The following is a 280371-nucleotide window of genomic DNA, read 5'->3' as shown; positions in this document are numbered from 1 at the left end:
CTTAGCAGATACTAAGGATTAAGTTCCTCACCTTTAGACATTACTTAGGTTTCTTTATTCCATGTTGGCTTCTTGTTTTTAGGAGTTTTTTTCCTGGAAAATTGCAAAATTTGGTGAAATGCATTCTCATCTGCATACTAGCTCTGATGTCACCTCCCCCTGCTACCTTCAGGCTCCTGGGAAGCAGCAGGGGGACAACTGCGCTTGATTTCTAACCATTAACAGGTAATTGAAGAAAAACTATTAACAAGAGGTGATTGCAACATGAAGCTAGCAACAACAAATAGTCAACATTTCAACTCTCAGCAACTGGCCCAACCTGTTTAACTTTGCAGCCTTAAAAAAAAAAAGGATAATTTGTGGGGGCGAACACACCAGGTGTGGAGACACGAGGCTTGACTCCATTTCAGAAGGCTGATTTATTATATATTCTATTAAAATAGTACATTAAAACTATACTAAAAGAACAGAGAGGAAAAAATGACCAGAAGGCTACAAAGAAGAACAATAGAATAGAATGCATAACAAAAATCTTGTGACTGCTCACAGGCTCAACACAGTTGGCTGTGATTGGTCATCAAGTGAAAACAATCCACATGGAGCAATGGAAGATGCACCTGGATGCAATGGAAGTTGCATTCCACAGCAGCAGATCGTTGTTGTTTACATATCTTTCCTGAGGCCCTCAGCTCCTCAGGAGGGGAAAAATCCTAGGAAAGGATTTTTAATAAAATATCATAGCTACAGATAACTTTTTTACTCATAACACCAGGAGAAGACCAGGGAATGCCAGAAGCCTAGACTAAGGAGCTCCTCTGTCTCCAAGCTGATCCATCCAACAGACGTACTCAGATAAGCACCAGGGGACCACAGTGCACGCACAAAGGAGAAAAGTTCAAAAGTTCAGTCATGAGCAAGACCACAGCCTTCGGCCTCAGAGACCACCAAAGACCCCAGTGTGACCACCACAGGAAACAACGCGTGCCCAGAAGGGCGTGGATCTCATCGCCATGTGAGGGGAGGACAGGCGGGGCCAGGGGTTGAATGTGCATGAAGAGATTGTGTAATGCATTGCATATGGAACATGTTTGTGAACAAAGATGTGGCTCGGACCAGGGCTCGGGGCACAAGTTTTCACGAGAGCCATCTCGCCTGTGCCAGGCCCTGACACGCATACCCACTTCATAACTACATCAGGTTGTGGAGTGTCTCTATAGGACATGAAATAAAACAACACAGACATGCATCTCTCCAAGGTAAAAAAGAGGGCAGTTGAATTTCTGACTCCAACATTTACAGATTTCCAAAAGTGAGAGTGGATTGGAGGGTGAAAGTGCCACCTCTCCAATGACACTGGGCAAACCAACAGTCCATCAAATTTCTCCTCCTGCAGAAAAGAATGCATAACAATAAGTTATTTGCATAAAATGCGTGAGAAAGTTTGCTACAAGAATGTAAACATCAGAAGGCTTAGAAGAACTTGTCCTAGGGTGAGGTTATGATGCTTGCATCCCCAGTCGTGTGTTCTGTTAATGCTGGATATTACGTACTGTGCCTTCACGACTGGCCCTGAAGAGCAAGGTTTGTTTTGGTTTGTTATCAGCCTGCTCCCCCACGGCTGGCAGGACAGACAGACGGCGCAGTACATAGTGCAGCTTTTGCTTTTTGCTTTGCTTTCTGTTGCTTGCTTTGCTCTTGCTTCTGCTGTGCTCCCGCTTTGCTTTTGCTTTTTGGCTTCTGCTTGTTAGTCAGTTTAGCTAAGCAGTCCAGATTTTTCCCTGGACTGTTTTTCCTTTCCCTTTTTCGAACCACTCACACCTGCTCCAGACTGGGACCTGGGAAACACCGAGAGTTTGCATCCTGTGGCTGCAGCAGCTATCCCCAGCGCCGGAGGGAGCGACAGCAGAGCCACCACTGCCAGGAAAGACTTTCTGAATTTGTCATCCTTTTCAGATGGGTAAAAGCATTGTCATCTGCTATTGTTCATTTTGTGTGCTGGGGGTGTTTTGCCTGTCAAATAAACAGGTTCTTTCCACTTCTCTCCAAGGAATCCTTCCCGACCTGCTGGGGGGAAGGGGCCATGTGGGGTTGCTTTCTGGGAGGGCCCCCTTTGGAGGTCTTCTCCCAGATTGACCCTAGTCCAGGACAGAACATTAAAAACCAGGGTGACAGTGGAGTCTATTTATTCTGCAGATGGCTTCACTGTGACCAGCGGTGGGGCCCCGAGGGGATGGGGCAGCCCATGCTGAGCGTCCCTGGGCTGAGGGACATTTCCTTCCGTGGGATCATCTGGGCCCAGACCTCCTCCAGTGCCATGGCCAGGAAAAGAGGGAAGCCATCAAGAGTATCTCCAGGGACACAGCCTGACCAGCAATGTCAGCAGGCAAAACAAAGCTCCTCCCTAATTAACACACACTGGATAGGACCTAATTGATGGGCCATCACCAATGCAGGGTGCTGCACAGGGTCTGCTGCTCTCAGCCAGGGCCAGAAGGAAGGGAAGGGAAGGGAAGGGAAGGGAAGGGAAGGGAAGGGAAGGGAAGGGAAGGGAAGGGAAGGGAAGGGAAGGGAAGGGAAGGGAAGGGAAGGGAAGGGAAGGGAAGGGAAGGGAAGGGAAGGGAAGGGAAGGGAAGGGAAGGGAAGGGAAGGGAAGGGAAGGGAAGGGAAGGGAAGGGAAGGGAAGGGAAGGGAAGGGAAGGGAAGGGCTGTGTAGCCTCAGGGTCCGACAGGGCTGGTGAGCAGCCCCAGAGACACAACAACCCAGGTCCAACCAGGCTTGTTTTCCAGGTCAAAACACTCGGCGTAGCTGGCCTGGACTTCCCTGTAGGGCACATGGGGGCTTTGGAGTCCCCCTAAGGTGCACGAGGGAGTGGGGTCCCTTGTGACACACCCAGGAATATTTTAGGTGTCCTCTGAGGCATGGAGGGCACTGGGGTCCACTTCAAATCATGCAAGGGATTTGGAATCCTGTGTGAGGCATGCAGAGGGTTTGGGATCTCTCCCAAGGTGTGCAGGGTGCTGGGATCTCTCCTGAGGCACATGTCGGGGTTCTGGGGTCTCATTTCACATGTAGAAAGGGCTGTGGACTCTCGTAAGCGTGCAGGTGCTTTGTGTCCCTCCTGCTGCACGCAGTGGGGCTGGAGTGTCTGCTGAGGCACGCAGGGGACGGGGAGCTCCGGCAGTCCCTCCCGGGCCCGTGCGGCTCGGGGCTGCCGCGGCCCAGGGCCAGCCGCCGTGCCGGGATGGCAGTGGCGAGGCGCCGAGGCGGAGCTGCCCCGCCGGGTCACGCTGCATCGGCACAGCATGGGCAGTGCTGAGCGCCGGGCAGGCGGCACCGCCAGCCCAGGGGCCACAGCCCCGGCCCTGCCTATTTTGGGGCCGGGCACAGACAGCCCCGCAGGACGGGCACCGCTCAGCACTCGAGGGGACGGAACAGATGCCAGAGGAGCCCCAGGAGCCCTGGACAGGGCCCTGGCGTTGCCCGCCAGGCTCCCCCAGGCCTGTGGCCATCCCGGTCAGCAGGGGCTCGCTCTGGGCCATGCTCTCCCCGGCCAGCGGCGCTATGGGCCAGCACCCGGCTCCTGCCACTGCCCTGAGAATGCTGAGGGGATTTCGGGGCAGAACTGAACTTGACAGGGACAGAATTCATAGGAGACTTGTTTTGGCCTTTTACAAGGTTAACTGAGAAACAACTTAAAATCCCCGGCTAAATCGTCTGCTTTAACGCGTGGGGATTCCTTCAAGACCCTTCCTAACTCCCGTGGTGCCGGGCTGGGCCGCGTCCCAGCGAGCACCAACACCCAGCAGCTCGATGGATGCAGCACGGCTGGCACCAGGGAAACGAGTCAGTATCCCTACAGCTGCCCGCTCTGCCTGCACGGCTGTCACACAACAGCAATGTTCCAGAAGGAACAGGCATTTTTACATCCTCACGACCGTGTGATCTTTGGTCCTGGTGGTGGATCAGAGAGAAAAGCCAAATGTGACAGACTAAACTTGACTCTAGGAGAGGGATGCCTCAGCAGAGGGTCTGGGGACCTGTGGTGCCAGCCAGTGGCCTGGCACTCGGACACAGCAGGAAGACCCCAGACTATCACACTTCACCTGCGAGGGTAGAAAAGCTCAGGCGTTCTTTGTTCAAGGTCCTCCAGAGGCACCAGCTGAAGCTGCCACAGTTCCACCTTGATAAAATTGTTTAAAAAGATTCAGAGGTCTGACACTCTGCTGTGGAGGACATTCCACATGTTATATTTGCCAAATTTTCCAATCAAAAAAACCAAAAAAACAAACCCAAACAAAATTAAATAAAACAGCAATTTTAATTATGTAACTTAATATATATACAATTGAATAAACTCGAAACACTGACTATATAATTTGGTTTAAATTACGAATAATTTGGTCCTGATAATAGCGTATAAGCAAAACTAACCATGCGGGGTATGCATGGGGTACGGAGTGCAGGGCTTTTGGACCCCCATCACCTCACGGACTAGCTTGTGAAGACAAAATTCCCCTTTTTATGCTGTATGTCCTTACCATCTCCTCCCATTTTCGATTCGTCACACTTGTATCACCGCCCTCATCATCACCTTTACCACGCATGCTCCACACTTCTTTAAGTAAGTTGTACCACTCTTTGGGGATCTTCTTTGAGGAAGGCCTCTCCTCTTCCTCCATGTCCTGTAGTTCATCTTTTGGATTAAACATGCGCACCAAGCTGGTACTGTATAAACCAATATTGTGTTCTAACATTAAAGCAGTGAATCTCATATAATCAACATTTGCCTGGTGTCCAACCAAATTCTCCTCTCTTCCAACTAAATTCAGTCATTGTTATCTCTTGCTTCTTCCTGTTCTGAACAGCTGCAGGAGAACGGTGGGGAGAGGGATAACCCCTCCTCTCCCTTTCTTGCTTGGCATTACACCTTTAACTGTTTTATTATTTCCAAATATTAATTACTGTATCAGTATTGATTACTCTTTCAATTTTGTCAGCATGAATCATACCTATTTACCACACACAGTTCTCATCTTTTGGGCATTTAGGAGCTTTTCATTTTGCTTTGCACCCAAGAAAAATATAGCCCCAAATGTGCACAAATAACTCCTTTAGCATGTCCTCCTTTTCAGCTGGCATTTCCATTGTTCTCTGCTATCTTGTCCTCATCTTTCCACAATTCCTGTGTCTATTCAAGTCCAGCCTGGCACAGTGCACGCATATGCTTTAGTTCTGTAGTGATTTATGGCCAGCCATCCTGCCAACCACACCCATTTCAATGTTGCAACAACCTAACTCTGGGCTGCAGTATGTGAATCACACTCTGCTGTGTGAGATGGCAGAGCACCAGAGCAGGCACTGAAGAAGGGGCATTCGGTACATTAGTGAAGTGAGTGCTGGAACCTGGGCTAGCTCTTAGAACTCCGGCACTACGGCAGGAGTCGGGAACTGCCTCGCTATGGGCATTTACCAGAGGCAGAGCCTTTAGTGCCACTTGCTCTCCAGTGCCAGACACAAGCCACGACAGGAACGAAGCACAGGAGAAAGGAGGAGGCTCCCTGTCTTCAGGTTCTGCAAGGAATACCTTAGTCCAGGTGAAGAGAACAGGATGAGAAGCCCCTAGCTGTACTGCCCAAGGGGTTTTGTACACATACAAGTCATGGGGTGGATGCAAACAATGAACCAATAGGGAATGCTCAGGAGAGGAGTGAGGGGATTACATCAAGTGTCTGGGGCCAATTGGGGTAGGAGGGTGGAGAGGATGGGTCACAAGGGCCAATGGGGTTTCCAGGAGTAGGGGAATGCCAAAGGGGAGTTGCAGTCAGGGATTGGCCCAAAGGTTGGGGAACCAAGGGGCTGGGTTGCCTTGACAGGCAGGGAAAGAGCTGGAACAAGGGTTTGGGAAGGACACGAGGGACAGTTTGGAGGGAGGGTAAAACCCACAGGTAAACCAACTCAGGAAAAAAATGGGGGCACAACAGAGCCCTTAAACAACACTTAAAATGAAATCAATAAAATAAATTTGAACTGCAACAATCAAGAGCATCTTGAGGGACACAGCCTGACCAGCAATGTCAGCAGGCAAAAGAAAGGTTTTGCTGAGCAATGGCCCTTTGATGAAGCAAAACATTTACAATCAGGGCAGTCCATTCATGCAGACGGGCACACACTCTGGGGGTACAGCTGAGGCCATGAGGTCACAGCAGGGCTCTGGGGTCACAGCAGGCTGAGGTCACAGCAGACCCTGAGGTCACAGAGGTGCCAGAGGTGCCAGAGCCCCGTGGTTGCACAGCAGCACAGGGAGCCAGCAGTCAGTCCCTGAGCACAACTGTTGCGGCAGCAGCGGCGGTGGCAGCAGCGGTGCTGACGTTGGGACAGCGGTGTCGGGACAGCGGTGGCAGCAAGAGCTGCGGGACTGGTGGAGGACAAGGCACCATGGCCCTTGCTCTGCGCCTCCTACTCCTGCTGCTCCTGGCCGTGGCCCTGCCTGCCAGGGCTGCCCAGGCTGCTCCGCTGCAAGCGCGGCGAGCAGGTGAGCCTGCAGCCTGGCTGCCCTTTCCCGGCACAGCGCTCCCTGCTCCCTGGGAAGCGCTGGGGATGGTTTTGCCCCGGGCTTTAGGGAGGGTTTCCTCTGTGGGAGGGAGAGAGACCCCACGGGCCCTGGGCTACTCCAGCCACCCCTCCAGAGATGTTGCAAAGGGCCTGCAAAGAGGTTGGAGAGTGACCAGGAGCCAGCCCAGAGCTCCCCAGGCCCCTGGGCAGCTTTGGCCATGTCCATTCACATCTGGCTCCCACAGCCTTACCCAACACCCCTGCATTGCCCAGTTCCCTGTGGCAGAAGGGGATCCTAGCACACCATGGAAATGGTTCTGATCTCTGCTCCCTTCTAGACTGGAATCGTGACATGGGTTTTCAGGAAGTCCTGATGAAGGATGGTTTGAAGTTCTTTGAGGATGCTGGAGGCAAGTTTTCATTCTGTCTTTCCTGAGTGAATAATCAGGATTAATGCAACAAAAGTTCACTTACAAACCATTTCCCTTAACATAATCTTAAGGTTGAAAGAATCTGGAAACCTTGCCCTGCTCCCTTCTGGAGCCCTGAGGGCTCCCACAGGATCACTGTCATTGGGAGGAAGGAGCATTTAGCTTTCAATGTTCCTCCCGTGTGCAATGCCAGTGTGTCCTTCCGTGTGCTCTGTGCAGCCACAGAGAAGAGCAGAGAGGGAAGGGGCCGGGCCGGGCCCAGGGCTGTGCCCCAGGGCTGAGCCTTGTGGGCAGCCTGAGGATCTCCTGCAGTGCCACAGGAGCTCTTCTGTCCTGCCTTTCTTTGCAGCTGAACCTGCTGGTGAAGGCCCCACATCCAGGACTGAGGCTCTGGGAGATGCTGAGGGTAGGTCAAGGCCTTTCCCCTGGGAGAGCTGCCAGCTCAGAGCCCAAAGCTGGGCCAGGGAGGCAGCGCTGCAGGTGCCAGCACAGAACCATGCACGTGTGTGCCCTCGCCCTGCACGATCCCCTCACCGCTGCTGCGGCTCAGTGGTGCCCGTGCAGATCAGCAGAGATGGCAGAAGCTTCTGTGGCTGTTGAGTTACAGGTGTGTCTACAGGGAGGAGATTCATACGTACATTGGTGGTTATTGCCAACAAGACCAGTTTGCATGGCAGGGGTGAGTAGTGTGTCCCTGCTGACCTCACAAGTTGAGCACTGGTTTTGTGGGATGCATTCCTGGGAAATGGAAATATTTTTCTCTAAGTTCCTCCGAAGAGGAAGATGCAAGACACAACAGAGAAGATATCCCTGGAACCATCCAAACAGATGAGGCAAGTGCTGAAGAAAATGCTGCAGGGAGGACAAGGTGGGTGCATTTGCCTCATGCTTCCCCTGGGACTCAGCAGCCGGGGGCTTTGGCTGCACATCTGAACGCATGGTTCCCGGCACAGCAGGATGGGATCCATGGCTCATTCCCAATGAGGAATGTTTCCATCTGATCTAGATGTCTCTTTTGCATTCTCCAGAAATCAAAGGAGAGCCTGCGGAGAAAGAAGCATTTCCTGGAGGAAGCAGTGGTTCCGTGCCAGCATCTGTTGATGGAGGGGAGGCGATGCCAGGCACAGGCCTAGGAGGTAATTGCTGTGCCTCTGGGCCTGAGCCCTGCTGAGGCTTGAGCTGCCCTCTCTGCTGCCTGGCAGTGCGGGCACAGCCTGGACTAGAGCGGCACAGCCCAGGGGAATTATCCCGAGCAGGCTCAGGGCACTCGGGTACTGAGCAGTCCTGCTGGGGTCCCTCCATGGGAGACATGTCCTGAAACCTGGGAGTGACTGCACGGGGTGCCCATGGTGGGGAAAGGACAGAGGGGGAGAGCAAGGCTCCAGTGTGTCCTGAGAGGGCCTGGCTGTTTGCCCTTGGGATCTGGGAGCTGTCCCAGCAGAAGGAGGACAGGAGGGACAGAGGGAGGGATGGATAACTGTGTCACTGCCTGCTGCAGTTTTCGCCAGGGTTTTAGAGAGGATTTCCTCTGTGTCTGAGGGAGAGAACCCCGGGACCCTGCGCTGCTCCAGCCACCCCTCCCAGGGATGTTGCTGAGGGCAGGGAAAGAGTGTGGAAAGTGACCAGGAGCCAGCCCAGAGCTCCCCAGGCCCCTGTGCACCTTTGGCCATGTCTATTCACATCTGGCTCCCACGGCCTTAGCCGACCCCCTGGCAGTGCCCAGTTCCCTGTGGCAGAAGGGGATCCCAGCACACCCTGGAAAGTGTTCTCATCTGTGCTCCGTTCTAGATGAGGTTGCTGGGAAGGCTTCTCCATCAGCTTGGATGAATAAAGTTTTGAAGCCCTTGGAGCCTCCTGCAGGTATGTTCTCAGTTTGCCACCAAGGAAGAATTGTAGACAAGCAGGCAGGAACCAGGTGACAGAAGCTGCTGTGGCTGTTGTGTTACAGATGTGTCTACAGGGAAGACTTCTCCAGCTCCTACCTTGGATTTTGCACTCAAGCCCAGCTCCCATCACAGTGGTGAGTAGTGTGTCCCTGCTGAACCCACAGGCTGAGCCTTGCTTTTGTAGGATCCATTCCTGGGAAATGGAAATATTTTTCTCTAAGTTACTCCAACAGGGAAAGTCCAAGATACAACAGATAAGATGTCCCTGCAACCATCCAAACAGATGAGGAAAGAGCTGAAGGAACCCCTGCAGACAAGAGAAGGTGGGTGCATTTCTCTCATGCTTCCCCTGGGACTCAGCAGCCGGGGGCTTTGGCTGCACATCTGGACACGCCATGCCCGGCACAGCGGGAAGGGATCCATGGCAGCCTTGCTGCCCCGCTGCTGCTTTCACGCCCTGCAGGGCTGTTTCCCAGCCTGGCCTGGCTGCAGCTTCTGCCCAGCCTCTGCCGAAGGCATTTGGCATCAGCTGACAGGCCATGCCCAAACTGTAAGACACCCTGAGATCCCCCACTATATCCAGCCCTGCAGATTAGGAAAAGGGTGGCTGTTTGGAGGTGGAAGTGCTCACATCATGCCACTGTAACCTGGCCATTTTCCTGCTCCATAAATTTCACAAATATTACCTCTGATGCCACTGCCCAAGTGGGGAACAGCTCCATCTGATGCAGCTGTCTCCCTTCTTTTGTCAAGAGATGGACATAGTGCTTCAGTGGAAGGTGGCAATTCCTGAAGGAAGCACTCCATCTTCAATGCGAGCCCCTGCTGCAGGAAGGAAGGCGATGCCAGACACGGGCACAGGCACAGCAGGTAATTGCTGTGCCGGGCTCAGGCCTGGCCGGGGCTGTGTGGCAGCAGCTCTTCCCCAGGGCCTGCACTTGCCCGGCCCGGCAGCAGCCAAAGCTGGAGGCGCCTCGGCTTCCAGGCCTCTGGAGCTGGTTCAGAGCCCCGGGGAAACGGGACTGGTGCAGCAACGTCCCCGGCGCTGCAGCTGCTGCGGAGCTGGCCCTGAGTGCCCAGAGGCCCAAGGCACAGGAGCAGCCCCGAGCGGGAGCCCTGCCTCCAGCCCAGGGCCAGAGCCAGCCCTGGCACACAATGGAAACAGTTCTCATCTTGGTTTGCTTCCAGACTGGGATGCTGTGACGGTTCCTCCATTAGCCTGGCGCTCTGAAGTTGTGAAGCCCTCTGGGCATTCTGCGGGTGTGTTCTCACTGTCCCACCAAGGTGTAATGTTTGACTGACTGGTAAGAAGCAGGTGACAGAAGCTTCTGTGGCTGTTGTTTTACAGCCGTGTCTGCAGGGACAACTCCACCAACTCCTACCTTGGATGCTGCACATAAGCCCAGCTCCCATGGCAGGGGTGAGTAGTGTGTCCCTGCTGAACCCAAAGGCTGAGACCTGATTTTGTGGGATCCATTCCTGGGAAATGGAACTACTTTCTCTTAAGGTCCTCCACCAGAAGAGATCAAAGACATGGCAGAAAAGAAATTCCAGGACCCATTAGAAATCATGTGGCAAATGCTGAAGGAACGTCTGCAGAGAAGACAAGGTGGGTGCATTTCCCTCATGCTTCCCCTGGGTCTCAGCAGCCAGGGGCTTTGGCTGCACATCTGGACACACCATGCCCGGCACAGCAGGAAGGGATCCATGGCAGCCTCGATGCCCCGCTGCTGCTTTCACGCCCTGCAGGGCTGTTTCCCAGCCTGGCCTGGCTGCAGCTTCTGCCCAGCCTCTGCAGGAAGGCATTTGGCATCAGCTGACTGGCAGCCCCAGTTGCACCACAGTCCATGCCCACCCTCAGATCCCCTGCAATTTCCTGGTGTCCAGGCAGATCAGATGTTGGGGCTGTTTGGGGAAGGAAGCAGCCTTGGGTTGTCCCAAAATCCTGGGTGTTTTCTGATCCTTATGCATTCCTTTCACAATTGATGCCTCCTGAAATTGTCCCCTTCCCCATTCCCAGTCAGGAATGTTTCCATCTGATCCATCTGTCTCTTTTGCATTCTCCAGAAATCAAAGGAGAGCCTGCGGAGAAAGAAGCATTTCCCGGAGGAAGCAGGGGCTCCATGCCAGCCTCTGCTACAGGAAGGGAGGCCATGCCAGGCACAGGCACAGGAGGTAATTGCTGTGCCTCTGGGCCTGAGCCCTGCTGAGGCTTGAGCTGCCCTCTCTGCTGCTTGGCAGTGCGGGCACAGCCTGGACTAGAGCAGCACAGCCCAGGGGAATTATCCCGAGCAGGCTCAGGGCACTCGGGTCCTGAGCAGTCCTGCTGGGGTCCCTCCATGGGAGACATGTCCTGAAACCTGGGAGTGACTGCACGGGGTGCCCACGGTGGGGAAAGGACAGAGGGGGAGAGCAAGGCTCCAGTGTGTCCTGAGAGGGCCTGGCTGATTGCCCTTGGAATCTGGGGGGTTTCCCCACAGAAGGAGGGCAGGAGGGACAGAAGGAAGTAGGGAGGCATAACTGTGGCACTGCCTGCTGCAGTTTGCCTCAGGGATTTAGGGAGGATTTCCTCTGTGTCTGAGGGAGAGAGCCCCAGGGCCTTGTGCTGCTCCAGCCACCCCTTCCTGGGATGTTGCTGAGGGCAGGGAAAGAGTGTGGAGAGTGACCAACGAGCCAGCCCAGATCTCCCCAGGCCCCTGTGCACCTTTGGCCATGTCTATTCACATCTGGCTCCCACGGCCTTAGCCGACCCCCTGGCAGTGCCCAGTTCTCTGTGGCAGAAGGGGATCCCAGCACACCCTGGAAAGTGTTCTCATCTGTGCTCCGTTCTAGATGAGGTTGCTGGGAAGGCTTCTCCATCAGCTTGGATGAATAAAGTTTTGAAGCCCTTGGAGCCTCCTGCAGGTATGTTCTCAGTGTGTCACCAAGGAAGAATTGTAGACAAGCGGGCAGGCACCAGGTGACCGAAGCTTCTCTGGCTGTTGTGTTACAGATGTGTCTACAGGGAGGACTTCTCCAGCTTCTCCAGCTCCTACCTTGGATGCTATACGCAAGCCCAGCTCCCATCACAGTGGTGAGTAGTGTGTCCCTGCTGACCTCAAAGGCTGAGCCTTGCTTTTGTAGGATCCATTGCTGGGAAATGGAAATATTTTTCTCTAAGTTACTCCAACAGGGAAAGTCCAAGATACAACAGATAAGATGTCCCTGCAACCATCCAAACAGATGAGGCAAGAGCTGAAGGAACCCCTGCAGACAAGAGAAGGTGGGTGCATTTCTCTCATGCTTCCCCTGGGACTCAGCAGCCGGGGGCTTTGGCTGCACATCTGGACACGCCATGCCCGGCACAGCAGGAAGGGATCCATGGCAGCCTCGCTTCCCCGCTGCTGCTTTCACGCCCTGCAGGGCTGTTTCCCAGCCTGGCCTGGCTGCAGCTTCTGCCCAGCCTCTGCAGGAAGGCATTTGGCATCAGCTGACAGGCCGCCCAAACTGTAACACACCCTGAGATCCCCCACTATATCCAGTCCTGCAGATTAGGAAAAGGGTGGCTGTTTGGAGGTGGAAGTGCTCACATCATGCCACTGTAACCTGGCCATTTTCCTGCTCCATAAATTTCACAAATATTACCTCTGATGCCACCGCCCAAGTGGGGAACAGCTCCATCTGATGCAGCTGTCTCCCTTCCTTTGTCAAGAGATGGACATAGTGCTTCAGTGGAAGGTGGCATTTCTTGAAGGAAGCACTCCATCTTCGGTGCCAGCCCCTGCTGCCGGAAGGAAGGCAAAGCCAGACACGGGCACAGGCACAGCAGGTAATTGCTGTGCAGGGCTCAGGCCTGGCCGGGGCTGTGTGGCAGCAGCTCTTCCCCCAGGGCCTGCCCTTGCCCGGCCCGGCAGCAGCCAAAGCTGGAGGCACCTCGGCTTCCAGGCCTCTGGAGCTGGTTCAGAGCCCCGGGGAAACGCGACTGGTGCAGCAACGTCCCTGGCGCTGCAGCTGCTGCGGAGCTGGCCCTGAGTGCCCAGAGGCCCAAGGCACAGGAGCAGCCCTGAGCGGGAGCCCTGCCGCCAGCCCAGGGCCAGAGCCAGCCCTGGCTCCCGACTGGGCAGGGGCTGCGCTGGCTCCTGACAGGGCCTGAGCCTGTCCCCTGGGGCTGGGGGAGCTGTCACGGGGCAGGGAGGGCCAGGGGTGGCAGTGGCTGCTCAGGCATGGCTTTGGCCCGTGTCCCTGGCAGCAGCCACTGCCCAAGCAGCTGCGCTGCCCCCGGGCTCTCCTCCCGGCCTGCTGGGCTTTGTTGGCTGGCACAGCCTGTGCCAAGGGCCGGCAAGGTGCCTGCAGGCCCCAGCTCTGGGGGAAACAGAGAACGTCCTGCCTGTATCCACCGTGCTGCCAGCTCAGCAGTGCAGCACAGCACGGGCTCACGCTCCCCATCGCTCCCACAGATGCAGCCGGCACCACAAGACCTGTTCCCGATGCCCAGGATGGCCTCGGAAGGGGCTTCTGTCAGGGAACCGACTGCTGGCTAGGGTTTCTGGCAGGCATGCTTTATTTGGAGCTTGTCTTCCTATTCTGCTGCTTTGGAATCGGGTATTCCTGGAACAGAAAACAGTGAGTGTTTTATTGCCCGCCCCCTCCAACAGCTTCTTTTCAAAGTCCAGCATGGACAGGGAACATTCCCATTGAGGCTGCAGTGGAGTTGTGGCCAGCCCATGATTGTCCAAATAACTCTGCTGAGGGTTCTGCTGCTGCCCAGTGCTTCCATTGGCCTCTCAATTGCTGGGCCTTGTCCTGGGGGCCCCGCTGGGGCTGCAGCCAGGGCTGGCTCCCACTGAGGCTGCCTGGCCAAGAGCAGCCCCAGGGGCACGGGGCAGAGGCAGAGGGAGGTGGGGAGGAGAAAGAGCAGGGCCGAGGTTGCCCTTGAAAGGCAGAGGCGCTCTGGGGCCCGCTCCTGGCCAGGGACCCTGCCCAGAGCCGTGCCCTGCTGGCCGGGGCCTTGAGGGGCAGCTGTCCAGCTGGGCCCAGCTGTGCCAGCAGCTCCAGCCGTGCTGGGGAGCCTTGCCAGCTCTGGGCCCTGCTGTGCACGAGGGTCCCTGTGTGCCACTGGCAGCTGGGGCCTCAGCCACCTCCTCTCTGCACAGGAGCACCTCGGGACAGGAGTTGGAAGACAGTGGCTGCACCTCACACCCAGACAGCGTGAGCAGCTCCTCCAGCAGCAGGAACAGCCCGGACAACCCTCTCAAGTCTTCTGTGAAGAGGACCCCAGAACAACAGTCTACGAGGGAACCTCCTTCTACCCCGTAGATCCCACTGCCACCTGCTCTCCCCATGGGCCTCCCCAAGCTGCCTTCATCCCTTTTTTTATCTTTGTCTGTCCCATCCCAGCCAACTCGAGTACCTCTAGGGACCCCAGGAGCAGCCCAGCACCCTCCAGCCCTTCCTGAGACCAACACATCCCTTCCTCTGCCCCTGAGCCCCCTTGCCTTGCCCTCTAGGAATCACTGAAGGTGACACCCCCCCCACCCCCCGGGCTTGCAGGTTAGGCAATGGCCTATTCTTCTGTTGAAATAAAGAGAAGGATCTTTGTTCTGGTTGGAAAGCAAAACCAGTGAGAGACTCCAAGTCAGAAATACAATTTATTAGAAAAAGGGAAAAAAAATCAAAACACATGCAATGATACAAAAGAAAAACCACTGACAGGGTCAGAATACAGCCTGCTGACACCCTGCTAGTTAGGGTGGTGGTAGCAGTCCAGATGAAATGGACTTGTGGAAGTGGTGATCCTGTAGAAACAATCTGGTAGCTCTCATCCTCTGGAAAAGCAGTGGGTAAGGGCGGCGGTTCCTCTGGGAATCCAGTGGAAAGACTGCTTGTTGTGTCCCAAAACCCAGATTATATCCAGCTGGGGATGCTTAGCTCCTCCCCCAAGGGCAGAGCATCTCACAGTGGGCTGATATCATTCTGCCTCATGCTGTGGGTCCTTGATTAGCCACTAAACAGAAATGGCTCTGGGAGGGAGTTATCTCTGACTCATGTGGCAAGACATTGATGGGCCCATTAACAGGAGATAAGGAAGAAACAATGCCCCTCCTGGTTTCAGCAGCTCTTGAGGATGGCATTAGAATACATCTTTACACTGCAACCTAGGACAAGCGGTCACCCCAGTGTCCAGGTGGCAGCAGCAGCAAAGCCCACCCAGCACCAGCACTGACTGAGCTCCATGCCAAGGAGGAGCCGTGGATGCCCACGGTGTGGGCAGGCAGAAGCCAGGCCGGGGCTGCTGTTGAAATGGAGGTTTTTGGGCGGGTTCAATTAAGTTAGCAATATATGGACTAAGCATTTAAATATTAAATTGTAGAATTATGTGTTGAATTGTAACCTTTTACTTAAGAAACCTCTGCCATGGTACAAAGGGCATAGGCAAATGCAAATTTCTGAAGCTTCTCGCTATGAAGGACAATACCAGTGTCATAAACAGGGCAGGAGATCTTTCTCCTTTTTAATGCCTTTATTAAAAAAATTCAGCTCGGGTTGTGGGAAACGACAGGTCACCCGCACCCCCGCTGCTCCTAGGAGTGGCACGGAGGAAGAGGATGATGCAGCTGTGCCCGCTGGTATGCAGGCAGAGCTGGGGCTTCCATCCTCAAGGGAGTAGTGGGAATTCTGCTTTTTTGGTCTAACATTCCAGATCCTCTTTCTTGCTGACATCCTTTCAGGTTAGGGTGAAAAGTGAAAAGGATTTTAGCAGATACTAAGGATTAAGTTCCTCACCTTTAGACATTACTTAGGTTTCATAATTCCATGTTGGCTTGTTGTTTTTAGGAGTTTTTTTCCTGGAAAATTGCAAACTTTGGTGAAATGCATTCTCATCTGCATACTAGCTCTGATGTCACCCCCCCACCCTGCTACCTGCAGGCTCTGGGGAAGCAGCAGGGGGACAACTGCGCTTGATTTCTAACCATTAACAGGTAATTGAAGAAAAACTATTAACAAGAGGTGATTGCTACATGAAGCTATCAACAACAAATAGTCAACATTTCAACTCTCAGCAACTGGCCCAACCTGTTTAACTTTGCAGCCTTAAAAAAATTGGATAATTTGTTGGGGAGAACACCCCAGGTGTGGAGACACGAGGCTTGACTCCATTTCAGAAGGCTGATTTATTATATATTCTATTAAAATACTATGTTAAAACTATACTAAAAGAACCGAGAGGAAAAAATGACCAGAAGGCTACAAAGAAGAAGAACAGAATGGAATGCATAACAAAAATCTTGTGACTGCTCACAGGCTCAACACAGTTGGCTGTGATTGGTCATCAAGTGAAAACAATCCACATGGACCAATGGAAGATGCACCTGTTGCATTCCACAGCAGCAGATAGTTATTGTTTGCATTTCTTTCCTGGGGCCCTCAGCTCCTCAGGAGGGGAAAAATCCTAGAAAAGGATTTTTAATAAAATATCATAGCTACAGGTAACTTTTTTACTCATAAGACCAGGAGAAGACCAGGGAATTCAGGAAACCTAGACTAAGGAGCTCCTCTGTCTCCAAGCTGATGGACAGAAGTGGTATGTATTCCTTTCCTTTTTTTAGGGTTGGCTACTGATAAGTCGCACAAGAGACGCCTTTGTGTGCAGTTTTGCACAAGCAGTTTGCAAGCAATCGTCTGCCGGGGAGAGGCCGGTGGTGGGGGGTCCCCAGCTGACAGAGCAGCTGGCGGAGCGTTGTTTTGAACTGTGATTGTGTATGGTTATCACGTCTGGACGGGCGTGCTTGTGTGTGTGAGTGAACGGTGAAACACGCTGCGGGGAGTGAGGTCTTGGTTTAGTTTCTCTGGTAACTGTGGTTTTTCAAAGAACATTTCAAGGGCGCCGGGTCGCCGTGAGCGTGGCGCAGGTCGGCGCGGCGGGCAGAGGCGGCGCAAAGCCAGGGCAGCGGCGGCCAGCCGGCAGCGCCTGGGAGAGCAAGCAGCGCATGCCCAGCGCAGGCAGCCCCTGGCCGGCAGCACATGCGTGGTGCAGGGCGGCTCCAACGAGCGGGGCCAGCGCGGTGCAGGGCCATGAGCCGGGGCTTGCCAAATTGCTCTCGGGGCAGCGGGCCAACAGCACGGCTGGCAGGCACTCGGGGCATCAGCCGCGGTTTGTAGGGTTGCTTTGAACACCGCTAGCTGATAGCACAGCTAGCAGGAGCACGGTACAAGTCGGCATTTGCAAGCAAGCGCCGCTGGTTGGTAAGGGGCAGGAACCACCTGAAGGCAGCCAGCAAGCCCGCCTGGGCTAAGAGTTAAGTGTTTGCAGTGCGATAACACTGCCCTTCAGTCTTGACAGCTGTTACTAGGAGAGCCTTTGCATTAGGGGTTTTGCTGCTTTTTTTGGTTTTTTGTTTTTTTTTTTTTTCTACAAGCTGAAATAAATGGGCAGGAGATCTTTCTCCTCTTTAACGCCGTTATTTAAAAGGATCAGCTCAGGTTGAGAGCAATCGATGGATCATGCCCACGCCGCCGTTGCTCCCAGGAGTGGCACAGAGGAGGAGGGTGATGCAGCTTTGTCTGCTGGTCTGCAGGCAGAGCTGGGGATTCCATCCTCACGAGAGATTAGGAGATTCCACCTTTTTGGTCCATCACCTTGGTTCCTCTCTCTAGTCACCATTCTTTCCGGTTAGGGTGAGAAGCAAAAAGGATCCAAGCAGGCACTGGACTATGCTCCCATCCTTAGACATCACCTACGTACCCATAGTTCTATGTTGGCTCATTGTTTTTAGGGGTTTTCCTGGAAAACTGCAAAATTTGGTGCAATGCATTTGCCATCTGCATACTCGCTCTGATGCCACTCCCATTCTCCTGGTACTCGTAGGGTCCCGGCGTCCCTCCCTGGCAAGCCTCAGGGGGACAATGGTTAATCACCAACCATTAACAGGTAATTGAAGAAGAACTCTTAACAATGAAGCTAACTTAACAGCAACATGTCCAACTTGTTTTAACTCTGCAATCTGAAAAAAAATAGATAACAATTTATTCATAACGCAAGCGAGAGGTGATTTGCCCATGGTGGCTGCCTAACTTCAAGCCTGGGCTGGGAGAGCCCGGCCTCCGAGACATGCTCTACACAGGTGGTTTCAGCTTGAACCCAGTCAGTCTCTTCATCCGTCAGGGGCTGGGGAGTCATAGAACGGGAGGACGGAGGGAGAGACAGAGTGTTCTTGGGAGGGATATACCGCAGTTCAACACGTTGTTATCGAGCCTTTGACTGGGAACACCCCGCAGCTGAAAGAGTGCTTAGAAACGCCTTGACCTGGGGGCTTGAAGGGGTGATTCCCTGTTTTGTGTGCAGACTGACAGCTTTTCACTGGGAGCCAGACTGGCACACAGCTTGGGTTCTCCTTCAGTGCAGAAAGTGTCAGAGGAGGTGGTATTGTGTTTCATATAGACAGAGACCTGCATGCCGTGCATGCACCCCTGAACTGCCAAGATACCATAACCAAGAGGTACATGCAAGGTGTGAAATAGTGAATTTAATCTGTGGAAAAAGTCACCTAGACCCTGAGACATGGCAAGACATCTTTGAAGAGGATTGGGAAAGGATAAAGGAGTGGCACAGCTGTATCAAAAGGAAGGATTAAGGGATTTTTTTTCTTTTCTTTTCTCCCCAGTGGTTTGGATTGTACCCTTAGGAGTTTGTAACTTTGTGTGGGACTGAGCAAACAAGAAACAAGTAAAAGTTAATGGTGGATTGTTATATATTAATTATTAAATTAATTTGTATTTAATGTTAATAACATTTAATTATTTGAAGTATTATTGATTGTTAAATTGGTTATAAATATTTCTGTACATTGATTATTTGATTAATTATTACTTTTTAAAAATAACTCAGAAGAAGGGGAAAAAAGGAGTTTTGATTTGAGACTCACATCTGGACATTTGGAAATGAGTAAACTAAAGCTTGCTCTAAAAAGACATCATGGGAACAAGGCAGAGTTAGGAAGTACCTAAAGCCAGCCCATTAGGGTGTGTCTTAGCACATTGGAGAGAAATAGCAGGCAAAGGGGGCAGGCAAAATTTTAAAAAAGCCTAATTATATATTGCTCCCATTGGTGGCAATTATATCACCTGGAGGATGGGGCAAGGTGGCCTCCTACAGGTACATTGGAATAGAATACCCTGTTACAGCTAATGTTGTTTCCATAGAGGGAAGGAAATGGAAGGAGGTTTCTTATTGTGATATGTTTTTCTCCCTCCAAAATAACCCTGATTGGCAAAGGGACTGTGGCATCAGAGCCCCCTCTGACCCCCTCGTTTTGGCTCTTGAAAGAGAAAACAGAAGCAAAATGGGAGAACTGAAATGGGGCTGCTCGGCCTGTAGCATAAGACAGAGATGCAGCAGGACAGATAAAGTTTATCGCACAGCACTAGAGGAACAAGAACAAGATCTAGCTGACCTATTTAGCCCTCATTTGGGAGGGCAGAGGGGAAGGGGTAGAGACTTGGGAGGGGCTCCATCTACACCACCTACACCAGCAAGTCGACCTCTTCCACTCCTACTCCTACTCCTACTCCTACTCCTCCTCCTTTGGAGAAGACACCAGCTCCAACCCCTCTAGGCAGCCCAATAGCATCCCGAACCAGAGGACAAATACTGCAGGCCCCTTTGCAGGTGACAGTAAAACCAGGCAGAGAAAAGATATTAGTTAAGGTGCCCTTCTCCACCCTTGGTTTGGAAGCATGGGAAAGGGTTGCAGGAAATTACCAAAATGACCCAATAAACATTGCTAAATGTCTAGGAAACATTATGAAGCAGCACAATCCAGACTGGGGTGCTATTCAATTGTTATTAAACACATTCACTGAAACAGAAAGCTAGATGGTTTTAAAGACAGCCAGGAACCAGGGAGCAGATCACTTTAGACAACAACTAGTGGACCTAAAGGAACATTTTCCACTTCAGGACCCAGGCTGGAACCTGAACCAACCAGTACAAAGACAGAGGCTAAAAAATTATCAGGATTGGCTTCTATTGGGAGTGGAAAGAGCAACACCTGAAACTATAAATTGGTCAGCTTTATATGCTATTAAACAGGCACCCTCAGAATCCCCCAGAGAGTTCCTAGACCACCTGAGAAACACAATGTGACGCTATGCACCACTGGACCCTGCATCTGATCTGGGGATATGCTGGAACCCAGGACACCCCTCTGGGTGCCCTGGATGACACGTGCCCTTGGCAGAGGGCTGGGGAGCCCTAGCAGGAAGCCAGAGACACTTGGGATTTTAATCTTAACCCATGGAGCAAATTACCAACCTTGTATGAAGAATCACAAGTCACAGAAGTTTAAGTAGATTGATAATGAATTAATCCTAGGGTGAAAAGTGGAATTTCAGGGATTTTACTAGAGGGGGTCTAGGAGGCAAGATGGAGGGATTTGGGCGTTGTCCTATTTTTCTTCCTTCTTCTTCCTGGCTTCCATCTTCTTGGTGATGGTGGCACATTTGGATTGGTTTAGACTAGAAGTAGACAGTCTATCAGAGGTGATTGGTATTGGAAAATAATGATCAATGAAGTACATGTAATTCCTCGTATAAAATGTAGACACCAGCCCAGGGGCTGGCAGCGTGCCCATGACAGACCTGCAGATCAGACCTCTGCAGGTCTGAAAAAGAATGGTTTAGATAAGAGACAATAAACAACCTTGTGAACCAGAGCTGAAGAATTGCGACTCTTTCTTCCACCGTCGGGCTGGGAAAAAAGAACTCTCGGGGGGGGTCATCCTGAGTGCAGGAAACCCGAGAGGGATACAACAACTAATTAATCTATTTTTGGGACAGTCCAAGGGGGATATTTGGCACAAACTCCAAAAAGTCTTAGGAGAAGATATTCAGAATTTCGCCACTTTATTGGTGGAGGCTTGGAGAGTCTTTAGCAACAGAGAAGAAGGGGATAAACAAGAGATGAAAAACTTAATAGCAATAGTGCAGGAGGAACAGAAAGAAAGACGTGAAAGCAGGCAGGGAGCACCCAGGCAAGGCCCTCCTCGATCCGGCAGAAATCAATGTGCAAACTGTAAGAAACAGAGCCATTGGAAGAAGGACTGTCCAGAGCAGAAAGAGAATGGTCAAGGGAATCAAAGGAGAGGAGGGGTGGTTGCCCATGTGCAAGAGGATTAAAGGGGACTGGAGGAGACTACCCCAGCAGGCTCTCTGGTTGTCAAACTAAAGCTGGGGGAAATGGAAAAAGAAGGGAAATTCCTAGTCAACCTTTAGAAGCGAGTACCTTCCTGGGGCAAGGTACTCAGTTCTAAATACAGCCTTGATGCCTGTAGGGGATGATTATGCTACAGTTACGGGAGCGACTGGCCAAACTGAAAAGGCATTTTTCTTTAGGCCACTAAAATACAAACTGGGAAAGCAGTGGGGGATCCACAAATTTCTATATATGCCCAACTCCCCTGAGCAACTTCTGGACAGAGATTTGCTGGGACAATAACCGCCAACTATTGCATTCAAAAATGGGGAAATTACTCTGGAGGGAAATGATCAAAAGTATGTAGAAATATTGAGTTTGATATTAACCACTAGTCAAGTCACAAGGGAAACTGAAATCGATGAAGACGTAATGAATCAGGTGTTCCCTGGGGTATGGGCTTCTGATGTATCAGGGAGAGCAAAAAACGCTCCCCCTATACAGATCAGACTAAAAGAGGGAATGCAACCTGTCAGAGATAAACAGTATGCCCTGAGGAAGGAAGATAAGGAAGGAATTAGCCCAGTAATTGAGAAGTTTTTGCATCTAGGATTATTAAAAGAATGTCAATCTGATTTTAATGCCCCTATCCTACCAGCCAGCAAACCTGATGAGTCATACAGGTTAGTACACGATCTGCAAGCCATGAACAAGGTAACTGAGGATCTGTATCCTGTGGTGGCCAATCCCTACACGATATTAAATTGCTTAACACCTGAACTAACTTGGTTTACCGTTTCAGGTTTAAAAGATGCCTTCTTCTGCCTTCCTATCCACCTAGCCAGCCAGAAAATTTTTGCATTTGAATGGGAAAGTCCTAAAAGTGGGCAAAGAACTCAACTTACATGGACAGTACCCCCACAGGGATTTAAAAACTCACCCACTTTCTTTGGAGAACAACTTGCAAAGGAATTAGAGGCCTGGGAAGCCCCTCCAGAGGAAGCGAAGCTGCTATGAAGATGACATCCTCATAGCCACACGGACAAGTGAAGCATGCGTGGCCTGGACGGTAAGCCTCTTGAACTTTCTGGGACTCCAAGGGTACCGGGTATCAAAGAAAAAGGCTCAAGCAGTAAAACAGAAATTAACTTATCTGGGATACAAAGTCAGTACTGGACAATGTACCCTGGGCCAAAGCCGGAAGGAGGCAATATGCCAGACCCCAAAACCTCAGACTGCAAAAGAACTAGGAACTGTCCTGGGGATGATGAGTTGGTGCAGGTTACGGATCTGTTACTATGGACTGTTTGTTAAGCCCTTATATGAGCTTATTGCAACTGAAAGCAGGGAAATACAACGGACAGAGGAAGCTACGCAGGCCTTCCACCAGCTGAAGAAAGCCCTCATGTCAGCTCCAGCTCTGGGATTGCCAGACGTGAGTAAGCCTTTCCTCTTGTTCTCCAATGAGAAGCAAGGAATGGCCTTGGGAATATTAGCACAGGACCTCGGCCCGTTCCGGAGACCAGTTGCTTACTTCTCTAAGCAATTGGATGCAGCAGCTAAAGGGTGGCCTGGATGCCTCAGAGCTGCTGCAGGAGTTGTACTGAATATCCAAGAGGTAAGTCAATTCACCCTGGGCCACAAAATGACTGTGCCAGTGTCTCACACGGTGTCTGCAGTGCTGGAGGTGAAAGGCGGACATTGGCTTTTCCCACAACGATTTCTGAGATACCAAGCTATTATGGTGGAGCAAGATGCTGTGGACATTGTGGTGACTAATATTGTCAATCCAGCCTCCTTCCTCAGTGGAAACCAAGGGGAGCCAGTGGAGCATGACCGCCTGGAGGTACCCCCGGTACTCGGGGTACAGGGCTCGATGCATCAGTACATGATGTGCAGGCTGGAGACAATGTATATGTTAAGTCTCTTACAGAGAAGGCCCTGCAACCACAATGGGAGGGACCATACCAAGTGCTCCTTACTACCTTCACTGCAATCAAGACTAAGGAACAAAGTGCTTGGATCCACCACAGCCGTGTTAAGAAAGCTCCAGAAGCCCCTTGGAGAATAACACTGGGTGATGGTAAACTGAAACTGAAACTTACCCGCACAAAATGAATGCATCATGGTGGGTGGGGATTTGTGCTGAAGTGTTGTTTACAATCATTGCTGTAATCCAAAAATTAGAAAGTACTCCTAGCCAGAACAATGCTGAATGGCCTTGGTCCCAAGCCCTTACTCAATAGACCGGATCCATGGGAAAACCTTCCCATTTAAAAGGTTTAAACCTAACAACTGTGGTCATGTGCAAAAAGTAAATATAAAAAACGCTGCAATGGCAGAAACAGAGGTTGTGGTCACTTCAAGGGACCATGGGGGAGGTAATTAAGATAGGGTGTAGAATGATTATTGGGACTACCTATAGTAAAGCAACCCAAATCAGTGTAAATAAGCACTGGAAGATTTGCAATCGTCCAAATGAATTGGACTGTTGGCACAACTTCACATTAAGACAAACTGTCGACATGGTTTGCCTCTGGGCCTGCAACACTATTGGGCTGTCTTTCAAATTTAAAATAAATGCTATAGCTAAGCCTGTTACAACCCACCCCAGCACTCAAGCACAAACCCAAAATACGCCATTTAAGCTTGAACCTAGAGTTTATGAAATTGGCCCACACATAATAAGGAATACGGGTCAACAACAACAGTTATTTAATCCAGGATTATGACATTTCGAACTGTTAATGCAAACTACTATCTCGACAGTTCAGCCACCTTGTTCCCCCTTCATAAGGTCATCCTTCGAGGGATGGACAAGATGGCTACAAAAACAAGCGCACTTCAGAGACAGAATGCAAAGGGATTTAACCAAGATGTTAGGGACTGGGCTAGGGGTTTTGAATAGGATTGACTCAGAAATATTAATGAACAAATTAGCTGTAGCAGCTAGCCATCCAATAAAATTAAAACAGCCTTTACAGTCATCTCTTTTGGCATTGGGAAATAGTCAATGGCAAGTCTCGAGGGTGCTGCCGAAATGGAGAGAAATTGAAGATCAAGACCATAGCTTGCTAGCAGACACATTAATGGGGGCACAGGATAACATATCTTCAGCCCTCAGCTATATGCAAACACAATTATGGGTACAGTCAACAGCTGCTTTAATCATAAGAGAAGGAAGTAAAGGAGTCTTTCCCACTGAAGTGCTGAAGGTGGTCTGGGACAGTGCTACAGACATTGAGAAAGATTTCCAGTCTTGGTGGGCCATGGTAATTTTACATATAATCCCCCCACTAATACAGCTCCAGCCTTCGTGCTCACTCTGTGTAATGGCACAGTTCACGCTATTCACGCCATTGCTGCCTTAGGGCTCAGTCACAAGCAGCCAGCATTATACCCCTCAGAATACAGGGTATGGGCTTGGAAAATCCAGGGGAGATGGCAAACCGTAAACTTGGAACATTACATTGCTCAAGAACAACAGGGATTCATCTGTGACAGTAATGTGATTAGTGCTCAAGACATATGCCTTGACAATGACCAAGGCATTTGCCACTTTGAGATCCACCCAGATACCAACCAAGAAACGGTACTAGTGTATATAGGTGATGGCTGTGTGTGTTTAAGGACTGTGTGTGTGATGTCATAGAAATTGATAAGAACAAGGTTGCCGGGGTCAGGATTTTCACCCGCTCGACCCAGGCTAGATGTTTCTCTTCACCAGATAGAAGGAGGGCAGCTTGAGTCCTGGATAATTTCAACTGATTTATTGCAGGGTCCAAAAAGGATAGGAAAACATGGAGGGTAGGCTGAGGGACACACAGTGAGTCGAAGGGACAGCAGGGATGGTAACACCAGCAGAGGGATACCAGGGCGAGTGCGAGATCTCTGGGGAAAGTTACAGATTTTGTGCACAGCTACATGGAGGGGGATGGGAGGGGAAAAGTTTTCACAGGAGTAACTAATGAAAGATACAAAGGGTACAGGATGAGTGGGATGGGAAAGGGAGTACAGCATTCGAACCATGGGAAAGGAATGAATTTTCCCTGACTTAGACAATGGTGCTTTCCCAGGGCATTCCTGAGATAGCTTTCTCACCCATGACCCCCACATCTCCCCCTTCTTTCTTTATTAAATAAATTTTTCCAAGTGACTTTTCTATTACTCTTTTCAAACAACTCAGGGCAACCATTATCATGAAAATGACAACTTAAATCCACACCAAATTTTTGAGAATTGATACAAGCCACCTGGGGATTCCCCACTGTGTGAGTGCTTTACCTACTACATTGATGTCTCTGGTCTCCGTCATGAGGTCTTGCACTTGGTTTCGAATTTGCTGAATGCTGGCATGTATGGAGGTGCTTTTAGATGTTAAATTAAAACAGCACAGACCAGCAAAGTCCTGACAGCTGTGACCGTGCGCAAGAAGGAGAAAATCAATGTCAGCTGTATTTTGTAGGGTGGCGTGCCTGGTGGTTTCTTCTTCCGTGAGCAGATCTGACAGGGCTGCGGAGGCAGCTTTGGCCTGACGGCTGAGCCAACACCCCAGGTGGGAAATTTCACCGAGAGCCTTTGCAGCTGCGTACCAAGGTAGAAAAATGGATGCAGAGACTCTTTTGGATTCGCTCCAATCGTAAATTTTGTCATCGCAATTTGGGTCGAATTGACTGTAAGATCTCTTTTTGATGCCAATCCTTCTTGATTCTGCCAATTTATAATTTGTGATGTGTTTGGGGTGAGGACAGTCAGCTGTTCGAGGCTGGAGGGACCTCCTTTGATCTTTGATGGGATCCCTGCCCACACTCTGTCACCGCAGATAAGAAACACGCCTCTCGGTGACACTCTGGGAACATCACTGGACTCAGATGGTGTGCTATAGGTATACTTGCACCATGTGGCTGAATTATACTTTCTGCTATTAGGTGTTACATCTTTCTGAGTTACTGTGCCTGAGACTGCAGAGTCATGCCAAATGGGTGTGTTTTGTAGATAGAAAAACCTAACACAGTATGTAGCTGGAGCAGAGCCCAAGAGATCTAACTCCTGGGGCTCTTGTGTGGCATGTGGTAAAATCTTTGTCCAGGTGTCCCAGGTGTCAACCGGATTTGGTTTCTTCCCCGCATATGGATAATCTTTTTGCAACAGAGGCATTCCCACCAGGCACGTAGATAGAGGATTGTCCACGCTGCCCATTGGCAAGCAGATCTTATCTTGTTTCAGAGTTTTCGCCAGATTCTGCCATACATTTTCTGTCAGTTGTTGCACCATCCACCCTTCTGCTATTCACGGATGGAGCAGAATGGTGATTGCAGTGAAAAGCACTTGTTTGAATTTCATTCTTTCCAGGGTGGCCTTCCAGGGTGATTTTGCTGTAGCAAATAGCAAGAGAAACATATGACATTAAATTTCTGTACACTCTTTCAGTCACTCTCCTCACCCTCCCCCTTTTCTAATAATCGTAGGACACAAGCAGGAAAGAGAGGCGTGGGGACTTGTGGAATGGGTTGGGGGCAAGGTATGTGGGAAAAGGGATAGGGATAGTTGGGGAGGAAAGGAGGGGTTCTGCAGCAAGGTATGACAGTGGAAAATATTTTTTTGTGATGAGAGTTCGTGCTACAATGTTGGGAATTCTGGTCTTCTTGTTCCGACGCTTCCAAGTGACTGCATCTGCTGCGGTGTCTGGCTGATCAGATGCATCTTGGCTTTTCCTGGGTGGGTCAGCAGGCTGATTTGCATTCAGGTAGGGTTTGACAAAGTGGCCTGGAATCCAGTTCGGCCCTGTTTCTGTTGAAACGCACACGTACCCTTGGCCCCAGGTTATTAGTGGAAAAGGACCTTTAATTTGGTGGGACTCAGGGTCTCTGATGAGCACAGGTGGGTGTTCTTTGAGATGGGCAAATATGTTGTTATGCAAATGCCAAAGGATTGGAGGATTTGGCTCTTTTGAATGGCAGTTAAGAAAAGTGAGCACATATAGTGCTTTGCAGAGTCTTTCTTGAGGTGTCATTAAAAGGGCAGAATCTTTTTGTAAACCTAACAGGTTGTTAATTTCTTTGTGTGTGCCTTCTTCTATTGATTGTCCCTGAGGGTTGCGAGGAATGCCGGTGTGATGGTGATTTCCCCAAGCTGAGAGAAAATTTTGAAATGCTTTGGAGGTGTAACTTGGTTCATTATCTGTCTTAATCTTTTTTGGAACTCCTAGGGTAGCAAAGGCCATGTTAAAGTGCTTGGTGACATCTTTGGCTTTCTCTCCTACATGCAGAGATGCAAAGATTGCACCAGAAAATGTATGTATACATACGTGAATATATTTTAATTTCCCAAAAAGTGGGTAATGAGTAATGTCTGACTGCCACAGGTCAAATGCATTCAGTCCCCTAGGATTGATACCTGTTAATACTGTTGGAAGGGCACGGGATTGGCAATTTGGACATGTGGCTACAATGGCACAGGCTTGTTCTTGTGACAATTTCAACTGACGTGCCAGGGCTGGCGCGTTTTGGTGGTAAAACATGAGGCTCAATTGTGCTTGTTTAAAAATGTCAGGTAAAGTTGGTGAAGTAATTGTGGTGGTGACTGTCATTGCCAATGCATCTGCCCTCTGGTTCCCCTCAGTAAGGAAGCCAGGCATGTCGGTGTGGGATCTTACATGTAGAATATGATAGGGTTGCTCTCCATGAGAGATGAGCCAGATGAATTCTGAAAGCAAGGAAAACAGCTGTTTGTTTTGCACGTCTTTGAGCAGAGCATGCTCTGCTCCATCAACTATCCCGGCAACATAAGATGAATCAGTCACTAAGTTAAATGGTTGCTGGAATATCCTGAAGGCCCTCACAACTGCAAAAAGCTCCGCAATCTGGGGGGAACCTTCCATGGTCTGAACATCAGATTCCCACTTTTGAGTGTTCAGGTCTTTCCAGGTAAATACCGATCTGTGGGACCTGCCAGACCCATCAGTGAACACTGTGACAGCGCCTTTAATAGGAAGATGACTTTGGAAAGTTTTTGGAACTACATGGAACGAATCTTTGAATAATTTGTGCTTTGGGTAGTGAATTGAGACTTTCCCGAGATAGCTATCTAAAGCAATTTGGATGTTTTCATTTGTTTTTAATAAGGCGTCCAATTGACCTAACTTCAAAGGCAGGTAAATGCATGAGGGATCACAGCCTACGGGGCTTCAGAGGCGATGGTGACTTTTGGCAATTAATTTTGCTAGCAACTCTGATGGTGTATACACTGTTTTCGCAGGCTGATGTGGGAGAAACAACCACTCGAGTATGATGAGTGGGTCTTTCTGTGTTGTGTCCCACTGAAATAGGAGCCCATGAAAGTGTGGGCACTTTCCCAGGATGACAAATTCAATCGGAAGGTTTTTTCTGACCTGTTCAGCCTGTCGTGTCCTCATTGCCTCTGCTACTTTCTGCAATGTTTCCTCTGCCTCTGGTGTCAGGGTCTGTGGGGCTGTGGGGTCGGTGTCTTTCTTCAGCAAGGAGAACAGTGGAGCCAGCTCTTGCCTTGTCAAGCCGAGCAAAGGCCAGACCCAAGTGATGATCCCACAAATGCGTTGAATGTGCTCTAGAGCCTGTGGCTGTTCATTTATAGAAAAAATCTGTGGTGTTACAGTTCTCCCAGTGATGAGATACCCAAGGTATGTCCACAGTGCTGACATTTGTATTTTGTCCTGAGCAATTACAAAACCTGCTTTCTCAATAGTAGAAACAGTCTTTTCGAGAGCGGCACTAAGGTAACTTTTGGTGGCAGCACAAATAAGTATGTCATCCATGTAATGGACTATGATAGCTTCAGGAAACTGATTCCTGACAGGTGATAAAACCTGAGCAACCTACATTTGGCATAACACGGGGCAGTTTTTCAATTCTTGAGGATTGATACCCATTGATACCTTTTAAAAGTCTCACTTCTGTTCAGAGATGGTACTGAAAATGCAAATCTGAGGGCATCTCCTGGGTAAAGTGGGATGTTAAAGAAGCAGTCCTTGATAGCAAGGACAGCAAGCTGCCAATCGTGGGGAAGCATAGAAGGGGAGGGGAGGCCAGGCTGAAGGGGACCATATCCTCAATAACCTCATTAATTTTTTGAAGGTCTTGGAGCAGACGCCAACTGCTTTTGCCAAGCTTTCGGATGACAAAATCTGAGGTAATTCACGGGCTAGTTGATGTAACTAATTGCCCGAGTTGTTCTTGCTCCTTGACTGATTCGATGAGCGCATTTAATTTGTCTGATGGGAGGGGCCACTGATCCACCCACATCGGAACATCGGTTTTCCAATTCAATGGTGGGGAAATTCGCTCTGCAGTGGCCCATGCCAAAAATCCCACTTGGGGTCAGGGATATAAAGGCAGGCACCTCACTGGGATAAAACATCCCTGCCAAATAGGGAGATATTGGATGACACGACAAATGGTCAGATGGTGGAGACTTGCCCCTCAGGCCCCTCTACGCTTACAAGATGAGGACTTTGCATGGAATTGACAGCTCCACCAACACCGGAGATTGTGCCACAAGGGGACACCAGTGCCCAGTCGCGGGGCCACTTTGCCCTGGGGAGGATAGTAACGTCCACTCCTGTGTCAGCCATGAGACGAAGTTCAATGGATTTCCCATTTTTGGAAATACAAGAATCAATCAGGGGTTTGTCTTTACAAATCTAGTGACATGCAAATACATCAAAATTTGAATCAGGTTCAACCTCTGAATCCTGGCCAGTTAAAATTAACATTTGTGCAAAAGGTACAAATTTCAACAATGTAAATGGTGGATTGTAACAAACAACTGACACAGTAATTTCATTGCCTGGATTTACAGTCACAACTTCTGGTAATATACTTACCTGATCTGGAGTGTGTTCACTGTCCCCAAACAGCAGGACTGTAGTTGGTTGAGGGTGGAAAGGGGGCTCAAGGTACCCAGCTGGAACTCAAACTAGATCTTCGTCGGGGAAAAGCAGATGGACAGAACTTACTAACATTGGTCGGAGGCTTTGGGGAAAGTTCCGGTTCTGCGGAACAACTGGAGTCCGTCCTCATGACTGCGGTCCTCTGCGAGGAGCCTGTTGGGGCGGGGGACTCCTGGATGGCTGGCAGCTGAGGTGGGCTTTGCAGGCAAGGCCGGTAATTTGCTGTTGTCACGCGGCGTGGCCCCATGCTCTGCTAAGCATTTCCCTGGGTCGGCTGATAATATTGCTGCTGAAAGTTGTATGTGGGCCGATAGGGCTGTTGGAAAGGAAGAGGCCTAGGAGGTGGAACATAGTTAATAAATTGCCCAACAGGAAGGTGAGGACAGTCTTTCTGGAAATGTCCAAGTTGGCCACAGTAAAAGCAACGGACATTGCTAATGTTTGTCATGGCTTCCCTCACTCCCTTGCTCACTGCAAAAGACACCAGGGCCAGCACTTTGGGGACAGAGGCTCCTGTTCAGGGTGGTGGCACTATGTCCCTAGCAACAAGCTGATAATGCAGCTGTGGCAGGGATGTTGGACATGGCTTAGGGATGGCTGATGAGAGGCGCAGGTGCAGGTACATGTCTCCCTGATGGAACTCTTTGGCCGGTCTTGTGAAGCTGCAGAGACGCTCCTGTGGAGAGAGGAGGTGGCTGAGGCCCCAGCTGCCAGTGGCACACAGGGACCCTCCTGCACAGCAGGGCCCAGAGCTGGCAAGGCTCCCCAGCACGGCTGGAGCTGCTGGCACAGCTGGGCCCAGCTGGACAGCTGCCCCTCAAGGCCCCGGCCAGCAGGGCACGGCTCTGGGCAGGGTCCCTGGCCAGGAGCGGGCCCCAGAGCACCTCTGCCTTTCAAGGGCAATCTCGGCCCTGCTCTTTCTCCTCCCCACCTCCCTCTGCCTCTGCCCCGAGCCCCTGGGGCTGCTCTTGGCCACAACTGCTAATCCGTGATTGTTCTCTCAGCAAAGGGGCATCGAGAAGTTGCCTCCAGCATGCAGCGTGATCTCCACACAGTGACGGACCAGGACTTCCAGTCAATCCATCTCTCAATCCCAGTGTCCATGGGAGCACAGTTCAGAAGCGTTTCCATGCTGTGCTGGCTTGCCCACGTGCTTTAGGGAAGTGGGCATTGCAAGGAGCTCCTTCCTCAGTGGGAGCAGGCACGGCCTCAGCTGCAGCCCCGGTGCTGCCTGTGGCGCAGGGAGCGGCCGTGGCTGTCCCTGTGCTCGGCTGCAGCACAGGGCCAGGCCGGAGCGGGGCCCTTGTGCCTCCGCTGCTGCTCGGCAGCACCGCCGGAGCCCGGGGCCGCGGCCCTTCCCCGCCGGGGCCGGGACCTGCCCGACAAGGGCGCGGCGGCTCCAGAGGCCCCGCCCGACCCCCAAGGATGGGCTCCGCCCGCCCGCCGGCCGCAAGGCTTGGCAGGAAGCTTTCTGCCCACTTTGCACAGCCTCCACCCAGAGTGGCCCTTTGCTGCGCTGAGGAGACTGAAAAACCCCGCTGCACATCTCATGAGGGATCCCTGCACACCTTAGTAGAGACCATCAAGACTCCTTTATGCCTCCTGAGGGATCCCTGCACCCCTCAGCAGAGACCCCAAAATATCCCTCTGTGCCTCGCAGAGAATCAGTGTTCACCAATGCAGAGACCCCAGGGCAGCCTTGTGTGCCTCACAAAAGACCACAGCCTCCTGCCCACCTTAGGAAGGACTCAGCTCCTCTCCAGGCCTTGACGGCAAGCACTAAACCGCCACGTTAATCACAAGGTACTCAAGCCCCTGCCAGCCTTACGGATGTCTCCAGTCCCCTGTATGCCACAGAAGAGATCTCAAATCCCCTGAGAACCTCACGAGGAACCCCAGCCCCATGCACCACTCTACAAAGGACGCAAAGCCCTGCATGCCTTCCTGCAAAACCCAACACCTACAAAACCCCCCCTCCAGCTGGTGTGCCACATGAGGGACCCTGGCCTACTGCCATCCTTACAGGCTTTTATATGGCATGCCCAATGCCCGGCATGCCATAGAAAAGCCTGGCTTGTCATTAACTCTAGCCAGCAGTGTGTTCCCTGGCAGAAACCAATTCCCTTCTGGGCATGGGGAAGACGTGTTGTGGTGCCGGCTGCATCTGTGGGAGCAATGGGGAGCGTGAGCCCGTGCTGTGCTGCACTGCTGAGCTGGCAGCACGGTGAATACGGGCAGGACGTTCTCTGTTTCCCCCAGAGCTGGGGCCTGCAGGCACCTTGCCGGCCCTTGGCACAGGCTGTGCCAGCCAACAAAGCCCAGCAGGCCGGGAGGAGAGCCCGGGGGCAGCGCAGCTGATTGGGCAGCGGCTGCTGCCAGGGTCATGGGCCAAAGCCATCCCTGAGCAGCCACTGCCACCCCTGGCCCTCCCTGCCCCGTGACAGCTCCCCCAGCCCCAGGGGACAGGCTCAGGCCCACTAAGGACACACTGGAGCCTTGCTCTCCCTCTCTGTCCTTTCCCCACCATGGGCACCCCATGCAGTCACTCCCCAGGTTTCAGGATGTGTCCCCCATGGAAGGACCCCAGCAGGACTGCTCAGAACCCGAGTGCCCTGAGCCTGCTTGGGATAATTCCCCTGAGCTGTGCTGGTCTTGTCTGGGCTGTGTAAGACTAAACATTAAGAATTAAAGGCAATTTTACTTTTATTGCCCAAGTGTCAGAAGATTCTAGGTTTCCTTAACTGTAAAACTACTTTGTCAAATGCAGAACTGTTGGAGGAAAGGGGAACAAATATCTGGTGTCCGTATTCTATGAAAAACTCTTCTCAATGCTACAAAGGAAAAATATATCTAAATGTTTTAAAATGAAAGACAAAGATAACATGAGGGTGCTGTTGGTCTGATGAGCCCCATGCCCAGCTGCTGCCTGCCCATGCCTGGCTGTGCCCAGACGAGCAGCTCCGCCAGTGCTGGTGGTAGCACACAGACACCTGAGCTGAACCTGGACTCAAGCCTGTGATAGATGAATAATGCGACAGTTGACTCTCACAATTAAAGGATAAATATCATGCATATATGTTAAGAGAAGTTTTATATATATATAGATATGTTTTACCCCCTGTTGTGTTGTTATCTTGGGATTACCTGAGTTTGAGACATTTAAGAGGGTCACCTTGCTACGAGAGCAGCACCTGACCTCCAATCGAGATGTAAGGAAGTAAACTCCAGCACTGGACATCAAAGAAGGAGTCGATAGACAGAACTTTAAGAAGGGCAAAAGAGTTAAAAGGTGAGATCTCCATTGCGTGCATGAGAATGTGGTGGGAAAAATCCTCTACTCCCGGCACAGTAACATTGTCTTTATTCAGTGTCCTGTTATATTTCTAATAAGGTTTTTAATAAACATCTAAAATTTTTACAAGTAAATATAACTTTTTGAATAATCCATTCCCTGGCTAGAGGGCTGCACCTCCTGTCCTGGATGGGCAGCTAGGTCATTCCCTTCAGGGAGAGACGGATCTGTTCTAGACAGTGGTTGTAGCATACTTCCAGCTACAAGCTGGTAATACACCTGTGGTAAGGACAACGGACACTGGCACGGAGATGCATGATGACAGGCCAAGTTCTCCATGGCTGAGGTATTAGGCCGGTCTTGTGAAGTGGGAGAGGTGCTCCTGTGGAGAGAGGAGGTGGCTGAGGCCCCAGCTGCCAGTGGCACACAGGGACCCTCGTGCACAGCAGGGCCCGAGCTGGCAAGGCTCCCCAGCACGGCTGAAGCTGCTGGCACAGCTGGGCCCAGCTGGACAGCTGCCCCTCAAGGCCCTGGCCAGCAGGGCACGGCTCTGGGCAGGGTCCCTGGCCAGGAGCGGGCCCCAGAGCGCCTCTGCCTTTCAAGGGCAATCTCGGCCCTGCCCTTTCTCCTCCCCACCTCCCTCTGCCTCTGCCCCGAGCCCCTGGGGCTGCTCTTGGCCAGGCAGCCTCAGTGGGAGCCAGCTCTGGCTGCAGCCCCAGCGGGGCCCCCCAGGACAAGGCCCAGCAATTGAGAGGCCAATGGAAGCACTGGGCAGCAGCAGAACCCTCAGCAGAGTTATTTGGACAATCATGGACTGGCCACAACCCCACTGCAGCCTCAATGGGAATGTTCCCCGACCACGTTAGACTTTCAAAAGAAGCTGTTTGAGGGGGAGAGCAACAAAACACTCACTGTTTTCTGTTCCAGGAATACCCAATTCCAAAGCAGCACAACATGAAGACAAGCTCCAAAGAAAGCACGCCTGCCAGTAACCCTAGCCAGCAGCCTGTTCCCTGACAGAAACCCCTTCCGAGGCCATCCTGGGCATTGGGAACAGGTCTTGTGATGCTGGCTGCATCTGTGGGAGCGATGGGGAGCGTGAGCCCGTGCTGTGCTGCACTGCTGAGCTGGCAGCACGGTGAATACGGGCAGGACGTTCTCTGTTTCCCCCAGAGCTGGGGCCTGCAGGCACCTTGCCAGCCCTTGGCACAGGCTGTGCCAGCCAACAAAGCCCAGCAGGCCGGGAGGAGAGCCCGGGGGCAGCACAGCTGCTTGGGCAGTGGCTGCTGCCAGGGTCATGGGCCAAAGCCACCCCTGAGCAGCCACTGCCACCCCTGGCCCTCCCTAACAAATTCTAGGTTACATCTGTGAATTGCATGCTACACTTTCCTTCATGTTTTTCCCAATACCAGGAAGTTTCTGTATATAGTAACGCCCTTGAGAATCTCTAATTATTTTCAGGGGGTTTTTTTTTTGGTTTTTTTTTTTTTTTGGTTTTTTTTTTTTTTTTAATTGAGACAGATGAAACAGCCTTATTGGTTTTAGTTTTGGCAGGTCTGTTTTTTTTCTTTGCATGATGGTTTACTTATTATCTACATTTAAGCTTGTTTTTATTTATGGGTTTTTTGTTCCCCAAGCAATTATTTTGACAGTCTTTTGTTCACTTCTTACTTAATGTTCCATAGATGAATAGTTTGGACTCTCTTTTTATAGGAAAATAAAGATCTCAGAAAGCTCTATTTTTAATTTTGATAACATTCTCTCTCCCCGCTCCTAGCCTTCACAATGATCGTTTTTGAAACATCACTGAGGATAGGTAGAGTTATTTGGGAAATAACCAATAGGCTTGGCTTAACCTGGGTATTGGATTATTATTTTCAGTGCTATAAACCTACATTGCTTCAAGGTTCACACCACGGTCCTGATTTGTGGCTCAATGCATGGACGCCTGTCTGAATTAAAAGAATGTTTGTGAGGCAGCTGAAGAACTTAGACTCCAGAGATTAAAATTCCTGGGAGGAGGAGGTGGAGGAAGAAAGGATAAAATCCTGATTCAAAGGGTTTTTTCTCACTTTTAGTATGCCAGAAGTATGGTAGACTACACCTGTCTTCAAATGTCATTTGGTTACAGAACAGCTCTCTACAGTGTCAGACTCCAGGAGAAATGACTGAACACTTTGCCTCCCAATGCATCAGCTTTAATTCTAGTGAAAGGTAGGCCTTAATTACAGTCCAATTGGAGCAAATCAACAAAGCAGTCTAGCCATTGTGTGAATGGCAAGAGGAATTTGCTTGTGAACAGATGACTATGTCCCACTCAGTAATGAACAAAATTTGCCCTGACTTGGAAGAAAGTAGACAAGGAGCAATGCAGTATTTGGGGTTTATCCAGGGATAAATGGGGCAAGAAGCTGTAACAACTTAACCTGTTTTACAGAACACAAGTACTGATACGGCCAATAATGCACCCACATGAAGGGATCTTCAGGACATTCCTTTATTTCTCTAACCAGGAATGGGAAGCAAAATGCTGGCATTTATCTGAACTGGAAGCCGTGTTCCTCTCCTTTTTCTCCTTGAGCACACTGTGTGTTATTTGCAGACTTCACTGCCCAGCCCATCAATCCTCTCGTGGCCAATTGCTAAATGGCACAAGTACCAAAATACAGGTGCCAGCATAATCAGCCCAGCACTAATGCAGCACTGCTTTGATGGTGCACAGGAGCACAGAATGGCTTGGGTAGGAAGGGACATTTAAAGGCCATCTAGTCCCAATGGCCTGGAGTGAGCAGGGACACCTTGAACTAGGTCAGGTTGCTCAGAGCAGGAGCTTGAATGTCTGCAGGGATGGATGTCCGCCTCTCTGGGTAACCTGTGCCAGGGTTTCATAACAAACAGTGTAAAAAATGTGTTTCTTTCATCTAGTCTGAATTTACCATCTTTTAGATTAAAACCATTCCCCCTCGGTTTGGTCACAAAAGACTCTATTAAAAATTCTGTCCCCATCTCTTTACAAGCCCCCATAAGGCCCTGAAAGGCAGCAATCAGGTGTCCCTGGAGTCTTCTCTCTTCCAGGCTGAACACTGCCAGCTCTCCCAGCCTGTCTCCAAAGCAGAAGGGCTCCAGCCCTCAGAGCTTTTTGTCCCTCCTCTGGACTAGATCCAACAGGACCGTGTCCTTCCTGTCTTGGGGACCCAGAGCAGGATGCAGTACTCTGTCGTGGTAGAGACTGAGACACTACAAAGCAACACAGTCCATTTCCAGAAGGCTTCAAACCCTGTTTTTATTCTAGCCTGCATGCTTTTTCTGCATTTTTACAAAGCTCTTAACTTTATACTTTACTCATTGGTCGCGAGATACAAGCAAAATACTCATTGGAATAGGGAGTTGCAGGTTTCTTTTATTTATCCTTTCTTTCTTGGTTTCTATGATCAATGACATAGAAAATTGCTAGAAAACTATTTTAGTTGTAAACATGGATCCTCCTACCTAACTTCTCGATGGCTCACAGAGGTCACTGTAAAACGTCTTCCACAGTACTCCAGGTGGGGTCCCACCAGAGCAGAGGGGGGGAGTCACCTCCTTCAACCTGCTGGGCACTCTCCTTTGGATGCACATGGCTGGCTCATGTCCAGCCTCTCTTCTAGCAGCAACCCCAAGTCCTTCTCGGCAGAGCTGCTCTGCATCCCTTCATGTCCCAGCCTGTAAGATCAGCTGAGCTGGGACTGTGTCACAGCCCTTGGGCAGAGCAGCTGGGCAGGATGAGCTCCCTTCCGAAGAAAGCAGAACCCACTCCAAAGATCTCCACCCTGGCCATGAGGTCACAGAAGGCTCTGAGATCACAGAGGTGCCAGAGCCCCGTGGTTGCAGAGCAGCACAAGGAGCCAGCAGTCAGTCCCTGAGCACAACTGTTGCGGCGGCAGCAGCAGCGGTGGCAGCAGCGGTGCTGACATTGGGACAGCGGTGTCAGGACAGAGGTGGCAGCAAGAGCTGCGGGACTGGCAGAGGGCAAGGCAGCATGGCCCTTGCTCTGCACCTCTTCCTCCTGCTCCTCCTGGCCGTGGCCCTGCCTGCCAGGGCTGCACAGGCTGCTCCACTCCAAGTGTGGCGAGCAGGTGAGCCGGCAGCCTGGATCCCCTTTCCCGGCACAGCGCTCCCTGCTCCCCGGGAAGCGCTGGGGATGGTTTTGCCCAGGGCTTTGGGGAGGGTTTCCTCTGTGGGAGGGAGAGAGCCCCCATGGTCCCTGGGCTCCTCCAGCCACCACTCCAGGGATGTTGCACAGGGCCTGCAAAGTGGGTGGAGAGTGACCAGAGCCAGTCCAGAGCTCCCCAGGCCCGTGTGCTGCTTTGGCCTTGTCCACTGACAACTGGCAGCCAAGGCCTTACCCGACCCCCTTGCAGTGCCCAGTTCTCTAAGGCAGAGGAGGATCCCAGCACACCATGGAAATGGGTCTGATCTGATCTGTGCTCCCCTCTAGATGAGCATGCTAGGAAGGCTTCTCCAGCAGCTTGGCTTAATGATGATTTCCAGGGTCTTAACCCTCCACCAGGTATGTTTTCAATGTTGGTAAAAGAATAATCATTGAGAACCTTGCAGGAATCAGGTGACAGGAGCTTCTGTGGCTGTTGAGTTTCAGGTGTGTCTGCAGGAAAGACTTTTCAGGCTCCTTTCCTGGTTGCTGCACACAAGCCCCGCTCCCATGGCAGGGGTGAGTAGTGTGTGACTGCTGACCCCACAGGCTGAGCCCTGGTTCAGTGGGATCCATTCACCTGAAATGCAAATGCTTTTATTAAGGTCCTCCGAGAAGGAGGAACAAACCTGGAGGAGACAGGAAGTCCCTGGAGGCATCCAAACACATGCACAGGATCTGGAGTGACCTGGAGAGACAACGTGGTGGGTGCATTTCCCTCATGCTTCCCCTGGGACTCAGCAGCCGGGGGCTTTGGCTGCACATCTGGACACGCCGTGCCCGGCACAGTGGGAAGGGATCCATGGCAGCCTCGCTGCCCCGCTGCTGCTGCTGCTGCTGCTTTCATGCCCTGCAGGGCTGTTTCCCAGCCTGGCCTGGCTGCAGCTTCTGCCCAGCCTCTGCAGGAAGGCATTTGGCATCAGCTGCCAGGGAGCCCAAACTGCACCATGGGCCATGCCCACCCTGAGATCCCCTGCAATTTCCCAGTCTGTGAGCGCATCTGGAGGGGCAGTTCTTTGGAGGAGGAAGGGCCCTGGTCTTTCTCCTTAATCTTATCCATTACTTAAACAAGCATTGCCTCCTGAGAATGCCACATTCCCATTGGGAAACAAACCCACCTGATTCAGCTGTCCTTTTTCCTTTCTGCAGACATGGAAGGAGAGAGTGTGCTGACAGCTGCATTTCCCGGAGGAAGCAGTGGCTCCATGGCAGCCTCTGCCCCAGGAAGGGAGGCGATGCCAGGCAAAGGCCCCGGAGGTAATTGCTGTGCCTCTGGGCCTGAGCCCTGCTGAGGCTTCAGCTGCCCTCTCTGCTGCTTGGCAGTGCAGGCACACAGCATTACCTGACCCCCTTGCAGTGCTTGGTTCCCTATACAAGGGGATCCCAGCACAGCATGGAACAGTTCCCATCTGTGCTCCTTTCTAGACTGGGAACGTGACTTCCATCACTGGGAAACGCTGTTAAAGCACAGTTTAAGGATGTTGGAGCTTGGTGATGGTAGGTTTTCAGCAACTCTTTGCTAACAGAGCAATCATTGTCCAAGTGTAATCATTGTCCAGAGTGATATTCCTCTGTCATTTCCCTTAAGATCCTCCGAAGTTTGATGGATTCTGGAAATCCTGGCCTCCAAATTTCTACTCTTGTACCCTACAGTGATCCCACAGGATTGCTGTCAGTGGGAGGAAGGAGCGTTTAGCTGTCCATCTTCCTCCCGTGTGCAATGCCAGGGTGTCCTTCCATGTGCTCTGTGCAGCCAGGGAGAAGAGCAGAGAGGGAAGGGGCCGGGCCCAGGGCTGTGCCCCGGGGCTGAGCCTTTGGCAGCTCCTTTGCCAGCCCCAGGGAGCCTGAGCTGCTCCTGCTGCCACTGCCACACCCTGGCCCTGCCTGGGGCTGGCTTTAGAGCTGCTGGCAGCTCCAGGGAGTCCTTTCTGCCCCAACTGCCCCGCAAGGGGCTCCTTCCATGCCAGTGTGGGGCCACTGCAGGCACGTGCTCCCCATGCCCCTGCTCCTGAGTGGGAGGCAGAGCTGAGGGAGTGCCTTGGAGGGCACCAATCACCCAGGTGCCCTTACTGCCACTCGGGCCTGAAGGAGAATCTTCAACAGTGTCACAGGAGCTGTTCTGTCCGTCCTTTGCAGGTGAACCTGATGATGAAGACAATCCTGATGACGAAGATAATACGTTTGATGAAGATGATCTGGATTCCCAATGTGTACCCATTACTGAGCCTCTGGGAGATGCTGAGGGTAGGTCAAGGCCTTTTCCCTGGGAGAGCTGCCAGCTCAGAGCCCAAAGCTTGGCCAGGGGGGCATCACTGCAGGTGCCAGCACAGAACCAGGCACGTGTGTGCCCTCGCCCTGCGCGATCCCCTCACCGCTCCTGCGGCTCAGTGGTGCCCGTGCAGATCAGCAGAGATGGCAGAAGCTTCTGTGGCTGTTGAGTTTCAGGTGTGTCTGCAGGGAGGACTTTGGTGGATGTTGCACACAAGCCCCACTCCCATCGCAGGGGTGAGTAGTGTGTCCCTGCTGTCCCCACAGGCTGGGACTTCGTTTTGTGGGATCCATTCCTGGGAAACGGAAATATTTCTCTTAAGGTCCTCCAAGAAGGAAGAAGAAACCTACAGGAGCTCGTAAGTCCCTGGACATTTCCAAACATCTGGAACAAAAACAGAGTGGCGTGGACAGCCAGCGTGGTGGGTGCATTTCCCTCAGCCTTCCCCTGGGACAGAGTAACCGGGGACTTTGGCTGCACATCTGGACACGCCGTGCCCGGCACAGCGGGAAGTCATCCATGCACCACAGTCCATGCACACCCTAAGATCCCCCTGCAATTTCCCAGTCTCTGAGCATATCTGGAGGGGCCTGCTCTTTGCAGGAGAGAGGGCCCTGGAGCAGCTCCAAAATCCTGGCCATTTTCCTTGTCCTTATCCATGTCTTTGACAAGTGTTACCTGGAACAGAAGGGCACAGCACAGAGGAATTATAGCATGCAGGGTCAGGGGTTTGGGTACTGAGCAGTCCTGTGCCAAGGGGCAGCAAAATGCCTGCAGGCCCCAGCTCTGGGGGAAACAGGGAGTGAGGACGTCCTGCCCGTATGCACCACGCTGCATTTCAGCAGTGCAGCACAGCACGGGCTCACGCTCCCCATTGCTCCAACAGATGCAGCCGAGAACTCAACAGATTGGAAAAGCATGAGAAGAACTTTCAGCTCGGAAACATCCTTTTTGATTACGTTGATGGCCATTGTGGCACCTGCAGCACTGTCCCTGATGATGTGCTATGCCAGAATCTGGTATTGCTCGAAGAGAAAACGGTGAGTGTTTCGCGATTCTCTGTCTCAAGCAGCTTCCTTTAAAGGCTGCTCATAGTCAGGGAATATTCCCAGAGAGTTTGCAGTGGAGCTGTGGCCAGTCCCTGGTTGTCCAGATATCTCTGCTGAGGGTTCTGCTGCTGCCCAGTGCTTCCATTGGCCTCTCAATTGCTGGGCCTTGTCCTGGGGGCCCCGCTGGGGCTGCAGCCAGTGCTGGCTCCCACTGAGGCTGCCTGGCCAAGAGCAGCCCCAGGGGCACAGGGCAGAGGCAGAGGGAGGTGGGGAGGAGAAAGAGCAGGGCCGAGGTTGCCCTTGAAAGGCAGAGGCGCTCTGGGGCCCGCTCCTGGCCAGGGACCCTGCCCAGAGTCGTGCCCTGCTGGCCGGGGCCTTGAGGGGCAGCTGTCCAGCTGGGCCCAGCTGTGCCAGCAGCTCCAGCCGTGCTGGGGAGCCTTGCCAGCTCTGGGCCCTGCTGTGCAGGAGGCTCCCTGTGTGCCACTGGCAGCTGGGGCCTCAGCCACCTCCTCTCTGCACAGGAGCACCTCGGGACAGGAGTTGGAAGACGGTGGCTGCACCTCACACCCAGCCAGCGTGAGCAGCTCCTCCAGCAGCAGGGACGGTCTGGACAGCCCTCTCAAGTCTTCTGTGAAGAGGACCCCAGAACAACCAACTACGAGGGAACCTCCTTTTACCCTGTAGATCCCACTGCCACCTGCTCTCCCCATGGGCCTCCCCAAGCTGCCTTCATCCCTTTTTTTCTCTCCGTCTGTCCCATCCCAGCCAACTCGAGTTCCTCTAGGGACCCCAGGACCATCCCAGCACCTTCCAGCCCCTCCGGAGACCAACACATCCCTTCCTCTGCCTCTGAGACCCCTGGCCTTGCCCTCTAGGAATCACTGAAGGCGACACCCCACCCCACCGCCCCCCACCCTCCCCACTCCCAGTTGCAGGGTAGGCAGCGGCCCATTCTTCTGTTGAAATAAAGAGAAGGATCTGTGTTGTGGTTTCAAAGCAAAACCAGTGAGAGACTCCAAGTCAGAAATACAATTTATTAGAAAAAGGGAAAAAAAAAACCAAAATTCATGCAATAATACAAAAGAAAAACCACTGACAGGCTCAGAATACAGCCTGCTGACACCCTGCTAGTTAGGGTGGTGGTAGCAGTCCAGATGAAATGGACTTGTGGAAGTGGTGATCCTGTAGAAACAATCTGGTAGCTTTCACCCTCTGGAAAAGCAGTGGGTAAGGGCCGCGGTTCCTCTGGGAATCCAGTGGAAAGACTGCTTGTTGTGTTCCAAAACCCAGATTATATCCAGCTGGGGATGCTTAGCTCCTCCCCCATGGGCAGAGCATCTCACAGTGGGCTGATAACATTCTGCCTCATGCTGTGGGTCCTTGATTAGCCATGAAACAGAAATGGCTCTGGGAGGGAGTTATCTCTGAGTCATGTGGCAAGACATTGATGGACCCATTAACAGGAGATAAGGAAGAAACAATGCCTCTCCTGGTTTCAGCAGCTCTTGAGGATGGGAATAGAACATAATTTTATATTATAACCTAGGACATAATCTAACCCTTATTCTATTACCATCTATACCCAAGCCAATATCCTCTTACTATATATATGTATCTATCTATCTATATATATTATATAAAATGAAACTTTACACACAATTCTTGCTTAAAATTAGGTTAGATTTCCTTGTGGTACACAACAACTTTCCTTGTCCTTCTGCATTACCTAGCCAGTGCAACCAGGTCCTTGAGCAAAAATACCCACAGATGGGTTTGCCCCTGCTTGTGGTGGGATTAATCCAAACAGTCTTTCCTAAAATACCTTTCATGTGTATCACAGGAACTTTGTCTCCATCCCCTGTGTGCAGGGGTTCAGACTGGGCAGCACCAGGATTGATAGGTCCTCAGGTTTTGACCATCCAGATGGCTTTTGCTAAGTTCAGTTCCCAGTTCCTGAAGGTTCCTCCACCAAGTGCCTTCAGGATAGTCTTAAGTAGTGCGTTGCATCATTCAACTTTCCCGGCAGCTGGTGTGTGATAGGGGATATGATATGTCCTTTCAATGCCATGTTCTCTGGCCCAGGTGTTGATAAGGCTGTTCTTGAAATGAATTCCATTGTCTGACTCAATTCTCTCAGGGGTGCCTTGTCTCCACAGGATTTGCTTTTCTAGGCCCAAGATGGTGTTCCAGGCAGTAGCATGAGGCACAGGGTAGGTTTCCAACCACTCTGTGGTAGGTTCTACCATGGTCAGCATGTAGCGCTTGCCTTGGCAGGTTTGGGGAAGCGTGGTGAGGTCAGTTTGCCAGGCTTCCCCATACCTGTACTTCAACCATCGCCCACCGTACCACAGAGGCTTCACCCGCTTGGCCTGTTTGATTGCAGCGCAGCTCTCGCAGTTGTGGATGACCTGTGAGATGTTGTCCATAGCAAGGCCCACCCCTCGGTCACGGGCCCATCGCTATGTTGCATCTCTCCCCTGACGACCAGAGGCACCGTGGGCCCAACGAGAGAGCTAGGAATGATTCTCCCTTGTGCTGCCAGTCTAGATCCACCTGTGATACTTTCACCTTGGCAGCTTGGTCCACCTGTTTGTTGTTGTGATGCTCTTCATTAGCCCGACTCTCGGGTACATGCACATCCACATGTCGAATCTCACGGTCAGCCTCTCTACTCGGGTGGCAATGTCCTGCCAAATCTTGGTGGCCCAGATGGGTTTCCCTCTGCGCTGCCAGTTGGCCTTTTTCCAGCAATGCAGCCATCCCCACAGAGCATTAGCTGCCATCCATGAATCGGCGTAGAGATAGAGCCTCAGCCACTTCTCTCGTTTGGCAATAGCCAAAGCCAGCTGGACGGCTTTAAGCTGTGCAACCTGACTTGATCCAGCTTGTCCCTCAGTAGCTTGTGCAACTTGTCCTGTGGGGTTCCACGCTGCAGCTTTCCATTTCCAGTTAGTGCCTATAATTCAGCAGGAACCATTACAGAAGAGGGCATATTGTCTGATAGGCTCCGGTAGCTCACTATATGGTGGGGCTTCCTTGGCACATGCCACTTGCTCCTCTTCTTCTTCAGAAGACAATCCAAAAGTCTCCCCTTCAGGCCAGTTTGATAGAATTTCCCAAATGCCAGGGCCATTCGCATTTCCAATCTGGGTGCGCTGCGTGATGAGGGCAATCCATTTGCTCCATGTGGTGTCAGTGGCGTGATGTGTGGAGGGAACATTTCCTTTAAACATCCAGCCCAGCACTGGTAGCTGGGGTGCCAGAAGCAGCTGCGTTTTGGTGCCAGTTACTTCTGAGGCAGCTTGAACTCCTTCATAGGCAGCCAAGATTTCCTTCTCTCTGGGAATGTAGTTTACTTCAGAGCCTTCATAACTCCATCTCCAGAATCCTAGTGGTCAGCCTTGAGTCTCACCAGGCACCTCTGCCAAAGACTCCAGGACAAACCATGGTTCCCAGCTGCAGAGTAGAGCACATTCTTCACCTCTGGTCCCATCCTGACTGGGCCAAGAGCTACCGCATGAGCGATTGCCTGCTTAATCTGGGCAAGGACTTGTTGCTGTTCAGGACACCAGTGGAAATCGTTCTTCTTGTGGGTGACAAGGTAGAGAGGGCTCACAATCTGCCTGTCCTCGGGAATGTGCATTCTCCAAAAGCCTACGGCACCTAGGAAAACTTGTGTTTTCTTCTCCTTGGTAGGTAGAGACAGAGCGGTGATCTTGTTGATTAACAGGAGATAAGGCTCCTGGTTTCAGCAGCTCTTGAGGATGGGAATGGAATACATGTTTATACTGTAACCTAGGACAAGCGGTCACCCCAGTGTCCAGGTGGCAGCAGCAGCAAAGCCCACCCAGCACCAGCACTGACTGAGCTCCATGCCCAGGAGGAGCTGTGGATGCCCACGGTGTGGGCAGGCAGAAGCCAGGCAGGGACTGCTGTTGAAATGGAGGTTTTGGGGGGTTCAATTAAGTTAGCAATATATGGACTAAGCATTTAAATTTTAAATTGTAGAATTATGTGTTGAATTTTAACCTTTTACTTAAGAAACCTCTGCCAAGGTACAAAGGGCATAGGAAAATGCAAATTTCTGAAGCTTCTTGCTATGTAGGAGAATACCAGTGTCATAAACAGGGCAGGAGATCTTTCTCCTTTTTAATGCCTTTATTAAAAACATTCAGCTCAGGTTGGGGAGAAACAACAGGTCGCCCGCACCCCCGCTGCTGCCAGGAGTGGCACGGAGGAGGAGGATGATGCAGCTGTGTTCGCTGGTATGCAGGGAGAGCTGGGGCTTCCGTCCTCGAGGGAGTAGTGGGAATTCCGCTTTTTTGTTCTAACATTACAGGTCCTCTTTCTAGCTGACATCCTTTCAGGTTAGGGTGAAAAGTAAAAAGGATCTTAGCAGATACTAAGGATTAAGTTCCTCACTTTTAGACATTACTTAGGTTTAATAATTCCATGTTGGCTTCTTGTTTTTAGGGTTTTTTTTCCTGGAAAATTGCAAAATTTGGTGAAATGCATTCTCATCTGCATACCAGCTCTGATGTCACCTCCCCCTGCAACCTTCAGGCTCCTGGGAAGCAGCAGGGGGACAACTGCGCTTGATTTCTAACCATTGACAGGTAATTGAAGAAAAACTATTAACAAGAGGTGATTGCAACATGAAGCTATCAACAACAAATAGTCAACATTTCAACTCTCAGCAACTGGCCCAACCGGTTTAACTTTGCAGCATTAAAAAAAATGGATAATTTGTTGGGGCGAACACACCAGGTGTGGAGACACGAGGCTTGACTCCATTTCAGAAGGCTGATTTATTATATATTCTATTAAAATACTACAGTAAAACTATACAAAAACAACAGAGAGGAAAAAATGACCAGAAGGCTACAAAGAAGAAGAATAGAATAGAATAGAATGCATAACAAAAATCTTGTGACTGCTCACAGGCTCAACACAGTTGGCTGTGATTGGTCATCAAGTGAAAACAATCCACATGGACCAATGGAAGATGCACCTGTTGCATTCCACTGCAGCAGATAGTTATTGTTTACATTTCTTTCCTGAGGCCCTCAGCTCCTCAGGAGGGGAAAAATCCCAGGAAAGGATTTTTAATAAAATATCATAGCTACAGATAACTTTTTTACTCATAACACCAGGAGAAGACCAGGGAATGCAAGAAGACTAGACTAAGGAGCTCCTCTGTCTCCAAGCTGATCCAACCAACAGACGTACTCAGATAAGCACCAGGGGACCACAGTGCACGCAGAAAGGAGAAAAGTTCAAAAGTTCAGTCATGAGGAAGACCACAGCTTTCGGCCTCAGAGACCACCAAAGACCCCAGTGTGACCACCACAGGAAACAACGTGTGCCCAGAAGGGCATGGATCTCATCGCCATGTGAGGGGAGGACAGGTGGGGCCAGGGGTTGAATATGCATGAAGAGATTGTGTAATGTCTTGCATATGGAACATGTTTGTGAACAAAGATGTGGCTCAGTCCAGGGCTCGGGGCACGAGAGCCATCTCGCCTGTGCCAGGCCCTGACACGCATACCCACTTCATAAATACATCAGGTTGTGGAGTGTCACTATAGGACATGAAATAAAACAACACAGACACGCATCTCTCCAAGGTAAAAAAGAGGGGAGTTGAATTTCTGACTCCAACATTTACAGATTTCCAAAAGTGACAGTGGATTGGAGGGTGAAAGTGCCACCTCTCCAATGACACTGGACAAACCAACAGTCCATCAAATTTCTCCTCTTGCAGAAAAGAATGCATAACAATACGTTATTTGCATAAAGTGCGTGAGAAAGTTTGCTACAAGAATGTAAACATCAGAAGGCTTAGAAGAACTTGTCCTAGGGTGAGGTTATGATGCTTGCATCCCCAGTCGTGTGTTCTGTTAATGCTGGATATTACGTACTGTGCCTTCACGACTGGCCCTGAAGAGCAAGGTTTGTTTTGGTTTGTTATCAGCCTGTTCCCCCACGGCTGGCAGGACAGACAGACGGCGCAGTTCATAGTGCAGCTTTTGCTATTTGCTTTGCTTTCTGTTGCTTGCTTTGCTCTTGCTTCTGCTGTGCTCCCGCTTTGCTTTTGCTTTTTGGCTTCTGCTTGTTAGTTTAGCTAAGCAGTCCGGATTTTTCCCTGGACTGTTTTTCCTTTCCCTTTTTGGAACCACTCACACCTGCTCCGGACTGGGACCTGGGAAACACCGAGAGTTTGCATCCTGTGGCTGCAGCAGCTATCCCCAGCGCCGGAGGGAGCGACAGCAGAGCCACCACTGCCAGGAAAGACTTTCTGAATTTGTCATCCTTTTCAGATGGGTGAAAGCATTGTCATCTGGTATTGTTCATTTTGTGTGCTGGGGGTGTTTTGCCTGTGAAATAAACAGGTTCTTTCCACTTCTCTCCAAGGAATCCTTCCCGACCCGCTGGGGGGAAGGGGCCATGTGGGGTTGCTTTCTGGGGGGGCCCCTTTGGAGGTTTTCTCCCAGATTTACCCTAATCCAGGACAGAACATTAAAAACCAGGGCGACAGTGGAGTCTATTTATTCTGCAGATCGCTTCACTGTGAGCAGCGGTGGGGCCCCGAGGGGATGGGGCAGCCCATGCTGAGCGTCCCTGGGCTGAGGGACATTTCCTTCCGTGGGATCATCTGGGCCCAGACCTCCTCCAGTGCCATGCCCAGGAAAAGAGGGAAGCCATCAAGAGTATCTCCAAGGACACAGCCTGACCAGCAATGTCAGCAGGCAAAACAAAGCTTCTCCCTAATTAACACACACTTGATAGGACCTAATTGATGGGCCATCACCAATGCAGGGAGCTGCACAGGGTCTGCTGCTCTCAGCCAGGGCCAGAAGGAAGGGAAGGGAAGGGAAGGGAAGGGAAGGGAAGGGAAGGGAAGGGAAGGGAAGGGAAGGGAAGGGAAGGGAAGGGAAGGGAAGGGAAGGGAAGGGAAGGGAAGGGAAGGGAAGGGAAGGGAAGGGAAGGGAAGGGAAGGGAAGGGAAGGGAAGGGAAGGGAAGGGAAGGGAAGGGAAGGGAAGGGAAGGGAAGGGAAGGGAAGGGAAGGGAAGGGAAGGGGAGGGGAGGGGAGGGGAGGGGAGGGGAGGGGAGGGGAGGGGAGGGGAGGGGAGGGGAGGGGAGGGGAGGGGAGGGGAGGGGAGGGGAGGGGAGGGGAGGGGAGGGGAGGGGAGGGGAGGGGAGAGAGGGGAGGGGAGGGGAGGGGAGGGGAGGGGAGGGGAGGGGAGGGGAGGGGAGGGGAGGGGAGGGGAGGGGAGGGGAGGAGAGGAGAGGGCTGTGTAGCCTCAGGGTCCGACAGGGCTGGTGAGCAGCCCCAGAGACACAACAACCCAGGTGAAACCAGGCTTGTTTTCCAGGTCAAAACACTCGGCGTAGCTGGCCTGGACTTCCCTGTAGGGCACATGGGGGCTTTGGAGTCCCCCTAAGGTGCATGAGGGGCTGGGGTCCCTTGTGACACACCCAGGAATATTTTAGGTTTCCTCTGAGGCATGGAGGCCACTGGGGTCCACTTCAAGTCATGCAAGGGATTTGGAATCCTGTGTGAGTCATGCAGAGGGTTTGGGATCTCTCCCAAGGTGTGCAGGGTGCTGGGATCTCTCCTGAGGCAAATGTCACGGTTCTGGGGTCTCATTTCACATGTACAAAGGGCTGTGGACTCTCGTAAGCGTGCAGGTGCTTTGTGTCCCTCCTGCTGCACGCAGTGGGGCTGGAGTGTCTGCTGAGGCACGCAGGGGACGGGGACCTCCGGCAGTCCCTCCCGGGCCCGTGCGGCTCGGGGCTGCCGCGGCCCAGGGCCAGCCGCCGTGCCGGGATGGCGGTGGCGAGGCGCCGAGGCGGAGCTGCCCCGCCGGGTCACGCTGCATCGGCACAGCACGGGCGGTGCTGAGCGCCGGGCAGGCGGCACCGCCAGCCCAGGGGCCACAGCCCCGGCCCTGCCTCTTTTGGGGCCGGGCACAGACAGCCCCGCGGGACGGGCACCGCTCAGCGCCCGAGGGGACGGAACAGATGCCAGAGGAGCCCCAGGAGCCCTGGACAGGGCCCTGGCGTTGCCCGCCCAGCTCCCCCGGGCCTGTGGCCATCCCGGGCAGCAGGGGCTCGCTCTGGGCCATGCTCTCCCCGGACAGCAGGGCTCCGGGCCAGCACCCGGCTCCTGCCACTGCCCTGAGAATGCTGAGGGGCTTTCGGGGCGGAACTGAACTTGACAGGGACAGAATTCATAGGAGACTTGTTTTGGCCTTTTACAAGGTTAACTGAGAAACAACTTAAAATCCCCGGCTAAATTGTCTGCTTTAACGCGTGGGGATTCCTTCAAGACCCTTCCTAACTCCCGTGGTGCCGGGCCGGGCCGCGTCCCAGTGAGCACCAACACCCAGCAGCTCGATGGATGCAGCACGGCTGGCACCAGGGAAACGAGTCAGTATCCCTACAGCTGCCCGCTCTGCCTGCACGGCTGTCACACAACAGCAATGTTCCAGAAGGAACAGGCATTTTTACATCCTCACGACCGTGTGATCTTTGGTCCTGGTGGTGGATCAGAGAGAAAAGCCAAATGTGACAGACTAAACTTGACTCTAAGAGAGGGATGCCTCAGCAGAGGGTCTGGGGACCTGTGGTGCCAGCCAGTGGCCCGGCACTCGGACACAGCAGGAAGACCCCAGACTATCACACTTCACCTGGGAGGGTAGAAAAGCTCAGGGGTTCTTTGTTCAAGGTCCTCCAGAGGCACCAGCTGAAGCTGCCACAGTTCCATCTTGATAAAAGTGTTTAAAAAGATCCAGAGGTCTGACACTCTGCTGTGGAGGACATTCCACAGGTCATATTTGCCCAATTTTCCAATTAAAAAAAAAAAACACAAAAAAAAACCAACCAAACAAAATTAAATAAAACAGCAATTTGAATTATGTAGCTTAATATATATACAATTGAATACACTTAAAATATTGACAGTATCATTTGCTGTAAATAACGAATAATTTCCTCCTGATAATAGCGTATAGGCAAAAATAACCTCGCGGGGTATGCGTGGGGTACGGAGTGCAGGGCTTTTGGACCCCCCGTCACCTCACGTACAAGCTTGTCAAGCCAACATTCCCCTTTTTATGCTGTATTTGGCCATTACCATCTCCTCCCATTTTCAATTCATCACACTTGTATCACTGCCCTCATCATCACCTTTACCACTCATGCTCCACACTTCTTTAAGTAAGTTGCACCACTCTTTGGGGATCTTCTTTGAGGAAGGCCTCTCCTCTTCCTCCATGTCCTGTAGTTCACCTTTTGGATTACACATGAGCACCAAGCTGCTACAGTATAAGCCAATACTGTGTTCTAACATTAAAGCAGTGAATCTCATATAATCAACATTTGCCTGGTGTCCAACCAAATTCTCCTCTCTTCCAACTACATTTAGTCATTGTTATCTCTTGCTTCTTCCTGTTCTGAACAGCTGCCGGAGAACGGTGGGGAGAGGGATAACCCCTCCTCTCCTTTTCTTGCTTGGCATTAGACCTTTAACTGTTTTATTATTTCCAAATATTAATTACTGTATCAGTATTGATTACTGTTTCCATTTTGTGAATCAATCATCATGAATCATACCTATTTACCACACACAGTTCTCATCTGTTGGGCATTTAGGAGCTTTTCACTTTGCTTTGCACCCAAGAAAAATATAGCCCCAAATGTGCACAAATAACTCCTTTAGCATGTCCTCCTTTTCAGCTGGTTTTTCCATTGTTCTCTGCTATCTTGTCCTCGTCTTTCCACAATTCCTGTGTCTATTCAAGTCCAGCCTGGCACAGTGCACGCATATGCTTTAGTTCTGTAGTGATTTATGCCCAGCCATCCTGCCAACCACACCCATTTCAATGTTGCAACAACCTAACTCTGGGCTGCACTATGTGAATCACACTCTGCTGTGTGAGATGGCAGAGCACCAGAGCAGGCACTGAAGAAGGGGCATTCGGTACATTAGTGAAGTGAGTGCTGGAACCTGGGCTAGCTCTTAGAACTCCGGCACTACGGCAGGAGTCGGGAACTGCCTCGCTATGGGGATTTACCAGAGGCAGAGCCTTTAGTGCCACTTGCTCTCCAGTGCCAGACACAAGCCACGACAGGGACGAAGCACAGGAGAAAGGAGGAGGCTCCCTGTCTTCAGGTTCTGCAAGGAACACCTTAGTCCAGGTGAAGAGAACAGGATGAGAAGCCCCTAGCTGTACTGCCCAAGGGGTTTTGTACACATACAAGTCATGGGGTGGATGCAAACAATGAACCAATAGGGAATCCTCAGGAGAGGAGTGAGGGGATTACATCAAGTGTCTGGGGCCAATTGGGGTAGGAGGGTGGAGAGGATGGGTCACAAGGGCCAATGGGGCTTCCAGGAGTAGGGGAATTCCAAAGGGGAGTTGCAGTCAGGGATTGCCCAAAGGTTGGGGAACCAAGGGGCTGGGTTGCCTTGACAGGCAGGGAAAGAGCTGGACCAAGGGGTGGGGAAGGACACCAGGGACAGTTTGGAGGGAGGGTAAAACCCACAGGTGAACCAACTCAGGAAAAACATGGGGGCACAACAGAGCCCTTAAACAAGACTTAAAATGAAATCAATAAAATAAATTTGAACTGCAACAATCAAGAGCATCTTGAGGGACGCAGTCAGACCAGCAATGTCAGCAGGCAAAAGAAAGGTTTTGCTGAGCAATGGCCCTTTGATGAAGCAAAACATTTACAGTCAGGGCAGTCCATTCATGCAGACGGGCGCACACTCTGGGGTTACAGCTGAGGCCATGAGGTCACAGCAGGGCTCTGGGGTCACAGCAGGCTGAGCTCTCAGCAGGCCCTGAGGTCACAGAGGTGCCAGAGGTGCCAGAGCCCCGTGGTTGCACAGCAGCACAAGGAGCCAGCAGTCAGTCCCTGAGCACAACTGTTGCGGCAGCAGCGGCGGTGGCAGCAGCGGTGCTGACGTTGGGACAGCGGTGTCGGGACAGCGGTGGCAGCAAGAGCTGCGGGACTGGCGGAGGACAAGGCACCATGGCCCTTGCTCTGCACCTCCTACTCCTGCTGCTCCTGGCCGTGGCCCTGCCTGCCAGGGCTGCCCAGGCTGCTCCGCTGCAAGCGCGGCGAGCAGGTGAGCCGGCAGCCTGGCTGCCCTTTCCCGGGACAGCGCTCCCTGCTCCCTGGGAAGCGCTGGGGATGGTTTTGCCCCGGGCTTTAGGGAGGGTTTCCTCTGTGGGAGGGAGAGAGACCCCACGGGCCCTGGGCTACTCCAGCCACCCCTCCAGAGATGTTGCAAAGGGCCTGCAAAGAGGTTGGAGAGTGACCAGGAGCCAGCCCAGAGCTCCCCAGGCCCCTGTGCAGCTTTGGCCATGTCCATTCACATCTGGCTCCCACAGCCTTACCCAACACCCCTGCATTGCCCAGTTCCCTGTGGCAGAAGGGGATCCTAGCACACCATGGAAATGGTTCTGATCTCTGCTCCCTTCTAGACTGGAATAGTGACATGGGTTTTCAGGAAGTCCTGATGAAGGATGGTTTGAAGTTCTTTGAGGATGCTGGAGGCAAGTTTTCATTCTGTCTTTCCTGAGTGAATAATCAGGATTAATGCAACAAAAGCTCACTTACAAACCATTTCCCTTAACATAATCTTAAGGTTGAAAGAATCTGGAAACCTTGCCCTGCTCCCTTCTGGAGCCCTGAGGGCTCCCACAGGATCACTGTCATTGGGAGGAAGGAGCATTTAGCTTTCAATCTTCCTCCCGTGTGCAATGCCAGTGTGTCCTTCCGTGTGCTCTGTGCAGCAGAGGGGCCGGGCCCAGGGCTGTGCCCCAGGGCTGAGCCTTGTGGGCAGCCTGAGGATCTCCTGCAGTGCCACAGGAGCTCTTCTGTCCTGCCTTTCTTTGCAGCTGAACCTGCTGGTGAAGGCCCCACATCCAGGACTGAGGCTGTGGGAGATGCTGAGGGTAGGTCAAGGCCTTTCCCCTGGGAGAGCTGCCAGCTCAGAGCCCAAAGCTGGGCCAGGGAGGCATCGCTGCAGGTGCCAGCACAGAACCATGCACGTGTGTGCCCGCGCCCTGCACGATCCCCTCACCACTCCTGCGGCTCAGTGGTGCCCGTGCAGATCAGCAGAGATGGCAGAAGCTTCTGTGGCTGTTGAGTTACAGGTGTGTCTGCAGGGAGGAGATTCATACGTACATTGGTGGTTATTGCCAACAAGACCAGTCTGCATGGCAGGGGTGAGTAGTGTGTCCCTGCTGACCCCACAAGTTGAGCACTGGTTTTGTGGGATGCATTCCTGGGAAATGGAAATATTTTTCTCTAAGTTACTCCAACAGGGAAAGTCCAAGATACAACAGATAAGATGTCCCTACAACCATCCAAACAGATGAGGAAAGAGCTGAAGGAACCCCTGCAGACAAGAGAAGGTGGGTGCATTTCCCTCATGCTTCCCCTGGGAGTCAGCAGCCGGGGGCTTTGGCTGCACATCTGGACACGCCATGCCCGGCACAGCGGGAAGGGATCCATGGCAGCCTCGCTGCCCCGCTGCTGCTTTCACGCCCTGCAGGGCTGTTTCCCAGCCTGGCCTGGCTGCAGCTTCTGCCCAGCCTCTGCCGGAAGGCATTTGGCATCAGCTGACAGGCAGCCCAAACTGTAACACACCCTGAGATCCCCCACTATATCCAGCCCTGCAGATTAGGAAAAGGGTGGCTGTTTGGAGGTGGAAGTGCTCACATCATGCCACTGGAATCTGGCCATTTTCCTGCTCCATAAATTTCACAAATATTACCTCTGATGCCACTGCCCAAGTGGGGAACAGCTCCATCTGATGCAGCTGTCTCCCTTCCTTTGTCAAGAGATGGACATAGAGCTTCAGTGGAAGGTGGCAATTCCTGAAGGAAGCACTCCATCTTCAATGCGAGCCCCAGCTGCAGGAAGGAAGGCAATGCCAGACACGGGCACAGGCACAGCAGGTAATTGCTGTGCCGGGCTCAGCCCTGGCCGGGGCTGTGTGGCAGCAGCTCTTCCCCCAGGGCCTGCCCTTGCCCAGCCCGGCAGCAGCCAAAGCTGGAGGCGCCTCGGCTTCCAGGCCTCTGGAGCTCGTTCAGAGCCCCGGGGAAACGGGACTGGTGCAGCAACGTCCCTGGCACTGCAGCTGCTGCGGAGCTGGCCCTGAGTGCCCAGAGGCCCAAGGCACAGGATCAGCCCCGAGCAGGAGCCCTGCCTCCAGCCCAGGGCCAGAGCCAGCCCTGGCACACAATGGAAACAGTTCTCATCTTGGTTTGCTTCCAGACTGGGATGCTGGGAAGGATTCTCTATTAGCCTGGCGCTCTGAAGTTGTGAAGCCCTCCGAGCATTCTGCAGGTGTGTTCTCACTGTCCCACCAAGGTGTAATGTTTGACTGACTGGTAAGAACTAGGTGACAGAAGCTTCTGTGGCTGTTGTTTTACAGCCGTGTCTGCAGGGACAACTCCACCAACTCCTACCTTGGATGCTGCACATAAGCCCAGCTCCCATGGCAGGGGTGAGTAGTGTGTCCCTGCTGAACCCAAAGGCTGAGACCTGATTTTGTGGGATCCATTCCTGGGAAATGGAACTACTTTCTCTTAAGGTCCTCCACCAGAAGAGATCAAAGACATGGCAGACAAGAAATTCCTCGACCCATTAGAAATCATGTGGCAAATGCTGAAGGAACGTCTGCAGAGAAGACAAGGTGGGTGCATTTCCCTCATGCTGCTCCTGGGTCTCAGCAGCCAGGGGCTTTGGCTGCACATCTGGACACGCCGTGCCCGGCACAGCAGGAAGGCATCCATGGCAGCCTCGATGCCCCGCTGCTGCTTTCACGCCCTGCAGGGCTGTTTCCCAGCCTGGCCTGGCTGCAGCTTCTGCCCAGCCTCTGCAGGAAGGCATTTGGCATCAGCTGACTGGCAGCCCCAGTTGCACCACAGTCCATGCCCTCCCTCAGATCCCCTGCATTTTCCTGGTGTCCAGGCAGATCAGATGTTGGGGCTGTTTGCGGAAGGAAGCAGCCTTGGGTTGTCCCAAAATCCTGGGTGTTTTCTGATCCTTATCCATTCCTTTCACAAGTGATGCCTCCTGAAATTGTCACCTTCCCCATTCCCAGTCAGGAATGTTTCCATCTGATCCATCTGTCTCTTTTGCATTCTCCAGAAATCAAAGGAGAGCCTGCGGAGAAAGAAGCATTTCCCGGAGGAAGCAGGGGCTCCATGGCAGCCTCTGCTGCAGGAAGGGAGGCCATGCCAGGCACAGGCACAGGAGGTAATTGCTGTGCCTCTGGGCCTGAGCCCTGCTGAGGCTTGAGCTGCCCTCTCTGCTGCTTGGCAGTGCGGGCACAGCCTGGACTAGAGCGGCACAGACCAGGGGAATTATCCCGAGCAGGCTCAGGGCACTCGGGTACTGAGCAGTCCTGCTGGGGTCCCTCCATGGGAGACACGTCCTGAAACCTGACAGCGACTGCACGGGGTGCCCACGGTGGGGAAAGGACAGAGGAGGAGAGGAAGGCTCCAGTGTGTCCTGAGAGGGCCTGGCTGATTGCCCTTGGAATCTGGGGGGTTTCCCCACAGAAGGAGGGCAGGAGGGACAGAAGGAAGTAGGGAGGCATAACTGTGGCACTGCCTGCTGCAGTTTGCCTCAGGGATTTAGGGAGGATTTCCTCTGTGTCTGAGGGAGAGAGCCCCAGGGCCTTGTGCTGCTCCAGCCACCCCTTCCTGGGATGTTGCTGAGGGCAGGGAAAGAGTGTGGAGAGTGACCAGGAGCCAGCCCAGATCTCCCCAGGCCCCTGTGCACCTTTGGCCATGTCTATTCACATCTGGCTCCCACGGCCTTAGCCAACCCCCTGGCAGTGCCCAGTTCCCTGTGGCAGAAGGGGATCCAGCACACCCTGGAAAGTGTTCTCATCTGTGCTCCGTTCTAGATGAGGCTGGGAAGGCTTCTCCATCAGCTTGGATGAATAAAGTTTTGAAGCCCTTGGAGCCTCCTGCAGGTATGTTCTCGGTGTGTCACCAAGGAAGAATTGTAGACAAGCGGGCAGGAAGCAGGTGACAGAAGCTTCTGTGGCTGTTGTGTTACAGATGTGTCTACAGGGAGGACTTCTCCAGCTTCTCCAGCTCCTACCTTGGATGCTATACGCAAGCCCAGCTCCCATCACAGTGGTGAGTAGTGTGTCCCTGCTGACCTCAAAGGCTGAGCCTTGCTTTTGTAGGATCCATTGCTGGGAAATGGAAACATTTTTTTCTAAGTTACTCTAACAGGGAAAATCCAAGATACAACAGATAAGATGTCCCTGCAACCATCCAAACAGATGAGGAAAGAGCTGAAGGAACCCCTGCAGACAAGAGAAGGTGGGTGCATTTCTCTCATGCTTCCCCTGGGACTCAGCAGCCGGGGGCTTTGGCTGCACATCTGGACACGCCATGCCCGGCACAGCAGGAAGGGATCCATGGCAGCCTCGCTGCCCCGCTGCTGCTTTCACGCCCTGCAGGGCTGTTTCCCAGCCTGGCCTGGCTGCAGCTTCTGCCCAGCCTCTGTATGAAGGCATTTGGCATCAGCTGACAGGCAGCCCAAACTGTAACACACCCTGAGATCCCCCACTATATCCAGCCCTGCAGATTAGGAAAAGGGTGGCTGTTTGGAGGTGGAAGTGCTCTCATCATGCCACTGTAACCTGGCCATTTTCCTGCTCCATAAATTTCACAAATATTACCTCTTATGCCACCGCCCAAGTGGAGAACAACTCCATCTGATGCAGCTGTCTCCCTTCTTTTGTCAAGAGATGGACATAGTGCTTCAGTGGAAGGTGGCATGTCTTAAAGGAAGCACTCCATCTTCGGTGCCGGCCCCTGCTGCAGGAAGGAAGGCAAAGCCAGACACGGGCACAGGCACAGCAGGTAATTGCTGTGCCGGGCTCAGGCCTGGCCGGGGCTGTGTGGCAGCAGCTCTTCCCCCAGGGCCTGCCCTTGCCCGGCCCGGCAGCAGCCAAAGCTGGAGGCGCCTCGGCTTCCAGGCCTCTGGAGCTCGTTCAGAGCCCCGGGGAAACGGGACTGGTGCAGCAACGTCCCTGGCGCTGCAGCTGCTGCGGAGCTGGCCCTGAGTGCCCAGAGGCCCAAGGCACAGGAGCAGCCCCGAGCGGGAGCCCTGCCGCCAGCCCAGGGCCAGAGCCAGCCCTGGCACACAATGGAAACAGTTCTCATCTTGGTTTGCTTCCAGACTGGGAGGCTGGGAAGGATTCTCCATTAGCCTGGCGCTCTGAAGTTGTGAAGCCCTCCGAGCATTCTTCAGGTATGTTCTCACTGTCCCACCAAGGCGTAATGTTTGACTGACTGGTCAGGACCACATGACAGAAGCTTCTGTGGCTGTTGTGTTACAGATATATCTGGAGCAATGACTGCACCAACTCCTACCTTGGATGCTGCACAAAAGCCCAGCTCCCATGGCAAGGGTGAGTAGTGTGTCCCTGCTGACCCCTCAGGCTGAGCCCTGCTTTTGTGGGGTCCATTGCTGGGAAATGGAACTACTTTCTCTTAAGGTCCTCTGACAGGAGAGACCAAAGACATGGCAGGCAAGAAATTCCAGGACCCATTAGAAATCATGTGGCAAATGCTGAAGGAATGTCTGCAGAGAAGACAAGGTGGGTGCATTTCCCTCATCCTTCCCCTGGGACTCAGCAGCCAGGGGCTTTGGCTGCACATCTGGACACGCCGTGCCCTGCACAGCAGGAAGGGATCCATGGCAGCCTCGATGCCCCGCTGCTGCTTTCACACCCTGCAGGGCTGTTTCCCAGCCTGGCCTGGCTGCAGCTTCTGCCCAGCCTCTGCAGGAAGGCATTTGGCATCAGCTGACTGGCAGCCCCAGTTTCACCACAGTCCATGCCCTCCCTCAGATCCCCTGGAATTTCCTGGTGTCCAGGCAGATCAGATGTTGGGGCTGTTTGGGGAAGGAAGCAGCCTTGGGTTGTCCCAAAATCCTGGGTGTTTTCTGATCCTTATCCATTCCTTTCATAAGTGATGCCTCCTGAAATTGTCCCCTTCCCCATTCCCAGTCAGGAATGTTTCCATCTGATCCAGATGTCTCTTTTGCATTCTCCAGAAATGAAAGGAGAGCCTGCGGAGAAAGAAGCATTTCCCGGAGGAAGCAGTGGTTCCGTGCCAGCATCTGTTGAAGGAGGGGAGGCGATGCCAGGCACAGGCACAGGAGGTAATTGCTGTGCCTCTGGGCCTGAGCCCTGCTGAGGCTTGAGCTGCCCTCTCTGCTGTTTGGCAGTGCGGGCACAGCCTGGACTAGAGCAGCACAGCCCAGGGGAATTATCCCGAGCAGGCTCAGGGCACTGAGCAGTCCTGCTGGGGTCCCTCCATGGGAGACATGTCCTGAAACCTGGCAGTGACTGCACGGGGTGCCCACGATGGGGAAAGGACAGAGGGGGAGAGCAAGGCTCCAGTGTGTCCTGAGAGGGCCTGGCTGTTTGCCCTTGGGATGTGGGAGCTGTCCCAGCAGAAGGAGGGCAGGAGGGAGTGTAGGAGGGAGGGACAGCTGTGGCACTGCCTGCTGCAGTTTTCGCCAGGGCTTTAGGGAGGGTATTCTGTGAGTTTGAGGGAGAGAGCCCCAGGGCCCTGGGCTACTCCAGCCACCCCTCCCAGGGGTGTTGCTGAGGGCAGGGAAAGAGTGTGGAGAGTGATCAGGAGCCAGCCCAGAGCTCCCCAGGCCCCTGTGCAGCTTTGGCCATGTCCATTCCCATCTGGGTCCCATAGCCTTACACGACCCCCTTGCAGTGCCCTTTTCCCTGTAGCATTCGGGCATCCCAGCATGCCACAGATATGGTTCTGATCTCTGCTCCCTTTTAGACTGGAATCGTGACATGGGTTTTCAGGAAGTCCTGATGAAGGATGGTTTGAAGTTCCTGGAGGATGCTGGAGGCAAGTTTTCATTCTGCCCTTCCTGAGTGAATAATCAGGATCAATGCAACAAAAGCTCGTTTATAAACCATTTCCCTTAACATTATGTAAAGGCTGAAGGATTCTGAGAATCTTTCCCTTCTCCCTTCTGGATCCCTGAGGGATCCCTCAGGATCGCTGTCAGTAGGACGAAGGAGCATTGATCTTTCAGTTTTCCTCCCGTGTGCAATGCCAGTGTGTCCTTCCGTGTGCTCTGTGCAGTCAAAGAGAAGAGCAGAGAGGGAAGGGGCCGGGCCCAGGGCTGTGCCCCGGGGCTGAGCCTTGTGGGCAGCCTGAGGATCTCCTGCAGTGCCACAGGAGCTCTTCTGTCCTGCCTTTCTTTGCAGCTGAACCTGCCGGTGAAGGCCCCACATCCAGGACTGAGGCTCTGGGAGATGCTGAGGGTAGGTCAAGGCCTTTCCCCTGGGAGAGCTGCCAGCTCAGAGCCCAAAGCTGGGCCAGGGAGGCAGCGCTGCAGGTGCCAGCACAGAACCATGCACGTGTGTGCCCGCGCCCTGCACGATCCCCTCACCGCTCCTGCGGCTCAGTGGTGCCCGTGCAGATCAGCAGAGATGGCAGAAGCTTCTGTGGCTGTTGAGTTACAGGTGTGTCTGCAGGGAGGACTTCTCCAGCTCCAGGGCTGGATGCTTGGCCCCAACCCAGCTCCCATGGCAGGGGTGAGTAGTGTGTCCCTGCTGACCCCACAGGCTGAGCCCTGCTTTTGTGGGATCCATTCCTGGGAAATGGAACTACTTTCTCTTAAGGTCCTCCAAAAGGAAAGACCCAAGATACTGCAGCCAAAATGTCTCATGACTCAGATGAATTCCTGACACAAACACAGAAGAAAGCACCCGGAGGACAAGGTGGGTGCATTTCCCTCATGCTTCCCCTGGGACTCAGCAGCCGGGGGCTTTGGCTGCACATCTGGACACGCCGTGCCCAGCACAGCAGGAAGGGATCCATGGCAGCCTCGCTGCCCCGCTGCTGCTTTCACACCCTGCAGGGCTGTTTCCCAGCCTGGCCTGGCTGCAATTCCTCCCCAGCCTCTGCAGGATGGAATTTGGCATTAGCTGATAGGGTGCCCCGAGTGTACTGTGAGCCTGAGATCCCCTGCCATTTCCCAGTCTCTGAGAAGATCAGGCAGTGCAGCTGTTTGCACAAGGGAGTGCACTGGCCCAGCCCCAATTACCTGGGCTTTTTCCTGATCTTTACCTATGACTTAGACAAGCATTGCCTCCTGAAGGTGCCACCTCGCAGTGGGGAATATTTCCATTTGATCCAGTTGTCCCTTTTTTCCTTTTTCAAGTGATGGACCAAAAGGCTGTTCAGGAGGAGGAGCACTCAGGGAGAAGCAGTGGCTCATTGGCAGCCCTAGCTGCAGGAAGGAAGGCGATTCCAGACACGGGCACAGGCACAGCAGGTAATTGCTGTGCTGGGCTCAGCCCTGGCCGGGGCTGTGTGGCAGCAGCTCTTCTCCCAGGGCCTGCCCTTGCCCGGCCCGGCAGCAGCCAAAGCTGGAGGCGCCTCGGCTTCCAGGCCTCTGGAGCTCGTTCAGAGCCCCAGGGAAACGGGACTGGTGCAGCAACGTCCCTGGTGCTGCAGCTGCTGCAGAGCTGGCCCTGAGTGCCCAGAGGCCCAAGGCACAGGAGCAGCCCCGAGCGGGAGCCCTGCCGCCAGCCCAGGGCCAGAGCCAGCCCTTGCTCCCGACTGGGCAGGGGCTGCGCTGGCTCCTGACAGGGCCTGAGCCTGTCCCCTGGGGCTGGGGGAGCTGTCACGGGGCAGGGAGGGCCAGGGGTGGCAGTGGCTGCTCAGGGATGGCTTTGGCCCATCTCCCTGGCAGCAGCCACTGCCCAAGCAGCTGCGCTGCCCCCGGGCTCTCCTCCCGGCCTGCTGGGCTTTGTTGGCTGGCACAGCCTGTGCCAAGGGCCGGCAAGGTGCCTGCAGGCCCCAGCTCTGGGGGAAACAGAGGACGTCCTGCCCGTATCCACCGTGCTGCCAGCTCAGCAGTGCAGCACAGCACGGGCTCACACTCCCCATTGCTCCCACAGATGCAGCCGGCACCACAAGTCCAGTTCCGAATGCCCAGGATGGCCTCGGAAGGGGTTTCTATCAGGGAACAGGCTGCTGGCTAGGGTTACTGGCAGGCATCCTTTGTTTGGAGCTCGTCTTCATGTTGTGCTGCTTTGGATTCGGGTATTCCTGGAACAAAAAACAGTGAGTGTTTTGTTGCTCTCCCCCTCAAACAGCTTCTTTTGAAAGTCTAACGTGGACAGGGAACATTCCCTTTGAGGCTGCAGTGGAGTTGTGGCCAGTCCATGATTGTCCAAATAACTCTGCTGAGGGTTCTGCTGCTGCCCAGTGCTTCCACTGGCCTCTCAATTGCTGGGCCTTGTCCTGGGGCCCCGCTGGGGCTGCAGCCAGTGCTGGCTCCCACTGAGGCTGCCTGGCCAAGAGCAGCCCCAGGGGCACGGGGCAGAGGCAGAGGGAGGTGGGGAGGAGAAAGAGCAGGGCCGAGGTTGCCCTTGAAAGGCAGAGGCGCTCTGGGGCCCGCTCCTGGCCAGGGACCCTGCCCAGAGCCGTGCCCTGCTGGCCGGGGCCTTGAGGGGCAGCTGTCCAGCTGGGCCCAGCTGTGCCAGCAGCTCCAGCCGTGCTGGGGAGCCTTGCCAGCTCTGGGCCCTGCTGTGCACGAGGGTCCCTGTGTGCCACTGGCAGCTGGGGCCTCAGCCACCTCCTCTCTGCACAGGAACACCTCGGGACAGAAGTTGGAAGACGGTGTCTGCACCTCACAGCCAGACAGCGTGTGCAGCTCCTCCAGCAGCAGTAAGGGCCTGGACAGCCCTCTCAAGTCTTCTGTGAAGAGGACCCCAGAACAACCGTCTACGACGAAGCCTCCTCTTACACTGTAGATCCCACTGCCACCTGCTCTCCCCATGGGCCTCCCCAAGCTGCCTTCATCCCTTTTTTTATCTTTGTCTGTCCCATCCCAGCCAACTCGAGTACCTCCAGGGACCCCAGGAGCAGCCCAGCACCCTCCAGCCCTTCCTGAGACCAACACATCCCTCCCTCTGCCCCTGAGCCCCCTGGCCTTTCCCTCTAGGAATCACTGAAGGTGACACCCCCCCCACCCCACCCCCCCCAACCCCCCGCTTGCAGGGTAGGCAATGACCTATTCTTCTGTTTAAATAAAGAGAAGGATCTTTGTTCTGGTTGGAAAGCAAAACCAGTGAGAGACTCCAAGTCAGAAATACAATTTATTAGAAAAAGGGAAAAAAATCAAAACACATGCAATAATACAAAAGAAAAACCACTGACAGGCTCAGAATACAGCCTGCTGACACCCTGCTAGTTAGGGTGGTGGTAGCAGTCCAGATGAAATGGACTTGTGGAAGTGGTGATCCTGTAGAAACAATCTGGTAGCTCTCATCCTCTGGAAAAGCAGTGGGTAAGGGCGGCGGTTCCTCTGGGAATCCAGTGGAAAGACTGCTTGTTGTGTCCCAAAACCCAGATTATATCCAGCTGGGGATGCTTAGCTCCTCCCCCATGGGCAGAGCATCTCACAGTGGGCTGATATCATTCTGCCTCATGCTGTGGGTCCTTGATTAGCCATGAAACAGAAATGGCTCTGGGAGGGAGTTATCTCTGAGTCATGTGGCAAGACATTGATGGGCCCATTAACAGGAGATAAGGAAGAAACAATGCCCCTCCTGGTTTCAGCAGCTCTTGAGGATGGCATTAGAATACATCTTTACACTGCAACCCAGGACAAGCGGTCACCCCAGTGTCCAGGTGGCAGCAGCAGCAAAGCCCACCCAGCACCAGCACTGACTGAGCTCCATGCCCAGGAGGAGCCGTGGATGCCCACGGTGTGGGCAGGCAGAAGCCAGGCAGGGGCTGCTGTTGAAATGGAGGTTTTGGGGGGTTCAATTAAGTTAGCAATATATGGACTAAGCATTTAAATTTTAAATTGTAGAATTATGTGTTGAATTTTAACCTTTTACTTAAGAAACCTCTGCCATGGTACAAAGGGCATAGAAAAATGCAAATTTCTGAAGCTTCTTGCTATGTAGGACAATACCAGTGTCATAAATAGGGCAGGAGATCTTTCTCCTTTTTAATGCCTTTATTAAAAACATTCAGCTCAGATTGGGGAGAAAGGACAGGTCGCCCGCACCCCCGCTGCTCCCAGGAGTGGCACGGAGGAGGAGGATGCTGCAGCTGTGTCCGCTGGTATGCAGGCAGAGCTGGGGCTTCCGTCCTCGAGGGAGTAGTGGGAATTCCGCTTCTTTGGTCTAACATTCCAGGTCCTCTTCCTAGCTGACATCCTTTCAGGTTAGGGTGAGGAGTAAAAAGGACCTTAGCACATACTGGATTAAGTTCCTCACCTTTAGACCTTACTTAGGTTTCTTAATTTTATGTCGGCTCAATGTTTTTAGGGGTTTTTTCCTGGAAAATTGCAAAATTTGGTGAAATGCATTCTCATCTGCATACTAGCTCTGATGTCACCTCCCCCTGCTACCTGCAGGCTCCTGGGAAGCAGCAGGGGGACAACTGCGCTTGATTTCTAACCATTAACAGGTAATTGAAGAAAAACTATTAACAAGAGGTGATTGCAACATGAAGCTATCAACAACAAATAGTCAACATTTCAACTCTCAGCAACTGGCCCAACCGGTTTAACTTTGCAGCCTTAAAAAAACAAGGATAATTTGTGGGGAAGAACACACCAGGTGTGGAGACACAAGGCTTGACTCCATTTCAGAAGGCTGATTTATTATATATTCTATTAAAATACTACATTAAAACTATACTAAAAGAACAGAGAGGAAAAAATGACCAGAAGGCTACAAAGAAGAATAATAGAATAGAATGCATAACAAAAATCTTGTGACTGCTCACAGGCTCAACACAGTTGGCTGTGATTGGTCATCAAGTGAAAACAATCCACATGGACCAATGGAAGATGCATCTGTTGCATTCCACAGCAGCAGATCGTTATTGTTTACATTTCTTTCCTGAGGCACTCAGCTCCTCAGGAGGGGAAAAATCCTAGGAAAGGATTTTTAATAAAATATCATAGCTACAGATAACTTTTTTACTCATAACACCAGGAGAAGACCAGGGAATGCAGGTAGCCTAGACTAAGGAGCTCCTCTGTCTCCAAGCTGATCCAACCAACAGACGTACTCAGATAAGCACCAGGGGACCACAGTGCACGCACAAAGGAGAAAAGTTCAAAAGTTCAGTCATGAGCAAGACCACAGCCTTCGGCCTCAGAGACCACCAAAGACCCCAGTGTGACCACCACAGGAAACAACGCGTGCCCAGAAGGGCGTGGATCTAATCGCCATGTGAGGGGAGGACAGGCGGGGCCAGGGGTTGAATGTGCATGAAGAGATTGTGTAATGCATTGCATATGGAACATGTTTGTGAACAAAGATGTGGCTCGGACCAGGGCTCGGGGCACAAGTTTTCACGAGAGCCATCTCGCCTGGCCAGGCCCTGACACGCATACCCACATCATAACTACATCAGGTTGTGGAGTGTCACTATAGGACATGAAATAAAACAACACAGACACGCATCTCTCCAAGGTAAAAAAGAGGGCAGTTGAATTTCTGACTCCAACATTTACAGATTTCCAAAAGTGACAGTGGATTGGAGGGTGAAAGTGCCACCTCTCCAATGACACTGGACAAACCAACAGTCCATCAAATTTCTCCTCCTGCAGAAAAGAATGCATAACAATAAGTTATTTGCATAAAATGCGTGAGAAAGTTTGCTACAAGAATGGAAACATCAGAAGGCTGAGAAGAACTTGTCCTAGGGTGAGGTTATGATGCTTGCATCCCCAGTCGTGTGTTCTGTTAATGCTGGATATTACGTACTGTGCCTTCACGACTGGCCCTGAAGAGCAAGGTTTGTTTTGGTTTGTTATCAGCCCACGTGCTCCCCCACGGCTGGCAGGACAGACAGACGGCGCAGTACATAGTGCAGCTTTTGCTTTTTGCTTTGCTTTCTGTTGCTTGCTTTGCTCTTGCTTCTGCTGTGCTCCCGCTTTGCTTTTGCTTTTTGGCTTCTGCTTGTTAGTCAGTTTAGCTAAGCAGTCCAGATTTTTCCCTGGACTGTTTTTCCTTTCCCTTTTTCGAACCACTCACACCTGCTCCAGACTGGGACCTGGGAAACATTGAGAGTTTGCATCCTGTGGCTGCAGCAGCTATCCCCAGCGCCGGAGGGAGCGACAGCAGAGCCACCACTGCCAGGAAAGACTTTCTGAATTTGTCATCCTTTTCAGATGGGTGAAAGCATTGTCATCTGCTATTGTTCATTTTGTGTGCTGGGGGTGTTTTGCCTGTCAAATAAACAGGTTCTTTCCACTTCTCTCCAAGGAATCCTTCCCGACCTGCTGGGGGGAAGGGGCCATGTGGGGTTGCTTTCTGGGGGGGCCTCTTTGGAGGTTTTCTCCCAGATTTACCCTAATCCAGGACAGAACATTAAAAACCAGGGTGACAGTGGAATCTATTTATTCTGCAGATCGCTTCACTGTGAGCAGCGGTGGGGCCCCGAGGGGATGGGGCAGCCCATGCTGAGCGTCCCTGGGCTGAGGGACATTTCCTTCCGTGGGATCATCTGGGCCCAGACCTCCTCCAGTGCCATGCCCAGGAAAAGAGGGAAGCCATCAAGAGCATCTCCAAGGACACAGCCTGACCTGCAATGTCAGCAGGCAAAACAAAGCTCCTCCCTAATTAACACACACTGGATAGGACCTAATTGATGGGCCATCACCAATGCAGGGTGCTGCACAGGGTCTGCTGCTCTCAGCCAGGGCCAGAAGGAAGGGAAGGGAAGGGAAGGGAAGGGAAGGGAAGGGAAGGGAAGGGAAGGGAAGGGAAGGGAAGGGAAGGGAAGGGAAGGGAAGGGAAGGGAAGGGAAGGGAAGGGAAGGGAAGGGAAGGGAAGGGAAGGGAAGGGAAGGGAAGGGAAGGGAAGGGAAGGGAAGGGAAGGGAAGGGAAGGGAAGGGAAGGGAAGGGAAGGGAAGGGAAGGGAAGGGAAGGGAAGGGAAGGGAAGGGAAGGGAAGGGAAGGGAAGGGAAGGGAAGGGAAGGGAAGGGAAGGGAAGGGAAGGGAAGGGAAGGGCTATGTAGCCTCAGGGTCCGACAGGGCTGGTGAGCAGCCCCAGAGACACAACAACCCAGGTGAAACCAGGCTTGTTTTCCAGGTCAAAACACTCGGTGTAGCTGGCCTGGACTTCCCTGTAGGGCACGTGGGGGCTTTGGAGTCCCCCTAAGGTGCACGAGGGAGTGGGGTCCCTTGTGACACACCCAGGAATATTTTAGGTTTCCTCTGAGGCATGGAGGCCACTGGGGTCCACTTCAAGTCATGCAAGGGATTTGGAATCCTGTGTGAGTCATGCAGAGGGTTTGGGATCTCTCCCAAGGTGTGCAGGGTGCTGGGATCTCTCCTGAGGCAAATGTCACGGTTCTGGGGTCTCATTTCAGATGTACAAAGGGCTGTGGACTCTCGTAAGCGTGCAGGTGCTTTGTGTCCCTCCTGCTGCACGCAGTGGGGCTGGAGTGTCTGCTGAGGCACGCAGGGGACGGGGACCTCCGGCAGTCCCTCCCGGGCCCGTGCGGCTCGGGGCTGCCGCGGCCCAGGGCCAGCCGCCGTGCCGGGATGGCGGTGGCGAGGCGCCGAGGCGGAGCTGCCCCGCCGGGTCACGCTGCACCGGCACGGCACAGGCAGTGCTGAGCGCCGGGCAGGCGGCACCGCCAGCCCAGGGGCCACAGCCCCGGCCCTGCCTCTTTTGGGGCCGGGCACAGACAGCCCTGCGGGCCGGGCACCGCTCAGCGCCCGAGGGGACGGAACAGATGCCAGAGGAGCCCCAGGAGCCCTGGACAGGGCCCTGGCGTTGCCCGCCCAGCTCCCCCGGGCCTGTGGCCATCCCGGGCAGCAGGGGCTCGCTCTGGGCCGTGCTCTCCCCGGCCAGCGGGGCTACGGGCCAGCACCCGGCTCCTGCCACTGCCCTGAGAATGCTGAGGGGATTTCGGGGCAGAAATGAACTTGACAGGGACAAAATTCATAGGAGACTTGTTTTGGCCTTTTACAAGGTTAACTGAGAAACAACTTAAAATCCCCGGCTAAATCGTCTGCTTTAACGCGTGGGGATTCCTTCAAGACCCTTCCTAACTCCCGTGGTGCCGGGCCGGGCCGCGTCCCAGCGAGCTCCAACACCCAGCAGCTCGATGGATGCAGCACGGCTGGCACCAGGGAAACGAGTCAGTATCCCTACAGCTGCCCGCTCTGCCTGCACGGCTGTCACACAACAGCAATGTTCCAGAAGGAACAGGCATTTTTACATCCTCACGACCGTGTGATCTTTGGTCCTGGTGGTGGATCAGAGAGAAAAGCCAAATGTGACAGACTAAACTTGACTCTAAGAGAGGGATGCCTCAGCAGAGGGTCTGGGGACCTGTGGTGCCAGCCAGTGGCCCGGCACTCGGACACAGCAGGAAGACCTGAGATTATCACACTTCACCTGGGAGGGTAGAAAAGCTCAGGGGTTCTTTGTTCAAGTTCCTCCAGAGGCACCAGCTGAAGCTGCCACAGTTCCACCTTGATAAAATTGTTTAAAAAGATTCAGAGGTCTGACACTCTGCTGTGGAGGACATTCCACATGTTATATTTGCCAAATTTTCCAATCAAAAAAACCAAAAAAACAAACCCAAACAAAATTAAATAAAACAGCAATTTTAATTATGTAACTTAATATATATACAATTGAATAAACTCGAAACACTGACTATATAATTTCGTTTAAATTACGAATAATTTGGTCCTGATAATAGCGTATAAGCAAAACTAACCATGCGGGGTATGCGTGGGGTATGGTGTTCAGGGCTTTTGGACCCCCATCACCTCACGGACTAGCTTGTGAAGACAAAATTCCCCTTTTTATGCTGTATGTCATTACCATCTCCTCCCATTTTCGATTCGTCACACTTGTATCACCGCCCTCATCATCACCTTTACCACGCATGCTCCACACTTCTTTAAGTAAGTTGTACCACTCTTTGGGGATCTTCTTTGAGGAAGGCCTCTCCTCTTCCTCCATGTCCTGTAGTTCACCTTTTGGATTACACATGCGCACCAAGCTGGTACTGTATAAACCAATATTGTGTTCTAACATTAAAGCAGTGAATCTCATATAATCAACATTTGCCTGGTGTCCAACCAAATTCTCCTCTCTTCCAACTAAATTCAGTCATTGTTATCTCTTGCTTCTTCCTGTTCTGAACAGCTGCAGGAGAACGGTGGGGAGAGGGATAACCCATCCTCTCCCTTTCTTGCTTGGCATTACACCTTTAACTGTTTTATTATTTCCAAATATTAATTACTGTATCAGTATTGATTACTCTTTCAATTTTGTCAGCATGAATCATATCTATTTACCACACACAGTTCTCATCTTTTGGGCATTTAGGAGCTTTTCATTTTGCTTTGCACCCAAGAAAAATATAGCCCCAAATGTGCACAAATAACTCCTTTAGCATGTCCTCCTTTTCAGCTGGCTTTTCCATTGTTCTCTGCTATCTTGTCCTCATCTTTCCACAATTCCTGTGTCTATTCAAGTCCAGCCTGGCACGGTGCACACATTTGCTTTAGTTCTGTAGTGATTTATGCCCAGCCATCCTGCCAACCACACCCATTTCAATGTTGCAACAACCTAACTCTGGGCTGCACTATGTGAATCACACTCTGCTGTGTGAGATGGCAGAGCACCAGAGCAGGCACTGAAGAAGGGGCATTCGGTACATTAGTGAAGTGAGTGCTGGAACCTGGGCTAGCTCTTACAACTCCGGCACTACGGCAGGAGTCGGGAACTGCCTCGCTATGGGGATTTACCAGAGGCAGAACCTTTAGTGCCACTTGCTCTCCAGTGCCAGACACAAGCCACGACAGGGACGAGGCACAGGAGAAAGGAGGAGGCTCCCTGTCTTCAGGTTCTGCAAGGAACAGCTTAGTCCAGGCGAAGAGAACAGGATGAAAAGCCCCTAGCTGTACTGCCCAAGGGGTTTTGTACACATACAAGTCATGGCGTGGATGCAAACAATGAACCAATAGGGAATCCTCAGGAGAGGAGTGAGGGGATTACATCAAGTGTCTGGGGCCAATTGGGGTAGGAGGGTGGAGAGGATGGGTCACAAGGGCCAGTGGGGCTCCCAGGAGTAGGGGAATGCCAAAGGGGAGTTGCAGTCAGGGATTGGCCCAAAGGTTGGGGAACCAAGGGGCTGGGTTGCCTTGACAGGCAGGGAAAGAGCTGGAACAAGGGGTGGGGAAGGACACGAGGGACAGTTTGGAGGGAGGGTAAAACCCACAGGTAAACCAACTCAGGAAAAAAATGGGGGCACAACAGAGCCCTTAAACAACACTTAAAATGAAATCAATAAAATAAATTTGAACTGCAACAATCAAGAGCATCTTGAGGGACGCAGCCTGACCAGCAATGTCAGCAGGCAAAAGAAAGGTTTTGCTGAGCAATGGCCCTTTGATGAAGCAAAACATTTACAATCAGGGCAGTCCATTCATGCAGACGGGCACACACTCTGGGGGTACAGCTGAGGCCATGAGGTCACAGCAGGGCTCTGGGGTCACAGCAGGCTGAGCTCTCAGCAGGCCCTGAGGTCACAGAGGTGCCAGAGGTGCCAGAGCCCCGTGGTTGCACAGCAGCACAAGGAGCCAGCAGTCAGTCCCTGAGCACAACTGTTGCGGCAGCAGCGGCGGTGGCAGCAGCGGTGCTGACGTTGGGACAGCGGTGTCGGGACAGCGGTGGCAGCAAGAGCTGCGGGACTGGCGGAGGACAAGGCACCATGGCCCTTGCTCTGCGCCTCCTACTCCTGCTGCTCCTGGCCGTGGCCCTGCCTGCCAGGGCTGCCCAGGCTGCTCCGCTGCAAGCGCGGCGAGCAGGTGAGCCGGCAGCCTGGCTGCCCTTTCCCGGGACAGCGCTCCCTGCTCCCTGGGAAGCGCTGGGGATGGTTTTGCCCCAGGCTTTAGGGAGGGTTTCCTCTGTGGGAGGGAGAGAGACCCCACGGGCCCTGGGCTACTCCAGCCACCCCTCCAGAGATGTTGCAAAGGGCCTGCAAAGAGGTTGGAGTGACCAGGAGCCAGCCCAGAGCTCCCCAGGCCCCTGTGCAGCTTTGGCCATCTCCATTCACATCTGGCTCCCACAGCCTTACCCAACACCACTGCATTGCCCAGTTCCCTGTGGCAGAAGGGGATCCTAGCACACCATGGAAATGGTTCTGATCTCTGCTCCCTTCTAGACTGGAATAGTGACATGGGTTTTCAGGAAGTCCTGATGAAGGATGGTTTGAAGTTCTTTGAGGATGCTGGAGGCAAGTTTTCATTCTGTCTTTCCTAAATGAATAATCAGGATTAATGCAACAAAAGCTCACTTACAAACCATTTCCCTTAACATAATCTTAAGGTTGAAAGAATCTGGAAACCTTGCCCTGCTCCCTTCTGGAGCCCTGAGGGCTCCCACAGGATCACTGTCATTGGGAGGAAGGAGCATTTAGCTTTCAATCTTCCTCCCGTGTGCAATGCCAGTGTGTCCTTCCGTGTGCTCTGTGCAGCCACAGAGAAGAGCAGAGAGGGAAGGGGCCGGGCCGGGCCCAGGGCTGTGCCCCGGGGCTGAGCCTTGTGGGCAGCCTGAGGATCTCCTGCAGTGCCACAGGAGCTCTTCTGTCCTGCCTTTCTTTGCAGCTGAACCTGCCGGTGAAGGCCCCACATCCAGGACTGAGGCTCTGGGAGATGCTGAGGGTAGGTCAAGGCCTTTCCCCTGGGAGAGCTGCCAGCTCAGAGCCCAAAGCTGGGCCAGGGAGGCAGCGCTGCAGGTGCCAGCACAGAACCATGCACGTGTGTGCCCGTGCCCTGCACGATCCCCTCACCGCTCCTGCGGCTCAGTGGTGCCCGTGCAGATCAGCAGAGATGGCAGAAGCTTCTGTGGCTGTTGAGTTACAGGTGTGTCTACAGGGAGGAGATTCATACGTACATTGGTGGTTATTGCCAACAAGACCAGTCTGCATGGCAGGGGTGAGTAGTGTGTCCCTGCTGACCCCACAAGTTGAGCACTGGTTTTGTGGGATCCATTCCTGGGAAATGGAAATATTTTTCTCTAAGTTCCTCCGAAGAGGAAGATGCAAGACACAACAGAGAAGATATCCCTGGAACCATCCAAACAGATGAGGCAAGTGCTGAAGAAAATGCTGCAGGGAGGACAAGGTGGGTGCATTTGCCTCAAGCTTCCCCTGGGACTCAGCAGCCGGGGGCTTTGGCTGCACATCTGAACGCATGGTTCCCGGTACAGCAGGGTGGGATCCATGGCTCATTCCCAATGAGGAATGTTTCCATCTGATCCAGATGTCTCTTTTGCATTCTCCAGAAATGAAAGGAGAGCCTGCGGAGAAAGAAGCATTTCCCGGAGGAAGCAGTGGTTCCGTGCCAGCATCTGTTGAAGGAGGGGAGGCGATGCCAGGCACAGGCACAGGAGGTAATTGCTGTGCCTCTGGGCCTGAGCCCTGCTGAGGCTTGAGCTGCCCTCTCTGCTGTTTGGCAGTGCGGGCACAGCCTGGACTAGAGCAGCACAGCCCAGGGGAATTATCCCGAGCAGGCTCAGGGCACTGAGCAGTCCTGCTGGGGTCCCTCCGTGGGAGACACGTCCTGAAACCTGACAGTGACTGCACGGGGTGCCCACGGTGGGGAAAGGACAGAGGGGGAGAGCAAGGCTCCAGTGTGTCCTGAGAGGGCCTGGCTGTTTGCCCTTGGGATCTGGGAGCGGTCCCAGCAGAAGGAGGACAGGAGGGACAGAGGGAGGGATGGATACCTGTGTCACTGCCTGCTGCAGTTTTCGCCAGGGTTTTAGAGAGGATTTCCTCTGTGTCTGAGGGAGAGAACCCGGGACCCTGCGCTGCTCCAGCCACCCCTCCCGGGGATGTTGCTGAGGGCAGGGAAAGAGTGTGGAAAGTGATCAGGAGCCAGCCCAGAGCTCCCCAGGCCCCTGTGCACCTCTGGCCATGTCTATTCACATCTGGCTCCCACGGCCTTAGCCGACCCCCTGGCAGTGCACAGTTCCCTGTGGCAGAAAGAGATCCCAGCACACCCTGGAAAGTGTTCTCATCTGTGCTCCGTTCTAGATGAGGTTGCTTCTCCATCAGCTTGGATGAATAAAGTTTTGAAGCCCTTGGAGCCTCCTGCAGGTATGTTCTCAGTGTGCCACCAAGGAAGAATTGTAGACAAGCAGGCAGGAACCAGGTGACAGAAGCTGCTGTGGCTGTTGTGTTACAGATGTGTCTACAGGGAGGACTTCTCCAGCTTCTCCAGCTCCTACCTTGGATGCTGCACTCAAGCCCAGCTCCCATCACAGTGGTGAGTAGTGTGTCCCTGCTGAACCCACAGGCTGAGCCTTGCTTTTGTAGGATCCATTCCTGGGAAATGGAAATATTTTTCTCTAAGTTACTCCAACACGGAAAGTCCAAGATACAACAGATAAGATGTCCCTGCAACCATCCAAACAGATTAGGCAAGAGCTGAAGGAACCCCTGCAGACAAGAGAAGGTGGGTGCATTTCTCTCATGCTTCCACTGGGACTCAGCAGCCGGGGGCTTTGGCTGCACTTCTGGACACGCCATGCCCGGCACAGCAGGAAGGGATCCATGGCAGCCTCGCTGCCCCGCTGCTGCTTTCACGCCCTGCAGGGCTGTTTCCCAGCCTGGCCTGGCTGCAGCTTCTGCCCAGCCTCTGCCGGAAGGCATTTGGCATCAGCTGACAGGCCATGCCCAAACTGTAACACACCCTGAGATCCCCCACTATATCCAGCCCTGCAGATTAGGAAAAGGGTGGCTGTTTGGAGGTGGAAGTGCTCACATCATGCCACTGGAATCTGGCCATTTTCCTGCTCCATAAATTTCACAAATATTACCTCTGATACCACTGCCCAAGTGGGGAACAGCTCCATCTGATGCAGCTGTCTCCCTTCCTTTGTCAAGAGATGGACATAGAGCTTCAGTGGAAGGTGGCAATTCCTGAAGGAAGCACTCCATCTTCAATGCGAGCCCCAGCTGCAGGAAGGAAGGCAATGCCAGACACGGGCACAGGCACAGCAGGTAATTGCTGTGCCGGGCTCAGCCCTGGCCGGGGCTGTGTGGCAGCAGCTTTTCCCCCAGGGCCTGCCCTTGCCCGGCCCGGCAGCAGCCAAAGCTGGAGGCGCCTCGGCTTCCAGGCCTCTGGAGCTGGTTCAGAGCCCCGGGGAAACGGGACTGGTGCAGCAACGTCCCTGGTGCTGCAGCTGCTGCGGAGCTGGCCCTGAGTGCCCAGAGGCCCAAGGCACAGGAGCAGCCCCGAGCGGGAGCCCTGCCGCCAGCCCAGGACCAGAGCCAGCCCTGGCACACAATGGAAACAGTTCTCATCTTGGTTTGCTTCCAGACTGGGATGCTGGGAAGGATTCTCCATTAGCCTGGCGCTCTGAAGTTGTGAAGCCCTCTGGGCATTCTGCAGGTGTGTTCTCACTGTCCCACCAAGGCGTAATGTTTGACTGACTGGTAAGAGCCAGGTGACAGAAGCTTCTGTGGCTGTTGTTGTACAGCCGTGTCTGCAGGGACAACTACACCAACTCCTACCTTGGATGCTGCACATAAGCCCAGCTCCCATGGCAGCAGTGAGTAGTGTGTCCCTGCTGAACCCAAAGGCTGAGACCTGATTTTGTGGGATCCACTGCTGGGAAATGGAACTACTTTCTCTTAAGGTCCTCCACCAGAAGAGATCAAAGACATGGCAGACAAGAAATTCCTGGACCCATTAGAAATCATGTGGCAAATGCTGAAGGAATGTCTGCAGAGAAGGCAAGGTGGGTGCATTTCCCTCATGCTTCCCCTGGGTCTCAGCAGCCGGGGGCTTTGGCTGCACATCTGGACACGCGGTGCCCGGCACAGCAGGAAGGGATCCATGGCAGCCTCGCTGCCCCGCTGCTGCTTTCACGCCCTGCAGGGCTGTTTCCCAGCCTGGCCTGGCTGCAGCTTCTGCCCAGCCTCTGCAGGAAGGCATTTGGCATCAGCTGACTGGCAGCCCCAGTTGCACCACAGTCCATGCCCACCCTCAGATCCCCTGCAATTTCCTGGTGTCCAGGCAGATCAGATGTTGGGGCTGTTTGGGGAAGGAAGCAGCCTTGGGTTGTCCCAAAATCCTGGGTGTTTTCTGATCCTTATGCATTCCTTTCACAAGTGATGCCTCCTGAAATTGTCACCTTCCCCATTCCCAGTCAGGAATGTTTCCATCTGATCCATCTGTCTCTTTTTGCATTCTCCAGAAATCAAAGGAGAGCCTGTGGAGAAAGAAGCATTTCCCGGAGGAAGCAGGGGCTCCATGCCAGCCTCTGCTGTAGGAAGGGAGGCCATGCCAGGCACAGACACAGGAGGTAATTGCTGTGCCTCTGGGCCTGAGCCCTGCTGAGGCTTGAGCTGCCCTCTCTGCTGCTTGGCAGTGTGGGCACAGCCTGGACTAGAGCGGCACAGCCCAGGGGAATTATCCCGAGCAGGCTCAGGGCACTGAGCAGTCCTGCTGGGGCCCCTCCATGGGAGACATGTCCTGAAACCTGGCAGTGACTGCACGGGGTGTCCACGGTGGGGAAAGGACAGAGGGGGAGAGCAAGGCTCCAGTGTGTCCTGAGAGGGCCTGGCTGATTGCCCTTGGGATCTGGGGTGTTTCCCCACAGAAGGAGGGCAGGAGCGACAGAAGGAGGTAGGGAGGCATAACTGCGGCACTGCCTGCTGCAGTTTGCCTCAGGGATTTAGGGAGGATTTCCTCTGTGTCTGAGGGAGAGAGCCCCAGGGCCTTGCGCTGCTCCAGCCACCCCTCCCTGGGATGTTGCTGAGGGCGGGGAAAGAGTGTGGAGAGTGACCAGGAGCCAGCCCAGATCTCCCCAGGCCCCTGTGCACCTTTGGCCATGTCTATTCACATCTGGCTCCCACGGCCTTAGCCGACCCCCTGGCAGTGCACAGTTCCCTGTGGCAGAAGGGGATCCCAGCACACCCTGGAAAGTGTTCTCATCTGTGCTGCATTGTAGATGAGGGTGCTGGGAAGGCTTCTCCATCAGCTTGGATGAATAAAGTTTTGAAGCCCTTGGAGCCTCCTGCAGGTATGTTCTCGGTGTGTCACCAAGGAAGAATTGTAGACAAGCGGGCAGGAAGCAGGTGACAGAAGCTTCTGTGGCTTTTGTGTTACAGATGTGTCTACAGAGAGGACTTCTCCAGCTTCTCCATCTCCTACCTTGGATGCTATACGCAAGCCCAGCTACCATCACAGTGGTGAGTAGTGTGTCCCTGCTGACCTCAAAGGCTGAGCCTTGCTTTTGTAGGATCCATTGCTGGGAAATGGAAATATTTTTGTCTAAGTTACTCTAACAGGGAAAATCCAAGATACAACAGATAAGATGTCCCTGCAACCATCCAAACAGATGAGGAAAGAGCTGAAGGAACCCCTGCAGACAAGAGAAGGTGGGTGCATTTCTCTCATGCTTCCACTGGGACTCAGCAGCCGGGGTCTTTGGCTGCACATCTGGACACGCCATGCCCGGCACAGCAGGAAGGGATCCATGGCAGCCTCGCTGCCCCGCTGCTGCTTTCACGCCCTGCAGGGCTGTTTCCCAGCCTGGCCTGGCTGCAGCTTCTGCCCAGCCTCTGCCGGAAGGCATCAGCTGACAGGCAGCCCAAACTGTAACACACCCTGAGATCCCCCACTATATCCAGCCCTGCAGATTAGGAAAAGGGTGGCTGTTTGGTGGTGGAAGTGCTCACATCACGCTACTGTAATCGGGCCATTTTCCTGCTCCATAAATTTCACAAATATTACCTCTGATGCCACCGCCCAAGTGGGGAACAGCTCCATCTGATGCAGCTGTCTCCCTTCCTTTGTCAAGAGATGGACATAGTGCTTCAGTGGAAGGTGGCATTTCTTAAAGGAAGCACTCCATCTTCGGTGCCGGCCCCTGCTGCAGGAAAGCAGGCAAAGCCAGACACGGGCACAGGCACAGCAGGTAATTGCTGTGCCGGGCTCAGCCCTGGCCGGGGCTGTGTGGCAGCAGCTCTTCCCCCAGGGCCTGCCCTTGCCCGGCCCGGCAGCAGCCAAAGCTGGAGGCGCCTCGGCTTCCAGGCCTCTGGAGCTGGTTCAGAGTCCCGGGGAAACGGGACTGGTGCAGCAACGTCCCTGGTGCTGCAGCTGCTGCAGAGCTGACCCTGAGTGCCCAGAGGCCAAGGCACAGGAGCAGCCCCGAGTGGGAGCCCTGCCGCCAGCCCAGGGCCAGAGCCAGCCCTGGCACACAATGGAAACAGTTCTCATCTTGGTTTGCTTCCAGACTGGGAGGCTGGGAAGGATTCTCCATTAGCCTGGCGCTCTGAAGTTGTGAAGCCCTCCGAGCATTCTGCAGGTATGTTCTCACTGTCCCACCAAGGCGTAATGTTTGACTGACTGGTCAGGACCACATGACAGAAGCTTCTGTGGCTGTTGTGTTACAGATATATCTGGACCAACGACTGCACCAACTCCTACCTTGGATGCTGCACAAAAGGCCAGCTCCCATCACAGAAGTGAGTAGTGTGTCCCTGCTGACCCCTCTGGCTGATCTCTGCTTTTGTGGGGTCCATTGCTGGGAAATGGAACTACTTCCTCTTAAGGTCCTCTGACAGGAGAGACCAAAGACATGGCAGGCAAGAAATTCCAGGACCCATTAAAAATCATGTGGCAAATGCTGAAGGAATTTCTGCAGAGAAGGCAAGGTGGGTGCATTTCCCTCATCCTTCCCCTGGGACTCAGCAGCCAGGGGCTTTGGCTGCACATCTGGACACGCCGTGCCCGGCACAGCAGGAAGGGATCCATGGCAGCCTCGCTGCCCCGCTGCTGCTTTCACGCCCTGCAGGGCTGTTTCCCAGCCTGGCCTGGCTGCAGCTTCTGCCCAGCCTCTGCCGGAAGGCATTTGGCATCAGCTGACTGGCAGCCCCAGTTTCACCACAGTCCATGCCCTCCCTCAGATCCCCAGCAATTTCCTGGTGTCCAGGCAGATCAGATGTTGGGGCTGTTTGGGGAAGGAAGCAGCCTTGGGTTGTCCCAAAATCCTGGGTGTTTTCTGATCCTTATCCATTCCTTTCATAAGTGATGCCTCACCTTCCCCATTCCCAGTCAGGAATGTTTTCATCTGATCCAGCTGTCTCTTTTCCATTTTCCAGAAATGAACGGAGAGCCTGTGCAGAAGTAAGCATTTCCCGGAGGAAGCAGTGGTTCCGTGCCAGCCTCTGCTACAGGAAGGGAGGCCATGCCAGGCACAGGCACAGGAGGTAATTGCTGTGCCTCTGGGCCTGAGCCCTGCTGAGGCTTGAGCTGCCCTCTCTGCTGTTTGGCAGTGCGGGCACAGCCTGGACTAGAGCGGCACAGCCCAGGGGAATTATCCCGAGCAGGCTCAGGGCACTCGGGTACTGAGCAGTCCTGCTGGGGTCCCTCCATGGGAGACATGTCCTGAAACCTGGGAGCGACTGCACGGGGTGCCCACGGTGGGGAAAGGACAGAGGGGGAGAGCAAGGCTCCAGTGTGTCCTGAGAGGGCCTGGCTGTTTGCCCTTGGGATCTGGGAGCTGTCCCAGCAGAAGGAGGGCAGGTGGGAGTGTAGGAGGGAGGGATAGCTGTGGCACTGCCTGCTGCAGTTTTCCCCCATGCTTTAGGGAGGATATTCTGTGAGTTTGAGGGAGAGAGCCCCAGGGCCCTGGGCTACTCCAGCCACCCCTCCCAGGGATGTTGCTGAGGGCAGGGAAAGAGTGTGGAGAGTGATCAGGAGCCAGCCCAGAGCTCCCCAGGCCCCTTTGCAGCTTTGGCCATGTCCATTCCATCTGGCTCCCACGGCCTTACCCGACCCCCTTGCAGTGCCCTTTTCCCTGTAGCATTCGGGCATCCCAGCATGCCACAGATACGGTTCTGATCTCTGCTCCCTTTTAGACTGGAATCGTGACATGGGTTTTCAGGAAGTCCTGATGAAGGATGGTTTGAAGTTCCTGGAGGATGCTGGAGGCAAGTTTTCATTCTGCCCTTCCTGAGTGAATAATCAGGATCAATGCAACAAAAGCTCATTTATAAACCATTTCCCTTAACATTATGTAAAGGCTGAAGGATTCTGAGAATCTTTCCCTTCTCCCTTCTGGATCCCTGAGGGATCCCTCAGGATCGCTGTCAGTGGGAGGAAGGAGCATTGATCTTTCAGTCCTCCTCCCGTGTACTGTGCCAGTGTGTCCTTCCGTGTGCTCTGTGCAGTCAAAGAGAAGAGCAGAGAGGGAAGGGGCTGGGCCCAGGGCTGTGCCCCGGGGCTGAGCCTTGTGGGCAGCCTGAGGATCTCCTGCAGTGCCACAGGAGCTCTTCTGTCCTGCCTTTCTTTGCAGCTGAACCTACCGGCAAAGGCCCCACATCCAGGACTGAGCCTCTGGGAGATGCTGAGAGTAGGTCAAGGCCTTTCCCCCTGGGAGAGCTGCCAGCTCAGAGCCCAAAGCTGGGCCAGGGAGGCAGCGCTGCAGGTGCCAGCACAGAACCATGCACGTGTGTGCCCTCGCCCTGTGCAATCCCCTCACCACTGCTGCGGCTCAGTGGTGCCCGTGCAGATCAGCAGAGATGGCAGAAGCTTCTGTGGCTGTTGAGTTACAGGTGTGTCTGCAGGGAGGACTTCTCAAGCTCCAGGGCTGGATGCTTGGCTCCAACCCAGCTCCCATTACAGGGGTGAGTAGTGTGTCCCTGCTGACCCCACAGGCTGAGCCCCGCTTTTGTGGGATCCATTCCTGGGAAATGGAACTACTTTCTCTTAAGGTCCTCCAAAAGGAAAGACCCAAGATACTGCAGCCAAAACGTCTCATGAGGCAGATGAATTCCTGAGACAAACACAGAAGGAAGCACTCGGAGGACAAGGTGGGTGCGTTTCCCTCATGCTTCCCCTGGGACTCAGCAGCCGGGGGCTTTGGCTGCACATCTGGACACGCCGTGCCCGGCACAGCAGGAAGGCATCCATGGCAGCCTCGCTGCCCCGCTGCTGCTTTCACGCCCTGCAGGGCTGTTTCCCAGCCTGGCCTTGCTGCAATTCCTCCCCAGCCTCTGCAGGATGGAATTTGGCATTAGCTGATAGGGTGCCCCAGCTGTACCGTGGGCCTGAGTTCCCCTGCCATTTCCCAGTCTCTGAGAAGATCAGGAGGTGCAGCTGTTTGCATAAGGGAGTGCACTGGCCCAGCCCCAATTACCTGGGCTTTTTCCTGATCTTTACCTGTGACTTAGACAAGCATTGCCTCATGAAGGTGCCACCTCCCCAGTGGGGAGTGTTTCCATTTGATCCAGTTGTCCCTTTTTCAAGTGATGGACCAAAAGGCTGTGCAGAAGGAGGAGCACCCAGGGAGAAGCAGTGGCTCATTGGCAGCCCTAGCTGCAGGAACGAAGGCGATGCCAGACACGGGCACAGGCACAGCAGGTAATTGCTGTGCCGGGCTCAGCCCTGGCCGGGGCTGTGTGGCAGCAGCTCTTCCCCCAGGGCCTGCCCCTCCCCATCCCGGCAGCAGCCAAAGCTGGAGGCGCCTCGGCTTCCAGGCCTCTGGAGCTGGTTCAGAGCCCCGGGGAAACGGGACTGGTGCAGCAAGGTCCCTGGCGCTGCAGCTGCTGCGGAGCTGGCCCTGAGTGCCCAGGGGCCCAAGGCACAGGAGCAGCCCCGAGCGGGAGCCCTGCCGCCAGCCCAGGGCCAGAACCAGCCCTGGCTCCCGACTGGGCAGGGGCTGCGCTGGGTCCTGACAGGGCCTGAGCCTGTCCCCTGGGGCTGGGGGAGCTGTCACGGGGGAGGGAGGGCCAGGGCTGGCAGTGGCTGCTCAGGGATGGCTTTGGCCCGTGTCCCTGGCAGCAGCCACTGCCCAAGCAGCTGCGCTGCCCCCGGGCTCTCCTCCCGGCCTGCTGGGCTTTGTTGGCTGGCACAGCCTGTGCCAAGGGCCGGCAAGGTGCCTGCAGGCCCCAGCTCTGGGGAAACAGAGAACGTCCTGCCCGTATCCACCGTGCTGCCAGCTCAGCAGTGCAGCACAGCACGGGCTCACGCTCCCCATTGCTTCCACAGATGCAGCCGGCACCACAAGACCTGTTCCGAATGCCCAGGATGGCCTCAGCAGGGGTTTCTGTCAGGGAACCGGCTGCTGGCTAGGGTGTGTGGCAGGCATGCTTTATTTGGAGCTTGTCTTCATGTTGTTCTGCATTGGAATCTGGTATTCCTGGAACAGAAAACAGTGAGTGTTTTATTGCCTGCCCCCTCCAACAGCTTCTTTTCAAAGTCTAACGTGGACAGGGAACATTCCCATTGAGGCTGCAGTGGAGTTGTGGCCAGTCCATGATTGTCCAAATAACTCTGCTGAGGGTTGTGCTGCTGCCCAGTGCTTCCAGTGGCCTCTCAATTGCTGGGCCTTGTCCTGGGGGCCCCGCTGGGGCTGCAGCCAGGGCTGGCTCCCACTGAGGCTGCCTGGTCAAGAGTAGCCCCAGGGGCACGGGGCAGAGGCAGAGGGAGGTGGGGAGGAGAAAGAGCAGGGCCGAGGTTGCCCTTGAAAGGCAGAGGCGCTCTGGGGCCCGCTCCTGGCCAGGGACCCTGCCCAGAGCCGTGCCCTGCTGGCCGGGGCCTTGAGGGGCAGCTGTCCAGCTGGGCCCAGCTGTGCCAGCAGCTCCAGCCGTGCTGGGGAGCCTTGCCAGCTCTGGGCCCTGCTGTGCACGAGGGTCCCTGTGTGCCACTGGCAGCTGGGGCCTCAGCCACCTCCTCTCTGCACAGGAGCACCTCGGGACAGGAGTTGGAAGACGGTGGCTGCACCTCACACCCAGACAGCGTGGGCAGCTCCTCCAGCAGCAGTAACGGCCCGGACAGCCCTCTCAAGTCTTCTGTGAAGAGGACCCCAGAACAACAGTCTACGAGGGAACCTCCTTTTACCCTGTAGATCCCACTGCCACCTGCTCTCCCCATGGGCCTCCCCAAGCTGCCTTCATCCCTTTTTTTATCTTTGTCTGTCCCATCCCAGCCAACCCGAGTACCTCTAGGGACCCCAGGACCAGCCCAGCACCCTCCAGCCCTTCCTGAGACCAACACATCTCTCCCTCTGCCCCTGAGCCCCCTGGCCTTTCCCTCTAGGAATCACTGAAGGTGACACCCCCCCCACCCCACCCCCCCAACCCCCCGCTTGCAGGGTAGGCAATGACCTATTCTTCTGTTTAAATAAAGAGAAGGATCTTTGTTCTGGTTGGAAAGCAAAACCAGTGAGAGACTCCAAGTCAGAAATACAATTTATTAGAAAAAGGGAAAAAAATCAAAACACATACAATAATACAAAAGAAAAACCACTGACAGGCTCAGAATACAGCCTGCTGACACCCTGCTAGTTAGGGTGGTGGTAGCAGTCCAGATGAAATGGACTTGTGGAAGTGGTGATCCTGTAGAAACAATCTGGTAGCTCTCATCCTCTGGAAAAGCAGTGGGTAAGGGCGGCGGTTCCTCTGGGAATCCAGTGGAAAGACTGCTTGTTGTGTCCCAAAACCCAGATTATATCCAGCTGGGGATGCTTAGCTCCTCCCCCATGGGCAGAGCATCTCACAGTGGGGTGATATCATTCTGCCTCATGCTGTGGGTCCTTGATTAGCCACTAAACAGAAATGGCTCTGGGAGGGAGTTATCTCTGAGTCATGTGGCAAGACATTGATGGGCCCATTAACAGGAGATAAGGAAGAAACAATGCCCCTCCTGGTTTCAGCAGCTCTTGAGGATGGCATTAGAATACATCTTTACACTGCAACCCAGGACAAGCGGTCACCCCAGTGTCCAGGTGGCAGCAGCAGCAAAGCCCACCCAGCACCAGCACTGACTGAGCTCCATGCCCAGGAGGAGCTGTGGATGCCCACAGTGTGGGCAGGCAGAAACCAGGCAGGGGCTGCTGTTGAAATGGAGGTTTTGGGGGGTTCAATTAAGTTAGCAATATGGACTAAGCATTTAAATTTTAAATTGTAGAATTATGTGTTGAATTTTAACCTTTTACTTAAGAACCTTCTGCCAAGGTACAAAGGGCATAGGAAAATGCAAATTTCTGAAGCTTCTTGCTATGAAGGACAATACCAGTGTCATAAATAGGGCAGGAGATCTTTCTCCTTTTTAATGCCTTTATTAAAAACATTCAGCTCAGGTTGGGGAGAAACGACAGGTCACCCGCACCCCCGCTGCTCCCAGGAGTGGCACGGAGGAGGAGGATGATGATGCAGCTGTGTCCGCTGGTATGCAGGGAGAGCTGGGGCTTCCATCCTCGAGGGAGTAGTGGGAATTCTGCTTCTTTGGTCTAACATTCCAGGTCCTCTTTCTAGCTGACATCCTTTCAGGTTAGGGTGAGGAGTAAAAAGGATCTTAGCACATACTGGATTAAGTTCCTCACCTTTAGACCTTACTTAGGTTTCTTAATTTTATGTCGGCTCAATGTTTTTAGGGGTTTTTTCCTGGAAAATTGAAAAATTTGGTGAAATGCATTCTCATCTGCATACTAGCTCTGATGTCACCACCCCCACCCTGCTACCTGCAGGCTCTGGGGAAGCAGCAGGGGGACAATTGCGCTTGATTTCTAACCATTAACAGGTAATTGAAGAAAAACTATTAACAAGAGGTGATTGCAACATGAAGCTTGCAACAACAAATAGTCAACATTTCAACTCTCAGCAACTGGCCCAACCTGTTTAACTTTGCAGCCTTAAAAAAAATGGATAATCTGTTGGGGCGAACACCCCAGGTGTGGAGACACGAGGCTTGACTCCATTTCAGAAGGCTGATTTATTATATATTCTATTAAAATAGTACATTAAAACTATACTAAAAGAACAGAGAGGAAAAAATGACCAGAAGGCTACAAAGAAGAAGAATAGAATGGAATGCATAACAAAAATCTTGTGACTGCTCACAGGCTCAACACAGTTGGCTGTGATTGGTCATCAAGTGAAAACAATCCACATGGACCAATGGAAGATGCACCTGTTGCATTCCACAGCAGCAGATAGTTATTGTTTACATTTCTTTCCTGAGGCCCTCAGCTCCTCAGGAGGGGAAAAATCCTAGGAAAGGATTTTTAATAAAATATCATAGCTACAGATGAGTGTTTTACTCATAACAGGAGAAGACCAGGGAATGCAAGAAGCCTAGACTAAGGAGCTCCTCTGTCTCCAAGCTGATCCAAACCAACAGACGTACTCAGATAAGCACCAGGGGACCACAGTGCACGCACAATAGAGAAAAGTTCAAAAGTTCAGTCATGAGGAAGACCACAGCCTTCAGCCTCAGAGACCACCAAAGACCCCAGTGTGACCACCACAGGAAACAACGCGTGCCTGATGGAGAAGGAAGACTCGCTCACAATATGATGATCGACAAGTCTCGTCTTTATTCCCAAATCACCGATTATTATACACCTTTTAATTAGCTCATGCATAGTGCAAAATCCCAGCTCACCATTGGCTAACTAGCTATCAGCTATCTACGTGCTGTTTTTGGTATAACTATCACCACTTTCCCAGGCTATCCCGCTCCACCACCTGTGTCTGTGCATTTCTTCATCCGTGGGCCAAGGACACACAGTTTAATTGGAATGGCAACTCCCCTCATTCTCTATCTCGGTCAAATTAATCTCACTGTGAGCTTTAGCTCGGAGCCAGCTTGTTACAAAGCTCTCAACATTTCCCCCGTTTTCTTTTTGAGCCGGAAGTGTTGTTTTCCAAGCCCTTTCCATCATCTGACTCACCATTCTTTGTATGCAATTAAGCAAGCATGGTAATACAAGCATTAGCAATACTATCACACAATATCTCTATAGCATATTGATACAGAATGATCTGATAAATTCATACAACACATACTCTCAAATTCTTCACAACCATGGCCTTGAGCTAATAATAAGAAATCGATTGCTGCTCTATTCTGCAATACTGCATGATTTACACTTTGTACATCTTGAGACAGCATGTCCACTACCTGGGAGGTGGCGTTCAGTTCGTCTTTGGCCCAGCAGCCTAATTGCTTGGCCAAATTCATGGCCTTATTAGCTGCCCCTCCAGGTTAAAGTGTAGCTACTACTACCTGTTTCAGCTTGCTCCAGAATGTGGGTTGCCCTATTTGGCAGTCCCTCTGGAGCGAAGAGAACAGGACTTAAGTTGCTTGATGCAGTCGTCTAGTGCCTCCTCAACCCCACAGTCTTTTTTAATCGGTCCTACAGTGGATGTCTGTGTGAGGGGCACAAGCTTTCGACAGCGCGAAGCTATTATGTGAGTACGCACTTGCTTTTCTACTCGCTCACACAAGGTCTTAAGTTGCCAAGTAACATATGCCAAAATAATTTGCTCCGGGGCTTCATACAAGTCTAACGATCCTCTCAAATCAAGCCCTGTAAAATCCCTTAGTGCTTGCTGCCACGAGTTCTGCAAGTTCCAGGAGAATCGGCAGCTTGGGCACCAGTTCTGCCGAACGGTCGATTGCTCCAACCAAAACACCTTATTACAGCCTCCACAGTCTAGCACGATCCATGCAGCACATTTATTGTCCCCACAGTCCAAGCATGGCTGTGATTGAGGGGCTTTTACTTCTACCGTAAGGTCCTGACACCACTCGATCCAATCGTCAGGAAGATGAACACAGGCACATCGCGCATCGTTAGAGTAGGGCTTAAGGTGTTGCAAATAGGGTCGCAATATCAGCGTCAGTTTGTTGTGCACCCTCTCTTTGTCCTCCGGTGACAAGGCCGCGACAGTCCTCAACATCTGGTACAGCTCGAGTCCACTTCGCGGGGATCCACAAGGGTCCTGTTGGAGAGGAAACACAAAGATATCCCCTCCCCCAGTATAGTAGCCTGGCAGCTACTCCTGCTACATAAAGGGAGTCAGTCACAATATTCAAAGGACCTTTTAAATTCATCATTGACCATACTACAGCTAAAAGTTCCAATGTCTGTAGACTGTCCCTGGCATCTGCATCTAACAAATGTTGTCACCACTGTCTTTGCTGTTTCCATGTCACGGCTGCTCTCCTGGACTTTTTACCAGCGTCCGTAAAGGCCGTGATAGCCCCCCTTAATGGTGACAGACTCTGAATGGGCTTTGTTATCCAGTCCCATTCTGTCATCCACTGGAGGGGACTAGGATGCATTTTCCCAGTCTCCACGACAGCTCCAGCTCCTAAAAGGGCTTCCTGGAGCTCCCCAGAGTTCACCAAATACCAGTCAAGCGTGTCCTTTTTAATGGGCAATCGTATTGTTGAAGGCTCTGCTCCTGTAACTTGGATTGCCCTAAAACGTCCTTTCTTTATGAGGGATGCAATCATTTCAATTTTCAGTCTCACAGTTCTCTGTTGCTGTAGCGGTGGAGAGAGCCACTCCAATACCCTGAGCTCCCCCGTTTTCTTTTCAAGCTGAGACAGGGCACCTGTTAAAACACAAACAAATCCCACATCCCTGCAGGACTGAAGAATCTTCTCAAAATCTTGGAGGTGAAAAATGGGTCCTGGTTTCATTTTGCAATGTTACATAAAGAAATGTTAAAATAAAAGTAATTAGGAATTAATTTAGATAATACACACAGTCAACAACACATACAAAATAAAAAAATTACTAAACACTGTAACACCGAACTCTTATCCCAGAGTCTGCAACAGCTGACAAACCTTAAAATGACAGAGAATTGGAGAAACCATGTCCGGATTCATGTTTCTCCAAATCACCTCTGAAAATGGCTCAGCTGTCATAGATGGTCAAATTGCCAAGTCAAAAGGACTTGAATACTTTTTGATGCAGAAAACATCCGGGTTGATTGTCAGTCACTCCATCCAAATAGAGCTAGAGCTTGGCCAGAGCCCAAACTCTAATTGGTGAGTGTCACTTAACACATTTTTTAAACAGGGCTTTTAAAAACAACTGTTATAAACAAGAAACCTTAGGGTTACAAACCAATCAAACCAGCAAATAATTGAATCCTTCTGAAGTTTCTGTCAAGACAGAGATTTTCCAAACACAGCAAACTTCTTGAATTCTCTGCCGGAGTATTCCTGTAATAATAATTAAAAGAACTACAAAACTGGCAATTTGGATAAAAACCCTCAGAAACATCAAAATAGTTAGGAAATAAAAAGACAGGATCTTAAAGAGACACGTGTCTTGTAGGTGATCACACAAAAAAATAGAAAAACACATGAAAGCTGGCTGTAAATACTGCAACAATATCTTAATAATAATTCTTATCACAAAAATCTGAAAACTCCTTAACAAGAAGTGCTTGAAGGGGTTAAGACAACCTTCCTAAAGTATTCATCTGGTATTAACAACAGTCACTATCTATCAGCATTACTTACAAAAACTAAAAATAACAAAGATTATAAACTTAATATCAATAATTCTTAAAACTTTGAATCTTGGATAGATATTTTAAAACAAAACTGAAAAAGATGACAGATAATCTTAAACACAAATAATTTCACTTAAATTAAGGATAGTCAAAATAATTAGCACATTTACATCCATTTATCTAATGCCATCTCTTAATGAATAGAAGAAAGCAAAGACTATAAAGCCCATAGTATACAGAAATATTACAGTTTAAATCTTCTCATATGTAGTCCAAACAGAAACTAGGAAGTTTACTTAGACTCTGCCCCCCTAAAAGGTTGTTCTCGCCTCAGGCAAGGGAAAGGAAATGAAGTCATCAAACTCAAAGCCATCAAACCCAAATACTCAATCACTTTTAGAAAAGCAAACACATTTACAAAAAAAACTGGTAAACAAACCGTAAAGTCTGTGGAACAGTTGGGTGAAATGCCCCGTATAACATCTGGATGAAGCACTGTGTGAATTTTCAGAAGTTTTCTATCCTGATCTTGAAGGAAATTCCTGACCTGTTTTTTCTCAGACACTTGTTTGAATTGCTGCGATGGGCTGTCTGCTGTGGTTGCTAGGCAGCTGTGACAGGGCGGTGCTTTGAGGAATGTCTGCCCGCGCCCGTCTCCTGTGTGCTCCGGCACAGCCTCAGTCTGCGCTATCCCGGGGGTGCGGAAAGGAACGCTCTCGCCCGGACCCGCGCGGCCCCGATCTCCTTTGGGCTCCGCTCTGCCTGGATCTCCGCTCGGGCTGGTTCCCCCTGGCTCTGCGCCAGCACCCGCAGCCAGCGGGAGAATGTCCCACACCGCTGGTGCTTTTGTGCGCTTGCAAAAAGTGAAAAAGCCCTCCTAGCTCCAGCTTTCGGGTTTCGCGTTACTGGTGCGCGTCCGCCGCCGCTAGCACCTATTCGGCTGCCGCGTCTCGCTTTGGCCGGCTTGGCCCTGGCCGGCACTTCCCTCACGATCTGTGCGCTTTCCCCACGGACAGCTGCCGTGCGAGTTTTTGTCACCGCGCGTGTCACTGGACCCGCGGTGCGCGTAACCACCGCCGGCACCGAGTACGCCGCCTCCGCAGCGCTCGGTCCATTCCGCCACTGCAGCACCGGGAGCGCCGCCGGCATATGCGTTTTCGCCTCCGCGTCTGCCCCGGGCTGTCCCGCAGTGCGCGTAACCGCCCTCCTGGTCCCGAACTTACGCCACTCTGTTAGCTCATGGACCGTATGGGGGTTGAAAAACAACCCTGTAGCGTACCCGTAATCTAACAACTGTGGGAGCTCTCTCTGCAAGTCCATGTCTTTAATCTGCCGCTTTTTTAAAAAGCAAATAAATAAATCATATGCTGCTTGCCTTTCCATTTCTAATCAGCGCTGTTGCAAGGCTTACAGACTTCGGCAGCACGTAGGCTAGGACTATATTTATAGCTCCTAGGGCCGCGACCCGCAGTGGTCGTTTGCCGTCCCCCCCTTGCTTCAGAAGGACCCGCTCCTACTTCCCCATCCGTGGCAGCCGTGTCTGTCCGTAGTCGTCGACGTCGGGGTCACCATTTGATGGAGAAGGAAGACTTGCTCGCCATATGATGATCGACAAGTCTCGTCTTTATTCCCGAATTACGGATTATTATACACCTTTTAATTAGCTCATGCATAGTGCAAAATCCCAGCTCACCATTGGCTAACTAGCTATCAGCTATTTACGTGCTATTTTGGTATAACTACTTATTACTTTCCCAGGCTGTTTTTCTCCACCACCTGCTCGGTGCATTACTTCATCCGCAGGCCAAGGACACAGTTTAATTGGAAGGCAACTCCCCTCATTTTCTATCTTGGTCAAATTAATCTCACTGTGAGCTTTAGCTCGGAGCTAGCTTGTTACAAAGCTCTCAACACAGAACATATTTTCATTCTGAGTATCTTTCTGTAAATGAACATTCTGTCTCAACCAGGAGGTATTTTTGACCAGCTGTTAAAACTTCAGAAGTACACCTAGAAAAGAGGCAAAGACAGTTTCCTGAAACATCTGCCTTTTATTAAAAGTCCATCATATGGGTCAAAAGAAGGGTGAAAAAACCAAATCAGTCCTTTTACTTCTTCAGTATGTGATTTCACAGATACTTTTAATTTCATTTTAAAGAAAAAAAGGAAAGTAGCATGTACAGGGAGAACAATCCAATAGGAAATACTAAATCTGTACCTGTTTGTGTGTCAACTCACCCGCAAATGGTGAGTTAAAAGATAATTTGTAGCATTTGAAATGTCTTCAAGTAGCCTTTACACTCAGCAAAACTTTGGTCACAAGTGGATAAGGTGATCATGGGATCTGTTCCATGAAAAAAAAATATCCCCTTAGATTTTTTTTTTCCCTACTGTTTTTGATATATATTGCATATTGTGCCTTAAGGGCAGCAGCTACATAGAGATATCTCTCAGTATTCGTTCAGTATTTGACAGTTAGGCTGTTCCAATGTACCTTAGGGATTTTTATTCTAATTTTATGCTGTCAGACTTTTATTTCTCTGACTTTGTATCCTCTGTGGTAATATTACTAAAAGCTTTCCGGTTTTGTGGGTATTTTTATTAAAAGAAAAGTAATTGTATTAATCAGAGCTTAGTTTTTCTTGCCTTTTTCTTCCAGATTATCCCAATGGCATTCGGCTCACGTCAGCTGTTCCAGGAGCAGATATCAAAGTACTCATAAATTTCAATGCACCAAATCCTCAGGACAGGAAGAAGTTTACAGATGATTTGAGGGAATCAATTGCAGAAGTTCAAGAAATGGAAAAGCACAGAATAGAGTGTAAGTACAAAGGTACATATAATGGAGCATTTTCCAGCTAATCAAAATAATAAAAAGTAATATTACCCTTGGAAAATTTAAATTTTAAATTAAAAATTACCATTAATAAAAAGTATAAGAGTATAACACATTAGAACTCTGTAAAAGTTCAAAATAATGTGGGTTTTTCTGTGACTTTATCTTGAGAAGAAGGAAAAAGCCAATAATGCCTTAAGCCCCGGCTGAGTTCATTGACTACTATTTACTGCAGTGTAGCTGCAGTGGAATTCATCTTGGACAAGCTGCAAATAACAATGGGCAGAGGAGAGCTGGGTCTGTGATTTGTAGCATAAATTACAGGAAGAACTTTAGGGATAATTTGGACAGAAGAGAGCTGGGTCTGTGATTTGTAGTATAAATTACTGCAGGAATTTTTAGGGATAATGTGGAGAAGAAAGATGGATCCGTGATTTGTACTATAAATTCCTGTAAGAATTTTAGGGATAATGTGGACAGAGGAGAGCTGGCTCTGTGATTTGTATCACAAATTACAGCAGGAATTTTAAGGGCAATTTACCTCACACTGAAATTCCCAATGATGGCTCTTCCAATAAGCTTCATTGAATTTTTCTTCATTTCCGGGTTGCAATTCCTGTGGTCAGTAAGGAAGTCATGGTCCAAACCGATACATTTTGCTGGTAGTCCCGTGAGTGTCTGAAGATGAAATTTTATCCCATTTTCCCAAAAGAGAAATCCAGCTGTGGGTAGAGGGGTGAAACTCCCTGTGGGACGTTCTGGGTTGTTTCATGCCCACAAACACCCCTGTAAAAGCCCCCGTGTGTGTTGCAGCCGAGCTGGAGAAGCAGAAGGGGGTGGTGCGTCCCAGCATGTCGCAGTGCTCCAGCCTGAAGAAGGACTCCGGGAACGGGACCCTGCCCCGGGCGTGCCTGGACGACAGCTACGCCAGCGGCGAGGGGCTGAAGCGGAGCGCGCTCAGCTCCTCCCTGCGCGACCTGTCCGAAGCAGGTAAGAGCTGCCTCTCCTCCCCGGCTCGCTGCATGCCTCCACAAATAGCAGTGGTGGAATCTTACACTTCCAAGTAGCTCCTTACTCCCCCCTCCTCGGCTCGTGGTTAATTTCTGTTTGTTTTGGGTTGTTTTTTTTTTACCTTTGTTCTGTTAAGCGGCTGCTGTTTGAAAGTATTAAAGCCGTTGTAGGTTGCTATAGAAACTTTTAAAGGACAGTGAAGACAGAGGAAAAATTGTAAGTTTTTAATAAAACAGAAGTGACTGACTTGTGCTAGGAGCAATTCACTTGGTTTTCCTTTCTTTTTTTTTCATTGCCTTTGCTTTTTCCCCCTCATAGACTAGGCCTGGAAAGGGAAGGAAAGCTCCTGGTCTCTGTGTGACGAGCGCTTTCTGTGTACTCTGTGCTCAAGTGTACCTGTGTCACCACCTCGATGAATGAAACTGAGTGAAGCCCTACTAAATTCTCTCTAGAGCTGTGTAACACCAGTGTGCCCCTGATGCTCTTTTCTGGTTCTGTAACTCAGACACAGTTCCTAATTCTTGCAAAAAGAGGTTGTTGTGAAGTACTCTTTGCAACAGAACCAAAGAAGCCCTATTGGACAAGGATGCTGATAACCCACAAAGCCACTGATGTGTCTTAAGTTTTATTAACTGGTTAAAGACTGGAAAGCAGTGGTGATACAATTTGTTAGCCAAAGCAAGCCAGGGGAAGTTGGGCATGTTTTTATTTGATGGTTTGCCTCACACCTGGCATAGCCATGTAATCTTTCAGTGTTAAAGATTCCTGTCACTGACAAGAACTCTTATCTGAACACCATGTCCACTATTCAGAAAGTACTTCCATAGATAGTAGCAACTCTATTTTTTTTTAGTTATTTGGTTTTTAGTTCATAGGCTGTGTTGCATACTCTGCTTTGTTCTTTCAATTGCAGTGATGATGTCCAGTGTAGTCATAATTTCAATATTCTGTATATCTTTGGTAGTAGACACTACTTACCTATTTCCTTTTTTTTTTTCACTAAAGAGGAGACATTAGCTATGCTGCAATAAATAAAATTGTTGTAAACTGAAATGATAGCCTGTGTTTTGTGGGTATATGTATGTGCATACAAATATGTAGAGAGTGAGCTCTTTCAATTCTTTTCTTCTCTGTTTAGGCTTTCATACTCACATCTCCATGTGCTTCATTAAAAAGACTTAGGCCCTTGATCCAAAATCAGGCTGAAGTTGACTATTGGTGCTTGCTTGGCTCCAGCGGATTTAAGATCAAGCCCTAGTCTTCACCACTCTTATCTCTCAGATTTGAAGATACTTCATCTTTTTCTGTTGTTTTGGTTTTATTTCATTAGAATGAGAACTACCATATTGTTAATTTGTGAGTTCAGTGGGTATCTGTACCCCTAAATGTGATTTCTGATTAATTTTTTCATTCCATGAGAATTACTCATCCCTCTCTTTCAAACACTGCCATGTATTTGAATTCATATTATGGGTTTAATTCAACAAACCAACATTTGTAATCACAAACACATTTCACAGGGCATGCCTACAACTGGCATGCTTCTTACTGAAAATAACCTTTTTCCATGACAAAAAGTAGAAATCACTCACAGACTGCAGGGTTTATCAATGAGTTTGTTAAACCCAACTAAACTTAATTTTAACCTGAAATAACTGAGAATTATGGAGAGCTTCTGTTTGGTCTTGTGCAGTGCAACTGACTTGAGAAACAACCAGCCTGTTATTTGCTGTGTTATTTGGTGGAATGACTTAAGGGAGATGATCCATATCATTCTGCCTTCTCTCAGGGAATAGCTTGCATGTGAGGCTAATTTTATTTTTAATGTGGGAGAAGTGATCCACAGAAAAGCAAAGAAATCTCTTTCAGTTAGGAAGATACTGCCCCTCAGTGATTATCCCATATTAAATTGCTTCTCTAAAACAGGCCTGAGTTAGGTTCCCTCAAATCCTTCTGTGGATGAAGCACAGGATGAACAAGGAGGAGGAACAGGAGTGTGTGGGCCTGTAGGAAAGTAGATTTTTAGAGAGACCTTTCTACCTTGAATCAAAAATAAATCTAACAAACAAGAGAAAATGGCCTGATTTCATATTTATGCAGGAAGGCAGGTAAATGTCCAGTGAACATTGCAAACTCAAAATTTTAACTGTTTATTCAGTGAAGGGAAATGTGACTGAACAGCATTTGGCTGCACAGGTACTTGACAGAACTATTTAGGAAAAAAATCCATTGCTGTCCCCCAGACATCCCAGTAAATGGAGGCTGTGGAAATTACTAAATTTCTCTGAGTGACAATTCAGCAGCTTCTGAGATCTAGCAAATACCCTGACTGATTCTGCCTCCTAGGCTGGGCATGCACAGAAAAGCAGGATGTGTCCATCAGGTATCCTTTCCTGAGAGTGTTTCCATGCCTTGGCCACAGCAGCTCAACTCCCAGCTGTGGGAAGGATGTGCTGAGGATCTCTTCACTGGGAGATGCTGTTGTTCCTTGTGCCTTGACAGTTCTTTCCATGGAATATAAAACAGAATGTGACATCCAAGTGTTCCAAGATGCGAATATGTCAAAAATATTTAGGGCTTTATTTTTCTCTAAAGATAAATGTATAATTTTTATTGCACATTCTTGAGCTGGAAGAACTGAATTTATTTTTTCCAGACCTTGAAATTCTTAATTTATACAAAAATATTAGAGCCAGGCAAATTTTAATGAATCTAAAGCTGAGTTTTATGAGTTTACAGAAAGATGGGAAAAGTGTGATGTCCCCTCATGGCCACTGTTCCACAGGAAGAATGATTTGGTCACTAAAGCAGAGCAGAAAGAGTTGGACTGGCTGTGTTTCCCATTCTGTTTCTCCCAGAAACAGTCCCATTGCACTGATTTTAGGTTCTTCAATTTGAATTCCAGCCACTTTGAATTGCTGGGGGACCCATTGAGTTTACAGAGGAATTCGAACTTTATTCCCACATCACTAATCTGTAAGGTGGGAGTAGTATTTACACACTGAACTGGTTTAAAAATTGCAGTTTTCTTGTTTGCCCCAGTACTCCACAACTGGCACAGCCAGGTAGTACTGACCAGGTGAGGGTGGTGCAGTGGTTCCTGTTACTGAGAGCTGGGCTTGTCTAAAACAGCCACAGGCCAAAAAAGATTACTGCAAAATCAAAACAAAACCAAAGGTATTTCCAGGATTAAAATACTTCTGTTTCAGTGTGAAATCTTAAGATTGTACCTGTTTCACACAGAAACAAGCTGAAAATGTAAAGGTGGCAAACAGTACTTTCCCCCTCAAAAGTGGTCTCTCCAGTCATTGGAGAGAGTAATTTAACTTAAAACTTTTTTCCAAGCTTTCTCCCCCAAGACACTCAAAGCCAAATCATAATACTAAATCATAATATCAAATCATTGATAGTCTTTAGCTATCAGTTATCTCACTGGCCCAGAAGAGTTTCAAGAACTACAGAGCAGGAGTGAGAAATATTTCCATGTACTGAGCTGATCTGTAGCCTAAACTGTGAGATCACCACACATCCTGTGATGTGTCCTGCACACATCCATTCTGCAAGGTGCAGTGGCCTTTATTAATGAAGCTCAATATTCTTTTGGCATGGTTAAGTTTGTAAAAATCTTGTAATCACTTCATATCTCTACTATAAATTTGAAATGTTCTTGGCCCTATATAGTGCATGTTCATATATGAGGCATACACTTGTGTAAGTTCAAGATATTTCTTGCAAGGAATATTCATATCTAACAGATAAGGTTAAATTAATTGAAAATTTATTTTTATAAATTAAAGTCCACTCTAACAGCCTTAAAATATTAAAGTAAACTTAATATATTAAGCAAAACTAATCTTCAGATTTGATAAATACCACCTTGCTTTGTACCACAGCTACTAATTATCCTGCCAGTACATGCTTGGGTGCAGTTCTAGTTTAGAATTTCCCTGAGATGCATGTGAAGGCTGGAGCTCCAGGGAGGCATTTCTGCAATGGGATGCTATCCCAAAGACCAGGGAACAGTCTGGAATAAACACACATTGGCAGGGGGAATGCTCCAGGGGATTTACTGAGTAAACCCACCACACTGCATGTCAGCACAGAATCGGGATCAATTTGTTTTTAAGAAAAAGAACTAAGCCTCTGTACGGCAGTAGTGCCTATCTGAGGGAAATTACAGGCATTTAAGGTGGATTTTTCTGTTTGTTCTTGGCTTTGCAAGTACTACTTTGCCCTGGAGTTATTCTGAGCAAAATTCCATCTGTCGCTCTCTGTCCGTATTTACTGTGTCCGTGGTTATTTGATCAGACTGTGACTCCTGCCATATGCAAAAGGCATTGGATTGTTGTGTTTTCCTTCATTTTTGGCCACGTTTAATGCCCCGTGTCAGCTCTCAGTCTTATTTGCAACCCTGACTGCTAAGTTCCGAGGTGGCTGCCGCAGTGTGTTTGCATCAGCAAGCAAGAGTGGTTGGAGTGTTAATCAGTACTAATCCCGTTATCAGAGCAGAAAAATATCAAACCTGACTAGGAGTCAACATAAGGGATGAACAAACCCAGTTTTTCTTGGGGGACTCATAAGATAGTAGAGTTTGGCTGAGGCTAAAACTGCAGCAGGAGATGAAGCAGTGAGCTTTTGACAAAGAGCCCATCCAGGGAAATTGTTCCAAATCCCAATGAATTTCTCAAGTCAAACACAACACCTTGACCACAAACGCCTTCCCCTCAATTTAATGTCACTGCAGAGGGGTTGTACTGGGGAGCAACTCTTTTTAAGAGGGGAGAATGTTCCAGTAGCCTGGAACTGTAGCTCTTACAAGAAACTTGTTTCAGGGCAGTGTTCTGTGACCAACCAGGTCAATACTATGCTTATAAATCCAGCAGGTGGTAGTTTTTGGTCATCCTGATCCTTTGGGTAGTCTGAATTGCCCTGTGAGCAGTTCCACTGCTCTCTAGTTCTGATCACAGGTGCTTTTGGGGTGTCTGTGATGAGGGTACATCATTAATTGGTTAAGTGATGCTGAAATCCTCACATTCTCTGCCAAAACTACCTCTCCGTGTAGAAAACTCTGAATGCAGCCAATGCAGGGTGGAGACTGATATTTGGCCTTGCAGGAAAACAAGGAGAGAGTGCTGAGAAAGCTTTGGTTTCGAAAGCCCTGCAGATTTTAGGGAAGCTCTGAGCACCAGGAGGGCTCCTCAAAGCTCAGCTTTGTTTCTGCACCCTGCCAGGAAAGTATTCTGAAACTTTGCAAAGCAAAGCTCCACAAGTTAGCTTCTAAAAATCTCTATTTCCACTGCAGCCAGATGCTATTTTCTCTGCTGTGAAGTGAGAAAGAAAATCTGAGATCCTGTGTCCTATCCAGCCACTGAGGTCTTCTGGCTCTTTAGGCAAACTGTCTGGAGTTTCACGTGTGGGTTTAGGCAAAAGTTTTTGCAATTTGAGACTGTTGGAGTACAAATCCAACATGCTTAAAGATAAAGCACTGCACAGCTAAACAAACAAAATCTAGCCATAATGTCAAGACAGATTCCAGATTTACTGATCAAAAATTAAGTTTAGGTTTTTTTTAAACCTCATGAAAGAATATTGTATGAAATCCACTGAGGTTCAAAGCTGAAATTGAAATTATAAATTCGATAAAATGATAAAACCGATGAAGTGATAAAACTGATTAATTGATAAAACCGATGGCCCTCACAGTGCCCCACACTGAAGTTCAGAATATTTCAACGTTAAATTTTGCATTTAAGTTAATGCCACCCCACAATTATATCTCAATATTTAAAGAAAAAAAAACCTCCATGGCCTATTAGCTTCCAGTAAACCAAACCCTTTAAAATCATTGCTGCTCAGCATCACAAGCGCAGCACTAAACCCAGCTGCCCAAACACCTCTACTTCAAAAGTTGTGCAAATTACCAACAAAATAATCACCCCCCGCTCGTGTGAGCCGATCCCCAGCACCAGCAGCTCTCCAAATTTCCACTGATCCCCTAGAAACGCAGGCAGGTGCAGGGAGTTGCTGTCCCTGCCGGCCCTGAAGCTGTGGGGCTGTGGGGCCGCGGCTCCTGGCGCCGGTCGTGTCGCAGTCTCTAATCTCTGCTGTTGCATGTCCTGGGCAGGCAAGCGTGGGCGACGCAGCAGTGCAGGATCGCTAGACAGCAATATGGAAGTAAGTAGGAAGTTCCTGATGTCTAGCTGGATGTGATGATGTGCATTTCAAACCTTTCTTTTATATACATACATATTTTTTTGCTCTTTTTTCTTCTAACATATATATATATACACATATATATAACCTGCCTGCCACGAGTAAAATGCATGCCTAGGCTATTCACTCTGTATTCTTCCAGCTTACAAAGCACTGACAGCTTGTTTTAGAGCAATGCCATTTTTGGTTTGAGCTAACCTTGTTCCCTTTGTTCCTGCCAGCATGGTTAAATGGATATGATGTGTCCTTTTGCCACCATTTCAGTCTGGTCCCAGCTTAAAAGCCCACCTTGCTCTTTGTTACCAAGTACACTGTTCTTGCTGTTTGATATTTAGCTACAACTATTGACTGTCATGCTCAACCATCCCCATTGCTTATTTTCGAGTTCAATTGCTAAATGTATGCAGTCATGACACCATGGAATTGCACAGATAGGGCATGGGAGGACAAAAAAAATTATTCAGATAGGTGAATTCAATGTGGATTTCATGAGATTTCATTCATCTTCAAACCATTTATATATACTGTTCATGTCTCTGAATTCAGCTTGCAGATTTTTTCTTTTTTTTTTCTTTTTTCTTTTTTCTTTTTTTTTTTTTTTTTTGTGTTTGCTTTAGGTAGATTACAGTTTAAATCTAGCATACTTTGCCTAACTACTCTTGTGTCCCATAACTCTTTAAAAATACAAACCCTCAACTTCAGCAACTAAATTCCAGGCTAAATAATAGAGAATGTTGGACCATAGGTCAGAAAAATATAAGCACATAGAAATGTTAGTGGCAAAAATGGTATGGTTCCATTTAACACAAAATGCAGAGGTAGGCCTGAGAAGCAGCACTGTCATATATAGTAGTGGAAAACTGCTATAAATAAATATTTAAATACCATTTTAAAATCTGAGCTGTAACTGTAATATTTGCTGCTGTATGTTTAACTATTTAGGTTGCATTTAATCTAGCGCTTTTTTTTTTGTGGTAAAAAAGCAAGTATGGTATTTTTTGCAGTATTTTAAAATGTATTTTTCCTTTAAAAACACACTTGTAGGTCTTATATCATGTTACATTTCCGTGACATTTTTTTTTTTAATTTGAAGTCATATCACTTTATGTCAAAATATTGAGAGAAAATCACCCAATGCTTAACATCCTCTAAGAAGGGCATGAGTGCCCCACTGGCCACTTAGGGAAGGTGGAAATAAAATTTCCCCTAGAGCTCTCTAACATAATCCACCCATGTTAACCCTAAAGGAGGAGTTTGTGGGTCAGTGTGAACTTTTTCTTTTCTTTTTTTTTTTTAATTTTTTTTTCCCTTTCCGAACATTTCAAGATATTTTTTTTTTAATTTTTATTTTCTATTAATTTCTTTTTAGGGGTCCATCATTAGCAGTCCTCACATGCGCCGAAGAGCTACATCAACCCGAGAGTGTCCATCTCGCCCTCACCAGACTATGCCCAACTCCTCCTCACTCCTAGGGTCCCTGTTCGGTAGCAAGAGGGGCAAGCCCCCCTCGCAGAGCCACGCGGCCGCGCAGACCCCGCACCACGCGGAGGGCGCGGCCGCCGCGCCGCACCCGCACCACGCGCAGTTCTGCCACCAGAACCCGCCGCCCTACCACCACCACCACCACCACTACCACCCGCCCCTGCACCCGCACCCGCACCAGTACCACCAGCACGGGCACGGCCACGGGCACGGCCCCTACCTGCCGCACGCCCCGCACCACGGCCCGCACCACGGCCCGCACCACCACGGGCCGCCCCCGCCGCCCGCCGCCGCCAGCACCAAGCCCAAACACAGCGGCATCAGCACCATAGTCTAGGCCTAAAGACCCTCCTCGTGACTCTAGTTCCAAACCCAGCTGCAAAGGCACTTAGAGGAAGCAACAAAATCACACCGTCAGTTTTTACCCAGGCCATTTAATGAGCTTAAAGGCTTGCTGTTACTAAATAAAATAATTCCAGTTAGCCCAGGCCATACTGGTTTTACTTATCTACTGGATAGATGTTCACCACCATCTGGTTAGTTATTTCCAAACTTGCCTTGACAATGTGCTGCTTGCTGAATCTGAGGAAAGCTACCTTTTACACCAAACCCCTGGACAATTTTACACACATAATGAAAAGCTAGCCTATGGAAAAAAAACAGGGAAAAAAGTCAGACAGAACCAAGTGTTGCATTCTTGCTCTTTTACTCTCAATGGGCAAAAAAAATAAGTAGACCTGATATGGTTGATGAAAGTACGTAAGTAAACTTTATATAATATAAATATATACATATAAATATATATATATATATATATATATACTGTATAGTTAACATTTGTGCTTGGAAAGAAATTTTTTCAGTCCACAAAACTAGCAATATAGACTTTACAAGGAATTCCACTTACTTGATAGGACAGTATAATAGATGAATAGCATATGAAAGTAGACCAAAACCATTAAACGTTAGAAACCAATTTCAAACATTTCAGTATTTTCATCACAAGTCCCCTGGACTTGTTAAGATTTCTAAGCAATCATTACTAAATGTGCCAAGTAACATAGCATTTAAATGTTATAGTCCAATACTGCTTTGTATAAATCCTTATTTTATTAACACGATGATATCATACGTAATCAGTATTAGAGCTGCTCTGCTATTTCAGGTAAGCAAACTCGTTAAGATGCAGTAATTATTCCGTAGCAATGGAGGGTGCCCACCTACCAGGGGGCACCTCCGAGCATTGGTCACACAAGTTCTTAGACACTTTAAAGGCTGTGATAACTGTGAATTTACATGATCCACATTTCTTTTGTAAGCATATGGATTGAACGAGCACATGGGAAGAGTTCCGCCAGGTGCATGTAAACACTGCAAAAACATTCATCTCAAACATGAAAATGGCAAACCTCCATCCTTCTCAGCTACTTTGGTTCCTGTTTGCCATAATTGCTCATTTTTACCCCCAGCGAAGCTGAATTCTAGTCCAGAGTGTTTCCAGTGGAAGTGCTCTAAAACTTGAAGGTTTGCTTTAGAATTTAGTATAGGGTTTTTTTATATATATATATATATTAAAAAAAATTCAAAATCTGTAATTCCATGTAGCCATGTGCTAGCAATGAAGTGGCTTTACCATTTTTACTCATCACATTTGTTAGTTTGAAACACCCAGCACTCAGCAGGCTGAGTTTATGCTCAAACCTTCACTTCCATAGTCCAGTTAGTTGCAAGACATCACATAAAAATAGGCTGTGCTGTTGTTGCTTATGTGTTGTAACCAAACAATTTGCAAATTTCTCTACAATTTGTATCCCGAAATCCTGTACAAAGTTATCCATGGCACCTACTTTGTAGTTTCAGCACTTTGAGCCACTGCAAGGACTTAACACCTAAACAGTAGAGACAAAGGAATCACAACTGCAAAACTGTACCAGCCTAAAAGCAAACCTTGAAGAGGATGAGCAAAAAGTTCCAGTGAGAGATGGATAAAAGTAATCACAGCTCCAACCAGTCGGGTTTCTGTGGAACAGAAAACAAACAGTAATAAAAGCGTCCCAAATCGGGAGGACATGGGAGCAACAGAGTGACTTGTCCTGTTGGCTTGCTCATGGCATCTCTAGTGTGGGGAGGATGGGAGAGGTTCAGTCATTTTTTCCCTTTCATACCATGGATACCACAATACCAGCAGAACTGCAAACTGAGCACTTTGTTCACCTCCACAGAGAGCAAATACAGCAATCTAGAGTTTAGCCTTTTGTTTCCAGCAGTCCACGTTTGTTTCACACATGTGCAATATGTTTTCCCCTTCTGCTCCTTCTCCTCAGAATGATCTCCATGAAAAGAAAACAAGTGATTATTATTCTTTTTCTGTGTCACTCATTCTATTCTAAATTCTGCGGCTTACCTTAAGAGGGCTCACCTGGGTCCCCTGAGGCTCTGTTCCTTGCAGTTTAAAAAATATATACTGTTCTTATAAGGGAAAGTAGAACTGTCTGCATGTCATCTAATGTTATTAGTGTGAGGCTACACTCTACATATTGTATAATTGCAAAATATATCAGTGTTACTGTTGATATTAGTTGAAGTAAAGTGATAACATGTTTCAATATGTAGACTTTTCTTCATACATCTGTACCAATAGTAGAGTCTAACTGTAATTTATAGGTTGTTCCAGAAAAGATGAAGAACCATTTAGGTGCAAACATCTCTGAGAAACTGCATCTTTTAATTAAAACAGAGGTAAGAAAGCTCCTCTTCACTGGGTGATGGAGTCTGTACTTGTTTCAGATGCAGAGGCATAATGGAAGTAAAATTCTGTAGATGGAATAAAGGCAGAATATGCAGTAGCAGTGGAGAGGAAAATCTGACTCACTGTGTTGATTAACGCTGAAGGTGTTAAATCTCCCAGATCTGCATTTGCTTTGTGTTTAAAAAACCCTTTCATTCATTTAAATTAGAGTTACATATATTCTGTGCTTAAACAGTGAGCCACAGTTTAATGCCTGCCCACTGATTTTCCATGTGCAGTCAATGTATTTGTGAACCAAAGTGTTGAGGAGATGTCACAAATGTGCATGCACAGAAACATTTCCACATGGTTCCATGGACACTGGGGAGGAGAATGTGCCTGCCCTGGGCCTGCAGGGAGTGTGAAATCACAGATCACTTGGAGGCTGGTTAGAAACCAAAACTGGTAACCTGAGAGCACGGGATTTGGAAACTCTGTTCTTGCTCTTTCAAGCCAAGGAGGAGAAACAGTGGACTTTACTTTTTTTTTTTTCCTAGTTTTGTTCTGTTTTGTTTCTTAGACTATGTGTTTCTATGTACTCCAACCAAACAAAAGCGTCTTGGTGTCAGCACAAGTCTCCAGACCTTTGCTGCTTGTATAGGGTCATAGTAAAACCTCTCTGACTCCATCCTTGATCAACAGTTGCTTAGAGCAGTGTGGGTCGTGCCTAGAATAGGAGAATTCCAGCACTTAACACTGCCTGGGGTTAAGAAAATGAATTAAAATGAATTCTTCAGCCTGCAGACAGGAGTAGAATGGAGAGGGTTTTTTATCAGATACCATTGCCAATTACAAACTGGTACAGAACTGCATAGACTGACCGTGATTCTCTCTTCCCATAAACGATGTGGCAAAGCAGTAATGCTGATTTGGACAAATGAAAGGGAAATGTAAAGAATGAAGGTGTGGCAACAACAAAAAAAATCTTTTCTGGGACAACAATCAAATATATATTTGGGGTTTTTATTTTTTTAAGTTAAGAATGAAATGTAAAACAATGTAAAGAAACAAAAAATCAAAGTTCATCCTAATATAATGTGCGCCTTGTATTGCTAAAAAAAAGAGTCTAACATACAGTGTAGAATGATTTTCCCATCATGTACTGCATGCAGCAGAAGCCTCTTGTTTCTTGATAAAATGAGCTGAAAGACAGTCAGCAGATATTTAAACACTGAATCTCTAGATGTTGACTTGCTGTTCCATATGAAGCTGTGTGTTTTCTGCAGTTAAGCATGCATTTTGCTGTTCCCTTGTAAAATACCATCGCACTTCTTGACTGAAAAATGGATTCTCGTGTATATATTTCAAAGAAAAGTGGAACCAATAACAAGATTCAATTTGGAAAAGAGAAAAGGGGGTGGTGAAAATGGGACCAGTAGGGGGAATAGAGAATTATCTAAATTGTACATAGTGTGTAAATTAGCATTACTATAAGTCTGCAGTCACTTTGAGGTTGCCTATCTCCTGCTAGGAACTTAAATCAGCTTTGAGTTGTATTAAACTGTTAGAATTAGGTCTTGAATGCAGACTCTTAAAGACTTCAAAAATCATTATGCTTACAAGAAGCTTCTGTTCTGGGGAGGCTCGAGACCCTTTTGTAACTCTGGGGAAGAAAGGAGTGCTTTCATTTTAATATGCATTCTGTTTGTAAGTAGTAACAGACCCTATTGATGTAAAACTAACTGTGATCATGTGGAGAAATCAAATAAATAATTTAAAACTCTTTGTTTCTCATTTAATGCAATCCAAGAGCTTCAACTCTTCATATTTGAAATGAAGGAAATTCCTTCCAATGGTATCCTGGCCCTGCTGAGGCAGTGGGATTTGTGCTGCTCACTTCAGAGGGGCCAGGAACTGAGGATCAGGTGGAGGAGGTGGTGAGTGGAGTCTGTGACCCGTCCTCACTCAGCTTGGTGGGGTAGTGCTGAAATAAATTGAGTTCTAGAGTCACTAAAGAGCAATGAATCCAACAGCCAGATGTGCAGCCAGGGAGAGAGTGACTCCAGCACCCAGATGTGCAGACAGGGAAGCACGGCAGAGGTCCTGGTGGACAATTCCTAAACCCCTCGAGCCCCGGAGAGTGCTGGCAGCTTTGAGACCTTCTGTCCCAGGGGCTGTGTGTCCAGCTGACCCCAGGCAGCCTCAGGAGCTCCTGTCCAGGGCACTTGTGCCCTGCCTGGGCAGGGCCCCGTTTGTCCTTTCCAGGGTCAAGTCCTGGGCTGCTCCGTGGAACCCCCAGGAGCTGGCAGTGCCTCGTGGCCACGGGCAGGGAGCCCCGGACCCCTCAGCCCAGCACCGAGTAAGTACTGCCCAGTTACTCCTTGTCCTCTGTTTGTGTGTCTCAGTTTCCAGCCCTGAAGGATCCTTTGCCACACGTGACCTTCCCAGTGTTTGAATTGCAGTTACACTTTGACAATCACCTGTGGATATTCCATTGTGCCCTGAACTTGGTGCATTTCCAGCCTTTCCAGGAGATTGTAGTGTGTTCTGGAAAGCCTGGCCAAGCTAATGCTCAGCTGTCAGTTAAACTAAACACTATGTTTGCTTCTGTTTTCTACAAATTTTAGGACATTCTTGAATTATTTTGTGGGAATAGTCAACTATGACCTCTTTCTGGAGGGCTGTAATTTCAGGATGCGCATCTTCACCAATTTTTTTTTTTTGGTAGGTAAGTTCCCACTTACCATCATCCTCTGTGCCACTCTCTGAGCTGTGGGAGCCCTTTGAAGGTGATCAGTGAAACATCCTCTAGTGGAAGTAGAAGAATTTGCAGAGCTGTTCTTCACTGATGCTTCTATTCCTGGTTTAGAAATTAGGATTTGTAGAACTTTAGCAGATTTTGAGAAGACAAGAGGTTTGCACGTGGCAGTGCACTCACAGATTGTGGGAATGAGTCGTCATGCAATAAACAACTTCTCAAGCTCTTCTAAATAGCAACTTTTTAAAAACAGGTTCTTTCCCAAGAATTTTTGCCTTTTTTTTTTTTTGGTTGAAATAAAGAAATGCAAGATTAAAAGGACAGAAAAACAAAATAAAGATCTTCAAATGTTTTATCTGTATCTTTCTTCAGATTTTTGTTGACTTAACAATCAATGAATTCTATTTAACTTTGTTTTTTTCCAGTTGGCCTTAATGATTGATTTTGATTCAGAGTTTCATAAAAACAGGTATGGTATTTTAGCATATATTTATTTTAATAGTTGTGTAGTGTTTTATTCATCTCCACCCTGTGTTACAGCTGCATTAAATACACCTTTTCCAAAGGAATCTTTCTGGATTTTTACCCTGCTTAGTGATTTTGGTGCCATATTTTGTTGATGTAAAATTCCTGGAAGGGAACATAGCACAACCAATTTAATAGAAATAGCTGAACCACACAAAAAATTCATTTTAGGTGTAGTTTTTTTAAGTAAGCCTTCTTTCTGTTTCCTATTATTTCAAGAATTAAAGACAAATCCTGTATTACTCAGCAAAAGTAAATCAACTTCAGGATGAGACTGGTCATGAAAGTTAGGAAAATCTTAAATTAATATTTCTGCTGGAAGTACTTCCTCAGCTAAGCAAGACTTAAATGAAAGTTGTGTGTGCATGATGCTGACTTGAAGCCATCACTTCTTCACTTTTTCAAATCTTTAGATTTATCATTTTTGCCATGTGAATAATCACACATTTTTAGGGATAAAATGGAAAAAAAAAACAACAAAACCTTTATTTAGCATTTTTGCAGTAACTGAGATGTGAAATTAGCAGCATGGTTCACGAGACACAGCAGCTGAAAGCAGCCACAGGAGAGTGCAATCCATCAGCTCTGCTGGGTAACGGCACCACTGGAGCTTTCATTTATTTTTCATCCTTGGACACAGTGCTTTAGACAGGTCTGTGTAATGAGCAAAGCAAAAATAATCTGTCTTTAACAAGATGAGCAGAGGAAATTCATTCCAAGGCAAATGAAATATTAGGAGGGCATGATGGAAATGTCTTTTCTCTGCAGTTTCTCAGCTCTGCCACAGCACAGTGCCTGGTTTCTGATGAGGAGATGGGCCCTGGGTGAGTGTCCAGGGAAGTGGGAGAAGCAGGGACCGTGCAGGAGTTCTGTGACTCAGCAGTGGGATCAGAGTGAACCAAGGCTGGAAATTAGTTCATTTAACCATTGCCAGTCTGACTTTGTAGTGATTTTTTATAGGAGCAGAGCTCAGCTGAGTGTGGGGCCCTGAAGGGAGGTGCCCACCCCCTGAGCATCTTCCCCCTCCACCAGCTCCCCATGTTCTCTTGGCTGATATTCCTTCACTTGCTGGCTAATATTTCTTTATGTCCATCTCCAACAAGGAAGAACATTTTTATTTAATGATTCATCCTGTATATTGTCCTTGCCATCTTTCTGGTAGTCTCGTGTCTCTGATTCTGCCTCAGCCCTTACACCAGGCTCCAAAAAATGACTCTGCTGTAATTAAAAATAACATCCAAAAAAACCCCAACCAAACCCCAAAAAACCAACCAACCAAACACACCCCTGCAATCAGCAGAGTTTGAGATGCTTCTGTTGTCCTTCAACCCCTGAAACTGGAAGAGCAGCAACATTTTCCAGCCCAGTGACGAATGTGCTGAATATTCCAATTCAGACTTGGAGCATCCCACGTGTTTATAGCCCTGAATTTTCATGGCATTTCAGCAGGTTTTAAAAATGTCCTTGATTATGTGCTAACTCCTCTGCTATGCCAATCTGTACATCTTCAAAATCTTTTGTTTGTGTATTTTGTGCCTAAAGGAGGAGGAAACTTTGTTTCTGCTCTTCCTATTTTTTTTCTACTAGTACAATATGCAGTTTCCTGGGCTGTTGCAATATTCCATTACCCTCCTCACAAATTTCCAGACTGCCAGCATAGCTTCATGCAAAAAAACCCACAAAAAACCCAAACAAACAATAACAACAACAACAACAAAAAACAAACAAAACAAAACAAAAAAACCACAAACAAACAAAAAAACAAAAACAAAAACAAAAAAAAACCACAAACCCAACCTGTCTATATATTAGTAGTGAACCACAGGGGACATGTCCTCAGCAATTCCTCTGACTGCAGGAATTTGAAATGCCTTTGAAAAAAAGCTGGTGAAAAAGCACTGGCATTTTGGGTCATCTGTTTCTCTTCCCAGATGAGAAAAGGGAGAAACAGATGCCTCATTGAACTAATAAATAAATAATAAATTAAATTATAATAGAAATATTTAACATAAATATATAAATAAATTATTTAATAGAAATACTTAAATTATTTAATATAAATAATGTAAATAATAGTTTATTAATATTGTACTAATAATTATTAATGAAATGTTCTTGAGTTCATGGAGCTCTTCCCTTGTCTCTGACATTACAGTGCAATGAAGGTTATTTTGGCAAAGAGCTTCTTGACCCATGTCCCTTCTGTATCCATTAATAGTGCCAAGATGTGCTTTAACCAGTTGCTGCAAGGTCTTTTTATAGCCAGCCTTGGCCTCTCACTCATCACTGTCCCCTGGGTGTGACATAAAGGCAGCACTCTCCAGGCTGGCCCACAGCTCCTTGGGTGCAATCCCACAGCAACAGCTTCTTTCCTGCACTGAGCTCAGGTCACCTCCCCTCGCTGAGCCAGAAACTTGATTTCAATACACTCTCCGGCACATTTTCCCTTGCTTGAGAAACTAAATCTTATTTGGCTGTTAAAAAAATTATAGCGTGAAATAAAATATAAAATACTTCAAAACATGAGGCAATTTAGTGCTTCCTTTTAATCTAACATGGCAGAGCTGATGGACAATTTCCCTGCAAGTGCCACCTGACGTTGTGAGAGTCCCTTTGACTAACAGAATGTGTCTTTATTTTTCAGGTGGTTTCTTAGATGGCCACAGTCCAGTCAGTGTGAATGGACAAGAGCCTGGACGAATTTATTGATGTATTTATACAGTGACCATGTTAACATCTGGGTTTCAAACACATCACATCACTTGCACAGCCCACAACCAGGAGCAAAAGTGGAAATACCCGTTCCTGCCCTCACCTTTCCCAGGATTTCATATGTGAAACAGCTTTTTAAAAAAATGTTCCAAGTCAGGAGGTGATGCAATGAGCACATCATCGATGAGCACACGCCTGTGGGAAAGACAATTATGGATGTCAAGTGCAAAACTTTCATACCATCTGTCAGCTTGAACAGGAGCAAACAATGATTGCATAAAGAGAGGAGGAATTGTATGCATTTTCTTGGAAGTGTGCAAAGCCTGGTGAATGTTTTTGTAAAGTGGTTTAGTAACACTTTTTCAGTAAATAAAATATCTATGTCTCAAAGACCTAAATGTTATCAGGTCATTTTATTGCTGAATACCAGTTTTTAAGCAGCTGCTGGAAAAATATGGAAGAATAAAAAGGAAAGCTGAAGGGTATTTTTATTGTAGTCATTTACTGATCTCCACTTCTCTTGCATTAATTCCTTCTCAGGAAGAAATTTTTCCGCTTCTGTGTGGAATGGGCTGAAATGGACATCACTGTGGGAGTTGTGGTTGTTCACAAAATGTGGGTTATGAGGAGCTGTAACAGCTGAGGGATTGGATGGCCCAGGAAGGGAACCTGAAATGATGGGAACACATGGATGAATACCTCAGTGGCAGAGACAGCAGAGAGGAGTCATAAATAAAAGTGGGGAAAGGAAAAGGTTGGGCATATTGCTGAAGCAAAAGAGAAAAATACTGTTTTAACTTTTTTTTTAGTAGATGGTGCAGTTCTGTGCAAGGCAGTTTGAAGATGTGTCAGGTCAGGGTGGAGGGATTCTGCAGAGAACTGCAGCTGCCAGCAGTGTGATTTCAGCTGTGGTTACACACAGCACTGGATGGGAGAAGATCTGTGGTGTGGCACCACTGGTGCCAGCGCAGGGACAGAGCATTCTCTGTGCCAGTGATGGTCCACCTGCAGTTTCGTGCTGTGGGTGTGATATCACCCCCTGTGACTGGAAAACCCCAGGTGTTTATTTATTCAGGATATCCCCACAATGCCATCCTCATGCTTGCTGAGTGAACACACAGGGTGGGGTGTGCTGGCTGCTGCCTCAGTTCTTGTGAACTTCATGATGAGGCATCTTTTCCCTGTGCTTCCCAACTGCCCAGCCTTGTTTTCACTCTTTGGATCATTTTCTTCAAGCAGTTTGTACCACGCTCTGTTTATCCTTTCTTTCAAGCTGCCACATCACCCCTACATCACCAGAACCTGCCTGACTTGTCTCAGGAGAGGGTGGCCTCAGTTTAACCCTTTCATTCCTGATATTCAGTCTGGCAGGTGTTGTGGGACCTGCACCTCTCCTGCCCAGGAAGATAAAAAACTAATTTTTAAATCATTTTTTACCTCTCCTGCCCAGAGCTGGGATGTGACACTGCTGTGGCAGTGCCACCCAGGTCCCCTCAGAGGGACATGGTGTGGCTCTGCCCCATTAACCCCACGTGTCACAAGGCTGAGGCGTGTCCCCTTCTATCCATACCATCAAGCACTGGCACCTCATCACTGCACCCCAAAGATTGCCAAGTGCTGCACCCAGCTCAGCGTTCCCCACCCATTGTTTGCTGCCCGGGAGCATTAGACATCACCTCTTGCTTTTCCACCCTTCAAAAGCAAAAGAAGCAGGATAATGTTACTTAATGAGAGCTGAGCACATCCTCACCTTTTCCTGATCCCTCACTCTCAGCCCTTCTTGTTCCCTACTTGCAGTACAGTCGAGAGGCAACCAACATGGCAATTTATTTGGGTTACAACATTAAAGGATTTTCATTTTATGAGTCATAAGTACAGGAAGCAAAATAAGTGAGTTCATTAAGCCTGTGTTTACTTGTTCTTTTTGCAAATGCCATTTTGTCACATTCTGCAGTTCCACACAGACCAAAGCAAAGTGAAGGCAGGTGGACATGGACATGCCTAAAATGACAGAGTAGCAGCAGCCTTTAAAGGGATTATTTTATCTGAAATAAATAGTTCAAACAAATTAATTCTACCCTTGAGTAAATGAAGCTCAACACGCCTTTAACAGCCCTTCTGTGTCGGTGAGCAGCCCCAGCCACCTGCAGGTGAGGCAGCGGCTGTGGGGTGATGGTGCCACAAAACTGACCGTGACCTCCCGTACAGAAGGGGAGCACTGAGTGCTTCTCAGCCAGATTTCAGTGAATATCAGTAATTTCACACAGGTTTGGCACCTGGGTTTTTTAAAAAAAGACAAAACCTGCTGCCAGAGGGATGGCAGGGAAAGTGAAGGAGGAGGGGGATGCTCGGTGCAGGGCAGCGCTCTCGCAGGGCACAGCGAGCAGACAGGTCTTTGACACTTATTTATGCGTGGGAAGGGCTGCAGGAGTGCGGGGCCGCTCAGGGGAGGTTGGAGCTGCTCACACCATCCTGCCCCGGCTCCCGACACACGGAGCAGGGGGAGTTAGGCTTGGATTTGGGAGATTCGGGGGCGATTTCCACGCTGCAGCCCAGCGTGTCCCGCAGCTCCAGGAGGGGAAGCAGCGATCCCTGCCTGCGGTGCTGCTCGCGGGCTGGCCTGCGCCGCTGCTTTCGCTTCATGAGGGCGATTCAAAGGCTGCACCAAGAGCTGCTTCTCGGCGGGACCGTGCGGCTCGGGCAAGAGCTGCCGGGCCGGGGAGGGGAGGGCACCAGGGAAGCCGTGAGGAAGCCGTGAGGAAGCCGTGAGGAAGCCGTGAGCGGCGTTACTGCGGGCCCTGCGAGCGAAGCGCCGTGGGGCTGTGGGGCCGTGCCCGCCGCAGGTCACCCGGATGGAGCACATCCCCGCGGCTCCTGCGAGCGAAGCGCCGCCCCGTGAGGCGGTGAGGCCGCGGGGCTGTGGGGCTGCGGGCCGTGCCCCGCCCCGGCGGGGCCGGGCGCTCGGCGGTGCCGTCAGCGGAGCGCCGAGCGCGGCCATGAGCGCGGTGCTGCTGCTGCTGCGGGCCCTGTGCTCCGCCCGGCCCCGGCCCCAGCCCCAGCTCTAGCCCCAGCCCCGGGCCGGCCCCGCCGCCTGCGCACGGCCGCGCCCCGCCGCGCCTTCGCCAAGGAGCTGTTCCTCGGCACGCTGCGCAAGGTGGGTCCGCGGGGGGCGGTGGGGGCCGGCCGCGCCCGGGGGTCGCTGCCCTTTCACCGGCGGACAGCGGGGCTGGCACGCACCGGGGGCTCGTCCGCAGCAGCGCCAGGGCCTTTCCCAGCTGCTCATCCCAGCCCGGGCTGCGGGCGTTGCTGTGAGCCCTCGGCAGGGCCCGGCCCGGCCCGGCTGCCCCGCAGCCCCCGGGTCCAGCCCTGCGGAGCTCCCTGCCCTGGCTCTGTGTGCCCCTCAGCTGCAGCCGGGTAACTGAAGGGAGCCTTTGCACACAGAACAGGCGATGGGGCTCAGAGTGACCCAAACAACGCCGAGAGCCCCTGTGCCTGCCAGCCCCGCGGGTCCCCTGGGCGCTGCCTGTCGCCGTGCTCCCCCTCTGGGCATGCCGCTGAACTTGGATCGCTTCGTCCTCTGGTTGTTCTTCAAGGATGGAGGCTTCATGTAAATCTCTGCCTACAGTTCTGGTAGGAAAGATCGGTGTTCTTGTGGTGCCTTGAGATGCCACTGGACAAAGAAGTTAAAATCTGAGATGGAACGCTGTATTAAGCAGAGTTTGTTACTGCAGGGCTTAGAGTGTGCATTTATCAGAGATTGCAGGGTGAAGTAAACGGAAAGAAGGAATAATTCAAATCCACTGAAATGAGTTGAGCAATAAAGTCTCTTTCAACAGAGCTTGTCAGATAAGGTGTTAAAACAGGCAGCACTCAGGCTCCACTGTGTTAAACCCCTCTACAGATGTGTCTCGGGTGTTTCTTCCCTCAAGTTTCAACACAGCAGCTTTCTGAAAACCTCTAACATTTCACAGGTCCTGAATTTTTGATGCTGATATATTGCTCAGAGTACCATGAACAGATTTGTGTGGACAGAGATAAATTCTTCTGTTTAAAAGGGGAAAGGCAGTAAAAATCAGAAGTGTTCTTCTCACGTAGCCTCCCACTCCTTGTGTTCCTTGTTTGTATTTTTTACCAATTCCAACCTGTCAGGCTGTGCTGCTTCCAGTTCATGGCCAGAACACCCTGGGGATGATAAGGAGTGGTGGGGCTCACTCACCTTTGTCCTCGAGGCATTAGCAGGTGAAACGTGCTGGGTGTTCGCAAGGGACAGTGCTCATGGGCTGAGCTTTGGAAACATCAAACTCATTTTTATCAGTCCCTGAATAGGGTTAAAACTCATGGGTGATGAAGAACTTTTGCATCCTCGTGGTTCTTAAAAGATCTCTTGATTTCTCCCTCATGTTTCTGTTGTTCAGTTAACACCCTCTGGTCTGGTTTTGATGTGAAATAAAGTTGGGTCCTGTGGAGCCCTATTTCTGTTTCGGGACATTTTCCACAATTCTTAATTTGCACAGTGTTTTAGAGTCTTTGCAAGGCATATCTCCCATGATTTTTATTTTAACTGCATGGTTCGTGTATTAAAAATTATTAAATAATTCTCCTATTCTCCTATTTTAGGAAGAAGTTTTTCCTTACCCAGAAATTAGCAATGAAGAACTGGCAGAAATCAACCAGTTTGTGGGACCTGTTGAAAAGTTCTTCAATGAAGAAGGTATATTATTGTGTTTTTATCCATGCAAGTGATTTAGTGATTACAAAATTATTTCACTATAGCAGTTCTATAAGGTGTTTCAAACATTTAATTTAGTTTATGCATTTATTGCTGCTCACACAGTGATGCTGATTCTGTAGCATGTCCATTTGTGGCTTTTTTGGGAAGTATTTGGGTGCTGATCAGAAGAATTAAATCTCCAAAACAGGGGAAAAACCAAGGATGTAAAAGAATTCTGGGATAAAGATAGGATTTGAAATTGGTTTTAGCTCAGCTGAATTGTGCTTCTAACTACTTCATACATTGTGATTTTTTTTTTCCTAGTTCTAGTTCCTAGAACTTTATAGCTGTCCTACTCTGCTAAAACTGACCGTGGCAAAATGCAGCAGAGATACTCAGAAATGCTGGCTCGTTGAGGAGTTATGAAAAATCAAAAGCATTTCTGTTTTTTCAGTATTAGAGTAATAATTCCATTTGGGAAAGGCCTTATTACCCGTCTGCATTCCAGAGAGCATTGCAGGGTGTCCTTCCATTCCTGCTGCCTTGGATAAGCCAATTCCAGAGCAATTGCAGAATAGTGGTTTGCACAGACAGCAATTTCTGGGGCAGTTAAACAGCACTGTCTCAGCCTTCCCATTGACAGAGGTTTTCCAAACTCTGTAGGAGTTTGGAGAAGCCAGTGATTGTCACACATCACAATTGGCAAGATCCAGGTGATTTTAACTGTAAAATTGTAGTGTTGCTCACTGACAGTAAATAAAGGATTTATTCAAATTACATTTTTTAACTCTTTGCTCTGTGGGGGGGAACATGGTTCATGGAGTAAACAGCCTGATGTTTAGGGAAGGAATAAAAGGGTCAAATTATGGAGTCTGGAGAAAGTATGATTCCTGTTTGTTTTCACTGCCATGGTACAGAACAGCTCTCTTAATCCCCCAAGAATCTTAAAATCTCCTAAGAACAAGATTTTCTAATTTCCTCATTTATGTACTTTTTTTTTTCTTGTATTCACAACCTAGACTTAGTTCAGATAGAAAATCCTGAAAATACTTTGCTTATTCCAGTCTTGGAATCTGCTGGCATGCAGAACCAGTAGAAATGTTTGAGAAAATGAAATAAATGCTGCATTTTTCCCATTTCCAAGTCTTTTTCCTGAATATGTCGTGAGGACAAACAGGATGGTCAGGCTGCAGCTAGAAAGAAGAAATTCTTGTGAAGCTGGGAATGAGAAGGGTCATGAGTGACTGTGGCCCTGGTGGGGGAATCCTGTAGCCTCCCAGCTGCTCTGGGCACTGAGAAACACAGTGTCAAATGAGAAAAAATTCTGTATTTGTAGTGGACTCGAAGAAAATCGATCAAGATGCAAAAATCCCACCCGAAACCTTACAAGGACTGAAGGACCTGGGTCTCTTTGGCATGCAGATTCCAGAGGAATATGGTGAGTAAATGCCACAGAAGAACATCTAGGGGTGCATTTTGTGCCGCTTTTGTACCTCTCCAGTTAAAGCTGCTACATTCCTGTATTTCTGTACTTGAAATGGATTTTTGGGGGAGCGGGGAAGTGGCACAAAAAATGTACTGAAATAAAACCTGGTGCCTGTTCCAGGTGGGCTGGGCCTGTCAAACACCATGTATGCACGTCTGGGAGAAATCAGCTCCCTGGATGGCTCCATTGCAGTGACCCTGGCAGCTCACCAGGCCATTGGGCTGAAGGTAATGCTGCTGCTCTGGGGCCAGGGCTTCTGCACAGATTGCATGGAAAAGGTGAAGTGAAAAATGTGGGGCTTAGGGGGAGCAAATCAGAATTACTGGCAAAGCATAAATCAGGTTGTTGGTGTCTGCAGCAGCCTCTGCCACTGGTTCAGTGTGAGACAGAAAGGCTGCATAGGAAGTACACAAGGAAGTTACTATTAGGATAATTGTTCTTAGGTGAATGAGTCCAAGTTGTTTTTTTTTTAAATTGGCTAAACTTGTCTAAAGTACCTAGAATAAATAGAATTGAAACAGTATCAGGGGGGCTCAGGTGATGAGGAAGGAAAGAATTCAGAAAAGAGGAACTTTGGCTGGCTGGGGCTGCATGTTGGGGGGCCTAGAGGAGATAACTCATCTGAGAGAAAGTGTGTCAGTTTTGAACTTGAATATAGCCATAGGTATTTACCTTTTTAGTGCTGGGTGGATGGCAGAAAGAAGCTTGAAACCACACTCAGTTTGTTATAGCAAGAGAAGATTCCTTGTCGAATTGAGCAGAGAATGCTAATGAAAAAATATTTTAATGACTGACAAATAATACAGTCTTGTTGATTAAACTGTCTCTTGCTATGCCATAAAACTTGCAGATGAAGCTTTCTAAACATGCTGGAGCTTGTCAGCTCCCTCTCTTTTCCCACAGGGTGATGCTGCAAAGTTTCCTGTGCTTGTTTCTGCAGGGGATCCTCATTGCTGGCACCGAGGAGCAGAAGGCCAAGTACCTGCCCCGCCTGGCCTCGGGGGAGCACATTGCTGCCTTCTGCCTCACCGAGCCCGGCAGGTGCTGCTGCCCCACAGCCCCACAGGGGCTCACTGCCTTAGCTGCATTGCTTCATACCTTCAGGCTTCTTTATCTGGGGCCCATGGCTTCAGTATATACATCTGTGGCTTAGTTTTGGTATTTCAAGGAACACTCCAATTACTCTTTCCCCAACATGCTGCTTTTGGCAGTGTCCATGAAATCCTTGATTCTTGTTCTCATCCCAGGAATTCATTTACTTGAAAGGATGCTTTGTGCTACGTCAGAAATAATGTGCTGTGACTGTTCTGGGATGCTTTCAGTTCTTATTCAAAATATAAAAGCCTGTTTTGAAGGAGCTACCAAAACTAAAAGGAAGAATTTTTGTTGTCACTTAAGTGAGAGGCTCATTGTGTGTTCACATAGCTCAAAGTGTAGCTCCAAAATGTTGCTTTTGTGGCATTCTACACATTCTGGTCAGGTTATAATCCTGATAACATGGTAATGAGAAGAAATGTCCCCTCAGGTAACTTTTAGAACTGTTCAATCTAGTGAGCTTCCTTGTTAGTTAAAAGCTAAAATTTATATACTGCTATTTGAGACCCCCTCCTTTTTACAGAATAGGAAGAGGGGGAATATGCAGTTTTGTTTTTTTAAAGCGTGTTTACTTCTTTAAACATTAGTAACTTGTTTGTTTTCTAGTGGGAGTGATGCTGCATCCATCCAGACAAGGGCAACCCTGAGTGAAGATGGGAAACACTTCCTGTTAAATGGCTCCAAGGTACCTACTCACAGACTGGGAACAGGAAAGGGGTTTCTTACAAATGTAGGAAGTGTTCTTGTCTTTTGCATCAGTCTGGAACTGGGAGGTTTCCAAGCTAGAGGAGAATGACCCTGTCAAAAAGATTAGGCAGAAAGGGACTAGAAAATTATTGTTAGAGAATTACTGCATTAAACTCCTGGTAAGGAAAATGGAAAACTACCCTGGGTTCTTTCTCTGTTGGCCATTTGTGTGTTCAGCTTCAGGGCGGGTTGGTTTCTTAGTAAATCAGCCCCTTCCATGACAGCTTAGGTAAAAGGAAACCTGAACCTGTATTTGACATCTCTTCATTCTGCAGGCTAGATTTTAAAATACAACTTGATATTTAATTAGAAATAGGTCTGCCTGGAACCTTTCTGTTAAAAGAAACCGTGACAAAAGCCAGTCTTGAAGAAATCAGAGATGTCCTGGTTTCAGCAGTATTGGATGCGTTGCAGACTTGGTCTGTAGTTGTTGATCCATTTGTGGTGTGAAGAGACCCACCCTGGGGGAGAGGCTGATCAGAGAATTTCTCATCAGAGTTAATTTTTGGCCACAGGGTTTGTCCAGTCTGCATTGCCCCTGTATCTCTCAGGTGCCAGCAGCAGCAGGATGGACCAGCTTTTGTGGAAATGCACTGTGGATTTTAATTTAATGCATATTGATACTACATTCTGGTTTTAAAGTTGCTCTAAACTGAGCACATGTGGTCAGCTCTCCTCAGAAATGTGCTCACCCTGGGAGCAGACCCTCATTAGAACTGAAGGGAAGGAACAGCAATTTTTCAGCACTCTGTTCTTTTCCCAGCCTGTTACAAAACCCTGGAGGGCTGTGCCCACAAAATCAGCACATTTACCTTTCTTACACATCTTCCCTCTCTCAAAACAGGTCTGGATCTCCAATGGTGGCCTGGCCAGTATTTTCACAGTGTTTGCCAGGACAGAGATTGTGGACAAGGACGGGCAGGTGAAGGATAAAATCACTGCTTTCATCGTGGAGCGGGACTTCGGGGGCGTCACCCACGGGAAACCCGAGGATAAACTGGGCATTCGAGGCTCCAACAGTAAGAGCCACCTAAAACTGTTAGCAGAACTTGTTTTCATAGTTTAAGGTTTTATTTTGGTTGGATCATCTGAATTCAGGGGCAAATCAATACGTATTCCATGTTACAGTATAAGTTTCATGTTTCTTTAGCTGGCTTTTCCCAGGAGCCCTTCCTGACGCAGGGTCTGAAATAAGAAATCCAATTTGTGGAGTTCATTCACTGTGCAGTGAAAGAAATCATTCAGGAGACTCAGTGGCCAGTAGGTTTAATCTAGAAGTCCACGTTCTTCAGCTCTTCTAAGCTTTGTAATGATTGCATCTTTTCACCATCTTGGTGACTGTTCAGTCAGTTCCTTAGAACTAGAAATAAAGACCAAACTGTAGTTCTCTGTTTACACAGTGTATATTCATAATATTTTAAATATTTTACATCAATAACTGATGTCAGCTACAGCCTTTTCCCAAATTCTCACTTCTTTGGTGAAGCATGTATAATTCTGTCATAAACAATGCATTAGGAAGACTTCATTTCCTGCTACAAATAGTGACTTAAGTTCCTGAATGTTTTTTAAGTATTTCTGTGTCATATTTGATCAAGTGTTAATTCTGTGTTTCAGCCTGTGAAGTACATTTTGAAAACACCAAAGTGCCTATAGAGAATGTAATTGGAGAAGTTGGAGGGGGATTTAAGGTAAGCAGTGGAGAATAACTACTGGTGATTTATAGAAGTCTGAAGGAGGCTGTTTCCCCCCGTGCTGAAGTTTCCTTGTTGGTGGTGAGAGCACTGCCACACTCTAGGGTACAGGAGGAGAGATTCCCCCATTGATCTGTAAATTGGTGTCACTGGACAGTGCACAGTGTGCCATCATCTCAGATTTCTGTGTTTCTTCTCTTCTTGTTGGGCTTTTGGTTGTTTGTTGTGGTGTCCCCTCAGAAGAGGGAGTGACTTCAGCTGCCCTTCTGCCCTGAATGGAGGACATGTCCTCTGCTGGTTCCAGAGCAGAATGTGGGAAGGGAGACACCCTGGCACAGGCTGTGTGGATGTCACAGGGAGTGCTGGAGGCATGCCCAGCTCCAAGGTGCCCTGGCTGTCAGGTGCTTCTCCAGGGCTGCCCTGTTGCACAGGGAAATGCTGGCAGGACCCCAGGAGAGAAAACCACAGGTGGCCTTGCTGTGTAACCTTTCTCTGAGAGTGTGACCTGGGGAGTTGCTAACCTGCTCTTACTCCTTCTCCATTTCTTATTCCTGCTGTAGCAGGCAAGTCCAGGCCTAAGTGCTAAAAGAAATTATTTTCCTTAATGTAGTAGAGATTAAAAGAAGATTGTTATGGTGCCTTCCTGACAAGTTAAAATGTAGGACAGTGACTTCTTTCCTAACAGGCTTTGACATGAGTCACCCATGTTGAGAAACAACACTACAGACACCAGACTCCAAAACCTATTTTTTTTACGTTATTGGTCTGTATTTCATTTCTATACCTCCTTTCTTATCCCTTCTGTGATGTGTTGCTGAAAGCCACCTGAGGCAGAGAGCAGCCATCACAGGTCAGCTGCAAGGAGAAATACTGTGGTTTTCTTCATCTGATAAACTGGAGCCGTGCTGTCCAGCTGGAATGTTGTTTACCAGCTGCAGATAAATGCATTTTTATCTACATTTTACCTTCATCTAATTAGAGATTATTTCCAAGTCACCGGATCATCTACTTCAGATACAAAATTGGATGTAATGGGTGGCAGGAAAAGCCCAGTTTTGAAGCATTTTCCTTGGGATGCTGAGAGCTGTGGTGGCTGATGTGAGGGCACTCTCCAGGACTGGCAGTGTGTCCCAGTGAGGAGTGAAATCCAGGGAACACAGAAGCAGGAAGCAGTGACCTAAGGAGAATGTGGCCTAAACCCCATCTGTTTCTTCACAGGTTGCCATGAATATCCTCAACAGTGGAAGATTTAGCATGGGCAGTGCATCTGCTGGAATGATTAAGAAGTTGATAGGTGGGTGAATTGGGAGCTCTGCATGGCTGGGTGCCAGCAGAAACTGCTCTGCCTGAGGCAGATCATGCAAGACATTCAGAGTGGGAGCAGGAGTCTTGACCTTGTCATAACAGGCTTTGATATCTTTAAAACACGAAAATATGGTTTTGAAAAATTAAATTAAAAGCCTGCTTGCAGAGGTTTTGAAATAAAGGTCTTTTTCCTTTTGTACAGTGTAGATTCAGTTCATAGAGTGGGAGGTTATTGCCTCTGTTGGACTTCCCTGAGGTAAAATGTTATTCCCAACAAAAAAACCTCTGTACTATTGATTTTAGAAGGTGTAATCTCCCCTGGAACCTCCCACCTGAATAACTGGCTCAAAGCTGCACACAGTAACTAGGGCTAAAACTGCTTTCTGCCAATTATTAGCCAAAACAGTAACAGAAGTCTCTCTAACCAATTAGCACCAAACCTGATCACTTCTCTTAAGAGTACAGGTTCATACCTCTGGTTCAAAAGCCTTTGACAGGCTGGTCCCACACTTGGTCAACAACATCAGTGTGAGGGTGATTTTCACAAAGTGCTGCTTCTGGAACAGCCAGGGGGCTCCTGGGCACAGACTGGAATGTCACCGCCCAGGGAAGGACACCAGCTGCTGGAATGGTCTGTCACAGCCCTTCTGAGAATGACTTGTTTTTCTTTCTTTGAAGAACTGACATCAGAGTATGCTTGCACCAGGAAACAATTCAATAAGAAACTCAGCCAGTTTGGATTAATTCAGGTAACAAAACATGAAACACCTAAATCTCTGTGCGAAGTGCCAGGACATAGATTGCATTGGGTGTATTTTGGCTGTACTGGTTTAAAGGATTTGCTAGAAATTTGTGTGAACCTGGTGCTGACTTCTGTACACTGATCTTTTAAATGTCCAGAATGATAAATGTATAAAAGTATTTTTTATTTATTGTTGTTTCAAAGTGGTACTTTTTATTGATTGATTAATTTGATGATGTAAAACATATAAGAACTGCAGGTCTTTTTAAGTTTGAGGGTTGATTGTGGACTTTTGCATCTGAATTTCTGTACGATTCCTCCTGTTGCTGTGTGGCAGGAGAAGTTTTGTTTGATGGCTGTGAAAGCCTACGTGATGGAGAGCATGGCTTACCTGACTGCAGGGATGATGGACAGGCCAGGCTTCCCTGACTGCTCCGTCGAGGCTGCCATGGTCAAGGTAACCAGGGCTGGGAAAAGGCTCAGTGTTCAGCCTGCAGAGGGCTGAGAACTCAGGGCTGCATTTAGAGGAGAGAAGCACTGCAGCCAGGTGGAATGACAGATACTGTTCTGTCTGTACCCCACAAGCTCAGACTCGTGCAAAATAAAACCAGCAGGGAACAGGTTGAGAATGTCACAGCCGCTGAGCTGGCGTCTGAGGAGGCCTCACATGAGCACTGGGACACTCAGTCACACTCCAGCTGCCATCCTGGCCAAGCTGCTGCTGTGCCAGCTTTCCCAGGGAGCTGATGGCACAACAAACCCTGTGGAATATCCAGGCTGTGGCTGTCAGGGTGTCCCTCATGGTCACTGCAGAAAACTCCTGCTCTGGGCTCCAGCCAAGCAGCTGCAGCTGCTCTCCCTGTGTGGGGCTGCCCCTGTCCCTGGAATGTGGAGAGTGCCCTGTGCATTGCATCACTAAATTTGACAAACCCCTGAGCCACAGGGATACTGCTCCAGGACCGGTGTAACACACAGAAAACGCTGCAGCAGTGTCCTGTGGATACAACCCCAGAGCAGGGCATCCTGTGTTTATTGCTGATTTATTATCTACTCTCTGCTGATCAAACCCTGTTCCATGGCAGGTGTTCAGCTCTGAAGGTGCCTGGGCATGTGTGAGTGAGGCTCTGCAGATCCTTGGAGGCCTTGGCTACATGAAGGATTATCCTTATGAACGCTACCTCAGAGACACCAGGATCCTGCTCATCTTTGAGGCAAGTACCAGGATCCCCTTTTTCTGCAAACTGCAGTTCACACCTCCTATAAAGGGGAGTAGAAACCTGAAGGTTTGATTGACCAGGATCTTGTTCCTTCAGCTGCAAAGTCTCTAACAGTAAAACTGCAGGACTAACCTTGTTTTCTTTGGAATATCAATAGTAGTTCCCTATAATAAAATAAGCTATGATGGCTTTTACAGACTGACCACAGTGTGAGTTACAGCAGTAACCTTTCCTCTTGTGTGCTTCTCACAAGAGAAGCAGAGAAACTCATAAAAGATCAACTTAGACATTTAATTAACTTATTGATGGCTATTTAAATTAAAAGAAAGGTTGGTTCTGAAGCTTGTTCTCTTTCCAAGCTGGATTGTCAGTGACCCATCATGTGCACATCAGAGTCACTGTCAGACTTGATTTTAACTCAGCTCATTTTGAGCAGTTCTACAACTGTTCAAATGTTCCTTCACTGGAACAGTGCAGAGCATTTTTAATCAAAATGCATTTTGTCTGTTTTCTTTTACATTGGGGTATATTTGTGTGTTTAATGATGAGGGGCTCAACTTCTGCAATGCCCCATGAAATCAGAATTAAAACTGAGATAAAGCAAAAGGCGGCAGTTTATGTGTGGGGAGAGTCATCATGTGATACTGGAGCAGTGGGAAGAGCACAGGGGCACAACAGACCTGCTTGGAAAACACTATTGTAAACTCTGGTTACCCACCTTCTCACTTTCTCTTCTGCTTTTTCCAGGGCACCAATGAAATCCTGAGAATGTACATTGCACTGACAGGGATGCAGCATGCAGGGAAGATCTTAACTGACAAAATTAAGTATGTTCTTATTTATTCTTAATAGTTTTAAATAAACTAAACAGAATCAGATAACTTTATAGATAAGAGGACAAACTGCAGGGAATACCTGCAGTATTTCTATTTATTGTCTGTAAAAGTTCACTGTTACAGGGACTCTGTGTTTTTAATGGGATGGTTCATAGATTTAGGAATTGTAGCATTTAATGCATTTTATCTTGGACTTTTACACAAGCTGTAATTATTTCTTTCAAGACCAGTAATTAATATTTTGTATCTGAATGAAGTTGTATTGACACAACAGCTGCATTGTGCATATTGAGTACTGGTCTCTGGAATTCCTTGTGGGTGTCTTGGAGAGCAGCTGATGACTCTTAAGGCTCCACAGTTGTTCTCCAGACTTCACAGCAGTGGATCAGGACTTGGTGCTAAAGTATTTGGAATTCCAACTGGTTGTGTCTGAACCTCTTGGAATTTTTTTTAACAGCCATTCTTTCCCCAACATTTCAGAGCAATCAAGAAAGGAAACGTGGGAGTGGCGCTGGGGGAGTTCCTGACCAGGTTACAGGACACCCTGGGCAGGAAGGTGGATCTGGGGCTTGTAGGTGACAGTGGGGTGGTGCATCCCAGCCTCCAGGTAAGGGCCTCTCTGCTGAGCTCTTGTGTTTGTTCCCTTTGCTGCTTGCCACAATTTCATCTCCTGGTTTTGCAAACCAAAATGTATACCTAGGGGCAGTGAGATTTTCCAGGGTAAGCAGATATTGGCACCATGACAGGGTAAGAAGTTACAGTTATTGTCCAGGTATCAAGGGAGGATGAAGGCTGCTCTAAGCCTGTGTTTATACCAAATCCAGTTTTAGATCCATTTGGATAATTTGTATAAATTGAGCCTTCACCATATGAAAGCGTTTTTAATAGCTGCCCTTTGTTATAAGGTTAGTTACAAAACAGGAGTTTTTCCTGTTTAATTGGAACAGAGTTTCAGGTCAGAATGACTGTGAATTACACATACACATACTTGCTTAATCACTTAGGAAAAGGTTTTTATGACCAAAAATGAATGTTCTGTTAATAGGAAAAAGATAAGGTATATTTTTCATGGGGCGTTCTGTTAGTTACTTTTGTTATCATAACCCTATACTAAAAGTTACTGAGAGTAAACTCCAGAAAATTGTAATGGATCTTTGAGAGAAAGAAATGTGCCTGTCTGGCTTTTAGCAGCAAGGTGGATGAATGTTAAAAAAGAGAAAATCCAGTATCCTCTTTAAATGGGGTGGGGGTATGTTGCTTTTCTGTTATAAGACTACTCAAATTGTTCTATTTTGTGTTTTGTTTTATAGGAGAATGCCAAGAAACTTGAAGAAAACGTTTATTATTTTGGAACTACAGTCAGGGGCCTGCTAAGTAGGTTTGGCAAGGTAACTATTTATTTTGTCTGTTGTCTTTGTTACTGAATAGTTTATCCTCAGGGCCCCACTGGAACCTGCAGGGGACTGAGTGTGGCAGGACCAGCACTTCCTTCACATGACACCTTCTCACTGGGTGTGAGAAAACACACTGACATTAGGTACTCAGTGTAATGGGCAAGTTACATTGTTAGAACCAAAACCAAAGTACCAGCACCCTCAGTGAATTGGTTGTTTTCTTCTTGTGTAAGCACAAATCCTGCTGCTACAGGCATTTAACAAAGTGGTTTAAGGCACACATCAATATTACAATTTTACAAGTAGAATTTAAAAGGTGCAGCTTAGTAAACCCAAAACTAACAATGATAATTTCTGACCTAGGCTAGAACCGGTTTATGCGAAATAAAGCTGGACCTAAACATGAAGTATGGACAGTGATATTTGGTTAAAGTTTTAAATTGGCAAACCACAAGCAGATAATGATTTTCTCTCTCCCAGACAATAGTGGATGAGCAGCTGGTGCTGAAGAGAGTGGCAGATGTGGTGATTAATTTGTATGCAATGACTGCAGCCATCTCCCGGGCCAGCCGCTCCATCAGCATCGGGCTCAGGAACCATGACCACGAGGTGAGTGTCCCTCAGCACCAACCATTCCCACTCAGGCTGTGCTCCTGGCAGCAGGCAGGCTGCATCTCTGGGGAATTACAGCAAACTCTCCCATAAAAGTGCAGCAGAACGTGGCTAAACCTGCCAGAGTGCAGGAGCCTCTCAGGGGCTCTGCTTGTTGAGCTGCACACTTTCAACATGTTTAAAATACTTCTTTAACACATACACAGACATTTAGAACCTCACCACAACTCTGCACGTTCTCTCAAATCTGTTAACACCATGCAGTTCTTCCCAAGCTCTTTCCATATAATCATTAATAAAAACACATAAGCACAACAGTATTTGGGCAGCACAGCTCAGGTCAGGACAGGACAGTGCTTATTTAGTAGCTCATGTAAAGTTTCATGGTAACAGTGGTGTTGCAGCACAAGAAAAATTTGCTCCAGATCAGTGTGAAAACAAATCCAACGTGATGAAGGTTTGGCTTTGGCCTTGAGACTTTGCTCTTTGTGTGAGCCCTGCTCTGGATTGATTCCCAATCAGTCTTGGAGTAGCTTTTGGGCGAAGGCTCATCCCAGCCCTGAGCCTTGGCAGTTCTCTGGCCTCAAAGGGACAGCTGAGGCTGCACTGCACATGACTGGGGTTCAGGGCACCATCATCAAAGAGCTTTGAGATGTTTCAATTACTGTATTCTTACTACATGGTTTTTGTTATGAAATTCATTCACTATTTTTAAACTCAGTTTTACTCCTTTTCCAGGTGCTTCTTACAAATATCTTCTGCACAGAAGCCTATTTCAAGAATAATTATGCCATGGCTCAATTAGAAAAATGTAAGTACTATAAAATAGTTCTTACGCTCTTCTGTCTTTCAGACTGTAATCAAAAAAAGGTGAGTTTGATGTGACCAACAGAAGAGTTTGGCTCCGCTTTTAATTGAAACAAGCAGCAGAGCTGGAACCTGTTGAAAAGAGTCTTCACTTCATAGCTAAAGCCAACTGCAAGAGTTCCTTATTGAGGAATATAATATCTACATTTCATGTATATACTTCTGACAAGTAGCTGATAGAAATGAGGGATTTGGACTCTTTGGGAAGTACTGACCAGCTGGGCATTGGGTCTCTGAAGCTCAGTCTGTAATAACCAATCTTTTTCAATAGAGAATGTTCAGTTTCTTCCTGGCCCTCACACTCTTGCATTTGTGTTCAAAAACACTTCTTGAAAGAAATTTACAACAGCTCTTTGTGGTCCCTTAGTTGACTTTTCTCTCTTTCTCCACAGATGCTGATGAAAACCTGGATGATTCCATTAAAAAAGCTGCAAAGCAGATCCTGGAGAAGAGGGCATACATCTGCTCTCACCCTCTGGACAGGACCTTCTGATTCCTCCCTGAGAGCAGGCACTCATGAATGTCAGTCAGGGAGGAATTTGCTGCAGTTCCAGTATTTGGCATCTTAAAAGCATCTGTTATTTAATGTCCTGACTAAATGTAACTGTGTAAAATAAAACTTCTTTCTAACCAAAATTTCATAGGAAAAGGATAAATACAGAGATTTCATTTAAAGCTGAAGTTATTTTATTACAGACATACATATATATATATATATATATATATATATATGTCTGTTTCCCCTGTAACTGGATAAAGACAGGTGAGGTTTAGATGGGGAGATGTTTCTTCCTAGGAAGGGACTGTGGGGTTTCTCAGTATTTTTGTACTTCAATCAGCTGCTCATTCACTGAGCAAGCCTGAAAGACTTGGGTATACCTCTGTTTGAGGATTCCAGGATGAGGGAAGAGATGAGAATCTTGACTCCATGTTTCAGAAGGCTGATATATGAGGATATTATATTAAATTAAAGTACTACACTACAACTATACTAAATAGGGAGAAAGAATTCATCAAAAAGCTGGAAGGGAAAGCAAAGGAATGAATAACAAATCTTGTGACTGTTCACAGCTTTAACACAGGTGGCTGTCATTGCTCATCAAGTAAAAACAATTTCACATGCTGGGTAACAATTCTCCAAATCACATTCCAAAGCAACAAAACATGGAGAAGCTGAAGCTTCCCAGCTTCACAGGAGAAAAGACCCTGGAAAAAGGATTTTTCATAAAATATGTCTGTGACACTCGTAGAATGAGAACAGTTCTGTTTGGGAGCCCAAACATTGGTGCTAAACAGGTTTATTCTCAGTTTTTGGGGGCAAGAGGAAAGAACTGAAGCCAGTTACTGTAAAATGCCTGCACAAGCACCAGTGCAAATAACAGCCAAAGGAAGGATGAAGCCAGTCCCACAACCACAGCCCAAGCGGCCAGAGATCCTCCTTCAACCCTGGCTGCATTGAAACCCCACTGACTGCCAAGAAGAAAAGCGCCCTACTGAGAGCAAGCAAACTTAACCCTCTGCCAGGACACAAATTTAGAGGGAAAAAAATTTAAAATCCCTACACCACCAGCCACACTTCCCAGTGAGAAGGGTTGGAACTCTCTGCCCCCCAGCACTTCCCCGGCAGGCAGGTTCACAAAGGTGCTGGGAGCTAAGCTGTGCCCTGCGAGGGAACAGAGCCAGCCTCCCTTCAGTGGGAGAAGGCGCGGCCTCAGCTGTAGCCCCGGGTGCCTGCGGTGGCCCAGGGCACGGCCATGGCTGTCAATGTGTTGGGCTGCAGCACAGGGCAGGCCGGAGCTCAGCAGCCTCAGCAGAGCCCAGGGCCGCGGCCCTTCCCTGCCGGGGCCCGAGCCTGGCCCGGCCCGGCCCGGCCTGAGCAGCCCGGCCTGGCCCAGGGGATGGGCTGCGCCCGCCCGCTGTGCCCACAGGCTGGGCCCAAGCCTTTGCAAGAGGCTTTCTCCCAGCTTGGCAAAACCTCGGCCAAGTGACCCTGTGCTGTGCTGAGAAGAGTAAAAAACCCCTCAAATTTAACCCTGCTGCCCACCGCATGAGGGATCCCTGCACACCTTAGGAGAGGCCATCAATACTCCTTTGTGCCTCATGAGGGATCTCTGCACCCCTCAGCAGGGACCCCAAAATATCCCTTTGTGCCTCTTCAGGTCCAGGCCCAGATGATGCCACAGAAGGAAATGTGCCCTCAGCCCAGGGACGCTCAGCATGGGCTCCCCCATCCCCTCGGGGCCCCGCCGCTGGGCACAGCAGCCCCTGCCTGGCTCCTGCCTGCCCACACCGTGGGCATCCACGGCTGCTCCTGGGCATGGAGCTCAGCCACTGCTGGTGCCGGGTGGGCTTTGCTGGTGCTACCACATGGACATAGCTGTGAAAACTCTAATTCTTTATTTCAACATAAAATGTGGGCCAAGCTTTGCCCTGGCAGACAAGGGCTGCCCACCTTCAGTCCTGGCCGGGGAACAGGACCAGGGGGCTGAGGGGGAGAGGGTCTTGTTGTGGAGGGGTGGGTTTTGGGACGGCCTCATGACGGTGATGCAGCCATGGCGGGGCAGATAGGGGCAGAAGGGAAGAGCTGGGATAAACTGCCAGGATTTCATTGCCTCTGTTTTTAGGTTCGTCGTCTGAAGATGCACAGGAGCATCTGTGAAGAGAGGAGGTGGCTGAGGCCCCAGCTGCCAGTGGCGCACAGGGACCCTCGTGCACAGCAGGGCCCAGAGCTGGCAAGGCTCCCCAGCACGGCTGGAGCTGCTGGCACAGCTGGGCCCAGCTGGACAGCTGCCCCTCAAGGCCCCGACCAGCAGGGCACGGCTCTGGGCAGGGTCCCTGGCCAGGAGCGGGCCCCAGAGCGCCTCTGCCTTTCAAGGGCAACCTCGGCCCTGCTCTTTCTCCTCCCCACCTTGCTCTGCCTCTGCCCTGTGCCCCTGGGGCTGCTCTTGGCCAGGCAGCCTCAGTGGGATCCAGCTCTGGCTGCAGCCCCAGCGGGGCCCCCAGGACAAGGCCCAGCAATTGAGAGGCCAATGGAAGCACTGGGCAGCAGCAGAACCCTCAGCAGAGTTATTAGGAGAAAACCATGGACTGGCCACAGCTCCACTGCAGGCTCTCTGGGAATGTTCCCTGACTATGAGCAGCCTTTAAAGAAGAGAGTTTGAGGCAGAGAGTTGTAAAACCCTCACCGTTTTATCTTCCAGCAATACCAGATTCCAGCACAGAACATCATCAGGCACAGTGCCACACCAGCCACAATGGCCATCAACTTCATCAAACAAGCTGTTCCCCAGCAGAAAGCTCTTCTCATGCTTTTCCAGATGATGTCAGAATGTGTTGAGGTGCCGGCTGCATCTGTGGGAGCAATGGGGAGCGTGAGCCCGTGCTGTGCTGCACTGCTGAGCTGGCAGCACGGTGGATACGGGCACGACGTTCTTTGTTTCCCCCAGAGCTGGGGCCTGCAGGCACCTTGCCGGCCCTTGGCACAGGCTGTGCCAGCCAACAAAGCCCAGCAGGCCGGGAGGAGAGCCCGGGGGCAGCGCAGCTGCTTGGGCAGTGGCTGCTGCCAGGGACACGGGCCAAAGGCATCCCTGAGCAGCCACTGCCAGCCCTGGCCCTCCCTGCGCCGTGACAGCTCCCCCAGCCCCAGGGGACAGACTGTCAAAAAGTCCACAGCCAGCAAAGAGATTGTCCCAGGAATTGTGTGCTGCTTTTCCTCTCTGCAGCTGGTCCCAGAAACATCCCTCAGACTGCTGTAAATGCCCACACATGGTCTGATCAGCCCCTATGCTTCTCCACTCTGCTCTCAGAAATTCTGCAACAAATCCACCAATAAATTCCAGGTTACATCTGTGAATTGCATGCTACAGTTTCCTTCCTTTTTTCCCAATACCCAAAAGTTTCTATAGATAATAATGCCCTTGAGGATCTCTGATTATTTTCTTTTTTTTTTTTCTTTTATGAGACATTTGAAACAGCTTTATTTGTTTTAGTTTTGGCAGGTCGGGCTTTTTCCTTAGTGTGATGGTTTACTTATTATCTACATTTAAACTTGTTTTTATTAATGGTCATTTGCTCCCTAAGCAATTATTTTGACAATCTGTCATTCACTTCTTAGTTAATGTTCCATAGATTAACAACTTGGACTCTCTTTTTATAGGAATATAAAGACTTCAAAAAGCTGTATTTTTGATTTTGAGGACATTCTCTCTCCCCACTCCCAGCTTATTAAATGATCATTTTTGAAACATCTCTGAGGACATGTGGAGTTATTTGAGAAATGCTTGGCTTAACCTGGGTATTGGATTATTATTTTCAGTGCTATAAACCTACATTGCTTCCAGGTTCACACCACGGTCCTGATTTGTGGCTCACTGCATGGATGCTTGTCTGAATTAAAACAATGTTTGTGAGGCAGCTGAAGAGCTTAGACCTCAGAGATTAAAATTCCTGGGAGGGGGAGGAGGAAGAAAGGATAAAATCCTGATTCAAAGGGTTTTTTCTCACTTCTAGTATGCCAGAAGTATGGTAGACTACACCTGTCTTCAGATGTCATTTACTTACAGAACAACTCTCTACAGTGTCAGACTGCAGGAGAAATGTCTCAACACTTTGCCTCCCAATGCATCAGCTTTAATTCTAGTGAGAGGTAGCCTTAATTACAGTCTGATTTGAGCAAATCAACAAAGCAGTCTTGCCATTGTGAGAGTGGCAAGAGGAATTTGCTTGTGAACAGATGAATATGTCCCACTCAGTAATGAACAAAATTTGCCCTGACTTGGAAGAAAATAGACAAGGAGCAAGCAGTATTTGGGGTTTATCCAGGGATAAATGTGGCAAGAAGCTGTAACAACTTAACCTGTTTTACAGAACACAAGTACTGATATGGCAAGTAATGCACCCACATGAAGGGATCTTCAGGACATTCCTTTATTTCTCTAACCAGGAATGGGCAGCAAAATGCTGGCATTTATCTGAACTGGAAGCCATGTTCCTCTCCTGTTTCTCCTTGAGCACACTGTGTGTTATTTGCAGACTTCACTGTCCAGCCCATCAATCCTCTTGTGGTCAATTGCTAAATGGCACAAGTACCAAAATACAGGTGCCAGCATAATCAGCCCAGCACTAATGCAGCACTGCTTTGATGGTGCACAGGAGCACAGAATGGCTTGGGTTGGAAGGGACATTTAAAGGCCATCTTGTCCCAATGGCCTGCAGTGAGCAGGGACACCTTGAACTAGGTCAGGTTGCTCAGAGCAGGAGCTTGAATGTCTGCAGGGATGGATGTCCACCTGTCTGGGCAACCTCTGCCAAGGTTTCATCAGCAATAGTGTAAAATATGTGTTTCTTTCATCTAGTCTGAATTGACCATTTTTTAGATTAAAACCATTCCCCCTCGGTCTGGTCATGAAAGGCTCTACTAAAAATTCTGTCCCCATCTCTTTACAAGCCCCCAGAAGGCCCTGAAAGGCAGCAATCAGGTGTCCCTGGAGTCTTCTCTCTTCCAGGCTGAACACTGCCAGCTCTCCCAGCCTGTCTCCAAAGCAGAAGGGCTCCAGACCTCAGAGCATTTAGTCCCTCCTCTGGACTAGATCCAACAGGACCGTGTCCTTCCTGTCTTGGGGACCCAGAGCAGGATGCAGTACTCTGTCGTGGGAGAGACCGAGACACTACAAAGCAACACAGTCCATTTCCAGAAGGCTTCAAACCCTGTTTTTATTCTAGCCTGCATGCTTTTTCTGCATTCTTACAAAGCTCTTATGTTTACACTTTATTCATTGGTCACAAGAGACAAGCAAAATGCTCATTGGAATAGGGAGTTGCAGGTTTCTCTTATTTATCCTTATTTCTTTCTTGGTTTCTATGATCAATGACATAGAAAATTACTAGAAAATTCTTTTAGTTGTAAACATGGATCCTCCTACCTAACTTCTCGATGGTTCACAGAGGTCACTGTAAAACGTCTTCCACAGTACTCCAGGTGGGGTCCCACCAGAGCAGAGGGGGGGAGTCACCTCCTTCAACCTGCTGGGCACTCTCCTTTGGATGCACATGGCTGCCTCATGTCCAACCTCTCATCTAGCAGTACCCCCAAGTCCTTCTCGGCAGAGCTGCTCTCCATCCCTTCATGTCCCAACCTGTGAGATCAGCTGAGCTGGGACTGTGTCACAGCCCTTAGGCAGAGCAGCTGAGCAGGATGAGCTCCCTTCCAAAGAAAGCAGAACCCACTCCACACAACTCCACCCTGGCCATGAGGTCACAAGCAGGCTCTGAGATCACAGAGGTCCCAGAGCCCCGCGGTTGCACAGCAGCACAAGGAGCCAGCAGTCAGTCCCTGAGCACAACTGTTGCGGCGGCAGCAGCAGCGGTGGCAGCAGCGGTGCTGACATTGGGACAGCGGAGTCAGGACAGCGGTGGCAGCAAGAGCTGCGGGACTGGCAGAGGGCAAGGCAGCATGGCCCTTGCTCTGCGCCTCCTACTCCTGCTCCTCCTGGCCGTGGCCCTGCCTGCCAGGGCTGCAAAGGCGGCTCCACTCCAAGCGCGGCGAGCAGGTGAGCCGGCTGCCTGGATCCCCTTTCCCGCAACAGCGCTCCCTGCTCCCCGGGAAGCGCTGGGGATGGTTTTGCCCAGGGCTTTAAAGAGGATTTCCTCTGTGGCAGGGACAGAGCTGCCATGGGCCTGGGGCTGCTCCAGCCACCACCCCAGGGGTGTTGCACAGGGCCTGCAAAGAGGGTGGAGAGTGACCAGAGCCAGTCCAGAGCTCCCCAGGCCCCTGTGCAGCTTTGGCCTTGTCCACTGACATCTGGCAGCCAAGGCCTTACCCGACCCCCTTGCAGTGCCCAGTTCTCTAAGGGAGAGGGGAATCCCAGCACACCATGGAAATTTTCTGATCTTTGCTCCCTTCTAGATTGGGATCGTGATATGGCTTATATGGAAAAGCTAGTGCATAACAGTTGGAAGACTCCAAAGCATGGTGGAGGCATGTTCTTCATGTGTCTTTCCTGACAAAATAATTGGTGTCCAAGTGGCAAGAGCTCCCTCATGTGCTATTTCCCTTAACATAATCTCTTGATTTAAAGTATCTGGAAATCTGGCTATGCTCCTTTCTCGAACCATGAATGATCTCACAGGATTGCAATCTGTGGGAGGAAGGAGCATTTAGCTGTCCATCTTCCTCCCGTGTGCCATGCCAGTGTGTCCTTCCGTGTGCTCTGTGCAGCCCGGCAGAAGAGCAGAGAGGGAAGGGGCCGGGCCCAGGGCTGAGCCCCGGAGCTGAGCCTTTGGCAGCTCCTTTGCCAGCCCCGGGGATCCTGAGCTGCTCCTGCTGCCACTGCTAAGCCCTGGCCCTGCCTGTGGCTCGGTTTAGAGCTGCTGGCAGCTCCAGGGAGTCCTTTCTGTCCCGAATGCCCGGCAAGGGGCTGCTTCCATCCCAGTGTGGGGCCACTGCAGGCACATGTTCCCCCTGCCCCTGCTCCTGAGTGGAAGGCAGAGCTGAGGGAGTACCTTGGAGGGCATCAATCACCCAGGTGCCCTCACTGCCACTCAGGCCTGAAAGAGAAATGGAGCAATTTTCCATTAAGGTCCTCCTACAATGAAGAAGGAAGAGATGGCAGGCCGTGGTGGGTGCATTTCCCTCAACCTACCCCTGTGTCGCAGCAGCCGGGGGCTTTGGCAACACAGCGGGAAGGGATCCATGGCAGCCTCACTGCCCCGCTGCTGCTTTCACACCCTGCAGGGCTGTTTCCCAGCCTGGCTTGACTGCAGCTTCTGCCCAGCCCCTGCAGGAAAGCATTTGGCATCTGCTGCCAGGCAACCCAAACTGCACCATGGGCCATGCCCACCCTGAGATCCCTTGCAATTTCCCAGTCTCTGAGCACATGTGGAGGGGCAGCTCCATGGAGGAGGGAGGACCCTGGCCCAGACCTAACAACCTGGCCATCTTCCTGAGCATTATCCATGACTTCACAAGTACTGATTCCTGATGATGCAACCCTCCACAATGCTGAATGGTTCCATCTGGTCCAGCTGTACTTTTTCCTTTCCACAGCAATGGAGCAAAAGTCCATGCAGATGGCGCCATATCATACTGGAAGCAATGGCTCTGTGTCAGATTCTGATGGAGGAAAGGAGGAGTTGCCAGACATGAGCAAAGGCATAGGAGGTAATTGCCGTGCTGGGCTCAGCCCTGGGCAGGGCTGTGTGGCAGCAGCTCTTCCCCCAGGGCCTGCCCTTGGCTTCCAGGCCTCTGGAGCTCGTTCAGAGCCCCAGGGAAATGGGACTGGTGCAGCAACGTCCCTCCCGCTGCAGCTGCTGCAGAGCTGGCCCTGAGTGCCCAGAGGCCCAAGGCACAGGAGCAGCCCCAGCCAGGGCCAGAGCCAGCCCTGGCTCCCGACTGGGCAGGGGCTGCGCTGGCTCCTGACAGGGCCTGAGCCTGTCCCCTGGGGCTGGGGGAGCTGTGACGGGGCAGGGAGGGCCAGGGCTGGCAGTGGCTGCTCAGGGATGGCTTTGGCCCGTGTCCCTGGCAGCAGCCACTGCCCAAGCAGCTGCGCTGCCCCCGGGCTCTCCTCCCGGCCTGCTGGGCTTTGTTGGCTGGCACAGCCTGTGCCAAGGGCCGGCAAGGTGCCTGCAGGCCCCAGCTCTGGGGGAAACAGAGAACGTCCTGCCCGTATCCAGCGTGCTGCCAGCTCAGCAGTGCAGCACAGCACGGGCTCACGCTTCCCATTGCTCCCACAGATGCAGCCGGCACCACAACACGTATTCCCAATGCCCAGGATGGCCTCGGAAGGGGTTTCTATCAGGAAACAGGCTGCTGGCTAGCAATACTGGCATTTCTGCTTTGTTTGGAGCTTGTCTTCGTGTTGTGCTTGTTTGGAATCCGGTATTTGGAATCGGGAAGAGAAAACAGTGAGTGTTTTGTTGCTCTCCCCCACAAACAGCTTCTTTTGAAAGTCTAACGTGGTCAGGGAACATTCCCATTGAGACTGCAGTGGGGTTGTGGCCAGTCCATGATTGTCCAAATAACTCTGCTGAGGGTTCTGCTGCTGCCCAGTGCTTCCATTGGCCTCTCAATTGCTGGGCCTTGTCCTGGGGGCCCCGCTGGGGCTGCAGCCAGAGCTGGCTCCCACTGGGGCTGCCTGGCCAAGAGCAGCCCCAGGGGCTCGGGGCAGAGGCAGAGGGAGGTGGGGAGGAGAAAGAGCAGGGCCGAGGTGCCCTTGAAAGGCAGAGGCGCTCTGGGGCCCGCTCCTGGCCAGGGACCCTGCCCAGAGCCGTGTCCTGCTGGCCGGGGCCTTGAGGGGCAGCTGTCCAGCTGGGCCCAGCTGTGCCAGCAGCTCCAGCCGTGCTGGGGAGCCTTGCCAGCTCTGGGCCCTGCTGTGCACGAGGGTCCCTGTGTGCCACTGGCAGCTGGGGCCTCAGCCACCTCCTCTCTTCACAGATGCTCCTGTGCATCGTCAGCAGATGAGACTAAGAACACAGGCAGCGGGAGGTTGACAGTTTATCCCAGCTCTCCACTTCTGCCCCTATCTGCCCTGCCATGGCTGCAGCAGCGTCAGGAGGCCGTCCCAAAACCCACCCCTCCACAACAAGACCCTCTGCCCCTCAGCCTCCTGGTCCTGTTCCCCGGCCAGGAATGAAGGTGGGCATCCCCTGTCTGCCAGGGCAGGGCTTGGCCCATATTTCATATTCAAATAAAAGAATAAAGTTTTCACAATTATGTCCGTGTGGTAAGAGCAGCAAAGCCCACCCGGCACCAGCACTGGCTGAGCTCCATGCCCAGGAGCAGCCATGGATGGCCACGGTGTGGGCAGGCAGGAGCCAGGCAGGGGCTGCTGTGCCCAGCGGCGGGGCCCCGAGGGGATGGGGGAGCCCATGCTGAGCGTCCTTGGGCTGAGGGCACATTTCCTTCTGTGGCATCATCTGGGCCTGGACCTGAAGAGGCACACAGGGATATTTTGAGGTCCCTGCTGAGGGGTGCAGGGATCCCTCATGAGGCACAAAGGAGTATTGATGGCCTCTCCTAAGGGGTGCAGGGATCCCTCATGCGTTGGGCAGCAGGGTTAAATTTGAGGGGGTTTTTTACTCTTCTCAGCACAGCACAGGGACACTTGGCCGAGGTTTTGCCAAGCTGGGAGAAAGCCTCTTGCAAAGGCTTGGGCCCAGCCTGTGGGCACAGTGGGCGGGCGCAGCCCATCCCCTGGGCCAGTCCGGGCTGCTCAGGCCGGGCCGGGCCGGGCCAGGCTCGGGCCCCGGCAGGGAAGGGCCGCGGCCCTGGGCTCTGCTGAGGCTGCTGAGCTCCGGCCTGCCCTGTGCTGCAGCCCAACACATTGACAGCCATGGCCGTGCCCTGGGCCACCGCAGGCACCCGGGGCTACAGCTGAGGCTGCGCCTTCTGCCACTGAAGGGTGGCTGGCTCTGTTCCCTCGGAGGGCACAGCTTAGCTCCCAGCACCTTTGTGAACCTGCCTGCTGGGCAAGTGCTGGGAGCCAGAGAGTTCCAACCCTTCTCACTGGGAAGTGTGGCTGGTGGTGTGGGGGTTTTAACATTTTTTTCCCTCTAAATTTGTGTCCTGCCATAGGGTTAAGTTTGCTTGCTCTCAGTAGGGCGCTTTTCTTCTTGGCAGTCAGTGGGGTTTCAATGCAGCCAGGGTTGAAGGAGGATCTCTGGCCACTTGGGCTGTGGTTGTGGGACACCTTGGCTTCATCCTTCCTTTGGCTGTGATTTGCACTGGTGCTTATGCAGGCATTTTACAGTAAGTGGCTTCAGTTTGTTCCTCTTTGTACCAAAAGCCAAGAATAAACCTCTTTAATACCACTGTAGTATTAAGAGGCAGGCCTTACTTTCTTGACTTGCTGGATGCACAGACCATTGGCATCACAGGGCCTTCTTGGTGGGGTCTTCAGATACCCTGGTGGTCACTGAAGAAGGAAGCTGAATTTTCTGGGAAAAAGATAGTTTCCCATGTGTGGAAAAGAATAACCTGTCACTTCCCCATCCCTTTCTATACAAAGTGATACAGGCAAGTGCATTCATCTATCTCTATCTGCCTTGTCTATCTATCTATCTATCTATCTATCTATCTATCTATCTATCTATCTATCTATCTATCTATCATCTATCTATCTATCAACTATCTATCTTAATAAACAATTGTGGTGTTGCATTTTATTCAAATGGTATGCTCTGTCTCAAAAATGTAGCTCTTGAAAATATATGGTTTATTCCAAGCTCTGTTCCTCCCCTGAAGTCCCATGAATCTACAATCCCATTTGCCCAAACCTTATTTCGCACCTACATTGAATTTCCCTCTTAAGCTGTGTGAGGAAGACCAGTTTCTCTCATGGCCCATCTCTCCCCTAGGCTCGCCCTCTCTCCCCCTCTCTTTCCCTTTCCCCCTTCTCCCTCTGAAACCATGTTACACCCGGGGCTGGGACCCCCAATAAACCCTCATCTAATCAGCACCCTCAGAAGCCGTGTGGAGTCTCCTTGCGTGCCTGCTGCTGCCAGCGAACTCACAGCCCAGGGGGCCCTCCGGGGACTCCCTGGGGAGCTCCCCTCAAAGGAACTGCTACAATCCATGAAATATTTCTATGCATGATATTTTGTTTATTCGTAAATTATGACACATCTCTTGAGAGCTGGAAAAGAATACCATCCATCTTTGATATAGAAAAGCTTGGGTGTAGGAGCAGAGATGATCTGTGATTTCCTTCTTGCTAGACATATGCTGGCTTGTTTAGATTGACTTTCAGCTGAAATCCTACAAAGCTGGAAAATGACTGGTGGCCATCACTCTGATATCCTTAAAAGCCCTTTTTTCATTTTAATTTTTTTCATCTATGGTGGCTGGTAAATACCTTTGTTCCTTAAGCTATGTGCAGGCAATATTGGAGGTAGAAAATAACATAACACGGCATATTTTAGATACTTGAAAATTTTCTTGTGAAATTTTATGGCAGTATCTCCTGCCTCACAGCTAAAGCAGCAGGTCAGCTACTGAGCACAACTTACTGCATAGCTGCAGCTCATGTTTCTACAGTGGAAGTGGCTTTTTGTTCTTCTGCATGGGTATGAAACACTACCAATTGAAAGGTTGATTACAGAGCAAAGAGCCTTGTTTAGTGTAGCCTGGACTTTGGGAAGGTGGTATCTGTTAGATGAATACCCAGCAAACGACCTAAGTTATTTTTTGTGACTACTCCCTCGTGATTTTGGCCTGGCTTCTTTAGGAGATTCTGTTTTCATTTAGAAATGGCACAGTGGAGCCAGTGCTGCCTCAGGACAGGTGGAGCTGGGACAAATGGCTCATTGATTTTGATCTCAACAAAAAGCCACCTGAGCTCCTCATGACAGCAACCCCACAGAATGGTAATGGATCCATTAAAACTAACTCATCACAGAGCTTTTAACTTGAGGCTCTGACTTATGTTGCTTGTTCAGTTCTGCCATGGAGGAAGGGAGTTTGTAGACAAAGAGGTTTAGCAAGGAGATCCATGTACAATAAAAGTGCTTCTATTTCAGCAAATGAAGTATCTTAGGATGTAAACCCTAATCCATACTCCAGTCTTATCCCTCCATTACCCAAATTCTTGGTCTTAATTCCTTAGTCAGTAGGAAAATATGACAGGGAAGTGTAGATCCTCCTTTCCTTCTTCAGCTGGACAGCTTGTAATCTCGTCTTCTCCCACAGACAGGAGCAGACAAATGGGAATCTTGTCATGAAATCATACTTGGGCAAGTTTGCCCTGTGTTTGTTTTTGCCCTGAAGTAACTGAGATTCACCGGAATATTTACAAGCCATAAATGATGGATTTATTTGGGTTGCTAGAATCTTTCATATTTTATGACTTTTCTGCTGCACAAGAGCCTGGCACTTGCAGAACTCTTACCCCATGCACTTCCCCAGTGCTTCTTGCAGAGAAGCTTTGGGAAGCACTCAGGAAAAGTGCCATGTTCATGTGTGGTTTGTGGAGCCCACAGGACAGGGAAATGTCTTTGCAGTGGGCACTGCCTTTTATTCCAAGGTGTAGAAGGATTCTTGGCTGAACAATGCCATGATATTCCCCTGTGGGAATTGGACAGCCCTGGTCTGCAGATTACTGAGTTACTCTGAAAACCATGTATCGTCCTCAAACAGGAACAAGATAGACCATGTGCTGTCCTCAAATACAACAAGGAAGAATGAGCATTGTGCCAGGATGAAACCAAATGCGCCAAGCACGTTGTGGGAGCTGCTAATTTGGCACACCTTAGCTAAAGATGCTTATAGTGTGACAACCAATCAGTAATTAAGATGTATGTGTGAATATAGCTACTTAACCAATGAGCATTAAGCATTAGTGGCAGGAGACAGTGTATAGAGGAGGATAACTATGTCAAAGTTGCTTAATAAAGGAGAACGACATGTAGCCACATTGGCTGTGAGTGTCATTACACAGCCGACTCTCCGTGGGACCCTCCTCACCAAGGAATTGTCATTGCTGTGGGCACTGGCTGTTATTCCAACACCTGTGTCATTTATTCTACTGGAATCCTTGTCAGAAAGGTTGTTCTTCGCCATTGAGATTTTTAGGTGACATTTTTGATCTCAAACAGCCCAAAGTTTTCCATCTCACAGGTTTCTGATGCTGGTTTTCCCTTTCCAGTCTGTTGTTGGCCAAGGAAGATGCTGCTTAGATTCTGCAGGCCCCCATACATGGATACTGTTATAGGTAAAAATCGATCCAGCCAATTTAATAAAAATAAAATATAAATTTATTCACAACCGATATGCAGCCACGACAGCCAACAATCAAGGACAGCACCGACCCCGGGATGGAAGCTGGGTGAACACAGATCCGCCTTCTATCGCACCCAATCCCCCCTGTTCACCAATGCCACTTGGCAGAATCCCTTCTTATACTCTTTTTCTAGCCCGTGGCGGAGTCCCTTTGTCTTTCCTCAGGGTTCTTCACATTCATGATGCCTCTATTCTCCGTCCTGTGCTGGACAAAACCTTGTGCAGGAACTGATGTGTATCCACTCTTTGGTTACCGGAATCCCGTATGCAGATGTATGTCCTTGATGGTCCCCTCTGTCTAAGATGAACATCTCCATGGGCCACCATCGCTGGGCCTCCTCCTGTTCACACCAGTGAGAACGACAATCTCCTGTGCCGGCTGGGTTCACTTCCTATGTTAATGACACTCCTCCTACCCGACTGCCAGCTGCGGTTTCCTCACCCTGTGAAGCAATCCCCTCTTCCCTTGCTACTGTGATTTCAAGTTTTATATTTTATTCTTATATATATATATATATACACATATATATATATAGTATGAGTATGAATTACCATTATATATATATCTATGTATCTATCTATCTAGCTATATATATATATATTCTATCAGCACGAATTACCATAATATATATAACAGGTACCAAGCTGAAAGTTCTCCAGTGCTCCACAGTAGTCCCGTTATCACAGGACGGCCAAGAGCAGCTCCATAAGCTCCAAGGGATTCTAACAGATGAATTTCTATCCCTCAGGAAGGCAGGGCTGGGTCTGAAGTAAAGGGTCTGACTCTGCACCCACTTTGCATTGCAGCAGCTGTCCCACACTTTGTGGAAGGCACATAACATGTGCCACTCTTAAATCAGCACTGGCTTAGTCAGTCTTATAAGCCTCTTAAAAAAACCTAGCCTGAGCAAATAATATTTGCGTTTTAGTTGCTTGGGGTGTTTTTGGGTTTTTTTGTTGTTTTTTTTTTTTTTTTCCTTGGTTCTTTGCTTTGGTGCTCAGAGATCATGGAGGAAGAGGCAGATTTTCTGTTCAACTTGCCTGTCAGTATGCAAGGAGCAGGAAAAGAAGATCAGTGTTTCACCATCTGGTTAATGAGCTCTAAAAGCAATTGTGCTGTCCCTAATCAGGGGGTGGGGGCACTGCTAACAGCCTGGATTGCCCCCACCTGTGTTCCCCTCCTTACCAAAGTGCTGTGTAGATCCAGAGCCTTCTGTCTCGGCCTGATGGTGCAAAAATTCTCCCAATATCCATCCCTTCGCAAAAATAAAGGCTTTGTGCTCATTAAGATGAAAAGCTGTATGGGTAGCCTGCAGCTAATGTTGTTTTGTTGCCTGTACCCCAGTCAGTGCTTGTTATGATTAGAAACTTGTTTTTTTTTTAAGTTTCAGAGTTAACAACAAGTCAGACCATCAGACCTCTTTAGTTTCACTGCCAAAGAAAAGCTCTTCAATTACCTGTTAATGTCCGGTGATTAACCATTGTTCCCCTGATGCTGGCTGCTTGCCAGGGACGGACTCAGGGACAGACCCTCCAAGTATGAAGAGAATAGGAGTGACATCAGAGCCAGTATGCAGATGAGAAATGCATTGCGCCCCAAATTTTTACAGTTTTACAGTTTTTACAGGAAAACCCCCTAACATTACGAGCCAACAAGTGACCTAAGTGAAGTCTAAGGATAGGAGCATTGTCCCGGACCTGCTTGGATCCTTTTTGCTTCTCACCCTATCCTGAAAAGATGTTGATTAAAGAGAAGCCCCGAGGTGTTAGACAAAAAAGCCAGGAATCTGCTAATCTCGCGTGAGGATGGAATCCCCAGCTCTGTCTACAGACCAGTGGACAAAGCTGCATCACCCTCCTTCTCCGTGCCATGCCTGGGAGCAACGGCGGCGTGGGCGCAACCCGTCGATTTCTCCCCACCTGAGCTGATTCTTCTTAATAAAGGCATTAAAAGTAGAAAGATCTCCTGTCCATTTATTTCAGTGCTGACATCTAAATGACTGACCAGCCCCAAGCTGCTCTTAAGACTGATTTGATCAAAGGCACTGAAGCTCTGTTGAGTGCAAATTCTTCAGGAAAACAAGCACAGGAACTTGGATAATGTTGCTGGAAAAAGCAGAGTGCAGAGTTGAACCTCTGAGGACACCTCACTGCTGCCTCCCCCCACCCTTTTATTTTAAATTCATTTAATATTCTGAGTGTGAGCTCTTGCATGAAGTGGGTCCTCAGCAAGGAGCTGCTGGGCCTCCTGGCTGTGTCCCTTTGTGCTCCCAGTGCTTCTTGAAATAAATGGGGCAGGAGATCTTTCTCCTTTTTAATGCCTTTATTAAAAAGAATCAGCTCAGGTGGGGAGAAATCAAAAGGTCGCGCCCACGCCGCCGGTGCTCCCAGGCGTGGCACGGAGGAGGAGGATGATGCAGCTGTGTCCACTGGTCTGCAGGCAGAGCTGGGGATTCCGTCCTCACCAGAGATTAGGAGATTCCTATCTTTTTTGTCTAACACCCCGGGGCTTCTCTTTAATCAACATCTTTTCGGGTTAGGGTGAAAAACAAAAAGGATCCAAGCAGGCACTGGACTACGCTCCCATCCTTAGACATCACCTAGGTCCCCTAGTTCTATGTTGGCTCCTTGTTTTTAGGGGTTTTCCTGGAAAACTGCAAAATTTGGTGCAATGCATTTCTCATCTGCATACCAGCTCTGATGCCACTCCCATTCTCCTGGTACCTGCAGGGACCCTGTGTCACTCCCTGGCAAGCATCAGGGGGACAATGGTTAATCGCCAACCATTAAGAGGTAAATGAAGAAGAACTCTTAACAATGAAGCTAACTGAACAGCAACTGGTCCAACTTGTTTTAACACTGCAACCTTAAAAACATAGATAACTTTTTATTCATAACACTTCTGGTCTGGTTTGGCTGGGAAACTTGTCCATCCTGCCTCTGTGGCTGCTCCCTGTCATTCCAATGCACAGCCCTTTCCCGCTGCTTGGCATTTACAAGCTCTGATTACTTCATTGGGTAACTTGCATCTTGCACTCCATGACATTAAATTGCGTTTACACAGACTCTGCCCTATCCTGAGTTTCTGGAACACATTTCTAAGCCTTCCAGCTGTAGCCCAAGGGAAGCTGTTTCTGTCTTGCATAACAAAATTGGCAATTTTTTTGCAAAGACAGCCCGTTACAAAGGACTTGCTGTGTGCATTAAGATCTGAGGGGCTGCTTTCAAAGACAGGCAAAAAACCCATGAACAAACAGCAAACCAACCAAACAACATATTTTTAAAAATTACTTTATTTTTACCTCTTATTTTTAATCTTTTCCAAACTGGCCTCCTTTTCCACTGCAGTGTTTTTCTTTGGACAGAAAAGCCCCCTTGCCAGATGATGCGACTTCACAGGAAAACAAAACTCACACACAATGCATATATGAAAGCTAAACGTAGAGATTCCCATTATCACAATCACCATCATTGATTTTCAGTGTATTTTGATGTCAGATTGTTTCCAGAAGGGTGAGAACAGTATCTCAGATCCCCTGGCTAGTTTGGTGTCATACCCACTTATTATCTCTCCTTTCTTATTATCTTTCCTTTCTGCACTTCTGTAGTTGCTCTGCCCATTTGTTGCTCTTGGATCTCTGCCTCCTTCACCTGATTTTTACCTTTTTCTGGATTTGTGGGGATTTTTCTGTTGGTTTTGGCTTTTTCTTGGTGGTTGTTTTGTTTACCTATTTTATTTGGTCACAGTTTTGCTATAGTTTTTTGTGGGTTTTTTTTAATCCACTCAACAGCAGAATCAGCTTGTGATTTCTATTATGAAGTTTTGATATACAGGTGTAGCACATAAAGGTTGTTTTTGTTTTTAAAGTCATCTCAGACACAGACCTGCAAGCTCCTGTGACTTTGAGAACTGAGTGCTCTCAGACAGCAAATTGTGTATGAATAGGATACTTGTAGTACCTATCTCCATTACACACAGCTGAATGTCAAGTGGTTGGAATTGTTATAGATAGAAATTGATCAAGCCAATTTAATAAGAATTAAAAAAGAAAAGAATGGAATGTATTGCATGACTGATATACAGTCTTGAGATCCACAATCAAAGGGACAGCATTGAGCCTGGATGGACACTGGGTGAACACTGATCTGACCTCTATCGCATCAGGCCCGCTCTGTTCACTAAGGCAGTCTGGTACAGTCAGGTTTTATACCCTTTCTGTCGCTCGAGGCAGCGTCTCTCTTGTTCTTTTCATAGTCAAACACATTCATGATGTCCTCTTTCTACAAGTTGCACTGGACAATGTGGTTCCTGGCAAGCTGTGAATGCTGATGGTAGGGGGAACCTGGTATTGGGATACAAGTTCCCTGATAACTTCTGCTATCTTGATCTCAGAGCTTGAGGAGCGTTGACCGCCCAGGTGGCATTTGAGTAAGGATCCATCTCCTTCCCCAGCTAGGCTCTTTTAATTGCAAGTTAGACCCCTCCTCACTGCTGTATGCAGTTTTGCAATGGCATGTGGCAGTCTCTAAACATGAAGCAATTCCTTGGCTTCCGCTGAAAATGCTTTTGAGTATTTCTTTTCAACATTATAACATATCTTCCTCTCATATTCTACATAAGCACAAATTACCTGTATCACATATTACAATCCCTCCCCTTCTATATAAACACATTAATTCATGCTAGAGTCCTAATATCCTTTAATTAATTTAGTGAATTTTCCCTTAGCCCATGTAACTTCTTTAATATCTATGTGTGTTAGCTATTTTGTGTTTTTAGGAAATATAGTTACCTTTTTAATTTTCCCCAGCCTCTCTGTCTTTTTCCTATTTGTCCTGGGATATCTCCTGATATACTTTACAGACAGCCCTGTCTCCCTTCACTTGTTTTTCAAATGTTGCCAGGGCCTCAGCTGCTTTATTATCTTTTTCCTCTAATTTCATTATTTTAGACACTTGACTTACTTTTCCTGCAGCACATTCTAGGTCTATGGGCATGGCTGCTACTTACATACCTTACACAACTGAGTACAGCAGTCTAATAAAACAAGGTATTAAAACAGGGTAGGAATATAACCCTGGCTACTGAACATAGTATAAAGAATACTACTTTCTTCCACCAGGCTCCTTCGAATAAGTGATCCCACCAGGATGCTTAGAGAATGGAATTCCATTTCTGAACTGGTACATGTGCTACCCTCTTAATTTCTGCTGCCAGACCTCAGATGGTTTCCCCATAATGGCCAATTTCTATGCAACATTCTGATTTGTTAAATTTTCCACAGATGCCCCCTTCTTCAGCTAACAAATAATCCAGGGCTATCTGATTTTGATATACAAAAACCCGCATTTGGGAATGCTGTCTAGATAACAATTTGAGGGCATCTGATGTATGTTTTGAAATTATCTCAACTACAGCCTGAAGTCATATTAGCCTGTTCAACAGAAAAATCAGGGTTCTGTACCCCCAGCTTCCATCTGGGGCTTACGTGGCAGGGCCATAATATTCTATTATTCCCTCAGCAGGCCACTCTTCCTCTCCCCATGTCTGGCTACCGTCCACCACATGGAATTTCTTCTTTATTTCTCTTTTTCCCCTACTTAAAGTTTCATATAAGGGTGCTCCCAATGAGCTACTTTCTGACATAGGGAGTGTGAACAAAACCTGATTTTTCCTAGGGTGCACGACCCTTTCCATTTCAGGGGTAATTTTTTGTATGCTTCTCTCCCACAGATCCAATATATACCATTTGGGGTTTTTCCAATTCCCCTCGGTATTTTCTGGCTCCCTTTGGGGAGTTCCAGTATCCCTTTAGGTCTCCCAAGGATTGGTAAGGATTAACTCCAGAGCCTTTGTTCCAGCAGAGCGCAATTATTTTGTTCCACTCACAAGTGGTCCCTTTTTCCCGGCTCCAATATCCAGCAGGAGGTTCTGGTTGCCAGGTCCTGCTTTTATTAGTTGAATTTACTGATAAGGTAGAGATAAATAAGGTATATCCCACTACCTTGTTATATTCTCTCCCTTCTTGGCTGATACAAACCATCCCAATTCCCCACTGGTCCAAGACCCACCTCTCAGGCCTCTGTATTGTTCTTGAAATCTCAGTGTTATCCCATTTTAGCAGCTGCTCTGGAGTTAAGCTCTCACCTTTCCAAGGCCATTTGTCCGCTGATTTAAGCCCTCTGCAAATCCAGCAATTTGATAAACCCAGTTCAGTAGCAATTTCTTGCATTAGATCTATAAATAAATTTCTCTCAGAAGCAGGCAGCCCCCAGCCAGTATACTGCTTTTCCAATTGGTTGTATTGTTCACTTAGAGTTCTTAGCCTTTCTTGCTCTATTCTCTTTTTCCTCATTTCTGATTCCTGTCTTTTCAATTCTTGGGCTACCTGTTTCATTTTCCCCTCTGGGTCTATACCATCCTTATTCTTTGAAAGGCAGAATGTTTTGTCAAACTGTAGACAGGCTCTGTCATCATGTTCCTTAAGGAGGTCAAGAAAGACCAGTTCATTTCTGAGGGATACCCTGCCTTCATATTTCAAGTTCTTTCCAATCCAATATGTTTTCCTCCCATTGCACACATCTCCAGTTGGCTATTATCATAACATAGTTTGTTAACCTGAAAGTAAGCTACAAATCCTGACTCTGTTTTTCCTCCTACCCATACCGTGTGATTGCATTTGTTACAGATAGGAATAGACATCTGTTCAACATTCTGTTTATGTAGTCTATGTTCTGACTGCCTGTCCTTAGATTGCCTTTTGTGAATAACATATCATCTTTCCATTCAACTCACATATTGAGTGCCATTTATAAAGCAGAACCTGCTTTGCTTATTCATGTTGCAATTTCCTGGGGCTGGGTATGCCAGAGTCTCCGCTTCTCCTTGTCCTCCCCCGGACAATTTCCACACACTGCCCGCACCCGTTATCGAGACTTGACCCTTTCTGGCTGGGTGAATTCTCTTGGTGCAGGCTAATCAAGTGGCACGTGACTAGACTCAGGCTCATCAGAACTCCCCATATTTGTATCCCTCTGCCTCTGCCTGCACCCACTGGGTTGCCACCAACAGCGAGATAAGCCATCTTTTCAGCAGCAGGAATATTCTTCCAGGGTCCTGGACCGAACTGCATACATCCTCTTAAAGGAGCCCCACCTCACAAGTTTAATGGCATCAGCGCTGCAGGGAACTTTTTTTTAACCTCTGGCACTCAACCGTTATAATTTGAGCTCTGGAGTTTAATTTTCCTCCCACCCTGTTTTGAAACAGGTGAAACCATTCCCAGGAATCTAATTCTATTATACCCAAAGCAGTAGCGAGCTCTAAGACACGGCTAGTCAGGTACAGTTTGTCCTCTAGGCACTTATCACACAAGCCCTTTGGTCGATATCCCCTTCTACAATGTACCACCCACACCTTGTTACAATATTCACACTTAAAATGCACAAATGGATAACATCTACACCTAGGAGTTGCACAACTTATCTGATCCCGTTTGGTCATTTACTTGGCCGACATAAAGTTATCTTTAGGTCTCCAGGGGAAGTGGTAGCCTTCCACTCAGGCATCTCCTCCCGGTGCTCAATCTTTTTTACTCGAGACGCGTGGGTCCAGCCTTTCTCTGCTGTCCCGACGGCGGTGTCTGTGGTCAATAGGATGAGAAAAGGGCCTTCCCAGTGAGGAGAGAGGGACCTCTCTCCATGTTTTTATGAGCACTCAATCCCTGGGCTGTAGCCTATGTATAGCAAACCCCAAGGGGGTGCCCTGAGTTATTATATCCTGCTTTCGTAATTCCTGCAGATTCTTATCTCTATCAGGTATGGCTGTATCTGGCCATCCTCTTTTCTTGGGTGTCCTACCAGCATCCCATATTACATTTCAAAAGGTGACAGCCCTGTCTCTGAATGGGGCATGGTCCTGATGTTTAGCAAAGCTAAGGGGAGGCACTTTGACCAGGACATCTTGGTTTCAAGTATCAGCTTTGATAATTGAGCCTTCAGCATCTGGTTCATCCTTTCAACCTGTCCCAAACTCTGTGGGTGCCATGGAGTATGGTGTTCCCACCTGATCCCCAAGGCTCCTGCTAGTTGCTTAATGATTTTAGAATTTGATCTGAATCTATATATTTTGATCTGAATCTGTATATTTCACCAACCCATATCGAGATAAGATTTCTTCTAGTAAAAATATTGATACTGCCTGAGTCATAGCCCTAGAGCTTGGAAAGGCCTTTACCCAATGGGTCATTTTGTCCACTAGTACTAGTAAAAATTTGCATCTTCCTTCCTTAGGCAGTTCTGTAAAATCCACCGGAATCCTCTCCAAAGGACAGTATGCTGTTGGACGCCTTCCCAATGCTACCTGTCGTGCCCTGGCTCAATTAACTTTCTGGCAAACCATACATCCCTGTATTCCTTGTTTGGCTAATTCATAAATCCTCTTACATCCGAAAAATTTTAGAAACTGTTCTGCAAGGGCCTGAGCGCCCCAAAGCGTCTGCTGGTTTAATCTTTTCAATATCCTTCTGGTATAGTCTTTAGACAGTAATTCTCTCCCATCTGGTAATTTCCACTTACCTTCTTCTAATCTTCCCCCTATTTTCTCATACCCTTCAATTTCTTTGGGAGAAGGATACAGAGGATATTCCTGGGTACCGCTTTCTTCGATCTCTGGGGTACTTACCTGCAATAGAGCAGTGTTTTTCGCTTCCCTGCTAGATTATTCCCTCGGGTCCAGAACTGCATTCCTGCTTGGTGCCCTTTCACATGGACTATTGATATTGCCTCTGGCTCCCTGATGGCTTCTAAGATTTGCTTTATTAATTCTCCATGCACTAGTTCTCGTCCCTTGGTGTTAAGTAATCCTCGCTCCTCCCAAATTTTTCCGAAGGTATGGACTATCCCAAACGAGTGCTTAGAATCTATGAAAACCGTTCCCTTTTTGCCTTTTAATTTCCATAGGGCTGTAATTACTGCATATAATTCACATGCTTCTGCTGACCAGCTAACACTCAGGGGTCCTGATTCTATTACTTCTCTGATCTTACCATCCACTACAGCATATCCAGATTTCCTATTCGCCTCTATGACTCTGGCTGAGCCGTCTACAAACCATTTCTCTCCCTCGTCTAAGTCCTCTTCCTCTAGGTCAGGTCTTATCTTGGTCTGCAATTCCACCACCTCGACGCAATCATACGCTGGTTCCCCTGAGGCTTCCCTGAACAAGATTGTGCCAGATTTTTTGCAGTAGTCAGTTGTAGTTCAAGATCACGGGAGTGGATTAATATGGCTTCATATTTCAAAAGCCTGGCATCAGTGAGCCATTTCTCGACCTTTTGTTGCAATATGTTCCTCACACTATGAGGAGTGTATACCACTAGTTGGGCTCCAAAAGTTACCTTTTTCGCTTCCTCCACTAATAATGCCACAGCTACAATAGCTTGCAGACAGGTGGGCTACCACCGGGTCTAAAGGCTTAGATACATATCCTACTGGTTTCTTATCCCCTGCCCAATCCTGCATTAGTACCCCGTGAGCAGTATGGCTACTCATGTCCACAAACAACTGAAATTGTCTTTTTATATCAGGCAAACTCAACACCGGAGCTGCCGTCAGGGTCTCTTTTGTCTGCTTAAATCCTTCCTCATCCTGCTGTGTCCATTTCAGTCTATCAGTGGTCCATTTCTCATAGAAAAACTTCACCTTCTCACTATATCCCTCGATCCACTGCCTGCAATATCCTAAAAGTCCCAACAGTTGTCTGATTTCTCTCTTCGTCCACAGGGAGGGTAAAGCAACAATTCGTGCCACTCTTTCAGGACAACCAGCGTCCCAAGTACCTCGGGCTCAGTAAACTGTAGCTTGGAGTTTGAGACCTTTAATCCTTTGTCTCCTAAGAAACAATGAAATTGTGCTGGCCCTTACATCTTCCTCCTTAGGACCTGCTACCAGTAAGTCATCTGCATACGGCAGTAGCTTGATACCCTCTGGCGGTACAAATTGGCTTAGAAATTGCTCAAGAGCCTGTCCAAATGAGTTTGGTGAATCCACGAACCTCTGAGGCAGATGTCCATCTGAGCTGTTGCTTCCTATTCGTCTCTGGATCCTCCCATTGAAATGCAAAATAGTCCCTACTTTCTTTAGCTAAAGGACGGGTCCAAAAAGCATCTTCTAAATCTATTATGCTATACCATGTACCCTCAGGAGAAATATTATTTAGCAGAGTGTAAGGATTGGAAACTGTGGGGAATAGCATTTTTGTTCTCCCATTCACAGCCCTCAAATCCTGTACTAATCTGTAATTTCCAACTGGTTTCCATACTGCCAGAATAGGAGTATTATGTCTAGACATGCACGGTTCTAGTGTTCCTTTTGTGATGAATTCCTCTATTATTGCTTTCAGCCCTTTTCTACCTTCCATAGGTATAGGGTATTTCTAATTCTAACTGGATCCTCTGGTCTTTCGATTTCAATACAAATTGGCTCCATATGCAGCCTCCCAGCCTCTCCTTGTGTATGCCGAACCTTTGAATTTATTTTGCTTTTGTCCTCAGTGGTTAGTTTATATAAACTTAGCATGAGTTGAGACTCCTGTGCAATTATACTTATCCCCAGGGCTACCATCAGATCCCTTCCTAGTAGGTTATAATCTGCCTCTTCCACCAGTAACATATTCCCGAAGCAAAACTTTGATTCTATCTTAACATTTTTAATCACAGGTACCTTAAAAAGGTCTCCCTTCAATCCGATCACCACCATGGTGTCTTTGCTTCTTATACATCCTGGTGGCAGCCGCTGAATGGTGCTCTGCTCTGCTCCTGAATCTACTAGAAAAGTTAATTCCTGTTTCGGGGTCTTGTCTTTAATTTTATTAAGGGCTCGTTGGATGTTCTGGACCCCAAATTAAAAAGCCCCTGACACCTCTAATCTTCCTGAAAGATTTTCTCATCCTTCACTCTTTTCTTGCATTCCCTCCGAAGGTGCTCCCTGGGCTTGCAGTAAAAGCACTCGGGGTTGTACTTGTTACTGTTCGAGTGCCTTCTCTGAGGAAGGTTTGGCTTTCTCGGAGGCAGATGACTCTGTGTTGGTTTCATAGAGTCTTGAGTCCGTTCCTGCTTTTGGGCTTCCCTGACGGCGGCCACCAGGACCTTTGCCTGTGCTTTTTGTTGTTCCTCGTCTCTTCTCATATAAACCTTTAGAGCCTTCCTTAGTAATTTCTGTAATCCTTTTTCCTGCCAGCCTTCTATTTTCTCTAGTTTTCTCTATATATCCTCCCATGATTTCGCAACGAATTGTGTTTTTAGCATAACCTCCCTGACAGGGGAGTCCGGATCTGTCCCCGAATGCATTCAAAGTCCTTTCCTTAGTCTCTCTAGCCATTCTGTGGGTGTCTCATCTTTTCATTGGCATTCCCGGAATACCTTACTGATATTTTGTTCTTTTGGCACTGCTTTCCCTATACCCTGTATTACCATATTTCTCAGTTCTATCATTTTTGTTCAGTCCTCCTCATTCTGAGCATTCCATGATAGCCTCTGATCTGGCCACTTCTGGTTCCCCCATGTCCCTTGGGGATTCCTGTGATCCCAGTCTCATATCGCCACTTGTCTTATCATATCCCTTATGATAAGACAATGACCTTCGTATGCCGTTATATCATCGTAAGTGTATACGCTTGTCCCCAGGAATTCATCTAGCTTTCTGCTACTCCTATCGGATTGTCCATCAAACTCCCCATCTCTTTCTTGAAAGCCCTTACATCTTCAGTATTAATTGGTACATTTACGTACCAAATTATTCCTGGGGCAATGGGCATTTCTCTTAAAGAGATTCTGTTTGTCCTCCTCACTCTCACTATCATCATTGGCCACCCTCCTTGTCTTGTGCCGTATTCGGCTGGCTGGAGGAGAACTGGTTTCCCCAGTATGACAGGCTTGCCACTTGCTTTCCACTGGCAGCAGTAGGGGGGGGGGCTAAGCACTATCTTGTGGATACTATGGAGCCAAGCCTGTCCCTGTGGGAGCAGGACTTACGGCTGCTGCACTGGGAGCGGAGGTGCCTGTGCCTGTGTGGGTGGGTGTGAAGGATCCAAGGATGCAGGCAAAGGAACCTGAGCCTGCAGAGGATATGGAGGCGGAAGGTTATCTAAGGGCTCCCACGTTTCTCCCTGAATCATGGCACTCCTGTAAGTTTTAACTGTGATAGCATATTCCCATAGTTTGGCATAGCTCATCTCCTCACTTTCTGGCAGGTACTCATCGTACACGTAGTCGTGCAAAGCTCGGCAAGTCCACCTTTCGAAAGTGCCAAACATCAGCCACGTTAGGTGTCTTTTAATCTCTTTTCCTCCCCATACCTCAATGCAATAATGTATCATTCGTTCCTTGGATCTCATACTTCTCTTGAGGCAGTCCTCCCAGTGTTCTAACATCCACCCCAATGGACTATTTCTCGGAATTTCAGGTAAACCGTTCTCCTGTTCCTTTTTTGATTTACCCTGAGTTTTTCCCTGCATCTTACTCTTTTTCTGCCCCACCTTCCTCGAGTCTATTTCTTTTAGTCTCTCCATACCGTGTTCCTGTGTTGTATTTCGATATGAGTCCTAAAGTTTTCCCTGAATCAGTACCGTACCTGTTTTTAATCCTAATTGAACGTTACAAGCCTGCTAGGCTCACAGTGTCGGTTTGCCGACTGGTAGAAGGCTCTCTTACCTGGACTTACTGAAGTCCTGGACCAAAAAAATTTACCAGCTTCCGAACGCCTGGGAACGTACCCTCCCTTTCTGGTCCGCCCGTGATCAAACCCCTGAACTCCCCTCCCCGGAGTTACAGGCTTTACGTGTGAAATGAGCTCCTCTGCTTCCCCCTTGACCGACCCCTTCCCTCGAGGGAGAGGGGAGCTGGGATCTTGGAGTCCACACTCGCTTCGTGATAGTATCATGTCTCACACACGCGCTCAATCACACCTCACTCAACCACATGATATGATTCTTTTTTCCGTGTGGATTCTTCGTGCACGTAGACTTCTATGAGTGAAAAAATGTTGCCGCAGCCTCGGAGACCCACCTCCAAATACCTGAGAGCTATTTTTGGGCCCCCTTTTTTTTTTTAAATCTCGTCCCAGATTGTATCTTTTAGCTTTTGGTTTGTCTGATTGGTCCTACAGGGCTTCCCAACCTTGTTGGGCCACTGAAATGACCAGGGCACATCCTGACCAGAGGAAGGGGGTCCCCAGAACCCCTAAATCAGATCATGTAGGGGTCACTAAGATTGTTGTAGATAAAAACTGATCAAACCAATTTAATAATAATAAATATATGTATATAATTTATTGTGCGACTGATATACAGTCTTGAGATCCACAATCAAAGGGACAGCATTGAGCCTGGATGGACACTGGGTGAACACTGATCCGACCTCTATCGCATCAGACCCGCTCTGTTCACTAAGGCAGTCTGGTACAGTCAGGTTTTATACTCTTTCTGTTGCTCGAGGCAGCGTCTCTCTTGTTCTTTTCATAGTCAAACACATTCATGATGTCCTCTTTCTCCAAGTTGCACTGGACAATGTGGTTCCTGGCAAGCTGTGAATGCTGAGAGTAGGGGGAACCTGGTATTGGGATACCAGTTCCCTGATAACTTCTGCTATCTCAATCTCAGTGCTTGATGAGCGTTGACCGCCCAGGTTTGGATTGTTTGAGAAATGATCCATCTCCTTCCCCAGCTAGGCTCTTTTAATTGCAAATTAGACCCCCTCCTTCCTGCTGTCTGCAGTTTTGCAATGACATGCAGCAGTCTCTAAGCATGAAGCAATTCCATGTGGATTTGAAAATGCTTTTGTGTATTTCTTTTAAACATTATAACATATCTTCCTCTCATATTCTACATAAGCACAAATTACCTATATCACATATTACAGAATGGTACCAATTCTAGCCTTTATTTTGCCTTCTTTTGCTGCCATGCACCAAATTGTGTCAGACTCATCAATGAACTGGGTTCTTCCAGGATGGGGTGTGCAAGGATGATCCCTCAGCTCATGTGTGGACCTGGTGTGCACCAGGCCAGAGACGTGAGTGTCATCCATAGCCAGCCCCTGTCTGCCAAGAGAACAGGGAGCTGCAGCTCTGAGGAACTCCGGGGTGAGGCAGCAAACAGCCCAAATGCCTAGTTTATATCAGTTACTGGTCAGGAGTATTTACTGCTGAGAGATTTTTATTGTCCTGCCCAGAGCTGGAAAAAAAGAACCCTGGCAGTTTGCTTTAGCTGTGAAGAGACTCTTTTCAACAGGTTCCAGCTCTTCTGCTTGTCTAAATTAAAAGCAGAGCCAAACTCTTCTGTTGGTCACATCAAACCAACATAAGTTTCAGGAGTCTGTGGAAGACATAAGAGTGTCAACATTATTTCATTTTATAATACTTACAGTCTTCTAATTCAGCCATGGGATAATTAGGCCATCACTCACTATATCAAAAAACGGGAAAAAGCACTGAAGAAGAAGTTTTTTTACAACTAAGTTTTAAAAACTAATGAATGAATTTCATAAAGAAAACCATATAGTAAGAATACAGTAATTTAAACATCTCAAATGTCTTTGATAATGGAACCCCGAATCCCAGTCATGTGCAGTGCAGCCTCAGCTATCCCTTTGAGGCCAGAGAACTGCCAAGGCTCAGGGCTGGGATGAGCCTTCACCCAAAACCAGTTCCAAGACTGATTTGGAATCAATCCAGAGCAAGGCCTACACAAAGAGGAAAGTCTCAAGGCCAAAGCCAAACCTTCATCATGTTGGATTTGTTTTAACACTGATCTGGAGCAAATTTGCTTGACCTGCAACAACACTCTTACTGTAAAACTTTACATGAGGTACTAAATAAGCACTGTCCTGTCCTGTCCTGAGCTGTGCTGCCCAAATACTGTGGAGAACTTGCTCTGCCTCTGCCCTGTGCCCCTGGGGCTTCTCTTGGCCAGGCAGCCTCAGTGGGAGCCAGCACTGGCTGCTGCCCCAGCGGGCCACCAGGACAAGGCCCAGTAATTAAGAGGCCAATGGAAGCACTGGGCAGCAGCAGAAGCCTCAGCAGAGTTATTTGGACAACCACGGACTGGCCACAACTCCACTGCAGCATGACTCCCAGTCAGGCTACGTATGCAGGAGCAGAGTTATAAGAAAACTGTGGAGAAAAATCAACAACTGACCATCTGTTCTCGTACAGCTTGCGAATGCCAAGATAGCACCCTATCAGCACAAGTGGCACAGTGAACACTGTCACCACCGTGCCTATCATGCAGGTCCTGCGCACATCCTGGAGGCAGACAATTCTTGGGAAGCGCACTGGATCCGGGGCATATATTCCTGTTTCATTGATAACGTCTGTGGGAGCAATGGGGAGCGTGAGCCGGTGCTGTGCTGCACTGCTCAGCTGGCAGCACGGTGGATACGGGCAGGACATTCTCTGTTTCCCCCAGAGATGGGGCCTGCAGGCACCTTGCCCGCCCTTGGCACAGGCTGTGCCAGCCAACAAAGCCCAGCAGGCCGGGAGGAGAGCCCGGGGGCAGAGCAGCTGCTTGGGCAGTGGCTGCTGCCAGGGACAGGGGCCAAAGCCATCCCTGAGCAGCCACTGCCACCCCTGGACCTCCCTGCCCCATGACTGCTCCCCCAGCCCCAGGGGACAGTCAGGCCCTGTCAGGAGACACTGGAGCAATCACCTGCTGTGCCAGTGCCTGGAACTGCCTGTTCTCCTGCAGAAGAGGCTGCCACTGAGCCACTGCTTCTTCCTGGAACAGCCACCTTCTGTGCCAGCTTTTGGGTCATCGCTTGAGAAATAAAAGGGACAGATGTATCAGATGGGACAGTTCCCCATTAGGGAGATATCGTCTTCAGAAGCTAATACTGGTGAAAGTCACAGACAATGATCAGGAAATCAGATGAGCTTTTGGGATTGGACAGGCCCCTCCCTTCTCCAAACCACCACCTCTCGTGATCTGCCTGGAGACTGGGAAATTGCAGGGGATCTCAGGGTGGGCATGGCCCATGGTGCAGTGTGGGCTCCCTGGTGGCAGATGCCAAATGCCTTCCTGCAGGGGCTGGGCAGAAGCTGCAGCCAGGCCAGGATGGGAAACAGCCCTGCAGGGCGTCAAAGCAGCAGCAGCAGCAGCGGGGCAGCGAGGCTGCCATGGATCCCTTCCCGCTGTGCCGGGCACGGCATGTCCAGATGTGCAGCCAAAGCCCCCAGCTGCTGAGTCCCAGGGGAAGCATGAGGGAAATACACTCACCACGGCACCTCTCCAGATCACTCAGCATCTTGTTCAGAAATTTGGCTGCCTCCAGTGACTTGCTTCCTCCTGTGTCTTGGTTCTTCCATCTAGGAGGACCTTAATGGAAAGTGATTCAATTTCTCCTTCAGGCCTGAGTTGCAGTGAGGGCACCTGGGTGACTGGTGCCCTCCAAGGCACTCCCTCAGCTCTGCCTCCCACTCAGGAGCACAGGTGGTTTCTCAGTGAGCTTTGCTTGGGTGGTATGTGCAAAGTGGTGAATTATTGGTGGATCAGGCTCTGATGTTGTACAGTTCAAGAAGCTGATGACATAGAGAGCCTTGCAAAGTCTTGCAACTGGAGAAATGATTTTTGTTTCTCTCTATTGCTGATTGAGGACTCTTTTGAGGGTTTGATGCATCCTTTCTATGACGGATTGTCCTGTGGGGCTTGCAGGTATACCTGTCTTATCTTCTATTCCCCAGTCACTGAAGAACTCTTTCAACTTGCGAGAGGTATAGGCAGGTCCATTGTCTGTTTTGATCTCCTTTGGTACTCCCAGGGTAGCAAAGGCCAGGAAAAATTGTTTTATGGTGTGCTGCGCAGTTTCTCCTGGATGTGTTGATGCAAATACTGCTCCTGAAAATATATTGACCCATACATGCACATATTTTGACCTTCCAAAAGTTGCAAAGTGGGTTACATCTGTCTGCCACAGCTGGCAGCTGTTTAAACCTCGGGGACTGACTCCCGTCCCCATAGATGGTATCTGGTAGTTTTGACAGTTCGGGCATGTGGCAACAATAGCTTCTGCTTGATCTTTTGAATGCTTGAACATTCTGATAAGGGCAGGCACATTTTGATGAAAAAATGAGTGTGACAGCTTTTCCTGGGCAAAGATGTTAGGGACATTAGCAGTCTCTATTGCCATGGCTAAGGTGTCTGCTTTCCTGTTCCCTTCTGGAATGAAACCTGGGAGGTCAGTGTGTGACCTCACGTGCATTATATGGTAAGGTTGTTTTCTGTGGGAAATTAAGTGTGTTAATGTAGAAATCAATTGGTATAACTTTGGATTGGAAACCTCTTTGAGAAGAGCATGTTCTGCTCTCATAGATATGCCAGCAACATAAGCTGAGTTTTATGTGACCAGATTAAAAGGTTCATTTTTGAATTTCTCAAAGGCTCTGACAACAGCTGCTAATTCTGCAATCTGTGGAGATCGCTCCACTATTTCTATGTCAGATTCCCAGTTTTGGGTCTTAGGGTCTTTCCCGGTCCTTACCGACTTGTGGGACGACCCTGAGCCATCTGTAAATGCTGCAAGGTAGGGCTGGAGAGGAATGGGGGGGGATTTGGGTGTTCTGCAGGAAGCACTGCCAATTGGAGATATCTCTCCTGAGAATTCACCTTAACTGGCTTGGTGAGCCACAGGTTTCCTCCAGCTAAAGTCCACTTTCTTCCAGAGAGGATCATATTCAAGAAAGAGTCCAACCTGTAAGCTTTACACACTGCTCACGTTTATAGTTTCATATTTATCAAGGAAATGCTTTCTCCTTTTAGGCTCAGATTTTAAAAGCTCTTTTAGCATCTAAATCCCTCTTCTAGACCTTCATCTGAGACCTACTTGCTATCACTTAGATCTGAAATCCCAGCCATGACCTGAAGTTATAATCCCTAATGCAGGAAACAAGAGTTTGCATTTAGTCAAGAAAGTGTTTAAGTACCTGCAAGTGATTAAATGTTGTCCTAAATTGGAGTGTGTAATTATAATCACCTATTCCTGATTTCATATTCCAGACTCATATTCCTGCAATCTGTATGACTTAAACATGAACTTCTTCTGAGAGCACAAGTTCCTGTGCCAGGGTTTGAACTGCCCCTGTCATGTCACTGGGTTCCTAAACCAGCCTAGTTGACCAAACAGTTCATAGTTCTTTTCTTCAGGTGCCCATCCTGATCTTCCTACTCTGATGCGTGTGCCAGGTTTGTGTCTGGACTATCTTTCAGCTTTTACTTTTTAATCCCTGTCAAGTTAGTGAGTCAGCTCAACTTTAAAGGTACATTTCAATAAATTCCTTCCTGAAAAGCTTGAGTTCAATTCAATTCAGTGCAAAAGACATCACAAGAAATTGTATACTTACTATTGGTGTTGTATCAAGAGTGTGTAGTTGCCAGTGCCTGATGACAGGAGAGTTTAGGAAGTCAGGCAAGTCCCATTTTTATGCAGTGCCCAGGGATTTATTCTCACAGGACAAATCATTGGTCACTATTCCCTAAACTCCCTTTTTCCCCCCCTCTAAGTTCTGCTGCAGCACAAGGTGACATCTTCCATGTTCTAATGGAATCCTATGATTTTTAAGTGTTGTTTCTAAAAATACCACACATTAAAATATTACTACAGTACAAATGTCACATCTACTGCTTCTTTCACCCATTGAGCCATTTGCCCTGTCAGAAAAGGAAACTGGATTGGTTTGACGTGAATTGTTCTTGCCAAATATGAGTTAGCTTTGTTTTCTATACTAGATTGGAGGTGGCTTAGAAATCGATTACTTAATAAAGTGTCCATATTCTTTTTCTCTGTAAGAGCATTGGAGGTGTCTTGGTGGGAAAAGACAGCTTTTGCTAAGGAAGGCAGGAGCCTTCCATGAAATGGACAATGTCAACCCCCTCCCTTCAAATTGCTATAATTTTGAAATTAAAAAGTTCTCAGTTAAAGATATGGGAATACGAATAACAGTTCTTTACTAGGAAAACTAAAAATACAAATGCAACAATACAAAAGAAAAAAACCCAAAACCCACAGCCAGGGTCAGAGCAGGACCTGACACCCTGTGGGTCAGTGTAGCAGGCCCAGGGGCTGCAAGGCCTCCTTGGCAGTCAGAGGCCTGAGCTAGGAAATGCCAGGTCAGCATGACTGGACCCTAGCAGCCCTTCTCTTCCGCCTTTCCGACCCTGCTTATCTCTCTGTAAGCCCATAGGTCACTTTCCCCTGACCCTTTCTGTTGGACAGTTTTCAAAACCCCTGTAGGGTATAAAAACCCCTGATTCTGCCCGGTTCGGCAGAAGAGCTGTCACTGGGAACCTTCGTGGCACACCTGCATAAAGAATCCTGTGGAACCTCACACGGCCTTCTCCTCTCTCTCCCTGCGTCTGCTGCTGCAGCACCTAGCAAGCCACGAGCTGAAATCACTGAGCTGATAATCACTAAGAGCTCCAATCACTATAGCTTGCCTAGGCTGCTTGAGCCTCCACTGAGTTATCCTGGCTCCAGCACCCTGCTGGGCATCAGCCTGGCGGGAAACTGCCGTGATAAACTGGCACCCAAACTGAATGCTGGACCTGGCATTTCAGAGGAGCAGCATTTCTTCTTGAAATTGTCACTGCCTTCGCTCACCAGACGTCCTGGAAGAAGAAGCCCTCTGTTTTAGCAGGACTCTTCTGAAAGGCTGTCAGTCGACCCTCAAACCGCTGACATCTGGGCACAAAAAGTGCTCGAGGAGACTGATTCAGCAGACTACCTGCTGGCAGACCTTTGACCCACATCTGGCTGAAGAAGTGAAGAAGTGTACGTTTTGAAACAGCCTTTCTTGCACGCAAAAAACTTTTTCCTTGGGTCCCCTTTTTTTTTTTTTTTTTTCTTTTTTCTCTTTTTTTCTGCTGGCAGGGAACGGGAACATGGGATCGAAGCTCAGTACATTAAAACAATCCCAGAACGAGAGAGATTTATATTTACTAATCCTAGAAATCCTATCTTCTAACAACTTTTCTTTTTCTAAAGGTAACCTTTCAAAAACTAACCTGAAAAATTTATAAAATGGATTCTTTCCCACTTTCCAGATACTAACACACACACTACCACTTTAGACTCCTTTTGGGATACAATTGGGACCACGATATATAAGTTTCACACTAACCAAGATTTTTCTGTAACTCAGTTTATCCCTATATTTCACATTATAACCAAAGCCATAGAAAAAACTAACAAAAAACCTGTAACTTCAGTGCGAACCTTTTATGAACAAAGTGCTAACTTATCTGTTTCACCAGAACCCTTTCCATCAAATGCTAATCGTGCTGATAACATTCCTTCACTCTCCACTCTTCCCCTGGTTCCTAGTGTCCTGCTGTCCCCCCCTCCCCTTGTGCCGCCTCCCCCACCCCTGCCGTGCCCGAGGCTCCTGCCTGTGTCCCCCCCTCCCCCTTGGACGTGAATTCCACTGTGCAGCCCGCGGCATCCTGCGAGCGACCTTGCTCTGCGTTATCTCCGAGTGCAACTGTGCCTGTTTCCGTTTTGGCTCAGAGAATTACTGCCTTTCCAGTAGATTATAAAAAGGAAAAAAGGGGCGGTGCTACTACTAGAAAGACATGGGAACCTATTACAAATAAAGAACTTGTACAAAAGAACATGGTAGAAGTTCACATATTTTTAGAAATTCCCTAGAATCTACATTCTCAGCACATGTTCTGGTACCCCACGATATTGAAAATATTGCCCAGTGCCTCCTTTCTCCCGCCGAGTACATGCTTTGGGAAAGGCATTGGAAAAAGCAATTAAAAACATTATCAGATAACTATGCTGCTGATGCTGATAAGTCAAACTTTACACTCGAACAGCTGGCTGGTGAAGGGGATTTGCAGAAACCCTCTCACCAAGCTGATACCTTACCTAAGACAACACTACAAGACATGGTTATTGCAGCAGAAACCTCCTTACTTCTTACCCCTGATGACTCTATTTCTACCCAACACTTTTCTAGTATTAAACAAGGAATAGATGAAAGCTTTATCAAATTTGTAGATAGAATTAAGGATGCTCTGGAAAAACAGATAGAGAGCACAGAGGCAAGAAAAGAACTGTTGTGCAATCTTCCCATGAGTAACTCAAATGAAAAATGTAAAGCAATTCTGAGAGCCTTACCCTTAGACACAGAACCTACCATAGAGCAAATGCTGGAAAGCTGCACACGCCACCTGTCCACTGAAGATACAGTGGCCCAAGCAGTTACTAAGGGTGTTGCAGAAGGAGTTTCTGGTGCATATGCAATAATAGCTTCTAAAGACCAGGTCTGCTGCTACCACTGCGGAGACTGTGGACATTTTATAAAGGACTGTCCAGAGAGGTCACCTCCCAGGTACCCTCGCAATTTCTACCAAAGGTCCCAGAATCAGCAGTACTATCAGCCGCGTCCGGGAAACTTCCAGTGGAGCGTGGTGGGGCCCCAGGCAAGGACACCAAATCAAAGGCCATCCACAGCCAGTCACGCAACATCCCAGGAGATTCCAGACCACATGAGGAGGACCCAACACACAGAGCAATACCGAGGGGAACCTGCCAGCTACTGGTAACTGCACTGTCCATTGAATTTAAAAATGACAATGTTTATCGTGTTCCCACAGGCAAACGTGGGCCAAAAGGTGGTCCTTCTAACATCCTAATTATAGGTGATACTCTCCGTAGCCCAAAGGAAGTATTTGTTGTTCCAGAAGTACAAACAGTGTACCTGGGACAAGAAATCTCTGTCCAGGTGTACTGCACAGACTTACCATACTTTCTTCCAAAGGGTACTCCATTCGCACAGGCCTTTCTACTCCCTAAGAATCACAGGGAACAGCTTCCTCTCAACCCCACAGCAATGTGGACACAAGTTGTGGGACCGAGTAAGCCTGTCATCGAGTGCGGTCTTACCTGCAGAGGAGAAAAGATCCACCTACCAGGGTGCTGGACACCGGTGCAGACGTGACCATCATCGCCCGCTCAGAATGGCCAGCTCACTGGGAGCTACAACCTGTGGCAGGCATGATCACAGGGATCGGTGGAGCTACAGTTTCCATGCGGAGCAAGTACAACATCCTCGTCAAAGGGCCTGAAGGCAAGTTGGCAACCATCCGCCTGTTCATGGTAAGGGCCCCCATCATCCTCTATGGCAGGCACATTTTATTCCAGTGGGGTGCTTCCCTACGTATATTCCCAGTCCGGAATTCTAATTGGGGCCACTGAGGAGCGCGCACTGCCAGACACTCCTCGTCTCACCTGGAAATGCCATAACCCGATCTGGATCGAGCAGTGGCCCCTCTCTAAAGTCAAATTGCGCACACTACATGCCCTTGTGGATGAACAGCTCGCCAAAGGCCACATCGTAGAGACCACCAGCCCTTGGAACTCTCCAGTCTTCGTACTGCAAAAGCCTGGAACGGACAGGTGGAGGCTCCTCCACGATCTTCGCAAAATCAATGAGGTCATCGAGGACATGGGTCCCCTCCAGCCTGGCCTGCCCTCACCATCGATGCTGCCTAGAGACTGGACACTTGCTATCATTAATATTAAAGACTGTTTCTTCAGCATCCCGCTGCATCCCCAGGACACTCCACGGTTTGCCTTCTCCGTTCCCTCTCTTAACAGAGAGGCTCCACTCAAAAGATATCATTGGCTGTATCTTCCTCAGGGACTTGAATGCAGTTCCACTCTATACCAGTGGTATGTTGCTCACATCCTGTCTCCTGTTTGGAACCTATTCCCAGATGCGATCATCCATCACTATATGCACGATATCCTAGTCTGTGCATCAGGAAAAGCTTACTTGGACAAAGCAGTTAAAAAGACTATTGAAACCATAGAAAAGGCAGGATTCGAGATCTGTGAGGACAAAATACAGTACACCAATCCATGGACTTACCTTGGACTCCAGATCCGGGAAAGGACCATCGGACTCCAGCAGCTCACCATCCAAGACAAGCCAAATACCCTGAGAGACTTACACAGTCTGTGCGGATCCATCAGCTGGGTACGTCCACTGCTAGGAATTACAACAGAGGACCTCACTCCACTGTTCAACCTTCTTTGGGGCAAGGAGGATCTGGACTCTCCATGCACTCTTACAGCAGAAGCCCGAGATACCATCACCAAGGTCCAAGAAGCCCTGTCTTCACTCAAAGCCCATCGCTTTGAGCCCAGCCTGCCTTTCCAGTTCATCATTCTGGGAAAAGCACCTTGGTTCTATGGACTGATCTTCCAATGGGACACTCAACTTCGAGACCCTTTACTAATACTGGAATGGATCTTTACAAATAACCAACCCACAAAGACAATTACCACCTTCCAAGAAATTATGGCACATTTAATAAAAAAGGCTAGAACTCACCTCCGCTCCCTTGCAGGGTGTGAGTTCACATGCATATATTTGCCAGTGACCACTGGGGACGTGGAACATTTGCTCCAGACCAATGAAAATCTCCAGTATGCCTTAGACAGCTATACAGGCCAAATTTCAGTACATATCCCAAAACATAAGCTTTTTAATTGTGATGTAACCTTTCATCTGACCCCAAAATTAATCCAAAGTAGAACACCTCTCAAAGCTCTAACCATCTTTACAGATGGCTCAGGGTCATCCCACAAGTCGGTAATGACATGGAGAGACCCTAAGACCCAAAACTGGGAATCTGACATGGAAATAGTGGAGGGATCTCCACAGATTGCAGAATTAGCAGCTGTTGTCAGAGCCTTTGAGAAATTCAAAAACGAACCTTTTGATCTGGTCACAGATTCAGCTTATGTTGCTGGCATAGCTATGAGAGCAGAACATGCTCTTCTCAAAGAGGTTTCCAATCCAAAGTTATACCAATTGATTTCCACATTAACACGCTTAATTTCCCACAGAAAACAACCTTACCATATAATGCACGTGAGGTCACACACTGACCTCCCAGGTTTCATTCCAGAAGGGAACAGGAAAGCAGACACCTTAGCCATGGCAATAGAGACTGCTAATGTCCCTAACATCTTTGCCCAGGCAAAGCTGTCACACTCATTTTTTCATCAAAATGTGCCTGCCCTTATCAGAATGTTCAAGCATTCAAAAGATCAAGCAGAAGCTATTGTTGCCACATGCCCGAACTGTCAAAACTACCAGATACCATCTATGGGGACGGGAGTCAGTCCCCGAGGTTTAAACAGCTGCCAGCTGTGGCAGACAGATGTAACCCACTTTGCAACTTTTGGAAGGTCAAAATATGTGCATGTATGGGTCAATATATTTTCAGGAGCAGTATTTGCATCAACACATCCAGGAAAAACTGCGCAGCACACCATAAAACAATTTTTCCTGGCCTTTGCTACCCTGGGAGTACCAAAGGAGATCAAAACAGACAATGGACCTGCCTATACCTCTCGCAAGTTGAAAGAGTTCTTCAGTGACTGGGGAATAGAAGATAAGACAGGTATACCTGCAAACCCCACAGGACAATCCGTCATAGAAAGGACCCATCACACCCTCAAAAGAGTCCTCAATCAGCAAAAGAGAGAAACAAAAATCATTTCTCCAGTTGAAAGACTTTGCAAGGCTCTCTATGTCATCAGCTTCTTGAACTGTACAACATCAGAGCCTGATCCACCAATAATTCACCACTTTGCACATACCACCCAAGCAAAGCTCACTGAGAAACCACCTGTGCTCCTGAGTGGGAGGCAGAGCTGAGGGAGTGCCTTGGAGGGCACCAGTCACCCAGGTGCCCTCACTGCCACTCAGGCCTGAAGGAGAAATTGAATCACTTTCCATTAAGGTCCTCCTAGATGGAAGAACCAAGACACAGGAGACAGCAAGTCGCTGGAGGCAGCCAAATTTCTGAACATGATGCTGAGTGATCTGGAGAGACGCCGTGGTGAGTGTATTTCCCTGAGCCTTCCCCTGGGACTCAGCAGCCGGGGGCTTTGGCTGCACATCTGGACACGCCGTGCCCGGCACAGTGGGAAGGGATCCATGGCAGCCTCGCTGCCCCGCTGCTGCTTTCACGCCCTGCAGGGCTGTTTCCCAGCCTGGCCTGGCTGCAGCTTCTGCCCAGCCCCTGCAGGAAGGCATTTGGCATCAGCTGACAGGCTGCCCAAACTGCACCATTGGCCTGAGATGCCCTGAAATTTCCCGGTCTCCAGGCAGATCAGGAATGGCAGCTGCTTGGACAAGAGAGTGCCCTGTCCAATCCCAAAAGTTTTTTTGATTTCCAGATCCTTATCCATCAGTTAGACCAGTATTGTCTCCTGAAGATTCCAACTCCCAGAAAGGGGAACATCTGCACCTAATCCACCTGTTCCTTTTTCGTTCTGCAGATATGAAACGAAATGCTTTGCTGAAGACTGAGCTTCCCAGAGGAAGCATTGGCTCATTGGCAGCCTCTGCTGCAGGAAGGGAGGCGATGCCAGGCACAGGCCCAGGAGGTAATTGCTGTGCCTCTGAGCCTGAGCCCTGCTGAGGCTTCAGCTGCCCTCTCTGCTGCTGTGTGTCAGTGCCTGCCCCTTCAGGGATGTTTCACAGGGCCTGCAAAGAGGGTGGAGAGTGACCAGGAGCCAGCCCAGAGCTCCCCAGGCCCCTGTGCAGCTTTGGCCTTGTCCATTGACATCTGGCTCCCGCAGCCTTACTCGACCCCCTTGCAGTGCCCAGTTCCCAAAAGCAGAGGGGGATCCCAGCACACCATGGAAATGGGTCTGATCTATGCTCCCTTTCTAGGTGAGGTTGCTGGGATAGGTTCTCCAGCAGTTGGGATGGAAGATGGTTTGGAACACTTGGGAGCCTCTGCAGGTAAGTTCTCAACTTCCCCTCAGAGAATAATCATTGACACACTGTCAGGAACCAGGTGACAGGAGCTTCTGTGGCTGTTGAGTTACAGGTGTGTCTGCAGGGAAGACTTTTCTAGCTCCAGGGCTGATTGCTGCACAAAATCCCCGCTCCCATTGCAGGGGTGAGTAGTGCTTCCCTGCTGACGCCACAGGCTGTGCCCTGGTTCTGTGGAATCCATTTCTGGAGAAATGGAAATACTTCCTCTTAAGGTACTCAAGGAGGAAGGAAAAAACCTACAAATCAGAGTAAGTCCCTGGAGGAATCCAAACAAGTGGACCAAATCCTGAGTGAACCGGAGAGTTGTCGTGGTTTCCCTCAGCCATCTCCTGCGACTCAGCAGCCGGGGGCTTTGGCTGCACATCTGGACACGCCGTGCCCGGCACAGCAGGAAGGGATCCATGGCAGCCTCGCTGCCCCACTGCTGCTGCTGCTGCTGCTTTGACACCCTGCAGGGCTGTTTCCCAGCCTGGCCTGGCTGCAGCTTCTGCCCAGCCTCTGCAGGAAGGCATTTGGCATCTGCTGACAGGCTGCCTAAACTGCACCATGGGCCATGTCCACCCTGAGATCCCCTGCAAATTCCCAGTCTCCAGGCAGATCACGAGAGGTGGTGGTTTGGAGAAGGGAGGGGCCTGTCCAATCCCAAAAGCTCATCTGATTTCCTCATCCTTGTCCATGACTTTCACCAGTGTTAGCTTCTGAAGACAACACCTCCCGATGGGGAACTGTCCCATCTGATCCATCTGTCCCTTTTCTTTCTCCAGCGATGACCCAAAAGCTGGTACAGAAGGTGGCTGTTCCAGGAAGAAGCAGTGGCTCAGTGGCAGCCTCTTCTGCAGGAGAACAGGCAGTTCCAGGCACTGGCACAGCAGGTGATTGCTCCAGTGTCTCCTGACAGGGCCTGAGCCTGTCCCCTGGGGCTGGGGGAGCTGTCACGGGGCAGGGAGGGCCAGGGGTGGCAGTGGCTGCTCAGGGATGGCTTTGGCCCGTGTGCCTGGCAGCAGCCACTGCCCAAGCAGCTGCGCTGCCCCCGGGCTCTCCTCCCGGCCTGCTGGGCTTTGTTGGCTGGCACAGCCTGTGCCAAGTGCCGGCAAGGTGCCTGCAGGCCCCAGCTCTGGGGGAAACAGAGGACGTCCTGCCCGTATCCACCGTGCTGCCAGCTCAGCAGTGCAGCACAGCACGGGCTCACGCTCCCCATCGCTCCCACAGATGCGGCCGACCCCACAACACGTGTTTCCCATTCCCAGAAGAGCCTCAGAATGGCTTGCTGTTGGGGAACCCTCTCTTTGCATGTGATAAGGGCAAGTCTGGCTATCTGTTTCTGCCAGGAAATTATTTGGAAGTGCTCAACTGAACCTCAACTCAGAGTTTCGGCACTGCAGTTCATGTCTTTGATTGTAATTCGGTCCTAGCAGTCAGTTTTATACCCCTCCCCTTATTTTCTATTGTTATAGCATATTTTATTACCAAGGGCTTGCTCCTTTACCCCATGTGTTGGTTTTGCTCCACTTGTCCATTTCCCCAAAGACCTGCCCTTTTGTTCACTGTTCCTCCTCCCATTGCATGTCAGTCCCTCTCCAAGCTTGCCCCTTGCTCTAGAAATTTTCCTATCAATTTTGTATCCTTCGGAACCCCATTGGTTTGTTTAAGTTCTTCCCCTCCCCTGTAATCCCCAATTGGTTTAAACCTTGTATTCCCCGCCTGGTGTTCCACCCTCAGTTTCTCCCAATTGGCTAAAGATTGGATCCTCCCCTGGGACCCTGCCAAGTTTGGAAGTTGGTGTATGCCTTTAGTGCAGTGTTGGCCTGCCCCTGATGGTCTGTAGAATAATCACCTTCGGAAATCATAGAGCAGACCTCACCCTGTTCCTTGTCCCTACCCTCAGGGCAGTCCTACCCCCAAGGCAGTCCACCTGTGCTTTAGAGCAGCTGTGCCCTGCAGCCAGAGCCCAGATACGACAGTTTTCTGGGGGCGGCCCAGTGCCACTGTGGGTGTGGGCAGCTAGTGGGGCTGAAGACATGGGGCAGCACAGCACTTCCCAAATCAGCTCTGGGCCCTGCTATGCAGGAGGGTACCTGTGTGCCACTGGCAGCTGGGGCCTCATACACCTCCTCTCTTCACAGGTGCTCCTCTCCATCTCCAGAAGACCAGCCTAATAACGCAGGCAGCGAGAATTTGAGCCATGACCTCAGCTCTCCACTTCTGCCCCTATCTGCCCTGCCATGGCTGCAGCAGTGTCACGAGGCCATCCCAAAACCCACCGCTCCTCAATGAGAACCTTTGCCCCCGAGCCCCCTGGTCCTGTTCCCCGGCCAGGACTGAAGGTGGGCAGCCCTTGCCTGGCAGGGCAGGGCGTGGCCCACATTTTATATTCAAATAAAGAGTTGGAGTTTTCACAGTTATGTCTGGGTGGTAGCAGCAGCAAAGCCCACCCGGCACCAGCAGTGGCTGAGCTCCATGCCCAGGAGCAGCCATGGATGGCCACGGTGTGGGCAGGCAGGAGCCAGGCAGGGGCTGCTGTGCCCAGCGGCGGGGCCCCGAGGGGATGGGGGAGCCCATGCTGAGCATCCCTGGGCTGAGGGCACATTTCCTTCTGGGGGATCATCTGGGCCTGGACCTGAAGAGGCACAAAGGGATATTTTGGGTTGCCTGATGAGGGTTCCAGGAGTCCCGCATGTTTTAAATGAATTAGCTTTTTTGATTAATAAGGAGAATTTATTCCATAATTAAAATTCAGTCGTAGAAAATCTAGAAGCAAATATCAGATTGGCCCTGAAGCAGGCTAACAGCGTCAGATGAGACAGGTGGGGCATTTCTCTCCCCTGTGCATCACGAAGGGACAGCTCTCTCAAAGTCTTTTTTGTACATTTCCAAGCTCCAAGCGGTGTGGAGGGCAGGAGTTTTTCTGCTTTCTTATGGTTGTTTTTATCCTTTTTGCATATTCATGTATTTTTTCCTTTCTTGCTGCAGCTCTTGCTGAGAGTTTCCCCAAAACTGGTAAAAAATTCACTTTGTTAGAGGAAAATGCAATATGCATTCTAGGAGGCACACATTTATCTTATAGATGATGCAAATCGAATGCACATTGCTGAGGTTTGGTCAGAGAAATAATCTTCTGGAATCAGCATTTCTGGGGACGAATATTCAGGCTAGGATTCTGGTGCATGTTGATTGCCCTGAACCCTTCTTTGTTATGCTAGGATTTTCATTAGGCGAGATTACTGTAGTCTCAGCATGAATTTGTGCATACAATCTATCAGAATCCCTCCCTTTCTCTATTAATTTATTAAATTTGTACTTTTAGGATACACTTTGAAAAAGCTTACTTATTTTCTAATTTTATGTTTAGTATTTATAAAACTTGACAACTACACTTTCATACTACTAGTCAGGGTATAAAATTAACAGCTCTTCTCATAAGGTAGATTATTCTAAATCTTTAATTTCTTTTCTTTGGATTGTCAATTATATTTTTTTATATCAATGCATGTGCTTATTGTACTTTAGATATATTTTGACTCCATAGTCGTTTAAGGCTGGTAATATTTGTAAAATAAGTTTTTCATGTTTTCTTATGTTGCCTGCTAAAATGTATCTTTATAACTGTCTCATGTTCTTGTTTTCTAATTCTTGAGCAATTTGCTTTATTCTACTCTCAGGATTTATTTCTTCTCTAGCTCTTCCAGAACAAAAAGTTTTAATATATTGCTTACAAATTTTGCCATTTTATTCTTTTTGCTATATTTCACATTTTCTTTATTCCAGTGTCTTTTACTACTCATAGTGCACCTTCTGAATTTGTTAAACTTATAGCGTACTACACTAACTTGGGAGTGTGCATATGGCTCATTCTTTTTGGGCTTGGATGACTAATACGGTGACAATAATCCTCTGCAGTTTTAACACTCTAGCTCTCTCAAAGCCCCTTTGGGTTGCAGCCAAAGGGCCAAGATGTGTATCTTCTTGGTAGCAGAGCTTACACCTTGGGATCTAGTCACTGGTGTCATTCGTCTCATTCTCAGTATTTACTTCATAAGATTTATAAGAGCCTTTTAAATTGTTTTTCAGGATTTAGGATAGCATCTGCTTATTTCTAATTGTTATAGTTTTATTTCTTTGACATTTTAGCTCTAAAGTTGTAATTAGTCTGTACACTTCTCTTTCTTTCAGCTATACTTGGCTGTTTTCCTTTATTTTAATTTGATCCTTATTAAATATCTAACGGCTTTTGTTATATCCTATCTGATTTAATGTTACTTTTAGTGTTTCTTGGAACTTAAATCTGGTTTGTATCTTATATACTTAATTTTTTCCCAATTTTTCACAAATCATATTATTGTTCTAATATATTCTTTACAGTGTTTCATTAGCTTTTACTTCTATTTCTTTTGTCTGTTATGACAAAAGCACTAAAATATTTTATTTTTTGAAATAAATTTGCATATCACACCTTAAATATTCAGTTCACTTAAAACAACCTCATGAATAATACAGTTTAAAATAAAATATTTTACTTCTCATAACAATGGGTTTTACAGCTTACAAGCTTAGGTATTAACATGCATCAGTCTATTTTACTTCAAGGAGTAGTGGTGACTTTTTAGTGAGGTTTGGCTGGTGTTTCTGTTGGTGGATTTACAGGTCTTCTGTCCTGTCTTTCTTTGCAGCTGAACCTGCTGGTGAAGGTGGTGCAGCTTCCCAAGCCACGTCCAGGACTGAGGCTCTGGGAGATGCTGAGGGTAGGTCAAGGCCTTTCCCCTGGGAGAGCTGCCAGCTCAGAGCCCAAATCTTGGCCAGGGGGGCATCGCTGCAGGTGCCAGCACAGAACCATGCACGTGTGTGCCCTCGCCCTGCGCGATCCCCTCACCGCTCCTGCGGCTCAGCGGTGCCCGTGCAGATCAGCAGAGATGGCAGAAGCTTCTGTTGCTGTTTTGTTACAGGTGTGTCTGCGGGGAGGACTTCTCCAGCTCCTTTGCTGATTCCTACAGAGAAGCCTGGCTCCCATCGCAGAGGTGAGTAGTGTGTCCCTGCTGACCCCTCAGGCTGAGCCCTGCTTTTGTGGGATCCATTCCTGGGAAATGGAACTACTTTCTCTTAAGGTCCTCCACCAGAAGAGATCAAAGACATGGCAGACAAGAAATTCCAGAATCCATTAGAAATTATGTGGCAAATGCTGAAGCAAGTGCTGCAGGGAGGACAAGGTGGGTGCATTTGCCTCATGCTTCCCCTGGCACACAGGAGCCGGGGGCTTTGGCTGCCCATCTGGACACGCCGTGCCCGGCACAGCAGGAAGGGATCCATGGCAGCCTCGCTGCCCCGCTGCTGCTTTCACGCCCTGCAGGGCTGTTTCCCAGCCTGGCCTGGCTGCAGCTTGTGCCCAGCCTCTGCCGGAAGGCATTTGGCATCAGCTGACAGGCCGTGCCCAAACTGTAACACACCCTGAGATCCCCCACTATATCCAGCCCTGCAGATTAGGAAAAGGGTGGCTGTTTGGAGGTGGAAGTGCTCTCATCATGCCACTGTAACCTGGCCATTTTCCTGCTCCATAAATTTCACAAATATTACCTCTGATGCCACCACCCAAGTGGGGAACAGCCCCATCTGATGCAGCTGTCTCCCTTCCTTTGTCAAGAGATGGACATAGTGCTTCAGTGGAAGGTGGCATTTCTTGAAGGAAGCACTCCATCTTCGGTGCCAGCCCCTGCTGCAGGAAGGAAGGCAAAGCCAGACACGGGCACAGGCACAGCAGGTAATTGCTGTGCCGGGCTCAGGCCTGGCCGGGGCTGTGTGGCAGCAGCTCTTCCCCCAGGGCCTGCCCTTGCCCGGCCTGGCAGCAGCCAAAGCTGGAGGCGCCTCGGCTTCCAGGCCTCTGGAGCTGGTTCAGAGCCCCGGGGAAACGGGACTGCTGCAGCAACGTCCCTGGCGCTGCAGCTGCTGCGGAGCTGGCCCTGAGTGCCCAGAGGCCCAAGGCACAGGAGCAGCCCCGAGCGGGAGCCCTGCCGCCAGCCCAGGGCCAGAGCCAGCCCTGGCACACAATGGAAACAGTTCTCATCTTGGTTTGCTTCCAGACTGGGATGCTGGGAAGGATTCTCCATTAGCCTGGCGCTCTGAAGTTGTGAAGCACTCTGAGCATTCTGCAGGTATGTTCTCACTGTCCCACCAAGGCGTAATGTTTGACTGACTGATAAGAACCAGGTGACAGAAGCTTCTGTGGCTGTTGTGTTACAGGCGTGTCTGCAGGGACGACCTCACCAACTCCTACCTTGGATGCTGCACAAAAGGCCAGCTCCCATGGCAGGGGTGAGTAGTGTGTCCCTGCTGACCCCTCAGGCTGAGCCCTGCTTTTGTGGGGTCCATTCCTGGGAAATGGAACTACTTTCTCTTAAGGTCCTCTGACAGGAAAGACCAAAGACATGGCAGGCAGGAAATTCCAGGACCCATTAGAAATCATGTGGCAAATGCTGAAGGAACGTCTGCAGAGAAGAGAAGGTGGGTGCATTTCCCTCATGCTGCTCCTGGGACTCAGCAGCCGGGGGCTTTGGCTGCACATCTGGACACGCCGTGCCCGGCACAGCAGGAAGGGATCCATGGCAGCCTTGCTGCCCCGCTGCTGCTTTCATGCCCTGCAGGGCTGTTTCCCAGCCTGGCCTGGCTGCAGCTTCTGCCCAGCCTCTGCAGGAAGGCATTTGGCATCAGCTGGCAGACAGCCCCAAATGCACCACAGGCCATGCCCACCCTCAGATCCCCTGCAATTTCCTGGTGTCCAGGCAGATCAGATGTTGGGGCTGTTTGGGGAAGGAAGCAGCCTTGGGTTGTCCCAAAATCCTGGGTGTTTTCTGATCCGTATGCATTCCTTTCACAAGTGATGCCTCCTGAAATTGTCCCCTTCCCCATTCCCAGTCAGGAATGTTTTCATCTGATGCAGCTGTCTCTTTTCCATTCTCCAGAAATGAAAGGAGAGCCTGCGGAGAAAGAAGCATTTCCCGGACGAAGCAGTGGTTGCATGCCAGCCTCAGCTCCAGGAAGGGAGGCCATGCCAGGCACAGGCACAGGAGGTAATTGCTGTGCCTCTGGGCCTGAGCCCTGCTGAGGCTTGAGCTGCCCTCTCTGCTGTTTGGCAGTGCGGGCACAGCCTGGACTAGAGCAGCACAGCCCAGGGGAATTATCCCGAGCAGGCGCAGGGCACTGAGCAGTCCTGCTGGGGTCCCTCCATGGGAGACATGTCCTGAAACCTGGGAGCGACTGCACGGGGTGCCCACGGTGGGGAAAGGACAGAGGGGGAGAGCAAGGCTCCAGTGTGTCCTGAGAGGGCCTGGCTGTTTGCCCTTGGGATCTGGGGGGTTTCCCCACAGAAGGAGGGCAGGAGGGACAGAGGGAGGGCAGGATGGATAGCTGTGGCACTGCCTGCTGCAGTTTTCCCCCATGCTTTAGGGAGGATTTCTTCTGTGTGTGAGGGGGAGAGTCCCAGGTCCCTGCACTGCTGCAGCCACCCCTCCCAGGGATGTTGCTGAGGGCAGGGAAAGAGTGTGGAGAGTGACCAGGAGCCCGCCCAGAGCTCCCCAGGCCCCTGGGCAGCTTTGGCCATGTCTATTCACATCTGGCTCCCATGGCCTTACCCGACTCCCTGGCAGTGCCCAGTTCCCTGTGGCAGAAAGAGATCCCAGCACACACTGGAAAATGTTCTCATCTGTGCTGCATTGTAGATGAGGGTGCTGGGAAGGCTTCTCCATCAGCTTGGATGAATAAAGTTTTGAAGCCCTTGGAGCCTCCTGCAGGTGTGTTCTCAGCGTGCCACCAAGGAAGAATTGTAGACAAGCGGGCAGGCACCAGGTGACAGAAGCTTCTGTGGCTGTTGTGTTACAGATGTGTCTACAGGGAAGACTTCTCCAGCTTCTCCAGCTGCTACCTTGGATGCTGCACTCAAGCCCAGCTCCCATCTCAGGGGTGAGTAGTGTGTCCCTGCTGACCCCACAGGCTGAACCCTGCTTTTCTGGGATCCATTCCTGGCAAATGGAAATATTTTTCTCTAAGGTACTCCAACAGGGAAAATCCAAGATACAACAGATAAGATATCCCTGGAACCATCCAAACAGATGAGGCAAGAGCTGAAGGAACCCCTGCAGACAAGAGAAGGTGGGTGCATTTCCCTCATGCTTCCCCTGGGAGTCAGCAGCCGGGGGCTTTGGCTGCACATCTGGACACGCCGTGCCCGGCACAGTGGGAAGGGATCCATGGCAGCCTCGCTGCCCCGCTGCTGCTTTCACGCCCTGCAGGGCTGTTTCCCAGCCTGGCCTGGCTGCAGCTTCTGCCCAGCCTCTGCCGGAAGTTATTGGGCATCAGCTGACAGGCCATGCCCAAACTGTAATACACCCTGAGATCCCCCACTATATCCAGCCCTGCAGATTAGGAAAAGGGTGGCTGTTTGGAGGTGGAAGTGCTCTCATCATGCCACTGTAACCTGGCCATTTTCCTGCTCCATAAATTTCACAAATATTACCTCTGATGCCACCACCCAAGTGGGAAACAGCCCCATCTGATGCAGCTTTCTCCCTTCCTTTGTCAAGAGATGGACATAGTGCTTCATTGGAAGGTGGTATTTCTTGAAGGAAGCACTCCATCTTCGGTGCCAGCCCCTGCTGCAGGAAGGAAGGCAAAGCCAGACACGGGCACAGGCACAGCAGGTAATTGCTGTGCTGGGCTCAGGCCTGGCCGGGGCTGTGTGGCAGCAGCTCTTCTCCCAGGGCCTGCCCTTGCCCGGCCCGGCAGCAGCCAAAGCTGGAGGCGCCTCGGCTTCCAGGCCTCTGGAGCTGGTTCAGAGCCCCGGGGAAACGGGACTGGTGCAGCAACGTCCCTGGCGCTGCAGCTGCTGCGGAGCTGGCCCTGAGTGCCCAGAGGCCCAAGGCACAGGAGCAGCCCCGAGCGGGAGCCCTGCCGCCAGCCCAGGGCCAGAGCCAGCCCTGGCACACAATGGAAACAGTTCTCATCTTGGTTTGCTTCCAGACTGGGATGCTGGGAAGGATTCTCCATTAGCCTGGCGCTCTGAAGTTGTGAAGCCCTCTGAGCATTCTGCAGGTATGTTCTCACTGTCCCACCAAGGCGTAATGTTTGACTGACTGTTAAGAACCAGGTGACAGAAGCTTCTGTGGCTGTTGTGTTACAGGCGTGTCTGCAGGGACGACCTCACCAACTCCTTCCTTGGATGCTGCACAAAAGGCCAGCTCCCATGGCAGGGGTGAGTAGTGTGTCCCTGCTGACCCCTCAGGCTGAGCCCTGCTTTTGTGGGGTCCATTCCTGGGAAATGGAACTACTTTCTCTTAAGGTCCTCTGACAGGAAAGACCAAAGACATGGCAGGCAGGAAATTCCAGGACCCATTAGAAATCATATGGCAAATGCTGAAGGAACGTCTGCAGAGAAGAGAAGGTGGGTGCATTTCCCTCATGCTGCTCCTGGGACTCAGCAGCCGGGGGCTTTGGCTGCACATCTGGACACGTCGTGCCCGGCACAGCGGGAAGGGATCCATGGCAGCCTTGCTGCCCCGCTGCTGCTTTCATGCCCTGCAGGGCTGTTTCCCAGCCTGGCCTGGCTGCAGCTTCTGCCCAGCCTCTGCAGGAAGGCATTTGGCATCAGCTGACAGACAGCCCCAAATGCACCACAGGCCATGCCCACCCTCAGATCCCCTGCAATTTCCTGGTGTCCAGGCAGATCAGATGTTGGGGCTGTTTGGGGAAGGAAGCAGCCTTGGGTTGTCCCAAAATCCTGGGTGTTTTCTGATCCTTGTGCATTCCTTTCACAAGTGATGCCTCCTGAAATTGTCCCCTTCCCCATTCCCAGTCAGGAATGTTTTCATCTGATCCAGCTGTCTCTTTTCCATTCTCCAGAAATGAAAGGAGAGCCTGCGGTGAAAGAAGCATTTCCCAGAGGAAGCAGTGGTTGCATGCCAGCCTCAGCTCCAGGAAGGGAGGCCATGCCAGGCACAGACACAGGAGGTAATTGCTGTGCCTCTGAGCCTGAGCCCTGCTGAGGCTTGAGCTGCCCTCTCTGCTGTTTGGCAGTGCGGGCACAGCCTGGACTAGAGCAGCACAGCCCAGGGGAATTATCCCGAGCAGGCTCAGGGCACTGAGCAGTCCTGCTGGGGTCCCTCCATGGGAGACATGTCCTGAAACCTGGGAGCGACTGCACGGGGTGCCCACGGTGGGGAAAGGACAGAGGGGGAGAGCAAGGCTCCAGTGTGTCCTGAGAGGGCCTGGCTGTTTGCCCTTGGGATCTGGGGGGTTTCCCCACAGAAGGAGGGCAGGAGGGACAGAGGGAGGGCAGGATGGATAGCTGTGGCACTGCCTGCTGCAGTTTTCCCCCATGCTTTAGGGAGGATTTCTTCTGTGTGTGAGGGGGAGAGTCCCAGGTCCCTGCACTGCTGCAGCCACCCCTCCCAGGGATGTTGCTGAGGGCAGGGAAAGAGTGTGGAGAGTGACCAGGAGCCCGCCCAGAGCTCCCCAGGCCCCTGGGCAGCTTTGGCCATGTCTATTCACATCTGGCTCCCATGGCCTTAGCCGACTCCCTGGCAGTGCCCAGTTCCCTGTGGCAGAAAGAGATCCCAGCACACACTGGAAAATGTTCTCATCTGTGCTGCATTGTAGATGAGGGTGCTGGGAAGGCTTCTCCATCAGCTTGGATGAATAAAGTTTTGAAGCCCTTGGAGCCTCCTGCAGGTGTGTTCTCAGCGTGCCACCAAGGAAGAATTGTAGACAAGCGGGCAGGCACCAGGTGACAGAAGCTTCTGTGGCTGTTGTGTTACAGATGTGTCTACAGGGAAGACTTCTCCAGCTTCTCCAGCTGCTACCTTGGATGCTGCACTCAAGCCCAGCTCCCATCTCAGGGCTGAGTAGTGTGTCCCTGCTGACCCCACAGGCTGAACCCTGCTTTTCTGGGATCCATTCCTGGCAAATGGAAATATTTTTCTCTAAGGTACTCCAACAGGGAAAATCCAAGATACAACAGATAAGATATCCCTGGAACCATCCAAACAGATGAGGCAAGAGCTGAAGGAACCCCTGCAGACAAGAGAAGGTGGGTGCATTTCCCTCATGCTTCCCCTGGGACTCAGCAGCCTTGGCTGCACATCTGGACACGCCGTGCCCGGCACAGTGGGAAGGGATCCATGGCAGCCTCGCTGCCCCACTGCTGCTTTCACGCCCTGCAGGGCTGTTTGCCAGCCTGGCCTGGCTGCAGCTTCTGCCCAGCCTCTGCCGGAAGTTATTGGGCATCAGCTGACAGGCCATGCCCAAACTGTAACACACCCTGAGATCCCCCACTATATCCAGCCCTGCAGATTAGGAAAAGGGTGGCTGTTTGGAGGTGGAAGTGCTCTCATCATGCCACTGTAACCTGGCCATTTTCCTGCTCCATAAATTTCACAAATATTACCTCTGATGCCACCACCCAAGTGGGAAACAGCCCCATCTGATGCAGCTGTCTCCCTTCCTTTGTCAAGAGATGGACATAGTGCTTCATTGGAAGGTGGTATTTCTTGAAGGAAGCACTCCATCTTCGGTGCCAGCCCCTGTTGCAGGAAGAAAGGCAAAGCCAGACACGGGCACAGGCACAGCAGGTAATTGCTGTGCCAGGCTCAGGCCTGGCCGGGGCTGTGTGGCAGCAGCTCTTCCCCCAGGGCCTGCCCTTGCCCGGCCCGGCAGCAGCCAAAGCTGGAGGCGCCTCGGCTTCCAGGCCTCTGGAGCTGGTTCAGAGCCCCGGGGAAACGGGACTGGTGCAGCAACGTCCCTGGCGCTGCAGCTGCTGCGGAGCTGGCCCTGAGTGCCCAGAGGCCCAAGGCACAGGAGCAGCCCCGAGCGGGAGCCCTGCCGCCAGCCCAGGGCCAGAGCCAGCCCTGGCACACAATGGAAACAGTTCTCATCTTGGTTTGCTTCCAGACTGGGATGCTGGGAAGGATTCTCCATTAGCCTGGCGCTCTGAAGTTGTGAAGCCTTCTGAGCATTCTGCAGGTATGTTCTCACTGTCCCACCAAGGCGTAATGTTTGACTGACTGGTAAGAACCAGGTGACAGAAGCTTCTGTGGCTGTTGTGTTACAGGCGTGTCTGCAGGGACGACCTCACCAACTCCTACCTTGGATGCTGCACAAAAGGCCAGCTCCCATGGCAGGGGTGAGTAGTGTGTCCCTGCTGATCCCTCAGGCTGAGCCCTGCTTTTGTGGGGTCCATTCCTGGGAAATGGAACTACTTTCTCTTAAGGTCCTCTGACAGGAAAGACCAAAGACATGGCAGGCAGGAAATTCCAGGACCCATTAGAAATCATGTGGCAAATGCTGAAGGAACGTCTGCAGAGAAGAGAAGGTGGGTGCATTTCCCTCATGCTGCTCCTGGGACTCAGCAGCCGGGGGCTTTGGCTGCACATCTGGACACGCCGTGCCCGGCACAGCAGGAAGGGATCCATGGCAGCCTTGCTGCCCCGCTGCTGCTTTCATGCCCTGCAGGGCTGTTTCCCAGCCTGGCCTGGCTGCAGCTTCTGCCCAGCCTCTGCAGGAAGGCATTTGGCATCAGCTGGCAGACAGCCCCAAATGCACCACAGGCCATGCCCACCCTCAGATCCCCTGCAATTTCCTGGTGTCCAGGCAGATCAGATGTTGGGGCTGTTTGGGGAAGGAAGCAGCCTTGGGTTGTCCCAAAATCCTGGGTGTTTTCTGATCCGTATGCATTCCTTTCACAAGTGATGCCTCCTGAAATTGTCCCCTTCCCCATTCCCAGTCAGGAATGTTTTCATCTGATGCAGCTGTCTCTTTTCCATTCTCCAGAAATGAAAGGAGAGCCTGCGGAGAAAGAAGCATTTCCCGGAGGAAGCAGTGGTTGCATGCCAGCCTCAGCTCCAGGAAGGGAGGCCATGCCAGGCACAGGCACAGGAGGTAATTGCTGTGCCTCTGGGCCTGAGCCCTGCTGAGGCTTGAGCTGCCCTCTCTGCTGCTTGGCAGTGCGGGCACAGCCTGGACTAGAGCAGCACAGCCCAGGGGAATTATCCCGAGCAGGCTCAGGGCACTGAGCAGTCCTGCTGGGGTCCCTCCATGGGAGACATGTCCTGAAACCTGGGAGCGACTGCACGGGGTGCCCACGGTGGGGAAAGGACAGAGGGGGAGAGCAAGGCTCCAGTGTGTCCTGAGAGGGCCTGGCTGTTTGCCCTTGGGATCTGGGGGGTTTCCCCACAGAAGGAGGGCAGGAGGGACAGAGGGAGGGCAGGATGGATAGCTGTGGCACTGCCTGCTGCAGTTTTCCCCCATGCTTTAGGGAGGATTTCTTCTGTGTGTGAGGGGGAGAGTTCCAGGTCCCTGCACTGCTGCAGCCACCCCTCCCAGGGATGTTGCTGAGGGCAGGGAAAGACTGTGGAGAGGGACCAGGAGCCAGCCCAGAGCTCCCCAGGCCCCTGGGCAGCTTTGGCCATGTCTATTCACATCTGGCTCCCATGGCCTTACCCGACTCCCTGGCAGTGCCCAGTTCCCTGTGGCAGAAAGAGATCCCAGCACACACTGGAAAATGTTCTCATCTGTGCTGCATTGTAGATGAGGGTGCTGGGAAGGCTTCTCCATCAGCTTGGATGAATAAAGTTTTGAAGCCCTTGGAGCCTCCTGCAGGTGTGTTCTCAGCGTGCCACCAAGGAAGAATTGTAGACAAGCGGGCAGGCACCAGGTGACAGAAGCTTCTGTGGCTGTTGTGTTACAGATGTGTCTACAGGGAAGACTTCTCCAGCTTCTCCAGCTGCTACCTAGGATGCTGCACTCAAGCCCAGCTCCCATCTCAGGGGTGAGTAGTGTGTCCCTGCTGACCCCACAGGCTGAACCCTGCTTTTCTGGGATCCATTCCTGGCAAATGGAAATATTTTTCTCTAAGGTACTCCAACAGGGAAAATCCAAGATACAACAGATAAGATATCCCTGGAACCATCCAAACAGATGAGGCAAGAGCTGAAGGAACCCCTGCAGACAAGAGAAGGTGGGTGCATTTCCCTCATGCTTCCCCTGGGAGTCAGCAGCCGGGGGCTTTGGCTGCACATCTGGACACGCCGTGCCCGGCACAGTGGGAAGGGATCCATGGCAGCCTCGCTGCCCCACTGCTGCTTTCACGCCCTGCAGGGCTGTTTCCCAGCCTGGCCTGGCTGCAGCTTCTGCCCAGCCTCTGCAGGAAGGCATTTGGCATCAGCTGGCAGACAGCCCCAATTGCACCACAGGCCATGCCCACCCTCAGATCCCCTGCAATTTCCTGGTGTCCAGGCAGATCAGATGTTGGGGCTGTTTGGGGAAGGAAGCAGCCTTGGGTTGTCCCAAAATCCTGGGTGTTTTCTGATCCTTATGCATTCCTTTCACAAGTGATGCCTCCTGAAATTGTCCCCTTCCCCATTCCCAGTCAGGAATGTTTTCATCTGATGCAGCTGTCTCTTTTCCATTCTCCAGAAATGAAAGGAGAGCCTGCGGAGAAAGAAGCATTTCCCAGAGGAAGCAGTGGTTGCATGCCAGCCTCAGCTCCAGGAAGGGAGGCCATGCCAGGCACAGGCACAGGAGGTAATTGCTGTGCCTCTGGGCCTGAGCCCTGCTGAGGCTTGAGCTGCCCTCTCTGCTGTTTGGCAGTGCGGGCACAGCCTGGACTAGAGCGGCACAGCCCAGGGGAATTATCCCGAGCAGGCTCAGGGCACTCGGGTACTGAGCAGTCCTGCTGGGGTCCCTCCATGGGAGACATGTCCTGAAACCTGGGAGCGACTGCACGGGGTGCCCACGGTGGGGAAAGGACAGAGGGGGAGAGCAAGGCTCCAGTGTGTCCTGAGAGGGCCTGGCTGTTTGCCCTTGGGATCTGGGGGGTTTCCCCACAGAAGGAGGGCAGGAGGGACAGAGGGAGGGCAGGATGGATAGCTGTGGCACTGCCTGCTGCAGTTTTCCCCCATGCTTTAGGGAGGATTTCTTCTGTGTGTGAGGGGGAGAGTTCCAGGTCCCTGCACTGCTGCAGCCACCCCTCCCAGGGATGTTGCTGAGGGCAGGGAAAGAGTGTGGAGAGTGACCAGGAGCCAGCCCAGAGCTCCCCAGGCCCCTGGGCAGCTTTGGCCATGTCTATTCACATCTGGCTCCCATGGCCTTACCCGACTCCCTGGCAGTGCCCAGTTCCCTGTGGCAGAAAGAGATCCCAGCACACACTGGAAAATGTTCTCATCTGTGCTGCATTGTAGATGAGGGTGCTGGGAAGGCTTCTCCATCAGCTTGGATGAATAAAGTTTTGAAGCCCTTGGAGCCTCCTGCAGGTATGTTCTCAGCGTGCCACCAAGGAAGAATTGTAGACAAGCGGGCAGGCACCAGGTGACAGAAGCTTCTGTGGCTGTTGTGTTACAGATGTGTCTACAGGGAAGACTTCTCCAGCTTCTCCAGCTGCTACCTTGGATGCTGCACTCAAGCCCAGCTCCCATCTCAGGGGTGAGTAGTGTGTCCCTGCTGACCCCACAGGCTGAGCCCTGCTTTTCTGGGATCCATTCCTGGCAAATGGAAATATTTTTCTCTAAGGTACTCCAACAGGGAAAATCCAAGATACAACAGATAAGATATCCCTGGAACCATCCAAACAGATGAGGCAAGAGCTGAAGGAACCCCTGCAGACAAGAGAAGGTGGGTGCATTTCCCTCATGCTGCTCCTGGGACTCAGCAGCCGGGGGCTTTGGCTGCACATCTGGACACGCCGTGCCCGGCACAGCGGGAAGGGATCCATGGCAGCCTTGCTGCCCCGCTGCTGCTTTCACGCCCTGCAGGGCTGTTTGCCAGCCTGGCCTGGCTGCAGCTTCTGCCCAGCCTCTGCAGGAAGGCATTTGGCATCAGCTGACAGGCCATGCCCAAACTGTAACACACCCTGAGATCCCCCACTATATCCAGCCCTGCAGATTAGGAAAAGGGTGGCTGTTTGGTGGTGGAAGTGCTCTCATCATGCCACTGTAACCTGGCCATTTTCCTGCTCCATAAATTTCACAAATATTACCTCTGATGCCACCACCCAAGTGGGAAACAGCTCCATCTGATGCAGCTGTCTCCCTTCCTTTGTCAAGAGATGGACATAGTGCTTCAGTGGAAGGTGGTATTTCTTGAAGGAAGCACTCCATCTTCGGTGCCAGCCCCTGCTGCAGGAAGGAAGGCAAAGCCAGACACGGGCACAGGCACAGCAGGTAATTGCTGTGCCGGGCTCAGGCCTGGCCGGGGCTGTGTGGCAGCAGCTCTTCCCCCAGGGCCTGCCCTTGCCCGGCCCGGCAGCAGCCAAAGCTGGAGGCGCCTCGGCTTCCAGGCCTCTGGAGGTGGTTCAGAGCCCCGGGGAAACGGGACTGCTGCAGCAACGTCCCTGGCGCTGCAGCTGCTGCGGAGCTGGCCCTGAGTGCCCAGAGGCCCAAGGCACAGGAGCAGCCCCGAGCGGGAGCCCTGCCACCAGCCCAGGGCCAGAGCCAGCCCTGGCACACAATGGAAACAGTTCTCATCTTGGTTTGCTTCCAGACTGGGATGCTGGGAAGGATTCTCCATTAGCCTGGCGCTCTGAAGTTGTGAAGCCCTCTGAGCATTCTGCAGGTATGTTCTCACTGTCCCACCAAGGCGTAATGTTTGACTGACTGTTAAGAACCAGGTGACAGAAGCTTCTGTGGCTGTTGTGTTACAGGCGTGTCTGCAGGGACGACCTCACCAACTCCTACCTTGGATGCTGCACAAAAGGCCAGCTCCCATGGCAGGGGTGAGTAGTGTGTCCCTGCTGACCCCTCAGGCTGAGCCCTGCTTTTGTGGGGTCCATTCCTGGGAAATGGAACTACTTTCTCTTAAGGTCCTCTGACAGGAAAGACCAAAGACATGGCAGGCAGGAAATTCCAGGACCCATTAGAAATCATGTGGCAAATGCTGAAGGAACGTCTGCAGAGAAGACAAGGTGGGTGCATTTCCCTCATGCTGCTCCTGGGACTCAGTAGCCGGGGGCTTTGGCTGCACATCTGGAAACGCCGTGCCCGGCACAGTAGGAAGGGATCCATGGCAGCCTTGCTGCCCCGCTGCTGCTTTCACGCCCTGCAGGGCTGTTTCCCAGCCTGGCCTGGCTGCAGCTTCTGCCCAGCCTCTGTAGGAAGGCATTTGGCATCAGCTGGCAGACAGCCCCAATTGCACCACAGGCCATGCCCACCCTCAGATCCCCTGCAATTTCCTGGTGTCCAGGCAGATCAGATGTTGGGGCTGTTTGGGGAAGGAAGCAGCCTTGGGTTGTCCCAAAATCCTGGGTGTTTTCTGATCCTTGTGCATTCCTTTCACAAGTGATGCCTCCTGAAATTGTCCCCTTCCCCATTCCCAGTCAGGAATGTTTTCATCTGATCCAGCTGTCTCTTTTCCATTCTCCAGAAATGAAAGGAGAGCCTGTGGAGAAAGAAGCATTTCCCGGACGAAGCAGTGGTTGCATGCCAGCCTCAGCTCCAGGAAGGGAGGCCATGCCAGGCACAGGCACAGGAGGTAATTGCTGTGCCTCTGGGCCTGAGCCCTGCTGAGGCTTGAGCTGCCCTCTCTGCTGTTTGGCAGTGCGGGCACAGCCTGGACTAGAGCGGCACAGCCCAGGGGAATTATCCCGAGCAGGCTCAGGGCACTGAGCAGTCCTGCTGGGGTCCCTCCATGGGAGACATGTCCTGAAACCTGACAGCGACTGCACGGGGTGCCCACGGTGGGGAAAGGACAGAGGGGGAGAGCAAGGCTCCAGTGTGTCCTGAGAGGGCCTGGCTGTTTGCCCTTGGGATCTGGGGGGTTTCCCCACAGAAGGAGGGCAGGAGGGACAGAGGGAGGGCAGGATGGATAGCTGTGGCACTGCCTGCTGCAGTTTTCCCCCATGCTTTAGGGAGGATTTCTTCTGTGTGTGAGGGGGAGAGTTCCAGGTCCCTGCACTGCTGCAGCCACCCCTCCCAGGGATGTTGCTGAGGGCAGGGAAAGAGTGTGGAGAGTGACCAGGAGCCAGCCCAGAGCTCCCCAGGCCCCTGGGCAGCTTTGGCCATGTCTATTCACATCTGGCTCCCATGGCCTTACCCGACTCCCTGGCAGTGCCCAGTTCCCTGTGGCAGAAAGAGATCCCAGCACACACTGGAAAATGTTCTCATCTGTGCTGCATTGTAGATGAGGGTGCTGGGAAGGCTTCTCCATCAGCTTGGATGAATAAAGTTTTGAAGCCCTTGGAGCCTCCTGCAGGTATGTTCTCAGCGTGCCACCAAGGAAGAATTGTAGACAAGCGGGCAGGCACCAGGTGACGGAAGCTTCTGTGGCTGTTGTGTTACAGATGTGTCTACAGGGAAGACTTCTCCAGCTTCTCCAGCTGCTACCTTGGATGCTGCACTCAAGCCCAGCTCCCATCTCAGGGGTGAGTAGTGTGTCCCTGCTGACCCCACAGGCTGAGCCCTGCTTTTCTGGGATCCATTCCTGGCAAATGGAAATATTTTTCTCTAAGGTACTCCAACAGGGAAAATCCAAGATACAACAGATAAGATATCCCTGGAACCATCCAAACAGATGAGGCAAGAGCTGAAGGAACCCCTGCAGACAAGAGAAGGTGGGTGCATTTCCCTCATGCTGCTCGTGGGAGTCAGCAGCCGGTGTCTTTGGCTGCACATCTGGACACGCCATGCCCGGCACAGCAGGAAGGGATCCATGGCAGCCTTGCTGCCCCGCTGCTGCTTTCACGCCCTGCAGGGCTGTTTGCCAGCCTGGCCTGGCTGCAGCTTCTGCCCAGCCTCTGCAGGAAGGCATTTGGCATCAGCTGACAGGCCATGCCCAAACTGTAACACACCCTGAGATCCCCCACTATATCCAGCCCTGCAGAGTAGGAAAAGGGTGGCTGTTTGGTGGTGGAAGTGCTCTCATCATGCCACTGTAACCTGGCCATTTTCCTGCTCCATAAATTTCACAAATATTACCTCTGATGCCACCACCCAAGTGGGAAACAGCTCCATCTGATGCAGCTGTCTCCCTTCCTTTGTCAAGAGATGGACATAGTGCTTCAGTGGAAGGTGGTATTTCTTGAAGGAAGCACTCCATCTTCGGTGCCAGCCCCTGCTGCAGGAAGGAAGGCAAAGCCAGACACGGGCACAGGCACAGCAGGTAATTGCTGTGCCAGGCTCAGCCCTGGCCGGGGCTGTGTGGCAGCAGCTCTTCCCCCAGGGCCTGCCCTTGCCCGGCCCGGCAGCAGCCAAAGCTGGAGGCGCCTCGGCTTCCAGGCCTCTGGAGCTGGTTCAGAGCCCCGGGGAAACGGGACTGGTGCAGCAACGTCCCTGGCGCTGCAGCTGCTGCGGAGCTGGCCCTGAGTGCCCAGAGGCCCAAGGCACAGGAGCAGCCCCGAGCGGGAGCCCTGCCACCAGCCCAGGGCCAGAGCCAGCCCTGGCACACAATGGAAACAGTTCTCATCTTGGTTTGCTTCCAGACTGGGATGCTGGGAAGGATTCTCCATTAGCCTGGCGCTCTGAAGTTGTGAAGCCCTCTGAGCATTCTGCAGGTATGTTCTCACTGTCCCACCAAGGCGTAATGTTTGACTGACTGTTAAGAACCAGGTGACAGAAGCTTCTGTGGCTGTTGTGTTACAGGCGTGTCTGCAGGGACGACCTCACCAACTCCTACCTTGGATGCTGCACAAAAGGCCAGCTCCCATGGCAGGGGTGAGTAGTGTGTCCCTGCTGACCCCTCAGGCTGAGCCCTGCTTTTTTGGGGTCCATTCCTGGGAAATGGAACTACTTTCTCTTAAGGTCCTCTGACAGGAAAGACCAAAGACATGGCAGGCAGGAAATTCCAGGACCCATTAGAAATCATGTGGCAAATGCTGAAGGAACGTCTGCAGAGAAGACAAGGTGGGTGCATTTCCCTCATGCTGCTCCTGGGACTCAGTAGCCGGGGGCGTTGGCTGCACATCTGGACACGCCGTGCCCGGCACAGCAGGAAGGGATCCATGGCAGCCTTGCTGCCCCGCTGCTGCTTTCACGCCCTGCAGGGCTGTTTCCCAGCCTGGCCTGGCTGCAGCTTCTGCCCAGCCTCTGCAGGAAGGCATTTGGCATCAGCTGGCAGACAGCCCCAATTGCACCACAGGCCATGCCCACCCTCAGATCCCCTGCAATTTCCTGGTGTCCAGGCAGATCAGATGTTGGGGCTGTTTGGGGAAGGAAGCAGCCTTGGGTTGTCCCAAAATCCTGGGTGTTTTCTGATCCTTGTGCATTCCTTTCACAAGTGATGCCTCCTGAAATTGTCCCCTTCCCCATTCCCAGTCAGGAATGTTTTCATCTGATCCAGCTGTCTCTTTTCCATTCTCCAGAAATGAAAGGAGAGCCTGTGGAGAAAGAAGCATTTCCCGGAGGAAGCAGTGGTTGCATGCCAGCCTCAGCTCCAGGAAGGGAGGCCATGCCAGGCACAGGCACAGGAGGTAATTGCTGTGCCTCTGGGCCTGAGCCCTGCTGAGGCTTGAGCTGCCCTCTCTGCTGTTTGGCAGTGCGGGCACAGCCTGGACTAGAGCGGCACAGCCCAGGGGAATTATCCCGAGCAGGCTCAGGGCACTGAGCAGTCCTGCTGGGGTCCCTCCATGGGAGACATGTCCTGAAACCTGACAGCGACTGCACGGGGTGCCCACGGTGGGGAAAGGACAGAGGGGGAGAGCAAGGCTCCAGTGTGTCCTGAGAGGGCCTGGCTGTTTGCCCTTGGGATCTGGGGGGTTTCCCCACAGAAGGAGGGCAGGAGGGACAGAGGGAGGGCAGGATGGATAGCTGTGGCACTGCCTGCTGCAGTTTTCCCCCATGCTTTAGGGAGGATTTCTTCTGTGTGTGAGGGGGAGAGTTCCAGGTCCCTGCACTGCTGCAGCCACCCCTCCCAGGGATGTTGCTGAGGGCAGGGAAAGAGTGTGGAGAGTGACCAGGAGCCAGCCCAGAGCTCCCCAGGCCCCTGGGCAGCTTTGGCCATGTCTATTCACATCTGGCTCCCATGGCCTTACCCGACTCCCTGGCAGTGCCCAGTTCCCTGTGGCAGAAAGAGATCCCAGCACACACTGGAAAATGTTCTCATCTGTGCTGCATTGTAGATGAGGGTGCTGGGAAGGCTTCTCCATCAGCTTGGATGAATAAAGTTTTGAAGCCCTTGGAGCCTCCTGCAGGTATGTTCTCAGCGTGCCACCAAGGAAGAATTGTAGACAAGCGGGCAGGCACCAGGTGACGGAAGCTTCTGTGGCTGTTGTGTTACAGATGTGTCTACAGGGAAGACTTCTCCAGCTTCTCCAGCTGCTACCTTGGATGCTGCACTCAAGCCCAGCTCCCATCTCAGGGGTGAGTAGTGTGTCCCTGCTGACCCCACAGGCTGAGCCCTGCTTTTCTGGGATCCATTCCTGGCAAATGGAAATATTTTTCTCTAAGGTACTCCAACAGGGAAAATCCAAGATACAACAGATAAGATATCCCTGGAACCATCCAAACAGATGAGGCAAGAGCTGAAGGAACCCCTGCAGACAAGAGAAGGTGGGTGCATTTCCCTCATGCTGCTCGTGGGAGTCAGCAGCCGGGGGCTTTGGCTGCACATCTGGACACGCCGTGCCCGGCACAGCGGGAAGGGATCCATGGCAGCCTTGCTGCCCCGCTGCTGCTTTCACGCCCTGCAGGGCTGTTTGCCAGCCTGGCCTGGCTGCAGCTTCTGCCCAGCCTCTGCAGGAAGGCATTTGGCATCAGCTGACAGGCCATGCCCAAACTGTAACACACCCTGAGATCCCCCACTATATCCAGCCCTGCAGAGTAGGAAAAGGGTGGCTGTTTGGTGGTGGAAGTGCTCTCATCATGCCACTGTAACCTGGCCATTTTCCTGCTCCATAAATTTCACAAATATTACCTCTGATGCCACCACCCAAGTGGGAAACAGCTCCATCTGATGCAGCTGTCTCCCTTCCTTTGTCAAGAGATGGACATAGTGCTTCAGTGGAAGGTGGTATTTCTTGAAGGAAGCACTCCATCTTCGGTGCCAGCCCCTGCTGCAGGAAGGAAGGCAAAGCCAGACACGGGCACAGGCACAGCAGGTAATTGCTGTGCCGGGCTCAGCCCTGGCCGGGGCTGTGTGGCAGCAGCTCTTCTCCCAGGGCCTGCCCTTGCCCGGCCCGGCAGCAGCCAAAGCTGGAGGCGCCTCGGCTTCCAGGCCTCTGGAGCTGGTTCAGAGCCCCGGGGAAACGGGACTGCTGCAGCAACGTCCCTGGCGCTGCAGCTGCTGCGGAGCTGGCCCTGAGTGCCCAGAGGCCCAAGGCACAGGAGCAGCCCCGAGCGGGAGCCCTGCCGCCAGCCCAGGGCCAGAGCCAGCCCTGGCACACAATGGAAACAGTTCTCATCTTGGTTTGCTTCCAGACTGGGATGCTGGGAAGGATTCTCCATTAGCCTGGCGCTCTGAAGTTGTGAAGCCCTCTGAGCATTCTGCAGGTATGTTCTCACTGTCCCACCAAGGCGTAATGTTTGACTGACTGTTAAGAACCAGGTGACAGAAGCTTCTGTGGCTGTTGTGTTACAGGCGTGTCTGCAGGGACGACCTCACCAACTCCTTCCTTGGATGCTGCACAAAAGGCCAGCTCCCATGGCAGGGGTGAGTAGTGTGTCCCTGCTGACCCCTCAGGCTGAGCCCTGCTTTTGTGGGGTCCATTCCTGGGAAATGGAACTACTTTCTCTTAAGGTCCTCTGACAGGAAAGACCAAAGACATGGCAGGCAGGAAATTCCAGGACCCATTAGAAATCATGTGGCAAATGCTGAAGGAACGTCTGCAGAGAAGACAAGGTGGGTGCATTTCCCTCATGCTGCTCCTGGGACTCAGCAGCCGGGGGCTTTGGCTGCACATCTGGACACGCCGTGCCCGGCACAGCAGGAAGGGATCCATGGCAGCCTCGCTGCCCCGCTGCTGCTTTCACGCCCTGCAGGGCTGTTTCCCAGCCTGGCCTGGCTGCAGCTTCTGCCCAGCCTCTGCAGGAAGGCATTTGGCATCAGCTGGCAGACAGCCCCAATTGCACCACAGGCCATGCCCACCCTCAGATCCCCTGCAATTTCCTGGTGTCCAGGCAGATCAGATGTTGGGGCTGTTTGGGGAAGGAAGCAGCCTTGGGTTGTCCCAAAATCCTGGGTGTTTTCTGATCCTTGTGCATTCCTTTCACAAGTGATGCCTCCTGAAATTGTCCCCTTCCCCATTCCCAGTCAGGAATGTTTTCATCTGATCCAGCTGTCTCTTTTCCATTCTCCAGAAATGAAAGGAGAGCCTGTGGAGAAAGAAGCATTTCCCGGAGGAAGCAGTGGTTGCATGCCAGCCTCAGCTCCAGGAAGGGAGGCCATGCCAGGCACAGGCACAGGAGGTAATTGCTGTGCCTCTGGGCCTGAGCCCTGCTGAGGCTTCAGCTGCCCTCTCTGCTGTTTGGCAGTGCGGGCACAGCCTGGACTAGAGCGGCACAGCCCAGGGGAATTATCCCGAGCAGGCTCAGGGCACTGAGCAGTCCTGCTGGGGTCCCTCCATGGGAGACATGTCCTGAAACCTGGGAGCGACTGCACGGGGTGCCCACGGTGGGGAAAGGACAGAGGGGGAGAGCAAGGCTCCAGTGTGTCCTGAGAGGGCCTGGCTGTTTGCCCTTGGGATCTGGGGGGTTTCCCCACAGAAGGAGGGCAGGAGGGACAGAGGGAGGGCAGGATGGATAGCTGTGGCACTGCCTGCTGCAGTTTTCCCCCATGCTTTAGGGAGGATTTCTTCTGTGTGTGAGGGGGAGAGTTCCAGGTCCCTGCACTGCTGCAGCCACCCCTCCCAGGGATGTTGCTGAGGGCAGGGAAAGAGTGTGGAGAGTGACCAGGAGCCAGCCCAGAGCTCCCCAGGCCCCTGGGCAGCTTTGGCCATGTCTATTCACATCTGGCTCCCATGGCCTTACCCGACTCCCTGGCAGTGCCCAGTTCCCTGTGGCAGAAAGAGATCCCAGCACACACTGGAAAATGTTCTCATCTGTGCTGCATTGTAGATGAGGGTGCTGGGAAGGCTTCTCCATCAGCTTGGATGAATAAAGTTTTGAAGCCCTTGGAGCCTCCTGCAGGTATGTTCTCAGCGTGCCACCAAGGAAGAATTGTAGACAAGCGGGCAGGCACCAGGTGACAGAAGCTTCTGTGGCTGTTGTGTTACAGATGTGTCTACAGGGAAGACTTCTCCAGCTTCTCCAGCTGCTACCTTGGATGCTGCACTCAAGCCCAGCTCCCATCTCAGGGGTGAGTAGTGTGTCCCTGCTGACCCCACAGGCTGAGCCCTGCTTTTCTGGGATCCATTCCTGGCAAATGGAAATATTTTTCTCTAAGGTACTCCAACAGGGAAAATCCAAGATACAACAGATAAGATATCCCTGGAACCATCCAAACAGATGAGGCAAGAGCTGAAGGAACCCCTGCAGACAAGAGAAGGTGGGTGCATTTCCCTCATGCTGCTCGTGGGAGTCAGCAGCCGGGGGCTTTGGCTGCACATCTGGACACGCCGTGCCCGGCACAGCGGGAAGGGATCCATGGCAGCCTTGCTGCCCCGCTGCTGCTTTCACGCCCTGCAGGGCTGTTTGCCAGCCTGGCCTGGCTGCAGCTTCTGCCCAGCCTCTGCAGGAAGGCATTTGGCATCAGCTGACAGGCCATGCCCAAACTGTAACACACCCTGAGATCCCCCACTATATCCAGCCCTGCAGATTAGGAAAAGGGTGGCTGTTTGGTGGTGGAAGTGCTCTCATCATGCCACTGTAACCTGGCCATTTTCCTGCTCCATAAATTTCACAAATATTACCTCTGATGCCACCACCCAAGTGGGAAACAGCTCCATCTGATGCAGCTGTCTCCCTTCCTTTGTCAAGAGATGGACATAGTGCTTCAGTGGAAGGTGGTATTTCTTGAAGGAAGCACTCCATCTTCGGTGCCAGCCCCTGCTGCAGGAAGGAAGGCAAAGCCAGACACGGGCACAGGCACAGCAGGTAATTGCTGTGCCGGGCTCAGCCCTGGCCAGGGCTGTGTGGCAGCAGCTCTTCTCCCAGGGCCTGCCCTTGCCCGGCCCGGCAGCAGCCAAAGCTGGAGGCGCCTCGGCTTCCAGGCCTCTGGAGCTGGTTCAGAGCCCCGGGGAAACGGGACTGCTGCAGCAACGTCCCTGGCGCTGCAGCTGCTGCGGAGCTGGCCCTGAGTGCCCAGAGGCCCAAGGCACAGGAGCAGCCCCGAGCGGGAGCCCTGCCGCCAGCCCAGGGCCAGAGCCAGCCCTGGCACACAATGGAAACAGTTCTCATCTTGGTTTGCTTCCAGACTGGGATGCTGGGAAGGATTCTCCATTAGCCTGGCGCTCTGAAGTTGTGAAGCCCTCTGAGCATTCTGCAGGTATGTTCTCACTGTCCCACCAAGGCGTAATGTTTGACTGACTGTTAAGAACCAGGTGACAGAAGCTTCTGTGGCTGTTGTGTTACAGGCGTGTCTGCAGGGACGACCTCACCAACTCCTTCCTTGGATGCTGCACAAAAGGCCAGCTCCCATGGCAGGGGTGAGTAGTGTGTCCCTGCTGACCCCTCAGGCTGAGCCCTGCTTTTGTGGGGTCCATTCCTGGGAAATGGAACTACTTTCTCTTAAGGTCCTCTGACAGGAAAGACCAAAGACATGGCAGGCAGGAAATTCCAGGACCCATTAGAAATCATGTGGCAAATGCTGAAGGAACGTCTGCAGAGAAGACAAGGTGGGTGCATTTCCCTCATGCTGCTCCTGGGACTCAGCAGCCGGGGGCTTTGGCTGCACATCTGGACACGCCGTGCCCGGCACAGCAGGAAGGGATCCATGGCAGCCTCGCTGCCCCGCTGCTGCTTTCACGCCCTGCAGGGCTGTTTCCCAGCCTGGCCTGGCTGCAGCTTCTGCCCAGCCTCTGCAGGAAGGCATTTGGCATCAGCTGGCAGACAGCCCCAATTGCACCACAGGCCATGCCCACCCTCAGATCCCCTGCAATTTCCTGGTGTCCAGGCAGATCAGATGTTGGGGCTGTTTGGGGAAGGAAGCAGCCTTGGGTTGTCCCAAAATCCTGGGTGTTTTCTGATCCTTGTGCATTCCTTTCACAAGTGATGCCTCCTGAAATCGTCCCCTTCCCCATTCCCAGTCAGGAATGTTTTCATCTGATCCAGCTGTCTCTTTTCCATTCTCCAGAAATGAAAGGAGAGCCTGCGGAGAAAGAAGCATTTCCCGGAGGAAGCAGTGGTTGCATGCCAGCCTTAGCTCCAGGAAGGGAGGCCATGCCAGGCACAGGCACAGGAGGTAATTGCTGTGCCTCTGGGCCTGAGCCCTGCTGAGGCTTGAGCTGCCCTCTCTGCTGTTTGGCAGTGCGGGCACAGCCTGGACTAGAGCAGCACAGCCCAGGGGAATTATCCCGAGCAGGCTCAGGGCACTGAGCAGTCCTGCTGGGGTCCCTCCATGGGAGACATGTCCTGAAACCTGACAGCGACTGCACGGGGTGCCCACGGTGGGGAAAGGACAGAGGGGGAGAGCAAGGCTCCAGTGTGTCCTGAGAGGGCCTGGCTGTTTGCCCTTGGGATCTGGGGGGTTTCCCCACAGAAGGAGGGCAGGAGGGACAGAGGGAGGGCAGGATGGATAGCTGTGGCACTGCCTGCTGCAGTTTTCCCCCATGCTTTAGGGAGGATTTCTTCTGTGTGTGAGGGGGAGAGTTCCAGGTCCCTGCACTGCTGCAGCCACCCCTCCCAGGGATGTTGCTGAGGGCAGGGAAAGAGTGTGGAGAGTGACCAGGAGCCAGCCCAGAGCTCCCCAGGCCCCTGGGCAGCTTTGGCCATGTCTATTCACATCTGGCTCCCATGGCCTTAGCCGACTCCCTGGCAGTGCCCAGTTCCCTGTGGCAGAAAGAGATCCCAGCACACACTGGAAAATGTTCTCATCTGTGCTGCATTGTAGATGAGGGTGCTGGGAAGGCTTCTCCATCAGCTTGGATGAATAAAGTTTTGAAGCCCTTGGAGCCTCCTGCAGGTATGTTCTCAGCGTGCCACCAAGGAAGAATTGTAGACAAGCGGGCAGGCACCAGGTGACGGAAGCTTCTGTGGCTGTTGTGTTACAGATGTGTCTACAGGGAAGACTTCTCCAGCTTCTCCAGCTGCTACCTTGGATGCTGCACTCAAGCCCAGCTCCCATCTCAGGGGTGAGTAGTGTGTCCCTGCTGACCCCACAGGCTGAACCCTGCTTTTCTGGGATCCATTCCTGGCAAATGGAAATATTTTTCTCTAAGGTACTCCAACAGGGAAAATCCAAGATACAACAGATAAGATATCCCTGGAACCATCCAAACAGATGAGGCAAGAGCTGAAGGAACCCCTGCAGACAAGAGAAGGTGGGTGCATTTCCCTCATGCTTCCCCTGGGAGTCAGCAGCCGGGGGCTTTGGCTGCACATCTGGACACGCCGTGCCCGGCACAGTGGGAAGGGATCCATGGCAGCCTCGCTGCCCCGCTGCTGCTTTCACGCCCTGCAGGGCTGTTTCCCAGCCTGGCCTGGCTGCAGCTTCTGCCCAGCCTCTGTAGGAAGTTATTGGGCATCAGCTGACAGGCCATGCCCAAACTGTAACACACCCTGAGATCCCCCACTATATCCAGCCCTGCAGATTAGGAAAAGGGTGGCTGTTTGGAGGTGGAAGTGCTCTCATCATGCCACTGTAACCTGGCCATTTTCCTGCTCCATAAATTTCACAAATATTACCTCTGATGCCACCACCCAAGTGGGAAACAGCTCCATCTGATGCAGCTGTCTCCCTTCCTTTGTCAAGAGATGGACATAGTGCTTCAGTGGAAGGTGGTATTTCTTGAAGGAAGCACTCCATCTTCGGTGCCAGCCCCTGCTGCAGGAAGGAAGGCAAAGCCAGACACGGGCACAGGCACAGCAGGTAATTGCTGTGCCGGGCTCAGCCCTGGCCGGGGCTGTGTGGCAGCAGCTCTTCCCCCAGGGCCTGCCCTTGCCCGGCCCGGCAGCAGCCAAAGCTGGAGGCACCTCGGCTTCCAGGCCTCTGGAGCTGGTTCAGAGCCCCGGGGAAACGGGACTGGTGCAGCAACGTCCCTGGCGCTGCAGCTGCTGCGGAGCTGGCCCTGAGTGCCCAGAGGCCCAAGGCACAGGAGCAGCCCCGAGCGGGAGCCCTGCCGCCAGCCCGGGGCCAGAGCCAGCCCTGGCACACAATGGAAACAGTTCTCATCTTGGTTTGCTTCCAGACTGGGATGCTGGGAAGGATTCTCCATTAGCCTGGCGCTCTGAAGTTGTGAAGCCCTCTGAGCATTCTGCAGGTATGTTCTCACTGTCCCACCAAGGCGTAATGTTTGACTGACTGTTAAGAACCAGGTGACAGAAGCTTCTGTGGCTGTTGTGTTACAGGCGTGTCTGCAGGGACGACCTCACCAACTCCTACCTTGGATGCTGCACAAAAGGCCAGCTCCCATGGCAGGGGTGAGTAGTGTGTCCCTGCTGACCCCTCAGGATGAACCCTGCTTTTGTGGGGTCCATTCCTGGGAAATGGAACTACTTTCTCTTAAGGTCCTCTGACAGGAAAGACCAAAGACATGGCAGGCAGGAAATTCCAGGACCCATTAGAAATCATGTGGCAAATGCTGAAGGAACGTCTGCAGAGAAGACAAGGTGGGTGCATTTCCCTCATGCTGCTCCTGGGACTCAGCAGCCGGGGGCTTTGGCTGCACATCTGGACACGCCGTGCCCGGCACAGCAGGAAGGGATCCATGGCAGCCTTGCTGCCCCGCTGCTGCTTTCACGCCCTGCAGGGCTGTTTCCCAGCCTGGCCTGGCTGCAGCTTCTGCCCAGCCTCTGCAGGAAGGCATTTGGCATCAGCTGGCAGACAGCCCCAAATGCACCACAGGCCATGCCCACCCTCAGATCCCCTGCAATTTCCTGGTGTCCAGGCAGATCAGATGTTGGGACTGTTTGGGGAAGGAAGCAGCCTTGGGTTGTCCCAAAATCCTGGGTGTTTTCTGATCCTTGTGCATTCCTTTCACAAGTGATGCCTCCTGAAATTGTCCCCTTCCCCATTCCCAGTCAGGAATGTTTTCATCTGATCCAGCTGTCTCTTTTCCATTCTCCAGAAATGAAAGGAGAGCCTGTGGAGAAAGAAGCATTTCCCGGAGGAAGCAGTGGTTGCATGCCAGCCTCAGCTCCAGGAAGGGAGGCCATGCCAGGCACAGGCACAGGAGGTAATTGCTGTGCCTCTGGGCCTGAGCCCTGCTGAGGCTTCAGCTGCCCTCTCTGCTGTTTGGCAGTGCGGGCACAGCCTGGACTAGAGCGGCACAGCCCAGGGGAATTATCCCGAGCAGGCTCAGGGCACTGAGCAGTCCTGCTGGGGTCCCTCCATGGGAGACATGTCCTGAAACCTGACAGCGACTGCACGGGGTGCCCACGGTGGGGAAAGGACAGAGGGGGAGAGCAAGGCTCCAGTGTGTCCTGAGAGGGCCTGGCTGTTTGCCCTTGGGATCTGGGGGGTTTCCCCACAGAAGGAGGGCAGGAGGGACAGAGGGAGGGCAGGATGGATAGCTGTGGCACTGCCTGCTGCAGTTTTCCCCCATGCTTTAGGGAGGATTTCTTCTGTGTGTGAGGGGGAGAGTTCCAGGTCCCTGCACTGCTGCAGCCACCCCTCCCAGGGATGTTGCTGAGGGCAGGGAAAGAGTGTGGAGAGTGACCAGGAGCCAGCCCAGAGCTCCCCAGGCCCCTGGGCAGCTTTGGCCATGTCTATTCACATCTGGCTCCCATGGCCTTACCCGACTCCCTGGCAGTGCCCAGTTCCCTGTGGCAGAAAGAGATCCCAGCACACACTGGAAAATGTTCTCATCTGTGCTGCATTGTAGATGAGGGTGCTGGGAAGGCTTCTCCATCAGCTTGGATGAATAAAGTTTTGAAGCCCTTGGAGCCTCCTGCAGGTATGTTGTCAGTGTGCCACCAAGGAAGAATTGTAGACAAGCGGGCAGGCACCAGGTGACAGAAGCTTCTGTGGCTGTTGTGTTACAGATGTGTCTACAGGGAAGACTTCTCCAGCTTCTCCAGCTGCTACCTTGGATGCTGCACTCAAGCCCAGCTCCCATCTCAGGGGTGAGTAGTGTGTCCCTGCTGACCCCACAGGCTGAACCCTGCTTTTCTGGGATCCATTCCTGGCAAATGGAAATATTTTTCTCTAAGGTACTCCAACAGGGAAAATCCAAGATACAACAGATAAGATATCCCTGGAACCATCCAAACAGATGAGGCAAGAGCTGAAGGAACCCCTGCAGACAAGAGAAGGTGGGTGCATTTCCCTCATGCTTCCCCTGGGAGTCAGCAGCCGGGGGCTTTGGCTGCACATCTGGACACGCCGTGCCCGGCACAGTGGGAAGGGATCCATGGCAGCCTCGCTGCCCCGCTGCTGCTTTCACGCCCTGCAGGGCTGTTTCCCAGCCTGGCCTGGCTGCAGCTTCTGCCCAGCCTCTGTAGGAAGTTATTGGGCATCAGCTGACAGGCCATGCCCAAACTGTAACACACCCTGAGATCCCCCACTATATCCAGCCCTGCAGATTAGGAAAAGGGTGGCTGTTTGGAGGTGGAAGTGCTCTCATCATGCCACTGTAACCTGGCCATTTTCCTGCTCCATAAATTTCACAAATATTACCTCTGATGCCACCACCCAAGTGGGAAACAGCTCCATCTGATGCAGCTGTCTCCCTTCCTTTGTCAAGAGATGGACATAGTGCTTCAGTGGAAGGTGGTATTTCTTGAAGGAAGCACTCCATCTTCGGTGCCAGCCCCTGCTGCAGGAAGGAAGGCAAAGCCAGACACGGGCACAGGCACAGCAGGTAATTGCTGTGCCGGGCTCAGCCCTGGCCGGGGCTGTGTGGCAGCAGCTCTTCCCCCAGGGCCTGCCCTTGCCCGGCCCGGCAGCAGCCAAAGCTGGAGGCACCTCGGCTTCCAGGCCTCTGGAGCTGGTTCAGAGCCCCGGGGAAACGGGACTGGTGCAGCAACGTCCCTGGCGCTGCAGCTGCTGCGGAGCTGGCCCTGAGTGCCCAGAGGCCCAAGGCACAGGAGCAGCCCCGAGCGGGAGCCCTGCCGCCAGCCCGGGGCCAGAGCCAGCCCTGGCACACAATGGAAACAGTTCTCATCTTGGTTTGCTTCCAGACTGGGATGCTGGGAAGGATTCTCCATTAGCCTGGCGCTCTGAAGTTGTGAAGCCCTCTGAGCATTCTGCAGGTATGTTCTCACTGTCCCACCAAGGCGTAATGTTTGACTGACTGTTAAGAACCAGGTGACAGAAGCTTCTGTGGCTGTTGTGTTACAGGCGTGTCTGCAGGGACGACCTCACCAACTCCTACCTTGGATGCTGCACAAAAGGCCAGCTCCCATGGCAGGGGTGAGTAGTGTGTCCCTGCTGACCCCTCAGGATGAACCCTGCTTTTGTGGGGTCCATTCCTGGGAAATGGAACTACTTTCTCTTAAGGTCCTCTGACAGGAAAGACCAAAGACATGGCAGGCAGGAAATTCCAGGACCCATTAGAAATCATGTGGCAAATGCTGAAGGAACGTCTGCAGAGAAGACAAGGTGGGTGCATTTCCCTCATGCTGCTCCTGGGACTCAGCAGCCGGGGGCTTTGGCTGCACATCTGGACACGCCGTGCCCGGCACAGCGGGAAGGGATCCATGGCAGCCTCGCTGCCCCGCTGCTGCTTTCACGCCCTGCAGGGCTGTTTCCCAGCCTGGCCTTGCTGCAATTCCTCCCCAGCCTCTGCAGGATGGAATTTGGCATTAGCTGATAGGGTGCCCCAACTGTACCGTGGGCCTGAGATCCCCTGCCATTTCCCAGTCTCTGAGAAGATCATGCGGTGTAGCTGTTTGCTCATGGGAGTGCACTGGCCGAGCCCCAATTACCTGGGCTTTTTCCTGATCTTTACCTGTGACTTAGACAAGCATTGCCTCATGAAGGTGCCACCTCCCCAGTGGGGAGTGTTTCCATTTGATCCAGTTGACCCTTTTTCCCTTGTTCAAGTGATGGACCAAAAGGCTGTGCAGAAGGAGGAGCACCCAGGGAGAAGCAGTGGCTCATTGGCAGCTCGAGCTGCAGGAAGGAAGGCAATGCCAGACATGGGCACAGGCACAGCAGGTAATTGCTGTGCCGGGCTCAGCCCTGGCCAGGGCTGTGTGGCAACAGCTCTTCCCCCAGGGCCTGCCCTTGCCCGGCCCGGCAGCAGCCAAAGCTGGAGGCGCCTGGGCTTCCAGGCCTCTGGAGCTGGTTCAGAGCCCCGGGGAAACGGGACTGGTGCAGCAACGTCCCTGGCGCTGCAGCTGCTGCGGAGCTGGCCCTGAGTGCCCAGAGGCCCAAGGCACAGGAGCAGCCCCGAGCGGGAGCCCTGCCGCCAGCCCAGGGCCAGAACCAGCCCTTGCTCCCGACAGGCTCCTGACAGGGCCTGAGCCTGTCCCCTGGGGCTGGGGGAGCTGTCACGGGGCAGGGAGGGCCAGGGGTGGCAGTGGCTGCTCAGGGATGGCTTTGGCCCGTGTCCCTGGCAGCAGCCACTGCCCAAGCAGCTGCGCTGCCCCCGGGCTCTCCTCCCGGCCTGCTGGGCTTTGTTGGCTGGCGCAGCCTGTGCCAAGGGCCGGCAAGGTGCCTGCAGGCCCCAGCTCTGGGGGAAACAGAGGACGTCCTGCCCGTATCCACCGTGCTGCCAGCTCAGCAGTGCAGCACAGCACGGGCTCACGCTCCCCATCGCTCCCACAGATGCAACCGGCACCACAAGACCTGTTCGCAATGCCCAGGATGGCCTCGGAAGGGGCTTCTGTCAGGGAACAGGCTGCTGGCTAGGGTTACTGGCAGGCGTCCTTTGTTTGGAGCTTGTTTTCATGTTGTGCTGCTTTGGAATCTGGTATTCCTGGAACAGAAAACAGTGAGTGTTTTGTTGCTCTCCCCCTCAAACAGCTTCTTTTGAAAGTCTAACATGGTCAGGGAACATTCCCATTGAGGCTGCAGTGGAGTTGTGGCCAGTCCATGATTGTCCAAATAACTCTGCTGAGGGTTCTGCTGCTGCCCAGTGCTTCCATTGGCCCCTCAATTGCTGGGCCTTGTCCTGGGGGCCCCGCTGGGGCTGCAGCCAGAGCTGGCTCCCACTGAGGCTGCCTGGCCAAAAGCAGCCCCAGGGGCACGGGGCAGAGGCAGAGGCAGGTGGGGAGGAGAAAGAGCAGGGCCGAGGTTGCCCTTGAAAGGCAGAGGCGCTCTGGGGCCCGCTCCTGGCCAGGGACCCTGCCCAGAGCCGTCCCTGCTTTCCGGGGCCTTGAGGGGCAGCTGTCCAGCTGGGCCCGGCTGTGCCAGCAGCTCCAGCCGTGCTGGGGAGCCTTGCCAGCTCTGGGCCCTGCTGTGCACGAGGGTCCCTGTGTGCCACTGGCAGCTGGGGCCTCAGCCTCCTCCTCTCTTCACAGGAGCACCTCGGGACAGGAGTTGGAAGACGGTGGCTGCACCTGACACCCAGACAGCGTGAGCAGCTCCTCCAGCAGCAGGAACGGCCCGGACAGCCCTCTCAAGTCTTCTGTGAAGAGGACCCCAGAACAACCAACTACGAGGAAGCCTCTTATTGCCCCGTAGATCCCACTGCCACCTGCTCTCCCCATGGGCCTCCCCAAGCTGCCTTCATCCCTTTTTTTCTCTCCATCTGTCCCATCCCAGCCAACCCGAGTTCCTCTAGAGACCCCAGGACCAGCCCAGCACCTTCCAGCCCCTCCTCAGACAAACACATCCCTTCCTCTGCCCCTGAGCCCCCTGGCCTTGCCCTCTAGGCAGCACTGAAGGTGACACCCCACCCCACCCTCCCCCCCCGCCCCCCGCTTGCAGGGTAGGCAATGGCCCATTCCTCTGTTGAAATAAAGAGAAGGATCTGTGTTGTGGTTTGAAAGCAAAACCAGTGAGAGACTCCAAGTCAGAAATACAATTTATTAGGAAAAGGGAAAAAATCCCAAAATACATGCAATGATACAAAAGAAAAACCACTGACAGGCTCAGAATACAGCCTGCTGACACCCTGCTAGTTAGGGTGGTGGTAGCAGTCCAGATGAAATGGATTTGTGGAAGTGGTGATCCTGTAGAAACAATCTGGTAGCTCTCATCCTCTGGAAAAGCAGTGGGTAAGGGCGGCGGTTCCTCTGGGAATCCAGTGGAAAGACTGCTTGTTGTGTCCCAAAACCCAGATTATATCCAGCTGGGGATGCTTAGCTCCTCCCCCATGGGCAGAGCATCTCACAGTGGGCTGATATCATTCTGCCTCATGCTGTGGGTCCTTGATTAGCCATAAAACAGAAATGGCTCTGGGAGGGAGTTATCTCTGAGTCATGTGGCAAGACATTGATGGGCCCATTAACAGGAGATAAGGAAGAAACAATGCCCCTCCTGGTTTCAGCAGCTCTTGAGGATGGCATTAGAATACATCTTTACACTGCAACCCAGGACAAGCGGTCACCCCAGTGTCCAGGTGGCAGCAGCAGCAAAGCCCACCCAGCCCCAGCACTGACTGAGCTCCATGCCCAGGAGGAGCTGTGGATGCCCACGGTGTGGGCAGGCAGAAGCCAGGCCGGGGCTGCTGATGAAATGGAGGTTTTGGGCCGCTCACAGGCTCAACACAGTTGGCTGTGATTGGTCATCAAGTGAAAACAATCCACATGGACCAATGGAAGATGCACCTGTTGCATTCCACAGCAGCAGACAGTTATTGTTTCCATTTCTTTCCTGAGGCCCTCAGCTCCTCATGAGGGGAAAAATCCCAGGAAAGGATTTTTAATAAAATATCATAGCTACAGATAACTGTTTTACTCATAACACCAGGAGAAGACCAGGGAATGCAGGTAGCCTAGACTAAGGAGCTCCTCTGTCTCCAAGCTGATCCAAACCAACAGACCTACTCAGATAAGCACCAGGGGACCACAGTGCATGCACAAAGGAGAAAAGTTCAAAAGTTCAGTCATGAGGAAGACCACAGCCTTCGACCTCAGAGACCACCAAAGACCCCAGTGTGACCACCACAGGAAACAACGCGTGTCCAGAAGGCCGTGGATCTAATCGCCATGTGAGGGGAGGACAGGCGGGGCCAGGGGTTGAATGTGCATGGCGAGATTGTGTAAGGTATTGCATATGGAACATGTTTGTGAACAAAGATGTGGCTCAGTCCAGGGCTCGGGGCACAAGTTTTCACGAGAGCCATCTCGCTTGTGCCAGGCCCTGACACGCATACCCACTTCACAACTACATCAGGTTGTGGAGTGCCGCTATAGGACATGAAATAAAACAACGCAGACACGCATCTCTCCAAGGTAAAAAAGAAGGCAGTTGAATTTCTGACTCCAACATTTACAGATTTCCAAAAGTGACAGTGGATTGGAGGGTGAAAGTGCCACCTCTCCAATGACACTGGACAAACCAACAGTCCATCAAATTTCTCCTCTGCAGAAAAGAATGCAAAACAATAAGTTATTTACATAAAGTGTTTGGGAAAGTTTGCTACAAGAATGTAAACATCAGAAGGCTTAGAAGAACATTAAAAACCAGGGCGACAGTGGAGTCTATTTATTCTGCAGATGGCTTCACTGTGACCAGCGGTGGGGCCCCGAGGGGATGGGGCAGCCCATGCTGAGCGTCCCTGGGCTGAGGGACATTTCCTTCCATGGGATCATCTGGGCCCAGACCTCCTCCAGTGCCATGGCCAGGAAAAGAGGGAAGCCATCAAGAGTATCTCCAGGGACACAGCCTGACCAGCAATGTCAGCAGGCAAAACAAAGCTCCTCCCTAATTAACACACACTTGATAGGACCTAATTGATGGGCCATCACCAATGCAGGGTGCTGCACAGGGTCTGCTGCTCTCAGCCAGGGCCAGAAGGAAGGGAAGGGAAGGGAAGGGAAGGGAAGGGAAGGGAAGGGAAGGGAAGGGAAGGGAAGGGAAGGGAAGGGAAGGGAAGGGAAGGGAAGGGAAGGGAAGGGAAGGGAAGGGAAGGGAAGGGAAGGGAAGGGAAGGGAAGGGAAGGGAAGGGAAGGGCTGTGTGGCCTCAGGGTCTGACAGGGCTGGATAGCAGCCCCAGAGACACAACAACCCAGGTGCAACCAGACTTTATTTCCAGGTCGAAACACTCGGCACAGCTGGCCTGGACTTCCCTGTAGGGCACGTGGGGGCTTTGGAGTCCCCCTAAGGTGCATGAGGGGCTGGGGTCCCTTGCGGCACACCCAGGGATATTTTAGGTTTCCTCTGAGGCATGGAGGGCACTGGGGTCCACTTCAAGTCATGCAAGGGATTTGGAATCCTGTGTGAGGCATGCAGAGGGTTTGGGATCTCTCCCAAGGTGTGCAGTGAAATAAATGGGCAGGAGATCTTTCTCCTTTTTAATGCCTTTATTAAGAAGAATCAGCTCAGGTGGGGAGAAATTGACAGGTCGTGCCCACACCGCCGTTGCTCCCAGGCGTGGCACGAAGGAGGAGGATGATGCAGCTTTGTCCGCTGGTCTGCAGACAGAGCTGGGGACTCTGTCCTCACGGGAGAGTCGTAGAGTCCTAGCTTGTTTGTTTAAAAACCCAGGGTGTCTCTTTAATCAGTATCTTTTTAGGTTAGGGTGAGAAACAAAAAGGTCCAAGCAGGTATGGGACTATGCTCCCATCCTTAGACGTCACTTAAGTCACTTGTTGGCTCGTGATTTTAGGGGTTTTTCTTGTAAAAACTGTAAAACTGTAAAAACCCAGGGTGCAATGCATTTCTCATTTGCATGCTGGCTCTGGTGTCACTGCCCATTCTCTTTACCCTGGAGGGTCTTTCCTGGTGTCTTCTTGGCAAGCGGCCAGCATCAGGGAAACAATAGTTAATCACTGGCCATTAACGGGTAATTAAGAACTTTTTCTTTGGCAGAGAAACCAAAGAAGTCTGACCGGTCTGACTTGTTTTTTTTAACTCTGAAACTTAAAAAAAAATACAACTTTCTATTCATAACATGCAGGGTGCTGGGATCTCTCCTGAGGCACATGTCGGGGTTCTGGGGTCTCATTTCACATGTAGAAAGAGCTGTGGACTCTCATAAGCGTGCAGGTGCTTTGTGTCCCACCTGCTGCACGCAGTGGAGCTGGAGTGTCTGCTGAGGCACGCAGGGGACGGGGACCTCCAGCAGTCCCTCCCGGGCCCGTGCGGCTCGGGGCTACCGCGGCCCAGGGCCAGCCGCCGTGCCGGGATGGCGGTGGCGAGGCGCCGAGGCGGAGCTGCCCCGCCGGGTCACGCTGCACCGGCAGAGAAAAGCCAAATGTGACAGACTAAACTTGACTCTAGGAAAGGGATGCCTCAGCAGAGGGTCTGGGGACCTGTGGTGCCAGCCAGTGGCCCGGCACTCGGACACAGCAGGAAGACCCCAGACTATCACACTTCACCTGGGAGGGTAGAAAAGCTCAGGGGTTCTTTGTTCAAGATCCCCCAGAGGCACCAGCTGAAGCTGCCATAGATCCACCTTGATAAAATTGTTTAAAAAGATCCAGAGGTCTGACACTCTGCTGTGGAGGACATTCCACAGGTCATATTTGCCCAATTATCCAATCAAAAAAAAACAAAAAAACAAACTCAAACAAAATTAAATAAAACAGCAATTTGAATTATGTAGCTTAATATATACACAATTGAATACACTCAAAATATTGACAATATCATTTCGGATAAATTACGAATAATTTGGTCGTGATAATAGCATATAAGCAAAAATAACCTCACGGGGTATGCGTGGGGTACGGAGTGCAGGGCTTTTGGACCCCCGTCACCTCACGTACAAGCTTGTCAAGCCAACATTCCCCTTTTTATGCTGTATGTCCTTACCATCTCCTCCCATTTTCAATTCATCACACTTGTATCACTGCCCTCATCATCACCTTTACCACTCATGCTCCACACTTCTTTAAGTAAGTTGTACCACTCTTTGGGGATCTTCTTTGAGGAAGGCCTCTCCTCTTCCTCCATGTCCTGGAGTTCACCTTTTGGATTACACATGCGCACCAAGCTGCTACAGTATAAGCCAATAGTGTGTTCTAACATTAAAACAGTGAATCTCATATAATCAACATTTTCCTGGTGTCCAACCAAATTCTCCTCTCTTCCAACTAAATTCAGTCATTGTTATCTCTTGCTTCCTCCTGTTCTGAACATCTGCAGGAGAACGGTGGGGAGGGGGGGGGGAACCCTCCATTCCTTTTCTTGCTTGGCATTACACCTTTAACTGTTTTATTATTTCCAAATATTAATTACTTTATCAATATTGATTACTCTTTCAATCTTGTCAGCATGAATCATATCTATTTACCACACACAGTTCTCATCTTTTGGGCATTTAGGAGCTTTTCACTTTGCTTTGCACCCAAGGAAAATATAGCCCCAAATGTGCACAAATAACTCCTTCAGCATGTCCTCCTTTCAGCTGTTTTTTCCATTGTTCTCTGCTATCTTGTCCTCATCTTTCCACAATTCCTGTGTCTATTCAAGTCCAGCCTGGGACCGTGCACGCACTTGCTTTAGTTCTGTAGTGATTTATGCCCAGCCATCCTGCCAACCACACCCATTTCAATGTTGCAACAACCTAACTCTGGGCTGCAGTATGTGAATCACACTCTGCTGTGTGAGCTGGCAGAGCACCAGAGCAGGCACTGAAGAAGGGACATTCGGTACATTAGTGAAGTGAGTGCTGGAACCTGGGCTAGCTCTTAGAACTCCGGCACTACGGCAGGAGTCGGGAACTGCCTCGCTATGGGGATTTACCAGAAGCAGAGCCTTTAGTGCCACTTGCTCTCCAGTGCCAGACACAAGCCACGACAGGGACGAGGCACAGGAGAAAGGAGGAGGCTCCCTGTCTTCAGGTTCCGCAAGGAACAGCTTAGTCCAGGCGAAGAGAACAGGATGAGAAGCCCCTAGCTGTACTGCCCAAGGGGTTTTGTACACATACAAGTCATGGGGTGGATGCAAACAATGAACCAATAGGGAATGCTCAGGAGAGGAGTGAGGGGATTACATCAAGTGTCTGGGGCCAATTGGGGTAGGAGGGTGGAGAGGATGAGTCACAAGGGCCAATGGGGTTTCCAGGAGTAGGGGAATTCCACAGGGGAATTGCAGTCATGGATTACCCAAAGATTTGGGAACCAAGGTGTTGGGTTGCCTTGACAGGCAGGGAAAGAGCTGGAACAAGGGGTGGGGAAGGGCACGAGGGACAGTTTGGAGGGAGGGTAAAACCCACAGGTAAACCAACTCAGGAAAAACATGGGGGCACAACAGAGCTCTTAAACAAGACTTGAAATGGAATCAATAAAATAAATTTGAACTGCAACAATCAAGAGCATCTTGAGGGACGCAGCCTGACCAGCAATGTCAGCAGGCAAAAGAAAGGTTTTGCTGAGCAATGGCCCTTTGATGAAGCAAACCATTTACAATCAGGGCCGTCCATTCATGCGGATGGGCGCACACTTTGGGGGTACAGCTGAGGCCATGAGGTCACAGCAGGGCTCTGGGGTCACAGCAGGCTGAGCTCTCAGCAGGCCCTGAGGTCACAGAGGTGCCAGAGGTGCCAGAGCCCCGTGGTTGCACAGCAGCACGGGGAGCCAGCAGTCAGTCCCTGAGCACAACTGTTGCGGCAGCAGCGGCGGTGGCAGCAGCGGTGCTGACGTTGGGACAGCGGTGTCGGGACAGCGGTGGCAGCAAGAGCTGCGGGAGTGGGGGAGGACAAGGCACCATGGCCCTTGCTCTGCACCTCCTACTCCTGCTGCTCCTGGCCGTGGCCCTGCCTGCCAGGGCTGCCCAGGCTGCTCCGCTGCAAGCGCGGCGAGCAGGTGAGCTGGCAGCCTGGCTGCCCTTTCCTGGGACAGCGCTCCCTGCTCCCTGGGAAGCGCTGGGGATGGTTTTGCCCAGGGCTTTAGGGAGGGTTTCCTCTGTGGGAGGGAGAGAGACCCCACGGGCCCTGGGCTACTCCAGCCACCCCTCCGGAGATGTTGCAAAGGGCCTGCAAAGAGGTTGAAGAGTGACCAGGAGCCAGTCCAGAGCTCCACAGGCCCCTGTGCAGCATTGGCCATCTCCATTCGCATCTGGCTCCCACAGCCTTACCCAACCCCTGCAGTGACCAGTTCCCTAAGTCAGAAGGGGATCCCAGCACACCATGGAAATGGTTCTGATCTCTGCTCCCTTCTAGACTGGAATCATGACATGGGTTTTCAGGAAGTCCTGATGAAGGATGGTTTGAAGTTCCTGGAGGATGCTGGAGGCAAGTTTTCACTCTGCCTTTCCTGAGTAAATAATCAGGATCAATTCAACAAAAGCTCACTTATTAACCAGTTCCCTTAACATAATCTTAAGGTTGAAAGAATCTGGAAACCTTGCCCTGCTCCCTTCTGGAGGCCTGAGGGCTCCCACAGAATCACTGTCAGTGGGAGGAAGGAGCATTTAGCTTTCAATCTTCCTCCTGTGTGCAATGCCAGTGTGTCCTTCTGTGTGCTCTGTGCAGTCACAGAGAAGAGCAGAGAGGGAAGGGGCCGGGCCCAGGGCTGTGCCCCGGGGCTGAGCCTTGTGGGCAGCCTGAGGATCTCCTGCAGTGCCACAGGAGCTCTTCTGTCCTGCCTTTCTTTGCAGCTGAACCTGCCGGTGAAGGTCCCACATCCAGGACTGAGCCTCTGGGAGATGGTGAGGGTAGGTCAAGGCCTTTCCCCTGGGAGAGCTGCCAGCTCAGAGCCCAAAGCTGGGCCAGGGAGGCAGCGCTGCAGGTGCCAGCACAGAACCATGCACGTGTGTGCCCTCGCCCTGCACGATCCCCTCACTGCCGCTGCTGCGGCTCAGTGGTGCCCATGCAGATCAGCAGAGATGGCAGAAGTTTCTGTGGCTGTTGAGTTACAGGTGTGTCTGTGGGGAGGACTTCTCCAGCTCCAGGGCTGGATGCTTGGCCCCAACCCAGCTCCCATGGCATGTGTGAGTAGTGTGACCCTGCTGACCTCAAAGGCTGAGCCCTGCAATTGTGGGATCCATTCCTGGGAAATGGAAGTATTTTTCTCTAAGTTCCTCTGACAGGGAAGATGCAAGACACAAGAGACAAGATATCCCTGGAACCACCCAAACAGACGAAGCAAGAGCTGAAGGAAATGCGGCAGGGAGGACAAGGTGGGTGCATTTCTCTCATGCTTCCCCTGGGACTCAGCAGCCGGGAGCTTTGGCTGCACATCTGGACATGTCGTGCCCGGCACAGCAGGAAGGGATCCATGGCAGCTTCGCTGCCCCGCTGCTGCTTTCACGCCCTGCAGGGCTGTTTCCCAGCCTGGCCTGGCTGCAGCTTCTGCCCAGCCTCTGTATGAAGGCATTTGGCATCAGCTGACAGGCCATGCCCAAACTGCAACACACCCTGAGATCCCCCACAATATCCAACCCTGCAGATTAGGAAAAGGGTGGCTGTTTGGAGGTGGAAGTGCTCTCATTATGCCACTGTTATCTGGACATTTTCCTGCTCCATAAATTTCACAAATATTACCTCTGATGCCACCACCCAAGTGGGAAACAGCCCCATCTGATGTATCTGTCTCCCTTCCTTTGTCAAGAGATGGACATAGTGCTTCAGTGGAAGGTGGCATTTCTTGAAGGAAGCACTCCATCTTCGGTGCCAGCCCCTGCTGCAGGAAGGAAGGCAATGCCAGACACGGGCACAGGCACAGCAGGTAATTGCTGTGCTGGGCTCAGGCCTGGCCGGGGCTGTGTGGCAGCAGCTCTTCCCCCAGGGCCTGCCCTTGCCCGGCCCGGCAGCAGCCAAAGCTGGAGGCGCCTGGGCTTCCAGGCCTCTGGAGCTGGTTCAGAGCCCCGGGGAAACGGGACTGGTGCAGCAACGTCCCTGGCGCTGCAGCTGCTGCGGAGCTGGCCCTGAGTGCCCAGAGGCCCAAGGCACAGGAGCAGCCCCGAGCGGGAGCCCTGCTGCCAGCCCAGGGCCAGAGCCAGCCCTGGCACACAATGGAAACAGTTCTCATCTTGGTTTGCTTCCAGACTGGGAGGCTGGGAAGGATTCTCCATTAGCCTGGCGCTCTGAAGTTGTGAAGCCCTCCGAGCATTCTGCAGGTATGTTCTCACTGTCCCACCAAGGCGTAATGTTTGACTGACTGGTCAGGACCAGGTGACAGAAGCTTCTGTGGCTGTTGTGTTACATGCGTGTCTGCAGGGACGACCTCACCAACTCCTACCTTGGATGCTGCACAAAAGGCCAGCTCCCATGGCAGGGGTGAGTAGTGTGTCCCTGCTGACCCCAAAGGCTGAGCCGTGCTTTTGGGAGATCCATTCCTGGGAAATGGAACTACTTTCTCTTAACGTCCTACAACAGGAGATGCCAAAGACATGGCAGGCAAGAAATTTCGGGACCCATTAGAAATCATGTGGCATATGCTGAAGGAACGTCTGCAGAGAAGACAAGGTGGGTGCATTTCCCTCATGCTGCTCCTGGGACTCAGTAGCCGGGGGCTTTGGCTGCACATCTGGACACGCAGTGCCCGGCACAGCAGGAAGGGATCCATGGCAGCCTCGCTGCCCCGCTGCTGCTTTCACGCCCTGCAGGGCTGTTTCCCAGCCTGGCCTGGCTGCAGCTTCTGCCCAGCCTCTGCAGGAAGGCATTTGGCATCAGCTGACAGGCAGCCCCAATTGCACCACAGTCCATGCCCACCCTCAGATGCCCTGCAATTTCCTGGTGTCCAGGCAGATCAGATGTTGGGGCTGTTTGGGGAAGGAAGCAGCCTTGGGTTGTCCCAAAATCCTGGGTGTTTTCTGATCCTTATGCATTCCTTTCACAAGTGATGCCTCCTGAAATTGTCCCCTTCCCCATTCCCAGTCAGGAATGTTTTCATCTGATGCAGCTGTCTCTTTTCCATTCTCCAGAAATCAAAGGAGAGCCTGCGGAGAAAGAAGCATTTCCCGGAGGAAGCAGTGGTTCTGTGCCAGCCTCTGCTGCAGGAAGGGAGGCCATGCCAGGCACAGGCACAGGAGGTAATTGCTGTGCCTCTGGGCCTGAGCCCTGCTGAGGCTTGAGCTGCCCTCTCTGCTGCTTGGCAGTGCGGGCACAGCCTGGACTAGAGCGGCACAGCCCAGGGGAATTATCCCGAGCAGGCTCAGGGCACTCGGGTACTGAGCAGTCCTGCTGGGGTGCCTCCATGGGAGACATGTCCTGAAACCTGGGAGTGACTGCACGGGGTGCCCACGGTGGGGAAAGGACAGAGGGGGAGAGCAAGGCTCCAGTGTGTCCTGAGAGGGCCTGGCTGTTTGCCCTTGGGATCTGGGGGGTTTCCCCACAGAAGGAGGGCAGGAGGGACAGAGGGAGGGCAGGATGGATAGCTGTGGCACTGCCTGCTGCAGTTTTCCCCCATGCTTTAGGGAGGATTTCTTCTGTGTGTGAGGGGGAGAGTTCCAGGTCCCTGCACTGCTGCAGCCACCCCTCCCAGGGATGTTGCTGAGGGCAGGGAAAGAGTGTGGAGAGTGACCAGGAGCCAGCCCAGAGCTCCCCAGGCCCCTGGGCAGCTTTGGCCATGTCTATTCACATCTGGCTCCCACGGCCTTACCCGACCCCCCTTGCAGTGCCCAGTTCTCTGTGGCAGAAGGGGATCCCAGCACACCCTGGAAAGTGTTCTCATCTGTGCTCCGTTCTAGATGAGGGTGCTGGGAAGGCTTCTCCATCAGCTTGGATGAATAAAGTTTTGAAGCCCTTGGAGCCTCCTGCAGGTATGTTCTCAGTGTGCCACCAAGGAAGAATTGTAGACAAGCGGGCAGGCACCAGGTGACAGAAGCTTCTGTGGCTGTTGTGTTACAGATGTGTCTACAGGGAGGACTTCTCCAGCTTCTCCAGCTCCTACCTTGGATGCTATACGCAAGCCCAGCTCCCATCACAGGGGTGAGTAGTGTGTCCCTGCTGACCTCAAAGGCTGAGCCTTGCTTTTGTAGGATCCATTCCTGGGAAATGGAAATATTTTTCTCTAAGGTACTCCAACAGGGAAAATCCAAGATACAACAGATAAGATATCCCTGGAACCATCCAAACAGATGAGGCAAGAGCTGAAGGAACCCCTGCAGACAAGAGAAGGTGGGTGCATTTCCCTCATGCTTCCCCTGGGACTCAGCAGCCGGGGGCTTTGGCTGCACATCTGGACATGCCGTGCCCGGCACAGCAGGAAGGGATCCATGGCAGCCTCGCTGCCCCGCTGCTGCTTTCACGCCCTGCAGGGCTGTTTCCCAGCCTGGCCTTGGCTGTAGCTTCTGCTCAGCCTCTGCCAGAAGGCATTTGGCATCAGCTGACAGGCAGCCCAAACGGTAACACACCCTGAGATCCCCCACTATATCCAGCCCTGCAGATTAGGAAAAGGGTGGCTGTTTGGAGGTGGAAGAGCTCTCATTATGCCACTGGAATCTGGCCATTTTCCTGCTCCATAAATTTCACAAATATTACCTCTGATGCCACTGCCCATGTGGGGTACAGCTCCATCTGATGCAGCTGTCTCCCTTCCTTTGTCAAGAGATGGACATAGTGCTTCAGTGGAAGGTGGTATTTCTTGAAGGAAGCACTCCATCTTCGGTGCCAGCCCCTGCTGCAGGAAGGAAGGCAAAGCCAGACACGGGCACAGGCACAGCAGGTAATTGCTGTGCCGGGCTCAGCCCTGGCCGGGGCTGTGTGGCAGCAGCTCTTCCCCCAGGGCCTGCCCTTGCCCGGCCCGGCAGCAGCCAAAGCTGGAGGTGCCTCGGCTTCCAGGCCTCTGGAGCTGGTTCAGAGCCCCGGGGAAACGGGACTGGTGCAGCAACGTCCCTGGCGCTGCAGCTGCTGCGGAGCTGGCCCTGAGTGCCCAGAGGCCCAAGGCACAGGAGCAGCCCCGAGCGGGAGCCCTGCCGCCAGCCCAGGGCCAGAGCCAGCCCTGGCACACAATGGAAACAGTTCTCATCTTGGTTTGCTTCCAGACTGGGATGCTGGGAAGGATTCTCCATTACCCTGGCGCTCTGATGTTGTGAAGCCCCCCGAGCATTCTGCAGGTATGTTCTCACTGTCCCACCAAGGCGTAATGTTTGATTGACTGGTCAGGACCAGGTGACAGAAGCTTCTGTGGCTGTTGTGTTACAGGCGTGTCTGCAGGGACGACATCACCAACTCCTACCTTGGATGCTGCACAAAAGCCCAGCTCCCATGGCAGGGGTGAGTAGTGTGTCCCTGCTGACCCCTCAGGCTGAGCCCTGCTTTTGTGGGGTCCATTCCTGGGAAATGGAACTACTTTCTCTTAAGGTCTTCCAACAGGAGAGACCAAAGACATGGCAGGCAAGAAATTCCAGGACCCATTAGAAATCATGTGGCAAATGCTGAAGGAATGTCTGCAGAGAAGACAAGGTGGGTGCATTTCCCTCATGCTTCCCCTGGGACTCAGCAGCCAGGGGCTTTGGCTGCACATCTGGACACGCCGTGCCCGGCACAGCAGGAAGGGATCCATGGCAGCCTCGCTGCCCCGCTGCTGCTTTCACGCCCTGCAGGGCTGTTTCCCAGCCTGGCCTGGCTGCAGCTTCTGCCCAGCCTCTGCAGGAAGGCATTTGGCATCAGCTGACATACAGCCCCAATTGCACCACACTCCATGCCCACCCTCTGATCCCCTGCAATTTCCTGATGTCCAGGCAGATCAGATGTTGGGGCTGTTTGAGGAAGGAAGCAGCCTTAGGTTGTCCCAAACTCCTGGGTGTTTTCCTGATCCTTATCCATTCCTTTAACAAGTGATGCCTCACCTTTCCCATTCCCAGTCAGGAATGTTTTCATCTGATCCAGCTGTCTCTTTTCCATTTTCCAGAAATCAAAGGAGAGCCTGTGCAGATGGAAGCACTCCCCAGAGGAAGCAGTGGTTCCGTGCCAGCCTCTGCTGCAGGAAGGGAGGCCATGCCAGGCACAGACACAGGAGGTAATTGCTGTGCCTCTGGGCCTGAGCCCTGCTGAGGCTTGAGCTGCCCTCTCTGCTGCTTGGCAGTGCGGGCACTGCCTGGATTGGACCGGCACAGCCCAGGGGAATTATCCCGAGCAGGCTCAGGGCACTTGGGTTCTGAGCAGTCCTGCTGGGGTCCCTCCATGGGAGACATGTCCTGAAACCTGGCAGTGACTGCACGGGGTGCCCATGGTGGGGAAAGGACAGAGGGGGAGAGCAAGGCTGCAGTGTGTCCTGAGACGGCCTGGCTGTTTGCCCTTGGGATCTGGGAGCTGTCCCAGCAGAAGGAGGGCAGGAGGGAGTGTAGGAGGGAGGCATAGCTGTGGCACTGCCTGCTGCAGTTTCCCCCAGGGCTTTAGGGAGGATTTTCTGTGAGTTTGAGGGAGAGAGCCCCAGGGCCCTGGGCTACTCCAGCCACCCCTCCCAGGGATGTTGCTGAGGGCAGGTAAAGAGTGTGGAGAGTGATGAGGAGCCAGCCCAGAGCTCCCCAGGCCCCTGTGCACCTTTGGCAATGTCCATTCCCATCTGGGTCCCATAGCCTTACCCGACCCCCTTGCAGTGCCCTTTTCCCTGTCGCATTAGGGGTTCCCAGCATGCCACAGATATGGTTCTGATCTCTGCTCCCTTCTAGACTGGAGTCGTGACATGGGTTTTCAGGAAGTCCTGATGAAGGATGGTTTGAATTTCCTGGAGGATGCTGGAGGCAAGTTTTCATTCTGCCTTTCCTGAGTGAATAATCAGGATCAATGCAACCAAAGCTCATTTATAAACCATTTCCCTTAACATTATGTAAGGGCTGAAGGATTCTGAGAATCTTTCCCTGCTCCCTTCTGCATCCCTGCGGGATCCCACAGGATCACTGTCAGTGGGAGGAAGGAGCATTTAGCTTTCAGTCCTCCTCCCGTGTGCTGTGCCAGTGTGTCCTTCTGTGTGCTCTGTGCAGTCACAGAGAAGAGCAGAGAGGGAAGGGGCCGGGCCCAGGGCTGTGCCCCGGGGCTGAGCCTTGTGGGCAGCCTGAGGATCTCCTGCAGTGCCACAGGAGCTCTTCTGTCCTGCCTTTCTTTGCAGCTGAACCTGCCGGTGAAGGCCCCACATCCAGGAATGAGCCTCTGGGAGATGCTGAGGGTAGGTCAAGGCCTTTCCCCTGGGAGAGCTGCCAGCTCAGAGCCCAAAGCTGGGCCAGGGAGACAGCGCTGCAGGTGCCAGCACAGAACCATGCACGTGTGTGCCCTTGCCCTGCACGATCCCCTCACCGCTGCTGCGGCTCAGTGGTGCCCATGCAGATCAGCAGAGATGGCAGAAGCTTCTGTGGCTGTTGAGTTACAGGTGTGTCTGCAGGGAGGACTTCTCAAGCCCCAGGGCCAGATGCTTGGCCCCAACCCAGCTCCCATGGCATGGGTGAGTAGTGTGACCCTGCTGACCCCACAGGCTGAGTCCCGCTTTTGTGGGATCCATTCCTGGGAAATGGAACTACTTTCTCTTAAGGTCCTCCGAAAGGAAAGACCCAATTATTTGCCGCCAAAACGTCTCATGACTCAGATGAATTCTGGAGACAAACACAGAAGGAAGCAACCCGAGGACAAGGTGGGTGCATTTCTCTCATGCTTCCCCTGGGACTCAGCAGCCTTTGCCTTTGGCTGCACATCTGGACACGCCGTGCCCGGCGCAGCAGGAAGGGATCCATGGCAGCCTCGCTGCCCCGCTGCTGCTTTCACACCCTGCAGGGCTGTTTCCCAGCCTGGCCTGGCTGCAATTCCTCCCCAGCCTCTGCAGGATGGAATTTGGCATTAGCTGATAGGGTGCCCCAACTGTACTGTGGGCCTGAGATCACCTGCCATTTCCCAGTCTCTGAGAAGATCAGGAGGTGCAGCTGTTTGCACAAGGGAGTGCACTGGCCCAGCCCCAATTACCTGGGCTTTTTCTTGGTCTTTACCTGTGACTTAGACAAGCATTGCCTCCTGAAGGTGCCACCTCCCCAGTGGGGAATATTTCCATTTGATCCAGTTGTCCCTTTTTTCCTTTTTCAAGTGATGGAACAAAAGGCTGTTCAGGAGGAGGAACACTCAGGGAGAAGCAGTGGCTCATTGGCAGCCCTAGCTGCAGGAAGGAAGGCAAAGCCAGACACGGGCACAGGCACAGCAGGTAATTGCTATGCCGGGCTCAGCCCTGGCCGGGGCTGTGTGGCAGCAGCTCTTCCCCCAGGGCCTGCCCTTGCCCGGCCCGGCAGCAGCCAAAGCTGGAGGCGCCTGGGCTTCCAGGCCTCTGGAGCTGGTTCAGAGCCCCGGGGAAACGGGACTGCTGCAGCAACGTCCCTGGCGCTGCAGCTGCTGCGGAGCTGGCCCTGAGTGCCCAGAGGCCCAAGGCACAGGAGCAGCCCCGAGCGGGAGCCCTGCCGCCAGCCCAGGGCCAGAACCAGCCCTGGCTCCCGAGTGAGCAGGGGCTGCGCTGGGTCCTGACAGGGCCTGAGCCTGTCCCCTGGGGCTGGGGGAGCTGTCACGGGGCAGGGAGGGCCAGGGCTGGCAGTGGCTGCTCAGGGATGGCTTTGGCCTGTGTCCCTGGCAGCAGCCACTGCCCAAGCAGCTGCGCTGCCCCCGGGCTCTCCTCCCGGCCTGCTGGGCTTTGTTGGCTGGCACAGCCTGTGCCAAGGGCCGGCAAGGTGCCTGCAGGCCCCAGCTCTGGGGGAAACAGAGGACGTCCTGCCCGTATCCACCGTGCTGCCAGCTCAGCAGTGCAGCACAGCATGGTCTCACGGTCCCCATCGCTCCCACAGATGCAGCCGGCACCACAAGACCTGTTCCCAATGCCCAGGATGGCCTCGGAAGGGGTTTCTATCAGGAAACAGGCTACTGGCTAGCAATACTGGCATTTCTGTTTTGTTTGGAGCTTGTCTTCGTGTTGTGCTTGTTTGGAATCCGGTATTTGGAATCGGGAAGAGAAAACAGTGAGTGTTTTGCTGCTCTCCCCCTCAAACAGCTTCTTTTGAAAGTCTAACGTGGTCAGGGAACATTCCCATTGAGACTGCAGTGGGGTTGTGGCCAGTCCATGATTGTCCAAATAACTCTGCTGAGGGTTCTGCTCCTGCCCAGTGCTTCCACTGGCCTCTCAATTGCTGGGCCTTGTCCTGGGGGCCCCGCTGGGGCTGCAGCCAGAGCTGGCTCCCACTGAGGCTGCCTGGCCAAGAGCAGCCCCAGGGGCACGGGGCAGAGGCAGAGGGAGGTGGGGAAGAGAAAGAGCAGGGCCGAGGTTGCCCTTGAAAGGCAGAGGTGCTCTGGGGCCCGCTCCTGGCCAGGGACCCTGCCCAGAGCCGTGCCCTGCTGGCCGGGGCCTTGAGGGGCAGCTGTCCAGCTGGGCCCAGCTGTGCCAGCAGCTCCAGCCGTGCTGGGGAGCCTTGCCAGCTCTGGGCCCTGCTGTGCACGAGGGTCCCTGTGTGCCACTGGCAGCTGGGGCCTCAGCCACCTCCTCTCTGCACAGGAGCACCTCGGGACAGGAGTTGAAAGACGGTGGCTGCACCTCACACCCAGAGAGCGTGAGCAGCTCCTCCAGCAGCAGGAACGGCCCGGACAGCCCTCTCCAGTGTTCTGTGAAGAGGACCCCAGAAGAGCCGTCGACAAGGAAGCGTCTTATTGCCCCGTAGATCCCACTGCCACCTGCTCTCCCCATGGGCCTCCCCAAGCTTCCTTTATTCCTTTTTTTCTCTCCGTCTGTCCCATCCCAGCCAACCCGAGTTCCGCTAGGGACCCCAGGACCAGCCCAGCACCTTCCAGCACCTCCTGAGACCAACACATCCCTTCCTCTGCCCCTGAGCCCCCTGGCCTTGCCCTCTAGGCAACACTGAAGGTTGTGGAGGATTTTGTGAACAGCTGGCTAGCTAACAAAGGTCACACTGACATAATACCGTTAATTAAGCAAGAAGGAGACGAGGGTAGGAGTCAGCAGTCAGTGTCCAAACCTGGCAAGGGCACTGTGCCCTTGGTGCAACATCAGGATGGGGGAGAGGATCGTTAGTTAGAAACATGAAGAAAATATGTAAACAGCTGCAGCATAGTAGCCTCAAGAATGATAAGGTAGGCGTAGTTAGCTGATAAGTAACTAACCAATAATGAGCTCGCTTTTTGCAATATGTATTAGCCTCATTAACACCAATATAAATGTATGTGCCTATCAATAAAGTTTTGAGATTTGCTGATCACTCATATTGAGTGCCGCATTTCTTCCGCCGATTACCACAAATGGTGACCCCGGACGTGATATCGGTAATGGCAACCACGGTGGATCGGTGAACGAGTTCGGGTCCTACAGCAGCAAGGACGGCGAATAAGCACTGCTGAAAAAGCGAAAAGCGCCGCGCCCTGGGTGACCTTATAGAAGAGCCCGGCCGATACGTGCTGCCGAAACCTTGAAGGGCTGCAACAGCGCTGACGTTCTCAAAAATGGAAATGGAAAGGCAAGCAGCATATGATTTATTTACTTGCTTTTTAAAAAAGCATCAGGTTAAGGGCATAGATTTGCAGAAAGAGCTCCCACAGTTGTTAGCCTATGGGTATGCATAAGGAGTTTTTCAAAATCCTCATACAGTGCATGAATTAACAGAGTGGCGTAAGCTCGGGGACAAGTTGTGGGAGGCAGCTATAGATGAGGATAAAACTGCAAGGAAGTTAGGAAAGCTATGGCGAGTCGTGCACAATGAGTTATTACAACATCAGGTAGAAAAGAAAGCTGCGCAGCAAGCTAGCGTAGCATATGATAAGAATAAGAGTCATGGGGACTGCTACGACTGTCCGTTACCCCCTACCACATCTACAGTCGTTTTGCCACCAACATCGGCTCCTCCTTCAAGCAGCAGCTCACCCCCCGCGGATGCTGTAACAGCACTGTCCGCACCGCCTGTGCCATGGCCAGACCCTCCGTTTCCTCCTCCTTGTAATGAGCCGATCCCTGGGGCAAAAAGTGACCTAGCGGGGGCCGTCGCAAGGGAGCAAAGGGAGGCATGGGCGGCGGTAGCAAAAGAGATCATGGATTCGGGGGATAGTGGAGCTATAGCTGCAGCGGTGGAGGTTGCTTGTCCGGTGGTATTTTCGCCTGTGCAGGGGAACAGATATGAAGCCACAATTACAGCGCTGGACTGGAAGCTGCTGTCACAATTACGGTCCACAGTTAGTCAGTTTGGGGTGACCGGTGAGCCCACAAAACAGATACTTGATTACATCTGGGGGACTCAGGTATTACTGCCGGCTGATTGCAGAGGAGTAGCGAAGCTTATCTTCACTCAGCATCAGCAGCTCTTGTTTAATGCACACTGGCAGGCACTTTGCCAGGAATGTGTAGCGACACAACGGCAGCAAGGCGACCCGTTACACGGAATAACCCTGGATGAGCTAATGGGTTCAGGACCTTTTCTTCGTACAGAGCAGCAGGCATTAATTGGTCCTGAAAAATGTCGGGAGGCTATGCGCTTAGTACGAATGGCCATAGACAGGATAAAAGAGCCAGGCGGGGTCCCCTCTTATATGGGAATAAAGCAAGGAAGAGATGAATCATTTGGATCTTTTATAGATAAGGCAGCCACTGCTATCGAACGGGCGGGAGTCCCTGACTTTATGACAGGTGCTTTACTGAAACAATGTGCACTCCAGAATAGTAACCAGGCTACAAGGAACGTATTAAATACCTTAGGAGCTAATTGGTCTATAGAGGAAGCGTTAGAACGATTGGCAAATATGCCCATAGGGAATCAGCTGATGTTAGTAGAAGCTATTAAGGAGTTAGGTGTAGGATTGCAAAAACAAGCGGCAGCTTCGCAGAGTCAGGTATTAGCTGCTCTTGCACCCCTACAAGCGGCGGCTATAAATAAGCCACGGGCTCCATCTACTGGCCGATTTAAATGTTACCGGTGCGGAGGCATGGGACATACGCGACGAGACTGTCAGACAGCTGGCGTCTGGTGCCAGAGTTGTCGCTCGGATACCCACGGCACCAGAGCTTGCCGATACCGCTCGGGAAACATAAAGACGAGCGCGTTCAACAGCCGCCGCGCCCAGACACAAGTAGCCGCTGCCAACACCTCGGCCCAGCTGCACTCCAGCCAGCCACTGCCGGGAGCCTCGGGCTGGACGTGGCAGCCTCAGTAGCAATAACACTGATGACCACCCAACCGGAAAAGGTGCCGACTGGAATAAAGGGACCAAGCATCATTAATGGACAACCTATGGGAGCTTTGCTTCTGGGACGATCGTCGGCCACCATGATGGGATTATTTGTTTTACCTGGAGTAATAGATGCTGATTATACGGGAGAAATCTACGTCATGGTACATACTCCTTTTCCACTGATACAAATCGAGAAAGGGCAGAGGATAGCCCAATTGGTTCCATTGGAGCAGATTGCTAAAACATTGCCCCCTTGTCAATTACAGTCGAGGGGAGAACGAGGCTTTGGTTCCACTGGAGGACTTACTTTATTAACAATGAATTTGAATGATCGGCCTAAGCGCACTGTAACAATAGAGCATCTGGGGGGGAGACAAACCTTGGAAGGTTTATTAGATACTGGTGCGGACTCCAGCATTATTAGTCCAGATTACTGGCCTCACAACTGGCCATTACAGCCAACCACAATGACAGTTACCGGGGTTGGGGGCCTGACACTTGCTAGAAAGTCACCCATGTTGTCTGTAACTATTGATGGAAAAACTTTACGGAATGTTTTTTCAATTGTACCCTTACCCCCTACAGTGCAGTGCCTCATTGGTCGGGACATTCTGGCTCAACTGGGAATAGTGTTGACAAATGAGCACCCTTTGGGCTAGTGGCCATTGCGTGGACTTTCCCGATCCCGCTGACCTGGACCACGGATGTCCCAGTATGGGTTAAGCAATGGCCACTAAAAAGGGAAAGTCTGGAGCAAGCACATATGCTAGTACAAGAACAATATAAGCAAGGTCATTTGAAGTTGTCGACCAGCCCATGGAATACACCTATTTTTGTCATTAAAAAGAAATCAGGAAAGTATCGCTTGCTACATGATTTACGGGCTGTAAATGAACAAATGGAACCTATGGGAGCCTTACAACCAGGCTTACCTAACCCAGAAATGTTGCCAAAGGACTGGCCATTGTTAATTGTAGATCTTAAGGACTGCTTCTTTACTATTGCTCTTCACCCTAGAGATACCCGAAGGTTTGCTTTTACTTTACCGGCATTAAATAGGGAAGAGCCAGATAAGAGGTTTGAATGGGTTAATCTTCCACAGGGTATGAGAAACAGCGCCACCTTATGTCAATTGTATGTTGACAATGCTTTACAACCCTTACGGCAAGCCTGGTCCGAAACCATCATTTATCATTATATGGACGATATTCTATTTGCTCAGCAGCAACCTTTTACAGGTCAACAAATTCAAAAAATACATGATGCTCTGAAACTACATGGGTTGGTTGTAGCTCCTGAAAAAATTCAACTATCTGCACCCTGGAAGTATCTAGGATGGACACTTACTGGTCAGGTTGTTACCCCCCAGAAACTGCAATTAAACGTTGAAATACGTACATTGAATGATGCCCAAAGGTTACTTGGTGATTTACAATGGCTGCGTCCTATTGTGGGCATCCCAAATGAGCTATTAGATAAACTTCGACCCTTACTAAAAGGAACTGATCCGGCACAGCCTGTTCATATAACCTCTGAGCAGGTTAGGACATTACAACAGATACTGGACTGTGTGACACAAGGCAGTGTCCGGAGACGAGACCTTTACCTCCCTATACAGCTGACAGTTTGGTGTGGAACTAAATACTTACTAGGTGCACTTACTCAGCAAAACAGAAAAACGGGGGAGGCGTGGGCTTTGGAATGGATATCTCCTCCACTTCAACAGCATAAAACCCTTCTTCAAAAAATTGAAATTTTGGCTGAGTTGCTCAAAAAGGGTTGTGAACGGACACTACAGATCATGGGAAAGGAGCCTGATCAGATACGGGTACCAATGAAGAAAGATACATTGACCTGGTACCTGTTAAACAGTGTGGAATTACAAGAGGCACTGTTGGGAGCTGGAAGTGTGATTGCCACTGATGATATCCCCAATATACCGTTGAATTGGATAGGGCAACGGGGTTGGATTCAATGCCCAAAAAGGTCACAGAAACCCCTGTCAGGATGCCATAACAGCCTACATGGATGCAGGAAGAAAATCCAGAATTGCTGCAGTGACCTGGCAGGAAAAGGGACAATGGCACCATCAGATTCTCCAGGCCTCCGAATTGGATACTTTACAAACGATGGAGTTATTGGCTGTTGTTTGGGCCATGATGCATTTTTCTGGGCCCCTCAATATAGTGACAGATTCTTTATATGTCGCTGGAGTATGCGAGCGAATAGAAGATGCCTCTATAAAAGAAGTTCAGAACAGGAGGTTACATGAGCTGTTTATACAGTTACAGAGGGCAATTAAACTGAGGAAGTATCCTTTCTCTGTCATTCATATCAGAAGTCATAAGTGGGATATTGGTCTGGGAGAGGGTAATGCACAAGCAGATAAGCTAGTTTCAATCACACATGTGACTCCAATTCCCAGGCAGACTTTGGCCAGAGAGGCACACTCCATGTTTCACCAAAATGCAAAAGGCCTCCATAGGGAATTTCAAATATCTCTAGAAGAGGCACGGGCAATAGTCAAAGCCTGTCCCACATGTAGTCATCATAACGGGGGTATTAAGTTTTGTTTCGTCGGGCCAGGGTTTTATGAGCCTTTAAAAGAAAACTTAATACACACAAAGGATAGCTCAGCTATTACCTTTGGAGGCAAATAATGAGCAGGATGGCTTCTGCTGCAGTGTTGGAAACCAAACTGTTTAATAAAAGGAAAAACAATAAACAGAAAATCCGATCCAGGTACAGAGGTCTGCTCCTGGTAAAACACCTTCACAAAAGCCTCGCAGTTCTTTTGTCTTCTCTTTTTCTACCTGATGGCCCAGGCGGGATCTTTTGGCTCTCATCCAATTAGGTGACCCTAAGGTTTTAGTGAAGTCTCTGGGGTCCTATAAGGTGGCTTTTCACCTGATCGTTGGGAGAAACTTCTGGGCCATCTTCCTTTTTTGGGGGACAAAGGCTAGTTTGTCCCTCTCTCATTGGGGGCATCCCCCTACACTCCTTCACGGGGGCTGCGGGTTAGGTCTAGGAGTTAACCCCAGAGGGCTGAATACAAATGAGACCTGGCAAATGGATGTCACACATGTTGCTGAGTTTGGAAGGATAAAGTATGTGCATGTTACTATAGACACCTACAGTCATTTTATATGGGCCACAGCACAAACTGGTGAGAAAGCAGGGCACGTGGAGAGGCATCTCAGTAGCTGCTTTGCTGTAATGGGAGTGCCACGACATATTAAGACAGACAATGGGCCTGCCTACTGCAGCAAAAGAATAAAACAGTTCATGCAAATGTGGGGGATTGAACACGTGACAGGCATCCCTAATTCTCCGACAGGACAAGCGATTGTAGAGAGAGCTAATGGTACTTTGAAAAAATATCTAGGTAAATACAAAGATATTAGAGAGCCGCAAGAAAGGTTGCTAAAGTGTCTATTTGTCTTAAAGCACCTGTGTGTTTTTGGGGAAAGCAAAGTTCCTGCTGTAATTCATCATTATGTAACAGAGAAAGATAGTGTGAGGCAGGACGTACGGGTAAAATACAGAGATCCCAAGACAGGACAATGGCAAGGTCCTGCTAAGGTATTATACTGGGGCCGCGGGTATCTTTGTGTTTCTACCCCTACAGGATCCTTGTGGGTAGCTGCTAAATGGACCCCAGCAGCCGTGTTAGATGGAACCAGACCCCAGACAACTGAGCGAAGAGGACGGTCGGCGAGTGGAGGCAAAGCTGCTGATCACCATTTGACTGATAGTTCTCAAGCTGAAAGGACACTGTAGCTTTGCCATTGACCGAGTGATTGATCGGTGTCAATCCCTGGACAGTATACTAAGCCTGATTCCGGCACTTCATACATTTTATTATAGAGGGCCTAAGAGATTAGCTTGTATTAAGTGTCAAAATACTCAGTGTGCTGCATGGATATTGTTCTTTTGCGGGGGGTGTCAGCAAACTAAGTGGGTGCATCAGTCCCAGTTACCTGAACTGTGGTGCAGAAGCTGTGCATTTTATTGGCAGCGGGACTCCTGGCAAGCAGAACTTCAGACCTTTACAGGATTACCTGGCCGCCAAGGGTTATAGTTGTATGAGTCCCCAGAACAGAAAATTCTCGCATGGTTTAGGTGGGAAACCCAGCACTTTGCCAAACACGCTTTAGAGCAATCTCAGTCGTGTATCTTACAGTCTAAGTGTGGTCGGGGCATTCCCCTCTCCCAGCTAGATGTAGTAGGTCCGATTCTGAGGGATCAAGATCCTAACCAAGCGTGGGACGATTGTTTAAGGGCTCTAAAAAGATTAAGTCTGGGCGGCTCAAGAAAGAAAAAGGGGAGAGGAAGGAAGAGACATTCTTAACGGTTTGTGGGCAACCTGTTAATTCCCTAAATGTCTGGATGGTTCAAAACAGCGTCCGGGAAGATCAGGGTGATGTGGCAGACTTATGCTGCTGTTTTACTCATATTTGCCCTCTTAATAGACAGCCCAGACATTGCCAAAGGAGTGGGAACCCACCAAGCATGGGCCCCACCTCAGCCCAAGACTAATATTTGGATCACCATGGCAAATTTAACTAACCAGGAGGCTATTTGCTTGTCGTTATCTTCTCCCGGTAATCCATTTACAACCTGTTTGGTTGGACTGCCGGCAGATCCCTGGCCATGCCCATCGAAAATACCCACCTGCAAAACCAATGACGCCAGGGTCAGTGTAGATAACTGGGACCAATGGATTTCTCATTTTCCTATAGCACCGCAGGAACCCCAAGAGTTGGAACTGTTAGGCTCAGTGATGGCAGATGCATGCCTTAGGTTTAAGCATAAAAGTCAGCTGCTGGCCAAAAACTATTCTACTATTGTAACCTCCAGCATGGCCATTTACCGTAATGCAACAACCTGGTGCAATTATACCACAAAGAGGGTGTCGATCTCATCAAATGACCCTATTCAATTACCAGCAGGTTACTTTTTAATATGTGGGGATCGTGCGTGGCCCGGTGTCCCATCGATGCTGAGCGGGGGGCCATGTACAATTGGAGAGTTGTCTCTCCTCACACCCAATGCGTCAATGATCCTTAATATGAGCCGCCGCTATCACAGAATTAAAAGAATGGCCCATGCGATTACTGCTGACTGCAAAGATGATGTAAAATTTTGGTCCCCAGGGGCCATAGTGGCAGCATCCTTTTTAGCTCCAGGGGTATCGGCAGCAGGTGCCCATGCCATTTTAAACAAGCTAGGATGCTGGCTTGCTAAACAAACTAATGCCACTTCTTTGGCACTTTCTAGCCTTTTGCTTGATGTTGATTCTATTCGCCATGCAACGCTTCAGAATAGAGCTGCAATTGATTTCCTTTTACTGGCACAGGGCCATGGTTGTGAAGATTTTGAGGGCATGTGTTGCATGAACCTCTCTGATCATTCCCAGTCCATTCACTCCCAGCTCTCTGAGCTGCGAAGGTTAACTGGAAACTTACAGGTAGAATCGGACTCTGGCATTGATGAGTGGCTCAAATCATTAGGCTTGGGATCATGGTTGCGCTCTATTGTTAGAGTCATTATTATAGTAGGCATTATGGCTTTGTTAGTGTCATGGTTTGACCCTAGCACAATGCTAGGGCTTCCATGAAGGGTATATTTCTAAAAGGGTTGCTGTGAGATGTGACCCGGGAACAGAACAAAGTAGGCTCCCATTCGGGGATGGAGGGAAATAAAGCAACACTTTATTTATTACAAATCTAAAAAGGAACACATACCAAGCTAAAAAATAAAAACCTTCCAGATACTTTCCTCCTCCCCCTCCTTTTCTCCACACACTCACCACTCCTCAAACTATTAACCCTCAAATTCATCCGGGAGAGAGGAGTCCCCCCTTGCCTCATGGGCCTCCCCCAGAAGCACAATTAAAACTTCCTGTGCTTCCGCATCATCCATGGCCCCGCACAGAGAACATTGGCCCTCGTGACTTCTCCCCCCCCGCCATGTCCAGTGCTCTCACCACTGGACACGGGCCAGGACTGCTTTTAGGGCTCCCTGCCTAAAGATGCTTCACTCACTTCCAGAAGCAGCAGTCTCTCAACTTTGGGACACCAGTCCCCCCCAAATTTCACCCCCTGGGGCCGAGGGGCCTTGTGAACAGTCTCAGCTTCGGGACACCAGTCCCCCTCAAATTTCACCCCCTGGGGCCGAGGGGTCTCATGAGCAGAGATCTTCCTCTCCGTGGAGACAGAGGGCATCTCACACCCTCCTCAGCTGTTTCTGTTCACGCCGCTGCTTCACTCTTGAGTCCCTGCTGTTGCCTCCCCCTAAAATACAGTCTCTGGGTCACAGGGGAAAAACACGGGTTTGTCCATGGCTATACAAGAAAGAGTCCAGCCCAAGGCCACTCTATTATCTCTTCCACTCAGGACTCTTCTCTCCTCTTCCAGCTTTTTTCATGCTTGCCTATTTCATCTCTCATTTCTCTCTCTCACCTCATCCTGATTCAGGAGGATTCAGTATTTGTGAGGTTTCTATTAGTCTAAAAAGGGGTTAAAATTTTACTTTTGCCTGCTCAAGAACTCTCACAACTGCCAGGTACTTCTCTCGACGCATCCCCTGCTTCTGGCTGGCTGAACTGCCAGCACAATTTCTGTCCCTCTCTCCGGGGGGGCTGCCCAGACATCCCAAGTCTCTTCCACCCCTGCATGTTCTCCTCCACCTCTGCACCTTCTGGGGCTCCCGGCCTCCTCCCTGTCATGGCCTCCCCCTCCCCCACCCAGACGCAGCTGGGCAGGGGAGAGGTCGGACCTTACTCACCAACGCCGGATTCCCAAAGAGGAAGTTCTCTGGGAATCTCCTGCTTTTAACCCCTGTGTGTTCTCAGAGGCGTATCCAGACCCTTAGTGGCTATATCACATGCCAATTTTGAATTTGGCCACTGATTGGCCCGACTTAGACTTTTCTAGAAACACATTTCCGGCCAAACCATGACAGTTAGTAGTGTTAGTTTTGCCTTGTTTTTGCATGTGCTTACAGAACATGGTTCAAAGAATGATATTTGCTGCATCTAATCAGACTATGCTTGTGCAACAGAAAAACAGGGGAAGTGTGGAGGATTTTGTGAACAGCTGGCTAGCTAACAAAGGTCACACTGACATAATACCGTTAATTAAGCAAGAAGGAGATGAGGATAGGAGTCAGCAGTCAGTGTCTAAACCTGGCAAGGGCACTGTGCCCTTGGTGCAACATCAGGATGGGGGAGAGGATCGTTAGTTAGAAACATGAAGAAAATATGTAAACAGCTGCAGTATAGTAGCCTCAAGAATGATAAGGTAGGCGTAGTTAGCTGATAAGTAACTAACCAATAATGAGCTCGCTTTTTGCAATATGCATTAGCCTCATTAACACCAATATAAATGTATGTGCCTATCAATAAAGTTTTGAGATTTGCTGATCACTCATATTGAGTGCTGCATTTCTTCCGCCGATTACCACAGAAGGTGACACCCCACCCCACCCTCCCCGCCCCTCCAACTCCCGCTTGCAGGGTAGGCAATGGCCCATTCCTGTGTTCAAATAAAGAGATGGATTTGTGTCCTAGTTTGAAAGCAAAACCAGTGTGAGGCTCTCTTGTTTAAACTGCGACCCTTTGGACAAGGACACGAGGCTTGACTCCATTTTCATCAGAAGGCTGATTTATTATGTTATATATTATACTAAAATACTACATTACAACTATACTAAAAGGACAGAGAGAAGAAGATCAGAAGGCTACCAAGACAAGAATAGAATAGGAATCAGTAACAAAAACCTGTGACTGCTCACAGCCTTGGCACAGGTGGCTGTGATTGGTCACTGATTGAAAACAATCTACACGAACTAATGGAAGATGCACCCGTGGCATTCCACAGCAGCAGATAGCCATTGTTTACATTTCTTTCCTGAGGCTCTCAGCTCCTCAGGACAGGAAAAGTCCCAGCAGAGACTTTTTCCCTAAATTATCATGGCAACATCTCACCCTTTTAAATTATTAAATTAAATAGAAAAAGAAATGTTTGCAATTTCTTCTACTAGGGCTTTGTAGAAGAGAGAACAACACCTCTTGAGGTTCATCTGTTGCCAATCAAAATCTCAATCATTTGCTGATGTGGAATGGTCAGGGAAATTCTTCACCTGTAGAACATTCAGGGAAATTCTTCACTTATCAAACATCTAATTATATCATATCACTAAAACAATCTTAAAAAATAAGAAAATGCAAAAACTCATGCAAGGAAAGTTCATTGTTTCAAGTCCAAGCAGCTGAATTTCAGGACAGAGTCCATGGACTGAAGATGTTCTTTTTTGACATCTCTGGAAGTCCCCTTTGGTCCTGAAACAGGCTTGCAGAATTCTGAAACAAAGAACTGCTAAAGAAAACAAGAATTAGCAAACAATTCATTGACAGTCATCAAACAATTCAGAGAAAATTTCTGGAATGCCCTGGCCACAGCCCTTCATTGAACCGCTTGGGCTGAGGCTAATTTTTGGCTTTTCAATGCTTTTGAGCTGCTAGCTCTTTCCACTTTTCTTTATTATTATTTTTTTTTCATTAGAAGAAGAGTAGCAGCAGCAGAATGTCTCTAGGACCCTTGGGTGGCTCTGGTCCTGGTGGGCGGACCAGAGAACTCAGACTTGGCTCACAGAATGGTGGCCTAGGTTCTTGTGGGGAAAGCAAAGTTTTTGAACTCAGCACTGGACGGGGCGATGGCCCCGGCCCAGGGAAATGAGTTAAACGGCTTAGAACTAGCTTGTGAGGCGGGCTCTGCACGCTCAGAACTTGGTAGGACTATGCTGCTAGTGTTTTGAGAGTAGAAATGACGAAATGTTTTTTTTTTTTAGAAGCACTGGTGCACACTGGCAGCTGGAGAAGAGAAGTTTTCTCAGGAATTGTTATTTTAGATTTGAGGGTTTCTTGTCTCCAGAGCAAGCGAGCAGTGCTTGCTTTGCTCTGTGTCTCTTGTTTTTGTAAGGTAAATGTTATTTTTTCTGCTTTTTGCTTTTTGGCACTACTTTTATCTCTACTGGGTTGGGAACTAGAGGTAGATGTTACAGGAGCCAACTCCCCCACGCCGCTGGGGCGCTCGGGGGAAGGCAGGCACTTTAACTTCTAGGGAGAAGCTCTCGACTATACGCGAAGTGATTTAAAAACTATATTGATTTTGAACACAGCCAGCCGAACTGCTCCTGCAGTCAGCTGGAGGGTTATGCTTTTTTTACGGAAGGATAGGCTTTTCGCAGGGTTTGATGTGAATGATGGAGTTTCGGAAACCTGCGGGACAACTGGGGTGGGTGGTGCAGGCAGCACGAGCGCTGGTGTCGACTCTTGAGGCGGTCTCGTGGGCTCAGCACCATTCTCAGCAAGCTCTTGCACTGCAATTGGATCGGCAGGGAGCGGCGGGACAGGCGGGGGCGGCGGGCTCGGAGCGGGGTCGGCCCGCGCAGGCGCCGCCTGCACCGTTGCGAATTCAGTTGCCGGCTGGGATGCAGAGAAAGAAGACACGGAGGCAGCTCCTGCAGCTCCCGGGAGCAGCAGCACAGCCGGGGAATCACTGTTGTTGATCGCGCTGCCTGGCAACACGGGCGGATCGGCGGGAGGCGGTTCCGGGTGCTGCGGCGCAGGCGCAGTCATCAGAGCCGGCGGAGCTGGCCCGGGCGGCTGCGGGGCCGCGGGCGGAGCCGGCTGAGGCGGAGCCGCGGGGTCCGGCGCCTCCCGCGGGGCTGGCTGAGGCGGAGCCGCGGGGTCCGGCGCCTCCCGCGGGGCTGGCTGAGGCGGAGCCGCGGGGTCCGGCGCCTCCCGCGGGGCTGGCTGAGGCGGAATCGGATCCGCCCCCTCCCGGGGTGGGGGAAGCGGAGAATTTCGCGGCGAAGCGGGCGGGGCCGGCCCGGAAAGCGGCGGGTTCGGTTTTTCATCCCCCCCAAGAGAAGGAGCGGGGGGGGAAGGTAGATCTGTTTGCTCCAAGGGAGCGGAGAAAAACTTTTGCTCAGCTGTGGGCAGTGCGGGGGGAATGCAAACTCGCGGTTCGTCATCTTTGAGAGGCTTCTCTCGTGCCGAAGCTGGCGGGGACAGAACGCGACTGCGCTCCCGAGCCATGATGTCCCCCGCAGCCCGTCCCCATTTCAAGATAACGCCATAAATCAGTGTGTGCACTGCATGCATCATCGGGGATGAAACACGCTGGACTATTGTCCACCTAAAAAGAGCGTCCATGAACTCCCAAAAACCTAAATCAAGGGAGTCTATGACATTTGTAATAAATCTATGAAATTTTGCCCATCTGAAGAACTCATAACACCGTCTCTCCAACATACATTGAGGAATTCTGTCCCTGCGTCCCCATCTGCACCAGAGTTTAATAACTTTCTCCTCTGACGCAGTAAACGGAACCTGAGCTTCCGAAGGTACCTTTTCCCAACTTTCCTCCCACCTTTTGCGAATGGCAGGATCTTCAGAAAGGGAAAAAATAACAGTACCTCTAGACAGTGTCCTTGTGGATCCAGCTGTGCAGCTCTGCTGCTCTGCGGTCTCTGGACACAATCTCCAGGAAAGTCCAACAGGTTCTCCTGTTTGCCTTGGCTGTGAACTCTGCCCATCTTCAGGGTCTCGTTTCTTCAGCTCCAGGCTAGATTCCATGGTCACTCTTGGGGTGACCATCAGTTTCACACGTCCAGGGGTCACCAATTGTTGCTTTGACTTGGGCCCCTGGTGCGAGGACACGAGGCTTGACTTCATGTTGATCAGAAGGCTGATTTATTATGATATATATTATACTAAAATGCTACATTACAACTATACTAAAAGAACAGAGAGAAAGATCAGAAGGCTACAAAGACAAGAATAGAATAGGAATGAATAACAAAAATCCTGTGACTGCGCACAGCCTTGGCACAGGTGGCTGTGATTGGTCACTGATTGAAAACAATCCACATGGACCAATGGAAGATTCACCTGTGGCACTCCACAGCAGCAGACAGTTATTGTTTACATTTCTTTCCTGGGGCCCTGAGCTCCTCAGGACAGGAAAAATCCTAGCAGAGGCTTTTTCACTAAAAATCCTGGCAACAGAACGTTGTCAATACAATTTTTGTGAAATCTACATGAGAATCTGAGGAGATTACTACACAGCTTGGATGCTAGAGGAACTTCTGCAAATAGGTTACAGGGTATTTATTTAACTGATTCAGAACTTTGCTTCAGCTGGCAATAGTTCAAGAATTTTATTTTCTAGTGTCTTTTGGTGGCCCACATTAAAAAACAAAAAAAAAAAAACACAAAACAAAAAAAAAACCAAAGAACAAGTTCTGTCCTTTTCCAATTTCAAACAGATATTCTTTTTCTTTACCCATGAATTATGACAAAGCAAGTGACGTTCAAAGTCAGCATTCAGAAAGAGCCCTGAGAAGAGACTAGATGTATGCCAATTCCCTCTTGCTATTCAGCTGATTTTATATACTAGCTTTCTGTGTCTCTAGCTTTTTATATGATCTCTGTTACTACAGCCACTTCCAAATCTTGGTAAAAATTAGTAATTTCTCCACCTTCACTTTGTGGGAAATTGTGGGGGCAAAAAAGTAGCATTGTTTAGTCCAAGTTCAAGCAGAAAACAGAAATTCAGAAATACATTCTGACCCTTGGCCAGTTTTAATTTTTATTTAACAGCACCCACAAGGACACCGTCCCCAAGTGAGGGGAGTGGGGCTCGCAGAACTCACCGATTGTGAGGTCACGGGCACATCTCCAGGGAGGCCTGAGGTATAACCGTTGCTGTACATCAACATTGCACTCAGAGCTGAGGACAGGATCCCGAGAGGGAGCTTGCCCAAGGCTGCTGAGCGAGTTTTGGTGTCTCTGAGACATCTCTCTTCACTCAAGGAAGGATTGGAAGGCTTTGTCAGGAGGAGAAAGGCCGGCAGTGCTGTGGCACAGACCGTCCAGACATTCCTCTGTACCCACAATGGTGCAGCAGAACGCTGCTAAGAAGCGTCCCCCTGGCAAGGAGCGAGGTGAGAGCCAAGTCTCCCTCCCCACAGATGGCAGAGGGGGAGCGGCCAAGAGCAGCAGAAAGGGGAAACAGGAGATCCACAGAATCACCCCAGAGTAGAGGCCCTCCTCTCATGGGCCAGAGGAGCCAGGCTGGGCTGTGGGCACCGGCACTTCCCCTGCCCTTTAGCCAGCCAGCAGGGCCTTGGGGACAATGCTGCAGGGACATTTCCTGAGCTCTACAAGGTGCTCACTCCCCCTGCCCTCTCTCTCTCTCCCCAACGCACACCGTGTCACCGGGCAGAGGCAGACGCAGAGAGCGGCAGCTGCCTCTCCGGACATGCCAGGCCGGACCAGGCTCGTCGCCGTTCATGGAGACAGCAAGCACAAGACTCGGGCAGCCAGAAAGGAAAACGCATCCGGCTCAACCGCGTGCCACTGCTGCGTGCTGAGACCAGCAGCCCCAGCACCGCCCCTCAGGCGGTGTCAGGGCGGTCCCAGGCCGTGGGGCTGGTCACGAGCAGCAGCAGCAGCTTGCCCTGCCGAAAGCAGGGCCTGAAGCGAGGCCACCCACGGGGAGACACGGAGCCTCAGGCACCCAAGAGCCCACTGGCAAAGCGCCGCAGGTTGGAGGATGGTCCAGCCCCTCAGGAGGTGTCAGGGTGGTCCCAGGCCGTGGGGCTGGTCACCAGCAGCAGCTTGCCCTGCCGAAAGCAGGGCCTGAAGCGAGGCCACCCACGGGGAGACACGGATCCTCAGGCACCCAAGAGCCCACTGGCAAAGCGCCGCAGGTTGGAGGATGGTCCAACCCCTCAGGAGGTGTCAGGGTGGTCCCAGGCCGTGGGGCTGGTCACCAGCAGCAGCTTGCCCTGCCGAAAGCAGGGCCTGAAGCGAGGCCACCCACGGGGAGACACGGATCCTCAGGCACCCAAGAGCCCACTGGCAAAGCGCCGCAGGTTGGAGGATGGTCCAGCCCAGAGTGCTGGTACCACCAGCCAGGTGGCATTGAGGCTGTCCCAGGAATCTCAGTCATCCAGGAAACAAACAGCCCCATACATACCCCCCTGGATCTTGCCCCGCTCCCAATCCGGGCCAATTCGTGTGAGGCACGTCTTGCGGCGGCAGCTGCGAGATAAAAAGCCCTACAGTCGGCCTGAAAACCAGGGCAGGACCAGACGAGCACCCACCCCTGTTGTTTGGCCCCCTCATCCCTCAAAATAAAGTTTTCTGGTTTGTTTGTTTGAACTGGGAGATGCCACATTCTTTTTTCCAGTCGTCTGCAGCTGATCTCCAAATAGGGGCCCCAAGCTCAGTGGGACAAGTGTGTGCCTTCAAGGACTCACCTGTCCCATGGCAACACCCAGCGTCACCATGTCCCCTGGTCTGGCGATACCAAAGGAGCACGGGGATTTTGCAAGCATTCCTGGCTGAGGCAGCCTCAGTGGGAGGGCACAGCTCTGCCTGCTGCAGGTGCCCAGGAGGGAAAATCATGGATGCAGTAGGATTATTCCCCTCCCAACCCAGCCCAGGCACAGTTCAATCTACCACTGCTGCCACTGGGGTTGCACGTACCAGCCTGGAGAGTAACTGGAATAAGAGAGAGTAACTTCCCAGCATCAGTGCAGCTGATGCTGGGAAGGTAAAACTAAAGCCAGTCCCGCCCCCAGTAAAAATACACTGCACCTGAAAAAAAATAGCCAGCACCCTCCTGTTCTCTGCAAATGGGACCAAAAATTTCAAAAGCATTAAAAAAATTAACCAGGCTTTGGAGCAGTTACAGGTCAGACTACATGAGGCTGGAAAAGATTGTACAGGTGACAGTTCTCAGAGGAAAATTAGCAGGAAATCCCTTCTTTCTGCTATTAAAATCTCAGGCTGTTGCCATGAGACACTCAAGCCACAAGAAAAGTACTTCAGCACCAGCATCCAACTGAGCACCTGTTTGATCCACTTCAGTGGAAAGCCATCACTTTGCCAGCAGAATTCCTCCTCTGGGTTACACACAACATATTTTTTTCTATCTGGGAGTGCCACTGGATTTTTTTACCTAGCATTTAATATTAAATTGTGGAAGTATTTTAAATTAAAAGGGAATGAAAAGATGGACCCACGAGATGGGACAGGAGGAAGCCGGGCAGCCCTTTAAAGAGGGAGATGCTAAGCTGTACATCCAGGAGAGCTCCTCTGAGCACAGAGCAGCCACAGAGCACACCTGACCACAACATTTCTAGTTCACCTGTGTTGTTATAAATGGGAAAAGAACAAAACAGTGGCAGGAAAGGAGGCAGAAGTCAACTGTGAGAGTTTCATTCTCCACGCATGATTCTCTGCAAGAAGCACTGGAGAAGTGCATGGGGTAAGAGTTCTGCAAGTGCCAGACTCTTCTGCAGCAGAAAAGGTCTAAAAAAATCAAAATTCTAGCAAGCAAAATAAATCCATCCTTTAGGGCTTGTAAATACTCCGATGAATCTCAGTTACTTTGGGACAAAAACAAACACAGGGCAAACTTTCCCAAGTATGGTTTCATGACAAAATTCCCATTTGTCTGCTCCTGTTTGTCGGAGAAGACACGGTTACAAGCTGCCCAGCTCAAGAAGGAAAGGAGGATCTACACTTCCCTGTCATATTTTCCTACTGACAAAGGATTTAAGACAGAGAATTTGGGTAAATGGAAGGATAAGACTGGAGTACGGATGAAGTTTCACATCTAAGATACTTCATTTGCTAAAATAGAAGCACTTTTGTTGTACATGGATCTCCTTGCTAAACCTCTTTGTCTTCAAACTCCCTTCCTCCATGGCAGAACTGAGCAAGCTCCATGTGTCAGAGCTTCGACTTAAAAGCTCTGTGAAGAGTTAGTTTTAATGGATCCATTTCCAGTCCGTGGGGTTGCTGTCATGAGGAGCTCAGGTGGCTTTTTGTTGAGATCAAAATCAATGAGCCATTTGTCCCAGCTCCACCTGTCCTGAGGCAGCACTGGCTCCACTGTGCCATTTCTAATGAAAATTGAACCTCCTAAAGAAGCCAGGCCAAAATCACAAGAGAGTAGTCACAAAAATTAATTTCGGCAGTTTACTGGGTATTGATCTAACAGCTACCACCTTCCCAAAGTCCAGGCAACAGTTAACAAGGCTCTTTGCTCTGTAAACGGCCTTTCAATTGGTAGTGTTTCATACCCATGCAGAAAAACAAAAAGCCACTTCCACTGTAGAAACATGAGCTGCAGCTATGCAGTAAGTTGTGCTCAGTAGCTGACCTGCTGCTTTAGTTTTGGGGCAGGAGATCCTGCCATAAAATTTCACAAGGAAACTATCAAGTATCTAAACTATGCAGCATTATGTTATTTTCTACCTCCAGTATTGCCAGCACATAGCTTAAGGAAGACAGGTATTTACCAGCCACCATAGATGAAAAAATTAGAATGAAAAATGGCTTTTAAGGAAATCAGAGTGATGGCCACCAGTCATTTTCCAGCTTTGCAGGATTTTGGTTCACAGTCAATCTAAACAAGCCTGCATATGTCTAGCAAGAAGGAAATCACAGAAACATTTCATAGATTGTAGCAGTTTGTTTGGGGGGGGGGGTTCCTCGGGGAGTCCCCGGAGGGCCCCCTGGGCTGTGAGTTCGCTGGCAGCAGCAGGCACGCAAGGAGACTCCACACGGCTTCTGAGGGTGCTGATTAGATGAGGGTTTATTGGGGGCCCCAGCCCCGGGTGTAACATGGTTTCAGAGGGAGAAGGGGGAAAGGCAAAAGGAAGGGGGAGAGAGGGCGAGCCTAGGGGAGAGATGGGCCATGAGAGAATCTGGTCTTCCTCGCACAGCTTAAGAGGGAAATTCAAAGTGGGCACGAAATAAGATTTGGGCCAATGGGATTGCAGATTCATGGGACTTCAGGGGAGGAACACAGGTTGGAATAAATCATACATTTTTGAGGGGTACATTTTCAAGATAGAGCATACCATTTGAATGAAATGCAACACCACAATAGATTAATATGATAGATGATAGATAGATAGATAGATAGATAGATAGATAGATAGATAGATTGACAAGGAAAATAGAGATATATGAATGCACTTGCCTGTATAACTTTGTATAGAAAAGGATGGGGAAGTGAGAGGTTATTCTTTTCCACACATGGTAAACTGTCTTTTTCCCAGAAAAATCATCTTCCTTCTTCAGTGACCACCAGGGTATCTGAAGACCCCACCAAGAAGGCCCTGTGATGCCATTGGCCTGTGCATCCAGCAAGTCAAGAATGTAAGGCCTGCCTCTTAATACTACAGTGGTGTTAAAGAGGTTTATTCTCGGTTTTTGGTACCAAGAGGAACAAACTGAAGCCACTTGCCATAAAATGCCTGCACAAGCACCAGTGCAAATCACAGCCAAAGGAAGGATGAAGCCAAGGTGTCCCACAACCACAGCCCAAGCGGCCAGAGATCCTCCTTCAACCCTGGCTGCATTGAAGCCCCACTGACTGCCAAGAAGAAAAGCGCCCTACTGAGAGCAAGCAAACTTAACCCTCTGGCAGGACACAAATTCAGAGGGAAAAAAATTTTAAAATCCCCACACCACCAGACACACTTCCCAGTGAGAAGGGTTGGAACACTCTGCCCCTCAGCACTTCCCCGGCAGGCAGGTTCCCAAAGGTGCTGGGAGCTAAGCTGTGCCCTGCGAGGGAACAGAGCCAGCCTCCCTTCAGTGGGAGAAGGCGCGGCCTCAGCTGTAGCCCCGGGTGCCTGCGGTGGCCCAGGGCAGGGCCATAGCTGTCAATGTGTTGGGCTGCAGCACAGGGTAGGCCGGAGCTCAGCAGCCTCAGCAGAGCCCAGGGCCGCGGCCCTTCCCTGCCGGGACCCGAGCCTGGCCCGGCCCGGCCCGGCCTGAGCAGCCCGGACTGGCCCAGGGGATGGGCTGCGCCCGCCCGCTGTGCCCACAGGCTGGGCCCAAGCTTTTGCAAGAGGCTTTCTCCCAGCTTGGCAAAACCTCGGCCAAGTGTCCCTGTGCTGTGCTGAGAAGAGTAAAAACCCTCTCAAATTTAACCCTGCTGCCCAACGCATGAGGGATCCCTGCACACCTTAGGAGAGGCCATCAATACTCCTTTATGCCTCATGAGGGATCCCTGCACCCCTCAGCAGGGACACCAAAATATCCCTTTGAGCCTCTTCAGGTCCAGGCCCAGATGATGCCACGGAAGGAAATGTGTCCTCAGCGCAGGGACGCTAAGCATGGGCTCCCCCATCCCCTCGGGGCCCCGCCGCTGGGCACAGCAGCCCCTGCCTGGCTCCTACCTGCCCACACCGTGGGCATCCACGGCTGCTCCTGGGCATGGAGCTCAGTCAGTGCTGGTGCCGGGTGGGCTTTGTTGGTGCTACCAACCGGACATAGCTGTGAAAACTCTAATTCTTTATTTAAACATAAAATGTGGGACAAGCCCTGCCCTGCCAGGCAAGGGCTGCCCACCTTCAGTCCTGGCTGGGGAACAGGACCAGGGGGCTCAGGGACAGAGGGTCTCGTTGAGGAGGGGTGGGTTTTGGGACGGCCGCATGGCAGGGATGCAGCCACGGCAGGGCAGATAGGGGCAGAAGGGAAGAGCTGGGATAAACTGCCAGGTTGTCATTGCCTCTGTTTTTAGGTTTGTCTTCTGAAGATACACGCGAGCACCTGTGAATAGAGGTGGTGGCTGAGGCCCCAGCTGCCAGTGGCACACAGGGAGCCTCCTGCACAGCAGGGCCCATAACTGGCAAGGCTCCCCAGCACGGCTGGAGCTGCTGGCACAGCTGGGCCCAGCTGGACAGCTGCCCCTCAAGGCCCCGGCCAGCAGGGCACGGCTCTGGGCAGGGTCCCTGGCCAGGAGCGGGCCCCAGAGCGCCACTGCCTTTCAAGGGCAACCTCGGCCCTGCTCTTTCTCCTCCCCACCTCCCTCTGCCTCTGCCCCGTGCCCCTGGGGCTGCTCTTGGCCAGGCAGCCTCAGTGGGAGCCAGCTCTGGCTGCAGCCCCAGCGGGGCCCCCAGGACAAGGCCCAGCAATTGAGAGGCCAATGGAAGCACTGGGCAGCAGCAGAACCCTCAGCAGAGTTATTTGGACTATCATGGACTAGCCACAACTCCACTGCAGCCTCAATGGGAATGTTCCCTGTCCACGTTAGACATTCAAAAGAAGCTGTTGGAGGGGGAGAGCACAAAACACTCACTGTTTTCTGTTCCAAGAATACCAGATTCCAATGCAGCACAATATGAAGACAAGCTCCAAATAAAGCACGCCTGCCAGTAACCCTAGCCAGCAGCCGGTTCCCTGACAGAAACCACTTCCGAGGCCATCCTGGGCATTGGGAACAGGTCTTGTGGTGCCAGCTGCATCTGTGGGAGCAATGGGAAGCGTGAGCCCGTGCTGTGCTGCACTGCTGAGCTGGCAGCACGGTGGATACAGGCAGGACGTTCTCTGTTTCCCCCAGAGCTGGGGCCTGCAGGCACCTTGCCGGCCCTTGGCACAGGCTGTGCCAGCCAACAAAGCCCAGCAGGCCGGGAGGAGAGCCCGGGGGCAGCACAGCTGCTTGGGCAGTGGCTGCTGCCAGGGACACGGGCCAAAGCCATCCCTGAGCAGCCACTGCCACCCCTGGCCCTCCCTGCCCCGTGACAGCTCCCCCAGCCCCAGGGGACAGGCTCAGGCCCTGTCAGGACCCAGCGCAGCCCCTGCCCAGTCGGGAGCCAGGGCTGGCTCTGGCCCTGGGCTGGCGGCAGGGCTCCCGCTCGGGGCTGCTCCTGTGCCTTGGGCCTCTGGGCACTCAGGGCCAGCTCCGCAGCAGCTGCAGCGGGAGGGACGTTGCTGCACCAGTCCCGTTTCCCTGGAGCTCTGAACCAGCTCCAGAGGCCTGGAAGCCGAGGCGCCTCCAGCTTTGGCTGCTGCCGGGCCGGGCAAGGGCAGGCCCTGGGGGAAGAGCTGCTGCCACACAGCCCCGGCCAGGGCTGAGCCCGGCACAGCAATTACCTGCTGTGCCTGTGCCCATGTCTGGCATCGCCTTCCTTCCTGCAGCTAGCGCTGCCAGTGAGCCACTGCTTCTCCCTGAGTGTTCCTCCTCCTGCAGAGCCTTTTGGTCCATCACTTGAAAAAGGAAAAAAGGGACAACTGGATCAAATGGAAACACTCCCCACTGGGGAGGTGGCACCTTCATGTGGCAATGCTTGTCTAAGTCACAGGTAAAGATCAGGAAACAGCCCAGGTAATTGGGGCTGGGCCAGTGCACTCCCTTGTGCAAACAGCTGCACCTCCTGATCTTCTCAGAGATTGGGAAATGGCAGGGGATCTCAGGCCCACAGTACAGTTGGGGCACCCTATCAGCTAATGCCAAATTCCATCCTGCAGAGGCTGGGGAGGAATTGCAGCCAGGCCAGAATGGGAAACAGCCCTGCAGGGCGTGAAAGCAGCAGCGGGGCAGCGAGGCTGCCATGGATCCCTTCCCGCTGTGCCAGGCACGGCGTGTCCAGATGTGCAGCCAAAGCCCCCGGCTGCTGAGTCCCAGGGGAAGCATGAGGGAAATGCACCCACCTTGTCCTCCGGGTGCTTCCTTCTGTGTTTCTCTCAGGAATTCATCTGCCTCATGAGACATTTTGGCTGCAGTATCTTGGGTCTTCCCTTTTGGAGGACCTTAAGAGAAAGTAGTTCCATTTCCCAGGAATGGGTCCCGCAAAAGCAGGGCTCAGCCTGTGGGGTCAGCAGGGACCCACTACTCACCCCTGCCATGGGAGCTGGGTTGGGGCCAAGCATCCAGCCCTGGAGCCTGAGAAGTCCTCCCTGCAGACACACCTGTAACTCACCAGCCACAGAAGCTTCTGCCATCTCTGCTGATCTGCACGGGCACCACTGAGCCGCAGGAGTGGTGAGGGGATCGTGCAGGGCGCGGGCACACACGTGCATGGTTCTGTGCTGGCACCTGCAGCGCTGCCCCCCTGGCCCAGCTTTGGGCTCTGAGCTGGCAGCTCTCCCAGGGGAAAGGCCTTGACCTACCCTCAGCATCTCCCAGAGCCTCAGTCCTGGATGTGGGACCTTCACCAGCAGGTTCAGCTGCAAAGAAAGGCAGGACAGAAGAGCTCCTGTGGCACTGCAGGAGATCCTCAGGCTGCCCACAAGGCTCAGCCCCGGGGCACAGCCCTAGGCCCGGCCCCTTCCCTCTCTGCTCTTCTCTTTGACTGCACAGAGTACACAGAAGGACACACTGGCACAGCACACAGGAGGAAGATTGAAAGCTAAATGCTCCTTCCTCCCACTGACAGTGATCCTGTGGGAGCCCTCAGGCCTCCAGAAGGGAGCAGGGCAAGGTTTCCAGATTCTTTTAATCTTAAGATTATATTAAGGGAAATGGTTTATAAGTGAGCTTCTGTTGCACTGACCCTGATTATTCACTAAGGAAAGGCAGAATGAAAACTTGCCTCCAGCATCCTCCAGGAACTTCAAACCATCATTCATCAGGATTTCCGGAGAACCCATGTCACGATTCCAGTCTAGAAGGGAGCACAGATCAGAACCATTTCCATGGTGTGCTGGGATCCCCATCTGCCACAGGGAACTGGGCAATGCAGGGGTGTTGGGTAAGGCTGTGGGAGCCAGATGTGAATGGACATGGCTAAAGCTGCACAGGGGCCTGTGGAGCTCTGGGCTGGCTCCTTGTCACTCTCCAACCTCTTTGCAGGCCCTTTGCAACATCTCTGGAGGGGTGGCTGGAGTAGCCCAGGGCCCGTGGGGTCTCTCTCCCTCCCACAGAGGAAACCCTCCCTAAAGTCCTGGGCAAAACCATCCCCAGCGCTTCCCAGGGAGCAGGGAGCGCTGTCCCAGGAAAGGGCAGCCAGGCTGCCGGCTCACCTGCTCGCCGCGCTTGCAGCGGAGCAGCCTGGGCAGCCCTGGCAGGCAGGGCCACGGCCAGGAGCAGCAGGAATAGGAGGTGCAGAGCAAGGGCCATGGTGCCTTGTCCTCCCCCACTCCCGCAGCTCTTGCTGCCACCGCTGTCCCGACACCGCTGTCCCAACGTCAGCACCGCTGCTGCCACCGCCGCTGCTGCCGCAACAGTTGTGCTCAGGGAATGACTGCTGGCTCCCTGTGCTGCTGTGCAACCACGGGGCTCTGGCACCTCTGTGACCTCAGGGCCTGCTGAGACTTCAGCCTGTTGTGACCCCAGAGCCCTGCTGTGACCTCATGGCCTCAGCTGTACCCCCAGAGTGTGCGCCTGTCTGCATGAATGGACTGCCCTGACTGTAAATGTTTTGCTTCATCAAAGGGCCATTGCTCAGCAAAACCTTTCTTTTGCCTGCTGACATTGCTGGTCAGGCTGCGTCCCTCAAGATGCTCTTATTGTTGCAGTTCAAATTTATTTTATTGATTCCATTTCAAGTCTTGTTTAAGGGCTCTGTTGTGCCCCATTTTATCCTGACTTGGTTCACCTGTGGGTTTTACCCTCCCTCCAAACTGTCCCTTGTGCACTTCCCCACCCCTTGTTCCAGCTCTTTCCCTGCCTGTCAAGGCAACCCAACACCTTGGTTCCCAAATCTTTGGGCAATCCCTGACTGCAATTCCCCTTTGGAATTCCCCTACTCCTGGAAGCCCCATTGGCCCTTGTGACCCATCCTCTCCACCCTCCTACCCCAATTGGCCCCAGACACTTGATGTAATCCCCTCACTCCTCTCCTGAGCATTCCCTATTGGTTCATTGTTTGCATCCACCCCATGACTTGTATGTGTACAAAACCCCTTGGGCAGTACAGCTAGGGGCTTCTCATCCTGTTCTCTTCACCTGGACTAAGGTGTTCCTTGCGGAACCTGAAGACAGGGAGCCTCCTCCTTTCTCCTGTGCTTCGTCCCTGTCGTGGCTTGTGTCTGGCACTGGAGAGCAAGTGGCACTAAAGGTTCTGCCTCTGGTAAATGCCCATAGCGAGGCAGTTCCTGACTCCTGCCGTAGTGCCGGAGTTCTAAGAGCTAGCCCAGGTTCCAGCACTCACTTCACTAATGTACCGAATGCCCCTTCTTCAGTGCCTGCTCTGGTGCTCTGCCATCTCACACAGCAGAGTGTGATTCACATACTGCAGCCCAGAGTCAGGTTGTTGCAACATTGAAATAGGTGTGGTTGGCAGGATGGCTGGGCATAAATCACTACAGAACTAAAGCAAATGCATGCACGGTCCCAGGCTGGACTTGAATAGGCACAGGAATTATGGAAAGATGAGGACAAGATAGCAGAGAACAATGGAAAAACCAGCTGAAAAGGAGGACATGCTAAAGGAGTTATTTGTGCACATTTGGGGCTATATTTTTCTTGGGTGCAAAACAAAATCAAAAGCTCATAAATGCCCAAAAGATGAGAACTGTGTGTGGTAAATAGATATGATTCATGCTGACAAATTTGAAAGAGTAATCAATATTAATAAAGTAATTAATATTTGGAAATAATAAAACAGTTAAAGGTGTAATGCCAAGCAAGAAAGGGAATGGAGGGTTTATCCCTCTCCCCACCGTTTTCCTGCAGCTGTTCAGAACAGGAAGAAGCAAGAGATAACAATGACTGAATTTAGTTGGAAGAGAGGAGAATTTGGTTGGACACCAGGAAAATGTTGATTATATGAGATCCACTGCTTTAATGTTAGAACACAATATTGGCTTATACTGTAGCAGCTTGGTGCGCATGTGTAATCCAAAAGGTGAACTCCAGGACGTGGAGGAAGAGGAGAGGCTTTCCTCAAAGAAGATCCCCAAAGAGTGGTACAACTTACTTAAAGAAGTGTGGAGCATGAGTGGTAAAGGTGATGATGAGGGCGGTGATACAAGTGTGACGAATCAAAAATGGGAGGAGATGGTAATGGCATACAGCATAAAAAGGGGAATTTTGTCTTGACAAGCTAGTCCGTGAGGTGACGGGGGGTCCAAAAGCCCTGCACTCCATACCCCACACATACCCCGCATGGTTAGTTTTGCTTATACGCTATTATCAGGACCAAATTATTTGTAATTTAAACCAAATTATATAGTCAGTGTTTCGAGTTTATTCAATTGTATATAGATTAAGCGACATAATTAAAATTGCGGTTTTATTTAATTTTGTTTGGGTTTGTTTTTTTGGTTTTTTTGATTGGAAAATTTGGCAAATATAACATGTGGAATGTCCTCCACAGCAGAGTGTCAGACCTCTGGATCTTTTTAAACAATTTTATCAAGGTGGAACTGTGGCAGCTTCAGCTGGTGCCTCTGGAGGACCTTGAACAAAGAACCCCTGAGCTTTTCTACCCTTCCAGGTGAAGTGTGATAGTCTGGGGTCTTGCTGCTGTGTCCGAGTGCCGGGCCACTGGCTGGCACCACAGGTCCCCAGACCCTCTGCTGAGGCATCCCTCTCTTAGAGTCAAGTTTAGTCTGTCACATTTGGCTTTTCTCTCTGATCCACCGCCAGGACCAAAGATCACACGGTCGTGAGGATGTAAAAATGCCTGTGCCTTCTGGAACATTGCTGTTGCGTGACAGCCCTGCAGGCAGAGCAGGCAGCTGTAGGGACACTGACTCATTTCCCTGGTGCCAGCCGTGCTGCATCCATCGAGCTGCTGGGTGTTGGTGCTCGTTGGGACGCGGCCCGGCCCGGCACCACGGGAGTTACGAAGGGTCTTGAAGAAATCCCCACGCATTAAAGCAGATGATTTAGCCTGGGATTTTAAGTTGTTTCTCAGTTAACCTTGTAAAAGGCCAAAACAAGTCTCCTATGAATTCTGTCCCTGTCAAGTTCAGTTCTGCCCCGAAAGCCCCTCAGCATTCTCAGGGCAGTGGCAGGAGCCGGGTGCTGGCCCGTAGCCCCGCTGGCCGGGGAGAGCACGGCCCAGAGCGAGCCCCTGCTGCCCGGGATGGCCACAGGCCTGGGGGAGCCTGGCGGGCAACGCCAGGGCCCTGTCCAGGGCTCCTGGGGCTCCTCTGGCACCTGTTCCGTCCCCTCGGGCGTTGAGCGGTGCCCGTCCTGCGGGGCTGTCTGTGCCCGGCCCCAAAAGAGGCAGGGCCAAGGCTGTGGCCCCTGGGCTGGCAGTGCCGCCTGCCCGGGCTCAGCACCGCCCGTGCCGTGCCGGCGCAGCGTGACCCGGCGGGGCAGCTCCGCCTTGGCGCCTCACCACCGCCATCCCGGCACGGCGGCTGGCCCTGGGCCGCGGCAGCCCCGAGCCGCACGGGCCCGGGAGGGACTGCCGGAGGTCCCCGTCCCCTGCGTGCCTCAGCAGACACTCCAGCCCCACTGCATGCAGCAGGAAGGACACAAAGCGCCTGCACGCTTACGAGAGTCCACAGCCCTTTCTACATGTGAAATGAGACCCCAGAACCATGACATGTGCCTCAGGAGAGATCCCAGCTCCCTGCACACCTTGGGAGAGATCCCAAACCCTCTGTATGACTCATACAGGATTCCAAATCCCTTGCATGACTTGAAGTGGACCCCAGTGCCCTCCATGCCTCAGAGGAAACCTAAAATATCCCTGGGTGTCTCACAAGGGACCCCAGCCCCTCGTGCACCTTAGGGGGCTCCAAAGCCCCCACGTGCCCTACAGGGAAGTCCAGGCCAGCTATGCCGAGTGTTTCAACCTGGAAATCAAGCCTGGTTGCACCTGGGTTGTTGTGTCTCTGGGGCTGCTCACCAGCCCTGTCGGACCCCAAGGCCACACAGCCCTTCCCTTCCCTTCCCTTCCCTTCCCTTCCCTTCCCTTCCCTTCCCTTCCCTTCCCTTCCCTTCCCTTCCCTTCCCTTCCCTTCCCTTCCCTTCCCTTCCCTTCCCTTCCCTTCCCTTCCCTTCCCTTCCCTTCCCTTCCCTTCCCTTCCCTTCCCTTCCCTTCCCTTCCCTTCCCTTCCCTTCCCTTCCCTCTGGCCCTGGCTGAGAGCAGCAGACCCTGTGCAGCACCCTGCATTGGTGATGGCCCATCAATTAGGTCCTATCAAGTGTGTGTTAATTAGGGAGGAGCTTTGTTTTGCCTGCTGACATTGCTGGTCAGGCTGTGTCCCTGGAGATACTCTTGATGGCTTCCCTCTTTTCCTGGGCATGGCACTGGAGGAGGTCTGGGCCCAGATGATCCCACGGAAGGAAATGTCCCTCAGCCCAGGGACGCTCAGCATGGGCTGCCCCATCCCCTCGGGGCCCCACCGCTGGTCACAGTGAAGCCATCTGCAGAATAAATAGACTCCACTGTCGCCCTGGTTTTTAATGTTCTTCTAAGCCTTCTGATGTTTACATTCTTGTAGCAAACTTTCCCAAACACTTTATGTAAATAACTTATTGTTTTGCATTCTTTTCTGCAGAGGAGAAATTTGATGGACTGTTGGTTTGTCCAGTGTCATTGGAGAGGTGGCACTTTCACCCTCCAATCCACTCTCACTTTTGGAAATCTGTAAATGTTGGAGTCAGAAATTCAACTGCCTTCTTTTTTACCTTGGAGAGATGCGTGTCTGCGTTGTTTTATTTCATGTCCTACAGCGGCACTCCACAACCTGATGTAGTTGTGAAGTGGGTATGCGTGTCAGGGCCTGGCACAAGCGAGATGGCTCTCGTGAAAACTTGTGCCCCGAGCCCTGGACTGAGCCACATCTTTGTTCACAAACATGTTCCATATGCAATACCTTACACAATCTCGCCATGCACATTCAACCCCTGGCCCTGCCTGTCCTCCCCTCACATGGCGATTAGATCCACGGCCTTCTGGGCACGCGTTGTTTCCTGTGGTGGTCACACTGGGGTCTTTGGTGGTCTCTGAGGTCGAAGGCTGTGGTCTTCCTCATGACTGAACTTTTGAACTTTTCTCCTTTGTGCATGCACTGTGGTCCCCTGGTGCTTATCTGAGTAGGTCTGTTGGTTTGGATCAGCTTGGAGACAGAGGAGCTCCTTAGTCTAGGCTACCTGCATTCCCTGGTCTTCTCCTGGCCTTATGAGTAAAACAGTTATCTGTAGCTATGATATTTTATTAAAAATCCTTTCCTGGGATTTTTCCCCTCATGAGGAGCTGAGGGCCTCAGGAAAGAAATGTAAACAATAACTGTCTGCTGCTGTGGAATGCAACAGGTGCATCTTCCATTGGTCCATGTGGATTGTTTTCACTTGATGACCAATCACAGCCAACTGTGTTGAGCCTGTGAGTGGCCCAAAACCTCCATTTCAACAGCAGCCCCGGCCTGGCTTCTGCCTGCCCACACCGTGGGCATCCACAGCTCCTCCTGGGCATGGAGCTCAGTCAGTGCTGGTGCTGGGTGGGCTTTGCTGCTGCTGCCACCTGGACACTGATGTATTCTAATGCCATCCTCAAGAGCTTCTGAAACCAGGAGGGGCATTGTTTCTTCCTCATCTCCTGTTAATGGGCCCATCAATGTCTTGCCACATGACTCAGAGATAACTCCCTCCCAGAGCCATTTCTGTTTCATGGCTAATCAAGGACCCACAGCATGAGGCAGAATGATATCAGCCCACTGTGAGATGCTCTGCCCATGGGGGAGGAGCTAAGCATCCCCAGCTGGATATAATCTGGGTTTTGGGACACAACAAGCAGTCTTTCCACTGGATTCCCAGAGGAACCGCTGCCCTTACCCACTGCTTTTCCAGAGGATGAGAGCTACCAGATTGTTTCTACAGGATCACCACTTCCACAAGGCCATTTCAGCTGGACTGCTACCACCACCCTAACTAGCAGGGTGTCAGGCTGTATTCTGACCCTGTCAGTGGTTTTTCTTTTGTATTATTGCATGTATTTTGTTTTTCTTTTTTCCCTTTTCCTAATAAATTGTATTTCTAACTTGGAGTCTCTCACTGGTTTTGCTTTCAAACCACAACACAGATCCTTCTCTTTATTTCAACAGAGGAATGGGCCATTGCCTACTCTGCAAGCCGGGGGGGGGGGGGGGGGGAGGGCGGGGTGTCACCTTCAGTGCTGCTTAGAGGGCAAGGCCAGGGGGCTCAGGGGCAGAGGAAGGGATGTGTTGGTCTCCGGAGGGGCTGGAAGGTGCTGGGCTGGTCCTGGGGTCTCTAGAGGAACTCGGGTTGGCTGGGATGGGACACATGGAGAGAAAAAAGGGATGAAGGCAGCTTGGGGAGGCCCATGGGGAGAGCAGGTGGCAGTGGGATCTACGCGGCAATAAGAGGCTTCCTCGTAGACGGTTGTTCGGGGGTCCTCTTCACAGAACACTTGAGAGGGCTGTCCAGGCCGTTCCTGCTGCTGGAGGAGCTGCTCACGCTGTCTGGGTGTCAGGTGCAGCCACCGTCTTCCAACTCCTGTCCCGAGGTGCTCCTGTGCAGAGAGGAGGTGGCTGAGGCCCCAGCTGCCAGTGGCACACAGGGACCCTCGTGCACAGCAGGGCCCAGAGCTGGCAAGGCTCCCCAGCACGGCTGGAGCTGCTGGCACAGCTGGGCCCAGCTGGACAGCTGCCCCTCAAGGCCCCGGCCAGCAGGGCACGGCTCTGGGCAGGGTCCCTGGCCAGGAGCGGGCCCCAGAGCGCCTCTGCCTTTCAAGGGCAACCTCAGCCCTGCTCTTTCTCCTCCCCACCTCCCTCTGCCTCTGCCCTGTGCCCCTGGGGCTGCTCTTGGCCAGGCAGCCTCAGTGGGAGCCAGCTCTGGCTGCAGCCCCAGCGGGGCCCCCAGGACAAGGCCCAGCAATTGAGAGGCTAATGGAAGCACTGGGCAGCAGCAGAACCCTCAGCAGAGTTATTTGGACAATCATGGACTGGCCACAAACCCACTGCAGTCTCAATGGGAGTGTTCCTTGACAACGTTAGACTTTCAAAAGAAGCTGTTTGTGGGGGAGAGCAACAAAACACTCACTGTTTTCTGTTCCAGGAATACCCGATTCCAAAGCAGCACAACATGAAGACAAGCTCCAAACAAAGGACGCCTGGCAGTAACCCCAGCCAGCAGCCGGTTCCCTGACAGAAACCCCTTCCGAGGCCATCCTGGGTATTGGGAACAGGTCTTGTGGTGCCGGCTGCATCTGTGGGAGCAATGGGGAGCGTGAGCCCGTGCTGTGCTGCACTGCTGAGCTGGCAGCATGGTGAATACGGGCAGGACGTTCTCTGTTTCCCCCAGAGCTGGGGCCTGCAGGCACCTTGCCGGCCCTTGGCACAGGCTGTGCCAGCCAACAAAGCCCAGCAGGCCGGGAGGAGAGCCCGGGGGCAGCGCAGCTGCTTGGGCAGTGGCTGCTGCCAGGGACACGGGCCAAAGCCATCCCTGAGCAGCCACTGCCACCCCTGGCCCTCCCTGCCCCGTGACAGCTCCCCCAGCCCCAGGGGACAGGCTCAGGCCCTGTCAGGAGCCAGCGCAGCCCCTGCCCAGTCGGGAGCCAGGGCTGGCTCTGGCCTGGGCTGGCGGCAGGGCTCCCACTCGGGGCTGCTCCTGTGCCTTGGGCCTCTGGGCACTCAGGGCCAGCTCCGCAGCAGCTGCAGCGCCAGGGACGTTGCTGCACCAGTCCCGTTTCCCCGGGGCTCTGAACCAGCTCCAGAGGCCTGGAAGCCGAGGCGCCTCCAGCTTTGGCTGCTGCCGGGCCGGGCAAGGGCAGGCCCTGGGGGAAGAGCTGCTGCCACACAGCCCCGGCCAGGGCTGAGCCTGCCACAGCAGTTACCTGCTGTGCCTGTGCCCGTGTCTGGCATCGCCTTCCTTTCTGCTGCAGGGGCTGCCAATGAGCCACTGCTTCTCCCTGGGTGCTCCTCCTTCTGCACAGCCTTTTGATCCATCACTTGAAAAAGGAAAAAAGGGACAACTGGATCAAATGGAAACATTCCCCACTGGGGATGTGTCATCTTCATGAGGCAATGCTTGTCAAAGTCACAGGTAAAGATCAGGAAAAATCCCAGGTAATTGGGGCTGGGCCAGTGCACTCCCTTGAGAAAACAGCTGCATCTCCTGATCTTCTCAGAGACTGGGAAATGGCAGGGGATCTCAGGCCCACAGTACAGTTGGGGCACCCTATCAGCTAATGCCAAATTCCATCCTGCAGAGGCTGGGCAGAAGCTGCAGCCAGGCCAGGTTGGGAAACAGCCCTGCAGGGCGTGAAAGCAGCAGCGGGGCAGCGAGGCTGCCATGGATCCCTTCCCGCTGTGCCGGGCACGGCGTGTCCAGGTGTGCAGCCAACGCCCCCGGCTGCTGAGTGCCAGGGGAAGCACGAGGGAAATGCACCCACCTTGTCCTCCGGGTGCTTCCTTCTGTGTTTGTGTCAGGAATTCATCTGACTCATGAGACATTTTGGCTGCAGTATCTTGGGTCTTTCCTTTTGGAGGACCTTAAGAGAAAGTAGTTCCATTTCCCAGGAATGGATCCCACAAACGCAGGGCTCAGCCTGTGCGGTCAGCAGGGACACACTACTCACCCCTGCCATGGGAGCTGGGTTGGGGCCAAGCATCCAGCCCTGGAGCTGGAGAAGTCCTCCCTGCAGACACACCTGTAACTCAACAGCCACAGAAGCTTCTGCCATCTCTGCTGATCTGCACGGGCACCACTGAGCCGCAGCAGCGGTGAGGGGATTGTGCAGGCCGAGGGCACACACGTGCATGGTTCTGTGCTGGCACCTGCAGCGCTGCCTCCCTGGACCAGCTTTGGGCTCTGAGCTGGCAGCTCTCCCAGGGGAAAGGCCTTGACCTACCCTCAGCATCTCCCAGAGCCTCAGTCCTGGATGTGGGGCCTTCACCGACAGGTTCAGCTGCAAAGAAAGGCAGGACAGAAGAGCTCCTGTGGCACTGCAGGAGATCCTCAGGCTGCCCACAAGGCTCAGCCCCGGGGCACAGCCCTGGGCCCGGCCCCTTCCCTCTCTGCTCTTCTCTGTGGCTGCACAGAGCACACGGAAGGACACACTGGCATTGCACACGGGAGGAAGACTGAAAGATCAATGCTCCTTCCTCCCAATGACAGCGATCCTGTGGGATCCCTCAGGGCTCCAGAAGGGAGCAGGGCAAGATTTTCAGAATCCTTCAGCCCTTAAATAATGTTAAGGGAAATGGCTTATGAGCGAGCTCTTGTCACATTGACACTGATTATTCTGTCAAGAAAGGCACACGGAGGAATAACCTCCAGCATCCTCCAGGAATTTCAAGCCATTTTCCAGCAGGGCTTCAAAAAAATCCAAGTCATGATTCCAGTCTAGAAGGGAGCAGAGATCAGAATGATCTCAGTGGCATTCTGGGATCCACTTCTGCCACAGAGAACTGGGCACTGCCAGGGGGTCGGCTAAGGCCGTGGGAGCCAGATGCGAATTGACATGCCCATAGTTGCACAGGGGCCTGGGGAGCTCTGGGCTGGCTCCTGGTCACTCTCCACACTCTTTCCCTGCCCTCAGCAACATCCCTGGGAGGGGTGGCTGGAGTAGCCCAGGGCCCCGGGGCTCTCTCCCTCACACACAGAGGAAATCCTCCCTAAAGCACGGGGGCAAACTGCAGCAGGCAGTGCCACCGCTATCCCTCCATCCCTCCCTCTGTCCCTCCTGCCCTCCTTCTGCGGCGACAGCTCCCAGATCCAAGAGCAAACAGCCAGGCCCTCTTAGGACACACTGGAGCCTTGCTCTCCCCCTCTGTCCTTTCCCCACCGTGGGCACCCTGTGCAGTCACTGCCAGGTTTCAGGACGTGTCTCCCATGGAGGGTCCCCAGCAGGAGTGCTCAGTACCCGAGTGCCCTGAGCCTGCTCGGGATAATTCCCCTGGGCTGTGCCGCTCTAGTCCAGGCTGTGCCCGCACTGCCAAGCAGCAGAGAGGGCAGCTCAAGCCTCAGCAGGGCTCAGGCCCAGAGGCACAGCAATTACCTCCTGTGCCTGTGCCTGGCATGGCCTCTCTTCCTGCAGCAGAGGCTGGCACAGAACCACTGCTTCCTCCGGCAAATGCTTCCTTCTGCACAGGCTCAAAATCCAATTCTGGAGAAAGGAAAGGCACAGCTGGATCAGGTGGAGTTGTTTCCATTTGGGAGGTGGCATCCTCAGGAGGCAATAGTTATCAAAAAAATTTATAAGGATCAGGAAAGGTCCACGGTCTTGGGTCTGGGCCAGAGCACTTCCTCCTCCAAATAGCTGTGTCTCCTGATCTGCTCAGAGACTGGGAAATCGCAGGAGATCTCAGGCCCATGGTGCAGTTTGGGCTGCCTGTCAGCTGATGCCCAATGCCTTCCTACAGAGGCTGGGCAGAAGCTGCAGCCAGGCCAGACTGGGAAACAGCCCTGCAGGGCGTGAAAGCAGCAGCGGGGCAGCGAGGCTACCATGGATCCCTTCCTGCTGTGCCGGGCATGGCGTGTCCAGATGTGCTGCCAAAGCCCCCGGCTGCTGACTCCCAGGGGAAGCATGAAGGAATTGCACCCACCTTGTCTTCTCTGCAGGGGTTCCTTCAGCATTTGCCACATGATTTCAAATGGGTTCTGGAATTTCTTGTCTGCCATGCCTTTGGTCGCTTCTGGTGGAGGACCTTAAGAGAAAGTAGTTCCATTTCCCAGGAATGGATCCCACAAAAGCAGGGCTCAGCCTGTGGGTCAGCAGGGACACACTACTCACCCCTGAGATGGGAGCTGGGCTTGAGTGCAGCATCCAAGGTAGCAGCTGGAGAAGCTGGAGAAGTCTTCCCTGTAGACACATCTGTAACAAAACAGCCCCAGCAGCTTCTGTCACCTGGTTCCTGCCCACTTGTCTACAATTCTTCCTTGGTGGCACACTTAGAACATACCTGTAGGAGGCTGCAAGGGCTTCAAAACTTTATTCATCCAAGCTGATGGAGAAGCCTTCCCAACACCCTCATCTAGAACGGAGCACAGATGAGAATACTTTCCAGGGTGTGCTGGGATCCCCTTCTGCCACAGAGAACTGGGCACTGCCAGGGAGTCGGGTAAGGCTATGGGAGCCAGATGTGAGTAGACATGGCCAAAGGTGCACAGGGGCCTGGGGAGCTCTGGGCTGGCTGCTGGCCACTCTCCACACTCTTTCCCTGCCCTCAGCAACATCCCTGGGAGGGGCGGCTGAAGCAGCGCAGGGCCCTGGGGCTCTCTCTTCACATACAAAAGAAATCCTCCCTAAAGCCCAGGGGAAAACTTGAGCAGGCAGTGCCACAGCTATCCCTCCCTCACTCCCTCCCTCCCTCCTGCCCTCCTTCTGCGGCGACAGCTCCCAGATCCCAAGGGCAAACAGCCAGGCCCTCTCAGGACACACTGGAGCCTTGCTCTCCCCCTCTGTCCTTTCCCCACCGTGGGCACCCTGTGCAGTCACTCCCACGTTTCAGGACATGTCTCCCCCAGAGGGTCCCCAGCAGGACTGCTCAGTGCCCGAGTGCCCTGAGCCTGCTCAGGATAATTTCCCTGGGCTGTGCCGCTCTAGTCCAGGCTGTGCCCGCACTGCCAAGCAGCAGAGAGGGCAGCTCAAGCCTCAGCAGGGCTCAGGCCCAGAGGCACAGCAATTACCTCCTGTGCCTGTGCCTGGCATGGCCTCCCTTCCTGCAGCAGAGGCTGGCACAGAACCACTGCTTCCTCCTGGAAGTGCTTCCTTCTGCACAGGCTCTCCTTTCATTTCTGGAGAATGGAGAAGAGACAGCTGGATCAGATGGAAACATTCCTGACTGGCAATGGGGATGGGACAATTTCAGGAGGCATCACTTGTGAAAGGAATGGATAAGGATCAGAAAACACCCAGGATTTTGGGACAACCCAAGGCTGCTTCCTTCCCCAAACAGCCCCAACATCTGATCTGCCTGGACACCAGGAAATTGCAGGGGATCTGAGGGTGGGCATGGCCTGTGGTGCAATTGGGGCTATCTGCCAGCTGATGCCAAATGCCTTCCTGCAGAGGCTGGGCAGAAGCTGCAGCCAGGCCAGGCTGGGAAACAGCCCTGCAGGGCGTGAAAGCAGCAGCGGGGCAGCGAGGCTGCCATGGATCCCTTCCCGCTGCGCCGGGCACGGCGTGTCCAGATGTGCAGCCAAAGCCCCCGGCTGCTGAGTCCCGGGGGAAGCATGAGGCAAATGCACCCACCTTGCCTTCTCTGCAGACATTCCTTCAGCATTTGCCACATGACTTCTAATGGGTCCTGGAATTTCTTGCCTGCCATGCCTTTGGTCTCTCCTGTCGTAGGACCTTAAGAGAAAGTAGTTTCATTTCCCAGGAATGGATCCCACAAAAGCAGGGCTCAGCCTGAGGGGTCAGCAGGGACACACTACTCACCCCTGCCATGGGAGCTGGGCTTTTGTGCAGCATCCAAGGTAGGAGTTGGTGAGGTCGTCCCTGCAGACACGCCTGTAACACAACAGCCACAGAAGCTTCTGTCACCTGGTTCTTACCAGTCAGTCAAACATTACGCCTTGTTGGGACAGTGAGAACATACCTGCAGAATGCTCAGACGGCTTCACAACTTCAGAGCGCCAGGCTAATGGAGAATCCTTCCCAGCCTCCCAGTCTGGAAGCAAGCCAAGATGAGAACTGTTTCCATTGTGTGCCAGGGCTGGCTCTGGCCTGGGCTGGCGGCAGGGCTCCCGCTCGGGGCTGCTCCTGTGCCTTGGGCCTCTGGGCACTCAGGGCCAGCTCCGCAGCAGCTGCAGCGCCAGGGACGTTGCTGCACCAGTCCCGTTTCCCCGGGGCTCTGAACCAGCTCCAGAGGCCTGGAAGCCGAGGCGCCTCCAGCTTTGGCTTCTGCCGGGCCGGGCAAGGGCAGGCCCTGGGGGAAGAGCTGCTGCCACACAGCCCCGGCCAGGCCTGAGCCCGGCACAGCAATTACCTGCTGTGCCTGTGCCCGTGTCTGGAATCGCCTTCCTTCCTGCAACAGGGGCTGGCACCAAAGATGGAGTGCTTCCTTCAAGAAATGCCAACTTCCACTGAAGCACTATGTCCAGCTCTTGAGAAAGGAAGGGAGACAGCTGCATCAGATGGGGCTGTTCCCCACTTGGGCGGTGGTAATATTTGTGAAATTTACGGAGCAGGAAAATGGCCAGATTACAGTGGCATGATGAGAGCACTTCCACCTCCTAACAGACACCCTTTTCCTAATCTTCAGGGCTGGATATTGTGGGGGATCTCAGGGTGTGTTCCAGTTTGGGCTGCCTGTCAGCTGATGCCAAACGCCTTCCTACAGAGGCTGGGCAGAAGCTGCAGCCAGGCCAGGCTGGGAAACAGCCCTGCAGGGCATGAAAGCAGCAGCGGGGCAGCGAGGCTGCCATGGATCCCTTCCCGCTGTGCCGGGCACGGCGTGTCCAGATGTGCAGCCAAAGCCCCTGGCTGCTGAGTCCCAGGGGAAGCATGAGGGAAATGCACCCACCTTGTCTTGTCTGCAGGGGTTCCTTCAGCTCTTGCCTCATCTGTTTGGATGGTTCCAGGGATATCTTATCTGTTGTATCTTGGATTTTTCCTGTTGGAGTACCTTAGAGAAAAATATTTCCATTTCCCTGGAATGGATCCTACAAAAGCAAGGCTCAGCCTGTGGGTCAGCAGGGACACACTACTCACTCCTGTGATGGGAGCTGGGCTTGAGTGCAACATCCAAGGAAGGAGCTGGAGAAGTCCTCCCTGTAGACACATCTGTAACACAACAGCCACAGAAGCTTCTGTCACCTGGTTCCTGCCCACTTGTCTACAATTCTTCCTTGGTGGCACGCTGACAACATACCTGCAGGAGGCTCCAAGGGCTTCAAAACTTTATTCATCCAAGCTGATGGAGAAGCCCTCCCAGACACCTCATCTAGAATGGAGCACAGATGAGAACATTTTCCAGGGTGTGTTGGGATCCCCTTCTGCCACAGAGAACTGGACACTGCAAGGGGGTCGGGTAAGGCTGTGGGAGCCAGATGTGAATAGACACGGCCAAAGGTGCACAGGGGCCTGGGGAGCTCTGGGCTGTCTCCTGGTCACTCTCCACACTCTTTCCCTGCCCTCAGCAACATCCCAGGGAGAGGTGGCTGGAGCAGCGCAGGGCCCCGGGGTTCTCTCCCTCAGACACAGGGGAAATCCTCTCTAAAACCCCGGGGAAAACTGCAGCAGGCAGTGACACAGGTATCCATTCCTCCCTCCCTCTGTCCCTCCTGCCCTCCTTCTGCGGCGACAGCTCCCAGGTCCCAAGGGCAAACAGCCAGGCCCTCTTAGGACACACTGGAGCCTTGCTCTCCCCCTCTGTCCTTTCCCCACCGTGGGCACCCCGTGCAGTTACTGCCAGGTTTCAGGACATGTCTCCCATGGAGGGACCCCAGCAGCACTGCTCAGTACCCGAGTGCCCTGAGCCTGCTCAGGATAATTCCCCTGGGCTGTGCCGCTCTAGTCCAGGCTGCGCCCGCACTGCCAAACAGCAGAGAGGGCAGCTCAAGCCTCAGCAGGGCTCAGGCCCAGAGGCACAGCAATTACCTCCTGTGCCTGTGCCTGGCATGGCCTCCCTTCCTTCAGCAGAGGCTGGCACAGAACCACTGCTTCCTCCGGGAAATGCTTCCATCTGCACAGGCTCTCCTTTCATTTCTGGAGAATGAAAAAAAGACAGCTGGATCAGATGGAAACATTCCTCATTGGGAATGAGCCATGGATCCCATCCCGCTGTGCCGGGAACCATGCGTTCAGATGTGCAGCCAATGCCCCCGGCTGCTGAGTCCCAGGGGAAGCATGAGGCAAATGCACCCACCTTGTCCTCCCTGCAGCATTTTCTTCAGCACTTGCCTCGTCTGTTTGGATGGTTCCAGGGATATCTTCTCTGTTGTGTCTTGCATCTTCCTCTTCGGAGGAACTTAGAGAAAAATATTTCCATTTCCCAGGAATGCATCCCACAAAAGCAGGGCTCAACTTGTGGGGTCAGCAGGGACACACTACTCACCCCTGCCATGGGGGCTGGTCTTGTTGGCAATAACCACCAAAGGACGTATGAATCTCCTCCCTGCAGACACACCTGTAACTCAACAGCCACAGAAGCTTCTGCCATCTCTGCTGATCTGCACGGGAACCACTGAGCCGCAGCAGCGGTGAGGGGATCGTGCAGGGCGCGGGCACACACGTGCATGGTTCTGTGCTGGCACCTGCAGCGCTGCCTCCCTGGCCCAGCTTTGGGCTCTGAGCTGGCAGCTCTCCCAGGGGAAAGGCCTTGACCTACCCTCAGCATCTCCCAGAGCCTCAGTCCTGGATGTGGGGCCTTCACTGACAGGTTCAGCTGCAATGAAAGGCAGGACAGAAGAGCTCCTGTGGCACTGCAGGAGATCCTCAGGCTGCCCACAAGGCTCAGCCCCAGGGCAGAGCTCTGGGCCCGGCCTCTTCCCTCTCTGCTCTTCTCTGTGACTGCACAGAGCACACGAAAGGACACACTGGCATTGCACACGGGAGGAAGATTGAAAGCTAAATGCTCCTTCCTCCCAATGACAGTGATCCTGTGGGAGCCCTCAGGGCTCCAGAAGGGAACAGGGCAAGGTTTCCAGATTCTTTCAACCTTAAGATTATGTTAAGGGAAATGGTTTGTAAGTGAGCTTTTGTTGCATTAACCCTGATTATTCACTCAGGAAAGACAGAATGAAAACTTGCCTCCAGCATCCTCCAGGAACTTCAAACCATGCTTCATCAGGACTTCCTGAAAACCCATGTCACGATTCCAGTCTAGAAGGGAGCAGAGATCAGAACCATTTCCATGGTGTGCTGGGATCCCCTTCTGCCACAGGAGACTGGGCAATGCAGGAGTGTTGGGTAAGGCTGTGGGAGCCAGATGTGAATGGAGATGTCCAAAGCTGCACAGGGGCCTGGGGAGCTCTGGGCTGGCTCCTGGTCACTCTCCAACCTCTTTGCAGGCCCTTTGCAACATCTCTGGAGTGGTGGCTGGAGTAGCCTAGGGCCCGTGGGGTCTCTCTCCCTCCCACAGAGGAAACTCTCCCTAAAGCCCTGGGCAAAACCATCCCCAGCGCTTCCCAGGGAGCAGGGAGCGCTGTCCCGGGAAAGGGCAGCCAGGCTGCCGGCTCACCTGCTCGCCGAGCTTGCAGCGGAGCAGCCTGGGCAGCCCTGGCAGGCAGGGCCACGGCCAGGAGCAGCAGGAGTAGGAGGTGCAGAGCAAGGGCCATGGTGCCTTGTCCTCCGCCAGTCCCGCAGCTCTTGCTGCCACCGCTGTCCCGACACTGCTGTCCCAACGTCAGCACCGCTGCTGCCACCGCCGCTGCTGCCGCAACAGTTGTGCTCAGGGACTGACTGCTGGCTCCCTGTGCTGCTGTGCAACCACGGGGTCTGGCACCTCTGTGACCTCAGGGCCTGCTGAGAGCTCAGCCTGCTGTGACCCCAGAGCCCTGCTGTGACCTCATGGCCTCAGCTGTACCCCCAGAGTGTGCGCCTGTCTGCATGAATGGACTGCCCTGACTGTAAATGTTTTGCTTCATCAAAGGGCCATTGCTCAGCAAAACCTTTCTTTTGCCTGCTGACATTGCTGGTCAGGCTGCGTCCCTCAAGATGCTCTTATTGTTGCAGTTCAAATTTATTTTATTGATTCCATTTCAAGTCTTGTTTAAGGGCTCTGTTGTGCCCCCATGTTTTTCCTGAGTTGGTTCACCTGTGGGTTTTACCCTCCCTCCAAACTGTCCCTCGTGCCCTTCCCCACCCCTTGTTCCAGCTCTTTCCCTGCCTCTCAAGGCAACCCAGCCCCTTGGTTCCCCAACCTTTGGGCAATCCCTGACTGCAACTCCCCTTTGGAATTCCCCTACTCCTGGAAGCCCCATTGGCCCTTGTGACCCATCCTCTCCACCCTCCTACCCCAATTGGCCCCAGACACTTGATGTAATCCCCTCACTCCTCTCCTGAGCATTCCCTATTGGTTCATTGTTTGCATCCACCCCATGACTTGTATGTGTACAAAACCCCTTGGGCAGTACAGCTAGGGGCTTCTCATCCTGTTCTCTTCACCTGGACTAAGGTGTTCCTTGCGGAACCTGAAGACAGGGAGCCTCCTCCTTTCTCCTGTGCTTCGTCCCTGTCGTGGCTTGTGTCTGGCACTGGAGAGCAAGTGGCACTAAAGGCTCTGCCTCTGGTAAATGCCCATAGCGAGGCAGTTCCTGACTCCTGCCGTAGTGCCGGAGTTCTAAGAGCTAGCCCAGGTTCCAGCACTCACTTCACTAATGTACCGAATGCCCCTTCTTCAGTGCCTGCTCTGGTGCTCTGCCATCTCACACAGCAGAGTGTGATTCACATACTGCAGCCCAGAGTCAGGTTGTTGCAACATTGAAATAGGTGTGGTTGGCAGGATGGCTGGGCATAAATCACTACAGAACTAAAGCAAATGCATGCACGGTCCCAGGCTGGACTTGAATAGGCACAGGAATTATGGAAAGATGAGGACAAGATAGCAGAGAACAATGGAAAAACCAGCTGAAAAGGAGGACATGCTAAAGGAGTTATTTGTGCACATTTGGGGCTATATTTTTCTTGGGTGCAAAACAAAATCAAAAGCTCATAAATGCCCAAAAGATGAGAACTGTGTGTGGTAAATAGATATGATTCATGCTGACAAATTTGAAAGAGTAATCAATATTAATAAAGTAATTAATATTTGGAAATAATAAAACAGTTAAAGGTGTAATGCCAAGCAAGAAAGGGAATGGAGGGTTTATCCCTCTCCCCACCGTTTTCCTGCAGCTGTTCAGAACAGGAAGAAGCAAGAGATAACAATGACTGAATTTAGTTGGAAGAGAGGAGAATTTGGTTGGACACCAGGAAAATGTTGATTATATGAGATCCACTGCTTTAATGTTAGAACACAATATTGGCTTATACTGTAGCAGCTTGGTGCGCATGTGTAATCCAAAAGGTGAACTCCAGGACGTGGAGGAAGAGGAGAGGCTTTCCTCAAAGAAGATCCCCAAAGAGTGGTACAACTTACTTAAAGAAGTGTGGAGCATGAGTGGTAAAGGTGATGATGAGGGCGGTGATACAAGTGTGACGAATCAAAAATGGGAGGAGATGGTAATGGCATACAGCATAAAAAGGGGAATTTTGTCTTGACAAGCTAGTCCGTGAGGTGACGGGGGGTCCAAAAGCCCTGCACTCCATACCCCACACATACCCCGCATGGTTAGTTTTGCTTATACGCTATTATCAGGACCAAATTATTTGTAATTTAAACCAAATTATATAGTCAGTGTTTCGAGTTTATTCAATTGTATATATATTAAGCGACATAATTAAAATTGCGGTTTTATTTAATTTTGTTTGGGTTTGTTTTTTTGGTTTTTTTGATTGGAAAATTTGGCAAATATAACATGTGGAATGTCCTCCACAGCAGAGTGTCAGACCTCTGGATCTTTTTAAACAATTTTATCAAGGTGGAACTGTGGCAGCTTCAGCTGGTGCCTCTGGAGGACCTTGAACAAAGAACCCCTGAGCTTTTCTACCCTTCCAGGTGAAGTGTGATAGTCTGGGGTCTTGCTGCTGTGTCCGAGTGCCGGGCCACTGGCTGGCACCACAGGTCCCCAGACCCTCTGCTGAGGCATCCCTCTCTTAGAGTCAAGTTTAGTCTGTCACATTTGGCTTTTCTCTCTGATCCACCGCCAGGACCAAAGATCACACGGTCATGAGGATGTAAAAATGCCTGTGCCTTCTGGAACATTGCTGTTGCGTGACAGCCCTGCAGGCAGAGCAGGCAGCTGTAGGGACACTGACTCATTTCCCTGGTGCCAGCCGTGCTGCATCCATCGAGCTGCTGGGTGTTGGTGCTCGTTGGGACGCGGCCCGGCCCGGCACCACGGGAGTTACGAAGGGTCTTGAAGAAATCCCCACGCATTAAAGCAGATGATTTAGCCTGGGATTTTAAGTTGTTTCTCAGTTAACCTTGTAAAAGGCCAAAACAAGTCTCCTATGAATTCTGTCCCTGTCAAGTTCAGTTCTGCCCCGAAAGCCCCTCAGCATTCTCAGGGCAGTGGCAGGAGCCGGGTGCTGGCCCGTAGCCCCGCTGGCCGGGGAGAGCACGGCCCAGAGCGAGCCCCTGCTGCCCGGGATGGCCACAGGCCTGGGGGAGCCTGGCGGGCAACGCCAGGGCCCTGTCCAGGGCTCCTGGGGCTCCTCTGGCACCTGTTCCGTCCCCTCGGGCGTTGAGCGGTGCCCGTCCCGCGGGGCTGTCTGTGCCCGGCCCCAAAAGAGGCAGGGCCAAGGCTGTGGCCCCTGGGCTGGCAGTGCCGCCTGCCCGGGCTCAGCACCGCCCGTGCCGTGCCGGCGCAGCGTGACCCGGCGGGGCAGCTCCGCCTTGGCGCCTCACCACCGCCATCCCGGCACGGCGGCTGGCCCTGGGCCACGGCAGCCCCGAGCCGCACGGGCCCGGGAGGGACTGCCGGAGGTCCCCGTCCCCTGCGTGCCTCAGCAGACACTCCAGCCCCACTGCATGCAGCAGGAAGGACACAAAGCGCCTGCACGCTTACGAGAGTCCACAGCCCTTTCTACATGTGAAATGAGACCCCAGAACCCCAACATGTGCCTCAGGAGAGATCCCAGCTCCCTGCACACCTTGGGAGAGATCCCAAACCATCTGCATGCCTCACACAGGATTCCAAATCCCTTGCATGACTTGAAGTGGACCCCAGTGTCCTCCATGCCTCAGAGGAAACCTAAAATATCCCTGGGTGTGCCGCAAGGGACCCCAGCCCCTCGTGCACCTTAGGGGGACTCCAAAGCCCCCACGTGCCTTACAGGGAAGTCCAGGCCAGCTACGCCGAGTGTTTCGACCTGGAAATCAAGCCTGGTTGCACCTGGGTTGTTGTGTCTCTGGGGCTGCTCACCAGCCCTGTCGAACCCCAAGGCCACACAGCCCTTCCCTTCCCTTCCCTTCCCTTCCCTTCCCTTCCCTTCCCTTCCCTTCCCTTCCCTTCCCTTCCCTTCCCTTCCCTTCCCTTCCCTTCCCTTCCCTTCCCTTCCCTTCCCTTCCCTTCCCTTCCCTTCCCTTCCCTTCCCTTCCCTTCCCTTCCCTTCCCTTCCCTTCCCTTCCCTTCCCTTCCCTTCCCTTCCCTTCCTTCTGGCCCTGGCTGAGAGCAGCAGACCCTGTGCAGCACCCTGCATTGGTGATGGCCCATCAATTAGGTCCTATCAAGTGTGTGTTAATTAGGGAGGAGCTTTGTTTTGCCTGCTGACATTGCTGGTCAGGCTGTGTCCCTGGAGATACTCTTGATGGCTTCCCTCTTTTCCTGGGCATGGCACTGGAGGAGGTCTGGGCCCAGATGATCCCACGGAAGGAAATGTCCCTCAGCCCAGGGACGCTCAGCATGGGCTGCCCCATCCCCTCGGGGCCCCACCGCTGGTCACAGTGAAGCCATATGCTAAATAAATAGACTCCACTGTCGCCCTGGTTTTTAATGTTCTTCTAAGCCTTCTGATGTTTACATTCTTGTAGCAAACTTTCCCAAACACTTTATGTAAATAACTTATTGTTTTGCATTCTTTTCTGCAGAGGAGAAATTTGATGGACTGTTGGTTTGTCCAGTGTCATTGGAGAGGTGGCACTTTCACCCTCCAATCCACTGTCACTTTTGGAAATCTGTAAATGTTGGAGTCAGAAATTCAACTGCCCTCTTTTTTACCTTGGAGAGATGCGTGTCTGCGTTGTGTTATTTCATGTCCTACAGCGGCACTCCACAACCTGATGTAGTTGTGAAGTGGGTATGCGTGTCAGGGCCTGGCACAAGCGAGATGGCTCTCGTGAAAACTTGTGCCCCGAGCCCTGGACTGAGCCACATCTTTGTTCACAAACATGTTCCATATGCAATACCTTACACAATCTCGCCATGCACATTCAACCCCTGGCCCTGCCTGTCCTCCCCTCACATGGCGATGAGATCCACGGCCTTCTGGGCACGCGTTGTTTCCTGTGGTGGTCACACTGGGGTCTTTGGTGGTCTCTGAGGTCGAAGGCTGTGGTCTTCCTCATGACTGAACTTTTGAACTTTTCTCCTTTGTGCATGCACTGTGGTCCCCTGGTGCTTATCTGAGTAGGTCTGTTGGTTTGGATCAGCTTGGAGACAGAGGAGCTCCTTAGTCTAGGCTACCTGCATTCCCTGGTCTTCTCCTGGCCTTATGAGTAAAACAGTTATCTGTAGCTATGATATTTTATTAAAAATCCTTTCCTGGGATTTTTCCCCTCATGAGGAGCTGAGGGCCTCAGGAAAGAAATGTAAACAATAACTGTCTGCTGCTGTGGAATGCAACAGGTGCATCTTCCATTGGTCCATGTGGTTTGTTTTCACTTGATGACCAATCACAGCCAACTGTGTTGAGCCTGTGAGCGTCCCAAAACCTCCATTTCAACAGCAGCCCCGGCCTGGCTTCTGCCTGCCCACACCGTGGGCATCCACAGCTCCTCCTGGGCATGGAGCTCAGTGCTGGTGCTGGGTGGGCTTTGCTGCTGCTGCCACCTGGACACTGATGTATTCTAATGCCATCCTCAAGAGCTGCTGAAACCAGGAGGGGCATTGTTTCTTCCTCATCTCCTGTTAATGGGCCCATCAATGTCTTGCCACATGACTCAGAGATAACTCCCTCCCAGAGCCATTTCTGTTTCATGGCTAATCAAGGACCCACAGCATGAGGCAGATTGATATCAGCCCACTGTGAGATGCTCTGCCCATGGGGGAGGAGCTAAGCATCCCCAGCTGGATATAATCTGGGTTTTGGGACACAACAAGCAGTCTTTCCACTGGATTCCCAGAGGAACCGCCGCCCTTACCCACTGCTTTTCCAGAGGATGAGAGCTACCAGATTGTTTCTACAGGATCACCACTTCCACAAGTCCATTTCATCTGGACTGCTACCACCACCCTAACTAGCAGGGTGTCAGCAGGCTGTATTCTGACTCTGTCAGTGGTTTTTCTTTTCTATTATTGCATGTGTTTTGATTTTTTTCCCTTTTTCTAATAAATTGTATTTCTGACTTGGAGTCTCTCACTGGTTTTGCTTTCCAACCAGAACAAAGATCCTTCTCTTTATTTCAACAGAAGAATAGGCCATTGCCTAACCTGCAAGCCCGGGGGGTGGGGGGGGTGTCACCTTCAGTGATTCCTAGAGGGAAAGGCAAGGGGGCTCAGGGGCAGAGGAAGGGATGTGTTTGTCTCAGGAAGGGCTGGAGGGTGCTGGGCTGGTCCTGGGGTCCCTAGAGGTACTCGAGTTGGCTGGGATGGGACAGACAAAGATAAAAAAAGGGATGAAGGCAGCTTGGGGAGGCCCATGGGGAGAGCAGGTGGAAGTGGGATCTACAGGGTAAAAGGAGGTTCCCTCGTAGACTGTTGTTCTGGGGTCCTCTTCGCAGAACACTTGAGAGGGCTGTCCGGGCCGTTACTGCTGCTGGAGGAGCTGCCCACGCTTTCTGGGTGTGAGGTGCAGCCACCGTCTTCCAACTCCTGTCCCGAGGTGCTCCTGTGCAGAGAGGAGGTGGCTGAGGCCCCAGCTGCCAGTGGCACACAGGGACCCTCGTGCACAGCTGGGCCCAGAGCTGGCAAGGCTCCCCAGCATGGCTGGAGCTGCTGGCACAGCTGGGCCCAGCTGGACAGCTGCCCCTCAAGGCCCCGGCCAGCAGGTAACGGCTCTGGGCAGGGTCCTTGGCCAGGAGCGGGCCCCAGAGCGCCTCTGCCTTTCAAGGGCAATCTCGGCCCTGCTCTTTCTCCTCCCCACCTGCCTCTGCCTCTGCCCTGTGCTCCTGGGGCTGCTCTTGGCCAGGCAGCCTCAGTGGGAGCCAGCACTGGCTGCAGCCCCAGCGGGGCCCCCAGGACAAGGCCCAGCAATTGAGAGGCCAATGGAAGCACTGGGCAGCAGCAGAACCCTCAGCAGAGTTATTTGGACAATCATGGACTGGCCACAAACCCACTGCAGCCTCAATGGGAATGTTCCCTGTCCACGCTGGATTTTGAAAAGAAGCTGTTGGAGGGGGCAGGCAATAAAACACTCACTGTTTTCTGTTCCAGGAATACCAGATTCCAATGCAGAACAACAAGAAGACAAGCTCCAAACAAAGCACGCCTGCCAGTAACCCTAGCCAGCAGCCTGTTCCCTGACAGAAACCCCTTCCGAGGCCATCCTGAGCATTGGGAACAGGTCTTGTGGTGCCAGCTGCATCTGAGGGAGCAATGGGGAGCGTGAGCCCGTGCTGTGCTGCACTGCTGAGCTGGCAGCACGCTGGATACGGGCAGGACGTTCTCTGTTTCCCCCAGAGCTGGGGCCTGCAGGCACCTTGCCGGCCCTTGGCACAGGCTGTGCCAGCCAACAAAGCCCAGCAGGCCGGGAGGAGAGCCCGGGGGCAGCGCAGCTGCTTGGGCAGTGGCTGCTGCCAGGGACACGAGCCAAAGCCATCCCTGAGCAGCCACTGCCACCCCTGGCCCTCCCTGCCCCGTGACAGCTCCCCCAGCCCCAGGGGACAGGCTCAGGCCCTGTCAGGAGCCAGCGCAGCCCCTGCCCAGTCGGGAGCCAGGGCTGGCTCTGGCCCTGGGCTGGCGGCAGGGCTCCCGCTCGGGGCTGCTCCTGTGCCTTGGGCCTCTGGGCACTCAGGGCCAGCTCCGCAGCAGCTGCAGCGCCAGGGACGTTGCTGCACCAGTCCCGTTTCCCCGGGGCTCTGAACGAGCTCCAGAGGCCTGGAAGCCGAGGCGCCTCCAGCTTTGGCTGCTGCCGGGCCGGGCAAGGGCAGGCCCTGGGGGAAGAGCTGCTGCCACACAGCCCCGGCCAGGGCTGAGCCCGGCACAGCAATTACCTGCTGTGCCTGTGCCCGTGTCTGCCATCGCCTTCCTTCCTGCAGCAGTGGCTCGCACCAAAGATGGAGTGCTTCCTTCAGGAATTGCCACCTTCCACTGAAGCTCTATGTCAATCTCTTGACAAAGGAAGGGAGACAGCTGCATCAGACGGAGCTCTTCCCCACTTGGGCGGTGGCATCAGAGGGAATATTTGTGAAATTTATGGAGCTGGAAAATGGCCAGGTTACAGTGGCATGATGAGAGCACTTCCAGCTCCAAAGAGCCACCCTTTCCGAATCTGCAGGGCTGGATATAGTGGGGGATCTCAGGGTGTGTTACAGTTTGGGCTGCCTGTCAGCTGATGCCAAATGCCTTCCTGCAGAGGCTGGGCAGAAGCTGCAGCCAGGCCAGGCTGGGAAACAGCCCTGCAGGGCGTGAAAGCAGCGGCGGGGCAGCGAGGCTGCCATGCATTCCTTCCCGCCGTGCCGGGCACGGCGTGTCCAGATGTGCAGCCAAAGCTCCTGGCTGCTGAGTCCCAGGGGAAGCATGAGGGAAATGCACCCACCTTGTCCTCCCTGCCGCATTTCCTTCAGCTCTTGCTCCGTCTGTTTGGGTGGTTCCAGGGATATCTTGTCTCTTGTGTCTTGGATCTTCCCTGTCAGAGGAACTTAGAGAAAAATACATCCATTTCCCAGGAATGGATCCCACAAAAGCAGGGCTCAGCCTGTGGGGTCAGCAGGGTCACACTACTCACCCCTGCCATGGGAGCTGGGTTGGGGACAAGCATCCAACCCTGGAGCTGGAGAAGTCCTCCCCGCAGACACACCTGTAACTCAAAAGCCACAGAAGCTTCTGCCATCTCTGCTGATCTGCACGGGCACCACTGAGCCGCAGCAGCGGTGAGGGGATCGTGCAGGGCGCGGGCACACACGTGCATGGTTCTGTGCTGGCACCTGCAGCGCTGCCTCCCTGGCCCAGCTTTGGCCTCTGAGCTGGCAGCTCTCCCAGGGGAAAGGCCTTGACCTACCCTCAGCATCTCCCAGAGCCTCAGTCCTGGATGTGGGGCCTTCACCGGCAGGTTCAGCTGCAAAGAAAGGCAGGACAGAAGAGCTCCTGTGGCACTGCAGGAGATCCTCAGGCTGCCCACAAGGCTCAGCCCCGGGGCACAGCCCTGGGCCCGGCCCCTTCCCTATCTGCTCTTCTCTGTGGCTGCACAGAGCACACGGAAGGACACACTGGCACAGTACACGGGAGGAGGACTGAAAGATCAATGCTCCTTCCTCCCACTGACAGCGATCCTGTGGAATCCCTCAGGGATGCAGAAAGGAGCAGGGAAAGATTCTCAGAATCCTTCAGCCCTTACATAATGTTAAGGGAAATGGTTTATAAATGAGCTTTTGTTGCATTGATCCTGATTATTCACTCAGGAAAGGCAGAATGAAAACTTGCTTCCAGCATCCTCCAGGAACTTCAAACCATCCTTCATCAGGACTTCCTGAAAACCCATGTCACGATTCCAGTCTAAAAGGGAGCAGAGATCACAACCATATCTGTGGCATGCTGGGAACCCCTAATGCTACAGGCAAAAGGGCACTGCAAGGGGGTCGGGTAAGTTTATGGGACCCAGATGGGAATGGACATGGCCAAAGCTGCCCAGGGGTCTGGGGAGCTCTGGGCTGGCTCCTGATCACTCTCCACACTCTTTCCCTGCCCTCAGCAACATCCCTGGGAGGGGTGGCTGGAGTAACCCAGGGCCCTGGGGCTCTCTCCCTCAAACTCACAGAAAATCCTCCCTAAAGCCCTGGGGTAACTGCAGCAGGGAGTGCCACAGCTATCCATCCCTCCCTCCTACACTCCCTCCTCCCCTCCTTCTGCTGGGACAGCTCCCAGATCCCAAGGGCAAACAGCCAGGCCCTCTCAGGACACACTGCAGCCTTGCTCTCCCCCTCTGTCCTTTCCCCACCGTGGGCACCCCGTGCAGTCGCTGCCAGGTTTCAGGACATGTCTACCATGGAGGGACCCCAGCAGGACTGCTCAGTGCCCTGAGCCTGCTCGGGATAATTCCCCCGGGCTGTGCTGCTCTAGTCCAGGCTGTGCCCGCACTGCCAAGCAGCAGAGAGGGCAGCTCAAGCCTCAGCAGGGCTCAGGCCCAGAGGCACAGCAATTACCTCCTGTGCCTGTGCCGGGCATGGCCTCCCTTCCTGCAGCAGAGGCTGCCACGAAGCCCCTGCTTCCTCCAGGAAATGCTTCTTTCTCCACAGGCTCTCCTTTCATTTCTGGAGAATGGAAAAGAGACAGCTGGATCAGATGGAAACATTCCTCACTGGGAATGGGGAAGGTGAGGCATCACTTGTGAAAGGAATGGATAAGGATCAGAAAACACCCAGGATTTTGGGACAACCCAAGGCTGCTTCCTTCCTCAAACAGCCCCAACATCTGATCTGCCTGGACATCAGGAAATTGCAGGGGATCTGAGGGTGGGCATGGACTGTGGTGCAACTGGGGCTGTCTGTCAGCTGATGCCAAATGCCTTCCTGCAGAGGCTGGGCAGAACCTGCCGCAAGGCCAGGCTGGCAAACAGCCCTGCAGGGTGTGAAAGCAGCAGGGGGGCAGCGAGGCTGCCATGGATCCCTTCCTGCTGTGCCGGGCACGACGTGTCCAGATGTGCAGCCAAAGCCCCCGGCTGCTGAGTCCCAGGGGCAGCATGAGGGAAATGCACCCACCTTCTCTTCTCTGCAGACATTCCTTCAGCATTTGCCACATGATTTCTAATGGGTCCTGGAATTTCTTGCCTGCCATGTCTTTGGTCTCTTCTGGTGGAGGACCCTAAGAGAAAGTAGTACCATTTCCCAGGAATGGACCCCACAAAAGCAGGGCTCAGCCTGAGGGGTCAGCAGGGACACACTACTCACCCCTGCCATGGGAGCTGGCCTTTTGTGCAGCATCCAAGGTAGGAGTTGGTGAGGTCGTCCCTGCAGACACGCCTGTAACACAACAGCCACAGAAGCTTCTGTCACCTGGTTCTTACCAATCAGTCAAACATTACGCCTTGGTGGGAGAGTGAGAACATACCTGCAGAATGCCCAGAGGGCTTCACAACTTCAGAGCGCCAGGCTAATGGAGAATTCTTCCCAGCATCCCAGTCTGGAAGCAAACCAAGATGAGAACTGTTTCCATTGTGTGCCAGGGCTGGCTCTGGCCCTGGGCTGGCGGCAGGGCTCCCGCTCGGGGCTGCTCCTGTGCCTTGGGCCTCTGGGCACTCAGGGCCAGCTCCGCAGCAGCTGCAGCGCCAGGGACGTTGCTGCACCAGTCCCGTTTCCCCGGGGCTCTGAACCAGCTCCAGAGGCCTGGAAGCCGTGGCGCCTCCAGCTTTGGCTGCTGCCGGGCCGGGCAAGGGCAGGCCCTGGGGGAAGAGCTGCTGCCACACAGCCCCGGCCAGGGCTGAGACCGGCACAGCAATTACCTGCTGTGCCTGTGCCCGTGTCTGCCATCGCCTTCCTTCCTGCAGCAGGGGCTGGCACCGAAGATGGAGTGCTTCCTTCAAGAAATGCCACCTTCCACTGAAGCTCTATGTCCATCTCTTGACAAAGGAAAGGAGACAGCTGCATCAGATGGAGCTGTTTCCCACTTGGGTGGTGGCATCAGAGGTAATATTTGTGAAATTTATGGAGCAGGAAAATGGCCAGGTTATAGTGGCATGATGAGAGCACTTCCACCTCCAAACAGCCACCCTTTTCCTAATCTGCAGGGCTGGATATAGTGGGGGATCTCAGGGTGTGTTACAGTTTGGGCATGGCCTGTCAGCTGATGCCAAATAACTTCCTACAGAGGCTGGGCAGAAGCTGCAACCAGGCCAGGCTGGGAAACAGCCCTGCAGGGCGTGAAAGCAGCAGCGGGGCAGCGAGGCTGCCATGGATCCCTTCCCACTGTGCCAGGCACGGCGTGTCCAGATGTGCAGCCAAAGCCCCCGGCTGCTGACTCCCAGGGGAAGCATGAGGGAAATGCACCCACCTTCTCTTGTCTGCAGGGGTTCCTTCAGCTCTTGCCTCATCTGTTTGGATGGTTCCCGGGATATCTTATCTGTTGTATCTTGGATTTTCCCTGTTGGAGTACCTTAGAGAAAAATATTTCCATTTCCCAGGAATGGATCCCAGAAAAGCAGGGTTCAGCCTGTGGGGTCAGCAGGGACACACTACTCACCCCTGAGATGGGAGCTGGGCTTGAGTGCAGCATCCAAGGTAGCAGCTGGAGAAGCTGGAGAAGTCTTCCCTGTAGACACATCTGTAACACAACAGCCACAGAAGCTTCTGTCACCTGGTGCCTGCCCGCTTGTCTATAATTCTTCCTTGGTGGCACACATAGAACATACCTGCAGGAAGCTCCAAGGGCTTCAAAAGTTTATTCATCCAAGCTGATGGAGAAGCCTTCCCAGCACCCTCATCTACAATGCAGCACAGATGAGAACATTTTCCAGTGTGTGCTGGGATCTCTTTCTGCCACAGGGAACTGGGCACTGCCAGGGAGTCGGGTAAGGCCATGGGAGCCAGATGTGAATAGACATGGCCAAAGCTGCCCAGGGGCCTGGGGAGCTCTGGGCTGCCTCTTGGTCACTCTCCACACTCTTTCCCTGCCCTCAGCAACATCCCTGGGAGGGGTGGCTGCAGCAGTGCAGGGACCTGGAACTCTCCCCCTCACACACAGAAGAAATCCTCCCTAAAGCATGGGGGAAAACTGCAGCAGGGAGTGCCACAGCTATCCATCCTGCCCTCCCTCTGTCCCTCCTGCCCTCCTTCTGTGGGGAAACCCCCCAGATCCCAAGGGCAAACAGCCAGGCCCTCTCAGGACACACTGCAGCCTTGCTCTCCCCCTCTGTCCTTTCCCCACCGTGGGCACCCGGTGCAGTCACTCCCAGGTTTCAGGACATGTCTCCCATGGAGGGACCCCAGCAGGACTGCTCAGTGCCCTGCGCCTGCTCGGGATAATTCCCCTGGGCTGTGCTGCTCTAGTCCAGGCTGTGCCCGCACTGCCAAACAGCAGAGAGGGCAGCTCAAGCCTCAGCAGGGCTCAGGCCCAGAGGCACAGCAATTACCTCCTGTGCCTGTGCCTGGCATGGCCTCCCTTCCTGGAGCTGAGGCTTGCATGCAACCACTGCTTCCTCCGGGAAATGCTTCTTTCTCCGCAGGCTCTCCTTTCATTTCTGGAGAATGGAAAAGAGACAGCTGCATCAGATGAAAACATTTCTGACTGGGAATGGGGAAGGGGACAATTTCAGGAGGCATCACTTGTGAAAGGAATGCATAAGGATCAGAAAACACCCAGGATTTTGGGACAACCCAAGGCTGCTTCCTTCCTCAAACAGCCCCAACATCTGATCTGCCTGGACACCAGGAAATTGCAGGGGATCTGAGGGTGGGCATGGCCTGTGGTGCATTTGGGGCTGTCTGCCAGCTGATGCCAAATGCCTTCCTGCAGAGGCTGGGCAGAAGCTGCAGCCAGGCCAGGCTGGGAAACAGCCCTGCAGGGCGTGAAAGCAGCAGCGGGGCAGCAAGGCTGCCATGGATCCCTTCCTGCTGTGCCGGGCATGGCGTGTCCAGATGTGCAGCCAAAGCCCCTGGCTGCTGAGTCCCAGGGGAAGCATGAGGGAAATGCACCCACCTTGTCCTCCCTGCCGCATTTCCTTCAGCTCTTGCTCCGTCTGTTTGGGTGGTTCCAGGGATATCTTGTCTCTTGTGTCTTGGATCTTCCCTGTCAGAGGAACTTAGAGAAAAATACATCCATTTCCCAGGAATGGATCCCACAAAAGCAGGGCTCAGCCTGTGGGGTCAGCAGGGTCACACTACTCACCCCTGCCATGGGAGCTGGGTTGGGGACAAGCATCCAACCCTGGAGCTGGAGAAGTCCTCCCTGCAGACACACCTGTAACTCAAAAGCCACAGAAGCTTCTGCCATCTCTGCTGATCTGCACGGGCACCACTGAGCCGCAGCAGCGGTGAGGGGATCGTGCAGGGCGCGGGCACACACGTGCATGGTTCTGTGCTGGCACCTGCAGCGCTGCCTCCCTGGCCCAGCTTTGGCCTCTGAGCTGGCAGCTCTCCCAGGGGAAAGGCCTTGACCTACCCTCAGCATCTCCCAGAGCCTCAGTCCTGGATGTGGGGCCTTCACCGGCAGGTTCAGCTGCAAAGAAAGGCAGGACAGAAGAGCTCCTGTGGCACTGCAGGAGATCCTCAGGCTGCCCACAAGGCTCAGCCCCGGGGCACAGCCCTGGGCCCGGCCCCTTCCCTATCTGCTCTTCTCTGTGGCTGCACAGAGCACACGGAAGGACACACTGGCACAGCACACGGGAGGAGGACTGAAAGATCAATGCTCCTTCCTCCCACTGACAGTGATCCTGTGGAATCCCTCAGGGATGCAGAAAGGAGCAGGGAAAGATTCTCAGAATCCTTCAGCCCTTACATAATGTTAAGGGAAATGGTTTATAAATGAGCTTTTGTTGCATTGATCCTGATTATTCACTCAGGAAAGGCAGAATGAAAACTTGCTTCCAGCATCCTCCAGGAACTTCAAACCATCCTTCATCAGGACTTCCTGAAAACCCATGTCACGAATCCAGTCTAATAGGGAGCAGAGATCAGAACCATATCTGTGGCATGCTGGGAACCCCTAATGCTACAGGCAAAAGGGCACTGCAAGGGGGTCGGGTAAGTTTATGGGACCCAGATGGGAATGGACATGGCCAAAGCTGCCCAGGGGCCTGGGGAGCTCTGGGCTGGCTCCTGATCACTCTCCACACTCTTTCCCTGCCCTCAGCAACATCCCTGGGAGGGGTGGCTGGAGTAACCCAGGGCCCTGGGGCTCTCTCCCTCAAACTCACAGAAAATCCTCCCTAAAGCCCTGGGGTAACTGCAGCAGGGAGTGCCACAGCTATCCATCCCTCCCTCCTACACTCCCTCCTCCCCTCCTTCTGCTGGGACAGCTCCCAGATCCCAAGGGCAAACAGCCAGGCCCTCTCAGGACACACTGCAGCCTTGCTCTCCCCCTCTGTCCTTTCCCCACCGTGGGCACCCCGTGCAGTCGCTGCCAGGTTTCAGGACATGTCTACCATGGAGGGACCCCAGCAGGACTGCTCAGTGCCCTGAGCCTGCTCGGGATAATTCCCCCGGGCTGTGCTGCTCTAGTCCAGGCTGTGCCCGCACTGCCAAGCAGCAGAGAGGGCAGCTCAAGCCTCAGCAGGGCTCAGGCCCAGAGGCACAGCAATTACCTCCTGTGCCTGTGCCGGGCATGGCCTCCCTTCCTGCAGCAGAGGCTGCCACGAAGCCCCTGCTTCCTCCAGGAAATGCTTCTTTCTCCACAGGCTCTCCTTTCATTTCTGGAGAATGGAAAAGAGACAGCTGGATCAGATGGAAACATTCCTCACTGGGAATGGGGAAGGTGAGGCATCACTTGTGAAAGGAATGGATAAGGATCAGAAAACACCCAGGATTTTGGGGCAACCCAAGGCTGCTTCCTTCCTCAAACAGCCCCAACATCTGATCTGCCTGGACATCAGGAAATTGCAGGGGATCTGAGGGTGGGCATGGACTGTGGTGCAACTGGGGCTGTCTGCCAGCTGATGCCAAATGCCTTCCTGCAGAGGCTGGGCAGAAGCTGCAGCCAGGCCAGGCTGGGAAACAGCCCTGCAGGGCGTGAAAGCAGCAGCGGGGCAGCGAGGCTGCCATGGATCCCTTCCTGCTGTGCCGGGCACGACGTGTCCAGATGTGCAGCCAAAGCCCCCGGCTGCTGAGTCCCAGGAGCAGCATGAGGGAAATGCACCCACCTTGTCTTCTCTGCAGACATTCCTTCAGCATTTGCCACATGATTTCTAATGGGTCCTGGAATTTCCTGCCTGCCATGTCTTTGATCTCTCCTGTCAGAGGACCTTAAGAGAAAGTAGTTCCATTTCCCAGCAATGGACCCCACAAAAGCAGGGCTCAGCCTGAGGGGTCAGCAGGGACACACTACTCACCCCTGCCATGGGAGCTGGCCTTTTGTGCAGCATCCAAGGTAGGAGTTGGTGAGGTCGTCCCTGCAGACACGCCTGTAACACAACAGCCACAGAAGCTTCTGTCACCTGCTTCTTACCAGTCAGTCAAACATTACGCCTTGGTGGGACAGTGAGAACATACCTGCAGAATGCTCAGAGTGCTTCACAACTTCAGAGCGCCAGGCTAATGGAGAATCGTTCCCAGCATCCCAGTCTGGAAGCAAACCTAGATGAGAACTGTTTCCATTGTGTGCCAGGGCTGGCTCTGGCCCTGGGCTGGTGGCAGGGCTCCCGCTCGGGGCTGCTCCTGTGCCTTGGGCCTCTGGGCACTCAGGGCCAGCTCCGCAGCAGCTGCAGCGCCAGGGACGTTGCTGCACCAGTCCCGTTTCCCCGGGGCTCTGAACCAGCTCCAGAGGCCTGGAAGCCGAGGCGCCTCCAGCTTTGGCTGCTGCCGGGCCGGGCAAGGGCAGGCCCTGGGGGAAGAGCTGCTGCCACACAGCCCCGGCCAGGCCTGAGCCCGGCACAGCAATTACCTGCTGTGCCTGTGCCCGTGTCTGCCATCGCCTTCCTTCCTGCAGCAGGGGCTGGCACCGAAGATGGAGTGCTTCCTTCAAGAAATGCCACCTTCCACTGAAGCACTATGTCCATCTCTTGACAAAGGAAGGGAGACAGCTGCATCAGATGGGGCTGTTCCCCACTTGGGTGGTGGCATCAGAGGTAATATTTGTGAAATTTATGGAGCAGGAAAATGGCCAGGTTACAGTGGCATGATGAGAGCATTTCCACTTCCAAACAGCCACCCTTTTCCTAATCTGCAGGGCTGGATATAGTGGGGGATCTCAGGGTGTGTTACAGTTTGGGCACGGCCTGTCAGCTGATGCCAAATAACTTCCAGCAGAGGCTGGGCAGAAGCTGCAGCCAGGCCAGGCTGGCAAACAGCCCTGCAGGGCGTGAAAGCAGCAGCGGGGCAGCAAGGCTGCCATGGATCCCTTCCTGCTGTGCCGGGCACGGCATGTCCAGATGTGCAGCCAAAGCCCCCGGCTGCTGAGTCCCAGGGGAAGCATGAGGGAAATGCACCCACCTTCTCTTGTGTGCAGGGGTTCCTTCAGCTCTTGCCTCATCTGTTTGGATGGTTCCAGGGATATCTTATCTGTTGTATCTTGGATTTTCCCTGTTGGAGTACCTTAGAGAAAAATATTTCCATTTCCCAGGAATGGATCCCAGAAAAGCAGGGTTCAGCCTGTGGGGTCAGCAGGGACACACTACTCACCCCTGAGATGGGAGCTGGGCTTGAGTGCAGCATCCAAGGTAGCAGCTGGAGAAGCTGGAGAAGTCTTCCCTGTAGACACATCTGTAACACAACAGCCACAGAAGCTTCTGTCACCTGGTGCCTGCCCGCTTGTCTACAATTCTTCCTTGGTGGCACACTGAGAACATACCTGCAGGAGGCTCCAAGGGCTTCAAAACTTTATTCATCCAAGCTGATGGAGAAGCCTTCCCAGCACCCTCATCTACAATGCAGCACAGATGAGAACATTTTCCAGTGTGTGCTGGGATCTCTTTCTGCCACAGGGAACTGGGCACGGCCAGGGAGTCGGGTAAGGCCATGGGAGCCAGATGTGAATAGACATGGCCAAAGCTGCCCAGGGGCCTGGGGAGCTCTGGGCTGGCTCCTGGTCACACTCCACACTCTTTCCCTGCCCTCAGCAACATCCCTGGGAGGGGTGGCTGCAGCAGTGCAGGGACCTGGAACTCTCCCCCTCACACACAGAAGAAATCCTCCCTAAAGCATGGGGGAAAACTGCAGCAGGCAGTGCCACAGCTATCCATCCTGCCCTCCCTCTGTCCCTCCTGCCCTCCTTCTGTGGGGAAACCCCTCAGATCCCAAGGGCAAACAGCCAGGCCCTCTCAGGACACACTGGAGCCTTGCTCTCCCCCTCTGTCCTTTCCCCACCGTGGGCACCCCGTGCAGTCACTCCCAGGTTTCAGGACATGTCTCCCATGGAGGGACCCCAGCAGGACTGCTCAGTGCCCTGAGCCTGCTCGGGATAATTCCCCTGGGCTGTGCTGCTCTAGTCCAGGCTGTGCCCGCACTGCCTAACAGCAGAGAGGGCAGCTCAAGCCTCAGCAGGGCTCAGACCCAGAGGCACGGCAATTACCTCCTGTGCCTGTGCCTGGCATGGCCTCCCTTCCTGGAGCTGAGGCTGGCATGCAACCACTGCTTCCTCCGGGAAATGCTTCTTTCTCCGCAGGCTCTCCTTTCATTTCTGGAGAATGGAAAAGAGACAGCTGGATCAGATGAAAACATTCCTGACTGGGAATGGGGAAGGGGACAATTTCAGGAGGCATCACTTGTGAAAGGAAAGCATAAGGATCAGAAAACACCCAGGATTTTGGGACAACCCAAGGCTGCTTCCTTCCCCAAACAGCCCCAACATCTGAACTGCCTGGACACCAGGAAATTGCAGGGGATCTGAAGGTGGGCATGGCCTGTGGTGCATTTGGGGCTGTCTGCCAGCTGATGCCAAATGCCTTCCTGCAGAGGCTGGGCAGAAGCTGCAGCCAGGCCAGGCTCGCAAACAGCTCTGCAGGGCGTGAAAGCAGCAGCGGGGCAGCGAGGCTGCCATGGATCCCTTCCTGCTGTGCCGGGCACGACGTGTCCAGATGTGCAGCCAAAGCCCCCGGCTGCTGAGTCCCAGGAGCAGCATGAGGGAAATGCACCCACCTTGTCTTCTCTGCAGACATTCCTTCAGCATTTGCCACATGATTTCTAATGGGTCCTGGAATTTCCTGCCTGCCATGTCTTTGATCTCTCCTGTCAGAGGACCTTAAGAGAAAGTAGTTCCATTTCCCAGCAATGGACCCCACAAAAGCAGGGCTCAGCCAGAGGGGTCAGCAGGGACACACTACTCACCCCTGCCATGGGAGCTGGCCTTTTGTGCAGCATCCAAGGTAGGAGTTGGTGAGGTCGTCCCTGCAGACACGCCTGTAACACAACAGCCACAGAAGCTTCTGTCACCTGCTTCTTACCAGTCAGTCAAACATTACGCCTTGGTGGGACAGTGAGAACATACCTGCAGAATGCTCAGAGGGCTTCACAACTTCAGAGCGCCAGGCTAATGGAGAATCCTTCCCAGCATCCCAGTCTGGAAGCAAACCAAGATGAGAACTGTTTCCATTGTGTGCCAGGGCTGGCTCTGGCCCTGGGCTGGCGGCAGGGCTCCCGCTCGGGGCTGCTCCTGTGCCTTGGGCCTCTGGGCACTCAGGGCCAGCTCCGCAGCAGCTGCAGCGCCAGGGACGTTGCTGCACCAGTCCCGTTTCCCCGGGGCTCTGAACCAGCTCCAGAGGCCTGGAAGCCGAGGCGCCTCCAGCTTTGGCTGCTGCCGGGCCGGGCAAGGGCAGGCCCTGGGGGAAGAGCTGCTGCCACACAGCCCCGGCCAGGGCTGAGCCCGGCACAGCAATTACCTGCTGTGCCTGTGCCCGTGTCTGCCATCGCCTTCCTTCCTGCAGCAGGGGCTGGCACCGAAGATGGAGTGCTTCCTTCAAGAAATGCCACCTTCCACTGAAGCACTATGTCCATCTCTTGACAAAGGAAGGGAGACAGCTGCATCAGATGGGGCTGTTCCCCACTTGGGTGGTGGCATCAGAGGTAATATTTGTGAAATTTATGGAGCAGGAAAATGGCCAGGTTACAGTGGCATGATGAGAGCACTTCCACCTCCAAACAGCCACCCTTTTCCTAATCTGCAGGGCTGGATATAGTGGGGGATCTCAGGGTGTGTTACAGTTTGGGCATGGCCTGTCAGCTGATGCCAAATAACTTCCGGCAGAGGCTGGGCAGAAGCTGCAGCCAGGCCAGGCTGGGAAACAGCCCTGCAGGGCGTGAAAGCAGCAGTGGGGCAGCGAGGCTGCCATGGATCCCTTCCTGCTGTGCCGGGCATGGCGTGTCCAGATGTGCAGCCAAAGCCCCCGGCTGCTGACTCCCAGGGGAAGCATGAGGGAAATGCACCCACCTTCTCTTGTCTGCAGGGGTTCCTTCAGCTCTTGCCTCATCTGTTTGGATGGTTCCAGGGATATCTTATCTATTGTATCTTGGATTTTCCCTCTTGGAGTACCTTAGAGAAAAATATTTCCATTTCCCAGGAATGGATCCCAGAAAAGCAGGGCTCAGCCTGTGGGGTCAGCAGGGACACACTACTCACCCCTGAGATGGGAGCTGGGCTTGAGTGCAGCATCCAAGGTAGCAGCTGGAGAAGCTGGAGAAGTCTTCCCTGTAGACACATCTGTAACACAACAGCCACAGAAGCTTCTGTCACCTGGTGCCTGCCCGCTTGTCTACAATTCTTCCTTGGTGGCACACTGAGAACATACCTGCAGGAGGCTCCAAGGGCTTCAAAACTTTCTTCATCCAAGCTGATGGAGAAGCCTTCCCAGCACCCTCATCTACAATGCAGCACAGATGAGAACATTTTCCAGTGTGTGCTGGGATCTCTTTCTGCCACAGGGAACTGGGCACTGCCAGGGAGTCGGGTAAGGCCATGGGAGCCAGATGTGAATAGACATGGCCAAAGCTGCCCAGGGGCCTGGGGAGCTCTGGGCTGGCTCCTGGTCACTCTCCACACTCTTTCCCTGCCCTCAGCAACATCCCTGGGAGGGGTGGCTGCAGCAGTGCAGGGACCTGGGACTCTCCCCCTCACACACAGAAGAAATCCTCCCTAAAGCATGGGGGAAAACTGCAGCAGGCAGTGCCACAGCTATCCATCCTGCCCTCCCTCTGTCCCTCCTGCCCTCCTTCTGTGGGGAAACCCCCCAGATCCCAAGGGCAAACAGCCAGGCCCTCTCAGGACACACTGCAGCCTTGCTCTCCCCCTCTGTCCTTTCCCCACCGTGGGCACCCGGTGCAGTCGCTGTCAGGTTTCAGGACATGTCTCCCATGGAGGGACCCCAGCAGGACTGCTCAGTGCCCTGCGCCTGCTCGGGATAATTCCCCTGGGCTGTGCTGCTCTAGTCCAGGCTGTGCCCGCACTGCCAAACAGCAGAGAGGGCAGCTCAAGCCTCAGCAGGGCTCAGGCCCAGAGGCACAGCAATTACCTCCTGTGCCTGTGCCTGGCATGGCCTCCCTTCCTGGAGCTGAGGCTGGCATGCAACCACTGCTTCCTCCGGGAAATGCTTCTTTCTCCGCAGGCTCTCCTTTCATTTCTGGAGAATGGAAAAGAGACAGCTGGATCAGATGAAAACATTCCTGACTGGGAATGGGGAAGGGGACAATTTCAGGAGGCATCACTTGTGAAAGAAAGCATAAGGATCAGAAAACACCCAGGATTTTGGGACAACCCAAGGCTGCTTCCTTCCCCAAACAGCCCCAACATCTGATCTGCCTGGACACCAGGAAATTGCAGGGGATCTGAAGGTGGGCATGGCCTGTGGTGCAATTGGGGCTGTCTGCCAGCTGATGCCAAATGCCTTCCTGCAGAAGCTGGGCAGAAGCTGCAGCCAGGCCAGGCTGGCAAACAGCTCTGCAGGGCGTGAAAGCAGCAGCGGGGCAGCGAGGCTGCCATGGATCCCTTCCTGCTGTGCTGGGCACAGCGTGTCCAGATGTGCAGCCAAAGCCCCCGGCTGCTGAGTCCCAGGAGCAGCATGAGGGAAATGCACCCACCTTGTCTTCTCTGCAGACATTCCTTCAGCATTTGCCACATGATTTCTAATGGGTCCTGGAATTTCCTGCCTGCCATGTCTTTGGTCTCTCCTGTCAGAGGACCTTAAGAGAAAGTAGTTCCATTTCCCAGCAATGGACCCCACAAAAGCAGGGCTCAGCCAGAGGGGTCAGCAGGGACACACTACTCACCCCTGCCATGGGAGCTGGCCTTTTGTGCAGCATCCAAGGTAGGAGTTGGTGAGGTCGTCCCTGCAGACACGCCTCTAACACAACAGCCACAGAAGCTTCTGTCACCTGCTTCTTACCAGTCAGTCAAACATTACGCCTTGGTGGGACAGTGAGAACATACCTGCAGAATGCTCAGAGTGCTTCACAACTTCAGAGCACCAGGCTAATGGAGAATCGTTCCCAGCATCCCAGTCTGGAAGCAAACCAAGATGAGAACTGTTTCCTTTGTGTGCCAGGGCTGGCTCTGGCCCTGGGCTGGCGGCAGGGCTCCCGCTCGGGGCTGCTCCTGTGCCTTGGGCCTCTGGGCACTCAGGGCCAGCTCCGCAGCAGCTGCAGCGCCAGGGACGTTGCTGCACCAGTCCCGTTTCCCCGGGGCTCTGAACCAGCTCCAGAGGCCTGGAAGCCGAGGCGCCTCCAGCTTTGGCTGCTGCCGGGCCGGGCAAGGGCAGGCCCTGGGAGAAGAGCTGCTGCCACACAGCCCCGGCCAGGGCTGAGCCCGGCACAGCAATTACCTGCTGTGCCTGTGCCCGTGTCTGGCTTTGCCTTCCTTCCTGCAGCAGGGGCTCGCACCGAAGATGGAGTGCTTCCTTCAAGAAATACCACCTTCCACTGAAGCACTATGTCCATCTCTTGACAAAGGAAGGGAGACAGCTGCATCAGATGGAGCTGTTCCCCACTTGGGTGGTGGCATCAGAGGTAATATTTGTGAAATTTATGGAGCAGGAAAATGGCCAGGTTACAGTGGCATGATGAGAGCACTTCCACCTCCAAACAGCCACCCTTTTCCTAATCTGCAGGGCTGGATATAGTGGGGGATCTCAGGGTGTGTTACAGTTTGGGCACGGCCTGTCAGCTGATGCCAAATAACTTCTGGCAGAAGCTGGGCAGAAGCTGCAGCCAGGCCAGGCTGGCAAACAGCCCTGCAGGGCGTGAAAGCAGCAGCGGGGCAGCGAGGCTGCCATGGATCCCTTCCCACTGTGCTGGGCATGGCGTGTCCAGATGTGCAGCCAAAGCCCCTGGCTGCTGAGTCCCAGGGGAAGCATGAGGGAAATGCACCCACCTTCTCTGGTCTGCAGGGGTTCCTTCAGCTCTTGCCTCATCTGTTTGGATGGTTCCAGGGATGTCTTATCTGTTGTATCTTGGATTTTCCCTGTTGGAGTACCTTAGAGAAAAATATTTCCATTTCCCAGGAATGGATCCCAGAAAAGCAGGGTTCAGCCTGTGGGGTCAGCAGGGACACACTACTCACCCCTGAGATGGGAGCTGGGCTTGAGTGCAGCATCCAAGGTAGCAGCTGGAGAAGCTGGAGAAGTCTTCCCTGTAGACACATCTGTAACACAACAGCCACAGAAGCTTCTGTCACCTGGTGCCTGCCCGCTTGTCTATAATTCTTCCTTGGTGGCACACATAGAACATACCTGCAGGAAGCTCCAAGGGCTTCAAAACTTTCTTCATCCAAGCTGATGGAGAAGCCTTCCCAGCACCCTCATCTACAATGCAGCAGAGATGAGAACATTTTCCAGTGTGTGCTGGGATCTCTTTCTGCCACAGGGAACTGGGCACTGCCAGGGAGTCGGGTAAGGCCATGGGAGCCAGATGTGAATAGACATGGCCAAAGGTGCACAGGGGCCTGGGGACCTCTGGGCTGGCTGCTGGCCACTCTCCACACTCATTCCCTGCCCTCAGCAACATCCCTGGGAGGGGTGGCTGCAGCAGTGCAGGGACCTGGAACTCTCCCCCTCACACACAGAAGAAATCCTCCCTAAAGCATGGGGGAAAACTGCAGCAGGCAGTGCCACAGCTATCCATCCTGCCCTCCCTCTGTCCCTCCTGCCCTCCTTCTGTGGGGAAACACCCCAGATCCCAAGGGCAAACAGCCAGGCCCTCTCAGGACACACTGCAGCCTTGCTCTCCCCCTCTGTCCTTTCCCCACCGTGGGCGCCCAGTGCAGTCGCTGTCAGGTTTCAGGACATGTCTCCCATGGAGGGACCCCAGCAGGACTGCTCAGTGCCCTGCGCCTGCTCGGGATAATTCCCCTGGGCTGTGCTGCTCTAGTCCAGGCTGTGCCCGCACTGCCAAACAGCAGAGAGGGCAGCTCAAGCCTCAGCAGGGCTCAGGCCCAGAGGCACAGCAATTACCTCCTGTGCCTGTGCCTGGCATGGCCTCCCTTCCTGGAGCTGAGGCTGGCATGCAACCACTGCTTCCTCCGGGAAATGCTTCTTTCTCCGCAGGCTCTCCTTTCATTTCTGGAGAATGGAGAAGAGACAGCTGGATCAGATGAAAACATTCCTGACTGGGAATGGGGAAGGGGACAATTTCAGGAGGCATCACTTGTGAAAGGAAAGCATAAGGATCAGAAAACACCCAGGATTTTGGGACAACCCAAGGCTGCTTCCTTCCCCAAACAGCCCCAACATCTGATCTGCCTGGACACCAGGAAATTGCAGGGGATCTGAAGGTGGGCATGGCCTGTGGTGCATTTGGGGCTGTCTGCCAGCTGATGCCAAATGCCTTCCTGCAGAGGCTGGGCAGAAGCTGCAGCCAGGCCAGGCTGGGAAACAGCCCTGCAGGGCGTGAAAGCAGCAGCGCGGCAGCGAGGCTGCAATGGATCCCTTCCTGCTGTGCCGGGCACGGCGTGTCCAGATGTGCAGCCAAAGCCCCCGGCTGCTGAGTCCCAGGAGCAGCATGAGGGAAATGCACCCACCTTGTCTTCTCTGCAGACATTCCTTCAGCATTTGCCACATGTTTTCTAATGGGTCCTGGAATTTCCTGCCTGCCATGTCTTTGATCTCTCCTGTCAGAGGACCTTAAGAGAAAGTAGTTCCATTTCCCAGCAATGGACCCCACAAAAGCAGGGCTCAGCCAGAGGGGTCAGCAGGGACACACTACTCACCCCTGCCATGGGAGCTGGCCTTTTGTGCAGCATCCAAGGTAGGAGTTGGTGAGGTCGTCCCTGCAGACACGCCTGTAACACAACAGCCACAGAAGCTTCTGTCACCTGCTTCTTACCAGTCAGTCAAACATTACGCCTTGGTGGGACAGTGAGAACATACCTGCAGAATGCTCAGAGGGCTTCACAACTTCAGAGTGCCAGGCTAATGGAGAATCCTTCCCAGCATCCCAGTCTGGAAGCAAACCAAGATGAGAACTGTTTCCATTGTGTGCCAGGGCTGGCTCTGGCCCTGGGCTGGCGGCAGGGCTCCCGCTCGGGGCTGCTCCTGTGCCTTGGGCCTCTGGGCACTCAGGGCCAGCTCCGCAGCAGCTGCAGCGCCAGGGACGTTGCTGCACCAGTCCCGTTTCCCCGGGGCTCTGAACCAGCTCCAGAGGCCTGGAAGCCGAGGCGCCTCCAGCTTTGGCTGCTGCCGGGCCGGGCAAGGGCAGGCCCTGGGAGAAGAGCTGCTGCCACACAGCCCCGGCCAGGCCTGAGCCCGGCACAGAAATTACCTGCTGTGCCTGTGCCCGTGTCTGGCTTTGCCTTCCTTCCTGCAGCAGGGGCTCGCACCGAAGATGGAGTGCTTCCTTCAAGAAATACCACCTTCCACTGAAGCACTATGTCCATCTCTTGACAAAGGAAGGGAGACAGCTGCATCAGATGGAGCTGTTTCCCACTTGGGTGGTGGCATCAGAGGTAATATTTGTGAAATTTATGGAGCAGGAAAATGGCTAGGTTACAGTGGCATGATGAGAGCACTTCCACCTCCAAACAGCCACCCTTTTCCTAATCTGCAGGGCTGGATATAGTGGGGGATCACAGGGTGTGTTACAGTTTGGGCATGGCCTGTCAGCTGATGCCCAATAACTTCCGTCAGAGGCTGGGCAGAAGCTGCAGCCAGGCCAGGCTGGGAAACAGCCCTGCAGGGCGTGAAAGCAGCAGTGGGGCAGCGAGGCTGCCATGGATCCCTTCCTGCTGTGCCGGGCACGGCGTGTCCAGATGTGCAGCCAAAGCCCCTGGCTGCTGAGTCCCAGGGGAAGCATGAGGGAAATGCACCCACCTTCTCTTGTCTGCAGGGGTTCCTTCAGCTCTTGCCTCATCTGTTTGGATGGTTCCAGGGATATCTTATCTATTGTATCTTGGATTTTCCCTCTTGGAGTACCTTAGAGAAAAATATTTCCATTTCCCAGGAATGGATCCCAGAAAAGCAGGGCTCAGCCTGTGGGGTCAGCAGGGACACACTACTCACCCCTGAGATGGGAGCTGGGCTTGAGTGCAGCATCCAAGGTAGCAGCTGGAGAAGCTGGAGAAGTCTTCCCTGTAGACACATCTGTAACACAACAGCCACAGAAGCTTCTGTCACCTGGTGCCTGCCCGCTTGTCTACAATTCTTCCTTGGTGGCACACTGAGAACATACCTGCAGGAAGCTCCAAGGGCTTCAAAACTTTATTCATCCAAGCTGATGGAGAAGCCTTCCCAGCACCCTCATCTACAATGCAGCACAGATGAGAACATTTTCCAGTGTGTGCTGGGATCTCTTTCTGCCACAGGGAACTGGGCACTGCCAGGGAGTCGGGTAAGGCCATGGGAGCCAGATGTGAATAGACATGGCCAAAGGTGCACAGGGGCCTGGGGAGCTCTGGGCTGGCTCCTGGTCACTCTCCACACTCTTTCCCTGCCCTCAGCAACATCCCTGGGAGGGGTGGCTGCAGCAGTGCAGGGACCTGGGACTCTCCCCCTCACACACAGAAGAAATCCTCCCTAAAGCATGGGGGAAAACTGCAGCAGGCAGTGCCACAGCTATCCATCCTGCCCTCCCTCTGTCCCTCCTGCCCTCCTTCTGTGGGGAAACCCCCCAGATCCCAAGGGCAAACAGCCAGGCCCTCTCAGGACACACTGCAGCCTTGCTCTCCCCCTCTGTCCTTTCCCCACCGTGGGCACCCGGTGCAGTCGCTGTCAGGTTTCAGGACATGTCTCCCATGGAGGGACCCCAGCAGGACTGCTCAGTGCCCTGCGCCTGCTCGGGATAATTCCCCTGGGCTGTGCTGCTCTAGTCCAGGCTGTGCCCGCACTGCCAAACAGCAGAGAGGGCAGCTCAAGCCTCAGCAGGGCTCAGGCCCAGAGGCACAGCAATTACCTCCTGTGCCTGTGCCTGGCATGGCCTCCCTTCCTGGAGCTGAGGCTGGCATGCAACCACTGCTTCCTCCGGGAAATGCTTCTTTCTCCGCAGGCTCTCCTTTCATTTCTGGAGAATGGAAAAGAGACAGCTGGATCAGATGAAAACATTCCTGACTGGGAATGGGGAAGGGGACAATTTCAGGAGGCATCACTTGTGAAAGAAAGCATAAGGATCAGAAAACACCCAGGATTTTGGGACAACCCAAGGCTGCTTCCTTCCCCAAACAGCCCCAACATCTGATCTGCCTGGACACCAGGAAATTGCAGGGGATCTGAAGGTGGGCATGGCCTGTGGTGCAATTGGGGCTGTCTGCCAGCTGATGCCAAATGCCTTCCTGCAGAAGCTGGGCAGAAGCTGCAGCCAGGCCAGGCTGGCAAACAGCTCTGCAGGGCGTGAAAGCAGCAGCGGGGCAGCAAGGCTGCCATGGATCCCTTCCTGCTGTGCCGGGCACGGCGTGTCCAGATGTGCAGCCAAAGCCCCCGGCTGCTGAGTCCCAGGAGCAGCATGAGGGAAATGCACCCACCTTGTCTTCTCTGCAGACATTCCTTCAGCATTTGCCACATGATTTCTAATGGGTCCTGGAATTTCCTGCCTGCCATGTCTTTGGTCTCTCCTGTCAGAGGACCTTAAGAGAAAGTAGTTCCATTTCCCAGCAATGGACCCCACAAAAGCAGGGCTCAGCCTGAGGGGTCAGCAGGGACACACTACTCACCCCTGCCATGGGAGCTGGCCTTTTGTGCAGCATCCAAGGTAGGAGTTGGTGAGGTCGTCCCTGCAGACACGCCTGTAACACAACAGCCACAGAAGCTTCTGTCACCTGGTTCTTACCAGTCAGTCAAACATTACGCCTTGGTGGGACAGTGACAACATACCTGCAGAATGCTCAGAGTGCTTCACAACTTCAGAGCGCCAGGCTAATGGAGAATCGTTCCCAGCATCCCAGTCTGGAAGCAAACCTAGATGAGAACTGTTTCCATTGTGTGCCAGGGCTGGCTCTGGCCCTGGGCTGGCGGCAGGGCTCCCGCTCGGGGCTGCTCCTGTGCCTTGGGCCTCTGGGCACTCAGGGCCAGCTCCGCAGCAGCTGCAGCGCCAGGGACGTTGCTGCACCAGTCCCGTTTCCCCGGGGCTCTGAACCAGCTCCAGAGGCCTGGAAGCCGAGGCGCCTCCAGCTTTGGCTGCTGCCGGGCCGGGCAAGGGCAGGCCCTGGGGGAAGAGCTGCTGCCACACAGCCCCGGCCAGGCCTGAGCCCGGCACAGCAATTACCTGCTGTGCCTGTGCCCGTGTCTGCCATCGCCTTCCTTCCTGCAGCAGGGGCTGGCACCGAAGATGGAGTGCTTCCTTCAAGAAATGCCACCTTCCACTGAAGCACTATGTCCATCTCTTGACAAAGGAAGGGAGACAGCTGCATCAGATGGGGCTGTTCCCCACTTGGGTGGTGGCATCAGAGGTAATATTTGTGAAATTTATGGAGCAGGAAAATGGCCAGGTTACAGTGGCATGATGAGAGCACTTCCACTTCCAAACAGCCACCCTTTTCCTAATCTGCAGGGCTGGATATAGTGGGGGATCTCAGGGTGTGTTACAGTTTGGGCACGGCCTGTCAGCTGATGCCAAATAATTTCTGGCAGAAGCTGGGCAGAAGCTGCAGCCAGGCCAGGCTGGGAAACAGCCCTGCAGGGCGTGAAAGCAGCAGGGGGCAGCGAGGCTGCCATGGATCCCTTCCCACTGTGCTGGGCATGGCGTGTCCAGATGTGCAGCCAAAGCCCCTGGCTGCTGACTCCCAGGGGAAGCATGAGGGAAATGCACCCACCTTCTCTGGTCTGCAGGGGTTCCTTCAGCTCTTGCCTCATCTGTTTGGATGGTTCCAGGGATATCTTATCTGTTGTATCTTGGATTTTC

At 51.8% G+C, this 280371-nt stretch overlaps 4 protein-coding genes and 11 long non-coding RNA genes across 23 annotated transcripts; 10 read left to right on the top strand and 5 right to left on the bottom strand.

The window, feature by feature from the left end:
* The first annotated feature begins 7328 nt into the window (after positions 1-7328).
* LOC135308329 (uncharacterized) lies at positions 7329-7853 on the top strand. Its single transcript, XR_010368807.1, has 3 exons — positions 7329-7390; positions 7592-7663; positions 7751-7853. It is a non-coding gene; the product is annotated as an uncharacterized LOC135308329 (long non-coding RNA).
* A 4006-nt stretch (positions 7854-11859) lies between these two features.
* LOC135307467 (uncharacterized) lies at positions 11860-12672 on the top strand. Its single transcript, XR_010368188.1, has 3 exons — positions 11860-11943; positions 12031-12132; positions 12562-12672. It is a non-coding gene; the product is annotated as an uncharacterized LOC135307467 (long non-coding RNA).
* Positions 12673-36974: 24302 nt separating this feature from the next.
* On the top strand, positions 36975-41656 carry LOC135307605 (uncharacterized). 3 transcript variants are annotated; one of them, XM_064432015.1, is made up of 11 exons: positions 36975-37372; positions 37735-37806; positions 37894-37965; positions 38052-38150; positions 38596-38703; positions 38872-38943; positions 39583-39690; positions 39892-39951; positions 40038-40073; positions 40602-40755; positions 41286-41656. In XM_064432015.1, the coding sequence occupies exons 1-11, from the start codon at positions 37276-37278 to the stop codon at positions 41446-41448; spliced, it is 1041 nt and encodes a 346-aa protein (XP_064288085.1). In that variant the 5' UTR covers positions 36975-37275; the 3' UTR covers positions 41449-41656. The 3 variants fall into 3 exon arrangements, with proteins under 3 accessions (XP_064288085.1, XP_064288086.1, XP_064288084.1); XM_064432014.1 differs by having other exon boundaries at positions 36983-37372; positions 40038-40136; XM_064432016.1 differs by lacking the exon at positions 38872-38943 and having other exon boundaries at positions 36981-37372; positions 40038-40136.
* An 11440-nt stretch (positions 41657-53096) lies between these two features.
* Positions 53097-54117, top strand: LOC135307608 (uncharacterized). The gene is made up of 3 exons (XR_010368318.1): positions 53097-53199; positions 53629-53745; positions 54065-54117. It is a non-coding gene; the product is annotated as an uncharacterized LOC135307608 (long non-coding RNA).
* Positions 54118-56952: 2835 nt separating this feature from the next.
* On the top strand, positions 56953-57415 carry LOC135307619 (uncharacterized). The gene is made up of 3 exons (XR_010368325.1): positions 56953-57070; positions 57159-57230; positions 57318-57415. It is a non-coding gene; the product is annotated as an uncharacterized LOC135307619 (long non-coding RNA).
* Positions 57416-70741: 13326 nt separating this feature from the next.
* On the top strand, positions 70742-212871 carry LOC135307124 (uncharacterized). 3 transcript variants are annotated; one of them, XM_064431771.1, is made up of 18 exons: positions 70742-70808; positions 70896-70997; positions 71158-71265; positions 71909-71971; positions 72060-72140; positions 72228-72329; positions 72761-72877; positions 73197-73268; positions 207882-207953; positions 208041-208142; positions 208591-208698; positions 209351-209422; positions 209788-209844; positions 210046-210117; positions 210205-210303; positions 210748-210861; positions 211490-211660; positions 212191-212871. In XM_064431771.1, the coding sequence occupies exons 2-18, from the start codon at positions 70913-70915 to the stop codon at positions 212211-212213; spliced, it is 1518 nt and encodes a 505-aa protein (XP_064287841.1). In that variant the 5' UTR covers positions 70742-70808; positions 70896-70912; the 3' UTR covers positions 212214-212871. The 3 variants fall into 3 exon arrangements, with proteins under 3 accessions (XP_064287841.1, XP_064287840.1, XP_064287839.1); XM_064431770.1 differs by lacking the exon at positions 212191-212871 and having other exon boundaries at positions 208053-208142; positions 211490-211825; XM_064431769.1 differs by lacking the exon at positions 212191-212871 and having other exon boundaries at positions 211490-211825.
* On the top strand, positions 87347-100357 carry LOC135307604 (IQ motif and SEC7 domain-containing protein 1-like). 3 transcript variants are annotated; one of them, XM_064432012.1, is made up of 3 exons: positions 87347-88970; positions 89799-89975; positions 97579-100357. In XM_064432012.1, the coding sequence occupies exon 3, from the start codon at positions 97603-97605 to the stop codon at positions 98026-98028; it is 426 nt and encodes a 141-aa protein (XP_064288082.1). In that variant the 5' UTR covers positions 87347-88970; positions 89799-89975; positions 97579-97602; the 3' UTR covers positions 98029-100357. The 3 variants fall into 3 exon arrangements, with proteins under 3 accessions (XP_064288082.1, XP_064288083.1, XP_064288081.1); XM_064432013.1 differs by having other exon boundaries at positions 87347-88982; XM_064432011.1 differs by lacking the exons at positions 87347-88970; positions 89799-89975 and adding an exon at positions 96077-96170.
* LOC135307603 (uncharacterized) lies at positions 103989-108157 on the bottom strand. Of its 2 annotated transcripts, none has more exons than XR_010368314.1 (3): positions 107852-108157; positions 106518-107083; positions 103989-104356 (listed from the first exon to the last, which is right to left on the bottom strand). It is a non-coding gene; the product is annotated as an uncharacterized LOC135307603 (long non-coding RNA). The 2 variants fall into 2 exon arrangements; XR_010368316.1 differs by lacking the exon at positions 103989-104356 and adding an exon at positions 104744-106176.
* On the top strand, positions 111036-123762 carry LOC135307602 (complex I assembly factor ACAD9, mitochondrial-like). The gene is made up of 17 exons (XM_064432010.1): positions 111036-111125; positions 112462-112563; positions 112732-112838; positions 113552-113652; positions 114313-114391; positions 115298-115472; positions 116071-116144; positions 117366-117441; positions 118131-118201; positions 118532-118651; positions 119277-119405; positions 120159-120238; positions 120728-120854; positions 121558-121635; positions 122122-122250; positions 122992-123064; positions 123513-123762. The coding sequence occupies exons 2-17, from the start codon at positions 112542-112544 to the stop codon at positions 123611-123613; spliced, it is 1542 nt and encodes a 513-aa protein (XP_064288080.1). The 5' UTR covers positions 111036-111125; positions 112462-112541; the 3' UTR covers positions 123614-123762.
* Positions 125601-129442, bottom strand: LOC135307120 (uncharacterized). The gene is made up of 3 exons (XR_010367850.1): positions 129042-129442; positions 126306-126471; positions 125601-125773 (listed from the first exon to the last, which is right to left on the bottom strand). It is a non-coding gene; the product is annotated as an uncharacterized LOC135307120 (long non-coding RNA).
* Positions 168409-169053, top strand: LOC135307607 (uncharacterized). The gene is made up of 3 exons (XR_010368317.1): positions 168409-168497; positions 168817-168888; positions 168977-169053. It is a non-coding gene; the product is annotated as an uncharacterized LOC135307607 (long non-coding RNA).
* LOC135307353 (uncharacterized) lies at positions 203388-204462 on the top strand. The gene is made up of 4 exons (XR_010368057.1): positions 203388-203449; positions 203654-203725; positions 203813-203914; positions 204346-204462. It is a non-coding gene; the product is annotated as an uncharacterized LOC135307353 (long non-coding RNA).
* A 33300-nt stretch (positions 212872-246171) lies between the features above and the next one.
* On the bottom strand, positions 246172-247911 carry LOC135307118 (uncharacterized). Its single transcript, XR_010367848.1, has 3 exons — positions 247809-247911; positions 247244-247351; positions 246172-246588 (listed from the first exon to the last, which is right to left on the bottom strand). It is a non-coding gene; the product is annotated as an uncharacterized LOC135307118 (long non-coding RNA).
* Positions 247912-248547: 636 nt separating this feature from the next.
* On the bottom strand, positions 248548-249506 carry LOC135307117 (uncharacterized). 2 transcript variants are annotated; one of them, XR_010367847.1, is made up of 4 exons: positions 249433-249506; positions 249273-249344; positions 249085-249186; positions 248548-248664 (listed from the first exon to the last, which is right to left on the bottom strand). It is a non-coding gene; the product is annotated as an uncharacterized LOC135307117 (long non-coding RNA). The 2 variants fall into 2 exon arrangements; XR_010367846.1 differs by having other exon boundaries at positions 249085-249344.
* Positions 249507-259483: 9977 nt separating this feature from the next.
* Positions 259484-260283, bottom strand: LOC135307737 (uncharacterized). The gene is made up of 3 exons (XR_010368401.1): positions 260211-260283; positions 260022-260123; positions 259484-259593 (listed from the first exon to the last, which is right to left on the bottom strand). It is a non-coding gene; the product is annotated as an uncharacterized LOC135307737 (long non-coding RNA).
* Positions 260284-280371: the final 20088 nt, after the last annotated feature.

Source organism: Passer domesticus, chromosome 9, assembly GCF_036417665.1.
Source record: "Passer domesticus isolate bPasDom1 chromosome 9, bPasDom1.hap1, whole genome shotgun sequence".
In the NCBI taxonomy this organism is placed as follows: Eukaryota; Metazoa; Chordata; class Aves; order Passeriformes; family Passeridae; genus Passer; species Passer domesticus.
Note: the sequence above shows the minus strand (reverse complement) of the source record. Positions and strands in the feature narration are given on the sequence as shown.

Coding starts and splice junctions, on each gene's coding strand:
- LOC135307605 (XM_064432014.1), top strand. CDS start 37,276: ATGGCCCTTGCTCTGCACCTCTTCCTCCTGCTCCTCCTGGCCGTGGCC. Junction 37,807..37,893: donor GGGTCTTAACCCTCCACCAG/GTATGTTTTCAA, acceptor GTTGAGTTTCAG/GTGTGTCTGCAGGAAAGACT. Junction 40,137..40,601: donor TGGCGTGGACAGCCAGCGTG/GTGGGTGCATTT, acceptor TTGCTCCAACAG/ATGCAGCCGAGAACTCAACA.
- LOC135307124 (XM_064431769.1), top strand. CDS start 70,913: ATGCAAGACACAACAGAGAAGATATCCCTGGAACCATCCAAACAGATG. Junction 72,330..72,760: donor ACCCCTGCAGACAAGAGAAG/GTGGGTGCATTT, acceptor TCCTTTGTCAAG/AGATGGACATAGAGCTTCAG. Junction 208,699..209,350: donor GCCAGGCACAGACACAGGAG/GTAATTGCTGTG, acceptor GCTCCCTTCTAG/ACTGGAGTCGTGACATGGGT.
- LOC135307604 (XM_064432011.1), top strand. CDS start 96,108: ATGTCCTGGGCAGGCAAGCGTGGGCGACGCAGCAGTGCAGGATCGCTA. Junction 96,171..97,578: donor CGCTAGACAGCAATATGGAA/GTAAGTAGGAAG, acceptor ATTTCTTTTTAG/GGGTCCATCATTAGCAGTCC.
- LOC135307602 (XM_064432010.1), top strand. CDS start 112,542: ATGCAGATTCCAGAGGAATATG. Junction 114,392..115,297: donor TCCTGTTAAATGGCTCCAAG/GTACCTACTCAC, acceptor CTCTCAAAACAG/GTCTGGATCTCCAATGGTGG. Junction 123,065..123,512: donor CATGGCTCAATTAGAAAAAT/GTAAGTACTATA, acceptor CTTTCTCCACAG/ATGCTGATGAAAACCTGGAT.